Source organism: Oncorhynchus tshawytscha, linkage group LG19 (assembly GCF_018296145.1).
Source record: "Oncorhynchus tshawytscha isolate Ot180627B linkage group LG19, Otsh_v2.0, whole genome shotgun sequence".
NCBI classification, from domain to species: domain Eukaryota; kingdom Metazoa; phylum Chordata; class Actinopteri; order Salmoniformes; family Salmonidae; genus Oncorhynchus; species Oncorhynchus tshawytscha.
This window is the reverse complement of record NC_056447.1, coordinates 5607548-5895905: the sequence shown is the minus strand read 5'-3', so window position 1 is coordinate 5895905 and position 288358 is coordinate 5607548. Positions and strand designations below refer to the sequence as shown.

At 43.1% G+C, this 288358-nt stretch overlaps 6 protein-coding genes across 34 annotated transcripts in view; 4 read left to right on the top strand and 2 right to left on the bottom strand.

Annotated features, from left to right (window-relative positions):
* myo9ab (myosin IXAb) overlaps positions 1-63786 on the top strand; it is a 177179-nt gene extending 113393 nt beyond the window's left edge. For 5 of the 10 annotated variants that reach the window (XM_042301305.1, XM_042301309.1, XM_042301308.1 and 2 more), the window contains 32 exons: positions 2331-2472; positions 4337-4532; positions 13044-13160; positions 15644-15719; positions 15902-16039; positions 16303-16342; positions 17284-17406; positions 17839-17919; positions 18226-18336; positions 19629-19751; positions 19964-20113; positions 20794-21095; positions 24151-25506; positions 25824-25920; positions 26399-26617; positions 27832-27932; positions 28295-28416; positions 39587-39801; positions 41692-41808; positions 44370-44558; positions 46353-46400; positions 46502-46613; positions 48298-48359; positions 52340-52532; positions 53194-53322; positions 53624-53729; positions 54006-54137; positions 54383-54506; positions 55033-55086; positions 57969-58162; positions 60068-60210; positions 60319-63786. In XM_042301305.1, coding sequence (XP_042157239.1) covers positions 2331-2472; positions 4337-4532; positions 13044-13160; positions 15644-15719; positions 15902-16039; positions 16303-16342; positions 17284-17406; positions 17839-17919; positions 18226-18336; positions 19629-19751; positions 19964-20113; positions 20794-21095; positions 24151-25506; positions 25824-25920; positions 26399-26617; positions 27832-27932; positions 28295-28416; positions 39587-39801; positions 41692-41808; positions 44370-44558; positions 46353-46400; positions 46502-46613; positions 48298-48359; positions 52340-52532; positions 53194-53322; positions 53624-53729; positions 54006-54137; positions 54383-54506; positions 55033-55086; positions 57969-58162; positions 60068-60210; positions 60319-60719 — 5713 coding nt within the window. In that variant the 3' untranslated portion in view covers positions 60720-63786. The remainder of the gene's footprint in view (positions 1-2330; positions 2473-4336; positions 4533-13043; positions 13161-15643; positions 15720-15901; positions 16040-16302; positions 16343-17283; positions 17407-17838; positions 17920-18225; positions 18337-19628; positions 19752-19963; positions 20114-20793; positions 21096-24150; positions 25507-25823; positions 25921-26398; positions 26618-27831; positions 27933-28294; positions 28417-39586; positions 39802-41691; positions 41809-44369; positions 44559-46352; positions 46401-46501; positions 46614-48297; positions 48360-52339; positions 52533-53193; positions 53323-53623; positions 53730-54005; positions 54138-54382; positions 54507-55032; positions 55087-57968; positions 58163-60067; positions 60211-60318) is intronic. The other 5 variants (XM_042301313.1, XM_042301307.1, XM_042301306.1 and 2 more) reach the window with 4 other exon arrangements.
* Positions 63787-80202: 16416 nt separating this feature from the next.
* On the bottom strand, positions 80203-91633 carry mpi (mannose phosphate isomerase). Its single transcript, XM_024378941.2, has 8 exons — positions 91528-91633; positions 90917-91044; positions 87491-87691; positions 87165-87306; positions 86352-86531; positions 83585-83758; positions 82363-82571; positions 80203-82042 (listed from the first exon to the last, which is right to left on the bottom strand). The coding sequence occupies exons 1-8, from the start codon at positions 91541-91543 to the stop codon at positions 81824-81826; spliced, it is 1269 nt and encodes a 422-aa protein (XP_024234709.1). The 5' UTR covers positions 91544-91633; the 3' UTR covers positions 80203-81823.
* Positions 91634-92177: 544 nt separating this feature from the next.
* On the top strand, positions 92178-107342 carry scamp2 (secretory carrier membrane protein 2). Its single transcript, XM_024378940.2, has 9 exons — positions 92178-92337; positions 99705-99782; positions 99979-100065; positions 100439-100553; positions 101010-101138; positions 101830-101989; positions 102439-102540; positions 103477-103594; positions 104236-107342. Exons 1-9 carry the CDS (start codon positions 92281-92283, stop codon positions 104383-104385), a joined length of 996 nt encoding a protein of 331 aa, XP_024234708.1. The 5' UTR covers positions 92178-92280; the 3' UTR covers positions 104386-107342.
* A 4012-nt stretch (positions 107343-111354) lies between these two features.
* Positions 111355-183734, top strand: LOC112219190 (microtubule-associated protein 1B). 3 transcript variants are annotated; one of them, XM_042301302.1, is made up of 10 exons: positions 111365-111744; positions 125685-125786; positions 165231-165313; positions 165616-165753; positions 165994-170326; positions 171164-171543; positions 171598-171862; positions 171956-177589; positions 177889-178121; positions 179689-183734. In XM_042301302.1, the coding sequence occupies exons 1-10, from the start codon at positions 111492-111494 to the stop codon at positions 179842-179844; spliced, it is 11577 nt and encodes a 3858-aa protein (XP_042157236.1). In that variant the 5' UTR covers positions 111365-111491; the 3' UTR covers positions 179845-183734. The 3 variants fall into 3 exon arrangements, with proteins under 3 accessions (XP_042157237.1, XP_042157236.1, XP_042157235.1); XM_042301301.1 differs by having other exon boundaries at positions 111368-111744; positions 171598-171834; positions 171889-177589; XM_042301303.1 differs by lacking the exon at positions 171164-171543 and having other exon boundaries at positions 111355-111744; positions 165994-170292; positions 171598-171834; positions 171889-177589.
* A 6756-nt stretch (positions 183735-190490) lies between these two features.
* On the bottom strand, positions 190491-258435 carry LOC112218283 (inositol hexakisphosphate and diphosphoinositol-pentakisphosphate kinase 1-like). 17 transcript variants are annotated; one of them, XM_042301284.1, is made up of 30 exons: positions 258194-258432; positions 251437-252084; positions 250922-251129; positions 250447-250537; positions 250261-250346; positions 248656-248810; positions 248259-248360; positions 246593-246754; positions 245868-245989; positions 245557-245658; positions 239851-239937; positions 238363-238438; positions 237936-238045; positions 230672-230757; positions 227614-227739; positions 223086-223207; positions 222711-222893; positions 221760-221901; positions 220149-220372; positions 219623-219750; positions 217265-217388; positions 216892-216999; positions 216603-216719; positions 216382-216519; positions 213678-213777; positions 212005-212133; positions 206811-206999; positions 196842-196979; positions 195510-195629; positions 190491-192293 (listed from the first exon to the last, which is right to left on the bottom strand). In XM_042301284.1, the coding sequence occupies exons 2-30, from the start codon at positions 251602-251604 to the stop codon at positions 192193-192195; spliced, it is 3744 nt and encodes a 1247-aa protein (XP_042157218.1). In that variant the 5' UTR covers positions 251605-252084; positions 258194-258432; the 3' UTR covers positions 190491-192192. The 17 variants fall into 17 exon arrangements, with proteins under 17 accessions (XP_042157218.1, XP_042157220.1, XP_042157221.1 ...); XM_042301286.1 differs by having other exon boundaries at positions 250934-251129; XM_042301287.1 differs by having other exon boundaries at positions 217265-217379; positions 250934-251129; positions 258194-258431.
* A 29653-nt stretch (positions 258436-288088) lies between these two features.
* LOC112233003 (aggrecan core protein-like) overlaps positions 288089-288358 on the top strand; it is a 25008-nt gene continuing 24738 nt past the window's right edge. Inside the window, exon 1 of one of the 2 annotated variants that reach the window (XM_042301282.1) lies at positions 288089-288172. The gene's annotated coding sequence lies outside the window, so the exon portion shown is untranslated. The other variant, XM_042301283.1, reaches the window with a different exon arrangement.

The following is a 288358-nucleotide window of genomic DNA, read 5'->3' as shown; positions in this document are numbered from 1 at the left end:
CCTCATCAATCTACACACAATATCCCATAAGGGCAAAGTGAAAACAGGTTTTAGATTTTTTTTTGCTAATTTATTTAAAAAATAAAAAACAGAAATACCGTATTTAGATAAGTGTTCAGACCCATCGCTATGTGACTCGAAATTGAGCTCAGGGGCATCCTGTTTCCATTGATCATCCTTGAGATGTTTCTACAACTTGATTGGAGTCCATCTGTGGTAAATTTGATTGATTGGACATTATTTGGAAAGGCACACACCTGTCTATATAAGATCCCACAGTTGACAGTGCTTGTCAGGAGGTCAAAGGAATTGTCCTTAGAGCTCCGAGACATGATTGTGTCGAGGCACAGATCTGGGGAAGGGTACCAAAACATTTCTGCAGCATTGGCCTCCATCATTCTTAAATGGAAGAAGTTTGGAACCACCAAGACTCTTCCTAGAGCTGGTCGCCCGGGCAAACTGAGCAATCGAGGGAGAAGGGCCTTGGTCTGGGAGTTGACCAAGAACCCGATGGTCACCCTGACAGAGCTCCAGAGTTCCTCTGTGAAGATGTGAGAACCTTCCAGAAGGACAACCATCTCTACAACACTCTACCAATCAGGCCTTTATGGTAGAGTGGCCAGACAAAGCCACTCCTCAGTAAAAGGCACACGACCGCCCTAAAGGACTCTCAGGCCATGAGAAACAAGATTCGCTGGTCTGAGGAAACCAAAATGTAACTCTTTGGCCTGAACGCCAAGCAGCACGTCTGGAGGAAACCTGGCACTATCCCTACGTGAAGCATTGTGATGGCAGCATTATGCTGTGGGGATATTTTTTAGCGGCAGGTACTGGTAGACTAGTCAGGATCGAGGGAAAGATGAACAGAGCAAAAGATAGAGTTCCTTAATGAAAATCTGCTCCAGAGCGTTTAGGACCTCAGGCGGAAGTGGCTTCGGGACAAGTCTCTGAATGTCCTTGAGTTGCCCAGCTAGAGGCTGGACTTGAACTTGATCGAACATCTCTGGGAAGACCTGAAAATAGCTGTGTAGCGACGCTCCCCATCCAACCTGACAGAGCTTGAGAGGATCTGCAGAGAAGAACGGGAGAATCTCCCCCAAATACAGGTCTGCCAAGCTTATAATGTCATACCCAAGAAGACTCAAGGCTGTAATCGCTGCCAAAGGTGCTCCAACAAATTTGAATACATTTTAGAATAAGGCTGTAACATAACAAAAAGTCAATGGGTCTGAATACTTTCCGAATGCACTGTATAAGTGTATTTGTCCAAATACTTACAACACCTTCAAATGGGTGAATTTAATTTGAGCTGGAACAGGTCTGGCACCTCTCCGTTTTTGGACTGTTGCTCCGGAGCCTTTATGGCCGGATCCGATACCTCTTGTGGCATCTAAAACAATTTTCACTTTTTGTAACGTGTAAACATTTGAATAAAAGCGATCAACGTTCATTTGAGTGGCCTTCTCTGTTAATTCTCCTGCACACCCCAAAAAAACAATGAAAAGGTTGGTTTTCAGTCTGGGCCTGTTACTCTAAGAGTTGATTTTGGTTGGGCCGGTCCGGGCTTATGGTTTGCGCAACATTGTAACCTATGTTTTAGACCAACTCGTGGTCGTGGCTGTGCGAGAAGCACGCCTGTATCTCTAACAGAACTTGAATGGCGTGATAGACATGAGCCTGCAACTCTCATCTCTCCAACGTTGCACTCTCCAACGTTGTAAAATGATGTAGAATTGCATGAAATGCGTTTATAGAAGGCCATATTTTTATTAGACCCTAGGCTACCGAAACATTTCCCCATGTGGGTAACTCCTGCAAGCGCCTCTACTGTCCTGCTCTATGCCACTATGCAAATGCATTGCTTTCATTTGTAAATGTTAAAACATATGTATGGAAATACCCTCGAATAAAAGGTCACATTCTGTTACTGTCACCTCATTTGAAACATTTGATTTCAAATCCAAAATGCTGGAGCATAGAGCTGAATTAAATGTTTTAGCTTCACTGTCCAAAGGAGGGTCGTCCACATAAATATGTAGGGGAGTGTAGCTAGAGATTTGTGTCCGGTTTCATAGGACTTTGTCATGCATTTGTTTCTTGTGAATTCTGAGAGGAAGACCGAGACATCTAAAGATGATATGTTGCCTGTCAGTAAATACCCTGGTCCCAACTCTGTGTTGTCATGCATGACCACAGGAGTTAGAAAGGCAGCACAAACTGATCTAGAACCAGGCTAGTCAGATCTCTATCCCTTGGTATCCCATCCTACAGTCCTTAAATTAATGAATTAACCCTTTTAAATTACCCCCTCCCCTCGTTTGTTCCTTTAGTTTTCCCCAGGCCTCTAACCAGACCCTGCTGGACAAGTTCAAGCGGCAGCACGAGGGGAACAGCTACATCGAGTTCCCCGCAGTCATGGAGCCGGCCTTCATCATCCACCACTACGCCGGCAAGGTCAAATACGGGGTCAAGGTAAGGACTGCTGACGTGATTTCATGATGGCAACATGTGTCCTTAGATCAGTGTACTCACCTGTCGACAACACAACATTCTCAACAACAGGTCATGCCACATGTTAGCCTGGCTTTTTTTAACTGATGATTGCCCTTGACACAAGAGTAAATGTGCTCCTGGACCTCTAATAAAACCAATGAAATATTATGTGCCAGAAAAAGTGTAACTAGGTGTGTAGCTAGGTACTGCCCTTGAGAGAAAATCAATCCCAAATTCCCTGCAAAAAAATGCATTCAGTGATCAGTTATGACACTATGGTATTTGCCCTGGCCTTGCACCATTCTTCCATTCTTTGAGTCATTTGTCAGACTTCTCAAACATACACTTAGTGTACAAAACATTAGGAACACCTACTCTTTCCATGACATAATGACGTAGACATAGGGTAAATCCCGGTGAAAGATATGATCCGTTAATGATGGCACTTGTTAAATCCACCTCAGTTTAGATGAAGGGCAGAAGATAGGTTACGAAGGATTTCCAAGCCTTTAGACAATTGAGTGAATGGGCAAGACAAACGATTTCAGTGCCTTTTGAACGGGGTATGGTAGTAGGTGCCAGGCGCACCAGTTTGAGTGTATCAAGAATTGCAACGCTGCTGGGTTTTTCCTGCTCGACAGTTTTTCTGCTCGACAGTGTGTGTATCAAGAATGGTCCACCACCCAAAGGACATCTAGCGAACTTGACACAACTGTTGTACGCATTGGAATCAACATGGGCCAGCATCTCCGTGGAACGCTATCTACAACTTGTGGAGTCCATGCTCTGGCGAATTGAGTCCGTTTCGAGGGAACTCTATATTAGGAGGGTGTTCTTAATGTTTTGTGCGCTCAGTGTAGACCGTAGGTATAGTTACAGAAAGGAAACCAGTCCTCTTGTTGTTCCATTGAACTGTTTTGCAATTTGAATCAGATTCACCGCCCAGTTCCCTGCTGTTATTTGATAAAAAAGCTTTATATATGCTGGAGGGGTGATATTTGTTATCATATTGTATATAGGCCCACCCATAACTCTCACATATCAGTTGACAGCTACCCAGCATGTATATATTAAATGTGTTAGTAATATGGTTGATAATGAACACAGCTGGTACATGGGAAGCCATGAGTGTAAAAAAAACACCAGTGGAGGGAGAGAGTACATGGAATTGTGCATGTGTGTGCGACGTCAGTGCTATTAAACAAATATTTTCCCGCCACAGTGTTGTTTTGCATTCTTAAGTAAAGGGCATAGTATTCTCTTGCACGATGAAATGAAATATGAAACAAATCGTATTTACGTTATCGATGTTCTCTCCTTAAAGGCCCAGTGCAGGCAAACACTTGATTTTCTTATGTTTTATATATTTCTACACAATGAGGTTGGAATAATACTGTGAAAATGATGATAATGCCCTTTTCGTGTTCAGAGCCGTTTGAACAAGGACACATTTGCACTCGGTTTTGGTTTCGAGCTCATACGTGAGCCATGATATAGTCATTACCACATTAGTGTCATAGGTCTTACACAAAGTGTAGCTAATTATGTTGCCAAATCCTTGCCAGTTCAATCCACCTTAGAGCCATCCCCTCCATTTGATATTAGTCGGTTCATAGATTTACTGTAGTAGCTCATAGATTTACAATTAGTAGAATGAACACCCAAGTGTTCAATTAATAGACGCTTATCATTAACAGTTTTTCTTAAAATTCTTTGTATGTTTGTACTGGCAATTCTGCTGCTAAAGTATGGAGTAGCTTATGTCAATTATCTGTATATCTATAGTTGATCTAGTTGATAGATCTGTATACTATCTTCCGCCCCCCCCCGTCCCCCCATGCAGGACTTCAGGGAGAAGAACACGGACCACATGCGTCCGGACATCGTGGCCCTGTTGAAGAGCAGTAAGAACGCCTTCATTTGTGGCCTGATGGGCATCGACCCCGTGGCCACCTTCCGCTGGGCCGTGCTCAGAGCCTACTTCAGAGCCATGGTGGCCTTCAGGGAGGCTGGGAAGAGACACACCGACAAAAAGACTGGTGAGACTAGCGCTGTTACAGTGACCGTATTACTGCCACACCTGGGGGGTCACGAGTCGTGACGGCAGTCAAATTCCACGTGACCGTTTAGTAATTAGGCTTCTCCAAGCTCTGATGCTGCTGATGGTCATTAGTAGCCTACCAAACTTGCTAACGGCCTGGTGCTCAGCACTCTATTGTTCCTCTAATCACACTGGCATCACTGCAAATGTGATCAAATATCTAATCGAAACACTTCATGAGTGCCCATGAGCTCAGTGAGAAAAGAGTTTTGATGGCCTCTTAAAAATCAGCTTTCTATAGGCTAGGCCTACTATATTTATTTATCAACTTTCCTAATATTACGCACCAGTGTTGATTTTATCATGTAAATCTTGGTGGGGCAAACAACAACAAAACATTGGGATGCATGGCAGCAAAGCCACTACACAACACTAAACAATACATTAATTGCACTATAACTGTGACAAATGGTGCCCACAAACTTTTAGGGCCTAAATAAAGCTGTCCCAACTGCAGAGCTTTCTTTTCAGCACCGTGGAGTGAATCCTTACCTCTGCTACACCTGGCTATCAGCAGAGCCTTGTCTGGCAGTGAAACAGTTCATTCAGCCTCGTTTACTGCCTTTTAAAAAGATAGCTGATATGGCCCACTTGCTTAAACAAATGTGGTTTCTACTGACAGTTGAGATGTACAAACTATGGAATAAGGGGAGCGGGTAAGAGGCTATCCGTAATTTTGATTCATGAGCGAGCTAGCGACAGAATTCAGAACATGGGCCGTTCTTACAGTATTCTCCCTGTACACCAAGTCAGAATCGTAGGATAAATAAAGGGGGACATATACGTAGGAAATGAAAGCTCTTACAATATTCGATGATTACGTTTCTCTAAAAAAGGCTATAGGCTACATGTGCATCACCAAGTCAGAACAGTAGGCTAAATTATGAGGGGGGAAAAGGGAAATTATTAGGGTGAGCTACTATGGGCTACTAACAGCTTACTACACAACATACACTTAGTATTACTTTCTTAGCTACAGTATACATGTCTCCCTGGCATATTACATCATTTATGCAGAAGCAGACAATACTTTTTTGGACTCACCTCACAGGAAGGTGGTGCGGCGGTCCTTGTGGTCAAATTTTGTCGTCAAAGTCTGGCATTCTCGGGATTTATGGTGCTTTCAAGACAACTGGAAACTCAGAAAAATAAAAGGTTGAATCATGACATCAGTGATCTTCAGTTCGGAGCTCTAGAAAGACAATTGAGTTCCCGACTTGGAATTACGAGTTGGATGACTGTTCAAAAGTATTTTCCCAGTCGGTGCTCATTTTTTTCTGAGATTTCACAATTCCAAGTTTCCAGTTGATATTGAACAAGACAGAAGTCATGCAGGATTGACAGCATGGCCAATGTATTCAATATTTTCTGGCCCATGGTGTTGCATGTGAATGTTTATCCTTTTAAGCTTGGAAAAGAGACCCTTAAACCCAGACTTGGAACATACACCCTCTCCACTGAATAGCAGGCTAGTGATTGCCTTGCAACACTTGCAGTTAGCTGCTGATTCCTTCCAAACCACTCATTGTTGAATTTGCGATTTCCAACTTGTTGTGTAATGTCTATTTCCAAATGCCAATGAGCACAGATACGTTTTATCTGTATTTTCTCTTTATATGACAAGGATCGAAAAGAATTTGTCAGTAGATTGTCGACTTGATTCATGATGATGATTGCTTGTCTAGCTTGCTAGCTAATATTTTGAAAGTATGATGTTGACATGATCAGTCCAATCAAAGCTACGGTAGATATAACGTGAGTTGACATAATTTTATCTGTGGCCAATGACCTTGAGCCTTCTTGGATGGGTACTTCTAATGTAACTCTATGGCACCACCCAAGGGGCTTAAATTTTCAAATTCTCCCCATAGGTTTTGCAGTGATGTAGTGTCCCCATGAGTGACAGAACACTGAGCATATCACCGCGTAACTAGAGAACATTGCCAACCCCTATGCTCAGTATTTTCTGCTGGCTGCCTCACCACCACAGAAAGCACTGAGCTAGGCTGAAACACCTGCATTTTGGAGCTGCCTTACTCAAGACCATGTTTGTATGTGGCTTCATTAACTCAATTATTGTTTTTTAAATACATTATTTGCAAACTGATATGTGACACGTATTAATGCCAAAATAACACGCAAAACAGGCACACGCACACAAAAAAAAGAACAAAAATATTTTTGGACACCTACTAATTTTTATTTATTTGTACTATTTTCTTCATTGTAGAATAATAGTGAAGACACCAAAACTATGAAATAAAACATGAAATCATGTAGTAACAAACAAACAAAAAAAGTAGCCTGCCTTTGAGGACAACTTTGCACACTCTTGGCATTCTCTCAACCAGCTTCATGAGGTAGTCACCTGGAATGATTTTCAATTAGCAGGTGTGCCTTGTTCAAAGTTCATTTCTGGAATTTATTTCCTTCTTAATGTGGTTGAGGCAATCATTTGCGTTGTGACAAGGTAGGGGTGGTATACAGAAAAAAGCCCTATTTGGTAAAAGACCAAGTCCACATTATGGCAAGAACAGCTCAAATAAGCAAATAAGCCTTCATGTTCGAATTGCTGCAAGGAAACCACTACTAAAGGACACCAATAAGAAGAAGAGACTTGCTTAAGCCAAGAAACACGAGCAATGGATACTATACCAGTGGAAATCTGTTCTTTACTCGATGAGTCCAAATGTGAGATTTTTTTTGTTCCAACATCCATGTCTTTGTGAGATGCAGAGTAGGTGAATGGATGATCTCCGCGTGTGTTGTTCCCACTGTGAAGCATGGAGGAGGTGTGATGGTGTGGGGATGCTTTGCTGGGGACACTGACTGATTTATTTAGTTTTCAAGGCACACTTAACCAGCATGGCTACCACAGCATTCTGCAGCGATACGCCATCCCATCTGGTTTGGGCTTAGTGGGACTATCATTTGTTTTTCAACAGGACAATGACCCAACACACCTCCAGGCTGTGTAATGGCTATTTGACCAAGGAGGAGAGCGATTGAGTGCTGCATCAGATGACCTGGCCTCCACAATCCCCCGACCTCAACCCAAATTGAGATGGTTTGGGATGAGTTGGACCACAGAGTGAAGGAAAAGCAGCCAAGTGCTCAGCATATGTGGGTGCTCCTTCAAGACTGTTGGTAAAGCATTCCAGGTGAAGCTGGTTGAGAGAATGCCAAGCGTGTGCAAAACTGTCATCAAGGCAAAGGGTGGCTATTTGAAGAATCTTAAATGTAAAATATATTTAGATATGTTTAACACTTTTTTGGTTACTACATGATTCCATATGTGTTATTTCATAGTTTTGATGTCTTCACTACTATTCTACAATGTAGATTAGAGTAAAAATAAAGAAAAACCCTTCGTGTTCTGAAACCTTTGATCGGTGGTGTATTTTATCAAATGTCTTTAGTGGAACCTGAATCTCTGGAAGACCAGTTAAAGGGTCAGGCATATATAATAGCACGTCATCCACATAGAGTGAAACTTTATGCTGTAAGCCCCCTCTTCAAGTATGTTTGGTGTTATTACGTATTGCTATGGCTAAAGGCTCAACTGCGATGGCAAACAACTGAGGGCATAGAGGACAACCCTGTCTTGTCCCACGTTAAAGTTGGAAATAGAATGAAAGGTTATTATTTGTAGCTACACTGTAGCTATAGTGGAGGAGTAAAGGACTTTTATCCAGCCCATAAAACTGGGACCGTATCCAAATTGTTTGAGAGTATAAAATAGATATCAAACCACCCAATCAAATGCCTTTTCATCATCAAGTGATAACAATATCTCTGGAGTGTCAGATGAAAATGAATTGTTAAGTATATTATAAAGACATCAAATGTTGAAAATAATTATACTTTTTTATTAAACCAGTTTGATCTGTAGATATAAGGGAGTGAAGGACTGACTCAAAACGGCATGAAATCATCTTAGAAAGTATCTTCACATCGCAATTCAGTAAGAAATTGGCCTATATGAACCAAACTCAATGTCTCATTGCTGAGGGTAAAGAGTTTGAGGGGAATGATTCCTCAAATATGGAAAGCAAGAGAGGAGAGAGTAGATCTGAGAACTTTATTTGTAAATGCACTTCCTTAATCTTGCGCTATACAAAATAATTTGGTCCCTTGGGCGACAGTACACAATTCATTACGGGGCGGCAGGGTAGCTAGGTGGTTAGAGCGTTGGACTAGTAACCGAAAGGTTGCAAGTTCAAATCCCCGAGCTGACAAGGTACAAAATCTGTCGTTCTGCCCCTGAACAGGCAGTTAACCCACTGTTCCTAGGCCATCATTGAAAATAAGAATTTGTTCTTAACTGACTTGCCTAGTAAAATAAAGGTAAAATAAAAAATAAAATTACATCACCACCTAGTATTAGGTGTTGTGTGTCCATATTTGAGGCTTGATTCAGTTGTAGCAACATTTGAAATTGTGTTTTTTTTACATTGGATAAAAGTAAAGACTCAGAGCTCGAAAATGGTATATCATACACTACAGTTGAGGAACAATGGGAAAGTAATTCTGTATTGAAAGTTGATCAACTTGTAACTCCACTTTTTGAGAAAATGGCCTTTGAATGTTTTGGTACACCCACTGGAGAGCTCTTTTTTGTCTACACTCATTCGGCATCGTTCACACCCTCTTAAGCTATAGCCCCGCCCATAAACTCAGAGCGTTGTCAGATTGTCCGTTCGGAAATTCAGAGAGTTTTGCTCTAGGGGAGTTCAGAGCACACACTGGACGCTCTGGCCGAGAAATAGAGTTCACCAGAGCGTTCTGTCCTAACAGCAGCAGATAAGCACCCAAGCTAAATGGCCAACTTTGAATAGCTTGCTAGCTATTTCCAGACACAAATGAGAGAACAGCTCAGACTATTATTGTTGTTTTTATGTTATCCATGAAGATGTAATCCGGAGACAGGTGTTTTCTCCATTTCATTAGCAATCACTCCATAATTCCAATGATTTCAAAACTCGATCTCTCACATGTCCAGCCCACTCATTATCTCAGCCAATCATGGCTAGTAGGAAGGTTACTGCCTTTTTCTGTGGCTAAACCAACTAGGCCCATATTTGAATCCTTTTCTTAGTATTTACAGATGGCAGACAAGTTTGTTATTAAGGCACATGAATGTTCACATGTTTCCGAAGGCATTTCCGCCCCAAAACACATTTAGATTTTTTTTAACGTTTACGTTCAAATGGCTAGTGGTGATGCACGACATACGCCTAGATTCCTGACACGAGTCACATTTGGAAATCAAGAAAATGTCATTTGTGAACAATGAACTGTTATCCCAATTTATTGCATGAATGTAAGCCAAGATAACAGGTGTATTATACAGGCTTCCTGCAACATTAATGAAGTGGCCTGCCGAGTCTGCCTCTACACTTGACATTACGAACAGTATGTTTTTCCTAATTAAAATGGCTGCTCCTCTAGTTTTAAAATGAAAATTGGAATGATATGATTGACTTATCCACCCTCCTTTTAAACGAAAGTGGTCGAAAGTGCGGAGATGTGTCTCCTAAAGAAAGGCGATATCTACTTTAAAGTGATTTAAATGAGAAAGAACCCTTTTACGTTTCACTGGGTGATTTAAAGATGTAACATTCCAGCTAGCAAAAGTGACCGAGCAACCAGCTCTCCCTCTCATGATATTAGGTCTAGCCATGTAAAGTCAGGTGAGAAAAGGATAGATCAAATTTATTTATATAGCCCTTCGTACATCAGCTGATATCTCAAAGTGCTAAGGGTTTTTCTTTATTTTTACTATAATCTACATTGTAGAATAATAGTGAAGACATCAAAACTATGAAATAACACATATGGAATCATGTAGTAACCAAAAAAGTGTTAAACATATCTAAATATATTTTACATTTAAGATTCTTCAAATAGCCACCCTTTGCCTTGATGACAGTTTTGCACACGCTTGGCATTCTCTCAACCAGCTTCACCTGGAATGCTTTACCAACAGTCTTGAAGGAGCATCCACATATGCTGAGCACTTGGCTGCTTTTCCTTCACTCTGTGGTCCAACTCATCCCAAACCATCTCAATTTGGGTTGAGGTCGGGGGATTGTGGAGGCCAGGTCATCTGATGCAGCACTCAATTGCTCTCCTCCTTGGTCAACTAAGGCACTAACGTTACCTAATAATAACAATATGAACTGATACCACTGGCAACGCTATACAGTCTCTGCAAAAGAGAGACTGAGTCTGCAGTGGTAGACACATTCGTCCATTACCTTAATCGTCAAATAGGTGAACATTGTCATTTTCTTCGTTAAACCTCGGTAGAACGTTCGCCTTTATGAAGGCCATCGCCTTATGGTGGTCTTGGAACTCTTTCTCAGTGCCGTTGTATATTATACGGAGTCAGGCAGAAAAAGCCACGCCATACCTTAATGCCGGTCCGTCCAGGGAGCACACTCTTGATATCGTTTAAAGCGGCACGGTCACAAGCAACGCTGGGGGCATAGTCTGGGGAGATGGAGATGGGTGCTCCGTTGTATCAAAGTGGGCCAAATTCTCTGGCACGCCGAAGAATATCAACACAATCCTGATAGTAGTGTAGTTTAGCCACAATGACGCAAGGCTTTCCGCCAGGCTTTCTTGCTTGAGAGCCCTGATGTGAGTCTACAAGGACGTCTTCATCCAATGTGAGGGCTTCCTTCAATAACTTTGAGACCGATGAAGTAGAACTTGAGCCCAGGTTCTCAGCTACCCCCATGATCCTGATATTGGATCTTTGCATTGTTCTTTAAGGCTAGCCACATCCGTTTCAAGCTTCTTAACCATGGTTTGTAGTGTAATTGTGTCATCTGAGCATGTTGACAAGCCTTGTTCCATGTCGGAGACAGTTTTCTTAACTGTATCCAGTTCAATACGAACCATTGCTGTATGCTTTGCGAGTTCATTCTTGACTGCTTGTAACTCCGTCTTAATAAAATGTAAGTCCTCACTGAGTGCCTCCTTGAGTTCCGACTTGAGTGTAGATGAAATGTCCGCTCTGGGGGCAGCATCTAATTTTTTTCGCAGAGGGGAGGAACCGCTGCTCCCACTTGTTGAAGAACTCGAGCTCCTCGTCTTGTGCCTAGTGTTTTCTCTCTTGCCAGTGACTCCGCTGAACTTTTGTAGGTTATGCGCAATTTAAGCATTAAAGCATATATACAAGTTGAACAAAGTAAAGCGCGTCATTCAAAGGCTGTGTTTCCTAGTCCTTTTTGGGTCAAAGCGTAGAGAAAGTAACAAATGAATGCAATTTCAGCAGGAGCTCGGACAAACGTGACCTACTCCATGGCTTGCTCCCCCCACCCCCAAGTGCTTGTCAAATTGTGAATAAGAGACTGTTCTTCTGAAATAGACTACATTTTCTTCATATCATGTTTCTTTAGACCGGTCTAAAATAAATAATGGATTTATTGTGAAGGTGTAGGCTCTATAAAATGGATTTATTAGACTTTTTAAAATGTAGATGTTCCAAAGGTCTGCATCAGTGGCTCGTAGCTAATTAGCGGTCAATTACCGAGACCGGCAGTTATTTGCTTGATAATCACTAGCTGACAAAATGTCATGACCGCCACAGCCCTAGGTGAGACCATAGACTGCTCGAGTACATAAACATTAACACATACATGAATGTGTATACACTCAGTCAAACACACACACACACACACACACACACACACTTGGACGTACACTCTCCCAGACACACACACACACGCACACACTCACCCCTCTTCCACAGTGATAGAGTGCACATACTGAGGCTTTTTGTGATACGAGTTATCTCCCTTCCGAGCCACCACAGTACAGTATGTTTCCCTCAGTGGGCTGTCAGAAATAGCAACTGATCAAATGTTACTTTTCTCCAGGGCTTTTCTCTCAATGTGTTTCTCCTGATCGTTCTCCGCCATTAGACTAGCTTGATTTCACAACCCCTGAACGAAAGTCTATTCCATTATTCATCGCCATGGAGACCGCCCCCTGGTTTCGGGGATGTTCAAGTATGCATTTTTATACCCATGTATAAACACTGGCAAGGCAACATCCTGGAGGTTGATAGTTTTAGGGGGACAAACCTGACCAGTGATGATGCATGGGCTGCTACTTTCCCCCCCGATTATAACTGAACGTCCACATTAGGCTTCATCTCCAGCCATTTACGTGCTACTTTCCCCCCCGATTATAACTGAACTTCCACATTAGGCTTCATCTCCAGCCATTTATGTGACATTCAGTCAAACATTTTGCAAACTTAAAACATACTATTTCTTCCTCTTATTTCTCCCTGTCTGTTCCTCTCTTTCCTCCCTCCCTCTTTCGCTCTCTCTCCCTCTTTTTGTTTCTCACCTCTCTGTCTCCTCTCTCTCTCTTTTTCTCTCTCTTTTTCTTTCTTTCTTTCTTTTTCTTTCTTTCTTTCTTTCTTTTGCAGGGAATGATGCTGCTGTACCATGTGTCGTCAAGAGCGTGGACAGCTTCAGCTTCCTCCACCACCCTGTGCACCAGAGGAGCCTGGAGATCCTGCAGAGATGCAAAGATGAGAAATACAGTAAGAAACTCCAAGTCCCACAATCCTCTCTGCTGCCCAACTCCCCTTTCCTGGGCTTACAAATAAAGAAGGGGACAATTAGCTTGTTTTGAATTAACTTGTTCTCCCTCAATTAAAGACCCACTCTGATATTTAGTGTTTTTTATCATTTAACTTGTAACTAATGTGTTTGTATTTGGGGCGGCAGCGTAGCCTTGTAACCGGAAGGTTGCAAGATCGAATCCCTGAGCTGACAAGGTACATAAATCTGTCGTTCTGCCCCTGAACAAGGCTGTTAACCCACAACACAAATGTGAAATCCATTAATGGAATTCATTGCCGTTGACAATCAACTGTTCTCTGTTGTGGGTGATGTTGGCTTTCGCCGACTGGTCGAGCACCGGTACACACTACCAAGTGCGCTATTTTTCAGATGTTGCCCTACCGGAGTTACACAGTAAGAGCATTACTGCTATTAGCTTCACGACATACATACTATGGAACGCCGTTTGGGTCTTTGCATGTCAAAGATGATACAGTAGCACTGTCAAAGCTGTACAAAAAACAAGCAAACACCAGCCACAAACGATGCGTTTACAATACCGCGTTGGTAATAAAGCATAATTTGTTCAACCGCAACTTCTGGGGTAGCTAGCACCAATACAACCAGCCTGAAAACAATGACCAGTTGGAACTGTAGTCATTTTCATTATTCTTAGCAATGATTTAGGAATCATTGTGAGTAAGTATTAGCTAGGTTGCCGGTTGCTGTTCTCCTATTGAAATTGAACTTCAGTTCATGAAAATAAATCGCTAGCCAGCTACTTAACCCTGTTGCCCAAAGCTAACGTTATAAGCAGCCAGCTAGCTTCATCTGGCTAGTGAGGCTAGACCGGCACTAGCCACAATAAGGATTAGGCACAATAGTGGGATTTGCGGTTTGCCTTCAAAATAAAAGTATGTCATTGACAGTGATGCAAATGAATACAAATAGTAGAATTATTCCATACTTTTATTTTGAAGGCTAACCGCAAAGTCCACTATTGTGGCTAATTCTTAGCTTCACATTGATGGGACCGACCACCATTAATCAAATAAAATCTTAGATTACACCTAGTTTTAGATTACACCTAGCTGTATAGTTAGCTAGCTAACTATAGCTACTGAAACAGATTGTTGTGTTATTTGAAGTGTATCTTTTTTGACACGCAAAGACCCAAATGGCGTTCCATAGAAATCCTGTTTGAGAATGAAACAACTGAACAACGAAACAGCACAGCAAGTAAGTGAAATAAATAGGTTTTGATTATGTTTTACTGGTAATGGGGACATACGTAAACGCCAACAAAATAACCTTTTGGTCAGTGTGTGTGTGTGTATGTGTGGTGTAACCTTTATTTAACTAGGCAAGTCAGTTAAGAACAAATTCTTATATACAATTGGCCCGGGCGACGCTGGGCCAATTGTGCGCCACCCTATGGGACTCCCAATCACGGCCGGATGTGATACAGCCTGGATTCGAAACAGGGACTGTAGTGACGCCTCTTGCTCTGAGATGCAGTGCCTTAGACCGCTGTGTCCATGTATGTGTGTGTTAACTATTTAACTTCAAACTTAAAAGGCTGCTAACATTTTAAATATTGGTTATCGATATCGGGTATTTTGGCAAGGAAAATATTGGATCTCGGTATCAGCCGAAAATGTCATATCTGTGCATCACTAGTAATAATAAACAGGTCTGCAACAATTTTTGGCCTCGACGAGAAATTGCATTGCTATTACTAATAACTCATTGGAAATCAGACTTGGATCTCTTACTTCATAAGGCCCTGTTGTGCTATTTGTGTGTGTGTGTGTGTTCCATATGTCATAGCACTTTCATGATGGACACACAAATCAAACTGAATCCAATGCGCAACAGCCTCAGTCTCTTAAATGGATCATCCCTGAGGGAAATGTTTCCAGTGTACAGGATAATGGACAGTTAAAGAATTGAGTGAGCTTCCAAGCCTCCAAACCATGCAGCTTGTCTCAAATGTTCAATGTTAAATACAATTACGCCTCAGGCCTGTGGGGATATCTCTCTCATTCCCCATTATCATTCCCCATTTAAAGCATGGCAGGGAGATACCTGCTGGGAAATCAGTCCATTAAGAGAGATGAGAGTTGAGACGGGAGGGAGGGAGCGCTCATATCTGTCCTCATCAGCCTTTTGGGGGGTTGTGGCGGTGGCTGATCACTGTTTAGAAAATGAGGGTCTGGCAGTGCGGTGCCTTTTAATCACACACGCATGCATCTTGCCTGATAATGGCCCAATGTGAATTAAGCAATACATTAACCAATGATACGGACTGACTAGACAGACTTTCATTGTATTTCATTGTATGCATGTTTTTTTTGGTGATGAGACCACATGTCCCTCCTTAAAGGTTTATACAATTGACACATCCTCTCACTCTCTCTTTCTCGCTCTCCCTCCTCTCTTACATCGCGGTCTCGTACAGGTATCGCTAGAAAGAATCCCCGGACCCCCTTGTCAGACATCCATGGCACCAACACACTGAACGAGAAATCCGCCAGGTATGAACCTGGCTGTCACACTGTTTTATGGACACTCAGAGCAATGAGCTGTTCTGCTTTCAGTGTGTGATTGTTCAGTATATGCTACAGCAATTAGCAATTTCTCTCTCTCTCTGTGTCTCTGTGTCTCTCTCTCTCTCACTCTGTGTCTCTGTCTCTCTCTCTCTCTCTCTTTCCTCTAGGGATGGTTATGGTGTGGGCTGTAACGGGCGTAGCTCCATACAGGGTCGTCTGTCTTCCTCAGGCTCGGAGTTCGATGACGGCGTCTTCGTCAACTCCACTAGCAGCAAGCTCCTGGAGAGAGCGCAGGGCATCCTCATGTGAGTATGACTACAAAGTCGGATCAACTCAAACGTTGATCAGCCGGTGTTCAATCTCACGTTCAATATGTGTTCATACAAAATGATTCTCCTGGGGAGAGCACAGGGGCATCCTCATGTGAACATGATCCGTCTGACCATCATCATGCAGCTCGCACCACAGTCAACAACCGTGGTCAGGCAGTGGTCAATCCATGGTCAATGTGTGTTTATGCTGTATGTTCATTCTGTAATATATCTGACAACCAATCTCTCTCCCACAGGCGGAACAAAAACTATAAGTCCAAACCCTGCCTACCGAAGGTAAGGGCCTTACAAAGATGTGGTCATTTTCCACCGTGAATGTACAAGTGAGAATTTCTCTATGGCTTCAACATGATATACATATGAAAGGCTAATAGTGAATTCATGGATAACAGCTGGGTTATTCAACCTGGGGTCTGCAAAAATATATATCTTTTTAATTACATGGGGGTTGGGGTTGGACGAATATCACTAGCAACAACAGAATAAACAAATGTTTTATTTACAATGACAACGTTATTTCTCAATTCCTAATATTGAGGAAGTTACACTCATTGGAGCTAATTACACTCACTGAGGTATCTAACATAGGCTTTGAAAAAGCACCCGCAAGTAGCAGACGCAGTATTATTCTGGCCCACACATGGCTATCCTTTGTTTAACAAGCTAAATAGTTCTTATTAGCGGAAAGTTTCTAGCTAATAGGCTATGTTTCCTTCAATTATGTGGGAAGGTCATAAAAATAAATAAATATAAATAAAATAAAAAAATATCTACCAAATCGATTCATTTTTTTTAAATGTTGACAATCCTATTTCTCCTTTCCATTATCATTCACCTGATGATAAGACAAGAAATGATATGATGGGGGGGGTTGTCGGTTTGCCTGAGTGGGGGTACATGGGCAAGAAGAAGTTGAAGACCCCTTGATTACAGCACTGCAGTGAAATGACCTCCCCCCGCCCCCCCTGACCCACCCCAAGGGGGGCACTGAGCCGGCCCGTTACCTCAAGCAACAAACGCAGATGTATTTTCTCCGACGTCATTGCACGCTCAATAGAACAGGGCACTATGTACTGCAACTTTTATTTGTTATTTTCTTTCACCTTGATGCTGGATACCCCTCTCCTCCAATTTATCAAAACAAAAACAGTAACAAATGTCCTAAAATGTCATACTCATCTGACCGTGTTCTTACGGCGGTTCCTCTCTCTGTGCAGCACCTGCTGGACGTGAAGTCTCTGAGGTACCTGAGCAGTGTGACCCTCCACGACCGCATCACCAAGTCCCTCCTCCACCTGCACAAGAAGAAGAAACCGCCCAGCATCAGCGCTCAGTTCCAGGTAAGACTCCATTTCTTTCTCGCCCTCTTTCTCGCCCTCTCGTGTCGTTCAGAATTTCAGCCATTAAACCAATGCCCAATTCCAAATTCCAACACTCAGCTTCTACATATTCCCGTGGCACTTTGTGTAGTACTTAAACAATTGGACAGGTGTCAAGAAATATTTATATTATGAAACATTTACTTAAAGTGCATTTCACAAAAATGTCACAGAAATGATCTAAGATCTGCATCAAGTGTCGGGGCAAGAGGTTGATTTGGAATTGGACAGGAATTGACTGTAATAAATAACATGAGCTTTTATAATGCCAGGTTTATGCAATGTATTATGAGATGTTCATTACGAGATGTCAATGTGATGATGCTAATGATTATTGTGCTAATGAATTGCTGTGCTAATAAGCTAATGCCAATTGTCTCTTGCTGTGTGAAGGCCTCCCTGAACAAGCTGATGGAGACCCTGGGTCATTCGGAGCCCTACTTTGTCAAGTGTATCCGCTCCAATGCAGAGAAGGTGTGTTCAAGCTACTGTAGTTACAGCTACTTCAGTTTGGTTAGATGCTAATGTAACTACTTGAACTGCTGACAAGCTCCAGCGAACAATAAAACCACTGAACAAACCAATGTCTGGTAATTACATAGCCCGTTATAGCCAATTATACAATGTTTTACTGTTATTGTGTGATCTAAATCTCTCTCTTTCTCTATTGTACCTCTCTCCCTATCTTCTTTCGTGCCTTTATTTCTGTCTCCTTCCTTCTCTCTCTGGATATTTCTCTCTCTCTCTCTGCTATCTCGATGCTCGCTCTCTCTCTCTCAGCTCCCACTGCGTTTCAACGATGCCCTGGTGCTCAGGCAGCTGAGGTACACAGGCATGCTGGAGACCGTCCGCATCCGCCAATCAGGATACTCCATCAAATACACCTTCCAGGTAAGCCCTCGCCAACCAATAAGGATACAGCACTGTCATGGGGCACAGAATTAGCAGAACAAATCAAAATCAAATCAAATGTATTTATAATGCCCTTCGTACATCAGCTGATATCTCAAAGTGCTGTACAGAAAGCCAGCCTAAAACTCCAAACAGCAAACAATGCAGGTGTAGAAGCACGGTGGCTAGGAAAAACTCCCTAGAAAGGCCTAAACCTAGGAAGAAACCTAGAGAGGAACCAGGCTATGAGGGGTGGCCAGTCCTCTTCTGGCTGTGCCGGGTGGAGATTATAACAGAACATGGCCAAGATGTTCAAATGTTCATAGATGACCAGCATGGTCAAATAATAATAATCACAGTAGTTGTCGAGGGTGCAGCAAGTCAGCACCTCAGGAGTAAATGTCAGTTGGCTTTTCATAGCTGATCATTAAGAGTATCTCTACCAATCTTGCTGTCTCTAGAGAGTTGAAAACAGCAGGTCTGGGACAGGTAGTACGTCCGGTGAACAGGTCAGGATTCCATAGCCGCAGGCAGAACAGTTGAAACTGGAGCAGCAGCACGGCCAGGTGGACTGGGGACAGCAAGGAGTCATCATGCCAGGTAGTCCTAAGGCATGGTCCTAGGGCTCAGGTCCTCCGGGAGAAAGAGAGAATTAGAGAGAGCATACTTAAATTCACACAGGACACCGGATAAGACAGGAGAAGTACTCCAGATATAACAAACTGACCTTAGCCCCTCGACACAAACTACTGCAACATAAATACTGGAGGCTGAGACAGGAGGGGTCAGGAGACACTGTGGCCCCATCCGATGATAGCCCCGGACAGGGTCAAACAGGAAGGATATAACCCCATCCACTTTGCCAAAGCACAGCACCCACACCACTAGAGGGATATCTTCAACCACCAACTTACCATCCTGAGACAAGGCCGAGTATAGCCCACAAATATCTCCGCAACGGCACAACCCAAGGGGGGGCACCAACCCAGACAGGAAGATCATAATGCGCACACCAGATACACAATACTGTGTATTACCTGCCTTAGTTGAATGCACTGGCTGCCTTTAGCTCTAGGTAAGAGTATCTGCGAAATGACTTAAATGTGAAAACTGCTGATCAATGGTCATCAGTCTCATCATCCAGAGTCTCAATGAGCTGCACGTAGACGTAGTGATGTCACATCCGCGCACTTGTAATGTAGTCAGTCTTATTAACAGCTTGTAACTTTTATCCCTCGGAGGTCACTATTGACATGCTGTCTTTAACGTTGTCTTTCGTCTCGTCTTTGCAGGACTTTGTGCGTCACTTCCGTGTGCTCTTACCAGACAGAACTAGACCAACCAAGTCTGGCATCCGGGAGTTCTTTCGCCAGGTTCACCTAGCACCTGCTGGGTATCAAGTGGGCAACACAATGGTACTCACTCTGGGGATGTCCCCTTTTTTTTCTTTATTTGTCTCTCTTTTTCTTTCTCTCTTTCATCTTTCTCTCACTTTGATACACACTCACGTTGCAGCCGTTCTGTTCCTATTGAATTTCCCTGGCTGTGGGTGGGTCTGGTCATTTGTGGGTGTATATAGTCACTGACGCGCCCCCTCCCCCCCACCGGGACTCTCTCTGTACTGCAGGTGTTCTTGCGGGAGGCAGAGCGGCAGCGGCTGCAGGCCCTGCTCCACACGGAAGTGCTGCGGTGCATCGTCACGCTGCAGCGCCGCTTCCGAGCCCGGCTGGAGAGGAAACACTTCATCAGGACGAGACAGGCCGCTGATGTCATCCAGGTGAGATGACCAAGTCAGGGCACCGCACCATGTCCAAAGTTGTATTCATTAGGGCACGCCATAGCAACATTCTTTTCAGCAGAACACAAAATTAGCATTTCTTATTGGACAAGTCTAGGTAATCTCTTCCTGAATGAACACGACCCCGTTACTGTACTGGCATAACAGACTAAATAAAGCATGTGTACACAACTTCCCCGCACAGCAAGTTTAACACTAACCTTTTTAGACGATTATAGTAGTTCCATTCTACACGACGAACAGACGTATAAAATTGGTCGTAACCAGTTTAGGTTATTGTGTAACTCTGGAGATGAAGTAGAACATCTTTTTGGAGTTGTGTAATGACTCAGTCCTGAGAATCTCTGCACTTCTCTTCATGCTCCGTCTATAAGGAGGAGGGGAAATTGCATAAATAAATGAGAAACGTGGGGCTTTTCTGGAAGCCATCTTGTTTATGGAAGAGATACTTGGCAACAAGAAGAGACTCAGTCTGCTGCCCTAATCATTGTCAGATTGAACAAAAAACAAACTGAATCCGTATTTCTTACCTCGAAAGGATTCTCCGCACTGCTCCAAAAGCTCACATGCAATTCATTCTAACTTAATGCAACGATATCACCCCAGTCAATTCATTCATTTTTGTTCATTCATATTTCTTCATTCTCTCCTTTCCATAGAGGTGGTGGCGGGGCTGCCTGCTCAGACAGTCGGAGGCGGCAGTGGACCCAGCCGTCCAGGAGGAGGCAGCAGTGTGCCTGCAGGCAGCATGGAAGGGCTACAGGGAGCGCAGGCTGTTCCTGCAGTGGCAGGACTCTGCCCTGATAATACAGAGGAGCTGGAGAAACATCAGCCGGCGCAGGGTTCTGGCAGCCATTACGGTGCAGACAGCCTGGCGGGCCTACAGAGAGAGAGATTGTAGGACAAACAGTGCAGCGACACTGCTACAGGCAGCGGGTAGGGGCTACCTGGCACGCCTAAGGTAACGAGGAGTGACACATTTTTATATTTTATGAAAGGTACAGGTAACTGCCAAAAATAACGGAAACACTTGAGTAAATGAGGGATACAAAGTACACTACATGACCAAAAGTATGTGGACACCGGCTCGTCGAACATCTCTTTCCAAATCATGGGCATTAATATGGAGTTGTTCCCTCCCTTTGCTGCTGTAACCTCTTACAGCTGTTAACGGGATCGATATGACAACAGCCTGTGAAAGTGCAGGGCGCCAAATTCAAACAAAAGAAATCTCATAATTAGAATTCCTCAAACATTAGAAGTATTTTACACCATTTTAAAGATACACTTCTTGTTAATCCCACCACAGTGTCCGATTTCAAATAGGCTTTACGGCGACCAACTTCCTCATCCCAAAACTGTTTATCTTGCTCATTTGCACCCCGGTATCTCTACGGTATCTCTGCCCTCCACATACGATTATGTTAGGTGCTATTCACAGAAAAACACAGACATTTTTCCAGCCAAAGAGAGGAGTCATAAAAAGCAGAAATAGAGATAAAATTAATCACTAACCTTTGATGATCGTCATCAGATGACACTCATAGGACTTCATGTTACACAATACATGTATGTTTTGTTCGATAAAGTTCATATAAAAAAATCTCAGTATACATTGGTGCGTTATGTTCAGTAGTTCCAAAAACATCTGGTGATTTTGCAGAGAGCCACATCAATTTACAGAAATACTCTCAATTTACAGAAATTATAAATGTTGATGAAAATACAAGTGTTATACATGGAACTTTAGATAAACTTCTCCTTAATGCAACCGCTGTGTCAGATTTCAAAAAAGCTTTACCGAAAAAGCACACCATGCAATAATCTGAGTACAGCACTCAGAGACCAAAACAAGCCAAACAGATATCTGCCATGTTATGTAATCAAAAGAAGCCAGAAATAGCATTATAAATATTCACTTACCTTTGATCTTCATCAGAATGCACTCCCAGGAATCCCAGTTCCACAATAAATGTTTGATTTGTTCGATAAAGTTCATCATTTATGTCCAAATACCTCCTTTTTGTTGGCGTGTTTAGTACACAATCCAAATTCATGACGCCCGAGCAGACGAAGTCAAAATGTTCCGTTACAGTCTGTAGAAACATGTCAAACGAAGTATAGAATAAATCTTTAGGATGTTTTTAACATAAATCTTCAATAATGTTCCAACCGGAGAATTCCTTTGTCTGTAGAAAAGCAATGGAACAGAGCTCACTCTCACGTGAGAGCGCGCAAGACTGAGCTTGTGGCACTCTGCCAGACCACTGACTCATTCCCCTCTCATTCCCCCCTCCTTCACAGTAGAAGCATCAAACAAGGTTCTAAAGACTGTTGACATCTAGTGGAAGCCTTAGGAAGTGCAATATGACTATATCCCACTGTATATTCAATAGGGAATGAGTTGAAAACCAACAAGCCTCAGATTTCCCACTTCCTGTTTGGATTTTTTTCTCAGGTTTTTGAGTTCAGGGCTCTTGAGGTCAGGGCCATATGAGTTCTGTTATACTCACAGACATAATTCAAACAGTTTTAGAAACAACAGAGTGTTTTCTATCTAAATATACTAATAATATGCATATCTTAGCTTCTGGGACTGAGTAGCAGGCAGTTTACCCTGGGCACCTCTGGGCACTTTATTCATCCAAGCTACTCAATACTGCCCTCAGCCATAAGAAGATAACAGCCTCCACTCTTCAGGGTTCAATCTCGTGCTTCTCTGCGCGGGGTGATATTTCTTCTGCAAGGTAGTCAAATCAAAAAAAAAAAATTGTCACATGCCCCGAATACAACAGTGAAATTCTTACATACAAGCCCTTAACCAACAATGCAGTTTTAAGTAAAAAGTGTTAGTTCAAAAATTGATGAGTAAGAAATATGAGTAAGAAATAAAAATGACAAATAGTTAAAGAGCAGCAGTAAAATAACAATAGCGAGGCTATACAGAGTCAATGTGCGTGGGCATATGTTAGTCGAGGTAGTTGAGGTAATATGTACATGTAGGTAGAGTTGAAGTGACTATGCATAGATAATAACCAGAGACTAGCAGCAGCAAAAAGGAAGGGGGGGGGCTATGCAAATTTTTATTAGCTGTTCAGGAGACTTATGGCTTGGGGTAGAAGCTGTTAAGAAGCCTTTTGGATCCAGACTTGTTGCTCCGGTACTGCTTGCCGTGCAGTAGCAGAGAGAACAGTCTATGACTATGGTGGCTGGAGTCTTTGACAATTCTTAGGGCCTTCCTTTGACACCGCCTGGTATAGAGGTCCTGGATGGCAGGAAGCTTGGCCCCGGTGATGTACCTGGCCATACGCACTACCCTCTGTAGTGCCTTGCGGATGGAGGCCGAGCGGTTGCTATACCAGGCAGTGATGCAACCAGTCAGGATGCTCTCGATGGTGCAAGTCCCGTTGGAGCTTAGAGGAAACATTGCATAGGGTCATGTATAAAAATACCCAGTTGCCCATTATTTTGGCTACCATGGCTAGAGAGCACAAAGACTTTGAAAGAGGGATCTCAAAGGAGCATAGGGCATTTAAAGTGTGTCAGTCACCAGATCTCAACACAATTGAGCGGTGCCTGAGGCAGCGTTTTCCACCACCATCAACAAAACACTAAATGACAGAATTTCTCCTGGAAGAATGGTGTCACATCCCTCCAATAGAGTTCCAGACACGATAGAATATATACCAAGGCACTTCTGGTGGCTCGAGGTGGCCCAACCCCTATTAAGACACTTTATCTGGGTGTTCCCTTTGTTTTGGCAGTTACCTGTATAGAAAGATGGACAATAAGGATTCATAGGCTGGATTTTGCTCAAACCTAGTTCTCAAACACCTGATTCATATAGTTTGTTCAAGAAAACATCAGTGTTTTAGTGCTGGGGCTGGAACAAAAGTTTGCACGCTATTGCTCCCAGGTCCAAATGATCCTACATTGATGAATAACACCGGTTACGAGAAGGAATGGAAGGAAGATTGCTTTAAACTGTGTTTGCTTACAATGACTGTTTCCTACAGGTTCACAGAACTAAAAGAGCAGAGTATGCATGAAAAGCAGTTGCTCAATGGACAAAGGAGCCCCACCACAGAAGAAAGAAAGCCAGAGCGGACCATTGGCCTGGATACTGACACCTCGGACAAACAGGTCCTCGAGATCAACCACAATCATGACATCCAAGATGTCTCCACAGTCTGGCCTACTGAAGACTCTAAGGAGTCTACGTCTGCGTGTTTAGTGAAGGAGGAGGAAGAAGGAGAGAGCGAGAGAAGCCAGAGTATAGAAGAGCCCAACTGCCACAAGACGCGGGCCAAGAGACAGAGCCGGCGCATGAGGGAGCTGGAGCAGGCCCAGTTCAGCCTGGAGCTACTCAAGGTGCGGACCCACAGCACAGGAGGGACTCTGCAAGAGGAGGAGACCCCTGTACCCCCGTGTCCAGACAGCACCCCCTGTCCCCTGGACGACCACCAGCCCTCCTCGCCGTGCTTCCCCGTTAGCCACGGGAGCTTTGAGCTGCTCGACACCACCATGGATGTGGAGGCGGGAAGGCCTGGTTACACCGGTTGCCATGATACCCAGTCCACGCCGCTCCAGACCTCTTCCCAAGAGGATTTGAATGGACCAAGGTCTCCAGAGTCCCAGCCCCAGCCACAGAATGACCTGGAGGTGGTAAATGAGAATGATCCAAGCCCCAGGATGGAGGAACTACCCGCCATGATACCATCCCCTATCAAGGAGGTGGTGGCAGAGGATCCACAAGCTACCTTCTATATCCCCTCTGAGGACCAAAGCCGCGAGCCCAAGCAAGAGAGCCCAGGCAAGCCCGTGAAGGAGAGGCGAGAGTCCGCCTTACGAAGGCCCGTGGTTGTGGTCATCAGCATGCAGAAGGAGACCCCTCTGGAGGGGGAGCTGTGGGCTGCGCCAGCCCAAGAGAGTGCACTCCAGACAGGTGTGACCACCACTGCTTCCCGACTTACGCCCATCGCCGGCCTGGAAGTATCAGAGAAGGCCCAGCCACCCAGGACTGTTACCCAGCCTCGGAGAGACTTAGCTGGGGTAGACAGGTCTAGCTTGGTCCCCTCCTCCACCTCCACCCATGGCCTTTGTCCTTCCGAGGTAGACATCCAGATAGTCCCCGAGCCCAAGGCCCCATCCGGTGAAGTCCTACCCAGCCAGGTGGAGAGGAAGGCAGGCTGGCCGGTGCAGGACAACTGGGTCTCCACCAACAGTATCTTGGAGAGCAGGGAAGTTTCCACCAAAGCAGCAGCCAAGGCACCACAGAAGAAGAGCCCGACCCAGACCATCATTGTCAGTATGACCGAGAAGCCTCCCACCAACACCACATTCTGCTCCCGACGCAAGCTCCCCTTCTCCAAGTGAGTGTCATTTTGCTGTAACGTTGCTGTAATGATGCTGCTCAGTCAAAGTATCACTTAGCAAAGCTTTGTAATTAATTTCTTCTCTCTACACTGGCTTGACTCTGTTCACTGACAGGCAGTGTGTACCAATTAACACTTTCATTTCAATAAATCACCACAGGGCTCTTTTCTCCAAATGTACAGAAATGTATTTATTATTTCTGTTGTTTTTCATTGCCTTGATCAGCAAAAACACAGGGAAAATCAGTTTGAATATGTAACTAAATGCGCACACTTGAAAGTCAACAAGTAGTTGTAACGTTTCCTGCATGTAGGTCTGATAAGGACCTGGTGAACCAGGAGCGGTCAATGGCCATGCATAGACAGGAGGCCTCCGCCTCTAGAGCCACCGCTGGACAGAGAACCAAAGAGGTGGGTTGCGCACAAGTACACTACCCAAAGGGCACACACACACACACACACACACAGAGTACACAATTCACAAAGAGTTTACACATACGTATCTTGGGAGGTTTTTTTTTTTTAAGAACTTACATACTGTAACTTACATAACTTGTTACTCATTCTGTTGTAATATACTAAAGCACTCTATGTTGATGTGTAGTTCCTACTGATATATTGTTTAAACTCATTAATAGAACCAGCAGCTGTGGCTTGTATGTGCATGTGAGAGTGTGTGCTTGTATAAGTTGCATGTCTTGTAAATTTGTGTCACTCACTGTCAGTGTGTCTCTATGTGATAACCACATAGAACACATATACACACACACCGTCCCTCTCCACACACACACACACACACACACACACACACACACACACACACACACACACACACATCCCCATCACGTACCCAGACAACTGACGTGTTGTGGTGTGTGTGGTTGAGCAGGTGGGCCGACCCGGCCCCAAAAAGAAAGCCCGTATGTCTCGGACCCGCTCTGACTTCCTGACCCGCTGTAACTCCGAGGGGGCGGGCCAGTCGGACGATGACGACGTCGACACATTCTACACCCCCGCCCTGTCCTGCACGCTGCCCCTCCTCCCCCCGCCCCCCCTGACCCACCCCAAGGGGGGCACTGAGCCGGCCTGTTACAGTGACTCTGAAATGGTAAACGGACCCTGCAGGGGTTCAAGCGACCCCCCTCTTGTCCCCTGCCTCCTACTGACCCCCACCAATTTATTTTCTCTCTGGGGGCCATGCTTACTAGCCTGAGGGTACTCTTTTAACACGACTAACCCCATAGAACTAGCATCCTCCAACTTCGTTTAGTTTTTACCCACTGGACAGAGACATGTTTCTGTACTACCAGCTCGTTGCTTGACGCTCCTTTATTTCTCAGATAGGGGGAAAAACTAGTTATAATAAATAGTTTTAAATAGTTTGTCGCAACTAAAAAAACTTTACAGCGTGGCTGCAACTGTAAGTGGTAATGTCATGGTTTCAGATTTGTGTTTTCTCCCAAAGAGAATAATCATCCTTCATAAACACCCAGTACCCCTAACAAACCACAGATCTAGGATCAGATAACCTAACCCCTAACCTTAACCTTCATTTTGGAGGTTTAAAAGTTGATCTGACCTTGGAGCAGTAGTCAGGAGCTGACCTGGAGCTGATCTGACCCTTGGGCAGTAGTCTTGTGTCTACTCTGATCTTGTGACATCCGTCTAGTTGCTGGAAGAGGAGAAATGCAATGTCCCTCTCCTCTTAGCCTGGTCCCAGAACTGTTTGTGCTGTCTTGCTAACTCCTAAGGTTATCCCAAACAGATCTGGGACCAGGTTAGTCCAACTAGTCTTAGCCAGAAGTGCAATCGGTGATGCATGCTGGAACCTTCTACCATTGACACCATTTCATTAATACCTTTTATTATCTCCCTAACAGGTCTTTCCGAGCATGAGCACCCTCCCTCCCTCACCCAGTCATATCTATTTTAGTTTGAAATCGTAGTTTTCTGATCAAATATGTCTGTACTCTACATGTAAACATGTCTATGTCTCAGTATTCAGACATGTTAGATTGTTTGTGGACTGTTGGCTGTTGTTTTGTGCAGAATGAATGAGTGATGGATGGATGGCTGTAGGAACATCCAACGTGGATGTATTTCTTTGTTCTGAGATTCAGGTTTGATCGCACTGCCCTCTATAGGACAATGCATTTTCATGTCTCAAATGTGTCTCTTCTGCCTTTTCAGCATATGACTCAAAGACATGGCAAAATAGCCTGAGCGTTTTGATGCCCAATCAATCAATATTGAAAATATTTCACATCCCTATGTTTGGTATCAAGACTTACCTTGCTACACCCTAACTTTCTATTCTCCCAGGCTTCTCACAAGGAAGAGCATAAGAAGTTCCACAAGACTATGTCTTCAGGGGACCTGGGCAAGGTAGCAGCGCTTGGGAAGACATCCAGTCAGGATGGAAGGTAGCTACAGCACCCTCTCCTGCTCTCTAGCCCATATTACAGTAGCAAGACGCAATGTCTCAGTTGATAGAGCATGGCTCTTGCAACGTAAGGATTGTGGGTTCGATTCCCGGGACCACCCATACGAAAAATGGATTCACACAGGACGGTGGATACGTGTCTTCTAAATGGCATTTATTATTATTATTATATTACAATCATTATGCAGAGGCACAAATGGAGCTCATATTGTATTAAACAGACTATTACCCTTATACAAAGACAAATCCGAACCAGCACACACACTGGCGAATCTGGTCGGCCCAATCGAAATAGAATAAAGGTTTGTTCTAAACTGCCTGTGTTGACTCTGTTTGTGGCAGCAGAGTGCGAGGGAAGATGCGTTTCTGGGGCAAGGCCAAGCATGCAGAGAAGAAGCTGTCCAGAGAGAAGCAGCAGACCACCAGGAGTGAGTCCACACAGGGAGACTGCACCGACAAGACAGGTAATTACACTGTGTGTGCGCGCGCCCAATGGACAATAAAGTTGTTCATACCATGACATTGTTGAATACTTGTTTCTGCTGGCTTGACGGGCATTCTGGAGCGTGTGTTATTCCCCAATAACACATGGTATATTTGCACGGTAGAATTCAAATGTTTATAGTTTATTCTGACATGTTCTATGTTTGAGCTGCCTTTGAAAGTAAAAGTCGAATTGAAAACATAATTGGCATTGTTGAATTTGATATTAGGTCAGCTAGGACTGATCGGGTTTGCATCGAAACTAGAGTCTGTTTGTTTGGTTACCATGGCAGCTACTGACGCCATCTGGTAAACTTCCTAGCTAACGTTACTTCAGTGGATGTTGAACACATTTCTGCCGGCAAATGAACACGTTCTCTGGAAAACATCTTCCATGTTGTTCATCATTTTCCAGAGAACGAATAGCCCCTTGTTGATAATCATAGTGTATAACACTGGACATGCGACATTCCAACAAAAAGAAAGTCACATGCTTTATAAACAACAGGTGTAGACTAACAGTGAAATGCTTCATTAAGAGCCCTTCTGAACAAGACAGAGAAAAAATAATAACACAAGGAATAAATACAATAAAAAAATTTAAAAAATATTATTTAACCAGGCAAGTCTGTTAAGAACAAATTCTTATTTACAAGGATGGCCAAACTCTAACACAAGGGACTCCCAATCAACACTGGTTGTGATACAGCCTGTAGTGACGGCTCTAGCACTGAGATGCAGTGCCTTAGTCTGCTGTGCTACTCGGGAGCCCCATGATTAACAATAACTTGGCTATATACACTGGGTACCAGCACCGAGTCGATTTGCAGGGGTACAAGGTAATTGAGGTACAGTGGGGCAAAAAAGTATTTAGTCAGCCACCAATTGTGCAAGTTCTCCCACTTAAAAAGATGAGGCCTGTCATTTTCATCATAGGTACACTTCATCTATGACAGACAAAATGAGAAAAAAAAATTCCACCATAATTTGCAAATAAATTCATTAAAAATCCTACAATGTGATTTTCTGGATTTTTTTTTCTCATTTTGTCTGTCATAGTTGAAGTGTACAAATACAAATACAATACTTTCGCAAGGCACTGTATATGCACAGGTTATAAACTGAAAATGACGTCAGCGTTTTCTAAATGTTCCGTCTCTTCTTGACACTGGTAGAAAGGCTCTATAGCTCTCAAGCCTTCCCTCCTCGCCTAGAGCCAAGGTCAGTCAGTGTAGATAAGCATTCTAGACAGTCTGGAGATTTAGTTCCTTCATTTGTACCAAGGAACAGACCGTCATTGTTCTAAACTCTTGACCACATTCACTACATTATATTCAATACTGGGATCAGGAGAGAAAATTCATACATGTTACAGTAGCATAATAGTATTCTGATTAGTACATCCTGATTGAAAAGTATACATAATTAGTCATTATAGATAAAAATTCCCTTAACATATCCACCCTTTGATTAAACATTATACATCCAATCACATATTGTAGTTATATTGTAATATTAAAAAGCCTATTTCTATTTTTATTAGAGATATTTCTTGTCATCAAAACATCACCTGAACATAACCCAACACTTGCATTCGCCATAATTGTTTCTCAGGCCTACATCAGAATCATAACTCTTCTTATCAGGATTTTCGTTACAATCTTCATAAAAAAACAGTCTATTATTGAAACGGAATACAACCTAGCCTCCCTAAACATCAAAAATGGTCTCTTCAAACAAATTCCCAGCAACTGAAGGATCCAGATTCGTCCACTTGTCCTGTAGACATACATTCAGCACTCCGCGGGTCAGAACCTGGAATCCCCTGGTACCTCACCATCTATTTTCATCGATTTCTCCAGAGTCCTGGAAATAATGCCTCATACACAGGGAATTAGACAACAGCCCCATAAAACTAAAACAGTCACACAGGTGAATGTAGCCCATAATACAGTGATCATAATATTTTTTCCCATTTTCCGAACATACTATCAAACCAATTCTTCACAACAGTATCTCGGACCTGCCTGGTGTGTTCCTTATTCTTCATGATGCTCTCTGCGCTTTTAACGGACCTCTGAGACTATCACAGTGCAGGTGCATTTCTACAGAGACTTGATTACACACAGGTGGATTGTATTTATCATCATTAGTCATTTAGGTCAACATTGGATCATTCAGAGATCCTCACTGAACTACTGGAGAGCGTTTGCTGCACTGAAAGTAAAGGGGCTGAATAATTTTGCACGCCCAATTTTGGATTTGTTAAAAAAGTTTGAAATATCCAATAAATGTTGTTCCACGTCATGATTGTGTCCCACTTGTTGTTGATTCTTCACAAAAAAATACAGTTTTATATCTTTATGTTTGAAGCCTGAAATGTGGCAAAAGGTCGCAAAGTTCAAGGGGGCCGAATACTTTCGCAAGGCACTGTATGCCATAATAGCTCAGAGTCCTAGACTGCCATGTAGTTAGAGACCCCATTTGGTCTTCATAAACCCCATTGAGAGATCCTTCCCAACCTCTACTCTAACTTCCTGTCTACCCAGATCTAGGGATCTCTTATGCTTGTTTTTGGAACAAAATCCTCATTGTCTAATCCATGGGTCAAATTACCACTCTCCGCATACTCAAGTAGGACGTGCTGTATCAGGAATATGTTACCCACGATAAGACAGCTCAGACGAACAGCTTCCATGTGAAGCCCCACCCTCTCCCCGAGAACACATCACTAGCAAGAGCCAGACACACCTTCACTTCTATGAACAAAAACAGGGGTGATAGGACAGGGAGGATTACTTCATTCGAGAGATGGCCCCCGGAATTCTGTTAATTCCAGTTCTCCTCTCGAACACTGTTTATTGTTCGACAGTTCAATATGTCTTACCCTCCCGCCGTGCGATATGAATCCGGGTAGCTTTTTCAGCTAGCTGTCACCAGGAGTCCTTGGTATGGTCCCCCCAACAAGCCTCTGGGACTGGATTGAGTGACTTCACCTGTAGTTCACCTGTAATGCATAAAATCCTGGACATACAGGCTTGGTTAACAAACAGTTTCTCATATGTTTTATCTGATTATATCTTTAACTTCTAGGTCTATTTGTTAGCTACATTTTTTTTTTTTTTTAATTATTCGTTTCTTATCCAATAGGCCACTAACTTACCCACCCCCCTTTTTGATACCTGGCTCTGCCCAGGTAACAACCTTATATACCCTAAATAATGACTTAGGTAGAATTAGTAAATTATCCTTATATTCTGACATTATCATGTATGTCCAATTCTCCCTTGGGCATCCATTCATATCAATCCTGTATCAATTCTCTGTCAAGTGTCTTATCTAGTTTAAGAAGTATCTGTGCTATTTATATATGTTCTTAAATATATATATTTACCGATTTAAACAGTAATTCCTTTCTCTCCTATCTCTCAAAATGCCACTAAGCGTCTCACTGTTTGACTATCTAAAATCATTGATTTTAGAAAAAAACATGTCTATAAGTGGCCATCTCTAAAGTCCTTACATTTCCTTAATCAATCTATCTTAATCCTTACAATAATCCTTAATCACCACAGATGTCCTATATTCCTGTTAAATTTAATAATATTTAAAAGACCTCCTAATGGTTAACCAGAGCCTGAACAAATGCTAACCATATCGAAATCCTTCCTACACTTTACAAGCTCTTTCCTTCAGGGATCCTCAGTATTCTATCTGACAATAACATGAATTTAATATATGTTACATAGTGTGGAATACCTTATCTACAGTAATTTATCACCCCTATTTATTCTCAATGATAAATATAACTATTTTCTGTTGTAAAATCAAATCCATAATAGCCATTTCAAAAACTTCACAGCTAATATTGTAAATCAGAATCCTGAAACACTTTCTCTTCAGTGATTCAAACAATAATTCTAAACCCCAAACTAAAACTCCATTATAACTATTTTATCTTAAAATTACTAACCCAACTGACCACAATTCATTATACAAATGGCTCTCCCCCGGGGCTGATCTGACCCCAAAAGATAGCCATGATAAGGTCAATAGGTCATACCACCCTTTTATAGTCATGTTCCATACTACATTAGACATATTAAAGAACCCTTTATCCTTAAAATAAAAACATCACTTGTGTAACTAAAACTCATGAAATAAAAACTAATTTATGAGTGTACCCTTTTAAAATACCTTGTCCCTGGGAACAGGGAAATCCCCTTAACCCAAACTTTTACTACAACAACGAAACCTAATAATTCTGATAACCCCTTCACATCATTTGTTTTAAATCTCTCGATCTTTCATGTAACTCATTCAGTCTATCTTCAAATTGTCGTCCCAAAATATTTTATACACTGCCATACACTCAAACCACTGTGATAAACATGCACTGTCCCTTTAAGATAAGACATATACTTGTTCCCCGTAATGAAAAACAGATAGTATTTTTAGAATATGTTAACTTCTTGTTCGAAGTCACTGGCGTTACCTAACCAAAAATCAATACTCGGAAAAACAATCCCAACTTTTTACGATTTAAACTATTCTTACCTATTTTATAGTCCAAAGCGTTGCACTTCTCCCTTTTAAAAAAAAATATGTATTTGGAACTTTTAGCCACTTTTGAAAAGTAACTCTAAGCTATAATGCACGCATTTTCCCTCTAAATGCCACAACCCCTTTTCTCTGTTTAAATTTGAGGAACGATGTTGTTCAACATGAAACGACAACGCAAATCTGCCTGCCTCTGTAAAATATATATTCCCTATTCAGATTGAGTTCAGTTTTAAATTCTAATCATCAAAGTAAAACCAACCAAACTTCTCAACTTTCTATTCCCTAACATTTAAACGTACCATGTTTTGTGCTAAATTTATCGTATGTCCGTTGATTCATAAAGAGCTATGACATCCGGATAGCACGAAATTGTATCGTATCTCTCCGTTATTCCCTACATTTAACTTTAGGTGACTTTCTCTTCTATGATACATTTATTTAACTTAACCCAAACTTTTACTACAACAACGAAACCTAATCATTATGATAATCCCTTCACATCATTTGTTTTAAATCTCTCGATGTTTCATGTAACTCATTCAGTCTATCTTCAAATTGTCGTCCCAAAATATTTTATACACTGTCATACACTCAAACCACTGTGATAAACATGCACTGTCCCTTTAAGATAAGACATATACTTGTTCCCCGTAAAGAAAAACAGATAGTGTTTTTTAGAATACGTTAACTTCTAGTTCGAATTCCCTGGCGTTACCTAACCAAAAATCAATACTCGGAAAAACAATCACAACTTTTTATGATTAAACTATTCTTACCATGTTTTGTGCTAAATTTATCATATGTCAGTCGATTCATAAATAGCTATAACATCCGGATAGCACGAAATTGTATCGTATCTCTCCGTTATTCCCTACATTTAACTTTAGGTGCCTTTCTCTTCTATGATAATTTATTTAAATACGACTCCCATCTCAATACATTATTCCACCAGATCATTTTGGGCCAAATAGCGTATTACATCGAAATTGTCTCGCCATTATTTTTAATGCCTTTTTTCAATTCAATCTAAAACACATAATAAACGTTCAGTTCATATCTTTTACAAACACTAGCGACCGTATTTTTTTCAGGCAAAACATACAAATATATGAATTATAATCTAATATCAGTTTTAGTTAACCGCCTCGGCTGGGAACCGAACCGTGGATTGCCGTTGGTAAGACTGCTGCGCTCACCACTATACCACCAACACTGGAACTGACTAAGATTCTCCGCAAATAGACCTATCTTCTCTGTTTAAATTTGTAACTCCGGCCTCTGGACAACAGAAAATAGCCCTAATTTAACGACCCAAAGTTTTCCCTCAGTTAGGATTCTCCTTAATCTTGTTCTCTTTGTATCTGACCCTTCCTTTTTTTTACCCGATTGTCACCTCTGACCTTCCCCACAGTTAAATTACAACCTTGTTGACGACATTTGCAGGGAGTGTTACACTCCTGGGCGAAATGTCCAATTTCGTTACAATTAAAACATTTTATATTTTTCTTTTGACTCACCTTATCCACTTTTCTCGACTTTATTCCCTTCTCGAACTCCATTATACCTCCCTCGGCTTCAGCGGGATCCACATACATGGGTGGTAATTTCACAGGTAGCTCCTGCAGCCGTATTCTTACAACCACTATTTCGTCGACTGGATTCTCTCTGTATTGTTGGTCAAATCGAGAAAGATATCGTTTGTTACCCTCACCTCCACCCAATTGGTTAACTTTTTCATCTGCGGGAGCGGAGGGCAGCGCCTCTCGAGTCTTGTCAGATTTAACCTTTTTTCCTGCGCCTCCAACTCTCTTTTTTGCTTCCGAAAGCCAAACTCCGGCTGTGTATAACCCGTTTATTCTGCTTTTTCACATTATTTCCACATTCCTTATGTATCTGTTTTAAATCAAATCAAATCAAATTTTATTTGTCACATACACATGGTTAGCAGATGTTAATGCGAGTGTAGCGAAATGCTTGTGCTTCTAGTTCCGACAATGCAGTAATAACCAACAAGTAATCTAACTAACAATTCCAAAACTACTGTCTTATACACAGTGTAAGGGGATAAAGAATATGTACATAAGGATATATGAATGAGTGATGGTACAGAGCAGCATAGGCAAGATACAGTAGATGGTATCGAGTACAGTATATACATATGAGATGAGTATGTAAACAAAGTGGCATAGTTAAAGTGGCTAGTGATACATGTATTACATAAGGATGCAGTCGATGATATAGAGTACAGTATATACGTATGCATATGAGATGAATAATGTAGGGTAAGTGACATTATATAAGGTAGCATTGTTTAAAGTGACTAGTGATATGTTTACATCATTTCCCATCAATTCCCATTATTAAAGTGGCTGGAGTTGAGTCAGTGTCAGTGTGTTGGCAGCAGCCACTCAATGTTAGTGGTGGCTGTTTAACAGTCTGATGGCCTTGAGATAGAAGCTGTTTTTCAGTCTCTCGGTCCCAGCTTTGATGCACCTGTACTGACCTCGCCTTCTGGATGATAGCGGGGTGAACAGGCAGTGGCTCGGGTGGTTGATGTCCTTGATGATCTTTATGGCCTCCCTGTAACATTGGGTGGTGTAGGTGTCCTGGAGGGCAGGTAGTTTGCCCCCGGTCATGCGTTGTGCAGACCTCACTACCCTCTGGAGAGCCTTACGGTTGAGGGCGGAGCAGTTGCCGTACCAGGCGGTGATACAGCCCGACAGGATGCTCTCGATTGTGCATCTGTAGAAGTTTGTGAGTGCTTTTGGTGACAAGCCGAATTTCTTCAGCCTCCTGAGGTTGAAGAGGCGCTGCTGCGCTTTCTTCACGATGCTGTCTGTGTGAGTGGACCAATTCAGTTTGTCTGTGATGTGTATGCTGAGGAACTTAAAACTTGCTACCCTCTCCACTACTGTTCCATCGATGTGGATAGGGGGTGTTCCCTCTGCTGTTTCCTGAAGTCCACAATCATCTCCTTAGTTTTGTTGACGTTGAGTGTGAGGTTATTTTCCTGACACCACACTCCGAGGGCCCTCACCTCCTCCCTGTAGGCCATCTCGTCGTTGTTGGTAATCAAGCCTACCACTGTTGTGTCGTCCGCAAACTTGATGATTGAGTTGGAGGCGTGCGTGGCCACGCAGTCGTGGGTGAACAGGGAGTACAGGAGAGGGCTCAGAACGCCCTTGTGGGGCCCCAGTGTTGAGGATCAGCGGGGAGGAGATGTTGTTGCCTACCCTCACCATCTGGGGGCGGCCCGTCAGGAAGTCCAGTACCCAGTTGCACAGGGCGGGGTCGAGACCCAGGGTCTCGAGCTTGATGACGAGCTTGGAGGGTACTATGGTGTTGAATGCCGAGCTGTAGTCGATGAACAGCATTCTCACATAGGTATTCCTCTTGTCCAGATGGGTTAGGGCAGTGTGCAGTGTGGTTGAGATTGCATCGTCTGTGGACCTATTTGGGCGGTAAGCAAATTGGAGTGGGTCTAGGGTGTCAGGTAGGGTGGAGGTGATATGGTCCTTGACTAGTCTCTCAAAGCACTTCATGATGACGGATGTGAGTGCTACGGGCGGTAGTCGTTTAGCTCAGTTACCTTAGCTTTCTTGGGAACAGGAACAATGGTGGCCCTCTTGAAGCATGTGGGAACAGCAGACTGGTATAGGGATTGATTGAATATGTCCGTAAACACACCGGCCAGCTGGTCTGCGCACGCTCTGAGGGCGCGGCTGGGGATGCCGTCTGGGCCTGCAGCCTTGCGAGGGTTAACACGTTTAAATGTCTTACTCACCTCGGCTGCAGTGAAGGAGAGACCGCATGTTTTCTTTGCAGGCCGTGTCAGTGGCACTGTATTGTCCTCAAAGCGGGCAAAAAAGTTATTTAGTCTGCCTGGGAGCAAGACATCCTGGTCCGTGACTGGGCTGGATTTCTTCCTGTAGTCCGTGATTGACTGTAGACCCTGCCACATGCCTCTTGTGTCTGAGCCGTGATTCCAGCTTTTCTACATTTAGACGGCCATCAAAATCGTATTTCTTTCTCCATCTTAGACCAAAATCAATGTTTCTCTTGTCTCTCTGTTCCATATACCGCTCGTCTCCCGTTAGTTCCGCCGCTTCTTTTGAGGCATTTCCACCCATTCTTACCGTTACTTAGCTATGGTATTTAATCACTTATCTATGCCTTTCTATATTTCATTTTAAATCCTGTGTGCGTGTCTTTCTACGAATTTGCAATTTACCGTTACTTAGTTACTTTTAGTCCTTTTCTGTCTGACTATGTGTGTGTCTCTTTAAAGAGAATCAGTATGTATTTTCCTTCCTGTGAACCACGTCTATAGAATACTTTTGATCGGACATTACATTTCACCCGTAGGATATTCTCCTTGGGACTTTCAACATTAATGTCTCATATCTCACTACTCTAGACTAAGTTAACCTCATCCTTTGATATTAATTTCTTTCAGCATTGTACAGGTTCAATTATTCTGTTTGCCTAGAATTACCCTGCCTTCTCACCAAGCCTAATTTATCCTCACCTGTTTTATATATATCTTATCTGCTACTTCTTGATAGTCAGACTACTTCACATATACAGAGACTACTCAGGTTCACACTTTATTTAGGTATGTTTTTTGAATTAATGGCTATCCTATTTGTACGGATCTGTCACCGTACCTGCCGTCTGTAGTGTATACCAGCCTATTTTTAACCTCAATCCAGAAGCCAGGTCTTTTTAATAACGTGCACGATTTTTCCGGCGTACGACCTCCAGATGGCAGGGACGGATTTTTAGATCCCGGCTTCGAAGGACCAATTGTTGAAGGAATTGAATTCCTCTGTATTAATTCCCAATTAAAATTAAACACTCTGTCAATTCATAAGAATTTGTAAGACCCTTATTTTATAGGAATGGACAGAGCCCGGTCTTAAAAGTCAAGTAACAGCCTTTATTCAAGAGAGTACTGAGTACATACACATTTTAACACCGGTTATAAACTGAAAATGACGTCAGCGTTTTCTAAATGTTCCGTCTCTTCTTGACACTGGTAGAAAGGCTCTATAGCTCTCAAGCCTTCCCTCCTCGCCTAGAGCCAAGGTCAGTCAGTGTAGATAAGCATTCTAGACAGTCTGGAGATTTAGTTAATTCATTTGTACCAAGGAACAGACCGTCATTGTTCTAAACTCTTGAACACATTCACTACATTATATTCAATACTGGGATCAAGAGAGCAAATTCATACATGTACAGTAGCATAATAGTATTCTGATTAGTACATCCTGATTGAAATGTATACATAATTAGTCATTATAGATCAAAGAAAATCCCTTAACAGAGGTGTTCAGTCCTAGGGTTCTGTGCTTAGTGATGAGCTTGGAGGGCACTATGGTGTTGGAAAACTGAGCTGTAGTCAATGAACAGCGTTCTCACATAGGTGTTCCTCTTGTCCAGGTGGGAGAGGCTCGTATGAGGTGCGAAAGGAATTGTGTCATCTGTGGATCTGTTGGGGCGGTATGCAAATTGGAGTGGGTCCAAGGTGTCTTGGATGATGGTGTTGATGTGAGCCATGACCAGTCTTTCAAAGCACTTTATGGCTACAGATGAGTGCTACGGCGCTAGTCATTTAGACAAGATATCTTGGCATTCTTGGTCACAGGGACTATGGTGGTCTGCTTGAAACATGTAGTTATTTCAGACTGGGTTAGGAAGATGATGAAAAAGTCACTGAAGACACCCGCCAGCTGGTCAGCGCATGCCCCGAAGTACACTTCCTGGTAATCTGTCCGGCCCACGGCTTTGTGAATGTTAACCTGTTTAAATGTCCTATTCACATCGGCTAAAGAGAGCGAGATAACACAACTTCGTCCGGAACTGCTGGTGCTCTCATGTATGGTTCAGTGAATGTTCCCTCGAAGCGAGCATAGAAGGCATTTAGCTTGTCTGGTAGGCTCACATCAATGGGCGGCTCGCGGCTTGGTTTTCCATTGTAATCTGTGATAGTTTGCAAGCCCTGCCACATCCAACGAGCGTCAGAGCCGGCATGGTAGGATTAGTCCCGTATTAACATTTGTGTGTTTTGTTGGCTTGTCGGAGGTTGTAGCGGGATTTCTTCTAAGCTTCTGGGTTAGTGTCCCACTCCTTGAAAGTGGCAGCTTTTTGGGATATGTACGTACAGTCACTGTGGGGATGTAGTCATCAATGCACTTATTAGTGAAGCCGGTGACTTGATGTGGTGAACTCTTCAATGTTATCAATGAACACATTCCAGTCTGTGCTAGCGAAGCAGTCCTGCAGCTTAGCATCCGCTTCATCGGGCCACTTCCACATTGAGTGCGTCAGTGGTACTTTTTGAGTTAAGAGTTTTTGCTTGTAATACGGTATCAGGAGGATAAAGTTTTTGGTCATATTTGTCAAAGGGAGGGTGAGGAAGAGCCTTGTATGTGTTTTTGATTGTGGATTAAAGGTGATCTAGAGGTTTGCTGCCTCTAGTGGCACAGGTGACGTGCTGTTAAAAAATACAACTGAATAGAAAACCAAAACAATTGTCTTCACAACACAGTTACTGTGTCTTTGTCTCTCTGTGATTTGCGGGTCAAGATGGCACGTCATCTCCCCCCCACAGTCCCGACCTGACTGCAACCGGGGGCCGGGATTCCAAGGAGAACAAGGACCCCTCTCCCAAAGTGAGGCGGAGACGCAGCGTCAAGATCAGCAGCGTTACCCTGGAGCCCGCCCAGTGGCAGAACGATGCGCTGCACATCCTCACCAACGCCCATGACTACAGGAGCATGAATGACTTCCTCATGAAGAAGGTAGACAGACTATGTATACCTGTCTGTCTTACAAACACTCTCAAGTAAATGCACAGGGCACTACAGAAAACTGTTGGTTTCCTAATTTAAGATGATACACAATACACACACATAGAGATGCACGCTCACACATACAGAAGTGTACACATACAGTGCGTTCAGAAAGTATTCAGACCCCCTCCCTTTTTCCAAATTTTGTTTCGTTACAGCCTTGTTCTAAAATGGATTAGATAAAATAAAAAATCCTCAATCTACACACAATAATCAATAATGACAAAGCGAAAACAGGTTTTTAGACATTTCTGCAAATGTATTACAAATTTAAAAAACAGATGCCTTATTTACATAAGTATTCAGACCTTTTGCTATGAGACTCGAAATTGAGCTCATGTGCATCTTGTTTCCATTGATCCTCCTTGAGATGTTTCGACAACCTGATTGGAGTCCAGCTGTGGTACATTCAATTGATTGGACATGATTTGGAAAGGCACACACCTGTCTATATAAGGTCCCACAGTTGACAGTGCATGTCAGAGCAAAAACGAAGCCATGAGGTCGAAGGAATTATCCGTAGAGCTCAGAGACAGGATTGTGTTGAGGCACCGATCTGGGGAAGGGTACCAAAAAAGTTCTGCAGCATTGAAGGTCCCCAAGAACACAGTGGCCTCTATCATTCTTAAATGAAAGAAGTTTGGAACCACCAAGACTCTTCCTAGAGCTGGAGACCTGGCCAAACCGAGCAATCAGGGGAGAAGGGCCTTGGTCAGGGAACTTCCAGAAGGACAACCATTTCTGCAGCACTCCACCAATCAGGCCTCTATGGTAGAGTGGCCAGATGGAAGCCACTCTTCATTAAAATGCACCTGAAAAAAAAAACCTGCTTGGAATTTGCCAAAAGGCACCTAAAGACTGTCAGACCATGAGAAACGAGATTCTCTGTTCAGATGAAACCGAAATTGAACTGTTTGGCTTGAATGCCAAGCATCAAGTTTGGAGGAAACCTGGAACCATCCCAATGCTGAAGCATGGTGGGTTCAAGCCAGAGCCCGGACTTGAACCCGATCGAACATCTCTGGAGAGACCTGAAAATACCTGTGCAGCAACGCTCCCTGTCCAACCTGACAGAGCTTGAGAGGATCTGCCAGGAAGAACGTGGGAAACTCCCCAAATACAGGTCTGCCAAGCTTCTAGCATCATACCCAAGAGGACTCAAGGCTGTAAGTACTGAGTAAAGGCTATGAATACTTATGTAAATGTTATATTTCAGTTTTTTTTTTAATATAAATGAGCAAACATTTCTAAAAACATGTTTTTGTTTTGTCATTATGGGCTATTGTGTATAGATTGATGATGGGGGGGAAAAAAGCAAATTATTCATTTATAGAATACGGCTGTAACGTAACAAAATGGGGAGAAAGTCACGGGGGCCTGAATTTTTCCGAATGAATTGTACATTCACCAACATTCACGTATTCTCAAATGCAGTCGTGTAAATGACTTCATCATTAAAGGTGGACTCAGCGATCGGTTGCAGATGCAGACCGTAAACAGCATAATGGGTCGTTGTAGCGTGAGGCTCAACTTCTCCGCAGTTTTGGTCCTGTGGCTATACCAGGCTGCAACAGCATGATGCGAACCCGTGCACACACACACAGACATTGTGTGCGACTGTGCGAGAGCAATGTCTCACACACACACACACACACACACACACACACACACACACATCACAAGAATGCTACAGCAGTGCTGTATTGTACTATACCGTATAATACGATAGTCACATATTTACACAGCAGCAGCATACTTTAGGTTTCGTAGACTACAGCATTTGATGAGTTTGATGAAGGAAACCTGCAATTATTTTGACCGATTTATTGTACCACATAGATCAATGACCTGGACTCTGAGGATGGCAAGAAGGACACCTTGGTGGACGTGGTCTTCAAGAAGGCTCTGAAGGAGTTCCGCCTCAACATATTCAACTCCTATTCGACCGCTCTGGCTGTGAGTACCACTATGGTTGTTTCGCTGTCATTTCAAGTTTGATGGTATGTACAGGATACACATGGTGTACACCGTCCAACAAAATGCTTACTTGCAGGTTCCTTCACAACAGTAATAAGAAATAACAAAAGATAAGAATATGAACATAAAGTTAATGGCTCAGTAGAATAGAATAAACATTTTATTATAAGTATAATATAGGAAGGCACAATTTATAGTACAGTAATTACACGTGTATCAGCGAAAAGGGAGATTAGCAATTAAATATGAGTCTAGTAGCAGCATCTGTGATGGGTGTGTGTGTATGTTAGTTGGGCTGTTACGGTGACTGTATTTCTGCCACACTGGCAGTCACCTGTCATGACCGCCGTCACATTCCACATGACCGTTGAGTCACGGTAACTAGGCTTCTCCAAAAATGTGCTCTGATGCCCGCTGTTGGTCATTAGAAGGCTACGAAAAAACTTTCTAGCGGCCTGATACTCAGTGCTATATTGTCCCTTTAATCATTCTGTCATCAATGTAAATGCAATGGAAAATCAAATCGGACACTTCATGAGAGCCCTGGCATTCAGAGTTTGAGCGGAGTAGGATCACCTCTTGTGTATAAAGAGCCAACTCCTCATAGCTGGTTGATGCATGGAATAAAATGTGTGTTCCTGTAAGCCCATGTTGCGCAACATTTCTATAGGCGTTTGATGGCCTCTTTTAAAAAGAGGAGGATACCATCAGCTTTCTATAGGCTTGCTATATTTATTTCTCAACTTTCCTAATATTAAGCACATTGCTTTCCTTTACAACCTGAGTAGCCTACCTGGCTGGCATGAAAATGAACTGCAGGAAAAGCATCCTCCTTTCGCTATTTAAGTGCATACCGATGACATGTCTATTGGTCCATTATAAATCAAACTAATTTCACACACATATTATTTAGTATATGTAAAGTCTCGATTAAATTCAGAATAGTCTGATAGGTGAGAATTGTATCACTGTTTGTGTGCAGTTTAAGGCAAGAAACAACGCATGCATTTTCCCCCAAACGTTTCCAAATCATAGTTGCATGCATCATGTCATGTAGCATAGCCCATATTTTGATAAGATTTGTATCACAGCTGAAGTGGCCAAATAAAGTGAGCTTTTATTGGGACAGTGACACATTTTGTGTTTTGGCTTTGTACTCGAGCACTTTGGATTTGAAATGATACAATGACTATGAGGTTAAAGTGCAGACTGTCAGCTTTAATTTGAGGGTATTTTCCATCCATATCGGGTGAACCGTTTAGAAATTACAGACCTTTTTGTACATAGTCCCCCTATTTTAGGGGACCAAAAGTATTGGGACAAATTCACCTATGTGTAGTAAAAAGTTTAGTATTTGTTTCTACGGAACAATTTCCGTACCAGGCCGTGATGCCACCGGTCGAGACGCTCTCAATGGTGCAGCTGTAGTATTTGGGGACCCGGGGGTGGCATGCCAATATTCTTCAGCCACCTTAGGAAATAGAGATGCTGTTGCACCCTCTTGACAACAGTGGTGGTGTTGTTGGTCCATGGCAAGTCCTCGGTGGACGCAGAGGAACTAAAAACTGCTGACTCGTTGATGTGGACCAGGGCGTGTTCCCCCTTCTGCTTCCTGAAGTCAACAATCAATTCCTTTGTTTTGCTGACGTTGAGGGAGGGGTTCTTGTCCTAGCACCACAAACACTTACCTCCACCCTATAGGCTGACTCGTCGTTGTTGGTTATCAGGCCTACAACCGTGGTTTCGTCAGCAAACTTGATGGTGGAGTTGGTGCCGCGAAAAGCCACGCAGTCGTATCTGAACAGGGAGTACAGCAGAGGGCTGAGGACACAACCCTGTGTAAAGAGTCAGTGTGGAGGAGGTATTGCCAATCCTCACAGCCTGTGATCTGCCCATCAGGAACTTCAGGATCCAGTTGTAGAGGGTACTGCCCAGACCCAGGACTCTGTACTTGGTGATGAGCTTGGAGTGAACAATAGTGTTGAATGCTGAACTGTACTCAATGAACAGCATTCTCACATAGGTGTTCCTCTTGTCCAAAGAGAAAATTGGAGTGGGTCCAGTGTGCCTGGCATGCTGGCCTTGATGTGGGCCATGACCAACCTCTCAAAGCATTTCATGATGAAAGGGGTGAGTGCGATGGGGCGATAGTCATTTGGCCATGCCACCTTGGTTTTCTTGGGCACTGGTCACAATCACTTTTACAGTGGGCCTCAAGGTACTGGGCACCCCCAATCACAACCGTTATTGACCACGAATGCTTCTTTACTTGGACAGTGGCTGACTGTATTGTAGCACATGAATCGATTTTTGTAATCTTGCCTCCCTCACTACTACTTTCCTCCTCATCTCTGCCTGTCCCATACTACTTTAGACGGTAGTACTGTCATCAATTGCATTATAACACTCTCTCACAAGATCTCAAAACTCTTTGCAGTAACACATATGGGCTTTTTTCCCGCTAATATCTTCTTCTCCTCATTCCCTCATCCCAATCCCCCCCCTCATCTCTTCCTCCTCCCCCTTTCCCTCTCCTCCAGATGGATGACGGTAAGAGTATCCGCTATAAGGACCTGTACGCCCTGTTTGAACACATCCTGGAGAAGAGCATGCGGCTGGAGCAGAGGGACTGGAGCGAGTCGCCTGTCAAGGTCTGGGTCAACACCTTCAAGGTCTTCCTGGATGAGTTCATGACCGAGTACAAGCCCATGGACAGCACCATCGGCAAGGTAGGGTTTGTGTGAGCGGGTGGAAGGATTTTGGCTGGCTGGGTGGGTGGGTGTGCTTGCGTCCGTACATGTGTCAATGCGTGTGTGTTGTTTTTTTAGAATGTGCTTCGACAGGTCAGTCCCATTTGAGATGGAAATCCTATAGCAGTCTTACAAGCTGATGCATGGCATGTTGGATCAGTGTTAATTTTGTCAACAGAAGTAGTGACAGCAGTTCGAAGGACACGCGACACCCGGCACACACAGCCTACATCAGCTGGTGAGCTGCAGGGGAGTAGGCAAGGGGGTGCAGGCAGACAGGCGCCGATCCGGCCCCGCTTTCTCTCGCAACTCTCTTGCTTCCCTGTAGCAAACCAATCACCACCAGCCTTCTAAATAGCTACCCTTTGCCTGGTTAACAAACACAAGCTAGGGCCTCCCGAGTGGCGCAGTCTAAGGCACTGCATCGCAGTACTAGCTGTGCCACTAGAGATTCTGGGTTCGAGTCCAGGCTCTGTCACAGCCGGCCGCGACCGGGTGACCTATTGTGCGCCGCATAATTGGCCCAGCTTCGTCCGGGTTAGGGAAGGGTTTGGCCGGCAGGGATGTCCTTGTCCCATCGCGCACTAGCGACTCATGTGGCGGGCTGGGCGCAGTGCATGCTGACAATGTCGCCAGGTGCACGGTGTTTCCTCCGACACATTGGTGCGGCTGGCTTCCGGGTTAAGTGGGCATTGTGGCTTGGTTGTGTTGTGTTTCGGAGAACGCACGGCTCTCGACCGTCGCCTCTCCCCGAGTCCAGACGGGAGTTGCAGCGATGAGACAAGATTGTAACTACCAATTGGGGAGAAAAAGGGGTATAAAAAAACACAAGCTGCTTCACGAAATTTGAAACAATAGCAGCCTTGAGTTTAAGAGAAAAAAAAGTCTAGGTATGTTTTTCTCTCACTTCACTATAGAGAAGTAGTCCGTCTTTGATTTTGTAGTCTCGCTCAACCCTCCTACTTTCTCCACTGCATTTCATAGCCAGAATCTGTAGCCATGTCTAGGGACTCGACCATTGGGGACTCAGGCTTGAGCACCGGGGACTTGGGACTCGATTCGGACTCTAGGTTTAGTGACTCGACTACATCACTGGGCGAAACGGTCATTAGCTGTCGTTCGGCGTCCGTGGAACGTTGATAACAAAAGGCAATGATGCGACTGAGGTGCAGCCCCATACTACTTTGCGGCACCAACCATCTGGTGATTGTGCTTCTCTCTCTCGCTCCGTCTCCGTGCTTGTATGTGTCAGTTTGTTGTGTATGTATTGTGCAATATTTATGTAGGCTGAATTAGGAATTTACATGGCTAGATCATTTGTATATATTCCTAGATGTGTTTGTCATATGTCTGCTGTTGGGAAGAGAATAGGATGTTATGCAGAAAAATATGTTGGTAGGACAAGGCTATGTATGTTTGTGCACATGGAAGTCAGTGATTTGTGCGTACTATAGGTTAATGAGGCAATACAAATGTGATTTGACTCAAATGTGACAAATGAAGGGCATTTAGTTAACAAAAATGGCCCAATGTTTGTCATTTTTAACCATAACTACACCTAGTCGTTATTTAAATGACCAAAAATGTGACTAAGTGATATTTTAGTCAAAATGATGAAGACTAGACTAAATGTAAAAAAAGATTGCCAACATTAACACTGTGTTGGATGTATGGGTGGGTGCATGGCATGTTGGATGGATGGGTGGGCGAAGGCTTGATGGGCGAAGGCCTGATGGGACTAGTCACTGGTCTGTCTGTCTCCTGTTCTCTTAGGCCCCCAAACCAGAACGCAAGAAGAGGAGGAAAAAGGAACCTGACATTGTGAGTACTATATTCTATACCGTATCTCTACGTGTTGTAATGCAGTTGATGGCTGTATCTTTATGGCAAACTGAGTTGAGCCCCTCTATCACCCTCTGTAGGTTGAGGAGCACAATGGGCACATCTTCAAGTCCACCCAGTACAGCATCCCCACCTACTGCGAATACTGCTCCTCTCTCATCTGGATGATGGACCGGGCCTGCGTTTGCAAACGTGAGTTCACACACAGACATTAACAGTTCCACTCCACACATACACTCCACACAAAAAAATGGCCAACGACTCCAGTCACCCAAGTCATAGACTGTTCTCCTTGTTTGTTTTTACACTGTTGCTACTCGCTGTTTATGATCTAGTCATAGTCACTTTACACCTACCTACATGTACAATTGTCAACAATCTAAACAAAATACTCTGTCGAAATGGAAGAAAAAGTCAAATGTTTTAAGAATTTATGGAAAATTAAACACTAATATCTTGATTAGATAAGTATTCAACCCCCTGAGCCAATACATGTTAGAATCACCTTTGGCAACGATTACAGCAATGAGTCTTCCTGGGTAAGTCTCTTAAGAGCTTTGTACACCTGGATTGTACAATATTTTACCATTATTCTTTTTGTTAAATTCTTCAAGCTCTGTCAAGGTGGTTGTTGATCATTGCTAGACAGCCATTTTCAAGTCTTGCCATAGATTTTCAACCCAATTTAAGTCAAAACTGTAACTAGGCCACTCGGGAACATTCAATGTCGTCTTGGTAAGCAACTCCAGTGTTTATTTGGCCTTGTGTTTGAGTTATTGTCCTGCTGAACGGTGAATTTGTCTCCCAGTGACTGTTGGAAAACAGACTGATTCAAGTTTTCCTGGAGGAGTTTTGCCTATGTTTAGCTCGTTTCTGTTTCTTTTCATCGCCTCCCAAAAAATCTCCCCAGTCCTTGCCGATGACAAGCTACCCATAATATAATGCAGCCACCACCATACTTGTGTTTATTTGGCCTTGTGTTTTGAGTTATTGTCCTGCTGAACGGTGAATCTCCCCAGTCCTTGCCGATGACAAGCTACCCATAATATAATGCAGCCACCACCATACTTGAAAATATGAAGAAAAGAGTTGAATACTCGAGACATTTCAGCTTTTTATTTTTTATTATTTTTTATTTATTTTTTAAATGAAACATAATTCCACTTTGACATTATGGGGTATTGTGTGTAGGCCAGTGACACAAAATCTAAATGTTGTCAATTTTAAATTCAGGCTGTAACACAACAACATGTGGAAAAAGTCAAGGGTGTGAATACTTTCCTGTTACGTGAATATATTATATAGTTTTATCTAAACTTATTAATTGTTTCACTTTTTCCATTTTTCTGAAATTGACTGAGTAGGATGGTCCTCCCCTTCCTCTGAGGAGGAGCCTCCACTGATATATACAAACACACACAGACTCCCACCATTACATACACACACATATACAACCCCCCCCCACACACACACACACACACACACACTACCACCCTTCCACTCCACTCACACTCACACCCACACACACACACACACACACACACACACACGCCCTCTTCCTGTGCTGCCGCTTAAGTGTCTCTAATCAAATTGTGTCCAGCTGTTCTCATAAATCTATCTCCTCTCCATCCGCTCTCTAATGTTCACTCGCGCACAGGCATTGGCAGCTTTCTCTCTCCAGACTGCCTACTCTATATTTAAGCCTTTTGTGGTCTGCTTGTTGAATGACGGGTTGTGGTTGGACATGAAGCATTGCTAGAACGTTGCTTAAATGTTAGGGGATGCAGATTGCTTGTTGTTGACAGTTGGAGACTTAGCGTTGATAGGTTGGGTAAGGGTATAGAGATTGTGTCTGACTCTGTGTCCTCTTCGGCAGTGTGTCGGTACGCCTGCCATAGAAAGTGCTGCTCTAGGATGACCACGAAATGTAGCAAAAAGGTAAGAGGCTATTGTGTATTTGTGTATTCATTATTAAGAATGTAAAGAAGGAATAGAGTATCAGGCAAGAGACAATGAAGTACTTGCAGAGATGTTGTAGTTTTTAAAGGGATAATCCATCCAAACCACTAATTCCTGATTAACATTGTTAAATAACACGAATATGGGGAAAACCAATCAAAAAAATGATGAACAAATTGTCGTTATAATAAGGATAATCCATCCAAACCACTAATTCCTATGATTAACAGTGTTAAATAACACTAATATGGGGAAAACCAATCAAAAAAATGATGAACAAATTTTGTCGTTATAACAAGGTTGGTAGCAATGTGAAAATCGTTGAGGAAATCTGTTGCAGCTCACGTCAACTACAAAACCCATAATGCAATGCTCTCTCTTTGGGCTGGCTAGCTAGCTAGGTAGTGCTTAATTTGGCTCCTCTTAGTTTTGGACTGTTCCGTTCCGGAACCTGTACGTCTCGTGGTATGAAAAATAATCTTCACCATGTACATTTTTTTTAAAGCAATCAGGGTTAATTCGAGTTGCCTCCTGCCCCCTTAAAAAACTGTAATGTGAAAGTGTACATTTTCAGCCTGTGCCGGATAAGAATTAAGGTCAGGCCTGGGCTCAGGGTTGGCTCTACATGGAGAGACGCACATCTTTAGTCTATCTCACACAGAGCTAGGATTTATTTTACCTTTATTTAAATAGTCAGTTAAGAACAAATTCTTATTTTCAATGACGGCCTAGGAACTGCCTTGTTCAGGGGCAGAACGACAGATCTGCTGAAAGAGAAGACTCTAATCTGTCTGTAGGCTACCACAATATTTTCTCAACTCCCAAATAGGTCAAGCGAACAGTAGCCTATTGTACAAAGTAAAACGAGAATATATGCTTTTTTTTGGCACGAGTGCGTCGGCCATCGCCGGCGAGTGAGCTGCACAACATTGACTGGAAACTGGAAAGCTTTTTAGGACTATAACTTCCTCCTCGTATTGTACAATATGTGTCTCAACACACCTAGTATATTGATGGATTCAAGACGAGGTTGTTTTTATTGAGCTCAGATTCTCAGTTTGCCTGTTATTTCGATCTTTTGCGCAGTAGGAAGATTCTTCTAAGTCTCCAGTCATGTAAAATGACATTCAATTGGAAAGGCAAGACATTTTTATATTCCATTTTAGTCTATAACTTTACTTAAACTGTGTCATTATGTAAACTTATGTGAATAAACCTCAAAATAAATGATCAAAGAAATCACAATTTGGACCTTTACAGCAAAAAAACAAAACAAAAAAGGTCAAATGCAAAAGCGGAAAAGAGGGGAAGAGTCACTCAAAGTCTACTTTTTCCATGGATATTTTTTGCTGTTCTTGACTGATTCAACAGTCCTTCTTTGTCCTTTTGCATAGCCAGAGAGAAGTCCTTACATGACAAGTCACAGATCACAGATATTGAAGTTCATTTTTGATCCGATTTGTTACTGTGCTGCAACTGTTTCTGGAGTCTGGCCATTAAATGGTCACCAGAGAGAGAATCCTCTACTAAGGCATTTGAGCCTGGCACACTGAGGACAAATGAGGCAATCCTGAACATGTTGATCAAGTTGGCTTTCCCTAGGTTTTGGAAAACTGCCACCCACTTCTCACTGGTGGATTTTGTGGCATCCTGTCTGGCTTTCTGTATTTCCTCCCGGCACAACACTCTTCATAGAGTTGGTCCATACTGACTGTCTCTGTCATTTTGAGGGCCACCTCCACCTGCTCCAGGTCAGTGAAGGAGAGCTCCTCATAGTGACTGGTCAGTTTCACCATGACATTTTCTGGTGAGAAGTCAAACCACTTGTCAATGTATGTAATGACAGTGTCATAGAACTTCACAAAGTCCTGCTGCCGCTTGGACCTTTGTGCTGACAGTTGTTTGTCCATCAGCTGCTTGGTCTGGTATCCAAAAAGCTGTCCTGTTTCCGCTGAAGCACCTTCATGTTGAACTTTTGGACTTCCTAGTAAACATCTGTGATGCAGAGTTTTTTTTAACGAGTTGGTCAAAAACACATCCCGCGTTGTGGAAAAAGCACCGATGCAGCTTCCGTTTTTTTCTTCATACTCGAAAATACTCTTCAGTGCCACAGGACAGGTCTCCCCAAGGGATCATGAAGTATGAAGTAAGAGCTGGCCAGCTTTGCAGGAGACGATCGACAGCTGGATGAAGAGAGACGCAAACATGTCGCAGAATTTCACGCCACTCAGCGTCAACAAAGGCAAAAAAATGCGCTCGGTTCCTCTCTTCGGGAAGCAGATACTGAGAAGTGCTGTAGATCTTTAAAACAATTGTCTCAATATCCACTGACAGCTGACCGCAGGCGTGCTTCCAGGCATAATGAGCTATGTGAGCTGGGCAATTAGCTTTCAGAATGCGATTGTTGGCACTGCTCAATAACTGGTAAAACGGAGTGGTGTTTCCTGAAGTTGACATTGGCGTTGTCTGCTGCATAGGCTGTGATGTGTCTAATATCCAGTTCGTGCTTTTCCAGACAGTTCATCAGAGCTTGATGGATGCCATTTACAGTTTCATCACGGTCCTCATAAAAGTAACTTGCACCGCACTCCATCAGACAGAGAATTATCTCACACTGGAAACAGGTTTCTCTGGCAACTGCGAAATGCACAGGCTCACCTTCGATCGGGGACAGATCATCCAAAATATCCCGCACAGTCTTTGGTCCTAAAACATGAATTGTATAATCATCTCAGCTTTCGTTCTTCGCAACATTTGAGTCATGAAATAAAGGCACCTTTGAGCTTAACAAGACAGTCGGTGCCGTTGTAGCCGAGTCCGTGTTTAACCATATGGTACACATACGAGGCTTCACTTGCAGCGATTTTTTTTGCCCGTTTTTTCCACAGTAGACGTTACGAAAAATGCACCGATATTGCTAGCACCTTTAGCTTTAGCTAGCCCTTCTTGTGCATTTCTGTGGACGCATGCTGAGTTAGGTCATTCTCCTCTCCGTGGCCAATTGAGAATTCCCAACGGCATGAAGTACAGAAAGCTTTCGTTGAGTCACCACTGACGGGTTTAACCCACGTCTTTTTTTGCCTCCCGTTGTTTGTTGTAGCTGCACAGTCTTTTTTCTTTTTTGAAGGTTTTTCCATATTTCCTTGATTATGTCAAACCGGCCGAACAACAACAAAAATGACTTTGCAGGAATTGGCGCGTTTACGCTATACTGGGATTGGATGAATATACGGGACATGGGAGGTCCCATATGGGACAAACCAATTTATCCCAATATAAGGGACATCGGCTAATACGGGACAGTTGGCAATACTTTATTATAACATGAAGACTGTACTAGCAGTGCTAGCAGTGCTTAGCCTTCTCTACTGGCGAAAGAAAATAAAAAATAACTGACGAATTACATAATTATTTAGAGTTTCATTACTCACGCAACATTCTTCCCTTCAAGCAATGTCCGTTTATGTAGTTTAATCACCTCGTCGCCACTGTAATATTTATGTTGTGGAGAAATGACCAGGCAGGAGTACAGTTAGTTTTCGTTTAGTCAAAACCCCTCGTGCTCTACCGTACCCCGGCACCCCAGTGCGCATGTGCATTTCCTATTAGGTGTAGTAACGTAACACTGCCGTAATGCATTACTGCTTAGTAACAGCACAGTAACTAATATAAACAGATGTAGATCCCAGATACTACACGGTACTTCAGAGCTCCCCAGATCACCCCCCTCTCGCGCTCACTTTTTGTTTCGGCACCTGCCGATTTACAAATGAAGCACAGGCTAGCTAGTAAGTGTAGCTACACACAATAAAACCAACGTCAGTATCAGCATGTGAAGTAGCTAGCTACAATAGCTGTAAAATAGCCTAAACAAACTCTGTTTGCCTGTACTTCTCAACTTCTATTTCTGTGTGTCCGTCCTTCCACCCGTGTGTGTTTTTCTCTATTTGTGTGTGTAGTACGACCCAGAACTGTCGTCCAGGCAGTTTGGCGTGGAGCTGTCTCGTCTGACCAGCGAGGAGAGGACAGTGCCCCTGGTGGTGGAGAAGCTCATCAACTACATTGAGATGCACGGCCTCTACACCGAGGGCATCTTCAGGAAGTCTGGCTCCACCAACAAGATCAAGGAGCTCCGGCAGGGGCTGGACACAGGTGTGATTGACAGGGTCCTGCTCCAGTTACCGTAGATTGTAGGGTTATGTTGTAAACCGGGGAGGGACAACAGAGCTGTGGTCACCGCACTCTCTATAGGTTTTCTGATTGGTTAATATAATGACAGAATACAGGGAGGTTATGTTAGAAACTGTATGCCCTAGAATGAAAATAGGCTGTTGACACAGGCTGTAATAGTAGTGGCAACAGTTCCCATGAACAAGTTGCCATGACACCACGTCCAAGTTATTCACATTACCGGATCGAAAGCACTATGTCCATAGCAAAGAGTTTAACAGTTGTAACGTTTACTCCAACTACAGTATTTAAGTCATATTTATACTGAACAAAAATATAAATGCAACATGTCAAGTTTTGGTCCCATGTTTCGTGAGCTGAAATAAAAGAGGGGGGAGGGGGGGGGGGTGTGCTGAGGAGTATTTATGTCTGTAATAAAGCCCTTTTGTGTGGAAAAACTCACTCTGATTGGCTGGAACTGGCTCTCCAGTGGGTGGGCCAATGCCCTCCCAGGCACATCCATGACTGTGCCACTGCCCAGTCGTGAAATCCATAGATTAGGGCCTAAGAATGTATTTCAATTCTATGAACTGTAACTCAGTAAAATATTTGAATTTTGTCTCCCATTGCCCTCCAACTCCAGATGTGAGCAGCATGAACTTGGACGATTACAACATCCACGTCATTGCCAGCGTGCTCAAACAGTGGCTCCGCGACCTGCCCAACCCTCTGATGACCTTTGAACTCTACGAGGAGTTCCTCCGAGCCATGGGTAAGAACTGGGGTCAGAAGTAACCACATTGGTATTTGTTACAATGTTACTGTGTAGTAATGGTTAAAAGTGGCCTCTGTACCATTTTATAGATGCCCCGAAAGTGTAGATATAATATAATAGATATGATGATGATATAATGGATGAAGGTATGTTGCGTGTGCATAGAAATACAAATACTAGAACATACATTCCCTTTCGTGAAGGTGACGTGTGCCACCGGCGGCCATGTTGACTGCACCCATAGAAGTAAAGCAGGAAGTAATTATATTTTTTGTATGACGTGGCTTCCCCCACGCAGGCCAGCCAGACAAGCGGGAGGTGATCCGTGGGGTGTACTCTGTGATTGACCAGCTCAGCCGAACCCACCTGAGCACCCTGGAGCGCCTCATCTTCCACCTGGTCAGGTGAGTGGTCACGTTACCCCGCGGGAAGCAGGATGTGGAGACTCACTGGATGCCTCCCAATTCTCCGTCCCCTTCTTCCAAAGTGTGCAATTTCCGTCATGGACTTAACGATCGGAAACTCCCTCCAGTCAATACACCAAGCCGATGCTTCTAAATCCATGAATGGGTGCGTGGGAGAAGGGTGGATAATTGGGAGGTTGTTATCCACTGCGTTCCAGTTTTGACATCTGTTCTTTGTTGCGACCTCCTCTGATGTGTGTGTGTGTGATCTTCCAGGATCACTCTGCAAGAGGACACCAATCGTATGTCGGCCAACGCCCTGGCCATAGTTTTCGCCCCCTGCATCCTCCGCTGCCCCGACACCATCGACCCCCTGCAGAGTGTCCAGGACATCGGCAAGACCACCGCGTACGACTCAGACTAGAATGAACAAAACACACCACAAACACCCACCATCACTCGATAGTCGCGAGTGTGTATACCAAGGCACTGACAACTGACACACACTCAATAGCTATTCATCAGATGAGTCCATGTGTTATTTCTGTTGTGAATCCTGTTCCTATCAGACAGATTCGATTATAAAGTATAGACTGAGCAACAGGACAAGCCACGTTATTCACTGGTTGCTCATTCTGTGTATCCTCCTCTAGGTGTGTGGAGCTGATCATTGGAGAGCAGATGAATAAGTACAGGGCCAGACTGAAGGACATCAACAGTCTGGAGTTTGCTGAGAACAAGGCCAAGAGCAGACTGACACACATCAGGAGGTCCATGGTAAGGCACCAGGACACCAGGGGTCGTGTTCTTTAGCCATCAAACCGGATAAAAATTGGAGGGAATTCCTGGACTTGTCCAATATATAAAAAAAACGTTAATTTTAATTTCAGAACAAGCGTTTTCTGTTGCATGCCCTAATGAAAATGACCCAGGGGTCCCAGGCAGGACAAATGTGACTGAGGCCATCATAGACTTCCCTCTCCATCTTCCAGTGGTTGAACTTTCACCTTTAATATTTAGCCCTTAGTTCCTCTCACCGGATGCAACGTTCTCCAACATTCTCCCAGTGATCCGAACATTACACTCAATTATGAAATGACTTTAGCTGTGATTTCGGCCATGACGTCATGGGTCATGATTTAAGTTCATCTCCAGAAGTATTTCACACTACCACCATACGAAAGTTCATTTGAGTGCAATTGGTTGTTATAAAAATTGGCCTACCCTCCATTTCCTTCTAATACCACCATGTAGTGTTTAGGCTTCAGCCCTAACCCTGTTCTCTCCTCCCCCCCCACTCCAGAAACCTGTACTAATCGCTGTTAGGTTTATTGGCATAACCCGCACAGCCACCGCGGTATGTATTCCTAGTATATACTCCATGAGATCACACCCAGTTCTGTCAGACCATTTGTCTGTGGTGCTGTCAATCAACCAGTCCTGTCAGCCCATTTGTCTGTGGCGCAGTCAATCAGCAAGTCGGCACCTCCCTCATGCTATGAAGTCCACGTGCCCTCACATTGCTATCTCTTCCGTCCTTCTGTCTCTCTTCCCTTCTCTTCATTCTCCCTTTCTCTATACACTGAGTGTATAAAACATTAGGAACACCTTCCTAATATTGAGTTTCACCCCTTTTGGCCTCAGAACAGCTTCAGCTCATCGGGGCATGGGCTCTACAATGTGTCGAAAGCGTTCCTCAGGGGTGCTGGCTCATGTTGACTCCAATCCGTCCCACAGTTGTCAAGATGGCTGGATGTCCTTTGGGTGGTGGACCATCCTTGATCCACACGGGGAAACTGTTGAGCATGAAAATCCTAGCAGTGTTGCAGTTCTTGACACACTCACACCGGTGCGCCTGGCACTAATTACCTTACCACGTACAAAGACACTTAAATATTTTGTCTTGCCCATTCACCTTCTGAATGTCTCAAGGCTTCAACATCCTTCTTTACCTGTCTCCTCCCCTTCATCTACACTGATTGAAGTGGATTTAACAAGTGACATCAATAAGGGATCATATCTTTCACCTGGATTCACCTGGTCAGTCTGTCATGGAAAGAGCAGGTGTTTCTAATGTTTTGTACACTCAGTGTATATCTATTTGCTACAGAAGATTGTATTTGTGTCTACCAAAGTCGGCCAACTAATATTCTCAGCTTGTCACTTATCCTCGCACCGTTGATTTGTCATACATTTGTAATAAATATCAGCCTTTTATTATTTGTTAATTGAAACCGTTTTATGATTCATGACTATCAACGGTCATTACTAGGTCATGTGAGAGAAATGAGAGCTGTGGTTCGTCCATTGGATAGATAGGGCAGTGTTTAGATGATGTTATACAACTGGTGGTTCTAATTCTGAGTTCTGATTGGTTAAAACCGCATTCTAGCTGATGTCTATTCCACAAGTTACCACCGCTAAATCGGACGTAAAATGCCCATTTACTCTGTTCCATCTGACTGCGCAATCCACTATCTCATCAGCCCAGCCAGGCAATTTATAAACTAGATCTCCACTATAAAAAGCATCTTTACATTATCTCACATTTCTTTTAAACTAAAATGTTGTTTTCAACAGCTGAAATTTGTATAAACTTTGCTGTCTGTCTCACCGACATTTGCAACATTGTTTCAATATTCAAATTAGATCTCCAGGTGTCCCATAATAATGAACGTGTCGGGAGTCGAGACGAGACAGACATGCAGCGTTTCCCAGCCAGTCTAAATCATGAATCAGCTGGCATCATATTTATGGATATACACCAAAAAAAATGAAAAAAGGTACAACGAACTGCAGCTCATTTGCAGTCTTTCCAGTTTCACTTTGAAGTTATTGTGTTAGCTGTGTTGTTGGCTAGCTCCTCTGAACAACAGTGTCCTGATGGGAGAACGCATTTTCTATGCCAGGCGAAATCGCGCCTCATTAGCTCATTGTTATGGATGTATCCAAATAAATGTCAGTACAAAACAGCTTAAACAAATGCAAATACAATTACTGTTGTTATTCTGTCTGCACTGTTTGACGTGACTGTAAGTTAGCCGTAGTTGGCTAGCTAGCAAGCAAGGGATAAGAACGTTTCCGGCCAGTATTGCAATGGAACATTTAGAACCAACGACTGGGTCGCGTCCATAGATACAGAACAAAAAGACTGAACGACTGGGTCGCGTCCATAGATACAGAACAAAAAGACTGAACGACTGGGTCGCGTCCATAGATACAGAACAAAAAGACTGAACGACTGGGTCGCGTCCATAGATACAGAACAAAAAGACTGAACGACTGGGTCGCGTCCATAGATACAGAACAAAAAGACTGAAGGCCTTGGTCGTGTCTCTGGCAACCAAACCGATAGAACGAACGACCGACCAACAAGCCGGGCTGAATAGCAACCCTAGATTTGTGTAAGGACTGTAAGGATGAAAGAGTATGAAAAAATTCATAAAAATAACATTTTCAATGAACATATGTCAATCATTATTTGAATATGTTGGTAACCCTTTGTATAAAAGTGAAAATGCACTCGGCGGCTGCCCATGTCGCCCCGGGAGATTTTCAGCACAACACCGGCAACACCCGTGAAAATATGTCCTCCAAACACTAGCTCCTCTGGCATTATCACTCAAATAACCAATGAGCTTGCTTTGTTTGTTTTATGTTTTCATTATTTGCATCTTGACTGAACTTTATTTTTTTGTTGCTTCGCATCATAACATGCAGCCTAAAAAGGTCATGCACATCTATGTATGCTTGCGTGCGTGCCTGTGTGTGCGCTACAGTTTGTTGGTTTTATAACACTCACAAAGTAGTTTTTAAATCAGAACTTGATGAAAATATGCATATTCAGTTGCTTTGTGCAGGTCTGAGAAATCGATGTTAAAAAGACCATCCTCAACCATGTCCCTCGCTGTGGGTTTTACTGTCCAGCCATCTTGAATGCTCATCTCTCGGGCTGTCGTGTGTGTGTGTGTGTGTGTGTGTGTGTGTGTGTGTGTGTGTGTGTGTGTGTGTGTGTGTGTGTGTGTGTGTGTGTGTGTGTGTGTGTGTGTGTGTGTGTGTGTGTGTGTGTGTGTGTGTGTGTGTGTGTGTGTTTGCTAGTAGAACCTGTCTTCATGACACTGAGTCGGATGTTAACCGTTCCATCAGCCTCTATCCTAACCACCTAATGGCCTGCCGTAGCCTAGCTTACCTCATAGACTAGCCTTTATGCGAACTAGCCCTCTGCTCTGTGTCCTATAGGGCAAAGGTGGTCTTCGGAGGGGTAGCAGCCACCACTCGCCCTCCCCACCCCTCAGCCCCAGAGCGGTCCCGGTGGACGGGGACAGTGCTGGGGAGGAGGGGGCAGAGCCAGGGCTGACGGAACAGCAGCAGGCCGCCATGCAGCAAGAGGAGAGGGTCCTCACCGAGCAGATCGAGAGCCTGCAGAGAGAGAAGTAAGCCTGTCATGTCGTCCTTATTATCTCTTATTCACTATAACTCTAGTACTGTAGGGGGCTTTCTCAAAAAACGGTACCTGCCCTTGGACCTTCTCCTCCAATGTGTTTTGACAACGAGGCGAGGACATAAGGAATTGAGGAAAGACGAATTATACTGACTGGTGAACAACTTATACTGTCTGGTGAACAACTTATACTGACTGGTGAACAACTTATACTGTCTGGTGAACAACTTATACTGTCTGGTGAACAACTTATACTGTCTGGTGAACAACTTATACTGACTGGTGAACAACTTATACTGTCTGGTGAACAACTTATACTGTCTGGTGAACAACTTATACTGTCTGGTGAACAACTTATACTATCTGGTGAACAACTTATACTGTCTGGTGAACAACTTATACTGACTGGTGAACAACTTATACTGACTGGTGAACAACTTATACTGTCTGGTGAACAACTTATACTGACTGGTGAACAACTTATACTGAACTGGGTGAACAACTTATACTGACTGGTGAACAACTTATACTGACTGGTGAACAACTTATACTGTCTGGTGAACAACTTATACTGTCTGGTGAACAACTTATACTGACTGGTTCTGGTGAACAACTTATACTGACTGGTGAACAACTTATACTGACTGGTGAACAACTTATACTGACTGGTGAACAACTTATACTGACTGGTGAACAACTTATACTGACTGGTGAACAACTTATACTGACTGGTGAACAACTTATACTGACTGGTGAACAACTGGTGAACAACTTATACTGACTGGTGAACAACTTATACTGACTGGTGAACAACTTATACTGACTGGTGAACAACTTATACTGACTGGTGAACAACTTATACTGTCTGGTGAACAACTTATACTGTCTGGTGAACAACTTATACTGTCTGGTGAACAACTTATACTGACTGGTGAACAACTTATACTGGCCAGTCCTCTTCTGGCTGTGCCGGGTGGAGATTATAACTGAACATGTGAACAACTTTCATACTGACTGGTGAACAAACAGTTGAAACTACTGTCTGGTGAACAACTTATACTGGACTGGTGAACAACTTATACTGGGGCATGGTCTGGTGAACAACTTATACTGGGGACAGCAAGGAGTCATCATGGGGCTGAACAACTTATACTGTCTGATTCACACAGGACACCGAATGAACAACCCCCGACACATAAACTACTGCATAAATACTGGACTGGAGTGGTCAGGAGACACTGTGGCCCCATCCGAGGACACCCCCGGACAGGGCCAAACAGGAAGGATAACTTATACTGAACAACTTATACTGTCTGGTGAACAACTTATACTGGTCTGGTGAACAACTTATACTGACTGAAACAACTTATACTGTCTGGTGAACAACTTATACTGACTGGTGAACAACTTATACTGACTGGTGAACAACTTATACTGTCTGGTGAACAACTTATACTGTCTGGTGAACAACTTATACTGTCTGGTGAACAACTTATACTGTCTGGTGAACAACTTATACTGACTGGTGAACAACTTATACTGTCTGGTGAACAACTTATACTGTCTGGTGAACAACTTATACTGACTGAACAACTTATACTGTCTGGTGAACAACTTATACTGTCTGGTGAACAACTTATACTGTCTGGTGAACAACTTATACTGACTGGTGAACAACTTATACTGTCTGGTGAACAACTTATACTGTCTGGTGAACAACTTATACTGTCTGGTGAACAACTTATACTGTCTGGTGAACAACTTATACTGTCTGGTGAACAACTTATATATGCCATTTTTGCAGACACTTTTATCCAAAGCAACTTTTTACATACGTGTGTGTGTGTGTGTGTGTGTGTGTGTGTGTGTGTGTGTGTGTGTGTGTGTGTTTGTGTAGGGAGGAGTTGACATACGAGATGTTGATGTTGGAGCCGCGGGCGTCTGATGATGAGACTCTGGAGTCGGAGGCCTCGATAGGAACAGCAGACAGCTCTGAGAACCTCAGTATGGACCATGAGGGAGCCGCCTCCAACCCCTCTGGTGAGACTGGAGAGTGTGTGTGCGGGTGTTCTATATGTGGTGCGTGCCTGTCTGTCTGTGTGTGTGTGTAGTAAACACTTTTCTCTAACCAAGTCTTTCTCTCGACAGGCACCTACCGCTCCCGGAAGCCTGAATCCAAGAGCCGCCGCGGCCTCCGGAGACAACCCGACTCTGTGGACTCGGTCGACTCCATCTTGTCCACCGCCTCTTCCTCGCTCTCCTCCTCCTCCTACCACCCCTCCTCCTCGGTTATCCCTCCTTCCCCCAACTACCGCTTCCGCTCCTCCTCATCCGGCCCCCTGCTCGCCTCCTGCTCATCGGGCCTAGGAGTCCCCGTAGTGCAGTCTGAGGGGGACCCGAGGGGCACTGTGGGGGTGAAGAGTCGCCACCGCCTCCGGCTGAGTAGGAGCTCGCCGCGTGAAGCCCCCGAAGGCCACAGGAGGGAGTCTGACTTCAGCTCGCCGCCCCAACAGCTGGTTCTGTATGGCAGTAACGAGTTTATGGTGTGAGGGAGAGTGGCGGAGAGACGAGACATCCGAACCGCCTTCTATCCCCCATGCCGATAGAATGTGTATGAGGAAGGGAGGAAGGGAGTGAAACAGGGCTAGAATGGCCCATATGTAGGCATCCGTCTCTCACTTCTGTCCTCCCCTAGCTGTGCTCACCTCTCTACTTCTTCCCTGTGCCAGTCTTGCCTTGGAGGTCTGCCGCCGTCCCACGATGCAGTTGGGCGCCATCCGCTTGGTGGGAGTGGGCTAAGAGTGAAGTGAAAGATGATGAACGGAGAGGGAGAAAGAGAGATGGGATGAACGAATGAAAGAAATAGGAAGCCTCGGGAACGAAAATGGAGGCATGTCAGGAGGCTGTAGAGGAATAAATGGGCGAGAGAGACGGAGAGTGAGGAAAAGGGTGAGGGCGGCTGCCTTGACTCACCTGTCTTTTTGAACTTTGACCTCCAAGCCCCTTGACCCCTGCTGGAGCCTCAGGGGCTGGAGAGAATGAAAAAAAATAGAAGCTACAGCGCCATCTTTTGAGTGGAGGCCTAAAGTGTTTTGAGCCACTCAAAAGCAGAGTAACTGACTGAGAGGACTGTCCACCATTTTGATAAGAAGCACTCAGCTACTCTCACATCTGCTTTCAAGTTTACACGATACAGCCTCTCCACAAGGCTGCATGCTCCTTCATTACACTTGTTTCCTATGCCTGTTCAAGAGACTACTGTGGTGATATGTTATAAATGTGTAATATGACATTATTATTATTATGTTATTAAAAATATGTAAATAGAAGGAACTCCAGTGCTACTGGGTCGTCCAGTGTTTATAATAACTGTGTCTTGTCAGGAGTCTTTTGCAAAGTGAAGTGTATGGGATTCAGGTTATGGTTTTGTTTGTCATTTTGTTTTTGTTTTGTGGATTTTTAACGAGGTCGGTGCTATCCGGGATCTTTGGACGTCCCTACCCTAAACACTAACCCTTATCCTAACCCTAACTACAACCGTAAACCTTACCCATTTTTTTTATTTCAACTTCAATGGGGGGTAGGGACGTCCAAAGGATCCAGATAGCACATACCATTTTAACAGAGCCACTTGATGTGTTGAGTGTCACTTCTTCTCATGTGAAATAATACATGTGGTGCAACAAGGGATTGACTTTCAGACACTTACGATCATCACAGCACTGTTGCCATTGTGTTTGACACCGCGACTGCGGTGTTCAATGTTTATCAGCCATAATGTATTGTAATGCCTTTCTCCTCCATCCGTCGTTTGTCTGTCCCCCCCTCCCCCACACACACACACACACACACACACAATTCTACGTTGTTCTGAGACATCAGTGTTAAGAGTAACCAAATCAGGACTTGAATTTATTTTGTCTCTTTATTGGTGTATCATTATTGTTGTTGTTATAGTTGCCATTGAGGCTATTGTCATATTTTTGTTGTAACAGCTTTACTTGTGTGGTAAGGGGGATTTTGTTGAGACAAAATACATTTTTATCGCCTATCTGTACCAAGAGGTGTGTGTGTGTGTGTGTGGTTGGTTGGTTATCACTACTGCTCTGTTCATTTGATGTCAACACAGTCCAACCTTTACGACAGACAGACACACACACACACAGTCCTCTGCTATGTATGTCCCATACAACCTTTGAGCCAGCCAAATCCTTCGCCTTTGATTTTTGACATTGGTTAAAATATGAATGAACCTTTCCATCCACTTCACTACCGGGCTTTCCTGAACAGTAGCATTTACTCCATGCTAAATGTGTATTTAAATGCCTCACAGAGAAAAGGCAATCAGTTTCAATTGTCCAGTGTGTTTCAACAGAAGATAACTATCTCTGGTACTGTAAGATAAATACCGCTGTACTCTCTCTCTATACCGTGCAATATCCTATGTGCCCTGTAGGGGGACCTGTCTGTCTGTATATCTATCTATCTCTTCTCACCAGTACTTAACCTGGAGTTAAATCAGTATTATAGTCTTGCCATTCCTGTACTGTACTTGCCATCCAATGCAATACAACAAGGACACATCTGAAACAACACAATCAAAGTCTTGACATAGAGAAGGTGTAGGACTTGATCGCAGAATAGTCGTCATAATGAATAGTGAATTTCATGCAGCCTATGTGTTTTGTCACAAGCTTGCTCTTCTTCAGTGTGCGTTGTTCCATCCAGATTCTCCACTGTGTCCCGAAAACCGGTAGAGACTTCACTTGCTGCTTGTTGTCTACTATTCGGGTGAAGCAGCTGAACCATGGTGGTATTTTAGGGAGCAGGCGCCTCGATTCAGTCACAACCAAACCTGGGTTGTATGCATTAGGCACTGAATGAAAGAAAACTGACTGAAACAGGAAGGGACTACCCGAACTGACTACCAATAAGAACCGCTTGTTTTTGTTTTACGTCGCAGCGCTTTTTGCTACGGTGTGCCCTAATGAATACGACCCTGGTTATCAGAAAGAGCACTCAGAAGTTCAGTTTCGAGAGGGGAGCACTGAGGGTTGTTGAGGGGCGTGGGAGAAAATAACCATTCATGCTGGTCAAAAACCCACACTAAGCACGGTATTTGTACACCCTAAGGCTGGCATTGGCGTCCTGCTAAAGTGAATGCACCGATCACTGGAAGGCAATGCTTTGCTTTCTCTTGTCGCTTTGTTATTTTTATATACAGTATGTATATTGTATTTATGATCATGCTTACGAGTGTACATTGAAGAGGGGGGGGGAAAGCCTGTAATTAAAAGGATATATTATCCTGTGTATGACTCCTTCTATAATATTAATCATATTTAATGTTTTTTTTACAGGCTCTCAAAAAAAACTGTCATGTTTGTGCTACAGCAAAAATCCAACTTGAGCAATTGTATCTTTTTGTGTGTGTGTGCTACTCTGGACACAGTTGTATGTATAAGGTGCAATTTGTCTAATATTTCTTTTTTTATTATATAAATTATATGTCTATGGTAAAAAAATACAAATAAACAAATTTATGGGGGAAAAAATCATTAAAAAGGCCAAACTGTTGTGAATTGTGTGATTAAAATACAGTGCATTCGGAAAGTATTCAGACCCCTTGACTTTTTCCACATTTTGTTACATTACAGCCTAATTCTAAAATTGATGAAATTGTTTTTCCCCCTCAGCAATCTACACACTATACCTCATAATAACCCACTATACCCCAACCCCATAAAACATTTTTTTAAACATTTAAAAACAAAATATCACATTTACATAAGTATTTACTCAGTACATTGTTGAAGCACCTCTGGCAGTGATTACAGCCTCGAGTCTTCTTGGGTATGACACTACAAGCTTGGCACACCTGTATTTGGGGAGTTTTTCCCCATTCTCTGCAGATCCTCTCAAACTCAGTCAGGTTGGATGGGGAGTGTCCATGCATAGTTATTTCCAGCTCTCTCCAGAGATGTTCGATCGGGTTCAAGTCCAGGCTCTGGCTGGGCTACTAAAGGACATTCCGAGACTTGTCCCGAAGCCACTCTTGCGTTGTCTTGGATGTGTGCCTAGGGTTGTTGTCCTGTTGGAAGGTGAACCTTTGCCCCAGTCAATCAGTTTTACTCAGTTTGTACTTTTAATATTTATATTTATGACAACTTTTCCTTCACTACATTCTTAAAGAAAATGATATACTTTTTACTCCATACATTTTCCCTGGCAGCCAAAAGTACTCATTACATTTTGAATGCTTAGCAAGACAGCAAAATGGTCTAATTCACACACTTATCAAGAGAGTATCCCTGGTCATCCCTACTCTCTCTGATCTGGCGGATTCACTAAACTCATAAAGGTGTGTAGTAACTTAACCTTCTATTTTTTTTTTTAATAATTATTGCTGATATGAATGATAGGTTCCTTATGTTTCCAAAATCATACCGCAAGCAATGCATGTTCACGTTGAGACTGAACGTCTTAACAAAAGTCCCTCCGGAAGAAGATAACTTCATCAAAATACACTAAAGGTAGTTAGCGTCTATGAATGGGTTAGTGGTAGCCTGCTGTGTTTAAGGGGGTTTTCACACTTTCAGACAATTTTTGTGAACCTTTTTTATTGCAATGTGAACCCTCCAAATAAACTCAGGCTCATCAAAAGAGCTCCCTGAAGCGAACCCGAACTGAGGCCATCTCGAGAGGTCATAAAAAAAAATTGAAAAAAATATTTTCACATGACCCACCCCTTGTACTGTGAAATAAATGTAACATTCCATGGCCAATGGTTTATGAACTGATACACAAAACGATGCCCGAATCAAAAGTTCAAGAGTTCAAATTCAAGAGTTTTTCCCATTTAAATTATTATTTCAAATTCCTGGTACTGCCGATATGTAGCTTGTTTTTGGTCGCAGGATCCTGGAATGTCAGAAGAATTAGAACATATACCTGGAGCTTACTGCAAATACAGTTGAAGTCGGAGGTTTACATACACCTTAGTGTTCGTGGAATTTCTAAATTCCTGTATGTTTTGTAGCCAAAACCAGATTCTCACTCATTCTAATTCATTAATGAGTTGTAAGTTCATTAATTATGCATGAAGTAGATTGAGACCAGTCTTAAAAGCCAAAAGTAACAGCGTTTATTTCAAGAGGGTACTGAAGCATACACATTTTTCCACAGGGATTGATTTGCACTTTTCGCACCAAACTTTCATACTTTCATCTCTAGGAGCAAGAACGCGTCTCCTTCCTGAGCGGTATGATGGCTGCGTGGTCCCATGGTGTTTATACTTGCGTACTATTGATTGTACAGATGAACATGGTAGCTTCAGGCGTTTGGAAATTGCTCCCAAGGGTGAACCAGACTTGTGGAGTACACATTTTTTTCTGAGGTCTTGGCTGATTTCTTTTGATTTTCTCATGATGTCAAGCAAAGAGGTACTGAGTTTGAAGGTAGGCCTTGAAATACATCCACAGGTACACCTCCAATTGACTCAAATGATGTCAATTAGCCTATCAGAAGTTTCTAAAGCCATGACATCATTTTCTGGAATTTTCCCAGCTGTTTAAAGGCACAGTCAACTTAGTGTATGTAAACTTCTGACCCACTGGAATTGTGATACAGTGCATTATAAGTAAAATAATCTGTCTGTAAACAATTGTTGGAAAAATTACTGTCATGCACAGAGTAGATGTCCTAACCGACTTGCCAAAACTATAGTTTGTTAACAAGACATTTGTGGAGTGGTTGAAAAACGAGTTTTAACGACTCCAATCTAAGTGTATGTAAACTTCTGACTTCAAATGTAAATACTCCTCAGTTTTTATCAGTCGTCCTGGTGGCTGGTTTGAGACGATTCCGCAGGTGAAGATGTCGAATGTGGAGCTCCTGGGCTGGTGTGTTCTGCAGTTGTGAGCACGTTAGGCCGTACTGCCAAATTCTCTAAAAACTATGTTGGAGGTGGCTTATGGTAAAGACATGAACATTCAATTATCTGCCCACAGCTCTGGTGGAAATTTCTGCAGTCAGCATGCCAATTGCATGCTACCTCAACTTGAGACATCTGTGGCATTGTGCTGTGTGACAAAACTGCACATTTTAGAGTGGCCTTTTATTGTCCCCAGCACAAGGTGCACCGGTGTAATGATCATACTGTTTAATCAGCTTCTTGATATGCCACATCTGTCAGGTGGATGGATTATCTTGGCAAAGGAAAAATGCTCACTAACAGGAACGTAAACAAATTTGTTGACAAAATTTGAGAGAAATAAGCTTTTTGTGAAAAAATGAATATTTCTGGGATCTTTTATTTCAGTTCATGAAACATGGGACCAACACTTTACATGTTGCATTTATATTCTTGTTCAGTATACATGCATGAGAAGCATGCATAGTTGCCGAGATCGTTCCAGTGTTTACATGTTTCTGCACATGCTTCAGCTGATAGAAATCTGAATGCATTCCCAGCGCTTTGAAAAGTTTGTAATTATTCTGTCCTGTGGATATATTGTTTCACATTCATACTGCCAAAAGGACCAACCACACGGACAACTGGTAAAGTACGTGAAAATATAACTTTATTCAACATTCTTACTTGTAGAGGTCAATGGAGGAAACATTTCTGATTCAAGCTCTCCTGATTAAATGCAATTCAAATTCAGGTTTCCAGGCAAACCAAAAGTCATTGCTGTCCTTGTTATGAAAGTTACTCTGCATATCTAAAAGCATTCCAGGTGAAGCTGGTTGAGAGAATGCCAAGAGTGTACAAAGCTGTCATCAAGGCAAATGGTGGCTACTTTGAAGAATCTCAATTACATTTTGATTAAACACTTTTTTGGTTACTACATGATTCCAAGTGTTATTTCATAGTTTAGATGTCTTCATTATTATTCTACAATATAGAAAACAGTAAACATTTCAGAAAAACACTTGATTGAGTATGTGTCCAAACTTTAGACTGGTACATTTTATAAAAATATATATATACAAAACAATATATGGGGGATTGGAAATGATGCCGACAATTACATTAATGGAAGCTACAATCGATCTGCAATATTAAAGCTGATCTAACACTTATTTTAAAAAAGCAGAAGACATTTAGTAATAAAAGTGGCGCTTTTATAGTTATGTGATGACATCGTGTGCCCTGCGTACCTTCCAAATTATTCGGCAATCATAATTGATTTGAAAAACAGCATTTCCATCTTAATTTGTCACAATAAAGTCTGGTAATAGACAAATCTACCCGTCGAACAAATGTTGTTGCTCTTTAGCAAACGCCTCCTATCTCTACCGTTTCCATCACACATGTATCCAAAAATGTTTGGGACATTGCTTTTGTCAAATGAACCTGGGTCAATGGTAAATCTGCCTAGTGACTCAACATAATCACATGCTTAGTTTGACACTGAAGGAGAGGACGCAGTTGGCGCAAAATACTAGGTTTTCAGAAGTTAGAAATAAAGTAATTTGAGCAAAACATTTTAGTGAACTGACGATTTGTAACATTAGAAAACATTTTTGGACCGATGCATGCTACATTTGGATCGTTTGGGTTCTGCGTAATGATGCACTTATATCTTAAACATTTGAACCGAGGCCCGGACCGATGCGTGTTGGTGAATCGTTAAATCCCTAGAATTGCATGACATTTATGAAATTATCTCAGCCGCATAGCACAATGTGTAGAATTGCAGGAAATTATGCCTAACTTTCTCTCCACTGTCAGGAGAGCCACAAAAATATTTTGCCTTGAGCTAGCCCTGCGACTAGGATTACAATGTGTAGATACCAAAAAAATATGAGAATTCTGCCCCTGCTGTTTTCATCTGCACTATCATCACTGCTTTCAATATACTGTCAACAGCCCTGCGCTCCTCACAGCAACTCGCTCACTTCTCCTTCTACCCGGTCAACAGCCCTGCGCTCCTCACAGCAACTCGCCCAAACCTCCCCCACTTCTCCTTCACTCAAATCCAAATAGCTGATGTTCTGAAAGAGCTGCAAAATCTGGACCCCCTACAAATCAACCGGGCTAGATTATCTGACGAAATTGTTGCAACCCCTATCCTGTTCAACCTCTCTCGTATTGTCTGAGATTCCCATAGATTGGAATCTGCCACGGTCATCCCCCTCTTCAAAGAGGGAGACACTCTAGACCCAAACTGCTACAGACCTATATCTATTCTACCTTGCCTTTCTAAGGTCTTTGAAAGCCAAGTTAACAGATTACCGACCATTTCGAATGTCACTGTACCTTCTCCGCTATGCAATCTGGTTTCAGAGCTGGTCACAGGTGCACCTCAGCCACACTCAAGGTCCTAAACGATATCAGAACTGCCATCGATAAGAGACATTACTCTGCAGCCTAAAGCTTTCGACTCTGCCAATAAAAATGTTGTGGTTGACAGACTCAACAGCCTTGAGTCTGATTGCCTCGCTTTGCTCACCAACTACTTCTCAGATAGTGTTCAGTATGTCAGAATCGGAGGGCCTGTTGTCCAGACGTCTCTATGGGGGTGCCACAGGGTTCAATTCTCGGGCCGACTCTCTTCCCTGTATACATCAATGACGTCGCTCTCGCTGCTGATCCACCTCTACGCCGACGACACCATTCTGTATACCTCTGGCCCTTCGTTGGACAGTGTTAACTAACCTCCATTCTCCTTCCGTGGCCTCCAACTGCTCTTAAAAATGCAAGTAAAACTAAATGCACACTCTTCAACCGATCGCTGCCCGCACCTGCGCGCCCGCCCACATAGAATATGTGGACAACTACAAATACCTAGGTGTCTGGTTAGACTGTAAACTCCCCTTCCAGACTCACATTAAACATCTCCAATCAAAAATTAAATCTAGAATAAGCTTCCCATTTCTCAACAAAGCATCCTTCACTCATGCTGCCAACCATACCCTCGTAAAGCTGACCATCCTACCGATCCTCGACTTCACCGATGTCATTTACAAAATAGCCTCTGTGGGAGAAATTAGGTACATATATGGATAAATATACTGTCCTATATAAGAGAGGGATGCATTTGCCATTCTGGTAAGGTACATTGTCTATTGTATAGGACAGAAAGCCGAGAAAGACCATGGGAGTATGGAACAGCTGGGAACACTAAAGTTATGCAGACACATAGACGCCTAGGACAGCTGGACATACAAAGGTCAGAGGTTGTCTAAGGAGGGGGTCAGCCAAAGGACCAACTGATGGATTACAGACATCAATCACATCACAGGAGACAAGTCTGTTTGATCTTATACAACCATATGAAGAGAAGGTGACCAGAACAGCTAGGCACCCTAAAGCTAAAGGAGATGAAAGACACCAAAAGGGACACATGGAGTTAATTACAGGGTCTGAACACAGGCCACAGGAAAGGGGGATGTATATTATCTTTAGGTCAAAGGAAGGGTCTTGTCATCATTATAATCTGGCCGAAAGCAGATGTGGGCGTTATTGGGCTGAACAAGCAGGAAGCACGGATTGGGATGTAACCAAATTTGCATATGGGAGGGACTTATATGGTAGGTGTATAACTCAGAGCGAGGGCTCTGAAAAAGTGTGTGTGTTCCGCGGACCGCTCCGGCTTAAGATACTGTTGTATTAAAAGTCTACATTGATTTTCACAAAGTTCCTGGTTGTGTCATATTTGAACCGATTTGCCACTACAGACTTGGCGAGCTAGCCAGGAGAGTCAGGGACTGAAAAACGTTCTTGGCTGGCAGCGGGATCTTTGGACGATCTGGGCGAACAAGGGTGGCCACCCAGCTAAGGTAAGACAACAGTGAAATGTTTGCGTAGATCGCTTCAGAGATCCTGCCTCAGCAAGAGGAGCGTCAAGTAGGTCTCTCTCTCTCAAATTTCCTAAAAATTATAGAAACAAAATAACTTTTTGAAATTCAATGAATTTGCATGCATGTGTGTAAGCTTGGGAATTGTATAATGAATGTGCATGTTTAGTGAGTGAGTAGGCGGGGGCGCAGGGCTGCAGTTACCTGCTTATAAAGTCTGAATAAAATAAGTAATTATAGAAATCCTACGATACCGCTTCAAAATATTTACCAGAGGGTCTGAATGGGTAGGTCACTTTATTGATAAGTAATCCTGCGATACCGCCTCAAAATATTTAGCTGAAGGACTGCATGGGTAGGCTACTTTATTGATAAGTAGATAGGGAAATATTCGTGGCTACCGCTCTATGAAAGAGGTCTGAAACGGACAGATATTTAGAACACAGGAAGAACGCCAGCCTGATTGTGCGACGTTCAACTGAAAAAGGAAATCCTGCGAATACAAAACGCTCCGTCTAGCTAAACGGGGGTTTATAAATCAGTAGGTCGCGCCACGATATTGCTCTAACGTAGAATAAAGATCAATACGGGGTGGATGAATAGGATATGAAGACAAGCTGATCCGATTAGACAGTAGTCTCGTCATGTCGTAAAAATCCTATAGGATAATACCAGTTTATGTAGAGGAAGTGTATTAAGCTAGGGGATAAACTATAGGTCGTTTTTAGGTAAAAACGAAGAGTATGCGTGAAAAATCCTATAGGATAGTACCAGTTTATGTAGAGGAAGAGAATTAAGTTAGGTAAGAAACTATAGGTCGTTTTTAGGTAAAAACGAAGGGAGTATGTGAAACGAATGTGAATAAAGAAATTGAATGAATGAAAATAAACGAATGATTGACAATTCTTTGCGATGAATGAGCAGATTAGAAAGAAGAGGAAGAACAGGCTGTGTGTCTGTGACCAACTGGGAATGCGCAGGCCTCTCGAACAGTTAACAGTGTAATTTGAGAAAGAGAGCGCAGTTAACACTCACTGGGAAGAGGAACGAAATCGATAAATATTGGGCAAGATAAGTTATACATAAGGATAAAACATTGACTGGATAATGAGTTGTAAAAAATACAATAGGTGTCAAAAAGAGGTATTAAACAAGGCATGGGTAGTATATAACGGATGTGAAGTAGAAAGAAATAGACTAAAATATACTGGTTCAAATAAATCTAGGCGGTTTAGAATAAAGTGAGAAGTCTAGAACACATATTAAAAATATCACGAGCCCCGTAAACAAGATAGAAAGCTGAAATTTAAAAAATAGCCTCAGGAATTAAACAGTAAAATAGGCTAAGAGAGAAAATAGCAAGCGGATAAATAAAGAGATAAGAAAGTGCATTACATTATAAATAAGCTGAATTAGAAGGAAAATTATATGAAATAGGATTTAATACACTGAATAAAGTTAAAGTAATAGTATAAGCAAAGATAAAAACACAGTGATATTTGAGGTGCTGTACTAGAATAAGACATTAAGGCTTCTGTAGAATTCAGTAATATAGTTGTAGACATTATAGAATAGGTTTTACTAGGGGTATTAAGTGATGTGAATAAACTATTATTTGAGAAAGTAGGGTAGATCTGCCTTGGGAGATAGTAAATAAAGTGTATAATGCGATGGGAGTATTTAGGGGAAATAAATAAGTGACATGGAAACAAACGGACTGTTTCTCCCTGGAATATAGAGATAGCGAAATATATTAAAGACATAGAGACGCTGAAAGACGCGAACGTTAATTCTGCCAATTCAATTTGAATATGAAGGAGCAAACCAGATAATGTAGGGTAACATTGCCCGGTAAACAGGAATGAATTGGAACAATCACATGAAACCATAACAAAAAGTTTAACTTACCAGCGTTTTAATGTTAATTAACATTCTATCATCAGAAATGCATTACGATGGGGGAAGGGTGGGGGAAAATTAGTGTAAGATGACACTGGAATGCGTTAGCACCCTTTTCAAAAGAACAGTGGCTGATCGTTCTAAGGTTAGTATGAATGGAGTTTTCTCCAAGCGGTGTATAGTCTCTGATTGATCAAAAAGTGGTTCATAGAGAGTACAGTTTATATGTGATGAAATACGTACTAGATCACGTTTTACCTAACTTCTAGTAAGGTACCGATGTAATTTGCAAATAGCCCCACTTGGAGGCGTTTTGCATTAAAATGGCGGTTTCAATGGTGATAAAATGCGTGGAGAAGTTGTTATTGGCGTCAAAATACGGAGAATAAACGTATATGAAGGATTGCAGAACGTGGTGAAGGTGGTTGGAAGAAGAGCAAATTGTAGTGTATGGGTGTTTTCAGTTTCTACGGGTAGGATACAGATGGCCGAGCAGGGAGGGATTGTGCGTTCTGTGCATGGCTGGAGTTTCTGTCGCATGCTCGGGAAAATTGAGGGAATTTTAGTATGTGTAATACTATTGGCTTGATTATTTAAAGTGTAACATTGTGAATGTTAACGACATGTACATTTCTTTTCCAGAAGAAAAGGGGTTACATTTTCAATGGTTTTTTCAATTCAGTTTTAGACTGGGTATGCAGAAGGATGGAAGTGTTTTTGAAAATATAGTTAAGCTGTTTCTAAAGAAAAGAGAGTGAAAACATTTGAATGGTGTTAAATGCCCTGAACCCTAATAATTTCCTGTGAAGACTGATCAACTTCTCTAGAAATTGTTGGAACAGGTGGGATTGAATTATAAAATGATTGAGCAACACCAGTCTCTATTCAAAGTGTACCATCACTTTGAAATTATATTATTTCCTTGGGAAAAAGATGAAGAGGGGTAATCTTGAATTGACTAGTTATTCAAATAGGTTTATTTTATTAAACATGGGTTCATAGTTGAGATTATCAGTTCCCTGGGGTTATGGTCGTTGGGTAAATACAAAATGTGCTTTGTTCTTTCTGCATATAAAATATAAAATGTAAAAATATGTAAACAAGGGATAACAGTTATGTCAAATAGTTTATTGAGGTAGGATTCTCTGCAAGGGTTATGTTGACAACTACATAATCTGTAGCTCATCTGAGAGATTGCCAGTAGAATAAGGGAGTTATCATGGAATGTGATTATCACCACAACAAGTGTGTGTGGAACTCTAACCCACCCTACTGGCTGAATAGTGTGGGACCACTGTGTCTGATGACCTGTGAACTGTCTCTGGAATGCTATGTACTGGGAGAAGAAAGACTAAAGGGGATAATGACCTTATAGTACCAGGCCACTCATGACAGAAAAAACAGAGGCAAAAAGGTGCATGATAAAGTAGATGTTACTGGTACTAAAAGTTTTTAGTATAATGTTAATTATTAAAGGGATGATGAACTAAATTGAGTAGGTAAAATTTTAGTTAAAGTAAACACTAAGGACTGTTATCTTGAATATTGGATTGGACAATTTATAAACAACATTTAGTTATGTTTTGAATATGGGAAAACTCTGGAAACTAATCCTGAGACGGGTTGGTTGACAGAACTTGCAGAATATTAGATTATTTATTTAGCAATGTCATTGTGATTGGAGTGATACATTGGAATGAATGGCTGTTGTGTGATGGCACCCGGGGATGAGGAGGACATTACAGATAGTGGTAATTTGTTGCAAATATGCAGTTATTATAATTTACTTTACTATTTTTCTTGTTGGTCAATTTCTTTTTGTCTTGAGGTAAATCTGAGGAGAGACTGATATAAATTGACTAGAGATGATTTGGGAGTGTTTGAGTACGTATCGGACTGTGGAAGGAAATTGGGAGTAGTGATTTATGTGTTATGAGTTGGAGGAACTGTGGTTACATTGGGGGCTCATATGAAGGTTGTGATAACAGGGGGGGTGTTATTTCTGGAGGCGGTGTGTGTTGATGGACAGGATGGTTTGAAGAGGGGGAAGGATAGTTGGTCTTGTATAAATAGAGACAATTCTAAGGGTAGATGGAACATTACACACACCTAGATTATGGTAAAAGTAATAAGTAGTGGCATTTTGAAGAAGATTAGGACTTAGTTGTGTTAGGATTGGATATTCTTTCAACTGGAAGACACTTGACTGATTACATGATATTCTTACAGCAGTTGCTGTAGGGACCATAACTTGGATATCATTATGAATATTTTTGTGGCAAGAGGTCAGGTATTTGAGACAGAATGTTTACATAACAGAATGTTTACATAGGGCTGTTATTTAAGAAAGTCTGTTGTCAGGAAATAACCCATGTGTTAGTATGTACGTTCCCAGGAAAAGAGCAGTAAGATGCCAGATGGAAGGGCATGGGCTGAATTCTGGAGACTGAGTGTACATCAAGATACACCAGGCTGGGGATATACTTCTTACAGCACCTGCAGTGGTAAAGATCGTCATGTCTCTCTTTGATGGGTGCATAAGTTTCACAAGAAGTAAGGTCCAGCTGAATAATGGGTGAGCTTGAAAACACCATGACAGAGGACGTGAAACAAAACAAAAGAGAGAGAGAGAGACTAGATTCTACTGTAGACATACTGGGTTGAGTTTGGGGGTTATTTGTTTTATTTGATAATGTATCATGTGAATAAGAATAGATATTAGGTTAGTTGTACTCTAAACAACATGTTGAAGGCTCGATGTGGAAGCCCATTCAGTGTTGAATTACTTCAAGAAGAAATCATGTTGATTAAGGTTATGCACATGCTTATCAGCTAATATAGAGCAATTGGGGAACTAAGTAAAAAATGACATGATTTGGGAACACCTCTCAGAACCTGTGGCCGAAAGGGGAAGACTGGATAAAAGCATGAGGAAGCTAATTAGGGCCTCCATTTTTGTAGAGTCCAGCAGAAACACATCCTGAAAGCATAGAGTCGGGTGAAGAGAGAGTGGGAATTGTCATGGTCTTAGATTTCAGTATTTATGAATACAGTCATGCATAACACATAACATTGTCAATACTGTTATGTTGTGTCTTTTGTTTTACAAGTCTTTTGTTTAGGAAACCAGATGGAGAAGGGTTCTCCAGCTTCAGCTGGAATGTCAGTTTGTGTGATGAGTGATGGAAGTAAGAGAATGTATGGTGTAATCGTAGAACAGAGGCCATAAGTCTTTAAGTATGAATACCCCACAGAAAGAAGGCAGAAACCTGCACCAGGACGAGAGGTTCCACATCTGATGATTCAAGGAGACCAGAAGGACCCTACGAGGTGGCAACGGCCACAAACAAGGCCGTCCAAGTGAAAGGAAGCAAGACGTGGTATCATCTAAACCACTGCACCCGAGTCCCGACGGAGAGAAGGACACAACCATACAGAGATGGGGACACAGAGGATGCTGATTCACCAGAGGGGACCCCGGAGGAAGCAGGAGCAGCGGAATCGATCAAAGCCCCGGGGAGGACTCAACAAAATGGCAGACCAAATACAACGAGTGCATCAGCTAACACACTCCGAAGAAGCACCAGGGGAAAAGAGCCTGAAAAGAAAAGAGACAAACGACCAAAGTTTCCTCCAGTATGGCCAGAAAGCCCAGAAGTGGGAGGGGGTAACATGTCTGCCACTCCTGATGATATACCTGTTGGGGCAGGCCTCTTTGACAGAAGCCCTCTACAGAGGGGCTCCAAGGTATTGCCTAAAGAATGGGAACATCTCTTCCCTGAAATGGACACCTTCCAAATGGAAGCCCAGTCCGGCCTGAGGAGGGAGCTTCAGGGGAGGAAAGAAGGAGAGACCCCACTAACGAGAAGGAAAAGTCGAGTGAGCTGAAGAAAATGGCAATTTCCCCAAAAATGTACTTTTCAGCTCTTGAATTGTCTCCATAATGAACAATTGAAGTTAGAACAACAGAAGAACAATGACATAGACATAACAGAAGTAACAGTGAACACTAGTATAACAACAACAGACTCACGCACAATCAAGATGTAGGGTGGAAACAGGAAGAGAAGAGAGGGACCAGTCAAACAATCTAAAAAGACTGACAAGGTTAGAATCTTTGTTCCACCTCAACATATAACTGAAACAGGAAAACAGAAGACAAAAGGATCAAACCCTTACCGGAGATTGCATTCGGTGGATGGACATATCATCGAACGAAGAGAGAAGTCATTTGGGACTCAAAAGGATGTGACCTGATGGTAACCAAAGAAGTGGACGAGTGGGTGCTCACCATGAATCAGATTGAACCAGTTGAAGGTGAAATATTAATAGTTGGAAATAATGAGAACAAGATTGACTGAAGGGAGTAGTTCCTCAGTCATTAGAATTGGTCTTAGGCCAATACTTAAACAGGAAGAGCCTGTGGTAGCTAGAAAGCATCAGAACCAGGAGGGTTCTTTGCTGACATTTGGAGGGAAAAAAAAATGTTCAAACTCTAATGACCCACCTCATGACAAGAACATTGCCACGGTGACAGATATAGATGTATCAGATTCAGAATCGTTCAAGGACACCACACAGGAAGAAGAGGTGAAAAATGAATGGTACTAATGGGCTAGGTATACAGCAAACAAACACAGAATGGACAATTGTATATTGTGTAGTAAATCACCTTTGTCTGATCTCATGATAGTCCTGAACCAGCGTCATTTAAAGACTGTGCAAATTGGAAAAATGATCATTGTATCAACAGAAAGTATTCTATTCCTTTGTGTGACATAGAATGTAGGATTGCCCAAGGGAGCACTAGAGGAAGGACTGTGTTGAACAACACTGGGTTGGGTGACAAGGATTGTGCTGTCTATAACATTTGAACTGAATGAAATGGACCTTTGTTAGATGGAAACACTGTGATTAAAGGTAAATGTGAATGTTTTTACAGCCATAACACCGAAGGTATTGATGTAGGTAACACCACTGTAGAATGTGATACTATTTGGGTACTAGAGACTGCAGGGGTTCGTAGAAATAAAGATAAAGGGTTGGTGAGGAATAGAAAAGGGTTGTGTGGTACAATAACTCAGGTTGCGCCATCTCTTATTATGCTAAACAATCAAGACAGGGGTATTGCGGATAGTTTCTGGATGTGTGGAAATAACAAACTGTTGAATGTACTGCCAGATGGGTGGACGGGTCTTTGTACCTTAGTTAGAGCAATTCAACAGGTTACCATTATTGAATCACCCCATGATGACTGTGTTAACTATAGAGTTAAGAGGGCGTATGAGAAAGACACTGAGGTATACCTTGATGTAATTGGACAGACTAGAGGGGTACCTCGGGAGTTCAAGGCAAGAGATGAATTTAAATCTGGATTTGAATCTATATTTTTGTGGATAACACCAAATAAGAACTTAGAGTGGATTAATTATATATACTATAACCAACAGAGATTCATTAACTATACTGACTCGGCTTTAACGGCGTTGGGGGAACAGGTACAGGATACCAGTAAAATGTCTTGGCAAAATAGACAGGCTCTCAATTGGCTTTTGGCAGAGAAGGGTGGAGTTTGTGTTATGTTCGGGGATGATTGTTGCACCTTTATTCCCAATAACACTGCGCCTAATGGATTCTTTGCAATCACTATGGCTAAACTTAAAGGGTTAAGAGAAGAGGTTAAGGAAAATGCTGGGGTGGACTCTCATGTTTGGGATTGGTTGGACTTAGCATTGGGGAAATGGGGAGCCATGTTTGCTAGGATGGCCTTTATGCTGGGAGGGGGGTTATTGGCTCTGGGTATTGTATTTTGTTGTGTTTTACACTGGGTGAAATCACTTGTGGTCCAGACAACGGTTAAACAGATGTCCATGAGTAGAGCTGACCCTCCGGTGATAGTTGATTCTGTGCCGGGTAGGCCAGGCCACTATACTGATGGAAATGGACAGTTATGCAATGTGGTTGGTGGACCCCTTGACTGCTCTTTTGGTAATCCAAACTGCCTGTATGGAGTGGTCTCTGGAGGTGGTTACAACTTGCCAGGGTTTTCATAAGGATGGTTTACATGTATATGCTGACATTCCAAATTCATAGGACAGTCAACTGATACGTATCCACAAAAAGGGTATTTTCCATAGTAAATACAGGGGTACTATGTATGATTTTAATATTTCTATTTTTGCTTATGGTCTTGTGTTTTAGTATGTTTTGTTGAATGTTTTTGATAGGTATATCAATGGATATATCTGGTTTCTTTTAATTAAAAGTTAGTTTTGCCTTCTAAAATGCTAGGTTATATTTAAAAACATGTAGGTAACAGTGGGATATCCCGGTTATAAGTGTCTATGGACCATGTCCTTAATCTTTTAACAGAGGTTGGTATCATGTTTGTTGAAGAGGTGTCTGAGAGGGAGAATCATGTTGAAAGCTTAAATTTAGAATGATGTGTCAATTTTATTTTGTAACTGCATGGAGGCCTAGTGTTTTCTCATATTCAATTTATTATTTGATTCATTGCTTTATTATATATATTTTTTCTTTTTCGCGTAGCTGAGAACCTCAGACAAGGTTATGTATTTACATGCTCATGCTTTAACAAAATATAATGTATTATTTTTTGTTACTATACCGAACTAGATATTTTACTCTTATGAAATACTAGAGATGTTTGGTGTAGGTGATTAGGAAGTTTTATTTTTTAATTATTTTTTATTGATTTAAAAAAATATATATATATATTTTTTTTGATAATCGACTGTTTATTATTTTCCATATATGTCCTTTTTAAGTTTTTGGTGCTTATTAAAGCACCAGAGGAGGGTTATGTGGGAGAAATTAGGTACATATATGGATAAATATACTGTCCTATATAAGAGAGGGATGCATTTGCCATTCTGGTAAGGTACATTGTCTATTGTATAGGACAGAAAGCTGAGAAAGACCATGGGAGTATGGAACAGCTGGGAACACTAAAGTTATGCAGACACATAGACGCCTAGGACAGCTGGACATACAAAGGTCAGAGGTTGTCTAAGGAGGGGGTCAGCCAAAGGACCAACTGATGGATTTACAGACATCAATCACATCACAGGAGACAAGTCTGTTTGATCTTATACAACCATATGAAGAGAAGGCGACCAGAACAGCTAGGCACCCTAAAGCTAAAGGAGATGAAAGACACCAAAAGGGACACATGGAGTTAATTACAGGGTCTGAACACAGGCCACAGGAAAGGGGGATGTATATTATCTTTAGGTCAAAGGAAGGGTCTTGTCATCATTATAATCTGGCCGAAAGCAGATGTGGGCGTTATTGGGCTGAACAAGCAGGAAGCACGGATTGGGATGTAACTTAATTTGCACATGGGAGGGACTTATATGGTAGGTGTATAACTCAGAGCGAGGGCTCTGAAAAAGTGTGTGTGTTCCGCGGACCGCTCCGGCTTAAGATACTGTTGTATTAAAAGTCTACATTGATTTTCACAAAGTTCCTGGTTGTGTCATATTTGAACCGATTTGCCACTACACCTCCAACACTCTACTCAACAAATTGGATGAGGTCTATCACAGTGCCATTCGTTTTGTCACCAAAGCCCCATATACTACCCACCACTGCGACCTGTATGCTCTCGTTGGCTGGCCCTTGCTTCATACTCGTCGCCAAACCCACTGGCTCCAGGTCATCTACAAGTCTCTGCTAGGTAAAGCTCCGCATTAGCTCACTGGTCACCATAGCAGCACCCACCCATAGCACGCGCTCCAGCTGGTATTTCTCACTGGTCACCGCCAAAGCCAATTCTTCCTTTGGCCACCTCTCCTTCCAGTTCTCTGCTGCCAATGACTGGAATGAACTGCAAAAATATCTGAAGCTGGAGACTTTTACCTCCCTCACTAGCTTTAAGCACCAGCTATCTGTCAGAGCAGCTTACTGCACCTGTAAATAGCCCAGCCAAGCTACCTCATCCCCATACTGTAGTTATCTTGCTCCTTTCCACCCCAGTATCTCAACTTGCACATTCATCCTCTGCACAGCCTACCATTCCAGTGTTTTACTTGCTATATTGTAATTACTTTGCCACCATGTCCTAGTTATTGCCTTACCTCTTATCCCACCTCATTTGCCCATGCTGTATATAGATCTTCCTACTCTATTATTGATTGGATGTTTGTTTATGCTATGTGCAACTGTATTGTCGTATGTGTCGAACTGCTTTGCTTTTATCTTGGCCAGGTCGCAAATGAGAACTTGTTCTACCTGGTTAAATAAATCAAATACTAGAGCACACGTCTCTTCACTCTGGGTAGTCAATCCCAATGAAAGCACTGCACGCACTAGTACAGAATGTTTTATTTAGGTTTACATACAGACACTCTCTGTAGAGAGCCATGCTACTGTAGTATGGTCAAATGCAAAACCATGCTCTCATTCCAGCTCCTATTGAAAAGAAACATTCGCATAATGTTAAAGTAAAACCGTTACACCGTTAACCCATAAATCTTAGTCTTCAGACTAGTTTGCAATCAAACCTACAGTAGTATATATATTTTTTTTTACTATTGTAGTGCAAACTGTTCATGTAATTTAAAATATCCTGGACAAAACCAGTTGGCATACAAACAAGTTCAGAACAAATTACTTAAGTTATTTGTTCTCACCCTGTTCCCGTCCTTCATTCACAAATCGTAAGTGGATCGTCGCTGTTCAATTGAAAGCACCAGGGTCATGTTCATTAAGCACAAAACAGAAACTGGGAGGTACAATCAGTACCAATAAGAAACTAATTTTCCTTTTGCTACAATGTGCTCTAATGAACACCAACCAGGAGACATGCCTGAGCCAACAGAGCTTCCTTCAAAATGAACAAACAACCAAAATGTAACTATTTTGACCTTTGGGGAAAGCTATTTTGCGTGTTTGAGAGACTACGTTGCAGTTCACGACTACAGACTGTCTGCTATACAAGTTATAATCAGTAGTCATTTAGGATGCAAGATGAGTCAGCAGTCACCAACTGCAATGCAGTCCATCTCAAACACCAACTTCGTATCCTGTAATAGAGTGTGAGGTGTTACCGTTGATACAGTACAGCTCACAAGCCACCTTCAGTCCAGACTACTGTTGAATGCATTTCTGTTGGATGCGTGAGATGAATTGCATGGTCACATGCTGCTTAAGCCTTACAGCATACATTTTCTCAACTAAACCAACTTCAATGTTGGCGGTCCAGCTGAAGAAAAGGCCTCCCCATACAGTAGCTATACATTCTTACTATATGCTCTATTTGTAAGTACACTATGCATGCGGCGGGCAAATATGCATGTGTGAATGGGCAGGTGCCTTTGTTCCGCAAACATGCACAGGAATCTCAGCATACTGTAAATGCCAAATGTTCCCAATACAGCTGATAGTATTTTAAATATATGTTTTTGTTATGATGCATTGTCTTAAAAAGCACTACTATTGAACAGAAGATTTCCCCCACTGGGAAAAAAAAAATGCTTAAAGGTAATTAATTACAACACGCTCAATTAAAAAATAAAAATAACAGCAACGACAGAGTATGTGACACTTACAGCGAGATGTGAGCTGAGGCATACTGTACCAATGAAAACTCCATAATCACCGATACTGTGTAAACCTTCACAGAAACATGGGCCGAATAAAAAAGGACCACAGCGAGTACACAAACCACAAGGGCGTGTATCACACACACACACACACACACACACACACACACACAAGCTGTGCATGTTCCTGTACCTGTCAGGGTGATTGTCTGAGAAAAATGAATGGAAATGCACATGGACTACAGTTAAAGAGGGTTAGGACTGTTAGGCCATCTTCAGTCTATCACTACTGGACTTATGTCAGGGGACACCCTGGCATGACGAATGGGAGAACCATGGGGTTGGGTTGATGTTGGTAGGTGACATTATCAGAAGGCCTGGGGCTACAGGAGACTGCAGGCCCGGTACATAGTCATTCCGGAGGGGGAGGTGATGTGAAGGGAGACGCTCTCATTGGCTGAGATGAAGAGGACAGTGCCCCGGCTCAGGGTGATGTCAGAGAGGGCAGCGGCGGAGGTGCCGGTGGCCTCGCCCTCAATCACCAGCAGGATGCCCGCACAGTCCACCGGGGCCACCGTGTACTGCCTGACTGAGGCTGGCACCTGGAGAGAGAGACAGAGACAGAGAGGTGGGGGAATGAGGGGAAGCAGAGGACAAAGGGAATAGGGGGTTGGAGAAGGAGGCAGACAGAGGTCGGGAGAGAGAAAGGGGGGAAAGTAGAGAAGAAAACGATATTACATTTAATTTATGAGACACACGAACAAATATGTAATGGCTTACTACAAGAGACCCAAGACTCAAAACAGAGAATATTGTCAAGGCAGAGTATAACTGTTTGTGTTGTCTGGCGTGACAATGACCATAGGAGTTGGCAAGACACACAAACCGATCTGGGAACAGGCTAAATGAGTAAGTAAATTACCTGTATCCTCATGACAGTGAAGTCAGGAACAGGGGGATCATAGAGGTAGACAAAGGGGTCTGAGGGGTCCTGTATGGAGGGGAAGATCTTGGCGCTGGCTGGAGCGGGGCTGTAGTTCAGCATCTCACACAGGGTGTTGACGTCGATGAACTTGGGCGTCAGGCCGGCGCGCACCGTGTTGTCTGAGCAGGCCATGCACTCGATGCAGTCTGAGTAGCATTATGAGAGAGAATTGTGATAGGACACTTTCTTTCAAGTACACTTTATAAGAAAAATAATCTTTTTAAAGATCAGAATTCTCACTGCTCTGTATTTGAGATTCATTGTAACTTTACATGTCAACATAATGATATAATTAACATAAAATGTCATAGTTTAAAATGTATTTCAATAGGTAACCTCATTGTATAACAGATCCACATACTGATATAGCACCCAAAGTGTAGTTGGAAAAAATAAAAAATAAATCAATTTAAGGGTCTGAAGCTCTATACTTTGGAAGCAACAATACAAGTGAGCAGAATATTTTTTCTACTGTATTATTCAGCACATGGCCAAAAGTATGTGGACACCCATTCAAACATCTCATTCCAAAATCATGGGAATTAATATGGAGTTGCGCGCAATGAGTTTCCACTGCTCCAAAGTGCAATGGTGGCGAGCTTAAACCACTCCAGCCAATGCTTGGCATTGCACATGTTGATCTTCGGCTTGTGTGCAGCTGCTCGGCCACGGAAACCCATTTCATGAATCTTCCGACTAACATTTGTGCTGACGTTGCTTCCAGAGGCTGTCTGGGACTCAGTAGAGTGTTTCTACCGAGGACAGGTGACTTTTCAGCACTCGGCGGTCCTGTTTTGTGAGCTTGTGTGGCCTTCCACTAAGAGTTGTCAGAAAAACAGTTGACCGGGGCAGCTCTAGCTGGGCAGAAATTTGACACTGACTTGTTGGAAAGGTGGCATCCTATGACAGTGCCACGTTGAATGTCACTGAGCTCTTCATTAAGGCCATTCTACAGCTAACTTTTGTCTATGGAGATTGCATGGCTGTGTGCTCGATTTTATACACCAGTCAGCAATGAGTCTGCGGGAATAGCAAAATCCACTATATTGAAGGGGTGTCCACATACTTTTCTATATATAGTGCATTTCCATTGTTCTCTAACAGCCTATCAATACACATCTAGTTGACTTTCTAAGAATCTGCCTGGTTGACCCCTGACCTCCATTGAGGTACGCGTGCGGTTCATTGGCACCCAGAAACATGGCGTCGCCGGGCTCCAGCACAATGCGGTTTAGGAAGTAGATGGAAAAACAGCCGATGTCACCCGGATACTGGGAGTGGAGCCGGAGCAACAGTTCACTGTTACTGTCTGATGTGTCCTTCCCTGCAGCAGCTGAATGAGGTACAACAGGTAAAACAAATGCCTTTAGCATAGGGTCGTGTTCATTTGGGCATGCAATGAAAATGTTTCGCTACAGAAAATAAAAACAAGTCCCTCCCAGTTTCAGTCCATTTAATGCAGTGAACAACCCATCTCTCGTGAAAGAGATTTGTATCTCAAGACCAACCTGGATAAATGAAGGTTTAATATTACACAGAAAGATGTTTTGGTGCAAGAGGTCCTTTGGAAAACTTGACTAAGCATTATGCAGTAGAAAATATACTCCTTGGGAATAAATGATATACAATCTCATGTACTATTGGTTACAGGGGTTAAAGAAAAGGAAATAGTTTGGGGCCAAGTTAACCTCCATTTCATGTAAGAAAGTCATGGCCATCATGGTTTAAGGGAAAGAGCATAATTTTGTACATGTATTAAACTGAGAGTTTGACCAATTCCAGTCCCCTTGCTTAGTGGGTTGGGGTTCTTCTTGGGAGAATTTGTATGTCGCAGGACAGAGAAGTGCAGTTCTAGGAACTTTTTAAAAGAACATTCTACTCCAAAATGATATTTTTCTAATTAATGCTGACACCATGTAAACATAAATGTGACTTTACCATATTGAACCATGCATATAAGAGCCCATGTATGATGTGCTATAAGCATGATCACCTGTAGCCTAACTGACGCAGCATAGTGGCTATCAAATGTACACACAATATCCTGATTATTATTAGTACATAAATTATGAATCATTCACTCAAATTCAATTTCTATTACAAAGTACAGTGCCTTCGGAAAGAATTCAGACCCCTTGACTTTTCTCACACTTTGTTAAATTACGGTCTTATTCTAAAATGGATTAAATTAAATTGTTTTCCTCAATCTACACACAATACCCCATAATGACAAAGCGAAAACAAGTTGACATCTTTGCAACTGTATTAAAATAAACAAAAATGCCTTACTGACATAACTATTCAGACCCCTTTACTATGAGACTCGAAATTGAGCTCTGGTGCTTCCTGTTTCCATTGATCATCCTTGATGTTTCTACAACTTGATTGGAGTCCAACTGTGGTAAATTCAATTGATTGGACATGATATGGAAAGGCACACACCCATCTATATAAGGTCAGACAGTTGACAGTGCATGTCAGAGCAAAAACCAAGCCATGAGGTCGAAGGAATTGTCCATAGAGCGCCGAAACAGGATTGGGTCGAGGCACAGATCTGGGGAAGGGTACTAAAACATTTCTGCAGCATTGAAGGTCCAAGAACACAGCGGCCTCCATTCTTAAATGGAAGAAGGCAAAATTTAGCAATTGGGGGAGAAGGTCCTTGGTCAGGGAGGCGACCAAGAACCCGATGGTCACTCTGACAGGGCTCCAGAGTTCCTCTGTGGAGATGGGAGAACCTTCCAGAAGGACAACCATCTCCGCAGCACTCCATCAATCAGACCTTTATGGTAGAGTGGCCAGACAGAAGCCAGTCCTCAGAAAAGACACATGACAGCCTGCTTGGACTTCGGGGAAAGATGAACATAGCAAAGGTGAGATCCTTGATGAAAACCTGCTCCAGAGCGCTCAGGACCTCAGGCTGGGGCGAAGGTTCACCTTCCAACAGGACAACCCTAAGCACACAGCCAAGACAACGCAGGAGAGGATTCAGAACAAGTTTCGATGTTCTTCAGTGGCCCAGCCAGAGCCCGGACTTGAACCCGATCGGACATCTCTGGAGAGACCTGAAAATAGCTGTGCAGCGACGCTCCCTATCCAACCTGACAGAGCTTGAGAGAATCTGCAGAGACGAATGGGAGAAACTCCCCAAATACAGGTGTGCCAAGCTTGTAGCGTAATACCCAAAACGATTTGAGGCTGTAATCGCTGCCGAAGGTGCTTCAAAGTACTGAGTAAAGGGTCTGAATACTTATGTAAAATGTGATGTACAAAAAGAACGAACAGTTTCAAATATTTCTAAAAACCTGTTTTTGCCTTGCCATTATTGGGGTATTGTGTGTAGATTTGAGGGGTAAAAAACAATTTAATACATTTTAGAATAAGCCTGTAATGTAACAAATGTGTAAAAAGTCAAGGGGTCTGAATACTTTCCGAATGCACTGTATATCATTGCTCCTTTAAGTAGTATGTTGTGCAGCGGCGCCTCCCTAAACCATGCATGAAGCTCCAGTTGTAAAACAGCATTTGTAAAACGATACCACGCACGCAATTGAAGTAGAGAAATAAACAGTCATGTAAAAGTGGGATCCATATCTAACAAGATGCAAAACTTCTTTCCAAAGATTTACGCTGATCTCAAATCCTCTCCGGAATCCATACGACGGCACTCCGTCACTCAGAACTTTAACCCCTATTATCTTTTTATAACCTCTTTTTGAAACGTACGCAAGAAAGTTGAGGCCTGGTCCCAGATCCGTTTGTGCAGTCTTGGCAACTTTCCTGGCTGTTGCCAAATCGGTCATGTTTGGCTTGACATGTCAACGACCATAGGAGTTGGTGATACAGAACAAACAGATCTGGGCGTCTACCCACATGAAGAAGTGTATGGTGTCACAAAAACAAAATGCTTATCGTTTGATGCTCACCTTCCTCAGTGACTCTTTTCACCAGCATGTTGAGCTGGTCCACAAACACCTTCTTCTCACAGTTCATCATGCGTGTGAAGCACTTCTTCAGGGCCAGCGAGGTGCGGTCCGCCTCCCCTCTACTGCTCACCAGCTCCCCTGCAGTCTCGCTCCCTACAAGAGCGTGGAATTCTGGCACGGCTGGGGGGGCGCGACACACACACATTTTACACTCTCGGCAAACTTGAATACAATCCTCGGATGGATTGTAACAGTCAAGGCCGGCTCTAGCCTTTTGGGGGCCCTAAGCACGATTTGGTTGGTGCCCCCCAAAAAAAAAATGAGTGGCTCCCCTCTTGGCGGAGGAGAGAAACATGTGCAGTTTTAAAGTACATTTCCTACAATTTGAACGGTAACAGTTAGCTGTGGATAAAATAAAAGCGTGGGGAGAGGGCTTTGCCTCCCACAGAGAGTGGTGCCATTTTTGGGCCACTCCTCCGCATTCCCCATACTTTTGAATGCACTGCTAAGTGATACAATCCGTTTCCACTAGCATTGCTATATTCTCCAAAGATGCTAGCCAGAATATTCTAGATGTCGCTAAATAACCAGGTAACAAACTTAAATAGTTGAGGAAACGACCATACCCTAGGCAAGTCAAAATGAGCCAACACTTCAACAGAACTACCCCTTTAAAGGGATTACTGAGCATCATTGATCTCTATCTTAAAGTGAAGGAAATCCCTCAATTGAGCTGCTGTGCTGTTGAATACATTTTAAAAACATGGACTATAAAACACTGATAAGGGACAGTCTGCAAGATATGGGACTCACATTTGAGAAAGCCAATGATCTCTTCCACGGGCCTGAAGCCACAGAGGCCTTCAAAATGGGTGAGTGCGACGGCCATCTCAGGCTTGTGGTTGTTGTCAGGGTAATGCTCTGGAAACTGAGCATGGAGCCGTCCAGCCAACTCCTGGTGTGAGAGCCAATGGGAAAGTAGCAATTTGATTTAAAAAATGAAACAAGTTTAGAATAGAAACACAACAAAATACAACATATCTACATGTAACCCCCTCCTCCCCTTTGGTTTTTGGGTTGGTCAGTAGACATTAATTTTCCACTGAAGTGTGCCCTAATGAACACGACCCAGGACTTACCCTGTTCGGATGGGCCTGTATTGACAGAGCGGTGTTGACCGACAGGACCTTGAAGAGGAAGGGAAGCTGTCCCTGGAAGGTGTCTTTGACCTTTGACCCCAAACATGCTGGGTAGTCTGCAATCCACTGACCGAGCGTCCTCTGGGCTATCCGGTTGTCCTTGATGAGGGCGTCTCCTTTGGGGTGAGCACCCATCCAAAGCTGCAAGACACAGGGAGGGGCCGCATCATTGACCATACAAGAGTATTTCTTTTAAAACAGTTTAATATAAAGCATGAGCTGGCACACACCCAGAGATTATTATTTAGTGTAGAGGCGCTGACTGAGAATAAACTGTAAAAACAGAGACGCACACTCCATACGTATAACCTCCTAGTAATTTATTGGGTAAAACATTTCAGCATCACTGCCTTCTTCAGGGTCTTTGTTACCCAATACATTCCTGGGAGGTTATACATGGAGTGTGCGACTCTTTAAATATACATAAAAACAGGGTTAACATCACTTTGTGATTTAGCTTCGTCAGCCATTGTGATCAGGTTCTCTCAAAGATAGAAAAAAATACCTTTAATTTAGTTTGTTTTAAGTATGAAAATGTCAATAACATTCAAAGAATGATAAACAGGATATGAACACAGTTCAATAGAATGATCTTCAATGCATATACACGATAGCCTAGGTGCCATCTTAGGAAGCTATTGTTTAGGACCAGAGGATTGTCTCAAACAGGAGAAGGCACCCAGACTATTGACTATGGATGCTGATTGCACCACCCTGCATACCACCGCTGGCTTGCTTCTGAAGCTAAGCAGGGTTGGTCCTGGTCAGTTCATGGATGGGAGACCAGATGCTGCTGGAAGTGGTGTTGGAGGGCCAGTAGGAGGCACTCTTTCCTCTGGTCTAAAAAAAAAAATCTCAATGCCCCAGGGCAGTGATTGGGGACACTGCCCTGTGTAGGGTGCCATCTTTCGGGTGGGACGTTAAACGGGTGTCCTGCCTCTGAGGTCATTAAAGATCCCATGGCACTTATTGTAAGAGTAGAGGTGTTAACCCCGGTGTCCTGGCTAAACTCCCAATCTGGCCCTCAAACCATCATGGTCACTTAATAATCACCAGTTTACAATTGGCTCATTAATCCCTGTCACTATTCCCCAGGTCATTGCTGCAAATGAGACTGTTCTCAGTCACCTGGTAAAATAACAGATAAATAAAAAAATGTACCTTTATGATAAACCCTCCCTGTGAAGCTAAATAAAGAGTGACAGGGCAGGCATTGAGGGAGCTTGAAGGGTAAGAGACTCTCAGCCAAAGTCCTGAAGGGCTTTGTAAAAATTAAAATTATCTGCAGGACAGGAATGGGAAAAAACACCATAGGCTACACCTTCAGAGAGCGCATAAGGATTTATAAAATTATTGATTCTTTATTAAAATGTCATTTTAATATTTTATATAATTTACATTTTTATTCTGATTTCTATTCAGTTTGTGTTGAAAAGGTTAACACGGACAGACGAGGAAAAAAAATGCAATCAGGATTTTTTGGGGGGTGGACATCTGCCATTTACAGGGGAGAACGACTGCCTCCTCTCATTGAAGCCACGGTACTGCAGGCATTGTTAGCGGAAAACAGGATTCCCCCTTATATTGAATGGGAAAAGGAAGTTTTTCATGTCAATCTTTGTGTAAAAAAAATGTAATGTTTTGAAGACAATCATGGTAATAATAATAATTGCTTTTAATAGACCAGATGCATGTCCATGAACCAATTATTTTAAAATCACACAGTATAATTTACCTCTCAGATTCAAAGGGGTTGGGTTAAATGCGGAAGACACATTTCAGGTGAACTACTGACTAGGTATCACCCTATGACAAGCTATACAGGAACGGTGGGTCCCCCGCAGGACGGTTGAGCAAACATATGCTAATCACATTAGCCTGAGGTTGTAAGTAACAAGGACAGACATATCTGATACAGGCAGAAAGATTAACAGGAATTTAAGCTAACTGCACTCTCCAATTTACAGTAGCTATAACAGTGAAAATATAATATGCTACTGTTTGAGGAGAGTGCACAGTTATGAACTTGAAAATGGATTAATAAACCAATTAGGCACATTTGGACAGTCTTGATACAACATTTTGAACAGAAATGCAGTGGTTCATTGGATCCGTCTGCTGCCATCTAGTGGCCAACATTTTAATTGCACCTGGGCTGGAATACATTATGGCCTTTCTCTTGCATTTCAAAGATGGTACACAAAAAAAGCATATTTTAACAGATCTAATGTGTTATATTCCCCTACATTAAATTTAACATTTCCACAACCTTCAAAGTGTTTCCTTTCAAAAGGTTTCAAGAATATGCATATCCTTGCTTCAGGTCCAGAGCTGCAGGCAGTTACGAGTTGGGTGTGTCATCTTAGGCAAAAATTGAAAAAAAGGGGCAGATCCTGAAGAGGTTTTTAATGGCAGCCTGCAGTACCCCAGTCGGTCTTCAACTAAAGTTACTGAATGAGAAGGGGCAGCACTGTGGTAGCACGCAACTTCACTTCTTGGAGTAGCTCAAACTGTACATGTTATGTCTCCATGAAAAGCAATCTTAAACAACTTAATTTAGCTTAATCTGGCTATTCAGTCTTCACATGGGAATATTTTATTTGATAAATGTCTTTCATATTCTATTTGATTTCTTGTTTTCCTAAAAATATATATTTTTCCAATCGCATATGTCAAAAATATGAGCTTTAACTGTATTAGGGCAGAATTTTGGAGTGACATGGAAATCAACCAATAACATTTGGACTTGCAATGAGTGGGACTGTTTTTACTGGCTCTTCTTTAAAAATGTTTTACTCCCAACTTCTCCAATTCCTAGATACATCATTCCTGAGAGCATGAGCAGTAGCCTAGTTTTCCTTTGGTCTAGCTAGCTTTTGTTTTGTTGTGCAGCCACACATGTTATCAGGGAGGATGTTTCTGCTAATTTGTTAACGTCACCCTTCATGATTAACTTTCAAAAATAAGTTCTGTTTGAAATGATCATCACTTGCTCTTAGCTACCTCTGAAAATAATGCATTAATACTTTAGAGCACTGGTTACTGTGCGCAATGGGAAGTATATTGTACATTTCGAATTTGGAAATGCTTCATGTTTTTGTTATGATTGGGGGCCTACTGGCCTTTAATGAATGGGTCGCATTTAACAGTATGCTGTGTGTGACTGCTCTTTCTTGTGGCTGTGTATGCGTTTTTATTTTTAAAAAAAATATTCCCTCCTACACAGAGTGCGCAAATTATGGTCACCTTAGATGTGCCACTATTGTAGTTGCTAGACTATTGGTGAAGTTTGATGTTCAGGAATATTTTTACCCCCGCTAAAGGCCTAGGTCCAATAATCACAGTTCACCACTGTCTAAATCTTACCTCGGCATAATGTTTGTCAGCTTCAATGACAGCCGAGGTATCCCCACCTACAACCAGTTTGGCCACCTCACTGTCCAGACCGACCTTCCCCCATGCATAGTTCTGCACTGCACAGGATAGCGGGAATACTGTAAAATGAGAAAACAGAGATAGTAACTTTCAATATGAACAACATGCACACCAATTTTATCACAAGTCTACAATATGATTGAGAATTGCACTTTTGAGTAAGTCCCTCCGCACTGCAGAATCTGCAGCGTTCATTGAAAGCAAAACATCAGCTATTTTATAGGTTATTGAACTCAACCTTTTAATTCGAATATATCGTGTAAATAATGTGTTCTCATTTTCAGAATGCTAAACGATACACGATAACTAATGCGTTTACGTGCTCTATTATGAAGGTGGCTCGCATGCAGTAAACGTAATCTCTGGTAAAATTTCAATGGATGCTTGCGAACGAAGTTGCTTTACTTCATGTTTAAATACGAAAACATGCTCTGCTGTTCGATTGCGGTTATATGGCGACATTGTCGCTACATGTGACAGTGTCATTAAAAGCATTTAACGGATTAAATCAATACAAAAAAAAAAAGAGAAATATGTTTCACCTCTTACTTCCTCCATGGCTGCAGTCGGCTATCACTGTAGTTCTGACGTCTTTATATGGCCATGGGCTCATCCTATGCCGCGTTCAAAACAACTGGGAACTCTGAAATCTCTGACTTCCGACTTCAGTGCGTTCAAGACAAACGGGAACTCGGAGAAACATTTTTAATGGTCATCCAACTCGGAATAACAAATCGGATACTCTGTCATTTTTGTAGAGCACCGACTTTCCGACCTGAAAATCAGTTGGAGATTTCCGAGTTCCCAGTTGTTTTGAACGTGGCATGTATATGTTACTTTCAGCCCAACTTTATGTATGTATTTCCCTCTGCTGCAGTTTACTGATCAAATTAAAATAATCGTTTCTTTAAAAAAATTGCCTTGACCTTGTCAACATTAGCCTAAGGGGGGAATTTTCCAAATTATTGTATTTTTAACCATAGGTCTGGCTAGTGCCATTAATACACCTCGAATTGTTTCAAAATAGTATTAAAGACATGCACAAATGTTTTGTCTATTTGCTTTGTAAATTAATCGGAGACATGCCGTCTCCCAAAACACCTATTTTGATCTAAAGGTGGGGGCCTTACTTGACTAGCTAAATTACGTAGGTAGACGTCATCTCATACGTAACCAACGTCTGCGCACTAAACTCCATTTCAGGAAGTTACCAGTGCGATAAAAAGGAGCATATCAAACGATAGGAGGACTGTGTATTGTTTATACTTTGAGGAGATCTATAAAACGCCATTAAAATGTCGGGATTTGACGATAACCCATTTGCAGATTCGTCCAATGTCAACCCTTTCCAAGTAAGACCCTTTCATTCCACACTAGAGTTGATACAAAGTTGCTGCTAACTTTTAACCAAGATTTGCTAAAAAGTAACACAAAGAAACATGTTGGGTGTATTCCGGGTTTAATTCGGGCGACGTGGCATGATTGACAAAGCTTCAGCCTCTAATTTGTCATTGTCTGCAAATGAGGGTGGGGTTTCGCCATTCTCTCAGCTACAGGAAGTTGCAAATGTGGCTAAATACAAATTTGATAAAGTAAATAGTTTACAAGCTGATAGACTGGTCTACTACTTATTTTCAAAATAATATGGAATTCCACAAGTTAGCACGCCATGGCATAGGCTATACGATCTTGGGGTAGGCTACTGTTAGTGAGCACATTGTCTGTGTCATCTGTTTTTCATCAACCGAAACCTACACAATTCAGCTTACCTTTAGATAGGAACCAACCTGGACTCAGGGGTAGACATATCATAGTAAATGTAAATCCGATACACTCCAATTGGTCTGATATATGTTCCGTTTCATATGATATGCATTCATTTGTGGATGTCCATCATCCATTTTGTATGATATGTTATGAATTTGCAAAGCGTATGATATGTTACAAATTCATATTTGTTGGGGCAACATTAGCTAGGTTGCTAACACCAGAGATATTAGAGAAAGGAGATCGGACCCCCATTGTGCAATCAATGGAAGGAATGTGTCAAATATAATACCCCAAGCAGCAGACTATCGACCAATTGTGTTCACATTGTTATGCCGCATCACGTGGTTGCTAAGATAATTGTCACGCAATCCCTTCTCAGAGTCAGGTTATGAGTCGAGAAGCTTGCCTATTTTCCCTGACAGTACGTGATGTCACGATTCCAAAGCTATACAATAATACAGATAGCACGTTAATTATCTCACATCTCCGAAAATATTTGTGATGTTGATGAAATTCATGCTAATGTTGGGTTGTTGAGCTAGTGCTCAATTGACTCCCATTCACTCCTTGAAGGGCAATTCTCTTTGTCCCAAAATACCCCAGAATGCACCGCACAGCCTGTTGACGTAGCATGTGCAAAATACATACATAAATACAAATAAATACAAAATACGATTCCAGTGGAGTTTCCCATCTCTTCTGAAGCATCGTTGCTAACACTAACTAGGTGGCTAATGTTAGTGGGGTTAAGGGTTAGGGGAGTGTTAGCTAACATGCTAAGTAGCTAAAAAGTAGTATGAAGTTGCTAAAGTTGCCCGTGATGAGATTCATGATGACTTAAAGTATAATTCTACACGAAACAAAAATATATACGCAACATGGTACAATTTCAAAGATTTTACAGACAGTTCACAGGTAGACAGACAGAAAAGTATACATAGTCTTACACACACTCTCAAGTAAATACACAGGGCATCAGAATACTGTTGCTTTCCTAATTAAAATGGTACACAAAAACACTACACACACACACACACACACACACACAGAAGTGTACACATATACTGAACAAAAATATAAACGCAACATGCAACAATTTCAAAGATTTGACTGAGTTACAGTTCATATAAGGAAATCAGTTAATTTAAATAAATTCATTAGACCCTAATCTATGGATTTCTGTTAATACAGATATGCATCTGTTGGTCACAGTTACCTTAAGTAAAAGGTAGGGGCGTAGATCAGCAAACTAGTCAGTATCTGGTGTGACCACCATTTTGCCTCATGCAGCGCGACACATCTCCTTCACATAGAGTTGATCAGGCTGTTGACTGTGGCCTTTGGAATGTTGTCCCACTCCTCTTCAATGGCTGTGCAAAGTTGTTGGATATTGGTGGGAACTGGAACATGCTGTTGTACACGTCGATCCAGAGCATCCCAAACTCGCTCAATGGGTGACATTTCTGGTGACTTCACTTTACATGTTGTGTTTTATATTTTTGTTCAGTGTAATTTGAGTGTCCTGGATGTACGTTTACTGTACTATGTTACGTCTAGTTTGAGACCAGGCTGTGTGGACTGACTTCATTGCTTCCATGATGTCTAGGCTGTAGGTCTACAGTTTAGCTGCACCTTTTTACAAAGGGCCTATCTCTCTATAGACTTTAACAAAATTAATTGAACATGCTTATGGCCACACTGGTCATCAAGGAAGTTTGAGAGAGATAAGCTGAATAAACTCAATTGCACAGCAGCGAGATGGCATATAGGCTAGGCATGAATATAAATTATCTTTGATCAAGAGCAGTAGGCTGAATTTGTCCGAATGAATGCTAGAGATCTTCCAACTCTGCAAAATTCTGTAATGTTTCCTGTGACTCATTACTATGTAGAGTAGATCAAACTTCTTCTATTGGCTAGAGCCACAGCTGGTAAGTCCATTAAACATTAGGGTGGTTGCATTGTCCCATTGGAGTATTTTACAGTATATTCTAACAATACCTCTGCATATAGAATGCTGCATACTTTAGTGTACAATACCAATTTTCAGTATGTTTGCCATCAGTTAAAGGACTGGCCAAGTGTGTAATGTTGACAGAATGCAAAATCTAGGCTTAACAAATCATATCCACTGTTTCAATCAGAACTTACAGAAACCAAATACCAAGTAGGCTATATAGCACGCCCTGTGTTTGCTACTCGTAGAGTGAAAAACAGTATTACTGTAACCACGTCACATTTTGATTCAGACCTACAACTTCAACGGTAGCTAAGAGTTGCAAAGCAATCGCTCTTCCTGTACTTTCGCTGTCTCTAGTTCACAATGGTACTGACTGTTTGCTTGCGGGGTGTGTATGCGCCTGAACAAATAGCCTACAGTTCACAGCTGCTGTTCACATGTCTGATATTGCAATTCTGGGCGTTATTACTCAATTATGAATTCTGATATGAAGTCTGACTCGCCGTTGGATTAGATACGAGTTTGCCTTTAGCTGTGGGTTTGTGAAACTGGAAACCCTTAGTAATCATGGGTGACCACACACACACACTGCCAGGGTGGCCTATATAGGAATGTCTGGTGTAATGTTGTCAAGGTCTACTTTCTAGTAGGCTGCTAGGCTAGTTTACTGGTTTCTCTATAGACAACACCACTCCCTGGTTGTTATTACTGTATTGTTGAGAGAGCGTCCCGTCTTGTATTTCTTGTTGTGGTTAGGCCTACACCTTATTATCGTTATTTGGCTATGTATGTTTCTGCCGTCATCATTTGTCTCCCAAACTACCTCAAACATGCAGTGCATTCTGAAGGAATTCAGACCCCATGACTTTTTCCACATTTTGTTACGTTACAGCCTTATTCTAAAATTCATAACATTTCTCATCAATATACACACAATACCCCACAATGACAAAGCAAAAACAGGTTTTTAGAAATGGTAAAAAAAAAAATCACATTTACATAAGTATTCAGACCCTTTACTCAGTACTTTGTTGAAGCACCTTTGGCAGCGATCACAGCCTAGAGTCTTCTTGATTATGACGCTAGAAGCTTGGCACAACTGTATTTTCTGGAGTTTCTCCCATTCTTTTCTGCAGATCCTCTCAAGCTCTGTCAGGTTGGATGAGGAGCATCGCTGCACAGCTATTTTCAGTTCTCTCCAGAAATGTTCCATCGGGTTCAAGTCTGGACTCTGGCTGGGCCACTCAAGGACATTCAGAGACTTGTCCCGAAGCCACTCCTGCATTGTCTTGGCTGTGTGCTTAGTGTTGTTGTCCTGTTGGATGGTGAACCTTTGCCCCAGTCTGAGAACCTGCTCCAGAGTGCTCAGGACTTCATCAAGGATCTCTCTCTCTGTTCATCTTTCCCTCGATCCTGACTAGTATCCCAGTTCCTGCCACTGAAAATATCCCCACAGCATGATACTTCCACCACCATGTTTCACTGTAGGCATGGTGCCAGGTTTCCTCCAGACGTGACGCTTGACATTCATGCCAATGAGTTCAATCTTGGTTTCATCAGAACAGAGAATCCAAGTGGGCTGTTATGTGCCTTTTACTGAGGAGTGGCATCTGTCCACTCTACCATAAAGGTCTGATTGGTGGAGTGCTGCATAGATTGTTGTCCTTCTAGAAGGTTCTCCCATCTCCACAGAGAAACTCTGTCACTCAGAGTGATCTTCTGGTTCTTGATCACCTCCCTGACCAAGGCCGTCCTCCCCTGATTGCTCAGTTTGGCCCGGGCGGCCAGCTCTATGAAGAGTCTTGGTGATTCCAGACTTCTTCCATTTAAGAATAGTGGAGGCCACTGTTCTTGGGGACCTTCAATGCTACAGCGATGTTTTGGTACCCTTCCCCAGATCTTTGCCAGAATTTTACGTAATTATGACATAACATTGAAGGTTGTGCAATGTAACAGGAATATTTAGACTGATGGATGCCACCCGTTAGATAACATAGGGAACGGTTCCGTATTTCACTGAAAGAATAAACTTTTTGTTTTCGAGATGATAGTTTCCGGATTCGACCATATTATTAATGGCCAAAGGCTCGTGTTTCTGTGTGTTATTATGTTATAATTAAGTCTATGATTTGATAGAGCAGTCTGACTGAGGCAGCAGCAGGCTCGTAAGCATTCATTCAAACAGCACTTTCGTGCATTTTGCCAGCAGCTCTTCGCAATGCTTCAAGCTGTTTACGTCACTCGCTCTGAGACTTGGAGTAGTTGTTCCCCATGCTCTGCAAGGGCCGCGGATTTTGTGGAGCGATGGGTAACGCTCGACGTGTTCCTGGTTTCGAGCCCAGGTAGGGGCGAGGAGAGGGACGGAAGCTATACTGTTGCACTGGCAATACTAAAGTGCCTATAAGAACATCCAATAGTCAAAGGTTAATGAAATACAAATCGTATAGAGAGAAATAGTCCTATAAATTCCTATAATAACTACAACCTAAAACTTCTTACCTGGGAATATTGAAGACTCATGTTATAAAAGGAACCACCAGCTTTCATATGTTCTCATGTTCTGAGCAAGGAACTGAAACATTAGCTTTCTTACATGGCACATATTCCCCTTTTACTTTCTTCTCCAACACTTTGTTTTTGCATTATTTAAACCAAATTGAACACGTTTCATTATTTATTTGAGGCTAAATTGATTTTATTGATGTATTATATTAAGTTAAAATAAGTGTTCATTCAGTATTGTTGTAATTGTCATTATTACAAATACATTTTAAAAATCGTCCGACTAATCGGTATCGGCTTTTTTTGGGGTCCTCCAATAATCGGTATCGGCGTTGAGAAAAACCTAATCGGTCGACCTCTAGTCTGAATACTCTCCGAATGCACTGTATCCATATTTTCGTGGTCACCAATGATTACCAAGGTTTGCCATCTATTTAACTGATTGAATTGTTAAATGGCAGGGGTGTCTCTTCATCCTTCTTGGGAAAGCTGCCAGGTGTGTCAGAGGGGCTGATGGCTACTACGCAAATCAGATTATAAGGCCTATGTCACATGACTTCATGTGTGACACATTATCATGTGCTGAGAGCAGACCGACTCCCACCTGTTCATATCAACCCTCATGTCTCTTCTGGATTTAGTTTGTTTGTATTGCTCTGCTCTCGGGCCAGGGGTCATTCAGCCTTTACTTGGAAGTTTTCTAAACGGTCCTGTAAATAATTAGCCTAGCTTAGGCTAACATCAATCTTTTCTCTGATGCCCACTGAAATATTAAGTCAAACTGGACTCCGGGATGAATGTGGTTGTCCCTGATTTTACATTTTTGCTACATTTCTTTTTTTGACTTCAGGAAATGAAACGTCTTGAGCTATTCGATATCACAAGAATTCATAAGCACTCTTTTTACGTGAGCTCTGAAATGAAAGGCTACGTGCGTCACGTGAACATTGTCAATGTTCCGTCGCATTCTTTCCTGTGACGGATCAATAGGCCTATTAGATGAGACGATTATGTCGCAATAATAAGAATGAGTGTTGCATATTGGCGTTTCCGTCTAAAAGGACCCACGAGCAACAACATGTGACGTCAAACAGGAGCATGTCCAATACAAGCTCAGTAGTCTTTCTTTTTGAGAAATTAAGGCATATATAAATGTTTAAACCATTTGCTTATTCCTAATTTTCAGGAATGGAAAAAGGATTTGATTTCTGGTCAAACAGATGGATAAAGGGTCATCTACCAGAAAAAGTCTTAACATTTTATTAGAAATGGATCAAAACAGAATAATGTTGAAGTAAAGACCCATGCCAATTAATATCAACACCTATATTTGGTTTTGGAGAAAGGATTTGCCTTCTGTAAATTCAAGAAACATTTGCTTTGTGCCTTGTAACTCTGTTACCAAAAAATCCAAATACCTTTAAGATATTTTCTAATTTCTCTCCCTCATGAGTAGGGAGAATAACAAAACTAACAGATAAGGGTAGACCTACCAATTAGTTTGTGTTTTTACTGATATGAAGTTTGTTTAATTACTAAGTGATTTAAAAAATAAATAAAAACACTTCATCAGTACGGAATTATCGAAAAATCAGTGTTGGAATTACTGCAACTGAATTGACTACAATGGGAAATCATAGTAGTCACAAACCACAGTTGGGTAACTTGCTACGGTCCTCCCTTCCACTGACATCTTGTTATGTTCAGCTCATAACTGTTTTTTCTTTAAACAAAGAGGGAGAGACCAAATTGGACCAATCATAGATGTCTATGTTTCTCAAATTTACACAGTAAAGGAAAGTAGAGCGCAGTACTGTAAAATGTACTGTACTTAACATATCTACTGTACTATAGTGAGCTGTAATGTCCAAACTTGTGAAATAAACTTCTGTGATTGTTTCAGATTTGGTCTGGTTCGGACCAACCAAATGTAGTCTTGTTTGGGGGCGGAGCTCATTACAATAATAGCCAGTGTTTTTAATATTACCAAAATATGCAAAAGAAGGATATTGCATATTTCTATCTTTGTGTACCTATTCAGGATGCATCACCATGAAGAGAATGACATTCATAATTATGCATTTCTGTAAAGTACAGATCGGGGACCCATGATGTAATTCTGTTACCAGATGTAAATCTGATTCACCTACTGTAGTTCAATAAACAAAACATTTTTTTTCATGTCATAGCTGACATCCCATCCTTTCTGCAGATTTGTTTGAATCTTAATTCAGAGTAGATATTTAACAGAATTTTTTTGGAAAGCGTGGTCGCATTAAATATGCATCTGCGCAATTCTTACAATAAATGTGTTTTTGTGAAATTCTGTGTAAATCGTTCAAAGTAGTCCTTGTGCATAGAGTTGTATCATTTGTTAAACTTTCAAATCAAACGTTTTTCGTTTGGCATACATTTTCAGGTGAAACATCTGAGTCAAAGCATAACTGTGCTTAAATATTGAAGAGAAAATGTGTTGTTTTGTTTCAGGATCCCTCAGTTACACAAGTGACCAACTCTGGTGTAGACCACATTGAGCAATTTAACCCTTTCCCAGACCATCAGACGGTAAGATGACCTGCTTTTTACCCTAGCATGAACGCACACATACACACTCTGTAATACAACAGACCAAACCACTCACTGATTAAAACTACAGTAACTCATGTGGACTAGATTGATGCCCGTTGATCACAGATTGCTGTATCGTGTGTTGGTGTTTGTCCCACCTTTTTCAGTCTGCCATGTGTCTTTCCTGTTTCAGGCTGGCCTATCAGGGCCCACCATTCCGGCTTCCACCACCCTTTCCCAGCCTGCCGTGCTCCAGCCGTCCACAGAGCCCGGCCCAAAGGTCAGTGATGGCGCTTGTCACTAGTTCACTATGAAACCAAAAGCCATCAACGTCTTTGCATGAGACTGAAAATATAGACTTTTTCACATTTGACTGTCTACCTGGCCATACTGATTTAAGCTATATGGAATTTTTTTGCTTCTGGGGGTGCCAAAAGGGCTCCCTTAAATGGACAGATTTATAGTCCAGAAATTACCTCAGTGGACAGAAAGGGGACACATCTACCGTGAGCAAAAGCATATATTGTTTGCCTAAAACTATTTGTGTGGTTTCATGAGATAAGTCACTGATTACGTTAATATTATTATCATACATGTATGTGAACCACACAGCCAAAATGTGACCTGTCCTCTCTCCCCTTCCGTCTCTGCAGGCCACGGCGGCTGCAGCCCAGGCCAGCCTGCTGAGGCAGCAGGAGGAGCTGGAGAGGAAGGCTGCAGACCTGGATCGCAGAGAGCAGGCACTTCAGAGCAGGGGAGCCTCCACAGGTCACTCCCCTACACTCTATTCTCTCCCTATACATGCCACGCCTTGTATACACCGCTCGCGCTCTGAGGATATCCTACCTTCTCAACAAGTTTTAGGGTCAATTTCAATTTAAACAATTCAGGAGGATAACAGAAGTTCCAGGACTTTCATGTAGTAATTCAGGAAGAACAACTGCAATTGCTGGAATTTCAGTTTGAAATTTCAATTTCACTTCCTGAATAAATGGAATTGACCCCAACCCTGCCTCTGACATTCCTTACCTCTACAGCAGGGACGGGGTCAATGCCCACTTAATTTCAGGCAAGCCAGGAAGTGAATTGAAATTCTAATTCATGAATGGAATAATCTTCTTGGGAAAGATGAGGATCAATCAGGATACATTTAACATTTTGGCAATGGAGTTGTTGGAAAAAGTGATTGATTGAATGTTAATCAATGAATTTCTATTGTAATAGGCAAAGAAAACAACTGGCCACCTCTTCCCAAGATCTTTCCCATCAAGCCTTGCTTCTACCAGGACTTCTCAGAGGAGATTCCCGTGGAGTACCAGAAGGTCTGCAAGATGATTTACTATCTGTGGATGTGTAAGTATACTGTCGTGTGTGTGTGTGTGTGTGTGTGCGCTCATGCAGTACTACCACAGAGACTGGTTTGTTACTTTGTTAAATACAGCAAAGAAGCTGACTTTTATTGTAATGTGACGCACTGCCCACCCTTCTTTAATACCCCATCGAGTTTATGTCCGTGTGGAAGAGCAGAATAACAAAATCCCAATTGAAAAGCTGTCAGTTGAAGCTACAGATATACTGTTTGTTGCACGGGCTGGGTCTCAATCCACCTCATCCTCCCATGTCGGCCTTCCCGCATCGCCGGTGGAAGGTGGCAGAGCTACAGCGGTGTTTGTCAGGCCAGGATACGTTTTCACGGGCCTCGTCTGAAGTCGGTACCGCCGATTTGCCAACTTCTGTCTGTAGCGTCCGAACGGTTTGGGCTCCAAACTAATATGACTCCGCCATCAAAAGCTGAGACTGTCACAAACGCGTAGATGTTGTACATGTTTTGCTTTACAATGTCCACAAGACTCGTCTGAAGGTATCCCGGTACCGGGCCATAAAATTCCAAATCAAATAGCTAAATGATCCATGGTATGACCCTCTTAAAACAATTCCATAAGTTTTGCAACGGAAAACAAAAATGAGACCAGGTTGCCTCGCCATGTTTGTCAGTTTTCTTCCATTTGGTGCCTAATGAATGCAACCCTCTCCCTCCCCCCAGTCCACTGCGTGACTCTGTTCCTCAACCTGCTGGCATGTTTGGCCTACTTCACTGCGGATTCTGCGTACGGTGTGGACTTTGGCCTGTCCATCCTCTGGTTCATCCTGTTCGCCCCCTGCTCCTTCCTCTGCTGGTACAGACCCGTCTACAAGGCCTTCAAGTGAGTACAAGGATTGACTGACCTACTGTTGCGTTGGAATTATGGAATAGCTTAAAGGGACAGTTTTCCTGTTTTGGCTCCAATCTCAATTAATTTTTTACCATATTTGCGTCAAGCACATTTTGGCACCCAATTTATTTGCATTGCACTGTTGGACAACGTTTTAACATTGCACAGTGTTGAAGGAAGGTTTAAATACTTGCATTAGAAGTTATTTTTCAGTCTTGACTTTCATGCCCAGTAGTACAATGATCATGACATTTTTGATGTTGATGGCATCCTGTCCAATAGCCAAATACCTGTAAGGGATGGACTAGACACGGAGGCACAGAGTAGTTCGTAAAATGAAGGGTTTTACTTCCCAAAGAACTGCCTGATTCGGTTATGGAATTAACATCCAGTGTGCGTTCACTCAACCCTGTGTGCCCTCGCTCTCACTTTTTTTGCAGGACGGACAGTTCCTTCAGTTTCTTCTTGTTCTTCTTTGTGTTCTTCTGCCAAGTGGTGTTGTTCGTCATCCAGTCTGTGGGCATCCCCGAGTGGGGAAACAGGTGGGTCTGAGTGAATGGGACGCTATAGATGTTTTTTTGCAACCTGTATGTGTGGAGGGGGGTAGTGCGTGCACATATGTGTTTTCGTGCGTGTGTGCCTGTGTTTTTTTGCACCTCTGTGTGTACGTATGGAGGTGTACATGCTGGCCTTTGAGATTTCTCTCTATCTCTCTTTATCTCGCTCATCTCCGCTCTCACTCTTCTTGTCATGTCTTTGACAGATTACCTCCTACTAGAGTCTCTCTTTCCTCATAAAGACTCCTCTGTAAGTGAGAGGCTTTGGCTCCTTCTGCTCTTCCTGCAGTAACTCTCCTCTCCTGGCCCTCTTCCAATACTACAACCCCCCATCGTCAGTGTTGGCAGATCTGAGCGAATTAGATACAGTGGGTGTAAGCAAGCAATATGGTGAACGGTCCCCTATGTCCTGAGTCCATGCAGAAACATCACCATTTTGCTTACACCCATCCATCCTATTTGTTTAGGCCAAGTGGATGTTTCTGGGGGAAAAATGCAATTCAAAAAGGGGGGAGAATGTAAATTGCATTTGCTTGATTCCTTGCATCCTCTTTCCTCACCTCCTTCTCGGAACCCGTTGTATGAGAAGGTTGGAAATCAAGGAAATGCAATTGAGATTCCCCCAAGGCCTCGGGTCTTTCTTACTTGATATCTTTCTTACTTGATAACTCAACAGATGCTTTGAATAGTCGATAAATTATATTAACTTATCTGAAAATATTTTTCATAAATTAGACCCCCCATCGTCAATGAAATAGAGTATTTTGGGAAATTCTATAAATATTGTGAATTGAAACCAAAGAATATGTTTCAATGGTGAATAGCATACATTTTAGAACATAATTTCATTGGACAATACATTCACATATTAGACTAAATTAAACGAATGACCCTATATGGATCCCTCTCTTTGATTCCAAGTGGTTGGATCACCTCGTTCACCATCATCAGCACCAACAAGGCAGTGGGAGCCATCATGATCGTGGTGGCTTGCTTCTTCACCGTCTGCGCTGTGCTGTCAGTCATCCTACTGAAGATGGTATGTGGCGTTACAGTACCTACCTGTATGTCATAACTGTACATATCCAGACTTGGGGACAAAACAGTTGTTTGTTTTTTTTAAAACTTGTGACTGAGCACTATTTTTTTTCTTCTCCAGTATGACTGTGGTGCTTTACTGTAAACTTGTATCGACGCGATGACTACAAATCCCATTGTTCACTTCTGTTCAAGCTACGGTATACCGTTCTTACGAGAACACATGACTGGTACTCTACATGACTGCAATTGACTAACGTACTCGCTCAGTTTATGTTCTACATTCGACAGTAAAGACTGACTGCTACATCCCACTACAAATTAGGGCCGGGATGTTTTGGCAAAAATTATGAAAAAAATAACCTGCTGTATGTCAAACATTTTAAATGAAATTAAATGTTGTGCCACAGCATGGAAAATAAATACATGTGACTCTGGATGACAACATAATTACGTTTGTTTCCAACATTAGGGCTGTTTTCCTAAAGAAGTTAACTCTTCTTTGTGTTTGGTTTCCTGGCCCACGATACTAATGAGTATCGCGATACTGGTATATTATCCCAGCCATAATACAAATACCACCTCTACACCTATCAGTATAGAATCTATAGACCCTAATGCCTGGGTCTCCTCCTTTCCCAGGTGCACAGCCAGTACCGGCGTACTGGAGCCAGCTTCCAGAAGGCCCAGCAGGAGTTCTCCCAGGGTGTGCTCACCAACAAGTCCTTCCAGACGGCCGCCACCTCCGCAGCCTCCTCCGCCGCCTCCGGAGCTTTTCAGGGGAACAACTAGACCCAGGCCCGGGCTAACTTAACCCCCCAGATACGCCCTTCCCCTCTTCCATCCATCCAACACCCACCAACACACCACCTTTCTGGGATGGGGATGGATCCCCCACAACCTGCTGTCAGCAATCCCTTATAGGTCATACCATGGAGCCTCTGTTGAAGAAACCACCATTGACTTGACCAGCAGTCTGTCTGCTGGGGCTTCCGTAAGGTCTGATCTGGGATCTGTTCTTTTTTTAAATATATGAGCTGTGGTCACCTGACAGCCCCCCCCAAAAAAGGGCACTTGAGTAGGAAATTGTCCCCGCTGTGCTTTTTGAGAATGGAAAGTCGAATGATTGCGAAATCTTGCGATGTTTTTCAGTATGTGTGCACTTGTTATTTTTTGCAATGTCCTCTGTTCGCGTATGTGTCGATGTTCTCTTTTAGGTGTGTGTGTGTGTGTGTCCTGGTCGTGTCATAGAGAAGATGGCGTGTTTTGTTTGCTTTATGCTTGTTGTCAATTCAGTCTTTGTATATACCTGCTCGCATGTCTGACTGTGTTGTAAAGTAACCACATGTTGGGACTCCAACGCTGGTGGCTTTTCAGCATCCTTCAATTTCAACGTGCTAATGAAGAGAATGAGTGTTTGCGTTCAGTCGGGTGATGCCTGAATGAAAAGCATCATGCATGAAGTTTAGTTTAGAAGAACTATGATAATCACCTAGGTTATTAGTTACCAGGGCTACTGTAATTATTAAATGCACATTTGCCATTATACTTGCGCATCACAATCTAATGTCCTTTTCAGATTTACACCATTTCGTTAGCCTTTTCAGACAGTTCTCGTCAAAACGAGGTACTTTGAAAACCAATCTTTTCACGTTGTAGAAAGTGCCTTCTGTGTTTGTCGTCTGCTTATTGGCTTTGGCAATGAGAGACTGGTGTTGTGTAAGAATGGGTTGAATATAGGTCGGTTTGTCAGTATATACTGTCCCATACAACTTAAAGGGACAGTTCACCCCGAAACCAAAGTTTTGTCGTTTTCATACCCTCAAAGTGGTCTATTTCACAATGTCTGTGATATCACTACACATGCATTCAAAGAAACTTGTCGGCCTCAATCTCAAACCAATGGAGATCTTAGTGCAGATAGCACAGAATAGACTCTGCCTACAATTTAAAGGCCCACTCTGTGATAGTCACACCTTTTACGGTATGGTGGCATCTGGCAAACTTGGATTTTGGCGTGGACTCCACCTTTAACCAAAGCCGTGACCTGTGCCTTGACCAAAGCCTTGACCAATGCCTGTGTGAGGTGTCACCTATTGAGTTTGCCTCTGTTGCCATTGGTTCCTACGGTAACCAAGCCTTAACCTTTTTTTATGGGAAAAATGACATGATTGAAGGAAGAATTGAAAGAGAATTGAGACAAATACCTTTTCGTAGTATCGTGTCGACCCGTGTCGTGTTTTCTTTTCACAATATTCTTTCCAGTACGGTTCAGTCAACTATGGAGGATGAGTAACCAGGCCAGTGCAGTACAGCTCAGCTTAGCTCAGTAGTGTGAAAAAGGTATCGGTTAGACTGACATTCCTAATCCTAACTACAAATGATTGCTTTGTTGTATTCTATGGATTTGCCACTAAGACTAAACGTGAACAATGCGAAATAGATTTTTGCTCCACTTTGATTTAAAAAAATTATACTTCAGGGGGAAGTGGTTGTCAGTCAAAGCTGGATAAGGTAGTGCTGAGTGGTTAAAAAAAATAAAAGTAAAGTATTTCTTAACCAGGTTTCCATCCAACTTTTTGTATGAGTGTAAAGTAGATGTTAGATTTTTTTTATATTTTTTTTTATTTTTATTTTTTTAAATATCGACAGAACAAAACAAATCTAGGCAAGGTGGGCTCTTTTTGTATCAATGAAATGAATTACGTGAGCAATAGAGGTGAATAATAACCATCACATCGAGAGAGAGAAAAAAACAACAACTTGGGAGTCATGTTGTGTGGTCCTCCCACTATTGCTCGTTGAGAAAACATGCAGTTTATTCGTCTACAGATGAAATAAATGATGATGAACTTCACAGGGTGGTGAAAGTGCAAGGTGATGGGCTTGATGCTTCTTTCCAATAAATATCGAGGGTCTTATTTTGGTGATGCTTGGCTGCCGTTTGACAAACATAATCTTGCTCTTTTTGTCCATTTTAATAATCTCATCGTGTAGTAGGCTATACCTGCACTGTATCTGCGAGCTGTTGGCTAGAGCACACGTGCCAAAACCAGAATGGGCACATTCTCTATGTAACGCAATGTTTGCTGTGACAAAAAATCAGTAGAGTTGAAAATACGATGGAAACCCATTCCTTTTTTTTTTTATTTAAGAAAATGGGAATTTATCTGCAAAAGTTATTTTTATATCCAATATGTCATCACGCTCAGCATTTTATCCACAAATCAATTTGATGGAAACGTAACTCCTGTGGGAAAATGTGTGTAGTATTGTTTTTGTGCAGATTTTTGAATATTCGGATGAAAATCTGTCGTCAATTGGATGGAAACCCAGCTACTGTAACAGAATAGATTTTTCCCTAAGTTTCCTAGAGGAAGACCAGCACCTAAATTATTTGTGAATGGATTGATGTAAACTATCTATTTTGTCATTTTCATTTGTCACCTTCACAAGAGTATGTATTCATTGTCTGTTTAAATGTAACAATTGTCCGAGATCAACTAAGCAAATCAATAACTCTTATGAAGAATGTAATATTCAAGCTAATGGTTTACTAATGGGTAAATATTTAATTTTCTGAATCATTGTTACTTGATATTGAAATATATTTAGTTTTCTTAATATCTGTGTGAATATGACCATTTGCCTGCAATGTATTGGGAGTGGAGAATTATATATTGCCTTTTGTATTTCAATGTTAATAGTTAACTTAGTGTCTATCTAATAAAAATGGTTGCTTTAATTGATACAATTTTTGTGTTTTAAATTGAGATCATAAGTTTACTCAGGATCTTTTCATTAGTGATGTCTCAAAGGGCTACTTTGGATTCTTAGGCCCTGTTAAGTCTTTTTAAAATCCATAATTTCCTTGAAGTGATCCCTGATCTTACACGATTGGATAGATAAGAGCAAGGCTTCTGTTGCGTTGCTTTTACCAATCTAGTGATATCAGAACCGACACGCTCTACACTTTCTCTATACCGACGTGCTCTACACGTTTAGGAAACTAGGAAGGAAGCATGCAAATCTAAAGTATTTCGAATCGGGACAATGTTGAAATGCAGCGTGGCCTTCATTGTATTTTCTTCACAAATGTAGTACATTGGATGTTCCCTGTAGCTAAGCCCTTGACCCATTAGGGTGGCAGGCAGCCTAGCGGTTCGGAGTGTTGGACCAGTAACTGAAACGTTGCTGGTTCAAATCCCGAGCTGACTAGGTGAAAATTATGTCTGTGCCCTTGAGCAAGACACGTAACCCTAATTGCTCTATCAGTGATGGCTGATCCCTGGCTCTGACCCCACTCTCCGGGGGAGTGGGATATGCAACAAACAAAAAAAACGTCTACATTAGAGAAATAGGACAAATGTAAGCACCCGCCTAATGATGATTATTATTATTATTATTACTCCACTGTCGCTGCAGTGACTTTGCAGTAAAGACTGAACAGCAGGTGAGGCTCATCCTTCTCTCCCCAGGGGAGTCTGGCTGCAGCCCAGAATAACAACCCAGCCTCCTCCTGTTTTCCATTTATTCTCCACCATCACCAAATGGGGCCAGACAGTGTCCCAGCTAACCCGTCAACCACCCGACCTTGCACACTGATCAATCCGAGCACAGGACGGCCAGACACAGAGACCCAGGGAAATTGTCCTGATGCTTTACAGGTACATTACACGGCAGGGTAGCTATTTCTAAGTCAAACAAAGCAATTACGGTCAGAGGAGGCGAGGAACAGTCTCTGAGTCTGAACATCTTTGGCAAGTCAATGAAGGGAGGGAACAAGAAGGAGGTCGGTGGCTGTGTAACTGTATATTTGCAGACAAAACATATTGTTGTGGTTTTTCTGTCCAGGAAGTTTGGGGTGTTACCAATCAATAGTTGTAGTCAAAGCCTGCACCCAGATCTGTGTGTGCTGTCTTACCAACTCCTAAGGTAATCGATGACAAGCAGAGGACACTCCAAATCTTCAGGAGTTATATACTAACTTATTCTTGACATTATTGGAATCGCCTACCTCAGTTGGTATAGGATGGCGCTTGCAACGCCAGGATACTGAGGTTGATTCCTGAGACTACCCGTATGTAGAACATATGCATACATGACTGTAAGTCACTTTGGATAAAAGCATCTGCTAAATGGCATATCATTATTATATTAGAAGTTTAGCTGATAGCTCTCTAAAAAACGTGGGATTTGACCTATCATAATTTGGACCACTGCAGAGACATGGATGACAGAGTATACCTTTTTTTAATGAGGAGAGACATGTTTGCCAGTAGAGGGCAGCATGGTGGCGTTTCTGGAATATGCTAGAATGAAGTGCTGACTCACTGTACGGTGCTGTATCATACACATGTACCTGCATCTATACATTTAGGGGTTGGGGTATGTACTCAAATGACCAATCTATGAATGACTGATTCAATCTCGCTCTGATTCAGTTTCTCTCTCAGGTCTCTCTCAGTCTCAGGTTTCCATCCAATTTGGCGAATATTCTCAATTCTGTGTAAAAACAATATGCGCATTTCCCCATCAGAGATGTTTCCATCAAATTGACTTGTTGCAGAATTGTTGTTGTTGTTGTTGCATGATGACGCAGTACACATCCAAATAATGTTTATGGTTACATTCCCATGTACTGAATAAAACAAATCTAAGTTAAATGTGTTTCCATGCATTTTCAACTCTACTGATGGTTTTGTCACAAAAATGTGGCATGATATAGCGAACGTGCCCACTCTGGTATTGGCAATTGTGCCTTAACCAAGAGCTCACAGAGACAGTGCGAGTATAGCCTACATCATGAGATTGTTATGGACAAAAGAGAAAGATTATTTTTGTTTCTCAAACAGCAGCCAAGCAAAGGCAGCCAAGCATCGATCATGTCACCAGAATAAGACACTCGATATTTATTGGAAAGGAGCATCAAGCTCATCACCTTTCATTTTCACTAAGCTGTGAAGTTCATCATAATTCATTTAATCTGTAGCCTAATAAACTGCATGCTTTTCCCGAGTCATAATGGGAGGACCACAGAGACTCATCGCATGACTCCCAAGTTTACTTCAATGGTTATTATATCAATATTTGCGCAGGAAAACGTTTCCTCTGCCATTTTTCGCATTATTGATTTTACATACACAATATCCCAGCTTGTCTTGCATATTTATTTTGGTCTAAATTTGGAAAGTTTACCGAGAAAATTTGACATGTTTTATCCAACATGTACTTTGCTGGAAAAAAAAGGTTGGATTGAAACCTGTTAAATTAAGCATTACAGATTGAGCTATAGCAATTTAAAGGGAACATTGTTTTTAAATTTCAATCACGCTGTAATGCTGAACTTCCTCTGTCTGTCTGACTGTCTGACTGTCTGTCTGTCTGTCTGTCTGTCTGTCTGTCTGTCTGTCTGTCTGTCTGTCTGTCTGTCTGTCTGTCTGTCTGTCTCTCTCTCTCTGTTACCATCATGTGCGTGCACACGCACACACACAGGGAATTGCACACAGTTAATTACCCCCCAAAATAACCTGAAATATAATAGCCCATTGAAATATTGGAACTGCAGTCTTTTAACCCAATTGCATCAACCTTCATAAAAGGGTCATGTTATCATCGTGATGGTTTCTGCTGCAACTCCCTCTGGTATATATTTAGATGTGTGAACAGCAGGGACAAGGGCAGTGTCCCAAATGCCACTCTATTCCTTACATAGTGCACTACTTTTGAGCAGAGCTTTATGGGCCCAGGTCATAAGTAGTAGACTATATAGGGAATAGGGTGCCATATTGGACAGAACCAAGCTTAACAAGGAGAAAAGCTGAATTAGGCAGAGAATAAAGAGACTATTTCAAGACTGGCCTTTACATTGAACTCACTGCATGGCCTGAATGGGAAATAGCAATTGATGACTTAATTTTCCACGGATCATTTTAGGCCTAGCTCATCCACTGTGCAAGATTGCCTGGGTTAGTACATTGAACAAATCAGAAATTGGAAACGGGGTGCAAAGTCATCTAGAGCAGAAAAAGAACTTCCTCACATATTACATAGTTGCATTTTTATTTACCACATTTTATCCATCTTAATAAAAATGGGGCAAATCAATAGACTTTTAATCTGTCACGTTGCATTAGTGTTGTTGAGTCGTATCACGATGACTAAGGCTTTTTTATTTTAACATCCCTCCATTTTTTTTTTTCAACTTTGATGTTGACAACATACCAAAAAAAAAATAGGCTTAGAGTCTTTCTCAGCATTTTTGTCAATGTTTATAATTAATCCTACCTTGTCTGACAGATCCAGAAAAACATACAATGGGCGGATCTCTGAGGCAGCATTGCAGCAAGCCATCTGCTTTAATGCCAGTCTGAGCCTGGCATGAGCTGGCATCGCCAAAATGTCTGAGAAATTTGCAAATTTCAGCAGGGGAGTCAGCAGTTTGCTGTGGCTTTGGAATTACACTGGTACTATACAGGCACCTTAATCTGCCATCTTGGGCAGAGACTAACACAAACATACTTTGACAAACTGCTAAAATGCTATTTGATGTGTGTGTTTGTGTGTGTGCGCATGTTCGTGTGTATTTGTGTGTGTGTGTGTGTGTTTTGTTCTCAGAGTGGACAATATAGGCTACTGAAAATAAACTTTGAGATGCTGCAGATGTCAGCCCATTGGTACCTTTGAGAATTAAACGTAATCGTACTTTGGGGTGGGGTTCTAAAATCAAGGTACTCCCCTTGGACATGCCCAATGACTCAATATGTGACATCACCCTGCTGCATGGGCGTTTCGACCAATCAAATGGAAGTAAACAGCTCCAAAAGTGAACGTTATGATACCCCCGCGAGCCCTCCCCTACCTTTGCCCCTGCACACACCGTGCTCCTGGAAGTTGTCATGGAGATAGACCCGTCCCAGGCGTCTGCTCTCGGGATTGTTGCCATGGAGATCCCTGCTCGAGGTGAGCTCTCGGCAGTGCAGGAGGACGAGAGCAGCACGCAACTAAGGTTCGAGAAGCGAATTCAGGACCTTGGAGAGCAGCGGCGCCAAGGACCCCCTTTCAACCAAGGGAACTACTACATGCTTATAGTGATAGGAGAGATAGCGACAGACCACCAGCTGCAACGCGCTAGAGACCAAGTTGAGCGGGGTGAGTAGCCCCGAGTCACCGAGTCTCACTTTTTACATACGAATTCTGTAATTCCAGCATGCATAACGTCCTCTAATAAATATATATATATATAATATCATAGAAAATATTGGAACGTAGAAGATACAATTGGAAGATATTAAAAATGCTTGGACGGTTTCCTTTTAAGGAAATGACGCATCGGGAATATTGAATCATCAGTTCAACGAAATGCCCATACGCCACTTTTTACTGGAGCCTTTTGTGCAATATAGACTTCTGGTTTGCTTGAAGTGCACCTGTTTTGTCTTGAACATTTCACACGCGTTTAATAAATTACGAGGGATTATCTATTTCTTTGGTTAAAAAAGAAAGAAAATTGAGTACATATTTATTCGTTTTTCAAAATAGGGACACAAACATATGGAATAATAATTGCTTCCCAGATAATTCATGCTTGTTTTGAATAACCTACCATATAAAAGGTTCAGGTTTTTTCTATAGCCCATGTAGTCTGCCATTAGAGGGCCCACTACGGGAAGGGGAAAAAAAGTTGCGCACCTTCTCAGCAATGGTGTGATACACAAACAGTAACGAATTGACCATGAGGTAGGGAAAATGCTTAGAATAACTGGTTTGCCTTGTTAGAAAAGCACCTTGCCGAGCTGCTGGTGTGTTATCCTCATGAATAATGAGGCATCCATAGCACTGAAACATTCAGAAGGATGTTCGGTTAAATACAGTAATGTTGTTGTCTGTCAGATTCTCTCTTTATCAAGGAAGCCCAGGGACCATGCCAAGTGTTGCACCTATGGGAAAATCTTCAGTGTGTGCTAAAAGGCTAACGGGCTGCCATTTGGATAATAGAAAGTTGGGTACAAATGGAGGGTGTCATCCAATGTTTCTTAACACAGTGGGTTATGTCCCAAATGGCACCCTATACACTTGCCTTTATATTGCACTACTTTTGACCAGGGCCCACAGGGCTCTGGTCAAAAGTAGTGCACTTTATAGGGAACATGGTGCCATTTGACACAGACTCGTGGTGTGAAAGATGCTAGGTGTTTTCACAGGAGTTTGCTGGTCAGCAGCAATTTGAGCGTGGCTGCCAGCTCTCCTCCGCCAGAGACGGCTAATGATGAATCACCCTATTAAGTGCCTGGCTGGCACCATGGCAACCGCCTCATTGCCGTCATTACCAAGGACCATTCACATCATGACACTTTTTCTCAGGATATGAGAGATCGTCGTCGTCATCATCATATTGTTTTTCATACGGAGTGCTATCAAAATAGCCTGGATTCCGGTCTGTTTCCATTCATGCCAACTTCTCGTGGTTTTGGAAAAGCAACAGAAATCGTCGTATCATTGTTGAATGCAGAATGAGTCAGGCAACCCTCCCTGCTAGTTCCATTGGGCTTTTATCCTGTAAAAGACTTGACCTCTCCATTCTCTTGTAGTCTGAAAGTGATGTCAATACTTGGTAGGCTGCCCTTGATGGAGATGAGTGGCCATTTTATGTTGCCTTGAATCAGACTAATGGTCTCCAGTTGGGTTTAGTCCTCTGATCAAGGTCTGAATGATGACCCTACTGACAAACCTCTGCAGACAATACCCTCTGATCACAATATAATTTAGTCCTAGGCCTAGATTCAATCAGATCAAGCATTAACCGGCGATAGCAGACACCAGCATAGCAGATGTTTTGGCATCTCGTCGGAGGTGGAACTGCGTTGAAGCCGTCAAATCAGTGAGCAGCTGTGCTTGTGATCATTGTCATGAAGCCACACCTGCCCCACTCGCGTTAGAAGTTCAGAATGAGAGTGTCGGCAATGTAGAAAATCGTTCAACGAAATAATGAGGATTTCTATCATAATCGAGGTGTAGATGACATCTCACATTCCAGTGTTCGAACTTCTAAACAAGGCTGCATGGGATTTCTCTTAATGCGACTCCATGCAGCCAATGGCAATGTCCACTTTAGGTATAATGCCTGGAGCAGCTTGGTGGTTGATCAGACACCACCAAAACAACCACCATGCGGATGTTGGCTAAAATGGATCTGATTGAATCGAGCCCCTAGTGTTGCATGTTGTGTAAGCCACCCCAAGATGACCACTTTCTGTAGTATTTATTAGAAAATACATTTAGCTCGCAAGTCCCCGGTGGCCATGAGTGGCCGACCATTTGCAGAGTTCACCGGTCAACTGCCTATTGCTCATGGGCTTTACAGCAGGCCGACAACAACAAGCGAAAATGACTAACAATGCCATGTCAACTGTTGGTTAGCCATAGTTGGTGGGTATATGCTGACATATATGTATATGCTAAGAGCCCATTGAATTGTGAACGCTACCATTGTAGTCCAATTGTATCACTGTCCCATCAAGGGTAAGTGTGGTAGACTATGAGAGACAGCAGCTTGGAGGATGGTTGGGTATGACTTGATTTACCAACATGATACACAGTTGTTCTTGGGATCTGTGTGAAAACTTCCCCCTGTAGTTTAGGGACCGGGGATAATTTAGAGACCGGGGATAGTTTATTGATAGTTGAGACAGTTACCGCTATGAGGGCATTTAGTTTTGCTTCCTTCTGTTTAATAAAATATAGTTCATGGGTCCTTCTTGAATTGCGGTGTCATTTGGACATGGTATTTGGGATAAAATTCAATGGTTTTTCTAGAATTGTTTTCATTTAAATGCATCTAGGTACTGTTGTGTACGTTGTGTATTGGGGGTATTGGGAATCAGTGAAAATGTTTGCTGCCGCATTAGAGAAAGCAAAAACAAGTACCACATGTCAGAAGGTTTGCAACGTACCTCAACTTGCACCTCTTCATCCGTGGGATTGGCCCGGAAGAGTCATGGCAACGCATACACGTCAACTTTGAAGGTCCGTTTCTAGACCAAATCTTTCTCGTGGTTGTGGATGCTCATAGCAAGTGGCCAGTGGGTGTCATCATGAGATCTACTACTGCAGAGAAGACCATCATGTTTATCCGGTTCGGCTACTCCAACTCGTTAGCGACAACGGACCGCAGCTAGTGTCCCAAGAAATGGCCACGTTCCTATAGGTGAATAGTGTCCAGCACATCAGGTTGGCACCGTATCATACATCAACCAACGAGCTGGAGGAGAGGTTTGTACAGACCATGAAACATGCCTTAACAGTGTCTCAGGGTCAAGGGACACTGAACCAATGTGTGAACAGCTCACTCCTCATGCAATCCCCAAGCTTTTTTACCTGCTTAGGTACTCATGAAGAGAGATCTATGCACAAGATTCGGTCGACACAAACATCCAAACGCAAAGAACACAGGGCGATATGTCAACAGGAGAGTCAAGTCAAACGTCATGAGATTTCAGGACTGAGCTTTCAATCCGGGAGAAACTGTCTTAGCTAGGAACTAACTCAAAATGACCAAAGTGGGTTCCTGCAGCAGTCTTTGCTCAGACTGTTCCTGTGTCCTACACTGTCCAGACTGCAGAGGAGGTCATCTGGAAAAGGCACACAGATCAGTTACTGTTGAGTAAAGAAACGCTGACAAAACCACGAGTCGTGAGTAGTCCAGAACTGTTACTGGGTGACACCCGGACACCAGCAGTCATCACCTAGGGGCTCACAGTCACGTTCTCAGAACACTGACTCAGCCGGCACCCACACAACAACACAACGAGACCGTGACACAGGCCACTCACGTGCCTGCGCCTGTGTCAACACGACAGTCTAAAGACGTCGTTGTTGAGAGTGAGGTTGACCGTCGTAACCCTACAATAGATGGGCGTGCGTCCAGATACTTGGACTTGAAGAGCAGAATCTCCCGGCAGAGTTCATGTATTAGGGGAGGCATTGTTGTGTATTGGGTTCGTGGTTATGGTTATGAAGCCCACGTTCTCAATCAACTAACAGCGTAATGACTTGAAACTTCCGGCGCCGACAGAGATGGCCGCCTCGCTTCGCGTTCCTAGGAAACTATGCAGTTTTTTGTTTTTTTACGTGTTATTTCTTACACTAGTACCCCAGGTCATCTTAGGTTTCATTACATACAGCCGAGAAGAACTACTGAATATAAGATCAGCGTCAACTCACCATCAGTACGACCAAGAATATGTTTTTCGCGATGCGGATCCTGTGTTCTGCCTTACAACCAGTGTAACGGAGTGGATTACATGCAGCGACCCAAAAAAACGACTCAGAAAAAGAGGGAAACGAAGCGGTCTTCTGGTCAGACTCCGGAGACGGGCACACCGTGCACCACTCCCTAGCATTCTTCTCGTCAATGTCCAGTCTCTTGACAACAAGGTTGATGAAATCCGAGCAAGGGTAGCATTCCAGAGGGACATCAGAGACTGCAACGTTCTCTGCCTCACGGAAACATGGCTAACCGGAGAGACGCTATCCGAAGCGGTGCAGCCAGCGGGTTTCTCCACGCATCGCGCCGACAGACGCGCGCCGACAGAAACGAACATCTTTCTGGTAAGAAGAGGGGCGGGGGCGTATGCCTTATGACTAACGTGACATGGTGTGATGACAGAAACATACAGGAACTCAAATCCTTCTGTTCACCTGATTTAGAATTCCTCACAATCAAATGTAGACCGCATTATCTACCAAGAGAATTCTCTTCGATTATAATCACAGCCGTATATATCCCCCCCCAAGCAGACACATCGATGGCTCTGAACGAACTTTATTTAACTCTCTGCAAACTGGAAACGATTTATCCGGAGGCTGCATTCATTGTAGCTGGGGATTTTAACAAGGCTAATCTGAAAACAAGACTCCCTAAATTTTATCAGCATATCGATTGCGCAACCAGGGGTGGAAAGACCCTGGATCATTGTTACTCTAACTTCCGCGACGCATATAAGGCCCTGCCCCGCCCCCTTTCGGAAAAGCTGACCACGACTCCATTTTGTTGATCCCTGCCTACAGACAGAAACTAAAACAAGAGGCTCCCACGCTGAGGTCTGTCCAACGCTGGTCCGACCAAGCTGACTCCACACTCCAAGACTGCTTCCATCACGTGGACTGGGAGATGTTTCGTATTGCGTCAGACAACAACATTGACGAATACGCTGATTCGGTGTGCGAGTTCATTAGAACGTGCGTTGAAGATGTCGTTCCCATAGCAACGATTAAAACATTCCCTAACCAGAAACCTTGGATTGATGGCAGCATTCGTGTGAAACTGAAAGCGCGAACCACTGCTTTTAATCAGGGCAAGGTGTCTGGTAACATGACTGAATACAAACAGTGCAGCTATTCCCTCCGCAAGGCTATCAAACAAGCTAAGCGCCAGTACAGAGACAAAGTAGAATCTCAATTCAACGGCTCAGACACAAGAGGCATGTGGCAGGGTCTACAGTCAATCATGGACTACAGGAAGAAACCCAGCCCAGTCACGGACCAGGATGTCTTGCTCCCAGGCAGACTAAATAACTTTTTGCCCGCTTTGAGGACAATACAGTGCCACTGACACGGCCTGCAACGAAAACATGCGGTCTCTCCTTCACTGCAGCCGAAGTGAGTAAGACATTTAAACGTGTTAACCCTCGCAAGGCTGCAGGCCCAGACGGCATCCCCAGCCGTGCCCTCAGAGCATGCGCAGACCAGCTGGCCGGTGTGTTTACGGACATATTCAATCAATCCCTATACCAGTCTGTTGTTCCCACATGCTTCAAGAGGGCCACCATTGTTCCTGTTCCCAAGAAAGCTAAGGTAACTGAGCTAAACGACTACCGCCCGTAGCACTCACATCCGTCATCATGAAGTGCTTTGAGAGACTAGTCAAGGACCATATCACCTCCACCCTACCTGACACCCTAGACCCACTCCAATTTGCTTACCGCCCAAATAGGTCCACAGACGATGCAATCTCAACCACACTGCACACTGCCCTAACCCATCTGGACAAGAGGAATACCTATGTGAGAATGCTGTTCATCGACTACAGCTCGGCATTCAACACCATAGTACCCTACAAGCTCGTCATCAAGCTCGAGACACTGGGTCTCGACCCCGCCCTGTGCAACTGGGTTCTGGACTTCCTGACGGGCCGCCCCCAGGTGGTGAGGGTAGGCAACAACATCTCCTCCCCGCTGATCCTCAACACTGGGGCCCCACAAGGGTGCGTTCTGAGCCCTCTCCTGTACTCCCTGTTCACTCCCATGTTCAATCATCAAGTTTGCGGACGACACAACAGTGGTAGGCTTGATTACCAACAACGACGAGACGGCCTACAGGGAGGAGGTGAGGGCCCTCGGAGTGTGGTGTCAGGAAAATAACCTCACACTCAACGTCAACAAAACTAAGGAGATGATTGTGGACTTCAGGAAACAGCAGAGGGAACACCCCCCATCCACATCGATGGAACAGTAGTGGAGAGGGTAGCAAGTTTTAAGTTCCTCGGCATACACATCACAGACAAACTGAATTGGTCCACTCACACAGACAGCATCGTGAGGAAGGCGCAGCAGCGCCTCTTCAACCTCAGGAGGCTGAAGAAATTTGGCTTGTCACCAAAAGCACTCACAAACTTCTACAGATGCACAATCGAGAGCATCCTGGCGGGCTGTATCACCGCCTGGTATGGCAACTGCACCGCCCTCAACCGTAAGGCTCTCCAGAGGGTAGTGAGGTCTGCACAACGCATCACCGGGGCAAACTACCTGCCCTCCAGGACACCTACACCACCCGATGCTACAGGAAGGCCATAAAGATCATCAAGGACATCAACCACCCGAGCCACTGCCTGTTCACCCCGCTGTCATCCAGAAGGCGAGGTCAGTACAGGTGCATCAAAGCTGGGACCGAGAGACTGAAAAACAGCTTCTATCTCAAGGCCATCAGACTGTTAAACAGCCACCACTAACATTGAGTGGCTACTGCCAACACACTGTCAATGACACTGACTCTACTCCAGCCACTTTAATAATGGGAATTGATGGGAAATGATGTAAATATATCACTAGCCACTTTAAACAATGCTACCTTATATAATGTTACTTACCCTACATTATTCATTCATATGCATACGTAGATACTGTACTCTATATCATCGACTGCATCCTTATGTAATACATGTATCACTAGCCACTTTAACTATGCCACTTGGTTTACATACTCATCTCATATGTATATACTGTACTCGATATCATCTACTGTATCTTGCCTATGCTGCTCTGTACCATCACTCATTCATATATCCTTATGTACATATTCTTTATCCCCTTACACTGTGTATAAGACAGTAGTTTTTTTTTGGAATTGTTAGTTAGATTACTTGTTCGTTATTACTGCATTGTCGGAACTAGAAGCACAAGCATTTCGCTACACTCGCATTAACATCTGCTAACCATGTGTATGTGACAAATAAAATTTGATTTGATTTGATTTGAAATCCAATTGGACCATTATGATAACATCGTGCCGCAAGCAGGAGTAGTAACACCAATGATGGGAACACCAATGAGACATTTTAGATTATTGAGGCTTTTCTTAAATGGAGGCAAACAGTTGCTCAATCCTAAAGTCATTAACCCTTTAAAAATAATTTACTGAAGTAACATGGTTAATCATTTTGTACACAATATTATTTCCTTTCATTTAAATTGAGTAACACCAAGTGTGACTTTGGATTTAGACACAAATGTATGACATACTAAAATTGTGTGATTAGCTAATCATTTTCTTTCGTATAAACCCCTTCCCTGATAACAGTTTGCCATTGGGGAATGCTCAAGGTCCTTTGAAATGGGTGATTTTTTTTGCTATTGCTATTTGAAGAGCCCATCTTTGTTTTTATTGATCTATATATTAAATAATTTTGTTCACTCTCTAGCATTCCAAATAATAGCTAGATACGGTATCTCTAAATCCCCAAAACATGTCACTACAACGTCACTACAACTCTACACATCACTACTGGGAGAAGCCAATTTGCTAACTACTTTAAACAAGGCATAAACAGAACGTTTGGCAGTATAAAGGACTGGCGTTATGTTTTATTATTGATAAATGGTCAGATATAAACAAAAACTATTTGTCATTTTAAAAGTTTTATTCAAAGGCGAGTGCCACGGATGCCACAGCAATTCAAGAATGACCCTCAGGGAACATTTTCAATACGTTCTTGTAGGAGCATACGAAATAGGCTACAGGCGTATTCCACACACAAAAAAAGTGTCAGGAGAAGACATATAGCCTAGCGGTCATGGCTCACAGTGGCTTAGCCAAAACTGGAGGCAGGCAGGCAGCAGCATGGAAAATTACCCTTGACAGTGTAACTGAGAAAATGAGCTCTCCTCCTGCTTTCTCTCCTCAGACACAGTGCGGACACAGAGTAGCTACTTTGCATTCTCTATCCTTCATTCTCAGAGGGTTTCTAAACCACCATTGGCATCACACTGTGTGTCCTACACACAGATTTACAGGGGTGCGGAACTAGTCCTCCATTATTCATTTGGTAACACTTGGGGAATCAGTATTAATGGTGATTATTGGCTCCGTGGGGTTTTATGATTGGTTTGAGCCAATCAGAGCAGAGTTTGTTGAGCTGCAGTGTGGTTCAGTTGGTGATGGGTAGTTAGTCAAAGAGGTCTTCTGACCTATTGAACACACTGTTTTCCTACGACTGTTAAGTGATCACACAAACACACACACTCCTCCTTCTATGACCCATTGGGCACACCATGTCATTTCAACGTGGAGAATTGGGTAATATTTGGTAGATACGTTGATCAATGAGATTCCAACCTATTATCACCCACTCAAAAAGAAAGTCAAAAGTTTGTTGAATCCCCCAATGTGTTGTCACTGTGCTTTCGAACGTTTAAAAGAACTACGAAATTCCAAGTGAGTATCAAGGTCAGATTTTTGGTTCAGTTGTCACCTAAATGTGTTATCGCTGCACTTTCAACCATTCAAAGGCACACCAAAGTTCAAATGGGGATACAGTGTCAGATATTGTGTTTATTTATGAAACAACTTCATGTGTCATCACTGTGCTTAATCTGGTAGCGCAACCAACGGGCCTGGATTGCAGTTAGTTGAGATGACATTAAAGTACAAAGTGCATGTGATCAATGCCGTTTCGTTTAGCCATTGTGTAGATTTCCACCGAACATGCGCGCGTTCTATAATTACTTAATACATCTATTGTTACTGTAACCTCAAAATGTGGATGTGTTACTCATTTTAAAGTGGAATGAATACTGTTACATTCATTTGTAAGCTAGCCTTTAACATTAGGCTATTTACTGTCTTACAAAAGTCATGTTGAATTGTGTTTGGTTGTCAACACAACCGAATGTCAACATTTGAAGGAGATGCATCTTCTGCTTGGATAGTTCCATCTGTGCCACTGAGTCTGGCTCTAATTCTAGTTTGTCTACAAATGAATCATTGATGTTTGATTGACGTCTGCATTTCAACCAAAAAAGTTAAAGAATAAGACTAAATCAAACTTTAAATACAGGCTGATTTGATTTAATCATATGTTTTGTACTTATATTTTTTGGTTGAGATGGAGACATGGATCCAACATATTTATTATTAACACGTAGACAAAGCTTGAACAGTGGTGGAAAAAGTACCCAAATGTAATTCTTGAGTAAAAGTAAAGGTACCTTAATAGAAAATGACTCAAGTAAAAGTGAAAGTCAACCAGTAAAATACTACTTGAGTAAAAGTCTAAAAGTATTTGGTTTTAAATATACTTAAGTATCAAAAGGAAATGTAATTGCTAAAACATACGTAAGTATTAAAAACAGAACTAAAAGTATGAATAATTTCAAATTCCTTATATTAAGCAAACTGGCACCATTTTCTTGTTTTTTTTATTGACGAAAGCCAGGGGCACACTCCAACACTCTGACATAATTTATAAACAAAGCGTGTGTGTTTAGTGAGTCCGCCAGATCAGAGGCAGTAGGGATGACCAGGGATAAGAGCATGAATTTGACAAATGTCTTTTCCTGCTAAGCTTTCAAAATGTATTTTTTTTGGTGCCAAGGAAAATATATAGAGTAAAAAGTACACACCTTTTTTTATGTAAGTGAAGTAGAGGTAAAGTTGTCAAAAATAGAAATAGTAAAATACAGATACCCCCCAAAAAACTACTAAAGTACTTTATACCACTGAGCTTGAGACCCTAAGCCTATATGTATTGTCTATTTGTAATTGAATCCTCTGCTGAATAACAACCGTGATGATATATGTTTGATGAAGTATGGTTACATTTCATTTGCGCTGTTGAACCTGTCCTTTGGAATGACTTTGATAGCAATAGTGAATCTATTAAGTGGAGAGTTCTCAACAATCCTTCTCATGGTTTGCACATTGGTAATAGTCAGTGACAAATACAGTATCAAAGCTAAGCAGGGCTTGGTTAAAAGCCTGGGTGGGAGACCAAAGGGCAGGGCCGGTCCTAGCCGTTCCTCGGCCCTAGGCGAGACCAACAAAAATATGCCCTGCAACGCTAGAATAGTCCTAGTAAGCAAAATGACGTTGAAAACATGTCTAAAATATGTATTTTCCGGACGTTTATGTTAGGTTCAATTTAGGTTCTGAATGGTCTGGAAAGGACAAAAAATAGACAACCAAAAACCGTTGGTTCGTGCTTACTGGGGTATAGCCTACTATATCTGTCTGCAATGGAATTTTAGGAATGCCCATCCATGTGGTAGGCCCACCATTTGGAAAACAGGCCGTTGCATTGGTTTCATTAGTCCTGATTCCTGTGACTAATCAATTTGGCTAATTAAGCTCGGAATATCAGTTACCCAACTTTACTAGGAGCTATCGTGAGCCCATTTGAAATGTGTTTACACCGTGGGAAATACAGAAGTACTTTCCTTTTCGCTATGATCAGCTGGTCAAAAATGGACAGGTACAAACTTGAAATCACTGATCATGACAATTGGGTGAAACTCCCGGACAACAGTTGTGACGGATTGTCCATTCCATATTGTAGATTTGACTTCGACCTTTTTAGGACGTGTTGTTTGTTAACATGACAGTGCATTTTTTAATTTGATTGTGCGCCGTTTAGATGAGGCTATTTGGTCTGAGAAACCTGCACGATGTAAAAAAGTGTCCTGTAGGCTACATAGACTTTCTTTTATTTAGACTTTTTTTTGGCCCTTTTTCATGGTATCCAATTGGTAGTTACAGTCTTGTCTCATCGCTGCAACTCCCGTACAGACTCGGGAGAGGCGAAGGTCGAGAGCCGTGCGTCCTCCGAAACACAACCCAACCAAGCCACACTGCTTCTTGACACAATGCCCACTTAACCCGGAAGCCAGCCGCACCAATGTGTTGGAGGAAACACTGTACGCCTGGTAACCATGTAAGCGGGACAAGGACATCCCTGCTGGCCAAACCCTCCCCTAACCCGGACGACGCTGGGCCAATTGTGCACCGCCACATGGGTCTCCCGGGTCACTGTGACAGAGTCTGGACTCGAACCCAGAATCTCTAGTAGCACAGCTAGCACTGCGATGCGGTGCCTTAGACCACTGCACCACTCGGGAGGCCCCGCATACTCTTTCTACCATATCCTATATCTGCTACATGATTTATGTTACATGGTGTTTTTGATGGAACGTTGGTGGAATGCCGCAGTGATGCGTCTCTCCAACAGCACCCTGGAGAGGCACGCTGTGAATGGACAAGCAAAATATTTTTCGCCCCTGCCTTTGACAGAGTGGGTACTGCTTATCACAGGGCGGCATCGACGCTCACCTAAAAAGACCTTTTGCCACTGGTTGATAGAAATATTGTTATTGTTTTGGGGTCGAATTATGTGAGGTTTTATGTGTTGTACGTCTTGGTCAGTTTAGCTCAGAAAATACCGCCCTCGTAAGTCTGCCACCACAGGAGGCCACCTAATCCAACCTAACGAGCGGGCCGTCCGTGCCGAAGGGACAGCTGTAGACAGATCGACTCTCCAGTAGGAGGCGTTTCCCAGCATACTGTTTTTTTCCTTATAGTGGATATTACGTTGAAGATGTGACGTTGTTACAAAGGTACAAATTCAACTTATTTTATACAAGGGTTGTCTATGTTGAAAATTGGTTACCATGATGACATAATCCTGTGGTTAAAATGTGATCCTGAAAACAACAGTTGATCAGTCTTTTCAAATCCAATGTATTTTCCACATAGATTCCATGTCACAATACTGTACTTTGACAAATTACATATAAACAAAGAGTTGATTTAACCCGTTTGTGGTCAGTGGGGAGTCAGGTATTGAAAGATGGATACACACTATTTTATCTCACCTTCCACCAGTCGAGGAAATCAAAACCAATGATTGATATATACACTAGATGACTGACAGGTGGCGAAGTTTCAAAGCCACCGCTCCTCCATCGTGGCACAATTGTAAAATATATTTTGGAAGCTATATTAAATGTACTAATGTCTACATTTGTTTTTGTCACATATATTTTCTATTACGGAACACCTTAATGCATACTTTTAAATTATATTATGTGATCTAAACATACAAATGATAATAATAATTTCCTTAAAGTACAATTTTGTAAGTACTAATGTACTAAAGTACTAATGTTACTGTCCCCACTACAACAACAACAATATTTAAATACAAGTTATTTTGTCCTTCTTCTGGGGAGTGCCAATATGGCCGACCGGTGGCTTCAAAGCCTTTCATTGGCCAATACATCAGCAATCCAGAGTTTGTATACATCATTGGTCAAAACATGTCAAAATGACTGCCATAATGACGGATGTCATTGTCACCTCTTTGTGAAGTGTTTTGTCAGTCCAAACATAAAATACCTAATTGAGCGAGGAGCATTGAGCCCTTTACCAGAATTAGTATCAGTGACACAGCACTTCAGAGAATAGACCACAGTTGTCTGCAGTGGGGGAAGGAACGTTTCTCTCTCTATCTCAGTGAAGCCAAACAGAACCTGGAAAACAATGACCTGACATATACAGAGTACTGTACATATTATTTTGAGACATGGGGAGATATGAGGGGGTGGATGAAAGTAAATTATATTAATCTCCTATCCCAGACTCCTTTCCCTACCAGTGAATAGGATCAGAGACAGGCTTCTCCTGCGGTTTATGCCCTGTTGAATGAGATCTGACGCAGGCTTCTCTCTGAACTTCAGAGAATCTTAGCCTGAATCCGATCTGACAAAGGCTCTCCCTAGTGGAATGAGGGTGTTGACGGGAACATTATTGAGAATCGGTTTTGCTTGTACTGAACTCACAGCTCTTCATCAGTGTGCCTGTTCTGGCAACACTTTAGTTTGAATCCACATAGAATGCTTTATGATGCAGTTCTAATGTAGTGTAATGCTTGTCATAAGCATATGACATCTTATCATGGGGGGGGGGGGGACTGTTCCTTAACTAAATTACCATATGTTCTAGTCCAGTACATTCATACAAAATAGATAGATAGAAAACATCATGTTCGTCTGGAACAACTTTTATTCATTCCAATTAGATACAGTATCAGTTAGCGTTAAATTAAGTTTTGGAGAAATAAAGTCTCTCATGAAATGGAGAAAAAAAAATTGCACTGAAATATTACAAATATGAAGGTTACAGAGATTTCAGAGACGTTGGTTGTTTTCATATTTCCTTGCCTTGCTCCCCCTGTGCTCTTGCTCAGTCCCCTCATACATTATTGAATGATATAAGGATCTGCAGTGAATAAGAAATCCATTAAAGGGGAAGTATAAATTAATGTTATATGTTTCTTAGCCCTGCATGTAGTCTATGGGCCACTATTGTACGTTTGCCCCTATCCCTTCCACAGAAGCTAGCAGTGGCTGTTTAAAGAAACTATGGTTCCTTCTGACCCATAGACTACTGTCAGGGTAAGGAACTTATAACAGTAAGGTCTAAAATACAGAACTTATCCTTTAATGTAACATCTTTTGCCCTCTTGTTCTGTGTTGTCTCACCAGGGATTCGCTCCTGGGACATCAGCCTCAAGTCATGTGACCTGGACCAGCAGCTGCAGCTATTTGTGACGCGCCACTCCGCCCAGTTCTCTGCAGAGGTCAGAGGTCAGTCAAACCTGGGTCGTGTGACATCACACACTACGGCATTGGAATACATGGGTCCTATTCGAACAAGCCTGGTCCCAGATCTGTTTGTGCCATCTTGCCACCTCCTGTCTTTGTCACGCCAAACAATGGCCATGACATAGGTGTTGGCAAGATAGCATAAACAGATCTGGGACCAGGCCATGTTCTAACACCAATTGACAAGAATTCATGTTCATATAAATAAGATGCTACTTCATTAATAGGTAGAGTACACAGAGATCCTATTAAATGAAGTTATATAATTATATCAGGGCCTTGCACAAACCTGTTGGGGGGGGTGTTATCAAACAAAACAAATCCTGAAACCATGAAAACGGACATGTTGACCGATGAGTGAAGTATTTTGCTCAATTATTTTGAACTGAAATAAGAAATAAATGCTGCACTTATTAACCAAGGGCTTACACAATTCCAGTCAAAAGAGAAGATTGTCAGAAATACTATAGCCTACCATTACTATACCTAGCTCCATTTCTTGCCACTCTCATGTATCCCATGTATACCAAACTTTGACCCGCCACGCCCCATAAAGGAGTGCTACAAAACTCGCGACCACGCACGCACAATCGCTGTGCAAATGTAGCCTGTCATTACAGGCAAAAACAGTGATGGATTTTCAAAACGTTGGCCTACTCTGTTTTGCCAGGCAGGAGGAGGAAATTGAACAAGTTCTTTCTGGTCACTGATCTGGATATGCGTGCCCGCCTTTCCGCGCCAGTGCTGATGACTGTTCATTGGCCAACAATCAAGATGCTCAACTTTTTTTGGTTTCGATGCTGAGATGAGAATTATGCGACGACTTGCGGACATTGGGTTCAGAACAACAACAATGACAACAACAACAAAAAAGTATACATTTTTGGGGACATTATACTACCACCGAAAAGGACATTTTGGAGACTGGAAACCCTGTCTGTGCACGTGCCTGAATTCTAGGGTACGGTAATAGTACTCTGGTGCGAGGCGAGGTGACTGGCGAGGTACTCTATGGAGACTTGGGTCCAGTTCAAATGCTTTTGAAAAAATATCCTTCCTCCCTCCCTCACTTCCTTCAGGACCTCACTGATCTATGAACGATTAGCGACACGGGAACAACGAGACACGACACGTTTGTAGTATCCCCCTATTGCGGTCACCAATCCAGCCTTTTCAGGTCTGTGATTAAATGAAATGAGGATGGAGGTAAGAATGCATTTCTTTAATGTTGGAACAAGTCTATTACCTCATTCACCTTGAACGTTAGACGTAATCCCTGTTACCTGTTGCCTAGGAATAATGATAGTAATCCTTACTTACTTCATTCATCTTTGTCACATAAAATGAGCTGTGAAACACGATACTAAGGGTTTAAGACTGCGATTTGAATTCATTGCATTGAAGATGAGCCCCACTTTGCTACAGTAGACATGTTATAGACACACCAACATTTCTTAGTCCTGTGATGGTGGTTGACATTTCTGCATGGTATCCAGGGGCTTGACAGGCATCCCATAGCCTCCACATTCTTCATTGCTTTATCTTTTGGGGCGGCAGGTAGCTTAGTGGTTAGAGCGTCGGGCCAATAACCGAAAGGTTGCTGGATCGAATCCCCGTGCTGACAAGGTGAGAATCTGTTGTTCTGTCCCTGAATAAGGCAGTGAACCCACTAGGTTAACGTGATTTAAGGCTGTCACTGTGAATAAGAATTTGTTTTTTAACTGACTAAATTAAGGTTAAATAAAAAATATAAAAATATATATAATCACCATGGTTATTATTGGGGAGCTGTGTCAGGGGCAGGGGTACTGCAGAGTCAGGTTTTAGAGAGAGGGGAGGAGAGTAAATTCCCTGCCAGGTAACTTGAGAGCACACACACACAAACAAACTACAGGATAGATTATTACACTGCACCGACTGTAAATGCTGAGCCATATCAGAGCAAGCAGAAATGACACAGCATTCCTTCGAGAGGATAAACATCCAGAGGACGTTCTATCTTAAAAGAATGCTTCTTTTTATAGCGGTGTAACTTTTTTTCGGTTTCAACCGTTCCGTGTTTCCAGGTCGCTTCAAGGTGTCGAAAGCGTTGCTATGGCTACCAAATGCACACAGACATTGTGCTGCATAAAGCCATCTGCTCTATCAGTGACCCTGTGTCCTGCTTGTGTGGGCAGCTTCGATCTATTCTTAGTGATCTAGTATCCCAGGACCATTGCTCTTAAGAATCTCATAACAATGTGGATATTGTGGTTTAAGCCCAAGGGAACAATGAAAGGTTTTACAAGCCCTTTAGTAGTAATTTACTTCAACGGCAAACTGGACTTGACACAACAGTGGTGATGAGGTAATGGACCATGCCGTCACCTCTCATTACTTTTTTGTTTGACATTCAAACAACAGCTAGGTTTCCCACTTAGCTCTGGCTTAGATTTCATCGATTCGTGCTCTTTGCAGAAACGGAATGAATGCAGAATAGTCAGAACATGCAACACATCCAATGGCTTTGTGCAGTTGCTCACGTCAATAATTATGGGTTTATTCTGTCGACGCTGAGGTTTGAAACACTAGCACAATAAAGGGTTGAAAAACGGTGTGTTCATGACCGAGCTTGTGGTTCTCATTTTAGACCACCTCTGCATTACTTCACGTCTGCATGCTGGTCCTCCAGGCAGAAATGGGGGTGAGCGAGGCCACCGTTCCCAGCCAAGGGCACTCGAGAGCGAAATCAGATTGTGCTGATTCTGAGCTTTGTGGTGGAGACAAAGGGACTGCTGGTTCTCTGAGGCAGCTCAGGTTGAGTGAGGCTGGGACTGCTTTGGAGGGCCGGGGATGGCTGGGATGGGGGGCTGGGGCTGGGGCTATCAATTGCACTCCTCTGTTCAGCATTAGATAGGCTACAATGCAGATCAATGGCACTGAATGATGAGGGAAATTCAACACCTGCATTGCAGAAATAGATAATGGGATCATGTTGCTCAAAGTCGATGGAAAGACACAACTCAGTCCTGGAGCAAGCTCAAATGGAGAAACTCCATAAAAAATATTTCTAGGTCCAGGAAGCTTAATCTGTGTCCAGGAAACCGGTTTGAGTGTGTCAAGAACTGCAACGCTGCTGGGTTTTTCCCGCACAACAGTTTCCTGTGTGTATCGAGAATGATCCACCACCCAAAGGACATCCAGCCAACTTGACACAACTATGGGATGCATTGGTGTCAACATGGGCCAGCATCCCTGTGGAACTCTTTCAACACCTTGTAGAGTCCGTGCCCCGATGAATTGAGGCTATTCTGCGGACAAAAGGGGGTGCAGCTTAATTTTAGGAAGGTGTTCCTAATGTTTTGTGCACTCAGTGTATGTGACTCCTGTTGTCAGCTGTGTGGCCTTGAAGCCTATTGAAACTGTGTGTCATTCATGTGTCTCTGTGTTGCTGTGTTTTCTTTATTTCATCAAAATGTTTCATTTGTTCCATAAATGATCACCCAGGCGCATCCCAAATGGCACCCTATTCCCTATAGGGCCCTGGTCAAAAGTAGTGCCCCATAACCCTCACCTTAACCATTTTAAACGGGATCCTTGGGACGTCCGAACTCTGAGGTCATCCCATTGAAGTTTAAAACAGTTAAGGTTAGGGTTAGGTAAGGGTTATGGTAAGGGTAGAAGTTAAGGTCAGGGTTTAGTGTAGGGACATCCCAAGGAACCCTTATTGCACTAACCTTTCCAATGTCTGGTCCTTTTAGTGCAGTCTTCCTGACTGACTTCTTCAATACTGTATGTTACTTAAATGAGCTTGGAGTTTGAACACTCAGGTGTCGGATGGTGGAAGTGCAGCAGCGAACCCCCATGATTCGCCTCCACAGTTGTAAAGGATGTCAGCAGCGAACCCCCATGATTCGCCTCCTCAGTTGTAAAGGATGTCTGCAGCGAACCCCCATGATTCGCCCTCTCAGTTGTAAAGGATGTCAGCAGCGAACCCCCATGATTCGCCCTCTCAGTTGTAAAGGATGTCTGCAGCGAACCCCCATGATTCGCCCTCTCAGTTGTAAAGGATGTCAGCAGCGAACCCCCATGATTCGCCTCCTCAGTTGTAAAGGATGTCTGCAGCGAACCCCCATGATTCGCCTCCTCAGTTGTAAAGGATGTCAGCAGCGAACCCCCATGATTCGCCTCCTCAGTTGTAAAGGATGTCAGCAGCGAACCCCCATGATTCGCCTCCACAGTTGTAAAGGATGTCTGCAGCGAACCCCCATGATTCGCCTCCTCAGTTGTAAAGGATGTCTGCAGCGAACCCCCATGATTCGCCCTCTCAGTTGTAAAGGATGTCTGCAGCGAACCCCCATGATTCGCCTCCTCAGTTGTAAAGGATGTCTGCAGCGAACCCCCATGATTCGCCTCCTCAGTTGTAAAGGATGTCTGCAGCGAACCCCCATGATTCGCCTCCTCAGTTGTAAAGGATGTCTGCAGCGAACCCCCATGATTCGCCTCCTCAGTTGTAAAGGATGTCTGCAGCGAACCCCCATGATTCGCCTCCTCAGTTGTAAAGGATGTCAGCAGCGAACCCCCATGATTCGCCTCCTCAGTTGTAAAGGATGTCTGCAGCGAACCCCCATGATTCGCCTCCTCAGTTGTAAAGGATGTCAGCAGCGAACCCCCATGATTCGCCTCCTCAGTTGTAAAGGATATCTGCAGCGAACCCCCATGATTCGCCTCCTCAGTTGTAAAGATGTCTGCAGCGAACCCCCATGATTCGCCTCCTCAGTTGTAAAGGATGTCTGCAGCGAACCCCCATGATTCGCCTCCTCAGTTGTAAAGGATGTCAGCAGCGAACCCCCATGATTCGCCTCCTCAGTTGTAAAGGATGTCTGCAGCGAACCCCCATGATTCGCCTCCTCAGTTGTAAAGGATGTCTGCAGCGAACCCCCATGATTCGCCTCCTCAGTTGTAAAGGATGTCTGCAGCGAACCCCCATGATTCGCCTCCTCAGTTGTAAAGGATGTCTGCAGCGAACCCCCATGATTCGCCTCCTCAGTTGTAAAGGATGTCTGCAGCGAACCCCCATGATTCGCCTCCTCAGTTGTAAAGGATGTCAGCAGCGAACCCCCATGATTCGCCTCCTCAGTTGTAAAGGATGTCTGCAGCGAACCCCCATGATTCGCCTCCTCAGTTGTAAAGGATGTCTGCAGCGAACCCCCATGATTCGCCTCAGTTGTAAAGGATGTCTGCAGCGAACCCCCATGATTCGCCTCCTCAGTTGTAAAGGATGTCTGCAGCGAACCCCCATGATTCGCCTCCTCAGTTGTAAAGGATGTCTGCAGCGAACCCCCATGATTCGCCTCCTCAGTTGTAAAGGATGTCTGCAGCGAACCCCCATGATTCGCCTCCTCAGTTGTAAAGGATGTCTGCAGCGAACCCCCATGATTCGCCTCCTCAGTTGTAAAGGATGTCTGCAGCGAACCCCCATGATTCGCCTCCTCAGTTGTAAAGGATGTCTGCAGCGAACCCCCATGATTCGCCTCCTCAGTTGTAATTGTCTGCAGCGAACCCCCATGATTCGCCTCCTCAGTTGTAAGGATGTCTGCAGCGAACCCCCATGATTCGCCTCCTCAGTTGTAAAGGATGTCTGCAGCGAACCCCCATGATTCGCCTCCTCAGTTGTAAAGGATGTCTGCAGCGAACCCCCATGATTCGCCTCCTCAGTTGTAAAGGATGTCTGCAGCGAATTTTGTGCCTGTCTGCATTTTCTACATTTTGCTCCATCCGTTTATTCATTTTGTCATCTGTACTTGACACTCACAAACAATGAACATACTCACACACAGCATCAAGGGTGTGTATCATACACGCACGCACGCACTCACACACATACACTTTCTCCCTCCCACTGACGGACCTAAAAAGGATTTGACCGCAATGATGTGCAGTATCCTTTCTGGTGGTCTCTAACACATCCCTTCTAACACCCAGCAGAGAAGCAAGGCATGAGGCATGGATTACCGTCAGCAATTTACTCTGATTAAGTCCTTCTAGGCTTAGTTAAGTCACCGATACACACAGAGGTGTGTAGGCTGAACATCACATGGGGAGTATCGATGGTGCTCACCGGGTTCCCATCAACAGAAATGGCTCAATATCCACCGAAACTATCAAACAAACCACTATTCTATCCTTCAACTGTTTTGTTTTTCCCGATCATTTTATTCTCAGTCAGTAATTTGTACAAACAGACAGAGTCTACATCCTAAATAGCACCTTATTCCCTATGAAGTGCATAACCTTTGACCAGTGCACTATAAAGGGAACATGGTACCATTTGGGAAGCTACCGGTTACTTCTTCCCAGAACACAGAGATCATTCCGTGTTAATTGGGGCTAGGTGCAGTGGGTTATGGGAAATGAGGGCGGATGTGGGCTTCAATGCCCAAAAGGCCTATGGGTTACTTTGTAGTGAGGCCGTTTATTATTTCTGTGAAAGGGGGATATGGGAGGAAAGCAAGAGAGCGGTGGGATCGTAAAGCAGCTGTAATCGCCATATCGAACTTCCTCCCCAACACGATCCACAGGTGGAGAGGAGGAGGAGGCGAGATGACCTGGGATAGTGTGTGTGTTTGTCAGATACGGTCAGCCACAATCAGATGGATTCATATGAGACAGTAATGCTCTGTAAAAATGAATTAGATCATTAGATGAGAAGGTTCCCGAATGATAACACAGAACATGTGGTAAGAAATGATAGGATATTAAATAAAATATATTTTACTTTTATGCGCCATTCTTTATCTTAGGTTGGCACAACAAGAAGACAAAATGTCAGAAAACTCACTGCACAATATCCCACTGCACAATATCCCACTGCACAATATCTCACTGCACAATATCCCACTGCACAATATCCCACTGCACAATATCCCACTGCACAATATCCCACTGCACAATATCCCACTGCACAATATCTCACTGCACAATATCCCACTGCACAATATCTCACTGCACAATATCCCACTGCACAATATCCCACTGCACAATATCCCACTGCACAATATCCCACTGCACAATATCCCACTGCACAATATCCCACTGCACAATATCCCACTGCACAATATCCCACTGCACAATATCTCACTGCACAATATCTCACTGCACAATATCCCACTGCACAATATCCCACTGCACAATATCCCACTGCACAAGATCCCACTGCACAATATCCCACTGCACAATATCCCACTGCACAATATCCCACTGCACAATATCCCACTGCACAATATCTCACTGCACAATATCCCACTGCACAATATCCCACTGCACAATATCTCACTGCACAATATCTCACTGCACAATATCCCACTGCACAATATCCCACTGCACAATATCCCACTGCACAATATCCCACTGCACAATATCCCACTGCACAATATCCCACTGCACAATATCTCACTGCACAATATCCCACTGCACAATATCCCACTGCACAATATCTCACTGCACAATATCTCACTGCACAATATCCCACTGCACAATATCCCACTGCACAATATCCCACTGCACAATATCCCACTGCACAATATCCCACTGCACAATATCCCACTGCACAATATCCCACTGCACAATATCCCACTGCACAATATCTCACCTGCACAATATCCCACTGCACAATATCCCACTGCACAATATCTCACTGCACAATATCCCACTGCACAATATCCCACTGCACAATATCCCACTGCACAATATCTCACTGCACAATATCCCACTGCACAATATCCCACTGCACAATATTCCACTGCACAATATCCCACTGCACAATATCCCACTGCACAATATCTCACTGCACAATATCCCACTGCACAATATCCCACTGCACAATATCCCACTGCACAATATCCCACTGCACAATATCCCACTGCACAATATCTCACTGCACAATATCCCACTGCACAATATCCCACTGCACAATATCCCACTGCACAATATCCCCTCCAATTCAATAATAATAAAAGATTTTAGTACAGTGATGCCAAAATTGCCTTTACGACTTCAAAATAACTTCTTAAAAATGTATGTGAAAATTCATACATTGTGTGACATGACAGAGGTTAGAGGCGGCTTGAGGGTAGTGGGTAGATGATCATTAATTAGATCCAGGGTCAATGGTTCCAATTTTCTTAGTTGCATCTATGTTCCTCCTCTTGAGTGACAGAACACTGAGCCAATCTAGAGAGCACTACCAACCCCTAAGCTCTGTATTTTCCACTGGCTGCCCCATCACCACTGAACTAGGCTGAAACACCTACATTTTGGAGCTGCCTTACTCAAGAAAGCAAAAAAGAGACCATGTTTGTATACTCAATTTAATTTTATTTTATTTTACATTGTTTGCAAACTGATATGTGACACGTATTAATGCCAAAATAACATGCAACAACCAAAGTGGGGCTCAAAACAGGAATGATGGGTCACCACTGCCTACCACATTAAAATGTGAGTTTGAGGCAGTATAATTGTTTGAAACCTGAATGTTTTACTTGACTTCAAATAATGAGGAATGTCAGTGCTTCAAAATAGCCTAGCAAAAATCCAACCATAGAAATGTGAAGACTTCCTCATGCCATTAACCAGCATTTCTCTCCTATTCTATTGGTTTTCATATCAACTTTCTTTCATTTTCCGAAAGCCAAAAACATAATCCTAGTCATATTAGCAACCCATTCTAATTGTGGCTATTAGATTCCCCGCTTTCTAAATTTGGAACTGAGATTTTAATGTCTGTCACATACAGATGTAGGATCTTAATTTGAGCCAGTTTGCTACAGCAGGAAAATCATCCTGGAGTAACAAGAAATGTGAATTATTATGTAGATTATAATTAATGGACTTTTTTTTTGAAGGGGTTGATACATTTTTCGTAGGGCAAATCAAGTCTGATATCTGAAGGTGGATATTACAAACTTTAGAAGCCTTTTTAAACCTCAAATACACAACAAGTTTGCATTTCCTGCTGTGCAGAAACATTCTCAGCAACAAAAGAGTGATCAAATTACGTTTTATTAGCCGCTTCATTACAGCAGTTGCATGTTCAATAATAGGCTATATAGCCTTTTGACTGTAAAGCATTCAACACACTGAGAATCTGACTGCTGATAAACTGCCAATAGGTACTATTCACAGTAGGAGGATGTTCCTTCTCTTGCTAGAACCTGCTGCGTGCCAACCTGGTACTGACGAATCTGCATTTCTACTTGTAGAATGCTCGGCAGTGGCCGACAACTTGACTTTGCACCAATCAGAGAGCACGAACCTCCACGTGGGGGAGCCAACTGGAGTGACAAGAAAGAGGACAAATAATATCTCTTTTTCTGGTCTAATCCACCCTTTTCATCAGATTTGTTCTAACTAAAACAATAAAGCTGTATAAAACATATATTTTTTTCAAGCCTTTACACCTTTTATGTCTAGCTAGGGAGTTTTGTGCTTCAAGAAGGATGTTTTTTCCTTACGTTTGGATGTGCACTAGCTTATTAGTTGGCTAGTTCATGTGAACTTTCTAACTAAGCCAGGCAGTCACACACACATGATAAGAAACTAATGGGGTGGTACGTGAAGCACCAATGCACACAACAATACACACTTTCTCCCCAGTCTGAAGTCCTCAGCGCTCTGGGGCAGGTTTTCATCGAGGATCTCTCTGTACCCTGCTCCATTCAACAAAATGAGGTAAGAGTGAAGGAGTCGGAATACATTCCGAATGTATTGTATTAATGACCTAACAGCAACAACAAGTAATCAAGCCTTAATCACATCTATAACCGACACTTCCTGGTCCTATTAGTGCCCTGCGATTCTGTGCAGCCCAGCTCTCTGACCTCATTTAGGGCCCTGAAACTGGTTTCTGCTTCTTGTCACTGCCATTAATTACCCTGCTAGCCCCGGGGGTTCTGACTGGGTCACCCTGCACACTGAGTCTCCCTGAGTAGTAGCCCAGGTTGAGCTGTGGGTTACTTTTTTGGAGGAATGGTAGTGTTTTGATAGTCGGAGTTGATTGTGAACAACCCTTACACTTACGTGTGGTACCCACTTTTTCCTGTGACACACACACTCACACACAAATCAAATCAAATTGTATTGGTCACATACACATGGTTAGCAGATGTTAATGCGAGTGTAGCTTCTAGTTCCGACCGTGCAGTAATATCTAACAAGTAATCTAACAATTTCACAACAACTACCTTATACACACAAGTGTAAAGGAATGAATAAGAATATGTACATATAGATATGTGGATGGGTGATGGCCTTGCGGCATAGGCAAGATGCAGTAGATGTTATAGAGTACAGTATATACATATGAGATGAGTAATGTAGGGTATGTAAACATTATGTCAAGTGACATTGTTTAAAGTGACTAGTGATACATTTATTACATCCAATTTTTAATTATTAAAGTCGCTAGAGATTTGAGTCAGTATGTTGGCAGCAGCCACTCAATGTTAGTGATGGCTGTTTAACAGTCTGATGGCCTTGAGATAGAAGCTGTTTTTCAGTCTCTCGGTCCCAGCTTTGATGCATCTGTACTGACCTCGGCTTCTGGATGATAGCGGGGTGAACAGGTAGTGGCTCGGGTGGTTGTTGTCCTTGATGATCTTTTTGGACTTCCTGTGACATCAGGTGGTGTAGGTGTACCCTCTGGAAAGCCTTACGGTTGTGGGCGGAGTAGTTGCCGTACCAGGCGGTGATACAGCACCGACAGGATGCTCTCGATTGTGCATCTGTTAAAGTTTGTGAGTGTTTTCGGTGACAAGCCAAATTTCATCAGCCTCCTGAGGTTGAAGAGGCGCTGCTGCGCCTTCTTCACGATGCTGTCTGTGTGGGTTGACCATTTCAGTTTGTCCGTGATGTGTACGCCGGGTAACTTAAAACTTTCCACCTTCTCCACTACTGTCCCGTCGATGTGGATAGGGGGGTGCTCCCTCTGCTGTTTCCTGAAGTCCACGATCATCTCCTTTGTTTTGTTGACGTTGAGTGTGAGGTTATTTTCCTGACACCACACTCCGAGGGCCCTCACCTCCTCCCTGTAGGCCTTCCCATCGTTGGTGGTAATCAAGCCTACCACTGTAGTGTCATCTGCAAACTTGATGATTGAGTTAGAGGCGTGCGTGGCCACGCAGTCATGGGCGAACAGGGAGTACAGGAGAGGGCTGAGAACGCACCCTTGTGGGGCGCCAGTGTTGAGGATCAGCGGGGTGGAGATGTGGTTTCCTACCCTCACCACCTGGGGGCGGCCCGTCAGAAAGTCCAGGACCCAGTTGCACAGGCCAGGGTCAAGACACACACACAGGCACACGCGCACTGCAAACGAGTCCGTAAAAATAGCCATTATTTGAATGGAGGATGAAGAGTTGCCAGCTTCCATTACATGTCAGTAGTATCTAAACCAACAGAACATGGCCTTGCACTTGACTTCTCTATTTCCACCTCCCTGCACATTGGGTTGACTTGTGCTCTCTAGGAAGCGTTTTTGCTCTACTACAGTGCATTACAGCTAAGCAGGAGGTGAGAAAGAGTATACAGGGCTACAGATTGAGAAAGGGAAGTCAAAATGAGATACACAGGAGTGCATACTGTAGGGAGAATCCAGTGAACATTGTAAAAGGCTAACAATGGGCTGACATTAACTATGAGTATTAGGCTTATGCCGATAAATTATAGGCTGTGCTCAAAATGGCACCATATTCCCTACATAGTGCTACACTATGAAGGTAATAGGGTGCCACCCACTATACAGAAAATAGGGTGCTATTTGGGAAATAGGCATATGCTACCACACGGAAGTACTCAATGGCCCATAGTCACTAGCTACAGTACATCCAATCTGCTGCTGCTATGCTAATCCAATAGCAGTAAAATGCAATGTCATCATGGTGGACTGACTGTCCGTTAATCCCATTTACACTCACCAGGCATATTAGTGCACGCTAACTCTCCCAATGGGAAGAATGGTGTAATAAAATAGTCAGCGTGTAAATGTCGAGTCATATTTCAGAAATGTTGCTGGGGTCTCATTCTGTAAGGTTTAATTTTCTTTCGCTGAGGTTTCACTGAAAATCTTTCAGAAAGAGCAATACATGGATCAAGGTTTTTGCCAGCGTCCATTTTTCATGGTCAACTCTCGACTGTTCAAGTAGTCTCTCGGAGGTACAATATTCCTCCCTGTACTCACCCACAGAAATAGGTGGAGTGTTTTATCTGTTGTGGGGCACTGTAGAAAGAATATTGAGAATGGTGAGGTTTTGCAAGGTAAGAGTATTCTCTTTGGTGACGGATATTTAGCATCTCAGATTAAAGACTCAGACAGCGCTTCGGCACTGCGGGATATGGATCCTTGTGATTTGACCATTTCTTGAGCCAGCAGGAGAGGGTGAGTGTATATCTTAGAAACCCAGGAATGATCTTTGGTGCAGGGCTAATGGCCAATTACGGAGCATACTGTATCAGTTGTTTCAATATTTTCTACTCTTTTTTAAATCTCTCCCTTTTGTTAATTCAGTACAACATGAAAATCTACAAGACCCAAAAGCACAAGGCAATGTCACTGATTAGATTTGTTTCATGTAGACTTCATACAGTTGTGGAACCTCACAAATGTATACTATGAATGGGGGGAAAAAAATCCCATGATTACAAATAGAGAATCAAATAGCCAAGAGTAAAAAGTGGCTTCAGGGGCACCTGGCGTGAGGGTCTGTGGTATCCTTGGGACGTCCCTACACTAAACCTTAACCCTAACCCCTACCCTTACCCTAACCTTAACCATAACTTTTACCATAAGATTAACCAATTTAAATGTAAACTTCAATGGGGTATGTACATCCCAAGGATCCTGGATAGCACAGACCCTGGTGTAAGAGCACCATCTCTCCAAAACGGTGTGTATGTATGTGTTTGTGTGTGCGTGTGTGTGCACACATCATGCATTATTGAAGCAGATGTTGAATTATTCAAAACATTCATATTGATCCCAGGGCCTGATATCACTGTAGTCTGGTTCGGAGAGAGAGAGAGAGAGAGAGAGAGAGAGATGGAGAGAGAGAGAGAGAGAGAGAGAAAGATGGAGAAAGAAAATGGAGGAATACTTAGAAAAAAGGGGAGAAGGAAAGGTGAGAGGGAGGATAGATAGTGCGCGAGAGAGAGAGATAAAGCTTAGGTCAGAGGGACGACAACCATCTCATCATCCCATTGATCTCTCAGACCATTCCCACACCACACACATCAATGGTACCCTGGTGGGCCAAACAGAATCCAACCCTGGGTTGACGGGGGGCGTATCAGCCCTGGACACATACTGTAACAGAACATAGTCCATGGCAGGAATGTTTACTTTGAAGGTGTGTGTGTTATTAGGTGAGGTCTAAAAAGAGCACTGCTGAGCAGTGAAATGTAAATGTAGGTGTTAAGTTGGCCAGAGACGCTGATCTTGGGCCAGTTTTGCATTCCCACCAATAATGGTTAGGTTAGGATTGGGGAAGGGGAAGATGATCCTAGATCTGTACCTAGGGGAAACTTCACCCTAATTCATTTACAAAAGAGATGCTAATGACAATGAGTTTTGGATGACCCTCAGAATTACACTGGTGCCACGTCTGACTCTGTAGCTGGCAATCTTTGGCTAAGTTCCAGATCGTCTGTAAATCAGTCATGCTGCACAAATTAATGATTTAATGCAGCGTCATCTACATTGCATATGGGGATCAAATTACAAAATCATATTGATGTGGTTAATGACATGTTAAACACTTATCTTAAGCCTGTTGCATGCTTCCCAGTCTAAACATTTTGCGTATATGACAGAATTGTGTGAAGTTTTTGTTTGTTTTTTGACTAACATAACAAAATGTGGAAAAAGTCAAGGGGTCGGGATATTTTACGAATGTACTGTATATATACAGTTTGGACACACCTACTCATTCCAGGGTTTTTCTTTATTTTGACTATTTTCTACATTGTAGAAGAATAATGAAGACATCAAAACTCTGAAATAACACATATGGAATCATGTAGTAACCAAAAGAGTGTTAACCAAATCAAAATATATTTTAGATTATTCAAAGTAACCACCCTTTGCCTTGATTGCAGCTTTGCACACTCTTGGCATTCTCTCAACCAGCTTCATGAGGTAGTCACCTGGAATGCATTTCAATTAGAGGTGCCTTGTTAAAAGTTAATGTGTGGAAGTTATTTCCTTCTTAATGCGTTTGAGCCAATCAGTTGTGTAGTGGTGGTATACAGAAGATAGCCCTATTTGTTAAAAGACCAAGTCCATATTATGGCAAGAACAGCTCAAATAAGCAACGAGAAATGACAATCCATCATTACTTTAAGTCTTGAAGGTCAGTCAATCTGGAACATTTCAAGAACTTTGAAAGTTTCTTCAAGTGCAGTCGCAAAAACCATCAAGCACTATGATGAAACTGGCTCTCATGAGGACCACCACAGGAAAGGAAGACCCAAAGTTACCTCTGCTGCGGAGTATAGGTTCTTTGAAGTTACCAGCCTCAGAAATTGAGGCAAATAAATGCTTCACATAGTTCAAGTAACAACATCAACTGTTCAGAGGAGACTGCGTGAATCAGGCCTTCATGGTCAAATTGCTGCAAAGAAACCACTACTAAAGGACACCAATAAGAAGAAGAGACTTACTTGGGCCAAGAAACAAGAGCAATGGACATTAAACCTGTGGAAATCTGCCCTTTGGTCTGATGAGTCCAAATTTGAGATTTTTGGTTCTAACCGCCGTGTCTTTGTGAGATGCAGAGTAGGTGAACGGATGATCACCACGTGTTTTTTTGTGCTAATTTATTGAAAATGAAGTATTCACACCCTCAAGTCAATACATGTTAGAATAGCCTTTGGCAGTGATTATTGCTGTGAGTCTTTCTGGGTAAGTTTCTAAGATCTTTGCACACCTGGATCGTACAATATTTTCACATTCTTTTTAAAGTTATTCCAGCTATGTCAAGTTGGTTGTTGATCATTCCTAGACAGCCATTTTCAAGTCAAAACTGTAACTAAGCCACTCAGGAACATTCACTGTCATGTTGGTAAGCAACTCCAGTCCTGGTATTTTAGGATTTTGCCTGTGCTTAGCTCTATTCAATTTATTTTTTATCCTAACAAGCATACCCATAACATGATGCAGCCACCACCATTCTTGAAAATATAAAGAGTGGTACTCAGTGATGTGTTGTATTTGCCCCAAACATAACACTTTGTATTATGGACATTAAGTTTTAAAAAATGCCACATTGTTTTCCAGTTTAATTTAGTGCCTTATTGCAAACAGGGTGCATGTTTTGGAATATTTGTATTCTGTACTGGCTTCCTTCTTTTCACTCTGTCATTAAGGTTAGTATTGTGGAGTAACTACAATGTTGTTTATCCATCCTCAGTTTTCTCCTATCACAGCCAATAAACTCTGTAACTGTTTTAAAGTCACCATTGGCCTCATGGTGAAATCCCTGAGTGGTTCCTTCCTCTCCGGCAACTGAGTTAGGAAGGACGCCTGTATCTTTGTAGTGACTGTGTGTATTGATGCACCATCCAAAGTGTAATAACTTCACCATGCTCAAAGGGATATTCAGTGTCTGACTTATTATTATTTTTTCACCCATTGGAAAACCTCCCTGGTCTTTGTGGTTCAATCTGGGTTTGAAATTCACTGCTCGACTGAGGGACCTTACATATGTGTGGGGTACAGAGTTGAGGTAGTCATTCAAAAATCATTTTAAACACTATTATTGCACACAAAGTGAGTCCATGCAACTCATTATGTGACTTGTTAAGCACATTTTTACTCCTGAACCTATTTAGGCCATAACAAAGGGGTTGAATACTTATTGACTCAAGACATTTCTGCTTTTCATTTTTATTAATTTGTAAAAATGTGTGATGAACATAATTCCACTTTGACATTATGGGGTATTGTGTGTAGGTCAGTGACACAGAATCTAAATTGAATAAATGTTACATTCAGGCTGTAACAACAACATGTGGCAAAAGTCAAGTGGTGTGAATACTTTCTGAATTGCAGTATATATATTGTAGGATTTTCGTTTTTAGGATGAGTTGGTGGTGCGGACAGGGCCGAATTGTTGTCCCAATCCGACCCTGTCTTACTCACCAGAATGTTTTGTGCTTAGTCTTAGCAGTGGAAGAGTTAAAGCTGGTGCAATATGTGAGTCGCATAGCGCCCCTCACTGGCCCAAAAAGTCGTAGCTGAACCATAGACGGCTGGTGGCTGCAGATGATGTTGCCGCATCCCGTTCCGCTTTGCTACAGGCCTGCATTCGTATCAAAATCTGCCAATCTTCTCTCCAATCCCTCCCTCATCCTCCTCCTTCTCACCCCGCCCGCGCGCCTGACGCGCACACCACCAATGCTCCTCTCTGGTTTCTAGACACACGACTCTACGCTTAAGTGGCTCGGCATCGGTAACGGTATGTAAATCTGTCTATGACAAGTAATCCTGGCAAATCGGTTTTACATAAAATATGCTGAATGATTACGCTATATATTCAGCCGTTCCTAAAATGGAGTCCGTTATCCTTATGTTTGCATGGAATTGATCAATGGTAGACTTGATGTGTACCGATAGACTTGTGACGTAGGGCGACTGGCTCCTCTCCCTTTATCCTCAGATGACTGCATTACATTTCAATGTATTTCATCAGAAACATCATGAGCCCATTTTTAGACGCATCTGATTTATCCACCGTTTTCCCATGTACAGGGTGACTTTTTAATTCACATTTAATTCTTATTGTTTGAATAGCATATTTTCCGTGACAGTAATTTGTTGAAAAAAATGCCAGACAGTACTAAGTCATTAAATAATCAGACACTTATTTAAACCTACCTTGACATATGGGAGAGCGGTACAGAACGCTCAGGTGACGGAGTTTAACCACTCTTTGCCTCGTCCAAAGTAACTGGATTAATGCACTATGAAGTGAAGATTACACACGCGCATGTGGCATAATTCGTTTTAATATTGAACTGTATCAGGTTAAAAAAAATGTAGCCGTGGTATTCATTAAGATGTAGTATTGAATATATTGAGATAGGAATGCAATTAAATCGGCGCAATAGAATGCTGGTTTGTTTCCACTGGGCGCCTTGAGCTGTAGTTCGATTCGTTCCGCTCGATTGGATGATGTATGTTCTTTTAACCGCGAGTGGGCGTGATATGGATACGTTGTTGAGAACGACGTTAACGTGTGTTTACCTCTCGGTACATCGAGGACAATATTGAGAATCAAAACAAGCACGCACAAACGTCCCTCTAAACTCCCAAATAGACTATAATAAAGTTTACGTCACTTAGGAATGGGTGCATTTTCTAAAGATTTTAAGGTCATTAATCGTAAACGGGATGAATTAGTCTCGTTTGTCAATGTCAGAAATGTTGGTACTGATTTTCTTTGTTCAGCTATTGCCTAGGGCAGCATGCTTTCTGTGTTATTGTGAATGTTGTAAAGAAACGTGTCATGCAGATTATTTGTTCTGCTGTTTAATACGATGTGATTGGTACATTTTTCTTTGAGATTCTGTAGCAATGTTGTTACCTATGGATACTAGTGTTGTGCTGGGTGAATTGGGACCCTCCCAGGCCTCCAGTGACTCAGCAATGGTCTGTGTGACTCAGACGCAGCGTGTGTGTGTGTGTGTGTGCATGAATCTGCTTGCGCCTGCCGACTGTACGATCAGTGATGATGAATGGAAATACTGATCAACAGAGGAATAGCAGGGATGAAAGAGGGATTCAAATGATGTTACGCGAATTGATAGGATACTGCATTCATTCTCCTTCTGTAATATAATGAAAGTTTATGTAAATTAATGAATTAGCCATTAGTATGACTGTAAAGTGGAGGGGCTACCATTGTGATTTGTATTTGTTTGCTTTTTTACAATAAAATAATCAGGCTCGCAGGCACACATTTTGGGGTAATGCTTTGAATCTCAACGAAGAACAACTTGAACATAATGTAGCTTTCTCACCCACCAGAGTCAAGTGAAAGTGCACCAGCTTGACAGTCAGCTAAATGCTTTTGTGGGCAAAAGTCAAAGCTAATGTGCATTAGATAAACCTGTTTGGGTGCTCTCTAGGAGCTAGCTATATCAGCCGTAGCCTATAGCATTTCATCAAGCTTTGTAGAGCTATTGGCTAGCTTAGCAAGGCTAGGTTTAGCCTGAGGCTACTGTGTTGAGTCACACTGTCGTTGCTACCCACTGTTCAACCCACACAGCCTACATACACTTTACTAGGATAAATGCTTTGTTTCCTGATAGGGTTATGGTAATTTGAGCAGATATGTAGACTGGACAATGGTCTGTAGGAAAAACAAGACACGTGTTCTGGTGTGGTTTGGGAAGGCTTTGGGCTCAATTCAATCTGTATCGCTGTAGTTAGGGCAGTTTAAATTTAAAGGTCATTTCCAGTTGAGACGTCATGTGCCAATTTTACCGTGAATGGCAATGTTCCTGCATCATTGCCTTTAAATTTCAATCGCGCTATAGCGCTGAACTTTTGCGATACAGATTGAATCAAGCCCTTTGGTTGTCAATTTCATGATGATTTCATATGTTGCCGTTTTACTTACGGTCCCATTCATTCAATTCGTATTACCAGGTTTATAGGAAATTTAGTGATTTAAATAACCATATCCATAAAAATCTATCTGGCCATTCCACATCCATAGACATAAGCTTAATAAACAGTAGTGGTATGCCAAAGCATTGTGGTTGAAACTGGCAGACAGGCACGATCAGGTGATCCAACTTCATCCAGCTTTAATTAACATTTCTAATTGAAGGACGTTGCGATTACCGTCGTCATTATGCGTGTATAATTTGCTACAACGACTTACTTAATAGTTTCAAATCGATGGAGTCTTAGCCCTAGTTCAAACACCACTACCTCACGTTCTATTTGGAAGAGCGGGGATTGAGTGCTGTCTGAAACATTGCAGTGTGCCTCTCCAGACTTTTGATGAGAGTTTGGGAGCCTCTGCCGCTCATTGTGCGTGGTGCGGGTGAACTAGCCTCTGTTTCATGCATCACGCCGGAACAGTTCTTCCACTGTTGGGAGAAATGGTCATACATATTAATATATGTTAATTGTTGGGAGAAATGGTAATACATATTAATATATGTTAATTGTTGGGAGAAATGGTAATACATATTAATATATGTTAATTGTTGGGAGAAATGGTGATACATATTAATATATGTTAATTGTTGGGAGAAATGGTAATACATATTAATATATGTTAATTGTTGGGAGAAATGGTAATACATATTAATATATGTTAATTGCATGCAAATAAAGGTTGGTTTGCTACCACTCCCACAAAGGAAGAACAATCCGCCTTAGATTTGCAGGTGGTCACGTTAGAACAGACCCAGGGTATGTTTGTGTCTGCAGAAATGCTAAGGCTTATGGTTAGTGTCATTTTTGGTGCACTTTAAAACCAGGAAATTATGGTAAAAACCTGACTTCTCAACACAGAGGTTGAAACATTAATGACCGATGGGCTTTACATCAACATACAAATTGTTTGGCAATCTCGGGAGAAAATAGAACATTATGTTGCACATTAGGCCTAATCTCGCTATTTATTTATTTATATCGCTACAAATTCTGGTTTCTGTAACACAAGAGGTCATTATTCCTGAATTTGACCCAAAACCAACGAGGAAGTGTTGAGAACAGTATCTTAATTTCTAGTCAGTTCGTCTCGCCATAAATTTGGCGTCTGGACTGTGCATTATTGACTCAACAGGGTGCTTACTTCCTAATCTGTCAGGATTTGGGATTGGGTTTGAAACAAAGAACCACTCTCACACCGGGATTAGGAGTGTTGGTTCATGACCTGGCTGACAGGTTGCACGTCTGGGGAAATATGTTCGAATTAATGTAATCACGGAGACCTTTTATTTAGATCAACTAATTTGTTGAAGCGAAGTGAAATCTATGAATAACAGCAGGATTCCATGAAGGAAGCCATGCAAACAAAGAAACAAACACACAGACAAAAAATAAATAATAATAACAACAATAATAACAGTAATAAGGCTCGGAATAGCTTGACTAAAATACAATCCACCATTCAAAGATGGTCCAATGTGTGTTGCCTTACATAAACCTGTGATTTAGTCTAGCTAGCTAGATTGCCTAGCTTGGTTTAACCAGACTGAGTACTGTGTCACCATTGTTTCACACAGCACTCGGTCTGATTTACCCTCCAAAACAGACACTGCCAAAACAATCGCTATGCGGATGTTGGCTAAAGCAGATTTGATTGAATCAAGCCCTAAGTCAACCATGCGGAAGTTGCTTAATTGCTTATTCCTGTTCATATACCCAAAGTCCGGTGAATGCATGACTCATGGTTTAGCACAGTTATTGATATGTGTGCTGGAACATATACAATTATGTTTATAATCTGAACAAACAGTGTCATTAATTATATATATATATATATATATATATATATATACACACACACACACACACACACACACACACACACACACACACACACACACACACACACACACACACACACACACACACACACACACACACAGAGTACCATTCAAAAGTCTGGACACACCTATTCATCAAAGGGTTTTCTTTATTTGTACTATTTTCTACATGGTAGAATAATAGTGAAGACATCAAAACGATTAAATAACACCTATGGAATCATTTAGTAACCAAAAAAAGTGCTAAACAAATCAAAATAGATTTTAGATATTAGATTCATCCAAGTAGCCTTGATGACAGCTTTGCATAATCTTGACATTCTCTCAACCAGCTTCATGAGGTAGTCACCTGGAATACATTTAAATTAACAAGTGTGCCTGGTTAAAATTTAATTTGTGGAATTTCTTTCCTTCTTAATGCGTTTGAGCCAATCAGTTGTGTTGTGACAAGGTAGGGTTTGTATACAGAAGACAGCCCTATTTGGTAAAAGACTAAGTCCATGTTATGTCAAGAACAACTCAAATGAGCAAAGAGAAAGGACAGATAGTTTTATCTTCATTATCAGAGAGACAGAGCGGGAGTACGAGCAGTCGAACGAGCAAACAGACAGCAGTCACAGCACAGACAGGCAATTATTGCTGAAAGCAGGAATATTGGGCTGATGTGATGTTTCCCTTGAACGGCGCAGTACAGCAGTAAACATTGATCCTCTACTGAAGGCTTCTATTCCCACTGGTCCCCAATGGTCGTCCTGCTCCATCTCCCATCCTGATCCCAAATCTGCTGACTAGGCCTGGAGTACCAGGCATCCAACTGGCCTGACACACCTTTAGGCACTGAGGTGCTTGGGCTCAAGCGAGCCGTGCAAGCAAAGATGGTCCTTTTGGGGAGATCAATTTCATGTAGCCTACATCCCTGCATTTTTTTTTTTTTGACGTAGAGTTCCATACTAAAATTCTCCCAGAGGAAACGAAAGGATTAGATTTGTCACCATGCTGGCTTGGTGTCATTCTCATGATATGGGTTGCAGCTATTCTTGATTTTTGTTGTTGTTGTTGTTGTGTGTATTGTGTGAGCTTTTGTCTTGAAGGGAAGACATATGCCTCAAGCCTCAACAAACATACTCGTACATTTCAACACTCCAAGTAAGGACACAATCCAAATCACAAATACAGTGAGGGACAAAACATGAGTGGGCCGGAAGGTTTTGAATGCATAACCTCCACAATGGAAATCCGTTGTCCAAAGATGTTACATAGCGCTTAACATTCACTTGAAGAGGAATATCTGTGGGATATTTTATGGGAATTTCTACCTCCTTGCTTGCTGGATTCCCAAAATAAGATTTGTGAGATGGAAAAGGACGGAGAATGTTCTTTCTCTCTCTGGGTTTTCTCACCTTAAGCTTAAATGGTATCATGGTATCACTTGTCATTGTGCTGAAGGTCACCTTGACAGGTATTTTTCATAATTTGTGTCTCCTGGTTGTTGTCTATTCAACCCTGTGACCCTGTCTTGGGTTTGTCATGGTGATGGATGACATGTCACTGTGCATCTGACTCATTTTTGACAGCCATTTTATAATCATTACATGAACACTGACACCTCTTGGACATAAGTATGGATAGGATATGCCCACCTTAGGATTGTGTGTGTGTGTTGGCTACCCTGAGAGCATTTGCCATGCAATATGCAGAAGAGATATTCCGATGTGTTACTGGCTGTGTGGGCTGTAGATGAGTTGTGGTTACACAAGCACAAAGTTGTGGTGCAATTAGTGTTCATTAGCAACTTCTAATCGTTTGAGTCTTGCGGCATCATACAATTCACTTCCCTAATTCTTAATGATTTTTGAGAAATGACTGTTCCGTCTCCCCTCACAGCCTCTTACCTAAGAGTCAAGCTCCTCCGTAGCCTACATGGAGCTAAATGGAATACTGTAAAAGGAAAACGAAGCAATGGTTTTGGATGCAATATAGTGAAACAAGAGTGAAAGATGGTTTGGTCAGGAGAGTTGGAGGTGAGATATTTATTGGCAGTGTAGGCCTCCCCGAGTGGCAGTGGATCCCCCGAATGGCTGTAGGCCCCCCTGAATGGCAGTGGTGATGTCATGGTTGGCACAGTGTGGGCATCCCGGGTCTCTAGGAGACGGTGACACAGCGTCAAACCCCTACTGTTGCCCTTTGCTGGATGTCTGGTTTTCTGGCTGTCTGGTTTTCTGGCTGTCTGGTTTTCTGGCTGTCTGGTTTTCTGGCTGTCTGGTTTTCTGGATGTCTGGTTTTCTGGCTGTCTGGTTTTCTGGATGTCTCCTCACTTTCTTTACTGCCTTTTTTCTCTCTCTCTCTGGCTTTATGTCCTCTGTTGTATTTTAATTGTCTATTATTATACCTTCACCGATGTGTCTTCTCTGTTCTCCTTGTCTCTTCATCTCCTGATACTCAATCCGGGCCGGCTCCAGGCAGAAGCGACATAAGGGGTCGCCTAGGGCCCCAGGCGGCTAGGAACTCAGTCTAGGTCTCAACTTACTGTTGAGAGTTAGAATAGTGGAATACACAAGGTGCAAGTTCAAAATTTGGTTGTGAATTAGCCATTTTTATATTGTTATGTCAGTCACTGACAGTCATTCAATTAGCCATGTCAGCTAACCATTCTTATATTGTTAAATTAGTCTAGCCAGCTAACTAAACTTGTAGTAACATTGGCACGCCGGTCACCTCTAGCTGGCCCCCATACATTTTTTGTCACTCTCACTCAGATATCATTAATAACATGGCATAAGTCATTTCAAATGGGGTAGAATTGCAGGAAATTAGCTGTCAAACCACAAACAAAAAACATTCTGCCCCATGTCAACATTTTTAGAAGTGCATGTACTTTTTAAAATAAAATTGCCACATTTTCTCTCCGCCCCATGGCAAAATGTGTAGAACTGCAGAAAACTTGCTTTAAAACTGCAAAGAATTATAATAATTCTAATAATAATAGGAACTCAGTTGGGGTCTCAAATTACTGGTATGAGTTGGAATAGTAGAACACACAAGGGTGCAAGTTTGACATTTTTTGGTTGTGTATCAGCAGTTTTTCTCTTACGTCAGTCACTGACAGTCACTCAATTAGCCAATTTTTAGATTGGTAAGTCAGTCTAGCCAGCTATCTACAGTGCCCTTCAGAAAGCTTTCATACCCCTTGACTTATTCCACATTTTGTTGTGTTACAACCTAAATTCAAAATGGATTAAATATATATTTTTCAGACCCATCAGCACACAACACCACATAATGACAAAGTGAAAACATGTTTTTAGAAATGTTAGCAAATTTATTGAAAATTAAATACAGATATCTCATTTACATAAGTATTCACACTCAATACATGCTAGAATCAATGCACACCTGGATTGTACAATATTTGCACATTCTTAAAAAAATTCTTCAAGCTCTGTCAAGTTGGTTGTTTATCATTGCTAGACAGCCATTTTCAAGTCATGCATAGATTTTCAAGCAGATTTAAGTCAAAACTATAACTAGGCCACTCAGTAACATCCAATGTCGTCTTGCTAAGCAACTCCAGTCCTTGTGTTTTAGGTTATTGTCCTGCTGAAAGGTGAATTTGTATCCCAGTGTCTGTTGGAAAGCAGACTGAACCAGGTTTTCCTCTAGGATTTTGCCTGTGCTTAGCGCAATTCCATTTATTTTTATTCCCCCATAAAACTCATTAGTCCATACCAATGACAAGCATACCCATAACATGGGAAATATGAAGAGTCTTAAACAGGATGCATGTTTTGGAATATGTTTATTCTGTACAGGCTTCCTTCTAATTGTGGAGTAATTACAATGTTGTTGATCCATCCTCAATTTTCTCCTATCACTGCCATTAAACTCTGTAACTGTTTTAAAGTCACCATTGACCTCATGGTGAAATCCCTGAGCGGTTTCCTTCCTCTCCAGCAACTGAGTTAGGAAGATCGCCTGTATCGTTGTAGTGACTGGGTGTATTGATACACCATCCAAAGTGTAATTAATTACTTCGCCATGCTCAATCTCTGCTTTTTGTTTTGCCATCTACCAATAGGTGCCCTTCTTTGCGAGGCATTGGGAAATCTCCCTGGTCTTTGTGGTTGAATCTGTGTTTGAAATTCACTGTTCGACTGAGGGGCCTTACAGAAAATTGTATGTGTGGGGTACATAGACGAGGTAGTCACTGAAAAATCCTGTTAAACACTATTATTGCATACAAAGTGAGTGAACTTATTTTTTGACTTAAAAATAACATTTTTCCATAACAAATTGGTTGAATACTTATTGACTCAAGACATTTCAGCTTCACATTTTTTATTACATTTGTAATAATTACACTTTGACATTATGGGGTATTTTGTGGTAAGTGACACAAAATCTCAAATTAATCCATTTTAAATTCAGGCTGTAACACAACAAAATGTGAAAAAAGTCAAGGGGTGTGAATACTTTCTGAAGGCACTGTAAATTTGTAGTAATTATGGCTGAATACTGACCAGGCATGCAGGGCAGGTGCCCAGGGGGCCCCCATTGATTTTGTTAGTCACTCTCACTCAGATATTATTAACATGGCCTAAGTCATGGCAAAATTTGTAGAATTGCAACATTTCTCTCTTTATTTTTTTTCTCTGCATTGTTGCGAAGGACCCGTAAAAGAAAGCATTTCACGTAACACCACACCTGTTGTTTATGAAGCATGTGACAAATAACATTTTATTTGATTCCACCTCATGGCAAAATTGATAGAATTGAAATTAACTGTATAACAGATGTTTTTCGTATGGGGGGGGGGCAACCAAATCTCACTTGGGGCCCCCAAAAGGCTAGAGCCGGCCCTGTACTTAATGAGGGTGAATATACTTAGTTTCATCCTTTCCTTTGTTGTATATTATAGCACATCCTTCCTCACTGGTCAGAGATGATTGGCCATAGATCTCAGAGCACTATGATGCCAGCCCAGGCTATATCCCACCGTTTGCCTCCTGGAGTTTATTCTGTCTGGTCCCTGCAGATAGGGTAAGAAGCCTTAGAAAGGGGAGCCTTCTTAGAGTAGTATATAGACTAAAGGTCGACCGATTAATCGGCATGGCTGATTTCAAAGTTCTCATAATAATCAGTAATCTGCATAACAGTCAGTAATCTGCCTTTTGTGGACGCTGATTATGGCCGATTACATTGCAATCCACGAGGAGACTGCATGGTAGGCTGACCACCGGTTACGCGAGTGCAGCATCAAAAGGACCTTGTGGCTGCAAGGAGCCAAGGTAAGTTGGTAGCTAATATTAAACTTATCTTATCAAAAACAATCCATCTTCACATAATCACTAGTTAACTACACATGGTTGATGATATTAGTTTAAATAAATGCAATAAATGCATGCAATATTAACTAGGGAAATTGTGTCACTTCTCTTCTGTGCAAGCAGAGACAGGGTATATGCAGCAGTTTTGGACGTCTGGCTTGTTGTGAACTGTGTGAAGACCATTTCTTCCTAACAAGACTGTAATTAATTTGCCAGAATTTTACATAATTATGACATAACATTGAAGGTTGTGCAATGTAACAGCAATATTTAGACTTAGGGATGCCACCCGTTAGATAAAATACGGTTCCGTATTTCACTGAAAGAATAAACGTTTTGTTTTTGAAATGATAGTTTACGGATTCGACCATATTATTAATGACCAAAGGCTCGTATTTCTGCGTGTTTATTATAATTAAGGCTATGGTTTGATATTTGATAGAGCAGTCTGACTGAGCAGTGATAGGCAGCAGCAGGCTCATAAGCATTCATTCAAACAGCACTTTACTGTGTTTGCCAGCAGCTCTTAGCAATGCTTGAAGCACAGCACTGTTTATGTCTTCAAGCCTATCAACTCCAGAGATTAGGCTGGCATTACTATAGTGCCTATAAGAACATCCAATAGTCAAAGGTCTATGAAATACAAATGGTATAAAGGGAAATAGTCGACACGTCATAATTCCTATAATAACTACAACATAAAACTTCTTACCTGGGAATATTGAAGACTCATGTTTAAAGGAACCACCAGCTTTCATATGTTCTCATGTTCTAAGCAAGGAATTTCAACTTTAGCTTTTTCACATGGCACATATTGCACTTTTACTTTCTTCTCCAACACTGTGTTTTTGCATTATTTAAACCAAATTGAACATGTTTCATTATTTATTTGAGACTAAATTGATTTTTATTTGTATTATATTAAGTTAAAATAAGTGTTCATTGTTCATTCAGTATTGTAATATATATATAAAATTCAGCCGATTTTAAATCAGTATACATTTTTTGGGGTCCTCCAATAATCGTTATCAGTATTGGCATTGAAAAATCATAATCGGTTGACCTCTAATACAGACCCACACAGAGACTCAGACAGATAGTCCTGCCTCATTTCCCCAGGTGATGATCTGGGTGGTATTCATTAGGCATGAAAATGGTCTGAAATGGAGTGAAGTGGGAAGGTAGTATCTGAATTTGTCCAATTAGAAATGCTAATTTGTGTTGTCCATTGTTGTGCCCTCATGAACACACCCCTGGACTCAGTGATTTGGCCACAACCATTCCGAGGTCGAGGTCTGAGATTGGTACTCGGAGGCCCAGCTGCGATTAACGTGGAGAGGCTTTATCTGGCTTAGCAGCACAATCATCCAGCGCAACCAAATCACAGGACTAGGATTACAGCGAGGAACTGGGATATACACCTACTGTTCAGGTTCAAGGTGGCGAGCCAACTGACATCCAGGAAATGGTTGGGTGGTGTTGGCATGGGGTTTGTTTAGTTGTTTAGGGTGACACGTTACAGAACATTCAGAGTTGTATTGTATGTTACCAACATGTTTTTAAGACATGTTTCCCAACTGTCTGCTCTTACATTTCTAACTACAATGGACTATATATTTTGCACCCTGCTGAATAAGCCTGCAGGGTAAAGGGGCTCTAAAGAATCAGGGATAGAAAAGGCTGAATTTGAGGGAGCCATTTTGTTATGCCAAGTCTGCAGTAATGATATGATACTGCAATGATTCAAAATCTGATACTGAAACCTACATGAAAGTGCAACCATTTTATATAAATATCAAATAATTTCTCAGTAACAATGAAGTGCCTTAAAGGTGCAATATGCAGAAATCACTCCGCCATTTCCTAATAGTTTTCCTAATTTCAGTTTTTGTGACAAAACAAGTAATGTGTAGAGAATCGTTGGACCATCTAAACCACTGTGAAATATATTTTCAATAACCAAAAATGTTGTATTTTCAGCTGCTTGAAGCTGGTGTACAACACTGAAAGGAAAAGACACAACAAGTTACATATTGCAGCTTTAATGTAATAGTTTTCCATTAAAATGGCAAAAAAGGGCAGCCGGCCGCGACTGGGAGGTCCGTGGGGCGACACATAATTGGCCTAGCGTCATCCGGGTTAGGGAGGGTTTCGCCGGTAAGAATATCCTTGTCTCATCGCGCACCAGCGACTCCTGTGGCGGGCCGGGCGCAGTGCACGCTAACCAAGGTCGCCAGGTGCACGGTGTTTCCTCCGACACATTGGTGCGGCTGTCTTCCGGGTTGGATGCGCGCTGTGTTAAGAAGCAGTGCTCCTTGGTTGGGTTGTGTTTCGGAGGACGCATGACTTTCAACCTTCGTCTCTCCCAAGCCCGTACGGGAGTTGTAGCAATGAGACAAGATAGTAACTACTAATAATTGGATACCACGAAATTGGGGAGAAAGAGGGGGTAAAATTCCCCACAAAAAAATGGCAAAAAAGAAGAAAACATGGCTTTTTAGAAAAAAACTATTTCTCAAGCAAGAATTTTGCTGTGCAGGTGTGGTCTGAGTGGTGGGGGGAAGCGCACCTGGAAACAGAAAACTAGCTGTTATCGGCAGAGAGGTTTGAAACGCTCTTTGTTATCGGTCTATTAACTTATTTACCGCCTGGTGATGTTACCAGGCAAGCTGAAACTCCACCCATGCAAAATATGCTAATTCGAGGATCCTTTGTAGATTGTATTTTCAACCAGCAACTATCATGAAATAACACTGATATATATATATTTTTTAAACTTTTACAGTTTGTTTCATTAGCTGTTGTACATTATGATGCAAACACAGGAATTTTGACTGCATTGGGCCTTTAAAATGTCATACTTGGTGGTCTGTCTTTTATGGAGACTATAGCCTGGTCTGTCATTTTCCATTTCAATGTGCTCCTCTTTATCTATAAGTTATACTAAGCTCTACCCTCAGAATGGGATGAAGTCACATTAGCTAAATGAGATTAGCGGCGCTAACCCTGTTTTCATGTGCCTCTCCACGCTACCATTGTTTACTGCGATGGGTGTCTTTCGATAAGATGGCCCATCAGGTTCAAATTGCCTTCTTATGCTTCCCTGTTGGGTGTCAGTGTTGCGTAAAAGCTCACCTTCGTCACCTTGTCTCAGTTACTTAGGAGTGACTGCTGGAGTAAACAGAAATTACATCATCAGGTGTAGCCCTTAGAGCTATATCTATAGCTTAGCACAATGGGGTTCCATGATGGTCAGCTGCTTGCTTTGTGTACTTTGAAGATGTCTTTGGGTAAGTCAACCATCTCTCATCCATACCCTTCACACACTACTGAGCCAAACCAAGCCCAACTGTACTGAGCACGGTAGTGTGAAAAGGGTGCCCGAGAGTGCATGAACCTGCATATAAATGAAGTCTTAGTTGTCTCTTTAGCATCACATCTCTATCAGATACCAGATTTATGGTTTGTATATTTTGTGTATTGGATAGAGGAGCTGTCCAGGGTGCTGAAGTCATGCTCCGCCCAAACATAGGCTACTGTATCTGTAACTTACTGTAAGTTGCTCTGGATAAGAACAGCTGCTAAATGACAAAAATGTCAAATGTATACATTTAAAATGTAATGACATTTTAAATATTGATGTCGCAGATGTATCATTTCTACATTTCTTTATTAAAAATGTAGTTATTTGTTACATTTGTGTAAAACCTAGCAGTACTACTTATTTCTCTGAGTGAGGTGGATATATAGCATTTTGCAACAAAAGAAACATGATTAAAGTGATAGATTTTAAACAAACACATGTCATTGAACAACCCCATGCCATGATTAGGTAGTGAAAAAACACAGCAATCTCTTTCATAATTACTTTAAAAAATAAAAGCTAATTTACCAACATTTCTGAAAATGGATATATAGCGTTTTGGAATGAAACTCTTGAATTGAAGATGTGATCGTTTTAAATTCCTTCAACCTCCTCACAGTCCCTGATTGCTAAATGTGGAGCAGGCTATTTGGAGCAATGCAGTGACTGGGCCGTGGTCGATCATCAGATCAGTGCTCTGTTTTAGCTGTTTTTTTAACAGAGCGCTCCCATTTCCAGAGTTCAGATGCGGGTATTTATATCAAGCAGGTCAGCTCAGGTAAAGGAGTACTGAGGAGAGTAACAGTGAGTTCTGTCTGAAAACGACCTTCTCTCCTTTGGGTCCCGGACTACTGTATGGAACCTGTGGCGTTCGGTGCCGTTTAAGATGAGGGATGACGCAAAAAATGTTTATGAGCATGGCCTTATTTCTATTACATCTAGCTCATCTAGGGTGTAGTCATTAGTCCAACAGTTGCAAATGAGAGTTTCTATTGTACAAATTCAGGTAAGTTTATCCCAGTTTCGTTCTGTTTGCTTCAGTTTAAGAAACTATTTTTTTTCAATAGAATCGGCGGAATGAATACACCACTGATCAACAAACACAGTTAGTACAATGTACAGTCAGTAAGCAGTTTAACATTTACACCAGTGGGCCCCGGTGGCAATACATTTGTAAAACCAAAGCCTACCTTGACTTGGATGAGTTCCAGTGTTGGATAGTCATAGCCAGCTAGCTAACACAGCATCCCTCTGTTTGACTAGGTTAAACTAGCTAGCTACATTTGCTAAGTAGGGTAGTGATCTCTCTCCCTTCATTTTTGAAGAAAATTATTGGTTCAAAACGGTCTTTCTCTCTCTCTGAGTCAACTACTCACCACATGTTATGCAGTACAGTGCTAGCTAGCTATGCTTTCAGTACCAGATTGACACTCTGATTGTTTGGGCAACATGTCAGTTCATGCTGCAAGAGCTCTGATAGTTTGGAGAATGTCCTCCAGAAGTTGTCATAATTACTGTGTAAGTCTATGGAATGGGGGTGAGAAGCATGAGCCTCCTAGGTTTTGTATTGAAGTCAGTATACCCAGGGGAGGATGGAAGCTAGCTGTCCTCTGGCTACACCATGGAGCTAGCCTCAACAGCACTTTGTAGGGTATCTAAAAAGGATAACAACTTTTTAAAAGTTTCACTTTTTATTTTTGGGAAATTCACTGAGGAGGAATGTCCTCCCCTTCCTCCTCTGTGGAGCCTCCACTGATGGAGAGCCAAGTCAAGTGAGTCTGGAGCTAAGAGTTTAGTTCCTTCTGAGGTTTCACTGGCTTCCCACATTAATTATGTGTGGATGTGGGTGTCTGTGAGTGGTTTGGGTTTTATCATGTGTATCATGGGTATCTTCAAGTAGTCAGGACCACAATTGTACAGAGAAGTGAGGACACAAGCTAATGATATGGTAATTAACTCCTCTGTGAGCCTCTTTGACATTGCTAAAACAGGCCTATTGCTGAATGCGTTAGGGAGGCTGCTTCAGAAGTTCACAGCTGCTGACGACTTTTTGTACATGTCAGAAAATGACACAGAAGTGGTGAAATAAGAGCAGTCTGGGGATATTGCGCAGGAAACTCAACAATAAAATGCATTGGTTAAGATTTAGCCTGCATCTAGCTTATCTAGGGTGTAATCATTAGTCCAACAGTTGCAAACAAGAGTTTCTATTGGACAAATTCAGGTATGTTTATCCCCATTTCATTCCGCTTGCTTCTGTTTAAGAAACGTTTTTGAACAGAATCGGCGGAATGAATACACCACTGATCAAACACAGTTAGTACAGTGTACAGTCAGTAAGCAGTTTAGCAGTTACATCAGGTGGCAATAGATTTGTAAAACCAAAGCCTACCTTGACTTGGAAGAGTTCCAGTGTTGGATAACTAGCTAACATAGCATCCCTCTGTTAGAGCCGGGTGTTTGAATAAGCTAAACTAGCTAGCTACATTTATAAGTGAAAATGAAAGTGAAAAATCAGAAATATAGCTCAAATATAGGAAAGGTGGATTTTCGACATGCCTTTAGTGTATGGAACGCCGTTTGGGTCTTTGTATGTAAAAAAAGAAGAAGATACACGTCAAATAACACTATTTGACGTGTTAAATAAGCTTTTCATTTGACACGTCAAATAACACAGTTCTATTATAGAATGTTGTGTATTCTGAATTTGCACGTGCAAGTCAAGCGCCACCACTACTATCGGTAGCACTGTCAAAGCTGTACAAAAAAAAGTCTGTAAACAACTAATCACCGGCCACGAACGATGTGTTTACAATACCGCGTTGATAATAAGGCATTATTTGTTCGACCGCAACTTCTGGGGTAGCTAGCTTTAGCTTGGTACCTAGCTAGCACCAATACAACCAGCCTGAAAACAATGGCTAGTAGAAACTGCAGTCATTTTCATTATTCTTAGCAATGATATAGGAATCCTTGTGAGTAAGTATTAGCTAGGTAGCCACTTGTTGTTTGCCTATTGAAAATGAACTAGCTAGCCAGCTACTTAACTCTGTTGCCCAAAGCTAACGTTATAATAAGCAGCCAGCTTGCTTCATCTAGTGAGGCTCGACCGGACCGGGTTATGTGTTGTGAAGCTAGCCACAATAAGGATTAATGGAATTTACGGTTTTCCTTCAAAATAAAAGTACCTATTTGAAAGTGATGCAGAAGGTTACAATTGGTGCAATCATGCCATATTTAGACAAGATAGTGTTTAACAAGGTTGGAATGTGAAGCAATGAAATCGGGTATCAGTCTACTCGGCAACACCCACAGAACACAACTGTGAAGAGTTTACGCAAATATTAGCGTTGTACCTCTTATCGTGGGACTGTGACTGTGGAAATCACCTCCCCAGTCAGCATATTGTGTGTATTGACATTCATATTGCAGCTTTACCTAAGGATTGGGGATCAATGAAATGGGGTATCAGTCTAATCAATACCCAATATGTTTTTTTCCTAACATCCTCCTCAGAGAAATCAGACTCCAAAACATCCACGCAGTATTGTTTTTCACTGAGTAGACTGATACCCCATTGATCCACAATCCAGTAAAGTACAGTAAAATAAGTATGCCTCCAATGCAATTCTAAAGTATAATAATACAATCAGTGTGATTTCAACAGATTCCAACCTCGTTTCGAACATTCCAACCTCGTTTAGCATGATCGATTCAATTATGGCATAATTCTACTATTTTTATTAATTTGCATCACTGTCAATTACATACTTTTATTTTGAAGGCTAACCGCAAAGTCCACCATTGTGGCTAATCCTTATTGTGGCTAGCTTTAAATAGATGGATCCGACCACCATTAATTTAAAAAAAGCAGTCTTATAAATTAGGGTTATTTTAGATGACACCTAGCTTTATAGTTAGCTAGCTAACTATAGCAACTGAGACAGATGTCGTTTTCTATGTTTCTGGGGAAGAACAGTGTTTGCATCCATGAGCTAGCTAACTTTTTTTTTAATGACCAGCACTGTAGGTGTGCGAGACAACTTTACCAGTGACGTGCAGTCATATTCAGGTCCTGATTGGTCAACAAGCTTATTTGACACGTCAAATAGTGTTACTTGACACGTCAAATAGTGTTACTTGACACGTCAAATAGTGTTACTTGACACGTCAAATAGTGTTACTTGACACGTCAAATAGTGTTACTTGGCACGTCAAATAGTGTTGTTTTTTTTGACACGCAAAGACCCAAACGGCGTTCCATATTGGTGGGATGTCAGTTTCCATGAAGTTGGATGCTTTCATGTTTCTGGGATACTGGTTAAAGGAAAAGCCAGAGGGATGAATAGAGGAGGGGAACTTGGCAGAACATCCTGCTATTCCAAAGGACTGTAGAAACAAAACAGCAAAGCAGAGAAACAGAGCTGTCTGACGTGGAGGCTACTACAGATGCAGTCCTGAGGATCGAGACGTGTGTGTTTATATTATTCATCATAGTGGCTGGAGGTTGATGGGCATGCTTTAGGCCTACATCATTAACGGACTCATCTTTGCCTAGACTCTCCATGGCTTTTGGAGTTCATGAGTAATGTATAATCATATCAGATTTTCTACACATTTGATTATTCTGTTATCTGAACATATTTACTTACTGGTACCAATGACATAGGCCACTTACTGTAAATTCTACTGTGTACCGTTCTTCGTTAGTAGCAGTGCTGCTACTTACAGTGGTTTCCTACTCTAATGTTAAATACTGAAGTAAACCTTCCTGTTTAACTTCCTGCTGTTTTCTCAACCTACTTTTTTCTGAATAAAGAAACAGAGAGTTATAACCAACATGGTCATCACCGAGATGATGTCTTGCTGAGAAGTGAAGGCAATGGTAGCCTCTTAAGTCTCTATCCCGTAGGCGTATTAATCACCTGTCTACTTAGTGGACTGACCAGCCCCTGCTTGACATAGACTCTCTGTTGTTCAAGTATCACAATGAACCAGTCTGCAATGTCAGAGAGGGGTCGTCCTGCCGGGACTAGCAGCTAACGCAGTCTCCTTTCTGCTGTTTCACCTGAGAAAGCATATCAGGAGGGTAAAGGGACACGCTGTCTCTCTGGGAATAGACTATAATCCTACTTGTCCTTATTCTGCCTGCGTCTGATATCATATGCCTTTGTTCTCGTATTCTATTACGCCCATGTTTTGTATATTCCCCCATGTCCCCATATTCTGTACTCTTACAACGTAAGATATCCAAACTAACTAATGTAGTCAATGGCTTAGTCACGATGCAGTGAGTCTCCTTCCCCACAGTCTGTGGGCAGCTAGGCTGAAGTGGGCGAACTCTCGTCAACGGTTCTTCCAGTATGCTCTAGTGAACAGGGTTCTCTTTTGGTACCTCACTGCTCCAACTATAGTAGGCCTACGCGGTAAAACGTCACTGTCCCTCTCATAGTTTGCCTAGACTGGTCCCAGATCTGTTTATGTTGTCTAACCAGCTTCTATGGTAATTGGCAAGACGGAACAAACATATCTGGGACCATACTAACAGTTTGCTTTTTCCTGCTGCTAATAGCAGCATTTGACCAGTTCTGTAGCAGGTCCAATCACCTTTCCTCTCTCAAGCCCCAGGTCCAATCACCTTTCCTCTCTCAAGCCCCAGGTCCAATCACCTTTCATCTCTCACAGACTAATGCTGCAATGCGTCTCACTGTAAAACACAGAGGCCGGGTCAGGGTAATGATGAGCGATTCGGTCCATTTTCATAGCAACGGTGAGCTATATCCTCTGGGTGATGTGCCTTTCTTCCCAAATTGTTACGACAACATCTAAACATGTTAGTTTACATTTTACACCCATGCTGGTCGGTTTCCAATTTCTATGTAATGATATAGCCGGCATCCTCATTTAAGAGTAATAAAGCATACTTTATCATTGGCAAAGAAAGCTCATTAGCACCACAACCATTTGGATGAGGTTTCACTTTTTTGCATCATATCAGCCAATTATTCTGTTCCTCTTACTGAGTCAACTGACTGACTCCAACCAATCACAGAGAGTTTGAGCTGTCACTCCAAGTAGCTGTTCAAATGCAATTTTTGTGAGTCAAAAGTGTACACTGTCTGTCATGTCAGGCCAAGTTGTCATTCTCATCACCTAGGCCTGTACCTTCTATCCCCTAATTGACTATTTTTACTGTTCTCCTCTTTCTCAGTCCACAATCCAGTAATCACTACCTTGCATGTGGCAAGCAAAAATACAAATAAAATAGTGCTGAGCGATTAACTGAAATGTTGATTTCGTTTTGTCGTTCTGTTTTTTTTCTTCTGTGAGCTCAATTCGCACATTGCACAGTTTCTCGAGAGATAAATCAGATCCAGCCTGAACTGTGCGATGTAGTAGGGAGGCCAATATTATACATAGTTTAGCGCATAAAACGTAATTCACTACAATGACCATAATCCATTGTGCATCTACTTGTCTAGTCTGTGTTTCTTTTATGCCTGCTACGGAAGAGGCAGAAGAATCATCAAATCAAATTTTATTTGTCACATACACATGGTTAGCAGATGTTAATGCGAGTGTAGCTTGTGCTTCTAGTTCCGACAATGCAGTAATAACCAACGAGTAATCTAGTTAACAATTCCAAAACTACTACCTTATACACACAAGTGTAAAGGGATATAGAATATGTACATAAAGATACATGAATGAGTGATGGTACAGAGCAGCATAGGCAAGATGCAGTAGATGATATCGAGTACAGTATATACATATGAGATGAGTATGTAAACAAAGTGGCATAGTTTAAAGTGGTACATGTATTACATAAAGATGCAGTAGATGATAGAGTACATTATATACGTATACATATGAGATATGTAATGTAGGGCATGTAAACATTATATTAAGTAGCATTGTTTAAAGTGGCTAGTGATATATTTTCCATCAATTCCCATCAATTCCCATTATTAAAGTGGCTAGAGTTGAGTCAGTGTGTTGGCAGTAGCCACTCAATGTTAATGGTGGCTGTTTAACAGTCTGATGGCCTTGAGATAGAAGCTGTTTTTCAGTCTCTCGGTCCCAGCTTTGATGCACCTGTACTGACCTCGCCTTCTGGATGATAGCGGGGTGAACAGGCAGTGGCTCGGGTGGTTGTTGTCCTTGATGATCTTTATGGCCTTCCTGTGACATCGGGTGGTGTAGGTGTCCTGGAGGGCAGGTAGTTTGCCCCCGGTGATGCGTTGTGCAGACCTCACTACCCTCTGGAGAGCCTTACGGTTGTGGGCGGAGCAGTTGCCATACCAGGCGGTGATACAGCCCGACAGGATGCTCTCGATTGTGCATCTGTAGAAGTTTGTGAGTGCTTTTGGTGACAAGCCGAATTTCTTCAGCCTCCCGAGGTTGAAGAGGCGCTGCTGCGCCTTCTTCACGATGCTGTCTGTGTGGGTGGACCAATTCAGTTTGTCTGTGATGTGTACGCCGAGGAACTTAAAACTTGCTACCCTCTCCACTTCTGTTCCATCAATGTGGATAGGGGAGTGTTCCCTCTGCTGTTTCCTGAAGTCCACAATCATCTCCTTAGTTTTGTTGACGTTGAGTGTGAGGTTATTTTCCTGACACCACACTCCGAGGGCCCTCACCTCCTCCCTGTAGGCCGTCTCGTCGTTGTTGGTAATCAAGCCTACCACTGTTGTGTCGTCCGTAAACTTGATGATTGAGTTGGAGGCGTGCGTGGCCACGCAGTCGTGGGTGAACAGGGAGCACAGGAGAGGGCTCAGAACGCACCCTTGTGGGGCCCCAGTGTTGAGGATCAGCGGGGTGGAGATGTTCTTACCTACCCTCACCACGTGGGGGCGGCCCGTCAGGAAGTCCAGTACCCAGTTGCACAGGGCGGGGTCGAGACCCAGGGTCTCGAGCTTGATGACGAGTTTGGAGGGTACTATGGTGTTAAATGCTGAGCTGTAGTCGATGAACAGCATTCTCACATAGGTATTCCTCTTGTCCAGATGGGTTAGGGCAGTGTGCAGTGTGGTTGAGATTGCATCGTCTGTGGACCTATTTGGGCGGTAAGCAAATTGGAGTGGGTCTAGGGTGTCAGGTAGGGTGGAGGTGATATGGTCCTTGACTAGTCTCTCAAAGCACTTCATAATGACGGAAGTGAGTGCTACGGGGCGGTAGTCGTTTAGCTCAGTTACCTTAGCTTTCTTGGGAACAGGAACAATGGTGGCCCTCTTGAAGCATGTGGGAACAGCAGACTGGGATAGGGATCGATTGAATATGTCCGTAAACACACCAGCCAGCTGGTCTGCGCATGCTCTGAGGGCACGGCTGGGGATGCCGTCTGGGCCTGCAGCCTTGCGAGGGTTAACACGTTTAAATGTTTTACTCACCTCGGCTGCAGTGAAGGAGAGTCCGCATGTTTTGGTTGCGGGCCGTGTCAGTGGCACAGAATGCACAATCGTGAGGGGATATAGAGAGCAGCTCTTGCTTCGCGAGGTACAGTATCTCTACCTGAAAATACATGACCTAAGTGATTGATAGTTGGTATTCAGCAATAATAAAAGTAGGCATTTACTTTGAGCTACAAGTACTACAAAATAGTGATTTTTGTCAGACAGGATAGGCAGCCCCTCTATAGAGATGAGATGATGACTTCTCTGTAGAGCTCTTTCCCAGCAAAGAGTTGACAGTGCATATTCAGTACCAAAATGGCGGAGGACGGCAAACGGGATGTATCGAAGATAGCAAGTGGAACACAGAGTCAAGTTCCCTCTCTTATTAGCCGGCTCTATTATTAGTCTGCATTGGTGCTTCAACAAACGGGAATGAAATGCTTATCGTCACACCTCTGAACTGAATGGGTAGAAATGCTGACACATAATTCAATCAGATCCGCACAGGAGTGGGTCCTTCCATGAAAAGAGGTCCTTTTGCATCCCTTTTGATATTTTAATTATAAATTGTGCAACAATATTGAATTTTAAAAGCCTGGTATATCAAATGTAAAGAAAAAAAATCTAACAACTTCATGTTCATCTTCTCCTGCACCACCCCGACATCAACATATGTGAGAATGTTGCGTTTCTATGGTTTGTAATAAGAAAAGATAGAGGAAGATAAGTGTTTCCAATGACATCATCAACAAATTAGTAGACAATTCATTTTTATTCTACAAAACATAGAAAAGTGACATTTTTGGCTGATTTAAGATGAAATCGTCCACTCTGTTATGGTCAACCCTGTTACTTTATCTGGCACTAAACAGGCACTTGCTATAGTATTATTTGTATTTAACCTCTTGAGATGGGGAAAATGTGTTTATGAAGTTGGACATGTGCTCTTTATGACAGAATGTTAAAATTAGGTGAAATCTAATGGGTTTTTTTTGACCAAATTATACTTCTCAAAAGGCGCCGAATTGGTGGAACGACCTGGATATTCAGCGTTATATTCACTAATTAATCATTTATGATTTATTATGTTTGCTCTCTCTTTACGTCAGTGATTTCATACCAATTATGCCAGCTCACTGCATTGTTTTCAGTGTCTGTGATATTGACCAATAACCTGAAAATCATATGCTTGAAGTCCTTGTGATGATGATTGCCGAACATTTGGATATATTGGCCCAATATTTATATGTTACAAAGCCAATTTTTCAAAGCCAAATAATTCTAGCTTAGGTATTATCCAATTCTCAATTCTCTTGCATGAAAATGTCAGTAGCTGTTCTCCACTTCCAACTGCGCACAGACGTCAATTCAACATCTATTCCACGTTGGTTCAACCAGTGTGTGCCCAGTGGGTTTGTTCTGTTCTAAAAAGCTGTACCTGTTAGCTCTGATTTCAAGCCGCAACCAGTAGTAGACATTGGTGACCTACTTCCTGTTCCAACTTTTGTTCTTGCCTTGTGTCTGCCCCACATAACAGGCACCACGCAGTACAGAGTACTAAATCTCCCCGACTGAAAAAGGTTTTCACAGATAAACTCTGGATGCTCTCCAGCAGGATGTCTTTGGGGCAGACTGCTCAGACTCTGGCAAGATTCTCAGTAGCCTTTTAAGCTGTTGACCTGTGCCAATGTTGGTTATGTCTACAAGGGTTTGAAAGGAACACTTCAAAGCAAGTGCATGAAAGATGTTGACAAAACACGTCTGGCCTCTCTCTCATGTTGTTCGATTTTTCTGGCCCCTGTAGGGCAAAGGACTCTCCACCACAAGAGTGATGTCCTAGAGACAGTCGTGTTGGTCAACCCATCAGAGGATACAGTTGCTTCAGAGGTGTGTTTCAAGATTTCAAATATTTATATATTTTTTTCTGGTTTGTTACTATATTTAAACCACCTTTCAATCATTGTATACATCTGTTTACATTTTGTCATTATGATTTAAAACCTAATGCATCTCATTTTTTCCCTATAAGAAAACAAACTTTTCTCTCACCGTGCTTTAAATGGAATACCATAATGGCATAACAAAATGTAAATACATTTGATTCATTTCATAGTGTAGCCCATATAAAGAGACACGCTCTTTGTTCTGTGCTGTTTCCTATAACTGCTCGGTTTTGCTCTCTGCCCCAGATCCAGTCTCTAGTCACAGACTCAGCAGGACACAAACTCCTGGTTCTGAGTGGGCAGAACTCAGACCACGGTGACCTGCTTCTCCAAAGTGGGGTTTTCACCTATAAGAGCTTCTCACAAGTCTTTGCTGATCCTGGGGTAAGATATGACTGTTCAGAACAGTCAAATCCTATTCAAAACAGCCTGTTCTGACACTTTACTGTCGTCTCTAGCACTGGCTCATGAGCTCATGTTTTTCTAATGAAGATTAGATTACCAATGAAACTACAAATGTTTTATATACCCCCCCATGAACTGGAATTGTGGATAAACATGAAAACAACAATGTCACACATCAACACTGACCTTGGCTTGTCTCTGTCTGTCATTCTCCTGTAGGTCAGTGATTTGCTGGGCGAAGCAGCCCCCAAGCAGCGGGCCACACTCACTGTGTCCTGCCGATCGGAGGTGGGTTGGAGCTCCCTGGGTCAGCAACAGCACTTACGGGAGTTCCTTGAGTACAGACTGAACACTGAGCCTGTGCTCCCCAAGATGGAGGGAGTCACAGAGTTCACGGAGTACATCTCCGAGACGGTGGATGTGCCTTCTCCCTTTGACCTCCTGGAGCCGCCCACATCTGGAGGCTTCCTGAAACTGTCCAGGCCCTGTTGTTACATCTTCCCTGGGGGGAGGGGCGACTCGGCCCTGTTTGCGGTCAATGGCTTCAACATCCTAGTGGATGGAGGCTCTGAACGTAAATCATGCTTCTGGAAGCTGGTCAGACACTTGGACCGCATCGACTCAATTCTACTCACTCACATTGGTGCAGACAATCTGCCAGGCATCAACGGGCTCCTTCAGAGGAAAATAGCAGAGCAGGAAGAGGAGCAGTCACAAGGCTCAACCACCTACAGTGATTGGATGAAGAACCTGATCTCTCCAGAGCTTGGTGTGATCTTCTTCAATGTACCCGAGAAGCTACGTATGCCAGAATCAAACCTAAAGGTCAAGCGCAGCATCGAGGAGGCCTCCCTCACGTTGCAGTACCTCAACAAACTGGGAATCAAGCCGGAGCCTCTCTGTAGACTGGTCAGCAACACTATTGAGCCTTTCACTCTTTTCCATAAGATGGGGGTGGGCAAGTTAGACATGTATGTTCTGAACCCCGTCAAGGACAGTAAGGAGATGCAGTTTCTCATGCAGAAGTGGGCTGGTAACAGCAAGGCCAAAACAGGCATTGTGCTCCCCAATGGAAAAGAGGGAGAAATATCCGTACCTTACCTGACGTCAGTTACAGCATTAGTCGTGTGGCTTCCTGCCAATCCTGCCGAAAAGATTGTCAGAGTGCTGTTCCCTGGAAACGCACCACAAAACAAAGTCCTGGAGGGACTAGAGAAATTAAAGCACCTTGACTTCTTGCGATACCCAGTAGCCACACAAAAAGACATAGCCTCAGGGGCTCCTCCCTCTGTTGTAAAACAGACAAAGTTAAAGCAAAGGACAGACAGCAAAGAAAGTCTGAAATCATCTCCCAAGACTACAAAACCCCTTCAGAAAGAAGCAGATGATGAGGTATCGGCAGTCACAGAGGCAAAGAGTGACTTTGTAAAGGAGAACAAGATAGAGAAAAAGGAGAAGAAACTGAAAGAGAATGAAAAACCCACAAAAATAATAAAATCCAAGACTGATGCACCAGAAAAGAAAAAACTATTGAAGGAGAAATCCTTGAGAAAACATTCAAAGGAAAGGGCATCCAAGATGGATGAGAAAAAAGACAAGGAAAAGAAAGAGAAAGTCAAGAAAGTTGACACAGCTAAAAAAGAAGAGAAAAAAGACTCCAAAGTTGACAAGAAAAAAGATGCGTCTAAGTCAGAGTTGAGAAAGATAACAAAACCTGACTTAAAACCCCTCACACCAGAGGTCAGAAGGACCCTGCACAGGGCAAAAGTGTCAAGTAAACCCAAAACCGACAAAAGCAAAGGCAAAGCGGCCAAGGCAGAGCCGGCTGAACCCAAACCGGAGGAACCAGCAGCAGAGAACATTCAACCTGAGCCACTACAGAATGGGGGTATTGAGGGCATATCTGCTTCCTCCACTCCAGAGGATCTTACCAAGGACTTTGAGGAGTTAAAACAAGATGAGGTATCATCAGAGCCACCAGAGAGTGCAGTGGAGACACCAGCAGAGGAAAGCATGGCCGAATCCCCTACCCAGGAGGAGGAGAAAGAACAGGAAACTGTCTCTAAAACTCCACCAGGCACAACGTCTCCTGAGAAGGGAGTAATGGAAGTTGAAACTGAGTCTCAAAGCAAAGAGGACAAATTAACACAAGAGCATAAAGAAGAATTACAAGCAGAGAAAGTGGAACTATGTGAGGATGAGGGAGCTGCAGTTGAAGATGAGGAGGAGGAAGAAAAAGAAGGCCCGATTGCAGAGAGGAAAACATTTCAGGAAGAGGAAGATATGGGGATAGGGGAGGAAGAAGATGATGCAAAAGATGATGTGAAGGATAATGAACTAGACAGGAAACATGAGGTGGAGGAAATGGAGAAAGTTGAAAAGCCCACAGATGTGGCGGTGACAAAAGAGGAAAGCAGAAGAGCTTCATCCCAGGAGGAGGAACAGGAAGAAGATGGACATGTTGTTGAAAAGGCTGAGCTGGAAGAGGTAGAAGTTCTAGACATGATAGCAGATGAAGAGGTCAAAATCAAACCTGGAGCGGGAGAGAAAGAAACGTTGGCCAAGAATGGGGAAAGCAAAGCAGTTAAACATACTCCTGGAGCTAAAGAGGAGGATGAGGCAGATGAAGAGGGCTACGTGTCAAATGTGGGAGGCGCTACCGTCGACATAGTGTCAACACTGCAAGGAACTGCTGCAGCCGAGCCCATCTCCTTCATTCAAGACGAAACCATTCCAGGCCACTCTGAAACTGAACAGACCATCTCTGATGAGGAAGTTCACGAAGAGGCTGATGACAGGATACTAAACCTCCAATACGAAGTGGGTGCATATGACATCTCTGTCCCAGATCAGACAGGCTCCTTTGACACCATCCATGGGATGAAGGAGATGCAAGCATCAGCTATGGCTGATGTAACAGCCAAAGGTTTTATTTGTGGACAGGAGCAAGTATCGGTATTCACTAACATCATTGCTGCTCCCTTGGCTGAGGAGGAACATGTTTCCTCAGCCACATCCATCACAGAGTATGATAAATTGTCCTCCTTCCCCACCTCTATTGCAGAGGACCAATCAGTGGCCTCTGTCGCTACACCTCAGACTGAGGAAACAGGCAAAAGCTCTCTGCTTCTTGACACTGTTAATAGCGTTCCCCTGGCAATTCCAACGGAGGCCACACATGGGAAAGAACATTTACACTCTGCTGGGACCATCTCACCAACATCCTCCTTAGAGGAAGACAAGTACATGAAGTCAGTTCCATCCGAAGAGTGCCTGTCAGTTATCTCTGATTTGAAGACAGAGGCTAAGGTCAACAAGACTCATGAGGAAGAAGATCAGGACCAAACTCCGAACATTGACATTTCACTTGGGGAGAGCTATGCCTCCCCTCAAATGCTCCAGGATAGAGATAGGGATGTGGAACAGCTCCCTGCTTCTGAGGCTCCTGTCTCCAAACTTGTTCAGGATTTGAAGCAGGATCACCTACCAGTTGAGGAGGTACAACTCTTTAAGTCCAAAGAAGACATCTTAACAGTGGTGCCTTCAAAACCCCTTTCACCCCCACCCTCTTTCTCAAAGCCTTTTAGGTCAGACTCAATTACTTCGGAAGGTGAAGAGCGATGCTGCAGTCCAGACGATAGCACTGTGAAAATGGCCTCCCCCACACAATCTTCCCACCCCAGTGCAACCAGCTCTCCAACTCACTCTCCTCTTCATCAGTGGCCTGTGGAGGAAAAGACCAAGGACTTCCCAGGATTGGAGCATCAAACACAGGGGGACCTTCATGATTCTGCCACCAACACAGAAGATAAGGATGCAAAGAAAGATCAAGCGGAAAAGGAAGATAAAGTGGATAAGAATAAATTGGATGCTGACGTCAAGAAAGTCGAGTCGGACCTACTACCACCGGTGGAGAAATCATTTCAAAAAGACTTGCCCATTACAAAAGCGGAAGAAAAAGATGGTCTCTCCCCTTCCAAAGGTGAGATAGAACAGGAACCGAAGACAACTCCTCTTACCTCTGAGTCAGTCACAGGCAAAGACGAAGCTTCCATATCAGGAAAGGAATCTCTGACAGTAGACATTTCTAGTGGTAAGGCTATACTCAAACACAGTGACGAGGAAGATTATGACCATCAACAGAAAGAATCCAAAGTGTGCAGTAAGGCTAAATTCCCAAAGGGGAAGGAGAGTAGTTTCTTAGATTATGACGATGGTGAGGATGATGATAACGATAATGTAAAACCCATCAAACAGGACATGAAGGAGAAGGATACAGAAAAAAAGGACACACATGAGGCTAAAACTATCAAGGAAGAGAAAGAGGAGAAAGAAAAACGAGACGTGTTTGAAGCTGAAACCATCAAGGAAGAAAAGAAAGAAACAGATAAAATTGGTACAACTGAAGCTATTACTGAAGCTGAGCCCATCAAGGAAGATAAAGATGAGAAAGTGAAGGAAAAAGATGGCATTCATGAAGCTGAACCCATCAAGGAAGAGAAGAAAGAAACAGAAAAGGTTGGTACAACTGAAGCTGAACCCATCAAGGAAGATAAAGATGGCATTCATGAAGATAAACCCATCAAGGAAGAGAAGAAAGAAACAGAAAAGTTTGGTACCACTGAAACTGAACTAATCAAGGAAGAGAAGAAAGGAACAGAAAAGTTTGGTACCACTGAAACTGAACCCATCAAGGAAGAGAAGAAAGGAACAGAAAAGTTTGGTACCACTGAAACTGAACTAATCAAGGAAGATAAAGATGAGAAAGTGAAGGAAAAAGATGGCATTCATGAAGCTGAACCCATCAAGGAAGAGAAGAAAGAAACAGAAAAGGTTGGTACAACTGAAGCTGAACCCATCAAGGAAGATAAAGATGGCATTCATGAAGATAAACCCATCAAGGAAGAGAAGAAAGAAACAGAAAAGTTTGGTACCACTGAAACTGAACTAATCAAGGAAGATAAAGATGAGAAAGTGAAGGAAAAAGATGGCATTCATGAAGCTGAACCCATCAAGGAAGAGAAGAAAGAACAGAAAAGTTTGGTACCACTGAAACTGAACTAATCAAGGAAGAGAAGAAAGGAACAGAAAAGTTTGGTACCACTGAAACTGAACTAATCAAGGAAGATAAAGATGAAGGAAAAAGATGGCATTCATGAAGATAACCCATCAAGGAAGAGAAGAAAGGAACAGAAAAGTTTGGTACCACTGAAACTGAACCCATCAAGGAAGATAAAGATGAGAAACAGAAAAGTTTGGTACCACTGAAACTGAACCCATCAAGGAAGATAAAGAAAGAAACAGAAAAGTTTGGCATTCATGAAACTGAACCCATCAAGGAAGATAAAGATGAAAAGGTTGGTACAACTGAAGCTGAACCCAAAGGAAGATAAAGATGGCATTCATGAAGATAAACCCATCAAGGAAGAGAAGAAAGAAACAGAAAAGTTTGGTACCACTGAAACTGAACTAATCAAGGAAGATAAAGATGACATTCATGAAGATAAACCCATCAAGGAAGAGAAGAAAGAAACAGAAAAGTTTGGTACCACTGAAACTGAACTAATCAAGGAAGATAAAGATGAGAAAGTGAAGGAAAAAGATGGCATTCATGAAGCTGAACCCATCAAGGAAGAGAAGAAAGAAACAGAAAAGTTTGGTACCACTGAAACTGAACTAATCAAGGAAGATAAAGATGAGAAAGTGAAGGAAAAAGATGGCATTCATGAAGCTGAACCCATCAAGGAAGAGAAGAAAGAAACAGAAAAGGTTGGTACAACTGAAGCTGAACTAATCAAGGAAGAGAAGAAAGGAACAGAAAAGGTTGGTACAACTGAAGCTGAACCAATCAAGGAAGATAAAGATGGCATTCATGAAGATAAACCCATCAAGGAAGAGAAGAAAGAAACAGAAAAGTTTGGTACCACTGAAACTGAACTAATCAAGGAAGATAAAGATGAGAAAGTGAAGGAAAAAGATGGCATTCATGAAGCTGAACCCATCAAGGAAGAGAAGAAAGAAACAGAAAAGGTTGGTACAACTGAAGCTGAACCCATCAAGGAAGAGAAGAAAGGAACAGAAAAGTTTGGTACCACTGAAGCTGAACCCATCAAGGAAGATAAAGATGGCATTCATGAAGATAAACCCATCAAGGAAGAGAAGAAAGAAACAGAAAAGGTTGGTACCACTGAAACTGAACTCATCAAGGAAGATAAAGATGAGAAAGTGAAGGAAAAAGATGACATTCATGAAGCTAAACGCATCAAGGAAGAGAAGAAAGAAACAGAAAAGGTTGGTACAACTGAGGAAGATGGTACAACCAAGGAAGTTGGTACAACCAAGGAAGAGAAGAAGGAAAAGGACAAAGAGAAAGATGATACTTGTGGGGCTGAGCCCCTCAAAGAGGAGGAGAATGAGAAGGAAAAATATGATACCTTTGAGTCTGAACCTACGAAAGAAGAAAAACAGAAAGAAATAGGGAGTATAGTCACTTCTAAAAACGAGCTAAGCTCTTGTATCTCTACCTCTAAAGTGGAGCCAGCCTCAGACTCCACCACTACAGAAAAAATAGAGCAAGAGAAAGAACCCATGAAAGATGAGAAGGATGACACTTGTAAGACTGATGCCATCAAGGAAGAAAAGATGGCGAGAGAACATCCTCTTCAGTCTGAACCAATGAAAGAAGAGGAAGGAGAAAAAGAGAGAGATACGTTTGACAGTGAACCGACTAAAGGAGAGCACAGAGAGAAAGAAAAGGATGATACATGTATGGTGGAATCCACCACGGGGGGCAAGAAAGAAAAAGACGACAATACATTTTTTGAGATTGAAGTGAGCCAGGAAGAGAGGATAGAGAAAGATGATACTTATGTGGCTGAATTCAGTAAAGAACAGAAGATGGAAAAGGAGCAAGAAAAAGAAGATAGTGATTTCGAAGACATCAACGATGAGGAAAGAGAGGAAGATAGAGATGACAGTTATGAAGCTGAACCCATAAAAGGAGACGAAAGAGCAAAAGAAAGTCAAACAGCTGACACAGTCAACTATGAAATGAGCGTGAAAGAGACAGGAAAATATGGTTCTCATGAGATTGAACCTACTAGAGAGGAGAAATGGGAGAAAGAGAAAAGGGAGGTGCAAGAGAAAGATCTAAAAGAGGCTTTACGACACAGCGTACAGACAGCAATGATAGAAAAGGTAGAGGTGACTTCTGCAACAAAGCTTGAACCTACATTTCAGCTTCAGTACTCAGACGGAGATGAGGAGGAGGAAGAGGAATCCATTTGCATGGGTGGTGCAGGCTCAAGACCTTTATCAGTGGAACCTAGACAATCAGAACACGAGATCATCTCTCAAGACCTGCTCTCTACTCAGTCATCAGAGAATGTGCTTAGTAACCAGACGAAGGACAGCCACTCTGAACAGACCACTGGGCTTGTGTCTACATTACCAAAATGGGAGACCTCTCCTGATAAAGACCTCAAAGAGCAGCATAAAGATCGACAACATAGACTCTCCCCTGAACTAGAAAAGGACATCAAGACAACTGAGACCACATCAGCAACCCATCCCAGTCAAGAGTCCACCATTGGTTTCCCTACCTTGAAACCAGTCTCTGCTATGCCTACCACCAAATTAGAGCCAGCCTCTGACACCACCACTACAGACAAACAGTCTATAGTTTCAACACTATTAAGCACTGACAGCAAGGCCAGTGTGACAGTATCCACCCAGCATGAAACACAGCATGAATCTATGACAACAAGCAAAGAAGCATCTAATACGGATGAAAAGACAAAGCATGTTTCTCCAAAAGAAGATGAGAAACCAGGCAAGGAAGCTGAGATGGAAATTGAAAAAGAGCGGGGAGTTGCTTCCCCAGAGCATACACAACCTTGTTCATATTTTGTCTTGGATAAAGATTCTGAGAAGGCTCCTGAGAAAGTGAGCCACGTCGATGCCACAAAAGGAGACAGTGCCTCTGAAAAATTGAAAGGCTTTGACAAAATAACAACGGAGACTGTCAGTGTGAGCTTGCAAGAGGACCAGGGCTTTGATGTGTCTAAGTATGAACCCTATGAAAAGCCCATTTCAAAAGAAAAGGAATCAGACTATAAAGAAGACCGTGAGGTATCTAGAGAGTTTGATCTGTCAACACAAATTGGCATTGATGATAATAGGAACATTAGCCAGGCAGATGCTGGTGCAGCTGCATTCTACTCAGAGGACGAGGAAAAAGAGGAACCGCTGTCATTCAGCAGAGTTGATTACACCCCTCCACCTTTCCCCAAGAGCGAGAGAAGTCTCCATTGCAGCTCAAGTGCCTTCACTGAACACGATGACAAAGAGAAAGGTCAAGAGGAAGTGAGTGATAAGAAGGAGGGGCAATCTACACCACACGTGGAAAACAGCTTTATGTATATAGAGACTCAAGACAACAAGACCACCCCAGCAGCAGAGCAATACTCATTTGCTTTCAGTCTCAAAGAAGATAAACCTGAAAAAGTTGAGAAGGATGAAATGAAGGACAAGACTGGAGCATCTCCCAGTGTGGAGGAGTATATACCAGTCCAGTCAGGCAGAAAGGAAACAGCCTCTTCCTCATGGAGTCAAGCCAACACCGATGCCCAAGCCTCAGCTACAGCCATGCCCTTTGAAGACGTCCCTGAGAAGCAGACCACAGAGAAAGAGAAGGAAAAAGATGAGCCAGTGAAAGACTATATGGATTCATCTGATAGTGAGAGAGGGGACTCTCCCTGTGGTCACTACTCACCAACGGAAAAAGACATGTTACCTCATCAAGCTTTGCCTAAGGAAAAGGACAATCAGGCCACTGCTGCCTCCTTGGCCAGATATTCAGGACAGCTCCTAGACGATAATGTTCTTGCATCTGAGTGCACTCAAATTGGAAGCACTATCACCAGTAAATCTACAATGGGCTATTCTGAGAGAGAAGGCACTCCGGACAGTGTAGATAAGAGGCTACTGGTGGTGGGAGAGGATTGTGATAATGAGGAAGATGATGCAGAAGATGAAGCCAGTGATCTAGATGTGGAGAAGGGAGCGAGAGAGCAGTCTGAAAAAGAAATATGTAAATCTATATTGGATGATACCACTACTTCTAAACGTCCTGTGACAAAGGAAGAGGACAAGAAGACCCTCTCACCCGAACCTGAACCCAGCCTCCTCAAAAAGGAGGAGCCTTCCCATTCAATGGCCACAAGCAGCCCTCCACCAGCAGATACTGCAGATTCCCTTTTGAAGAATGTAGTTGGGGCCTCGCCACTCCAGTCTGGCAGTTCCACTGCAATAGAACAAACAGGATCTGGAGGATATCCTTCTGAATCCTCAGAGTATTCTGAGGACAGCCAACTGGGGTTAAAGGAGGAGAGGTTTGACAGTCCTGACCCCTCTTTGCCCACCAAGTCCAGTGAAGATAAACATTACAGTCAGGGAGACATTGAAGCTGACAAGCAGAGAACCCCAGATACCACTAGTAGAAAACCTGAGGAAGATCCTTTGTGTTACCTCTCATCTGCCTCAGCTTTTCTATTAACCAGCCACCAGTTGGGGGAGGAGTCTAGTGGCCCCTACAGGACAGATTCTGAGGGTGCTTCCTTTGAGTATTCTTTATTCAAAGCTGAAGACTCCTCAGCCATGCACTCAACCCTCTCAACCTCAGGGGTCATGTTAAAGGATGAGTACCTAGAGGCATCTGAAAAGCTTACCTCAACAACCTCAGCTACATTCAGTCTGACAAAAGTCTTTCCAGTCTTAGCTACTCCAGCCGAAGACATTACAGAACAAGACTCATCATCAAGCCCTGAGATGGACAAGGGTCAAACCTCAGATAACTTTCATAAACTTGAGGGCATTGTTGAAACCAAAACCATAACGTCTGCTGGAGCTTCAGAACCACCATGTTCCCAGCTGTCCAAACCCGCTGAAACCATATCCACTTCAAGGGCTCTCTTTGAGGTTTCCCCATTGCAAAGAGCTGATTCCTCTGACAGAGAATCCCAGGGCTCAGCGGTCAGCAAAGAGTCCTACACTTGCAAAAGGGAGGACAGTACTCTTCCATGCCGCATTGAATGCCAGAAATTTGCAGTGACAGAACAAGAAGAACGCATGCTGTCCATGGCTGAGACATACATGGTCACTATTAACTCCAGTACAACCACAACAGTGTCCCAATCTGATGGGGTGACAAAACCACAGCAGTCAACTGAAGCCTCTTCCAACGGGGCTACTGAGGTTAGCACAAGTCCCCAAGAAGTCCTCAGTGGAGCTAGCAAAGCCTCTTGTGTCACAACAGCAGACCTGCCTAAAACAGAACAGAAAAAGGAGGAAAAAGAGACAAAGGATGAGAAAGACAAGATGGCAATGAAAGAGGAAGAAATGAAGGAGATCAAGGTAGAGACCATAAAGGAGGACACCAAAATGCCAGAGCAGAAGGATAAGGAGGAGACAAAACAGATGGACGAGAAGAAAGAGGTGGCTGGAGAGAAGGAAAAGGTAGAGGAGGAGGAGAAAGTAGAGGAAAATAAGTTGGAGGAGAAAGAGAAAGACGGGAAGGCAGAGGAGAAGAAAGACAAGACTGTTGAGAAGGAGAGTGAGAAAGAGATGGAGAGGAAGGAGGGAGAGAAAGAGAAGGTAGAGGATAAAAAAGAGAAGATTGTCGAAAGGAGGAGGAGTAGCTTATCTGACTGGGAACTCCTACAAGGGCCGGGCGCATGCCCAAGTGCCCCTCCTCCAGGCTATGAAGACGAGGAGGAAGAAGCGTATGAAATGGAAGAAGCAGAGGAAGAGTATGTTCAAAAAGAATGTGTATCCACAGGCGAGCCCACCCCTCTGTCCACAGCAGAACATGCCCACCATACAAAGGCATCTGCAAAAGCAGATGGAGAATCCAGTTGCCCCACTGACTTGCATATGGAGGCTACCTCCACCTCCCCCCCTGGCTATTCCTCGTGTGAATTCAAACACCGCAAAGGGGAGATCTCCCCATCCTTCATTAACCCCAGTCCACACGCCCTCTCCAGCGATGATGGCGAAGAGGACAAAGGGAGTGACCACTCTCCGGAGGGGGATGAAGATGACCGGGAGCAACACTCGGTCAAGAGGAGGTCTCACAAGCAGAAGCGACAGCACATTCAAAGTGGAGCTGCTGGAGCGGGATCGCACCCAGTTTCCATGCCTCCTGGTGGCATGGCAACTGGACTTGGGATAGTGCTAGCTGGAGAGGAGACGCCCCCCACATCAGCAAGTGACTCGTTGGCGTCCCAGTCGGACTCTGACGTACCTCCCGAGACCGAGGAGTGCCCGTCGATAACCGCAGAGGGGAACCTGGACTCTGACGAAGATGCAGAACACCTGCCGGTGGATAAACTATCTGCCTCCGCCACAGGAGGGGGCACTCAACCCCCTTCCCCCAGATCAGCTGCGAAGGCCCATGACCCCCCACCTGCCCCCATGAAGGATCCACTCCCCCACCTGCCTCACCCTGATGTGTGCATGGTGGACCCAGAGGCCCTCCCTGACAACCAGAGCAGCACAGAGAAAATGCTCAAGAAGGACCACAAGACCACCAAGAGCCTGCGGAAGGGCCTGGGCAAGCCTAAGTCTGCGTCCCCAGCCCGGAAGGGGAAGAGGTCTACCACCCCTGCGAAGGATTCCTCGCCTCGTTCGGTCTCTCTGAGGAGGAGGGACACGGAAAGGAGCTCTAGGCTGACGTGGATGTCCGAGGGCCAGGGATCCAAGGTGGACCTACACGCTCCAGGGAAAGGCCTTGTGAATGGCGTCAAGAGCAATTTGGGTAGGTAAAAATAAAGTATGATGATACAACTCAATATTTAGATATGATGATGTGATTCCATATTCAGTAGTGGACACTTTCACGCCTGTAAAAAGTTAAGGAAACTTTAAAAACGTAATTTACGTTCAAAGATTCCCCAGGACTTTATGACACACAATTCCCCATTCTAATTTACCCTTGATTTACATAGACGTATAAGTCTGAATCCCCCCCCCCCAATCAAACAGAGGAAAAGTCATTAGTCATTCTCAAGTCATTAGAGACTTATACAATTTTACATTATGGTCCTCCTCCTCCAGGTACCAACTCCCAGAAATCTAGTTCAGCTGTCCCCCCTGGTCCTCCAATCTATGTGGACCTGGCCTACGTGCCCAACCACTGCAGTGCTAAGAACGTGGACCAGGAGTTCTTCAAGCGGGTACGTGCTGCGTACTACGTGGTGAGCGGCAACGACCCAGCTGGTGGAGAGCCTAGTCGTGGAGTCCTGGATTCCCTGCTCGAGGGAAAGGCCGCGTGGGGCTCCAATCTACAGGTGCTTACTCTCATTCTCTTTGTCTGCATACATGCAGTCTCTGCTGTTATGTACAATGTTGATAGACTTTTTTTCCACATTGTAAGTATACATATTTTGTTAAACTTTTCTCCACATTGTTAATTCATTTTGTTTGGACTTTTCTCCACATTGTTAATTCATTTTGTTTGGACTTTTCTCCACATTGTTAATTCATTTGGTTTGGACTTTTCTCCACATGTCCATTAGCCTGTGTTTTCTCGCTGCGGAGGCATTCTGCACCACTGCTAATCTCAGGATCCACCGGGATATATTCAGAATCATTGATCTGAATCACTTGTAAAATGGAAAATTACACACTTGGTATTGCCAACAGATGCTTGACAATGTTTACCAGCCACTGAGACTGACATACAGTAATTATTTATGAGCTGTCAGATTGTAACATTCACGATGTAACTGTCAATGTTGTTCCACAGTCATTTGCATTCCGACAGTTTGAATAATGACAATGATGTAATTAACGTTTCCTGTTGAGTATCGCACAATACTCCCAGTGGGCAAAGCTGGTTGCAATCAGAGCAATGTATTTAGAGAGTTGGGCCAATGCGGTTTCTGCATTATGGCGCAATTACATGACACTTCAACATTCTATGGCAGCCATATTAGCTCCCCATTAACATTACATGGTGAATATTTAAACAATGCTATGCAGTTGAACGTTTAGAATTAGAACAATACTCAAAATTCTAAAAGTTGGCCCAACTCTCTAAGGGTGCGTTTGTAAATTCACTCTGGCTATCTACTCTGATTTCCGAGCACTCTCGTCTGAGTGTGTCAGAGCGCAGAATAACTGATGAATTTACAAACGCTCAACACCCATTGAATATGGCCGGTGTCAGTAAACGGCAAAAAAGCAGGATTAAATTGTTGTCAGCAGCAGCCAGTTACAGTCACCAAACGCTCCAGATGTCATGAAAACAGCCTAACCAGCTCTGCTCGGGCGATTTAAAATGGTCAGAGTGAGGTGTTCTCTCATTTGTGTCCGGAAGAAGCTAAGAAGCTAGCAAATGCTAGCCAGTTAGCTTGGGTACTTGACTGCCGTTGTGAGGTCAGAACGCTCGGATCAACCCTACTCCTCGGCCAGAGTGTCCAGTATGCGCTGACAACGCTCTGAATTTATGAATGCCCAGAGCGCACTCTGGCACTCCAGATTGAATTTACGAACACACGCTAAATATATGGCTCTGGTTGCAATGACATCAGTATGGCATCTTTTGTCCGGTTGTATACTGGTTTTAATACGACATTTTGAAAAACATGAATTAGCATCTGGCAAAACATGTCTTTATCTGGTTGTAATCTGACCAGATAACATCTAGAATATGACGTCTTGGGATTGCCAGGAAAATGATCCTGGTTGGTCATAATCTGTTAATATGAAATATTCTTGAACAGAAGAAAACTTTTAAGAACAAGACGTAACATTATGCTGCCTAATTTTACCGTCTGGGCTGATTGGTTGATTAATGTATTGATGCACAGTATTGGTAGTTTTGACTCATACATGTCCTCCTCTCTACTCTAGGTGACTCTGATCCCTACTCATGACACGGAGGTGACGCGGGACTGGTACCAACAGACACATGAAAAACAGCAGGACCTGAACATTATGGTCCTGGCCAGCAGCAGCACAGTGGTCATGCAGGACGAGTCTTTCCCTGCCTGCAAGATTGAGTTCTAAGTTCTGCGCCGCTTGCTATTTTACCCTCCCCCCCTCATCACTCCATATTTGGCAGGTAGAGAGAGGTCCTTTGCTACTCTCTATCCTCCCAAAGCCTTCTCTTCTGTCAGCTCTACATTTTGCTCTCTCATGGTGTAAGACTCCATTGCATTTGCTGTAGTCTTCGGTTGGTGTACTGGCTTCCAACTGGTCAATGTCACCTGAGAACAGCCACCACTCAGGCAGAAACATTGATATAGGGTCCATGGTAGCTGTAAAAAGGTGTGAGGTGCATTCATTTTTAGCACGCTTTCGGTTTAAACAACATACGCGCACGATAAAACCACCTCTTTATTTGATCTTATTTCATTTTGCTTTTCACAAATAACCTCCCCAACACACACATTTTGTGATCATCTGTGAAGAGGGTAATTCTGAATAGTTATTTCAAAGCTTTCCAATCATACTGCACCCAAATCCACATCTAAATGGACAACACTTTCCAACCAAAAGAGCCATCTTAACAATGTCAACTCCCAGTCAATGAAGACGGTGCACAGTTGTGCAGTCTTACTGATCGTCTTGAACTCAGAGAAATACCCAACAAAATGAAATACAATTTAAAAATTGCACATCCAGGAGGGCCAAAGTAAGTGCCAAAACACTTTTGAGGTGTTCAACACTCTCCGAAATAAGTCCGAAGCCTTTAAGAGGTGAACAGTTAGTTGATCTCAATTGTACGCAGACTACGCACAATGTTGTATGATGGTAGTATTTTTGTAAGTATCTTAAGTTGAGGCTTTGTTTTTCGATATGAGATGTTATTCCTGTTTGGGGATATTACGTAAGATGCAGCTTTCTATTCTATAGCGTTTGGCTTTCTCAGTACTCTTAACTACGTCAACTGATGTTCCAACAAAAAAAATGACTATACCACATTGCTTGTTGTGAAGCTTTAGGAGGCGCCTGAAGGTGCCACTTTTATTGAAAGAACTAGCTTTTATGGGTTATTTCCCTCAGTGGCTGAAGTATGATGCTTGCATTTAGCTCAGACTCCTTCCTTGAAGAGGTAGAGGGTCCTTGACCATGTGTCTAGTCCTTGCAGTCTCCAAGTATGGAGTACAAACGTGTTCTGATACCTAAACGTTTGGCTGAAGTGAACGTTATACTGTAGGTCAATGGGATGGCATTTCTATATTCGCCATATTTCTGCTGGGCGTAATGGTTCTTTCTAAATATCTGAAGTCCTTATCGTCGTCTTTTGTCGGTTGCATTAGAAGAATACTCAATTCAAAAACATACAGTATAAACATTCTATATTGATATAGGGAGAGATTGTATTAGAGGTATGCTATTTTGTGATAACACAGCAGAGGAGGATGTTAAATGCAGTTTCCGTGTACATTTTGACGTTTTCTCCCGCTTATTTATATTGTACTTGTCTGTATGAAACGATTTGATGAAGCGATGGAAACTGCAGTGGCCTTCCGTGGAGAATGTAGCAATAGAGTCTATTCTGTCCTTGTGAGACCGGGTTGTGTGGGTGTTATTTTGCAAAAATGACTGCGGTGGTAGGCGGTCGCTCTCATGTGCCTTCTGGTTGCGGTATATTGGGCAAGAGAGAAGGATTAGAGAGGAGTATGATGAGGGCTTCCTCTTTCCTACTATCCATTGTGGAGCGGTGAACTTGGATCCAGGGATAGGTCAAGAAACCGTGGAGAAAATGCCACACGGACAAATCGATAGTCGTTGTCCAGGGATATCTAGTTAGCCTAATATCCATATGGATGGATGCTGTATACGCACAAGGTTGGTAGGTGAAAAGCTAATTAGCCAGCTTAGCCAGCACATTTAGATTCAGTTACTGATATGCTGGTCAGCATTTGTCCCCTATCTTAAAGTGTCACCCAGCAAATGTATCAAACAATAACATGATCAAAGAGCAAGGTATTGCACCAAGCAAGAATGCACTTTTCCAGAGGGGAGTTTAGGAGTCGGGCTGTGGTTCTAGTGAGAGAAGCACCGAAAATATACAATTATCATTCTTTACCATAATGTGAACTATGGTAGCGTTTGATTTTAGGACAAGTACCTAGCGAAAGTACTCCATACTGTATGTAAATAAATAAATAAGACTTGTTCTTCAGAATGATTTCTTAATTGAAGAGGTAAAAAAAACTTTAAAAAAATAACACAGGTAGCTATTTATCTAGTTAAAAAACAAAAAACGGACTTTTCAACCCTAAGAAATTATTTATCAGACGAGCATGAATGTGATGTTGTTGATTGTAGTGGGTAGAGATGTGGCAATGTGTACCACAGTCAAGTAGCATTAAGTTGTGTGTTGAAGTATGTGCATGAGTGGTACACACGGAGACAGGGTTGGGTTTTGAAGATGCATCATAGTGTTGTTTTTTTTTAATGCCGAGTTATAGCCAGTGCGGTGTGTATTTTTGTTGGTTAATCAGGAGGTGGAGCTTCTTAAAATTGCCGCACTGTTCATTGGAGCTCATTACAAATCTGATTCACATTAAATTCCATAGAGCTTAGTCACATTGGAGCTCATTACAAATCTGATTCACATTAAATTCCATAGAGCTTAGTCACATTGGAGCTCATTACAAATCTGATTCACATTAAATTCCATAGAGCTTAGTCATTTTTTGATTAATGTTATATTGTTTTCTTACGTTTTGGTAGTTTTATTTATCCAATTAATTTACAGTTATGTATACATGATCAGTATTAGATTTCTTTATTTTTAAAATTGTTTTTCAATATCAGTTACAGTACATGTAGGACTAACACAATTATGAATGTCTCTTTTGTTTACATTTCTTAGATTGTATTTTCAAAAAGATTACTGAACATTTATTTTATAATAGGCGTCTGATTGTCATCGATTTTTTTTTGTTTTGCTTAGTGATTCTTAAAATGTAATGTGTTTCTTATTAGAACTGCTGCGTTGTGTGTTTGGGGCTCCTGAGTTGAGGTCAGAGAGAGTGGACTGAGTGGGGCAGACTGGTATTGCTGGAGATACTGTCTCTGACTCATAGTCTGCTGCAGAATCCAAGAATGCAGACAGACAAGACATCGACCTGCAAGGGGAACACTCTCTCCCTCTATCGGACTCAGAACCTAAACAGTCTCCTCTTAGAGGCTGAAACCATTAACCCACAGTCTGCAGCGATCTTGCGCTAGCCTGGGAAGGATGCCATCCTTGTCCTTTTGTTGAACTTACTCAAATGTGCTTGAAAATACTGTATTGTAAGCTCATATAACAGTATGCAGGAGAGCCTCCCCCCAGGTCTGTTCTTAGACCGGCAGCAGAGCTAGCCAGACTCGCTCCGAGTGAATGTTTCCTTTCAGTATCATTAAAATACTCCATGTGTAAGCTACAGATTTATTATGCACTGCGATAGCGTTGATATGCATGTCATGTTGAATACTGTTTAGAGTCACCTAGGTTAGAGAGAGGGAGGGCATGTATGAATCAAATGTATCAATACATTGATCAAGCAATCAGCCCAGCCGGTCAGAAGAAGCTAGCAATGCTAACTTTAGCTAGCAAAAAATGTCAGTGCTCTCCCCTCAATCCTAACTTAGCTATAGTTATACTGCATCCGAAGTCAATCTGGCGACATCACAATGACGACAAAAAGCTTGTCCTACTCCTTTTGAAATGTCATCGTGTTTTCAAGCCACAGTAATGCACTTAAGACTAAATCTTCATCAGTATCCGTTGAGACTCTGCATTGAGCAGCATTCTCAGCTGGGTATCGGTCCTAAAAACATACGTTTAAAACAATATGGGAACGAAACTTTACATTTTATTGGACCTTTATTTAACCAGGCAAGTCAGTTAAGAACACATTCTTATTTTCACTGACGGTCTAGGGACAGTGGGTTAACTGGTCTAGGAACAGTGGGTTAACTGGTCTAGGAACAGTGGGTTAACTGGTCTAGGGACAGTGGGTTAACTGGTCTAGGAACAGTGGGTTAACTGGTCTAGGAACAGTGGATTAACTGGTCTAGGAACAGTGGATTAACTGGTCTAGGAACAGTGGGTTAACTGGTCTAGGAACAGTGGGTTAACTGGTCTAGGAACAGTGGGTTAACTGGTCTAGGAACAGTGGGTTAACTGGTCTAGGAACAGTGGGTTAACTGGTCTAGGAACAGTGGGTTAACTGGTCTAGGAACAGTGGGTTAACTGGTCTAGGAACAGTGGGTTAACTGGTCTAGGGACAGTGGGTTAACTGGTCTAGGGACAGTGGGTTAACTGGTCTAGGAACAGTGGGTTAACTGCCTGTTCAGGGGCAGAACGACAGATTTGTATCTTGTCATCCCGGGGATTTTAACTTTCGGTTACTAGTCCAATGCGAAATCAGTGGAGGATAGCCGAAGGAAGTGATGGATTACTGTATTCGGATTTAATTTCTAGAACAAAAGTTGAACTCAAAATGGATATCTCGTTTTTATCCATATTGCAGTGGCTGCTGTTTAATTTTCAGTTATGTCCAAGAGGAAAAACTGTGATTTCCCAACAACACAAACAGTTGGTGTCCAATACTTACAGAAACACACAATAACGCCGAAAAAGTACCAACAGCAGCTTTTTCCTTTCCTGAATATGACTTGAAAACATTGAAAGAAAAACAATTAAAAGTGAATGATACATGTACATTCATGTGCGGTACACAAATATGTATTTACACCTTAAAACAAAATCAAAATAGACATGTTTAGAAACATGTGATCCTTCTCGTTATACGTTCACATATTAGAGGATTTGAATCAAAGCGTATCAAAATCCTAGGCATTGAACAAAGAAACAGTCAATGCTGACTACTGTAAAGTACAGATGAAAAACAACTAATATATTTCAGTTCCATCTCTCTCATTACGAAACAATGAAGTCATTTGAACACAAGTTCTGTCATTCTCCCATCTCATCTCTCTGCATGTGAACTATTTAGTTATTATCCTGAATGTAATAATTGACTAACGTGGAAATAAATCAAGAAATGCTCTCTTAAAACCGTATATTTGAAACAGGCGATTGTTTAACTGGTATTGGGATGGCATATACTATTACTGGGCTGTGCTTTACTGTTTTTCCCTAAGATGTTGTTGTTATAAGAAAAACGCTGTACTACTGTAGTTCTTCTGTTTTTGCAGCTGTATTAATCATAGGTCTGTTACTATCTTCAGTGCAATATTCTCGCGCTCTCTCTCTCTCTCTTTAAATCTAAAATGCAAAAAACTAGAACTACCACAGATTCATTGTAAAAGGGAAACAGCCTGGTGATGACAAATAAAAATACATTTATTGAAATCAGACCATGAGCCTCTGTGGTTGTTTTGGGATCTTTGTCTCTTCTGTGAGTCAGTGTTGTGTCTCGTTGTGACTCCCATGTAAATGAGGGGGAGGAGGAAGGGCTGGCATATGCAAACTAAACCGACCACATATGGGGAAAGATGTATTAGTTCCAATGTAGCCAAAAGGAGAAATGAATCAAATAACTGAAAATGTAATGTATTATACTCTGAAGCTGTCCTAAAATGGACACCATACAACTATGGACACCATACAACTATGGACACCATACAACTATGGACACCATACAACTATGGACACCATACAACTATGGACACCATTCACCAGGTTTCCTCAACTGGCGGCCCCACGGGCCAAAAAGTTATATTTGTCGCTCCACGTTATCTGAGGATTTTTCCAAGTGATTTTAAATGTGGAAATCTGTTCCCAAGTACTCCAACCCATAATAGAGACACGTGATCATATATAAATGTAAGCGAAGTCAATTTGCAGTCTACAAATGATTGGTAATTTGTAATTTTGTTCCGACCCCCTGACCATTCGCTCAACCCCCCACCAAAAGAAAAATCAGCCCGTGGCTGAATCTACTTAATGGATGATTACCATACACTATGGACACCATACAATGAATGAATCCATTCCTTCACAAATCCGTGAAGGTTTGAAATGCTTGAGAAAGGGATACATAGAGGAAAGGAAACGGGGGGTGGGCATGTCGGTGTGTCTCATGTACATTTTCTACAGGGCTGTGATGATGCATATCATCAGAGTTAGGCATCTGTGAGAGTAGGGCAAATCATTCCCCATATTCTAGTACTACATTTCAGGCTCATGGTTTCAAACTTAAGAGAGGAGTGCCATTTAGCTACACAGTTATATCCTTACTATGGGGTTGAGTGAATGCTGCATATTTCTCTTTGTCTAAGAACAAAGCTAGCATTGACCACACACAAGTCAACGATGAGCTGTTTTTTTAGAAAGTCGCACGCAAAAACTAAACATGTGGGCTGACTGGTTGGCAGTTGATGACCCATTCGTCATCTCTAGTCTCACTTCTAATCAAACTTTCTTGATCAAAATAGAACTATATATAGAGAGTATACAGTGCATTCGGAAAGTATTCAGACCCCTTGACTTTTTCCACATTTTGTTGCGTTACAGCCTTCCTCTAAAATTGATCAAATACACAAAATACCCCATAATGAGAAAGCAGAAACTTTTTTTTAAAGAAATGTTAGCAAATGTAAAAAAAAAAAAAAAAAAAGTCTTATTTACATTAGTATTCAGACCCTTTGCTATGAGACCCGAAATGGAGGTCAGCTGCATCCTGCTTCCATTGATCCTCCTTGAGATGTTTCTACAACTTGATGGTCGAATTGCTGCAAAGAAACCACTACTAAAAGGACACCAATAATAAGAGGAGACTTGCTTGGGCCAAGAAACACGAGCAATGGACATTAGACTGGTGGAAATCTGTCCTTTGGTCTGATGAGTCCAAATGTGAAATGTTTGGCTCCAACCGCCGTGTCTTTGTGAGACGCAGAGTAGGTGAACGGATGATCTCCGCATGTGGGGTTCCCACCGTGAAGCATGGAGGTGGTGGTGTGATGGTGCTTTGCTAGTGACAGAATTCAAGGCCACTTAACCAGCATGGCTACCACAGCATTCTGCAGAGATATGCCATGCCATCCCATCTGGCTTGCGCTTAGTGGGACTATCATTTGTTTTTCAACAGGACAATGATCCCACACACCTCCAGGCTGTGTAAAGGCTATTTTACCAAGAAGGAGAGTGATGAGTGCTGCATCAGATGACCTGGCCTCCACAATCCCCCGACCTCAACCCAATTGGGATGGTTTGGGATGAGTTGGACCACAGAGTGAAGGAAAAGCAGCCAACAAGTGCTCAGCATATGTGGGAACTCCATCAAGACAGTTGGAAAAGCATTCCTCAAGAACCTGGCTGAGAGACTTCCAAGAGTGTGCAAAGCTGTCATCAAGGCAAAGAATGGCTACTTTGAAGAATCCAAAATATATTTAGATTTGATTGACCCTTTTTGGTTACTACATGATTCCATATGTGTTATTTCATAGTTTTTATTACATTTATGTATTACTACATTTATTCTACAATGTAGAGAATAGTAAAAATAAAACCCTTGCATGAGTAGGTGTGTCGTAACTTTGGACAGCTCCTGTACATGTCATATTTCTGCTGCTGGGAAGAGAATAGGATGTTATATTTTTCTGCATGTTGGTAGGACAAGGCATTGTATGTGTGTGCACATGGAAGTAAGGAGGCAATACAAATGTGATGTGACTAAAATGAAAGGGCATTTAGTTGACTAAAATGGCCCACTGTTTGTCATTTTGACAACTAGACTAAATCATTATTCAAATGACAAATGTGACTAAGACTTCATTATATTTTAGTCAAAATGACTAAGACTCACCCCCCAAAAAAAGAGTGCCAAAATGAACACTGGTGTGTGAGAGAGAGAGAAGTGTGCGCGCACCAGTGTCTATTCCATGTATTCAGTGTGGGTTCTGTGGTTGCCATGGCACTGTAAAGTAGCCTAGGCAGAAAGCTCTGTAAGTACCGTACATATTTGTATTATTTCTAAGTGGTTTTTGTTGCATTTCTAAATCAGGGGTTTGGCTCTATATCTTGTGTTCTTGACTCTGAAGAGTTTCAGGATTGTGATGAAAAGTATTCGGGCTTGATAGCTAGCTGGCTGTTTGGATTCAACTAACGTGACTTTTTGATTCGTCTGTTTGGAAGTATTAAACCCACGACTGCATGCTATGTCCATAGGTAGCAGAGGAAGTTCAGGGACTGTTCAGGGAATGCTCCTGACCACTGCCGAGATGTGGCTTTTCGTGTGCTTTTCAGCAGCTGTGGCATCACCCAGGTGGGTGCTACATTCATGGCAAAGAAGGACCAGTACCAGAGGAGTGGATCCAATGGAGTGACTGACCATTCAGAGAAGCAGGTGTATTGCGCTGTTGAAGAAGCGCTCCGGGCCTACTTTTATCAGACTGTCTTTGTTTCTCATTGGCTGTCCCGTCGATGCCCTTTACACTGAACCTACATTGCCTATCAAATACAAATTGCCTCAACTTAAAACTAAGCAGAGAGACTTTTAATCTCCATTTACATTTTGTGTTTTTACTTTTTATGCGCTATGAGATTTTGGAAAGCGTACAAACAGCTTTAAAAAATGTATGAATTATTAGATCTGTAACCCGAGTATGGCTAGTGTTGTAGCTTAGGTCTACTGTGTTCTTAATATTTTTTGAGCCATTGATGTAAGAGGACAATAATGGAAATACATTTTCAAACTGGTTTTGTGTAATCGTAGATGATTTTAAATTCGTTATCCACTTGGGGTTGTATTGTGTTTTAAATTATCAAATCTATCTAAATGTATTCAGTGTGTGTGCATGTTTGTGTATGTGCACCAGTGTGTGTGTGGCCAACGGTGGTGGGTATGAATGACATCAGTGTTTGGCAATCAGTGAGAAGGCAGACTCGCAGCTTTTCCCGTCGCATTCCCTGTAGGGTGACGCAGCTCTTTCCATTCACCCGCTGTCTCTAGGAGAAGTCAATTACACAGAGGGGGGTGGGGGGCTAGCTGAATTGAAGTGGTCTCCATAGCAACACTTCAGAGCTGGAGCCAAGGAAGGAGTCATCATTGTGGTTTGCCGGAGGGGGAGAGAGGAAAGAGAAGGAGAGGAGATGGCGAGAGGAAAGAGGGAGAGATAGAGGCGTCCCAGCCAAGAGCAGTGACTCAGATGTACTCAGCTGTCAGACAACACCCCTCTCTTTCTTTATAGATCAATAACACAGGCTCCGTCAGTCTAGACCTTCACCACGATAAGGACAATTAACACAACGCAGCCTGTTGATAGACCAGGGACAAAACGCCCTGTTTAGACTGGACAACTAGATGGGACCCGTCTCCCACAAACGCACAACCGCGCACACAGATCCACATTCACACGCAGGAATACTGTCCATCGAAAGAAAACGACGGTTTGGATTTTCCCATGGCCTTAAAGTTGAATGACATGTCAAGGAGTAATATTAACCCGTGTTCTGTTACATCACCCACCATACCTGGCTATGTTCTCCAAATGTTCCTCTGAGTACACCTGTTGAAATTCCCATGTATTAGTTCACCATGACCAGCGCGTATGAGAAGAAGCGGACTGAGCCTCATAGATGCATAGTTTCTGTTTCAGAATGAAGAGGTGATGTAGCTCTGCTGGCGTTGCTGTTCTGTCTGGGATCAGGGAGAATAACGTCCTAACCCTTTTATTTTTTAAATTAATGGACAGACGGTCACACTCCAATATGCAGGCATAATTTACAAATGCAGTATTTATGTTTAGTGAGTCCGACAGATCAGAGGCAGTAGGGATGACAACGTGTTATATTGACAGGTGCGTGAATCATATTGCTGTCCTGCCTGAGAATTCGAAATGTAACCAGTACTTTCTGGTGTCAGGGAAAATGTAAGAGAGTAGAAAGTACATATTTTCTTTAGAAATGTAGAGAACTTTACTATTTAGCCTATTTTTAAAAAAAAGTTTAAAGTACACATACCTCAAAAAACGACTTAAATAATTTTTTTACGCCACTGTTCAGTCACAGGACCGAAACTACAGAGACCGCGCAAACTGACACCTGGGCTGAGGACGTTGCTAGACATGGTGGTGCAACAGAGCGTGGAGGTACTTGGAGGCCAGAGTGACAGCCAGGTGGATGAGCTGAAGCGAGAGAACGCCATTTTAGAAAACAGGCTGGGCAATGGCATAAAATAATGTGGGCAGGTTAGTATAATAGTGGGGGTCATTACTATGTATCCAATGCAGTGACTCTGGAGCTGGAGGATGTGGTCTATGTGGGCCTCTCCTCAGTCTTCACCATCTTTGATAAATCACAATAAAACACAGCAACTTCAGTGGCTTTCTGCTCTTCCCTATGCGAGGAGAACTAACAAAAACAAATGTAGGATGTTTCGTATCTTTCTATGGATTCTGTGATTTCGCATTTAAGCTCGGTATGGGCATTGCTGAACTGTACAATGAAGGCTTGTTAAAAGATCTGTTTCTCTCCCGTCATTCACTATCCACTCAACTAATTGAAGCAAACGATCGTCTTTGATCCAATGTGTGGTGCCACTGAGTCGCGAGCATATCTTACTATACTGTAATAGTGAACCTGGCCACACCCACCCCTCCCGCCACACAATAGTGCCCCTATTACTTGTTAAAATATATTTTTTTATTGCCTGAGACTAATGAAGAACCACAACCTTCAGAAATCAGATATTACTTTTAATAAAACAACCTTGGTGTTTTATTGCTAGACCTTAATAAGACAATGTCTAAGGACAGGATTCTATACAGCATCAACTATCTTTGGCTGATATTACATGGCACATTAAATAACCACATTAAATAACCACCAAAAAAAAAGTCCTAATTCCATCATTAAATAGATCATTACTATCAAGAAAAGCCAATGTGAAGAAAAATAAAGCTTTGTTCTACAGATTCAGCAGTGCTAGTTTTACATTAGTGCAGTTGAGAGCATCCTTGAAATAGCATAGACTACTACATACCAATGACATTGATGTTCTTTTCAGAATCCATAGAAACCTTTTGGTTTTACAATTTGGAGAATTACTGTACAAGAAACCCATTGTTTTTGTTAAACGATTCAATGCATACCTTCCAACTAAAAATGTTTATTTTATTATCCATAAATACATATTCAACTTTATTTATCCCCACTGGGACAATACAAATGCCCAAATAATATGTATTACACCATTTGATACACAATCGTTTAAATTAACATTAAAAACAGAACTTTGGCAAGTCAGCAGAAATGTTCAAAATAGTTTGAGGACCCAAACCCAGTATAGACTGAGGAAGGCTAAAGGCACAGCTATTTTCCTCTGGAGTGGTTTACCCTTGAAATACTGTAAAAAATATATATTTACCACAGTATTTTATGTAAGGTGTTGAGACACGTGTATTGTTTATATTTTTGGTATATTGAGATCAGGATATGAAATGTATTTCACATGGGATAAAAACAATTATGTATATAAAATATGAATTGTGTATTATTTCATGACAAAATGCTGTGTAGACATGATAGGAAACATACACTGAGTACACCAGAACGAAACACCTTCCTAATATTGAGTTACGCACCCTCTGAATGACACACACAATCATTGTCTCAAGGTTTACAAATCCCTTTTTGACCTGTTTGCTCCCATTCATCTACACTGATTCAAGTGGATTTAAGTGACATCAAAAAGGGATCATAGCTTTCACCTGGTCAGTCTGTCATAGAAAGAGCAGGTGTTCTTAATGTGTTTGTACAACAGGAATACTGTACACTGAGTACAGTATTCCTGTTGTATCGTATTGTACCCCCCCCAATCACGTAAAGTACAGCCACCCCAAAACAGAATATAAAAAGAGGGACACACAACAAAACTGAGAAAGCAGTCCGTATTTGATCAACTGGCTCAACTATACCTGTATGCCAATAATTGTCTGCAAGGATTGGTGTAGAATATTCTGAACCTGCCTCCCGTCTCTGTGAAAGGAGGTCTCCCATTGTCTCTGTTCAGCAACAACATCAGCAGGCAGTCTGAATCAAGGACAGACAGATGGGCTGTAGTGATTCCATCCAGCCTCAGGCCGGTCTATACCCTGCCGAGGACACTGGTCATAGGCTCCCCTGGCTGTCGCTCAAATGGGGCAGTGTTGGTTGGACAGACAATCCGCCTGAGGGTTTTTGTTTGTTTTTGTCCACAAAATAGGACGAACGGTCCTCAGGGTCCAGCACTGTATGCGACTGTGATTACTAACAAGAGTTTGAAGGCACTCATAGAGGTTGACGGGCACAGTGTGGATGGATGGATTAATAACGGCTTCCTCTGAAGGTACAGGTGTTGGGTTGTCCTGCGGTTCCTCTGTGGGATCCGGTGAGGGGGCTCCGGACTACTCACTGAAGCTGAAGTGTATGGCTGGGTTTGATGGGTTCACTGAGGTGGGGGAGGAGGGCCCTGCACTGGACACTGTGCTGGGGGGGCCACTGCTTACTGCGCACACACAATGAAAAGAGAAAGAGAGAGACCCACACAAACAGGGCAAATATTAGGTGAAAGTAATTGAGTTGTGATTGAAATTGGGGATATTACAATATTAGGCATAGTCCTGGGTGAAACTCAGCTACTGGTGTTTAATCTGTTTTGACTCCATATATCTCCATCCAACCACATACAAAAACACTACATGGCCAAAAGTATGTGGACACCTGCTTGTCGAACATCTCATTCCAAAAACACGGACATTAATATGGAGGTGGTCCCCCCTTTGCTGCTATAACAGCCTCCACTCCTCTGGGGAAACCTTCCACTAGATGTTGGAGCATTACTGAGGGGACTTGAATCCATTCAGCCACAAGAGCATTAGTGAGGTTGGGCACTGACGTTGGACGATTAGGCCTGGCTCAAAGTCGGCGTTCCAATTCATCCCAAAGGAGTTTGATAGGGTTGAGGTCAGGGCTCTGTGAAGGCCAGTCAAGTTCTTCCACACAGATCTCAACAAACCATTTCTGTATTGACCTCGCTTTATGCAGTGGCATTGTCATGCTGAAAGGGCCTGCCACAAAGTTGGAAGCACGGAATTGTCTAGAATGCCATTAGTAGTGTTAACATTTCCCTTCACTGGATCTAAGGAGCCTGAACCATAAAAAAACAGACCAGACCATTATTTCTCCACCAAACTTCACAGTTGGCACTATGCAGTCGGTCAGCTAGCGTTCTCCTGTCATCCACTAAACCCAGATTCGTCCATTGGACTGCCAGATGGTGAAACGTAATTCATCACTCCAGAGAACGCGTTTCCACTGCTCCAGAGTCCAATAGCGGCGAGCTAAAACTCCAGCCAACGCTTGGCATTGCGCATGGTGATCTTAGGCTTGTGTGCGTGCGGCTGCTCGGCCATGGAAACCCATTTCATGAAGCTTCCGACAAAGAGTTATTGTGCTGACGTTGCTTCTAAGGGGCAGTTTGGAACTCGGTCGTGAGTGTTGCAACCGAGGACAGATGAACTTGACCACTCTGCGGTTGACCAGGGTAGCTCCAGCAGGGCAGAAATATGACTGACTTGTTGGAAAGGTAGCATCCTATGAAGGTGCCACGCTGAAAGTCATGGAGCTCTTCAGTACAGGCCATTCTACTGTCAATGTTTGTCTATAGAGAGTCCGTGGCTGTGTGCTCGGTTATACACACACCTGCCTGCAACGGGTGTGGATGAAATAGCCGAATCCACTAATATGTTTCCACATCATTTTGCCCATGTAGTGTATCTAAGTTGCCCTACTGTTCTGTACTAGCTATTCGAATGAGTAACTAATCAGACCGTTATTACTGTTCAACCTGGCTACCTTAGGTATGAAACATTAAGCGCAGCACATGATTAATAGCAATTTCGCCAGCTCTTTGTATATGTGACTTGTTTCAGGAAACTAGGCGTAGGGTAACACATCACTACTTCACAGGAGAGGCATTTGAACATTTCTGTTTATTACGTGAGCTGTTCGGTATGTGTTGAGTCCTTTCCTTTGTGAAGAACATGACCTGCACCAAAGTCAGATTAGGATTTAGGCCAAGGATTAGATAGTGTACTTTTACCTGCAGTTTTTCCTTATTGTAAGATACTACTTTCACCACTTTTAGGCTTGAATTGTTGGTTGTTTACTACACTACCTTACTCACTCTGTTTAGCACATGGCCTCATGTGTGAATCCTTAAAGGGATGGGTGGGGCTAAGACTTGAGATGGTGTGAATGATGCTGAATGGGTGTAGACAAAGATGAACTGTCCAGGTGTACCAAAACATTCAAGGGCCATTTTCTCAAAAGTAAGTTACAAGTTTATCAACTTTCAAAGCAGAATTACTTTCCCATTGTTCTTCAACTGGAGTGTATGATATACCATTCTGAGTCTCTACTTTTATCCAATGTAAAAAACACCATTTTCAGATTTTGCTACATAAGACCGAATCGAGGCGGTCGTCACATATGTCAAATTCTCTCTCATTGACAGACGGGCGAGTGTCATCATGACATTGCGGCACTTTGGGGTGAACACCCACTTGTCTCAATCAATGAGAGAAGATTGTACATAGAGCCAAAAATTGATTAAACTGAATAACAGAGAATTTTCAAAAATTGCAATTAGACAAGGAAGTTTAGAAGACGGATTGTCTTTCAAGTTGAGAATTGAGGAAGTATTGCCAATTTAAAAGGTTGTTCTGAAAATCTCTATGCTACGTTTAACATTACCTACCTAGTAACACCTGTCAGCCAGCTGGACCAGTAATAATGGTCTAACTAGGCAATACTTTTAATAGCTACTTCTGTACTCAATTCCGTTGCACTGACTATTGGGAAAAGAAACAATGTCACGCCACCTCAAATGAAAACAAAACTGCTATTCATCCAAGCGACACTTCTAACATCCAGCATGTTTTCTACTCCTCCTCCACACCATAATAGACATTAAATGGGTTATGAGGAATAAGGAGAGAGAGACCGAGAAAGCAGCTCAGAGCAGCTGTTGAAGCAATCCTAAAATACTGGTAAAGGGCCAAATGAATCACCATGTAGCCCACTGGAGGCACAACGAGTGGGAAGGGAGGGAAGTGGGAGGGGGGCACCGACAACAACAGACCCCGGTGGCGAGTCGGAGACGGCTCGGTAAAACTAAGTGGTATTATTATGCCAAGTCCTACTTTACAGAAGTCATAATTGATCGCGCCTCTCCTCTTGGCGATGAAAGACAAAAACACAAGGCTCTCGTTTAGTTTGACAGATTAAGGCCCAGCAAAGCAGGCTTTTTATATCTCATGCTGTGGAGGGGGATGAAAACTCTCTCTCTCTGCCTAGTTATGGGTGCTGGTTAGGCTGTTTGCCTGTGTCATGATCATTAGGCAGTAATAGGCAACAAACGCAAGAAAACAGACTGAAAATGGGGAGGTACTAATGGGATTTATTATGTTAAAAAAAAAATGATATCGCATACCCTATTGAACACAACTCTGCTCTAGGACAATGTAAGTGTGGCTAAGACTAAGCATTGCTATTGTGGTGTTGGGCCCTAAAAAAAAATCCCTTTTCCCTACCATAATTTTCATGTTTGTAGATCTGATCTACCCATGAGGTTGGGAGGAGCGTCCGCCATATTGCTTACACCCATCTGGGTAAGGGCTTGGGGTAGTGGTCGGACGGACACGGGGGTCAGTATACTCACAGCATAGTGGGTGGGTGGGGGGCCGAACAGGAGTTTCTGAGGAGGAGAGGGCCTTTGGTGGTGGGTAGGTGTGTGCCTGGCCATACCCCTGGCTTGACGTGTCGAACAAGACAGAGAGAGCTGGAGGGAAACGATAAATGGTATTTATATAAGATGTACACTACTAAACATTATATTAGGAGACCTAATCTACCCACTGGATATGTATTATATGCCAGAGAGACAGACAGTGATGACTCAGACACAAAATACACACTACATGACCAAAAGGTATGTGGACACCTGCTCAGCAAACATCTCATTCCAAAATCATGGGAATTTATATGGAGTTGTTCCCCCCCCAGGTCAGTCAAGTTCTTCCACACCAATCTTGACAAGCCATTTCTGTGTGTACCAGGCTTTGTCATGCTGAAACAGGAAAGGGCCTTCCCAAAACTGCTGCCACAAAGTTGGAAGCACAGAATTGTCTAGAATGTCATTGTATGCTGTAGTGTTAAGATTTCCCGTCAGTGGAACTAAGGGGCCGAACCCGAATCATGAAAAACAGCTCAAGACCATTATTCCTCCTCCACCAAACTTCACAGTTGGCACTATGCATTCGGGCAGGTAGCATTCTCCTGGCATCCGCCAAACCTAGATTCGTCCATAAGACTGCCAGATGGTGAAGCGTGATTACAGAGTCTAAATGCGGACAGCTTTACATCACTCCAGCTGACGCTTGGCATTGTACATGGTGATCTTAGGCTAGGCCGTAGAAACCCATTTCATGAAGCTCCCGACGAACAGTTATTGTGCTGACGTTGCTTCCAGAGGCAGTTTGGAACTCGGTAGTGAGTGGTGCAACCGAGGACGGTTTTAAGCACTTCAGCAATAGGGGGTTCCGTTCTGTGAGCTTGTGTGGCCTACCAACTCGTGGCTGAGACGTTGTTGCTTCTAGACGTTTCCACTTCACAATAACAGCACTTACAGTTGACCGGGGCAGCTCTAGCAGGGCAGACATTTGACAAACTGACTTGTTGGAAAGGTAGCACATCTATGGTGATTGCATGACTATGTGCTCAATTTGATCCAACTGTCAGCAACGGGTGTGGCTGAAATAATTGAATCCACTAATTTGAAGGGGTGTCCACATACTTTAATAGTGTAGGTATTTGTTAGCTTGTTCCCAGATCTGTTTGTACTGTCTTGCCAACTCTTATGGTCATTATCATGCCAATGAGCATAGGATGTTGCACGACAGCACAAACAGAACGTGGATCAGGTCTGTAGTGTGCAAGCTAGGCATGTTGCTTCTGGAAAGCACCAAATACCTACCTTGACTAGAATACCTACCTTTCATGGTCTTAGCGTGGGCGTCGCTGCTGTCCTCACACACAGCATTGAGGAACTCGTCCACCTGCTTGAGGGACAGCGAGTTGTGCAGCGTCTCCAGTGGGTAGATAGAGGGCACCATGGAGCAGCCTTCAAAGCCTGCAGCGGAAAGGAGACACACAGTTGCACCACCCCTCCATCTGATCAAGGAGAAGTGGTGATACAGTAATACAGCACGTAGCCCCTTCCCCAATTGCCCGGGCCACCATTTCTGGTAATTAAACCATCTGACATCAATGTGACGTCACTTGATGGAGAAAGGTAGACATGGGCGTCCTGCAGGGTACCGTGCGAGGACCATGCCAAAATCCAGCCAAGTCATTCACACTAAAGTAGCAAGCCATAGAGACTCTGTTTTTGCATTGCGACCGGTGTACACGTCCTGCGCCGAGGCCTAGTGTTGTGTGACGACAGCCTTTTCTCTCTCTCACACACACACACTGCAGCCCAAAAGAACACCATGATGGAAGCGATATCACCACACAAACACAAGGAATGGATGAGGTCAAGCAATGCATCATCCATCCATCATCCATCCATCCATTTCCCAGAATACATGCAGTCAGCCATGCATTTCTCCCCGAACTGTCCAACGTGTTGTACATTAAAAACAGTACTTTTAAATGATCCGCACAAACAGCTTTGACGGTGCGCATTCTAGTCTTCAGCTGATATGTTAAATCTTCCCCCACCAGACTGACAGTTTAATTGAGATTAATCAATGTGTTCATGTGATTTCTCAAGAGATAGGCCACAAGTAACCAATCAACTTGGTCAGGACGGACTGCCACCAACCCCAACGATTACACTGTGAGCTTTTGAGTTTGCTGAGCTTCAGCCATAAGCATTTCCAACATCATCATTAAATCTGGGCAAGCCAAGGTCAGAGGAGAACATGAGAGGGTTTTGCCCTGCCAAAGTCTCAGATGACAACGCTAAAGAATATCGACCGTGACTCCTGTGGAAAAGGCCTGTAGCCACAAAGAAACTCAGAAAAAGGTCCTAGGGATCCTGTTAAAACATGTTCTAAGACAACAACAAAAACTCTCATCTCAGAGTAGGTTTTAGGATAAGACACTGCTCAGAAACGGCGTCAGATGTAAAATCAATTCATAAAAGGTTCTCTCAGCTGGTAATTACAATAGTTTGAGGAACCGCAAAGGAAGAATTGTGATTGTTGACAATGTTGAAAATATGGGGAATAACCAATCGCAGAGCCATCGCCAGCTGTGAACTCTATTGACAAAATGTACATTTCAGTCACTTAGCAGACGCTCTTATCCAGAGCGACTTACAGGATCAATTAGAGATAAGTGCCTTGCTAAAGGCCACCGACAGATTTTCCACAGTGATTGTAAAACGTTTGAAATATTTTTAGTTTGACACTATCACTTTGCCTCCTCTTAATTCTTCCCTAATATATTGGCTTGCATAACCTTTTTTTAATTTTTTAAATATTTATTTTTTTACCAATTCTGATACTTGTTTAAAGAAAAATTTTGATAGTATTACTGTTATATCAACACACTCGTCAACTCCCGTTTAAAAAGTCTAAATCGCTTGGGCACAGTAGGCATCAAGTCACTTGCACAAAGCATTTGGAAGGGTCTATCATTTTCATCTAACACAATCATAGATGCCTTCAAATGCCCAATTTAAGCACATTTTTTAACAATGTAATATTGCGCTCCAAAAGGGACAACTTGAAATAACATGTAGGTTAAAGAAATAGTAAAAATAAGTGATCATTTATTAGCCTAATGGTTATGAGTTATAAGTATTTAGGCATATCATGTGAAATAGTCCTTGTGAAATAAATTGTCAAAAGCGCAAGATACAGTTCTTGTTTACATACACTTAGGTTGGAGTCATTGAAACTCGTTTTTCAACCACTCCACAAATTTCTTGTTAGCAAACTATAGTTTTGGCATGTCGGTAAGGACATCTAATTTGTGCATGACACAAGTAATTTTTCCAACAATTGTTTACAGACAGATTATTTCACTTATAATTCACTGTATCACCAGTGGGTCAGAAGTTTACATACACTAATTGACAGTGCCTTTAAACAGCTTGGAAAATTCCAGAAATGACATCATGGCTTTAGAAACTTCTGATAGGCTAATTGACATCATTTGGGTCAATTGGAGGTCTACCTGTGGATGCATTTCAAGGCCTACCTTCAAACTCAGTGCATCTTTGCTTGACATCATGGGAAAATCAAAAGATATCAGCCAAGACCTCAGAATTTTTTTTTGTAGACCTCCACAAGTTTGGTTCATCCTTGGGAGCAATTTCCAAATGCCTGAAGGTACCACGTTCATCTGTACAAACAATAGTACGCAAGTATAAACACCGTGGGACCACGCAGCGTCATATTGCTCAGGAAGGAGACGCGTTCTGTCTCCTGGAGATGAATGTACTTTGGTGCGAGAAGTGCAAATCAATCCCAGAACAACAGCAAAGGACCTTATGAAGATGCTGGAGGAAACAGGCACAAAAGTATCTATATCCACAGTGAAACGAGTCCTATATCGACATAACCTGAAAGGCCGCTCAGCAAGGAAGAAGCCACTGCTCCAAAACCGTCATCATTGACTTCGGGAAGTCTCTGAATATCTGTGAGCGGCCCAACCAGAGCCCGGACTTGAACCCGATCTAACATCTCTGGAGAGATCTAAAAATATCTGTGCAGCGACACTCCCCATCCAACTCCAAAGCAATAGCGTATGGCACAGGAACCACGGACATGTTGCCTTTTAGGCCAAATCATGAGGTTACAAACATCTGTAAAATAAGTATGACTCGTATGACTAGAGAGACATATATAGCTATTATTTTTACCCTTAAGAGTAGGGGTAAAAGGCTTTATTCTCATCACTTACGACCATTTTTCTACTCTGAGACGCTTCGTGGATACGGCCCCTGATCTATAGCTCTCTTTGCCTTTCCCCTCTCTCTCTGCTTGCCTCGGTCTGTCTAGCTCCATCGTTTCTTCTCCCAGTCTTTCCACCTCTAGTTCCCCCTCTTTGTGCTGCAGCCTTTCCCCTCCATATGGATGTCAAATTCAGCTCACATACCAGATGCAGTGAGAGGAGAAGACTGAATCTACACTGCACCATTCATTCACTACCTGTGAGACATCGTGGAAGAGCACACAACATAGAACTACACTATATATTCCAAAGTATGTGGACACCACTTCAAGATAGTGGATTCGGCTATTTTCAGCCACACCCGCTGCTGACAGGTGTATAAAATTGAGCACACAGCCATGCAAACTCAATAGACAAACATTGGCAGTAGAATGGCCGGTACTGAAGAGCTCAGTAACTTTCAACCATCATAGATTGCTACCTTTCCAACAAGTCAGTTCGTAAAACTTCTGCCCTGCTAAAGCTGCCCCGGTCAACTGTAAGTGCTGTTATTGTGAAGTGGAGACGTATAGGTGCAACAACGGCTCAGCCGCAAGGTGGTAGGCCACACAAACTCACAGAATGGGAACGTGGAGTGCTGAAGCGCGTAGCGAGTTCCAAACTGCCTCTGGAAGCAACGTCAGCACAAGAACTGTTTGTCGAGAGCATCATGAAATGGGTTTCATGGCCGAGCAACCGCACACAAGCCTAAGATCACCATACACAATGCCAAGCGTCAGATGGAGTGGTGTAAAGCTCGCTCCAGACGCTTTACCATCTTGGCAATCCGAATCTGTGTTTGGCGGATGCCAGGAGAACGCTACCTGCTCAAATGCATAGTGGCAACTGTGAAGTTCGGTGGAGGAGGAATAATGGTCTGGGGTTGTTTTTCATGGTTCGGGCTAGACCCTTTAGTTCAAGTTAAGGGAAATCTTAACGCTATACAATGACATTCTAGACAATTCTGTGCTTCCAACTTTGTGGCAACAGTCTGGGGAAGGCCCTTTCCTTTTTCCACATGACAATGCCCCCGTGCACAAAGCGAGTTCCATACAGAAACAGTTTGTTGAGATCGGTGGGGAAGAACTTGACTGGCCTGCACAGAGCCCTGACCTCAAACTAATTTGGGATGAATTGGAACATTGACTGCACTAATGCACTTGTAGCTGAATGGAAGCAAGTCCCTGCAGAAATGTTCCAACATCTAGTAGAAAGCCTTCCCAGAAGAGTGGCGGCTGTTATAGCAGAAAAAGGGGGGACCAATGCCATATTAATGCCCATGATTTTGAAATTAGATGTTCTACGAGCAGGTGTCCACATACTTTAGGTTATGTAGTGTATTTGTGCGGTCGGTTTTTATCCTTGCATAAGCAACACATTACAGGCAGGGTTGGGGAGTAACAGATTTGTAATCTGTTACAAAAAAATTGTAACTAATCCTTTACGTTACAAGCTAAATTATTGTACTCAGATTATATACTTTTTAAAAACTAGATTACTTTTAAATTCAGAAAGGAAAAAAACTAACATTTTTTGTTGTTGACACTACTCTTTTCTCAATGACATTCTATTCTATTTGGCATTGAAAAAAAAGGCACAAGTTTAAGTTTGTTCCACCCGATCAAGTCTGGCCAGAAGACCACTATGATGACATACCAAATGGGTTTGATGGATTGCAGGAATAGGCTTTTGTAGGCTACAGTCCAAGCTATGCCTTCCAATGGTACGACTGCTGTTGGCATCCAAATATGATCCAACTTGAATAAACGCTTGGAGGTAAGGATGACAGCAGTGGTGTAGTCTACGGCGATACAGATATCACTTATTATTGATATCTACATAGCGCATTGATGTGAATCACACTGCTGCTCTCTCATTTAGCTATTTGCGCTTTACGGATTGTGGTTGTTGTGGATGAATGATCACAATCCAAATGTGTATTTGAACCCAATAATGGTTGAATTGAAGAAGTTTAAGCTGCCTATCAATCATTGTTTTTGAAACCAGTGGACAGCCAGTGAAAATTGTGCTCGTAACAGCTGCACAGTGCGGTCCCAGCCTATGGAATCAAATTGGGGAATTTATTGCTTTATTTAATTAATGATGATAGAAATGTAATCCATAGGCCTAATGGACACGTTCAAACTCGCACACCTTTTGATAGACTTTAAAAGGGGCCATCTGCAGTTGCACCATCCATTTTTGGACACACAGGTTCCCAGACATTTCTGGGGGGGGAGGGATAGCCTGGCCCTCACCCTCTGATCCAACAGGTCGCAGACATGCTCAATGGGATTGAGATCAGGGCTCTTTGCTGACCATGGCAGAACACTGACATTCCTGTCCTGCAAGGAATCACGCACAGAACGAGCAATATGGCTGGTGGCATTGTCATGCTGGAGGGTCATGTACCCTTCCTGCAGGCTCATCCTGACCACATGAGGGAGGAGGATGTTTTCCCTGTAACGCACAGCGTTGACATTGCCTGCAATGACAACAAGCTCAGTCCGATGATGCTGACACACTGCCCCAGACCATGACAGACCCTCCACCTCCAAATCGATCCCAATCCAGAGTACAGGCCTCAGTGTGACGGTCATTCCTTCGACGATAAACGCGAATCCGACCATCACCCCTAGTGAGACAAAACCGAGACTCGTCAGTGAAGAGCACTTTTTTCCAGTCCTGTCTGGTCCAGCGACGGTGGGTTTGTGCCCATAGGGGATGTTGTTGCCGGAGATGTCTGGTGAGGACCTGCCCTACAACAGGCTTACAAGCCCTCAGTCCAGCCTCTCTCAGTCTATTGCGGACAGTCTGAGCACTGATGGAGGGATTGTGCGTTCCTGGTGTAACTCGGGCAGTTGTTGCCATCCTGTACCTGTCCCGCAGGTGTGATGTTCGGATGTACCTATCCTGTGCAGGTGTTGTTACACGTGGTCTGCCACTGCGAGGACGATCAGCTGTCTGTCCTGTCTCCCTGTAGCGCTGTCTTAGGCGTCTCACAGTACGGACATTGCAATTTATTGCCCTGGCCACATCTGCAGTCATCATGCCTCCTTGCAGCATGCCTAAGGCACGTTCACGCAGATGAGCAGGGACCCGGGGCATCTTTCTTTTGGTGTTTTTCAGAGTCAGTAGAAAAGCCTCTTTAGTGTCCTAAGTTTTCATAACTGTGACCTTAATTGCCTACCGTCTGTAAGCTGTTAGTGTCTTAACGACCGTTCCACAGGTGCATGTTCATGAATTGTTTATGGTTCATTGAACAAGCATGGGAAACAGTGTTTAAACCCTTTACAATGAAGATCTGTTTAGTTATTTTGGATTTTTACGAATTATCTTTAAAAGACAGGGTCCTGAAAAAGGGTTTATATTCTATTGATTCTTCAAAGATATCTTTATAAACACCTCATGAGTTCAACTGTCACACTCCATGAGAACCCAAAGTATAAGCTTGTTTTACTCCAATATTGGCAAACATTGTAAATGTTAACACTGTATAGCCTCATATCAAAATGATTGTTTTAACCCTGTTATCATGGATGCTCAGTCCTTGCATCCATAGCTCTGTCTATTAATCTGAGTGTGACTACATTTCTCCAGGCACATCCATCCCTCAGCTTTTCACCAAAAACAGAGGCGGGGCAACCGATTTGTTATCGTTTCATCTGTGGGTTTGCCCATTAAAACAGTTACACAATAGGCTTATAGCAAATGCAGCATATAGCATTCATTTCACACATGTAAATAGCACTTTTCAGTAGTGCTCAAATCATGTCATTCCATGAGCGCAGCATTTCATTTTCAACTCGAATCAATGAGCCCAACCAGTCATCCATGACAACAAAATCATAAACAGAGTAGGGCTGGGTAATAAGTCCTTAGTTTGGGGGTTATGCTCAGAGAAAACAATTAGGTTAATCTATACTTCCAAGTCCTATTCTTGAAAATCAAAGGGTATAACATTTATTGGAATGACTGGAATTCTGATAGACTTTGGTTTTTAATGTAAAGATATAATTTAATCGTATTATATGTAGTAGAACGCAATGGGTTAGAGGAAGTCAAACATCCATATATGGCAGCTATGTAAACTTTAACATGGACTTATCCTATAATCGAAGTGGTTAAATTGGTATTTTTATTTTCTTCTAACGCCTCTTAAGGGGAAAGTCATCTAAAAGTAACTGAATGTAATCAGATTACGTTACTGAGTTTGGGCAATCCAAAAGTTAAGTTACTGATTACAATGTGGCAGGTAACTAAACTAGTAACTAAACAGATTACATTTTGAAAGTAACCTACCCAACCCTGGTTACAGGTCTTTCACTGATCCGGATAAACCCTGAAATGTGTTTTAACCATGTACGGAGGTTCTCTCAGTTAATATAAGACATCATGGCAGCTGTATTTAGCTTTCAAAGGCCATCATTTCTTTTGCCTGCTAGCCAAACTAAAGACAACATCATTTGCTAGCTAACACAACTCTCAAAGAATTCAAGTTCCCGACAGCTACAAAAATAGCTGGTTTGGCATCTTTAAAAAATCCAGAGCACCTTTAAACAGTCTCGTATTATTTCGGGATTCTTTTGGTCTGGTACATACAGTACCTTCAGAAAGTATTCATACCCCTTGACCCATTCAAACTGTTGTGTTACAGCCTGAACTCAAAATGTATTACAAATATTTCTCTCACCAATTTACACACAATACCCCATAATAAAACATTTTGAAATGTTGCCAAATGTATAAAAAATGTAATGCACAAATCTCATTTACGTAACGTATTGCCTAAAGGTTGTGAATACTTGAAGAAGCACCTTTGGCGGCCATTAAAGCTTTGAGTCATTTTGGGTGTCTGTATTAGCTTTGCACATCTGGATTTGGGGATTTTCTCCCATTCTTCCTTGCAGATGTTCTCAAGCTATGTTAAAGTTAGATGGGCAGCAGCAGTGAACAGCAATCTTCAAGTCTTTCCACAGATATTCAAATGGTCCTTCTTGCCCGGACGGCTAGCTCTAGGAAGTTCGAGATATATATATATATTACATTTCCCAATGATGGAGACCACTGTGCTCTTGGAAACTTTCAAACACTCTATAAATTGTCTTATACCCTTCCCCCAGATATAATTGTGATGAGGCATATATCTTGGAGCTCTATGGACTGTTCCTTGGACTTCATCGTGCAGCTTCTGCTCTGACATGCACTGTCAACTGTGGGACCTTATAAAGACAGTTTGCTTCTAGATCATGTCCAAACAATTGAATTGACCACAGTTGGACTCCAAGTTGTAGTGAAATCAAGAAATTCCCGTTTCCCTTGTCTTTCCATTTGGAGTGTCATAGCAGAGGGTTGTGAATACTTAAATACACGAGATACGCATTTTATTTTCTTCAATACTTTTGTATAAAACCTGAAAACATGTTTACACTTTGTCATTATGGGGTATTGTGTGTAGACAGGTGAGAGAAAAACAAACATTTGAATCCATTTTGAATATAGGCTGTAACTACAAAATGTGGAATAAGTCAAGGGGTATGAATACTTTCTGAAGGCACTGTACGTTGCTTTCTGCAAGCATGGCCAACAGAACGTGTGTAACAATTGTAACCAAGCTGTAACATGGCAACCTCATATGTCGCTAGCGGTAAATGACCCAAAATGCACTAATGATTTTGAAATAGTACCTTAGATTTATAATATTTAACTGTGCAACTTCACTAGTTTTGAACCCCTCAGTGTTCATATTCACTATCCACATAATGATTTAGAAACTTTGCTATTTTGTTTCCTGGGTCACAAAACGCCATTTCTGAAGGCTTTTTTTTGTGTGGGTGGCATTTGGACTAGTGGTAGAGAGGAGAGAGATCAAAATAAAAAGATGGCGCGAGAAGACATCAGGCTGACAAATTCATGTAAATGGAGTATCATTCTCTTCCATGTCTACTAAGGAGAATAGTAATAAAGTATGAAGTATTTCCTAAAATAACTCAAGTGATTTCCTGTACAGCTACAGAGCTCTGGACTGATGTCTAGTACTCTCAAGGGTGGAGATGCGTAGGCACAAAAGGGGGACATCGATTCAAGCTACAGAAACTCCCCTGAAAATCGGTAGTTTACTGACAGACCACCGCTTAATTAGCTAACGACCTAGATATTCACCACAGACAGATCTTGAATCTTGTCAAAAGACCAACATATCATTAATGGATTCTCAAATAATACCCAGTCAGGACCTCCCACAGTGCAGTGTCACCATCATTCCAATTAAGTATATCTGAAGCAACAATATTGACAGGCAGCAGGACTGTACAATAGTTGTTGGTGCCATTTCCCATTCATCCCCACCTGTTCATAGTGTTTGCTGTGTTACCCCCAACCTAGGGGGTAGCATGCATTGCACTTCACTCAGCAGCAGAAACCCTTCTAGAAGAGGTTTGTCCATGGTCATTCAATCGTAAAGCCATGTAGACTTGCCAACATGCAGAGGCAGTGCTGGTTGTCGTGCAGTTTCCAGAGCAGGGGCTGCACAGAATACGGCACCAGGTACAGCAGCCACAGTGCCATAGGATTGCCTTTTCTTTTTCTGTCAAGCCTGATAAAAAAAAAAGATCTCGAAATGAAATGAAAGCTGGCAAAAGATCCTTTTGGATGAAAAGCCTCAGTAGCAAAATGAGTAAGGGGTATCGATCCATCGATAGGAGAATGAACACTCCCTTTATAGTTGCCACTGCTGCATTTTCTGGCAGGCATGCAGATAGACAGAGCAAGAGACGGGTTAAGAGACAGACAGGGAAGGAGTAGGGCAACAAATTAGACTGATGCCATTCTCATGTAGACAGTGATACCGAGTTAGACAAAAAAACTCAAAACTAAATGACAGAAGAGACGGGGGGGGGGAAAGAAGAAAAAAGTGGGGAGAGGGAAAAGCAAAACAACAAGCCTGCACTGGCAGCACCCCAGCACTGCATGAAGGGGTGGAGGGAAGGACACGGGAGGTCTACAGAGGGCTGACCGTAGAGGCACTCGGGGAGGTCTTGGCCGGACACCAGCCAGTTCCTGAGGAGGCGCAGGTGGTAGGGGCACTGGTGCAGGTGGTGGGCCATGGCCCTGTCCAGAGAGGCCAGAGGGGGATAACACAGGAGGGCCGGGTCAGTGACGAGCCCCTTCAGCAGCTGGGCTACAAGATGCTCGTCTAGGGGCTCTGAGGAAGAAGAGGCAGAGCGAGGAAGAGAGCACAGTGGAAGAGGAGCAAAAGAAAAAGACTGTAGGTGGGCCAGCATGTGCATAATGCTAAAGGGGCAGGCGCTCGTTTTCATTCTAAAGAAACAAGGCTACAGGTCCCAGGCTCTCATCCACTCAACTGACACATGGAGAAAGGAAAAACAACTGTCCAGCTACAGTTCTCACCATCTGATTATCACGGGGTAATGGGTAATGCACATTGGAAGCCTAAAAATTGTAGAAATGCTTTCAGGCACGTCAGTCATAATGCCTCTCATCATCTCCACGAGTTACCAGTAGGCACAAGGCTTTTTTTGGACTCCCAACACCACACCTGTCTCAGGTGTAGAAGATCAAAGGGCAATTCTTTCTTTCAAGAAAACACTGAACTACAAAACAAGGAATCAATGTTTTCATGTGGAATATATTTTTTAAAAAGCATTTTTACCTCAAGGGGGAATGTCAGACCATAGAAAATGGGAACACACCTGAAGACCCTATGAGTAGTACCTCATAATCGCCTCAGAAATACTGTAAACAATTGAACAGACGTAACGATATCTACCGGAGACAAAGATTGGCCCAATGTCAATCTCAAATAGCTCCTTTGTTCTAATGCATCATTCATGGCAACACAGTATTGTGCGACTGTGGATGTCTAACTTAGATAGAGGTCAGAACAAAGGCAACAGGTGTTAATGGGCAGATGGAGTGGGTTGGTTACATGAATTGTTGTCTGTTGAGTACTGTAGGTCGGATGAATAGAAGAGTTACTGTGCATCAGTAACGGGAAATCCCTGTTTAGCGCCCGCTTGAAAAACATAATCAGACCAAAGAGACACAGAAAAGCCATTTATCCACCCCACCTCTCTTTTAAGTACTGCCAGTTTATATAGCTATTAATTTGCGATGCAGGTCCAGACCGTACTGTATCCAAACCCACCTTTCTACATACTGCATGGGCTGCACTGTTTAAGGCCACCTATAAAAACACTGATCACCGTAGCCATCGCAGTGAGTACCAGCAGAAGTCCACGCAAATCTCTGTCAACACAGACACAGAAACCATGTGTGGAATCTCTCAATTACGGAGGCGACGCATAGTCCATCTGCTCCTCGTAGTCAGATGATCCAGGCACTTGGATGACATACAATATTCTAATATACTATTCGGGAAACTCCCTCAATCCTCAATCTGTTCAACGGAGCGAAAGGAAGAGCAAGGCCCAGAGTCGGCAGGTTGAATCTACATAAACCAAGCTACAGAAGAAGTCCCAACACATGTATATTTGTTCACTGTCGAACAATGTTGTGCACAAATGCTCACCACTGTTATTTTCCCCCCATCGTAGCAGCGCAGCTCCAATAGGTTGGGACAAATCTGACTGCCATCAAAGGGTTCATCCATGCATGACGAACCCATCCAACCCACTGGATGGTACACTGCTGCCTGGACACCTAGGCCATGCCAAGTACCAATATCTTTAATAGCGCACAGCAAAGTACATAGCAACAAGACTAGCTTGAGACCAGGAAAAGAGATGGGAGAAATGAACGGTAGGTCAATCCCCCCCCTCAATCCCCCTCCCCCAAGGTGGGGCATTCTTGAAAACAGAAGTTTCCGATGATTAAGTGACGTGGACACATAAGGCAACACACATACGGCAATATCTCTTCCACAGAACGTTGTAATGTGAATGCCCTTTTCTGTCAATCACCAAGTGGTACAGCCACATTTGAACGCCAAAACATGAATTAAAATGAAAGGAATAGACTCAACCCTCCATCACCCATCATTTGGATACTATTATTCCGTAGGTTTAGCACAAACTCCGTTTTCAGTGGGTCAAACTGAAAGGTCTATCGCGAGTCGAACAAGAGATTTGACAGTCATTTCACGAGTAAAAAGTTGTTTTTTTAAGGCTATTCATTTGCTTTAAACACGGGTTATCCTAATCTAAAAGTAGACTGGAATGGTGGAGGGGCTAATCGTCTCGCCAGAGAATGGGTTTGAATGAACAAATAGGAGCATGTGAGGATAAGGAATATGTGTTCCCAGCAACACATGGTGATATATCGGAGGGGATATATTCCATATACAAACACTGAGTGTACGAAACATGCTCTTCCCATGACATAGACCGACCAGGTGAAAAGCTATGATCCCTTATTGACGTCACCGGTTTAATCCACTTCAAAATCGGTGTGGATGAAGGGAAAGAGACAGGTTAACAAAGGATTTTTTTTTAATGAACTGAGACATGGATTGTGTATGTGTGCCATTTAGACGGTGAATGGGCGAGACAAAAGATTTAAGTGCCTTTGAACGGGGATATGGTAGTTAATTGGTGCTTGAGGCCACCGGTTTGTGTCAAGAACCGCAACGCTGCTGGGCTTCTCACTCAACAGTTTCCCGTGTGTATAAAGAATGGTCCACCACCAAAAGGACATCCAGCCAACTTGACACAACTGTGGGAAGCATCGGAGTCAACACAGGCCAGCATCCCTGTGGAACGCTTTCGACACCTTGTAGAGTCCATGCCCCGAGAAATTGAGGCTGTTCGAGGGCAAAAGTGGTTGCAATTCAATATTAGGAAGGAGTTCCTAATGTTTTGTACACTCAGTGTATATCCATCCTGTAGGAAAATGGTGGATCAGATGTTAACAGATAAATGCAGTGTAGAGGCCGGTAAACACAGATGTCGCTAAGAATGAACGTTGAAACCAAACAGATGGAGACAGGACGTCTTGTGAAGTAGAAACTCAAGAGAAATTGAGATCTTGATATGGATGTAATTACGCAGCCAATTTCAAACCCAAAATAGTTCCCCCCCCGAAAGACATGCAAGATATAAAAGGGAAACTAAGGAGGGATGAGGTATACTTGAAAAAAGACAGACATACCGTTAGTCGGATGCCTGGCAAAAGACACAGAAAATCTCTTTACTGCTGGCATAGAGAACAGCTCTGAGGAAATAAGAAGGGTACCTGGCGTTACTGGGGATACATGCTACCTGTGCACATGCCTGTATCTAGTGTGAGTGCATATGTACCTACGTGTGAGTTTTCCTGACCACTGTGTCTTTAAACAAATAGATTTATTTATTTAACTAGGCAAGTCAGTTAAGAACAAATTCTTATTTACAGTGACGGCCTACCCACACCCTAACGACGCTGGGCCAATTGTGCGCCGCCCTATGGGACTCCCAATCACGGCCGGTTGTGATACAGCCTGGAATCAAACCAGGGTCTGTAGTGACGCCTCTAGTACCCGAGATGCAGTGCCTTAGACCGCTGCGCCACTCGGGAGCCCAAGTAGTTCCTCTCTATAATGCTGCAGCTATGTACGGTGTATGTGTGCCTGTGTGTGGTCAGTGATATGCAGCATGGGAAGGCAGCATGGAAGAAGGGGTAATGAAGGAACAATGGAGAACGTGGATGGGATGGAAAAGCAAATGATAACTCAATTGTGGTTGTTTTGAATGGAGACAGAGGACTGACATTTGCGCAAGTCACCAATAGCCTAAAATGTACTTAAATCTTCAATCTTTCTGGAACAGTCTTTCGAGTCTAAGAATATGCTACGACAAAATGATCTGGAAAGGAAACATCCAGTGATGGCAACTGAGATTTAACATCCACCTCTATTACAATAGTGTAACCATCTGGATTTGAGAGCTGTGACTGTAAACACAATCATTGCTCATTTGTCTTTGTAACATACCACTACCTTTGGCCAGCATTATGTGTGTGTGTGTGAGTGAGTGAGTGAGTGAGTGAGTGAGTGAGTGAGTGAGTGAGTGAGTGAGTGAGTGAGTGAGAGATTGCAAAAACAGAGACAAAACCCCCATCACCAGAGAAAAGCCTTGGTGTTATTCTAAACCCCGCACATCTCTAGTCTCATACAAGCAAAAGATGTAACATCTTCAAGCATAATATCAAAGCGACCGTTTCTTAACGTGTACCTAATATCGAGTATACGGTGAAAACAAAGTGCACAGTGACACCCATTGGACAAAACGGGCACTTCAATCCGCATTGGAACAATTGTTCCTCTTCACATGCAGGTGGCAGGTCATTTGGTCTTCATATTACATACTGTGCAGTTACTATCAGGGCGCTCGCTGATCTGATGACGAGAGGTAGGTGTCAGCTTTTGGATTAAATTAAGCCAATCTTTGTGCTCCAACATTTCAAGCCATATGCCCTGATGAAAACATGTGCGATAATCAGAGTTCAATTTAGACGAGGACACCCTGGTGGCTATAATAATAGTCAACTCACCATTTCACTCTATAGTGAGCCAGGAAATTGTGGTATGCAAGTGGGAATTATGCAATGCTGGATTAATGGATCTCAAGGTAGATTTCAAGCCTTCGCTTCCTTAAATAAGGGATTATTACAGTAACTTCCCTGTTGATTAACACATCATTTTACCCCCTAGTTATGACATGCACACTGATACAGAATATATACAATAGACGAGATTTACTTAGCAGCCTAATCACACACCGGTTATGTCATGTAATCAAAGGGAACCCATGTTGCTTTGATTAGGAGAAGCAGGATTACTGGTCATGGGTAACGCATTTGATTGCGCGCAATCCAATACCAATCCATGCATGCAATGTATAATAAAACCTAAATTCTTAGCATATAATCACAATTGTGGTCCATGCTCATGCTGTTGGGGGGGACCACTCGAGCAGAGGATTGTCCTAGAGGCAGAAGGATAGAGGGGGGAAAGGAGGGCTCACAGATCATTTGGGTGATCAAATAACGTCTTGTCCACCAAGGTTGGAAAGGAGAGTAAAGAGTGTTTGAGCAGGAACTAAAAATGGCAGATATGGCGGACATTTGACATTTTTTACTTTTTTATCTTTTTCTTTTTTTTACGGGCACCGTACGGCATTTTCAGCGTCCATTTGAAAAGACAGGAGATAGATAGCGGTCGATAGAGAGAGATGGAGAGAGGAAGGACGTACCATCTCCAAAAGGCAAACCGGGGGACAGGGGGGGTTTGCGGTGGTGGGTGCGGACGTAGTCCCGCAGGTTGGGGGCGCTAGAGGACACCCCCAGGACAGAGGCACTGAAGAGGCCCGAGCACAGGGACCCTGTTGTGGAAGAACCGCGGGGTGGGAGAGAGGAGGGGAATGGGGGGGGTTGTTAGTACTCATTGCACACCATGCGGTTCTTAATAAGAGCAGTTCAGTGTGTGTGCCTGTGTGTGTTTATGAATAGAGTGGAGCACACAAACGGAGACCACTCCTAACACCGGGACCCTAACCCCTCCTAAAAGAAAAATAGATAAAGCCTCTCCTTAAGGTCTCCTGGGAAAGGAGACTGCCTCAAGGCTTTACACTTCTATGGACAACTGGTAGGACCACAGACAAAGGATGACATAGATTTAAGAAATAAGGGGTCTTTTTAGTGTGAATACAATGCAATACGAGACTTATGAGAACCTAATTAACAAAGTGGTCAAGGACTGTGGGGACAGAAACATTGCTATTGTCACAATGAACATAGGTTTTTCTATAACCATCCGCTCAATTCCTACAGCAGTTGGAATAGAAATAGTCACAGCAGAATAAGAATGCGCCTTTGTTTACCCCTTTATTCTGGTCTAAGCTGTGCTGGAATCGGTGGTTTTTGGTGGGATGCAGGGACAGCGACAACATTTGAATGGTCATTTCAAATACAGGTTGACATAATTGAACAAGCGTGGTGCATACAGTACAGTAGGAGTATGGAAAAGCAGTGGAGAACGCACGCACGAGTCAAACCAACCTCAGCCCAGGTTCACATCAATGAGAAAACATGTTTTTTCCCCCCCGAAGTATCCGTTGCACACTTTTATTTGTTTTATAAAGGGCATAGTAAGGTGTGATTATCACAGTGTTAGAAAGTGGCTGGGGGTAACAAGCACCTCCAAAATCCACGCACGGGGGACTAATTGTATCTGCGGTTATATTGAATCAACTTGTGGAAGTTTCCTTGCTTCTCTTGACAGATTAATGTAAATGGAGACAGACTGGAACAGCATCCGGGGGGGGCTCTGCGGCCCAGACCCCCATATATAGAGCCCTATTGGCAGGAGAGGTCCTTGGTGGTGGGGCTCTAAGGCTACGTCCCAAATGGCCCCCTATTCCGTACATAGTCCAGTACTTTTGACCAGGCCCATGGTAGCGCACGATAAAGGGAATAGGGGGGGGGCATTTGGGACACAGCCTAAGATGCATTCTCTCCACCGACTCTCCATTGACCTCTGGCCTACATAGTCTAAGCCTGGGAGCTTTGGCTGCCGGACCTACCTACCACTATGGAGTCACGGCAGCTATGCAGCCATCAGAAAGAGAGAGGAAGAAAAGGAGCGAGAGGGAGAGCGTGAGAGAGAGACAAAGAGGGAGGGAAAACAGACAGAACGAGAGAGAGAGAGAGAGAGAGAGAGAGAGAGGGAAAGAGAGAGAGAGGGAAAGAGAGAGAGAGGGGTGAGAGAACGAGATGGCCGGAGAGAGAACGAGACAGAGAACGAGAGAGCAAGCGAGACACAGAGAGAGAGGTCATACACATGACCCAAAGAGATTAGTGAGCGCTGATGACAGCGTTGCTGAAATATGACAGTGGCAGCAGTGGTTGGCAGAAACCAGATACCCACCTAGGCCAGTCGGTTTGATCTCAGGGGACTGGCGCGAGCAGGAGGGGAAGAGGCGGTAGGAGGCGCCCTTGGAGGAGCCGGGGGAGGTCTCGGAGAGGACCTGGGTGGGGACAGGGAGATTGTCACAGTGCGACAGACCGAGACAGAGAGACAAACAGCTGACACTTAGACAGGTAGCGAAATAACCAAGCAGTCACTAATGGAGACATCAAATCAAATGTTATTAGTCACATGTGCCGAATACAACAGGTGTAGGTAGACCTTACAGTGAAATGCTTACCTACGAGCCCGACAGTGCAGTTTCAAAAAATACAGATAAGAATAAGAGATAAAAGTAACAAGTCATTAAAGAGGAGCAGTAAAAAATAACAATATATACAGGGGGGTGCGCCGGTACAGAGTCAATGTGCGGGGGCACCTGTTAGTTAAGGTAGTATGTACATTTGAAGTCGGAAGTTTACATACACCTTAGCCAATTACATTTCAACTCAGCTTTTCAAAATTCCTGACATTTTATCCTAGTAGAAATGCCCTGTCTGTCTTAGGTCAGTTAGGATCACCACTTTATTTTAAGAATGTGAAATCTCAGAATAATAGCAGAGAATGATTATTTCAGCTTTTATTTTTTCATCACATTCACAGTGGGTCAGAAGTTTACATACACTCAATTGGTATTTGGTAGCATTGCCTTTAAATTGTTTAACTTGGGTCAAACGTTTTGGGTAGCCTTCCACAAGCTTCCCACAATAAGTTGGGTGAATTTTAGCCCATTCGTCCTGACAGACCTGGTGTAATTGAGTCAGGTTTGTAGGCCTCCTTGCTCGCACACGCTTTTCAGTTCTGCCCAAAAAATTGTATAGGGTTGAGGTCAAGGCTTTGTGCTGGCCACTCCAATACCTCGACTTAGTTTTCCTTAAGCCATTTTGACACAACTTTGGAAGTATGCTTGGGGTCATTGTCCATTTGGAAGACCCATTTGCGACCAAGCTTTAACTTCCTGACTGATGTCTTGAGATGTTGCTTCAATATATCCACATCATTTTCCTGCCTCGTGACGCCATCTATTTTGTGAAGTGCACCAGTCCTCCTGCAGCAAAGAACCCTAACAAAATTATGCTGCCGCCCCCGTGCTTCACGGTTGGGATGGTGTTCTTCGGCTTGCAAGCCTCATCCTTTTTCCTCCAAACACATTATGGCAAACAGTTCTATTTTTGTTTCATCAGACCAGAGGACGTTTCTCCAAAATGTATGATCTTTGGCCCCATGTGCAGTTGCAAACCATAGTCTGGCTTCTTCCTTGCTGAGCAGCCTTTCAGGTTATGTCGATATAGGACTCGTTTTACCGTGGATATAGATACTTTTGTTCCGGTTTCCTCCAGCGTCTTCACAAGGTCCTTTGCTGTTGTCCTGGGATTGATTTGCACTTTTTGCACCAAAGTACGTTCATCTCTAGGAGACAGAACGCATCTCTTTCCTGAGCTGTATGACGGCTGTGTGGTCCCATGGTGTTTGTACTTGCATACTATTGTTTGTACAGATGAACGTGGTACCTACAGGCATTTGGAAATTGCTCCCAAGAATGAACCAGACTTGTGGAGGTCTACACATTTTTTTCCTGAGGTCTTGGCTGATTTCTTTTGATTTTCCAATGATGTCAAGTAAAGAGTTTGAAGGTAGGCCTTGAAATTCATCCACAGGTACACCTCCAATTGCCTCAAATGTTGTAAATTAGCATATCAGAAGCTTATAAAGCCATGACATCATTTTCTGAAAAAGGCACAGTCAAGTTAGTGTATGTAAACTTCTGACCCACTGGAATTGTGATACAGTGTATTATAAGTGAAATAATCTGTCTAAACAATTGTTGGAAAAATTACCTGTGTCATGCACAAAGTAGATGTCCTAACAGACTTGCCAAAACTATAGTTTGTTAACAAGACATTTGTGGAGTGGTTGAAAAACGAGTTAATGACTCCGACCTAAGTACGCAAACTTCATACTTCAACTGTACATGTAGGTAGAGTTAATTAAAGTGACTATGCATAGATGACAACAGAGTGGCAGGCAGTGGTGTGGAGAGGGGACAATGTGAATAATCTGGGTAGCCATTTGACTAGATGTTCAGGAGCCTTCCGGTGCAACTGGTGCTGTCATGCATGTTTCAGTGTTATTTTTGCCTAATCAAGGATAGCAGAGCATAGAAGTTTGTATGCGTCTCTGTGTGAGGAGTATAGGTGGTCCAGAGTTCTTTTCCCTCTGGCTGCACATTTAACATGTTGATAGAAATTAGGTAAAACTGGTCTCCATTCATTTGTAAAAACAGACGCATTACTTTACTAAAGAATCCACTAATAGGGACGGGCTACACAGGGCGTTAAAAATACTATGTAGCCTGAGAAGCGTTGGATTTCCGTAAAGTATTACAAAATTAAGGTTTGTCTCTTTCTATGTGGGTTTGGATTCAAACAGGCCTATCCCAGCAATACAATATCTGAACAGATGAAAGCTGTGCCTGGGTTATGTTTATGATTAGTAACTCAAACAGGTAGGAACTACCTGGACTTATTCAATCAGAAACAACAAAAAATATTTTCCATTGCAAACTGTTTTCCGTTGCGTGCACCAAAAAGACACCACCCTAAATGTGGAATACACTCAATTTGGGACAGGGGACACAATAACTGACATGGCCCTGATCAAGTACCTCCATGGAGCCAGTCTTGCGGTTGCGTATCATGGGTGATCTTCTGATGCTGATTAGCTCAGAGAGAGGCAGGGCCCGGTCAGGCTCGTCCTGTGATAGGTCCTCCAGACTGCCTTGGTTGGTCTGCTTCTCCTGGTTCTGGATTGGATTAAAGAGACAGATGAGGGGGGGGGGCTGTGGACAGACACACCCACCCCCACCCACACAGACACCCCACAGACCTCAGCGGAGGCTGGGCGGAAGCCAAAGCCCAGAGGGACGTTCTCCTCGTCCTCACAGCTCTTCACCCCGGGACTGAAGTGGAGCTCCACGTGGAAACGCTCCTCTGAGCCGGGGTCCTGTTCAACACACACACAGAAACACAAAACAGAAGCACTGATGCTATACGACAGAGCGAGGGAGTGAGAGGAAGAGACACATACCGACAGGATGGTACAGTAATGGTACCAGGTGCAGTAATACTTCAGAAAGAAAAGACGACTGACATAGGGACAGAGAGGCCTAACTGACCTTGTTGTTATCCTCATACAGCATGATGACTATCTGAGTCATGTAGTTGAGTTCAGAGACGGCACTGAGGTAATCCATGGCCTGTTTCCACTGCTGGTCCTTCACCTCCTGTCACACACGCAAACACACAACATTATAACCAGAGAAAACTACACCGGAAAAAATATTTTCTGATTTTAAACCCAAGTCTGCAATATTCATGACCTTAAGTGTAGTATCACAATTGGTACTTCAAGTGAACTATCCCTTTACAACAACTAACCTGACCCCAGATCTGTTTGTGCCATCTTGACAACTCCTAAGCTATGATCATTGTCACTATTATCATGCCAACTAGATTTGGGACCAGGCTACTTTAACAGTGACAACGTACATCCAGTAGTCCGCCGTAGCGGAAGATGCTGAGCAGCGAGTGGACGTGGCTCTCGCTGGTGAAATAGAGGCGGGTCCGGACGTGACGCCCTGGAGACATGACCCCCCGCGAGTACCTGAACCACCAGAGGGAATGAAAGACAAAGGGTGATCACTTACGGGGGCTCTAGAGACACACCTCAATGGCGGGTTTACTGGATAGAAACTGAACCTGGGACAGTGGTACATAGCCAGACCTGGTCCTAGGAAAGTGGAACTCACTCCCCAACATGGTGTTATAAGAACTGCTCCTAGGGCGACCGCGGTCCCAATACTATTTCATACTATTGATTGCAAATACTGTCACATACATTTTTAGGTAAGTATTTAATTAGAAAATACAAGTAGAATATTGGAAATAAGTGTATTTTCAAATACAGATATTTAAGTACTCTGTTTGGTCCTAGGGGTATTTGAAATGCATTTGGAAATCATTTTAAAATATTCAACTATCAAATAAAATTTTATTTATTTGTCACATTCGCTATAGAATAGGTGTAGACCTTACTGTGAAATGCTTATTTTACAAGCCCTTAACCAACAATGCAGAGTAAGGAAATGCTAATTAAACTAAAGTTTCAAAAAAAGTAACATAATAAAATAATAACCAGGGAGTCGATGTGCGGGGGTACGGGTTAGTAGAGGTAATTGAGGTCATATGTACATGTAGGTAGGGGTAAAGTGACTATGCATAGACAGAGTAGCAGCAGCTTCGGTACGGCTTGCGGTACCAGAGAGAACAGTCTATGACTAGGGCCTTCCTCTGACACCGCCTGGTATAGAGGTCCTGGATGGCAGGAAGCTTGGCCCCAGTGATGTACTGGGCCGTACGCACTACCCTCTGTAGCGCCTTGCGGACGGATGCCGAGCAGTTGCCATACCAGGCGGCGATGCAACCAGTCAGGTTGCAGGATGCTCTCGTTGGTGCATCTGTAGAACTTTTTGAGGATCCATGCCAAATCTTTTCAGTCTACTGAGGGGGAATAGGCGTTGTTGTGACCTCTTTACGACTGACTTGGTATGGTTGGACCACTAGAGCCCCGTCGATGTGAATGTGGGCATGTCTCAGTGTTTAGAGTAAAGGTGGTCCAGCTTTTGTCCCCTCTGGTGGTCTGCACATGTGACACGCTAATAGAAATGAGGTAAAACGGATTTAAGTTTTCCTGCATTAAAGGCTGGGATATGTAGGCCGTCATCAATGCTGGGTGACTGATGTGGTGTATTTTCTATTCCAGTCTGTGCAAACAAAGCAGTCCTGTAGTTTAGCATCTTCATGGCCCTGCTTAAATTCTTGCTTTTAAGCAGGAATCAGGAGGATAGCAGATTTGCCAAATGGAGGGCGAGGGAGAGCTGAGTGCGGTCTTCGTGCCAGCATCAGTTTGTGGTGGTAAATAGACAGTGGTAAATTTGTGGTGGTAAATAGACAGCTACAGATGAAAATTCTCCTGGTAAATAGCGTGGTCTACAGCTTATGAGGTACTCTACCTCAGTTGAGCAAAACCTAGAGACTTCCTTAATATTAGAGATCACGCACCAGCTGTTATTGACAAATAGACACAGACCACCACCCTTCGTCTTACTGGGACGTAGCGGTCGTCTTGCAGCTGCATGGATTTAAAAACAACAACGTATTTTACCTTTATTTCAACTAGGCAAGTCAGTTAAGAACAAATTCTTATTTAACCTTAACGACGCTGGGCCAATTGTGCGCCGCCCTATGGGACTCCCAATCATGGCCGGTTGTGATACAACCTGGAATCGAACCACGGTCTGTAGTGACGCCTCTAGCACTGAGATGCAGTGCCTTAGACCGCTGCGCTACAAGGGAGCCCTGGAAAACCAGCCAACTGTATATTATCCATGTCGTCGTTCAGCCACAACTCGGGGAAACATAAGATATTATAGTTTTTATGGTCCCGTTGATAGGATAGTCCCGAACAGAGCTCATCCAGTTTATTCTCCAATGATTGCATGCTGGCCAATAGGATGGATGGTACAGGTGGGTTACCCACTCGTAGACTAATTCTCACAAGGCACCCAGATATGTGCCCTTTGTATCAGTGTCTCTTCATTCGAATGATGGGGATTTGGGCCTGGTCCGGGAGCAGCAATCCTTTGCGTCCGACTGATTAAAAAAAAATCTTTGTCCAGCGGTACACACCCATTATAACAGGGATCTAATAAGAACTCGGGCTCAGACAATGGACAAAGACAGTGTGGGACCAACTGCAGCACAGTGATGAGTATCTATAATAACAACTGATCCTAGATCAGTGGCACCGAGCCACAGACCGTGGTCACAGGTGGCACTGCAACTCACAGTGGGTGCAGCTTGTTGACGGCCTCGTCCTCGTGGGTCCTCTGCAGGTCTAGCTGGATCTTCTTCATCAAGGGCAGGCAGTAGGCCTGGGCAATGTCCATCTTCTCTGGCTTATTGATGCCATACTCCTGGAGAGAGAAACAGAACAATTTCATGCTCAAAGATGTTACTTCGGTTGATCATTTTCTGGCAGGTTCCTAAAACTGTAATTTCATAGCCAGGCTTACTGTACTTGAAGGGATAGCAAAGTAAGCTTAGTCGGCATTACGCATTTGAAAAGGAAACGATAAAGAGTAAGAAAGAAGCATCTTGAGCCATAATCATCCTCAGAGACTGAGGGGACGGGAGTCTAAAGTAACACGCTGGTCAAAAATTCTTCCCTCTGTGTGTGTTCACGTTTCTCTATCCAACAAGGAGCAAAGAAATGTTCAGGAGTCATGCTCCCCGCTTGATAGGTCGAGACCACTGCCATAGTCCCCGTTTGCGCAGGTAAACGTGAACGTGTGGGTATTCGTCTTCCCCTCACCTGAGGTATGACGATGTCGGCCAGGGCACGGGACAGCCTGAACAGCTCCAGTGTGTCCTCCAGGCCCAGCGTGGCGTTGTGCTGCGTGTCGTACTTCACACAGTCGTAGATGTCTGGGATCTTACTGATGTCGTAGCGGCCGCTCTTATTCCGGAAGTCCCTTTCCAGCTTGGACCAGCGCTGCAGCATCAGCTCCAGGGTCTCACTGTGGTACAGCTGCAGGTCTGGGAACAGGAAAGGACTTAGCTTACAGCAGACAGTTAGCGTAGGTTACACTAGACAGGAATTCAATTGATGAAATAACACGTATGGACTCGTATAGTAACCAAAACAAAAGTGTTAAATCAAAAAATATTTTATATTTTTCAAAGTAGCCACCTTGATGACAGCTTCACCTGGAATGCTTTTCCAACAGTTCCCATATATACTGAGCACTTGTTGGCTGATTTTCCTTCATCCCAAACCATCTCAAATTGGGTTGAAGTCAGGTGATTGTGGAGGCCAAGTCATCTGATGCAGCACTCCATCACACTCCTTCTTGGTCAAATAGCCCTTACACAGACTGGAGGTGTTTTGGGTCATGACTGGGAATACAGATATGCATCTGTTGGTCACAGATACTTTTATAAAAAATAATTTAAAAAAGGGCCCCAAAGGATCTTGTCACAGTATCTGTGTATTCAAGTTGCCATCAATAAAATGCAATTGTGTTTATTGTAGCTTATGCCTGCCAAAAAAAAACATAATCCCACCACCAAGGGGCACTCTCTACACTACGATGACATCAGCAAACCGCTCGCCCACATGACAGCGGTTGTGAGGCCAGTTGGACATACTGTAAAACTAGCTAAAACGATGTTGGAGGCGGCTTATGGTAGAGAAATGTATATTCAATTCTCTGGCAACAGCTCTGGTGGACATTCCTGTAGTCACTATGCTAACTGCACGCTCCCTCAAAACATCTGTGGAAAGGTGTTTTAAAACTGCACATTTTAGACTGGCCTTTTATTGTCCCCAGGACAAGGTGCACCTGTGTAATGATTATGCTGTTAAATCAGCTTCTTGATATGCCACACCTGTCATATGGATGGATTCTCTTGCCAAAGGAGAAATGCTCACTAACAGGGATAAATAAAGTTGTGCATAACATTTGAGAGAAATATGATTTTATATTTCTGGGATCTAATATTTCAGCTCATGAAATATGGGACCAACGCTTCATATGTAGCATTTATATTTCTGTTCAGTGTATATCACATTAGCAAAATGTAAACAAAACTGGAGAAACCCATTTTGAGGTATATTTTTGACACGACGGCATTCCCGATAGCTAGCAAAAGAGTGTAGGAGCGGTAGATAACTAACCGTCAATAACTTTAGCTAGCTAGCTAAGTAACTTCTCTATCGAACGGAGGTAAAACAATTCACTTATTTACAGTTGGCTAGTTAGCTTCCGCACCGCTCTTTGGTAGCAAATGTAACAGTGAATCCAGACCTGGAAAGCAGTCTCCACTAATGTTTACATTTTGACCTATTAGGAATGGGTCAAAAAGTCTTATAATCGGACAATAAAGTATTTAAATTCCAGTCAATTCTAAACAGAGAACAGACCTGCAGATTTGGGGTCCTCGAGCCTTTTGCGGATCTGGGAGGTGAGTCTCTGGATGAGGGCGTAGACCTGGTCACACGTCCTCACTGGGTTCCCTATGATCTTCATGGAGTTGACCAGAGAGGGGCTGCCTGTAGGGGCCAGCTGCAGCACATAGTAACAGTCACATGCTATTACAGTGGTACAAATCGTGCAGCACTTAATGGAACTCTGCAATGCCAGTGTTGGTATCCATAACAGGTAGTGTTGAAATGTTACGTGAGACTCTGGAGATTGACAGTAATGGCATGATCAGTTGAAGGCGGTACAGTAAGGAATGGATAGGAAACAGGATGGTAGATTAAAAACAATCAAATCTCAAAAACACTTTTCAAGGACTGCTCAAGTTGATGGAATTGTCAATGGAGCCTCACATCAGTGCAACGGGTGACCATAGTTTACTTAACGCCAGCAGTTATAATACATTATGATGCAGTTATAATACATTATGATGTAGTTATAATACATTATGATGTAGTTACTGTACAATGTATTGAAATACTTGACATGAGGCGGCAGGTTAGCCTAGTGGTTAGAGCGTTAAAAAATATAAAAATAGATAAATAAATTTAAAAATGAGCATGTCATAATGATTCTTAGTTGAATGCACATTATTATTATTGGCTCATTCATGCTTATTATAACTATTAAGGCATTACACCTGCAGGCTTTCTTTATTGAACCTTTATTTAACTATGCAAGTCAGTTAAGAACAAATGCTTATTTACAATGACGGCCTACACCCGGACGACGCTGGTCCAACACGGAGATGAAATGCCTTAGCCTGGCGCGCCACTCGGGAGCCCCGAGTTAAATGTTAACCATTTCAAAAACAGGGCTTTCCTCCTATGGCCTTTCCAAACAACGACTGGGTGGGTAGCAGTGGTCTCGATGACGGAATCTACAGACTGTACCTTTTGGTAGTCTGCCTCAGTGAAGTCCTGGTCTTTCTGCATGATCTCATGGAGGCGGGCCTTCACCCTCTGCTGGCAGTCGGTCAGAGACTCACTGTCGCTGTCCAGCATGCCGTTCATGTTGGCACTCTTCACCATCTGCACCAGGATGGGAGTCAGCTCCCCCTCCAGAGCCAGCAGACCCTACACAATAAGACAGTTATGAGATATACACACACACACACTCAACAATATGTTCTGTACACAGAAAGTGGTCATACATGCAAAGGGAGAGATGTATTGACACAGAACACAAATGAAAGGAACCAGGCTTACATATACAGTGAGCATGCATCACACACACACACACACACAGACGTTGTACTGTAAACATACCTTCGCAAAAGCAGCAGCGGTCATCTGTACACGGCCTTCGTCTGAAGCGTAGATCTTGAGGTCGTGGCGGTAGGTACTGTGTAAACGAAGCAGACCACAGCCAGGAAAACCGGCATAGTCCCCTACAGGGTCACACACACACACACACACACACAGAGGGAGGAACATCAGGCTTAGAGGACATCACAGAGGAAAGGAGAGCGAGAATTAAAGGATGCCTGCCAGATGAAGCTAGTGGGAGAAGTTATAGCAGGATGGGCTCATTGTAATGACTGGAACGGAATTATTGGGAACGAGTCAAACATGTGGGTTCCATATGTTTTGACCCGTTTGATACGGTTCCAATAATTCCATTCCAGACATTTACAATGAGCCCGTCCTCCTATAGCACCTCCCACCAGCCTCCTCTGGTGCGCGCCTATGTAACAGCACAGACTGTATGTGCACAAAAACATATAGGTAGTATATATCTGCAGTTGGAGGGAGGAAACCGTGTTGATTTTGTGACAAAAAAATAAAATAAAAATATCAGTCAACTGGATTCTGTTCACCTGAAAAGGAAGGAAAGCAAGTCCTTCACATCTCTTACCTGGGATGAAAAATGGTTAAAAACACATGGAATGTGGTCGAAACCCTTAACTAACCAATTCAGTTATCATGCTCGTTTTCGTTCGGAAGTGAAACCGAAGCTACGCTGCTGGTAAACAATTCAGACAAACAATTCCAACCCATGGAGAATTGCCAGGAGCATTGTTAGTAGGAGATGATCCCGCAGTCACTGAACGGCTTCAAAACTTGCTGAGTCATGAAACTGCATTTGCAGATGACCAAACACCTTTGCTTCCTTGGATCGTCGGATCACCTCATGGACCCTTTCACACAAACCTACAGCAAAAGACATATTGTTCTTATGATAAAACCCAAACCTCCCAAGGTTCCCAGGTTAGCCAGTGGAATGGGTGAGTAGTGTAATGAGGACGATGCAGTTTGAATGTATCCATTCGTGACAGTTAACAGCGGGAGCAAAGTCCAAGCCCTTCTTACCAATAAGAGACTCGAAGCCAAGGCGCCCGCAGCTACCTTCTAGTATACAGTGCAAGAGGTAAGAAGACAAGAGCAGAATTAACAGAAAACGTTTGCTACTCTTAACACTCCTCTGTACATATATTGTTTTTTTTGTGGTAATGTTTACCCATTTTTCTCCTCAATTTCGTGGTATCCAATTGGTGGTTAGTCTTGTCCCATCGCTGCAACTCCTGTAGGGACTCGGGAGAGGCTAAGTTCGAGAGCCGTGCGTCTGACGAAACACGACCCCACCAAGCCGCATTGCTTCTTGACACATGCTCGCTTAACCCGGAAGCCAGTCGCACCAATGTGTCGGAGGAAACGCTGTACAGCTGGTGACCGAAGTCAGAGTGCATGCGCCCGGCCGCCACAAGGAGTCGCTAGAGTGCGACGGGACAAGGACATCCAAGCCGGCCAAACCCTGCCCTAACCCGGACGACGCTGTGCCAATTGTGTGCCGCCTCATGGGTCTCTCGGTCGTGGCCGGCTGCAACACAGCCCGGGATCAAACCCGGATCCGTAGTGAGGCCTCTAGCGATGCAGTGCCTTAGACCGCTGTGCCACTCGGGAGGCCCTGGTACAAAAACTATATTTTATATAAATCATTTTTTTTAAAGCATAGCAAGAAGACGGAAAAAAATGATATATAATGATATATATATATACACATACAGTGAGGGAAAAAGGTATTTGATCCCCTGCTTATTTTGTACGTTTGCCCACTGACAAAGAAATGATCCGTCTATAATTTTAATGGTAGGTTTATTTGAACAGTGAGAGACAGAATAACAACAAAAAAATCCAGAAAAACGCATGTCAAAAATGTTATAAATTGATTTGCATTTTAATGAGGGAAATAAGTATATGACCACTCTGCAAAACATTACTTAAGTACTTGGTGGTAAAACCCTTGTTGGCAATCAGAGGTCAGACATTTCTTGTAGTTGGCCACCAGGTTTGCACACATCTCAGGAGGGATTTTGTCCCACTCCTTTTCGCAGATCTTCTCCAAGTCATGAAGGTTTCGAGACTGACGTTTGGCAACTCAAACCTTCAGCTCCCTCCACAGATTTTCTATGGGATTACAGTCTGGAGACTGGCTAGGCCACTCCAGGACCTTAATGTGCTTCTTCTTGAGCCACTTCTTTGTTGCCTTGGCCATGTGTTTTGGGTCATTGTCATGCTGGAATACCCATCCACGACCCATTTTCAATGCCCTGGCTGAGGGAAGGAGGTTCTCACCCAAGATTTGACGGTACATGGGCCCGTCCATCGACCCTTTGATGCGGTGAAGTTGTTCTGTCCCCTTAGCAGAAAAGCACCCCCAAGGCATAATGTTTCCACCTCCATGTTTGACGGCGGGGATGGTGTTCTTGGGGTCATAGGCAGCATTCCTCCTCCTCCAAACTCAGCGAGTTGAGTTGATGCCAAAAGCTCCATTTTGGTCTCATCTGACCACAACACTTTCACGCAGTTGTCCTCTGAATCATTCAGATGTTCATTGGCAAACTTCAGACGGGCATGAATATGTGCTTTCTTGAGCAGGGGGACCTTGCGGGCGCTGCAGGATTTAAGTCCTTCACGGCGTAGTGTGTTACCAATTGTTTTCTTGGTGATTATGGTCCCAGCTGCCTTGAGATCATTGACAAGATCCTCCTGTGTAGTTCTGGGCTGATTCCTCATGGCTCTCATGACCATTGCAACTCCACGAGGTGAGATCTTGCATGGAGCCCCAGGCAGAGGGAGATTGACAGTTCTTTTGTGTTTCTTCCATTTGCGAATAATCGCACCAACTGTTGTCACCTTCTCACGAAGCTGCTTGGCGATGGTCTGGTAGCCCATTTCAGCCTTGTGTAGGTCTACAATCTTGTCCCTGAGATCCTAGGAGAGCTCTTTGGTCTTGGCCATGGTGGAGAGTTTGGAATCTGATTGATTGATTGCTTCTGTGGACAGGTGTCTTTTATACAGGTAACAAACTGAGATTAGGAGCACTGCCTTTAAGAGTGTGCTCCTAATCTCAGCTCGTTACCTGTATAAAAGACACCTGGCCACAGAGGCAATCAAAGAAATCAGAAATCAGAAATCTTTCTGATTGAGAGGGGGTCAAATACTTATTTCCCTCATTAAAATGCAAATCAATTTATATCATTTTTGACATGGGTTTTTCTGGATTTTTTAATTGTTATTCTGTCTCTCACTGTTCAAATAAACCTACCATTAACATTAGACTGATCATTTCTTTGTCAGTGAGCAAACGTACAAAATCAGCAGGGGATCAAATACTTTTTTCCCCCCCTCACTGTGTGTGTGTGTGTAATAATATATATATAAATCATATCGGCCCGCCGTCTAGTCATCTAAAAATAGTCACTTTCCACTTAGTTTGCTAGGCTTTGCTTGGAAGAGTAGTTTATCATGCATTGTCTAGTGTAGGTAGTATAAACTTATTTTAGAAAGCATACATGGAAAGGGAAAGCCTAATGCAGATATAGTGATGTTACTACAGTACCTTGGGATTAGAACATTACAATAAACCTGGGTATGAAAATGACACTAGGCAGGAAGGGGAAAGTGGACCTCCCTTGTACATTTGTGGACAATTCAAAATACAAAAAATATATATTTCAAAATCCTCATGTGTAAAACATGCTTGACTAATGAACAAGACCTGGCAAATTCCATGTTGAATAATCCTGCAGTGTGTTTGTGCTTAGTGTTTCATTTTTGTTCGAAATTGAGTGTGATTAACGATCATCTTTACAAGACAGTGCATCTTCTAAAATGCCCATATGCCCTTTCATTCAGAAAATCGGACTCCTCCTCTGAACCTAAAACAAAACGTGTCAATGACATGTAAAGAACAGTAACACGTGAGGTCATGGTAGAGAGCCTTTGGAGGAGGTGAAATCAGAGTGTAAATGTCAAACGGAAAGAAAGGTGTTTGTCTTCGTTTGAGATTGGATCCCCCTTCAGAATGAGAAAGGCAGGCATAAGTGACGCTGGCACAAATCCTCACCAGATCATAACGCGTTTGAGACTTGAGACTTTCCAAATCTCCCATTGACCTCAATTCATGATTTACAAAAAAAAACTGAGTTAAGCACATGGATCTCAAGTTAGCCTTTGGGACATCGTGTAAAGTCCTGAGTTTTTCCTGACCTTGTGACTTCACAAAGAGAAATTAGGGGCTCTGTAAATGTGTTACTGGATGTTGTGACAGACAGAATATGCAGAGACATTTTCTTATCAATCACTTTACAGCTTTATCTACATGTAATTCAACGGCTGTTTATAGCAGTAGTTGAATTGATTTACATTGAAACCAGAGGTGCTTTAAAATTATTTGGGTTTGACTAAATTGTGCCCATACAAACTCCCATCTAGCCCTAGGTCCGTATATAGAAATAGTATACAGTCCAGTGTAGTGGTGAGGTGTGGCGTGTCCAGTAGTACAGTACTGCACCTTGTCCTCCAGGGTACATGCAGCGGAAGGCCCTCCCCAGCTCCTCAGCCTGTACTCTGCCTGCCGGGGTCAGCTCCCCTCCCCACTTCAACACCAGCAGTAGAGACGGACCCTCCTTCGGACCTTCTGTACAACAATAATACACATGCACGCACACACACCTGCATTAGGTCCTGCAGTTAAATCACAAAAAAAAGCAGAAAGGGTCAAAAGTACACTACATGACCAAAAGTATGTGAACACCTGTCGAACATCTCATTCCAAAATCATAGGCATTAATATGGAGTTGGGTCACCCTTTGCTGCTATAACAGCCTCCACTCTTCTGGGAAGGCTTTCCACTAGATGTTGGAACATTGCTGCGGGGACTTGCTTCCATTCAGCCACAAGAGCATTAGTGAGGTCGGGCAATGATGTTGGGCGATTAGGCCTGGCTCACAGTCAGCGATCCAATTCACCCCAAAGGTGTTCGATGGGGTTGAGGTCAGGGCCCAGTGCAGGCCAGTCAAGTTCTTCCCCACCAATCTTGACAAACCAGGATCTCACTTTGTGCACGGGGGCATTGTCATGCTAAAACAGGAAAGGGTCTTCCCTAAACTGTTGCCACAAAGTTGGAAGCACATCTAGAATGTCATTGTATGCTGTAGGGTTAATATTTCCCTTCACTGGAACTAAAGGGCCTAGCCCAAACCATGAAAAACAGACCCAGACCATTATTCCCCCTCCAAACTTTACAGTTGGCGCTATGCATTAGGGCAGGTACTGTTCTCCTGGCATCTGCCAAACCCAGATGAATCCGTTGGACTGCCAGATGGTGAAGCGTTATTCATCAGAGAAAGCGTTTCCACTGCTCCAGAGTCCAATGGCGGCTAGCTTTACATCACTCCAGCCGACGCTTGGCATTGCACATCTTAGGCTTGTGTGCGGCAGATCGGCCATGGAAACCCATTTCACGAAGCTCCAGGTGAACAGTTATTGTGCTGACGTTGCTTCCAGAGGCAGTTTGTGAAGACAAACTATTTTTACGAGCCTCAGCAGTCCTGTTCTGTGAGCTTGTGTGGCTTACCACTTCACGATTGAGCCATTGTTGCTCCTAGACATTTCCACTTCACAATAACAGCACTTAGTTGACCAGGGCAGATCTAGCTGGGGAGAAATTTGACGAACTGTCTTGCTGGAAAGATGGCATCCTACTGGAACAAGGTGCAATGTTGAAATTCACTGAACTCTTCAATAAGGCCATTCTACTGCCAATGTTTGTCTATGGAAATTGCATGGGTGTGTGCTCGATTTTATACTCCTGTTAGCAACGGTTGTGGCTAAATTGCCATATCCACATACTTTTGTATATACAGTTGAAGTCGGAAGTTTACATACAAGTTTTAATGACTCCAACCTAAGTGTTTTTCAACCACTCCAAACATTTCTGGTTAACAAACTACAGTTTGGCAAGTTGGTTAAGACATCTACTTTGTGCATGACACAAGTAATTTTGCACCAAAAAATGTACAGACTATTTTACTTCATTGTATCACAATTCCAGTGGGTCAGAAGTTTACATACACTACGTTGACTGTGCCTTTAAACAGCTTGGAAAATTCCAGAAAATTATGTCATGGCTTTAGAAGCTTCTGATAGGCTAATTGACAACATTTCTGTAATTTGAAGGTGTACCTGTGGATGTATTTCAAGACCTACTTTCAAACTCAGTGCCTCTTTGCTTGACATCATGGGAAAATCAAAAGAAAATCAGCCAAGACCTCAGAAAACAAATTGGAGACTTCCACAAGTCTGGTTCATCCTTTGGAGCAATTTCCAAACGCCTGAAGGTACCACGTTCATCTGTACAAACAATAGTACGCAAGTATAAACACCATGGGACCACACAGCCGTCATACCGCCCAGGAAGGAGACGCATTCTGTCTCCTGGAGATGAATGCAATTTGGTGCATAAAGTGCAAACCAATACCAGAACAGCAGCAAAGGACCTTGTGAAGATGCTGGAGGAGACAGGTACAAAAGTATCTATATCCACAGTAAAATGAGTCCTATATCGACATAACCTGAAAGGCCGCTCAGCAAGGAAGAAGCCACTGCTCCAAAACCGCCATAAAAAAGCGTTTTTGTTTTGCAATTGCAATTTTGCAATTTTACGTTTTGCAATTGCACATAGGGCCAAATATCGTACTTTTTGGAGAAATGTCCTCTGGTCTGATGAAACAAAAATAGAACTGTTTGCTATAACGACCATCGTTATGTTTGGAGGATAAAGCGGGGCTTGCAAGCCAAAGAACACCATCCCAACGTGAAGCAAGGTGGTGGCAGCATCATGTTGTGGGGGTGCTTTGCTGCAGGAGAGACTGGTGCACTTCACAAAATAGATGGCATCATGAGGATGGAAAATTATGTGCGTATATTGAAGCAACATCTCAAGACATCAGTCAGGAAGTTAAAGCTTGGTCGCAAATGGGTCTTCCAAATGGACAATGACCCCAAGCATACTTCCAAAGTTGTGGCAAAATGGCTTAAGGACAACAAAGTCAAGGTATTAGAGTGGCCATCACAAAGCCCTGACCTCAATTCTATAGAAAATTTGTGGACAGAACTGAATAAGCGTGTGCGAGCAAGGAGGCCTATAGACCTGACTCAGTTACACCAGCTCTGTCAGGAGGAATGGGCCAAAATTCACCCAACTTATTGTGGGAAGCTTGTGGAAGGCTACCCAAAACATTTGACCCAAGTTAAACAATTTAAAAGCAATGCTACCAAATACTAATTAAATTGTATGTAAACTTCTGACCCACTGGGAATGTGAGAAAGACATAAAAGCTGAAATAAATCACTCTACTATTATGCTGACATTTCACATTTTTAAATAAAGTGGTGATCCTAACGGACCGGATACAGGGAATTTTTACTAGGATTTAAATGTCAGGAATTGTGAAAAACTGAATTTAAATGTATTTGTCTAAGATGTACGTAAACTTCCGACTTCAACTGTATAGTGCATGTGTAATCATGAACATGACCAGATAGAGTGTACGGTTGTGACTCCCTACCTTCTTCCTCACTGGAGGCTTTGGGCTGTCCGTTGGGCAGGTAGGTGAGTTGCACTTTCCTGTTGATGCCTGAGAAATGCCCATACCTGGAAGACACACGGGGTATCTTCACTTAATGAAGCTTCAGTCATCATTATACATGTACAGCACACACACAAACCCAGACATGTGACATTGAACTCTACTCCAATCTAAATCTGTCAAGTCAAGGAAGTACATTTAAAAAAAGACCCACATTTTAAAAATATAAATATTTTCTTGGATTGAATTCAATTATTTATTGGACTGAATTTCAATGAATCACCTGAATGTATTTTTTTTTCTCCCTCCCATGGAATTGACTCCAACCTTGCTGGACACGTTTAATTTCAGAACCATGGTTGAGAACAGTCTCCCACTAGCTTCAAATGCTAGCTAGCAGGTGCTCAGTCTGTCTGTCAGTCAGTCAGTGGCTAGTTAGGCTAGGCTAAACTAGCTGCCTACCATGTTTCTGGAAACTAGCTTCAAATGCTAGCTAGCAGGTGCTCAGTCTGTCTGTCAGTCAGTCAGTGGCTAGTTAGGCTAGGCTAAACTAGCTGCCTACCATGTTTCTGGAAACATGTTTTGGGTTGTTTTTGTGTGTGAACTTTGGACCCCCGCTGTCACTGTGTGTCACTATTAATCCCTCATGTGCCATACCAGCGCTGTCCTTTGGGATGTGACAGGCGTTTGGTTAAAGTGCATAGCACTCAGGGGTGAAAGACGACACCATTGGGATTCCACCCACCCGGTTGTGTAAAATTGTCTCTCGGCCTCCCCTGTGGATACAGTGCTGTGGCAATAGTGAGGGCTGCGCTATGTAACAGCAGCTGTTCAATGCACCGGCTATGATAATAATTTAGCATATCCGACACTAATAGAAACATACTGTCCTCTAATTGGAAAACGTTTAGGAGTCCTTGGGACAAACATGTAGTATGACAAGATTTACAGACCAAGTACATGATGGCCCCGTGATGGAAAATGGTTTTGATAGGCGATACGATCAGTGTTAACGACTGATCCTGGATTCCCCATAGCTTTAGCCCAACGCACACAGATCAAATGAGTAGGAGGACCTGCTCCAACAGATAGAGTATGTTTACATGCGCAGGAATAATTCCATATTAAAAAGGATTACGGCAGTAGGCAGATTATGTAAAAGTCATGTAAAACGCCTTAAATTTGGTTATCATAATCGGCGTAAGGTCAATTTCTAAATAAGCATACGCCAATTGAAACCAGTTTTTCCCGCGCAATCTTTCAAAATTACTAAACAGTTAAAAAATAATAATAAAAATTGGCATTCCAGCGGTGTTTCTCATCAAATCTAACAGAGCCAGCACAGGTAGCGCAAGCCTCCCTCTTTAGTGCGAGTGAAGTGAGTTTGAAACAACTGAAATGTATCTTAGAAGTAGTTGTCACATGCAAACTTTGTTTCGACTCAAATATGTTTAGCAAAAATAACATGGTGACTGTGGTAGAAAGTTTATTTTAAATGGTTGATTTTCGGGAATTTATCAGAGTGCCATCAGGTAGCCTTATTTCAGATGTGTCCATGTAAACAGGATTATTATGGAAATCGTTCTTGCAAAGAACGTAAACGTTTTAATCAAACCATTATATTAATCTGACTATCCACAATAATCACGTTGTGTGCATGTAACCGTACTCAACTACATTGTGTCTGTTAAAGTCCTGTCTCTGGTGGGACACTTCGAGACTTGTCCCGAAGCCACTCCAGCATCGTATTGGCTGACGCTTAGGTTCTTGGTCCTGTTGGAAGGTGAACCTTCACCCCAGTCTAAGGTCTTCAGCGCTCTGGAGCAGGTTTTCATAAAGGATCTCTCTGTACTTCGCACTGTTCATCTTTTCCTCGATCTTGACTAGTTTCCCAGTCCCTGCCATTGAAAAGAAATCCCCCACAGCAAGATGCCGCCACCACCACGCTTCACCGTAGGGATAAGTGCTAGGTTTCAGGCGAAAGAGTTCAACTAGGTTTTAGCAGACCAGAGAATCTTGTTTCTCATGGTCTGAGTCTCTGCAGAGACCTGAAAATAGCTGTTCAGCAACGCTCCCCATCCAACCTGACAAAACTTGAGAGGATCTGCAGAGAAGAACGGGAGAAACTCCCCAAATACAGGTGTGCCAAGCTTGTAGCGTCATACCCAAGATGACTGGAGGCTGTAATCGCTAGCAAAGGTGCTTCAAAAGTACTGAGTAAACGGTCTGGATACTTATGTGAATGTGATATTTCAGTTTTTAAATTTGCAAACATTTCTAAAAACCTTAGTGATCGATCATGAGGTATTGCGTGTAGATTGATGAGAATTTAAAAAAAATCTATTTTAGAGTAAAGCTGTAACGTAACAAAATGTGGGGAGAAAAAAATCAAGGGTATGTATAAAAAAACAACGAAATAAATTAAAATATACAGTACCAGTCAAAAGTTTGGACATACCTACTCATTCAAGGGTTTTGCTTTATCTTTACTATTTTCTACATTGTAGAATAATAGTGAAGACATCAAAACTATGAAATAACACAAATGTAGTAACAAAAAAAGAAACAAAAAAAGAGTTAAACAAATCAAAATATATTTTATAGTCTAAGTAGCCACCCTTTGCCTTGATGACAGCTTTGCACACTCTTGGCATTCTCTCAACCAGCTTCATGAGGTAGTCACCTGGAATGCATTTCAATTAACAGGTGTGCCTTGTTAAAAGTTAATTTCTTAATCCGTTTGAGCCAATCAGTTGTGTTGTGACAAGGTAGGGGTGGTTTACAGAAGATATTTTAATTAACCTTTTTACTAGGAAAGTCAGTTAAGAACAAATTCTTATTTACAATGACAGATAGCCCTATTTGGTAAAAGATCAAGTCCATATTATGGAAAGAACAAAATAAGCAAATAAATTACAGTCCATCATTACTTTAAAAGACATGAAGGTCAGTCAATACAGAAAATGTCAAGAACTTAACTTTTCTTCAACTTCAAAGGATAAATTGATTAGAGTTAACTGCACCTCAGATTGCAGCCCAAATAAAAGTAACAGACTCAACAACATCAACTGATCATAGGAGAATCAGGCCTTCATGGTCGAATTGCTGCAAAGAAACCACTACCATCTCTGTACTTTGCTCTGTTAATCTTTCCCTTGATCCAGACTAGTCTCCCTGTCACTAAAAAATATCCCCACAGCATGATGCTGCCACCACCATGCTTCACCATAGGGATGGTGCCAGGTTCCCTCCAGGTGTGACGCTTGGCATTCAGTCCAAAGAGTTCAATCTTGGTTTCATCAGACCAGAGAATCCTGTTTCTCATGTTCTGAGAGTCCTTTAGGCAAACTCCAAGTGGGCTGTTATGTGGCTTTTACTGAGGAGACGCTTCCATCTGTCATCTCCCTGACCAAGGCCTTTCTCCCCCGATTGCTCAGTTTGGTTGAGCGGCCAGCTCTAGGAAGAGCCTTGGTAGTTCCAAACTTCTTCCACTGTGTTCTTGGGGACATTCAATGCTGCAGCAATTTTGGGTACCCTTCCCCAGTTCTGTGCATGAACACAATCCTATCTCGGAGCTCTACAGACAATTCCTTCAACCGCATGGCTTGGTTTTTGTTCTGACATGCAGTGTCAACTATGGGACCTTTAATATAGACAGGTGTGTGTGCCTTTCCAAATCATGTCCAATCAATTGAATTTACCACAGGTGGACTCCAATCAAGTTGTAGAAACATCAAGGATGATCAATGAAAACAGGATGCAACTGAGCTAAATTTCAAGTCTCATAGCAAAGAGTCTGAATACTTATGTAAATAAGGTATCTTTTTTTCTTCACTTCGTCATTATGGAGTATTGTGTGTATACATTTTTTTTTTATTAAAAAAAAATCAATTTCAAAATAAGGCTGTAACAAAATGTGGAAAAAAGTTGAGGAGTCTGAATAATTTCCAAATGCACTTGTATATACACAGTACCAGTCAAAAGTTGACACTTACTCGTTCAAGGGTTCTTCTTTATTTGTACTATTATCTACATTGTAGAATAATAGTGAAGACATCAAAACTATGAAATAACACATATGGAATCACATAGTAACCAAAAAAAAGTGTTAAATAAAAACATATTTGATGACAGCCTTGATGACAGCTCTGTAGACTCTTGACATTCTCTCAACCAGCTTCACCTGGAATGCTGTTCCAACATTCTTGAAGGAGTTCCCACATATGCTGAGCACTTGTTGGCTGCTTTTCCTTCACTCTGCAGTCCAACTCATCCCAAACCATCTCAATTGGGTTGAGGTCGGGGGATTGTGGAGGCCAGGTCATCTGATACAGCACTCCATCACTCTCCTTCTTGGTCAACTAGCCCTTACACAGCCTGGAGGTGTGTTGGGTCATTGTCCTGTTGAAAAACAAATTATAGTCCCACTAAGCGCAAACCAGATGGTATGGCATATCGCTGCAGAATGCTGTGGTAGCCATGCTGGTTAAGTGTGCCTTGAATTCTAAATAAATAAATCAGACAGCATCACCAGCAAAGCACCCCCACACCTCCTCCATGCTTCACGGTGGGAAGCGCACATGCGGAGATCATCCGTTCAACTACTAGGCCTCTCACAAAGACACGGCGGTTGGAATCAAAAATCGCAAATTTGGACTCAGACCAAAAGGCCAGATTTCCACCGGTGTAATGTCCATTGCTCGTGTTTCTTGGCCCAAGCAAGTCTCTTCTTATTATTGGTGTCCTTCAGTAGTGGTTTCTTTGCAGAAATTCAATCAATAAATCCCACAAATGTACTTTTAACAAGGCACACCTGTTAATTGAAATGCATTCCAAGTGACTACCTCATTTAGCTGGTTGAGAAAATGCCAAGAGTGTGCAAAACTTTTGACTAGTACACTTTCTGTGTGTGTGTGTGTGTGTATGTATATATACAGTTGAAGTCGGAAGTTTACATACACTTAGGGTGGAGTCATTAAAACTTATTTTTCAACCACTCCACAAATTTTGTTAACAAATTATTGTTTTGGCAAGTCAGTGAGGACATTTACTTCGTGCATGACACAAGTAATTTTTCCAACAATTGTTTACAGACAGATTATTTCACTTATAATTCACTGTATCACAATTCCACTGGGTCAGATGTTTACATACACTACGTTGACTGTGCCTTTAAACAGCTTGGAAAATTCCAGAAAATGATGTCATGGCTTTAGAAGCTTCTGATAGGCTAATTGACAACATTGGAGTCAATTGGAGGTGCACATGTGGATGTATTTCAATGCCTACCTTCAAACTCAGTGCCTCTTTTGCTTGAAATAATGGGAAAATCAAAAGAAATCAGCCAAGACCTCAGAAAAAAAATTGTAGACCTCCACAAGTCTGGTTCATCTTTGGGAGCAGTTTCCAAACGCCTGAAGGTACCACGTTCATCTGTACAAACAATAGTATGCAAGTATAAACTCCATGGGACCACGCAGCCGCCATACCGCTCAGGAAGGAGACGTGTTCTGTCTCCTAGAGATGAACGTACATTGGTGCGAAAAGTACAAATCAATCCCAGAATAACAGCAAAGGACTTTGTAAAGTTGCTGGAGGAAACAGGTACTAAAGTATCTATATCCACGGTAAAACGAGTCCTATATTGACAACCTGAAAGGCCGCTCAGCAAGGAAGAAGCCACTGCTCCAAAACCGCCATAAAAAAAGCCAGACTACGGTTTGCAACTGCACGTAGTGACAAAGATCGTACATTTTGGAGAAATGTCCTCTGGTCTGATGAAACAAAAATAGAACTGTTTGGCCATAATGACCACCATTATGTTTGGAGGATAAAGTGGGAGGCTTGCAAGCCGAAGAACACCATCCCAACCGTGAAGCACGGGGGTGGCAGCATCATGTTGTGGGGATGCTTTGCTGCAGAAGGGACTGGTGCACTTCACAAAATAGATGGCATCATGAGGATGGAAAATTATGAGGATATATTGAAGCAACATCTCAAGACATCAGTTAGGAAGTTAAGGCTTGGTCGCAAATGGGTCTTCCGAAATGGACAATGACGCCAAACATACTTCCAAAGTTGTGGCAAAATGGCTTAAGGACAATAAAGTCAAGGTATTGGAGTGGCCATCACAAAGCCCTGACCTCAATCCTATAGAGAATTTGTGGGCACAACTAAATAGTGTGTGCGAGCAAGGAGGGCTACAAACCTGACTCAGTTACACCAGCTCTGCAATGCTATCAAATACTAATTGAGTGTATGTAAACTTCTGACCCACTGGGAATGTGATGAAAGAAATAAAAGCTGAAATAAATCACTCTCTCTACTATTATTCTATTATTATTATTACTATTATTCTGACATTTCACATTCTTAAAATAAAGTGGTGATCCTAACTGACCTAAGACAGGGAATCTTTACTAGGATTAAATGTCAGGAATTGTGAAGAACTGAGTTTAATGTACTTTGGCTAAGGTGTATGTAGACTTCCGACTTTAACTGTATATTTTTTTAACATACTGAAATGACTCTGGGCCTTTGTATTTGATCCAACCAAGAATGTTGTCCTTGGTTATTGTCAATGAGGTGCTAATGGTAACTGGTTAATATGCAATCCCATACCATTATCAACGGGCTCAAGCAGTAAGCCTACGTATAGTACACAGAGGATGAGAAGAGGATGAGAAGAGTGAGGAGGGATAGTGAGAGGAATTACAGGGCAACTTTCAGAACGACATGCATTACAGACAACAAAGCACTCTCCCAAACGCACGCGGACACACTGTTGTGGCTAGTGTTCCCTGATTCTAAGTGCAGTATAACATCCCTCATCATTCTGAATAGGGGTTCATGGTAGCAGTGGTTACAGTGAGTGCGGAGAACAAGGAGGAGTGAACCTCTTCCTTTATAAGGGACGGGGGGGTGGTGCGTACTGAGTGTCATTCAAGCTGGATTCCCTTTGGAGAGATAGAAAGGAGGGAGGAAAAGAGTTAGACGCATGGAGGAGGGGGGTGTTCACAAAGTAAATGTGAAATCTACTAGGCTGGAGTGGGCTTAGTGAATAAGGCTAATTCAATCTGTGTATTGGGCTACAGACACACACAGCAATGACACAGGAGGTTTCGCCACCAACGCGTCACAGACACAGCAGAGCAGACCTTATGCATGGTCGATAAAATGGACAGATCAGGGCATGATGTCTGTGTGTGTGTGCCTATAACCCAGCCATAAGCGTCTCACTCACATCTCCAGGACAGTCTTGAGCTGCTCCAGTTTACCCTTCTTCTCCTCGATCTCACAGTCCGTGTGCTGCCCCAACTCAGCCAGTAGGAGCCGGGCAATGTCCAGCACCTCCTATACACACACACACACACACACACACACACACACACACACACACACACACACACACACACACACACACACACTGACATCAGTCAAACTAATTTGTCAAAGTGTTTAACAGCAACCAAAGCCTTTACCCCTACAAAGAGCAAGCGAAGGCAACAGTGGCCAGGAAACACTTCCAGATGGAAGAAACATTGACAAACTGGATTAGAAGTAGAGGCCATACACAGCACTACCATATTGTCGTAAATAGAGTTCCCCTCAACAGAGGAACACACTGCAGGTTCCTGGGTTACAGGCAAAGAAGAGATACTTGGACTGACCTGTAGCTGTTTGGGCTTCTTCAACTTCAGTTTCCCTGACTTGTACCCTCCGTACTTCTCAAACAGCTCAAAGAACCTGAAAAAAAACGCAACGGAAACAACATTGAGACACAACGGGACTCGGGAAGGTGATTTACAAGTTGTATTTGTTATATGACGTTGATCAGAAAGTCATTAAATGTTGTGTGTCAAATTCTGTCCACTGGGAATGGGGAGAGGGGGTATTTGAGGAGCAGGCGTGGTGTCCACTGGGAATGGGGAGAGGGGGTATTTGAGGAGCAGGCGTGGTGTCCACTGGGAATGGGGAGAGGGGGTATTTGAGGAGCAGGCGTGGTGTCCACTGGGAATGGGGAGAGGGGAGGAGCAGGCGTATTTGAGGAGCAGGCGTGGTGTCCACTGGGAATGGGGAGAGGGGGGGAGAGGGGGTATTTGAGGAGCAGGCGTGGTGTCCACTGGGAATGGGGTGAGGGGGCGTATTTGAGGAGCAGGTGTGGTGTCCTCTGGGAATGGGGAGAGGGGGGCGTATTTGAGGAGCAGGCGATGTGTCCACTGGGAATGGGGAGAGGGGGTATTTGAGGAGCAGGCGTGTCCACTGGGAATGGGGAGAGGGGGTATTTGAGGAGCAGGCGTGGTGTCCACTGGGAATGGGGAGAGGGGGTATTTGAGGAGCAGGCGTGGTGTCCACTGGGAATGGGGAGAGGGGGTATTTGAGGAGCAGGCGTGGTGTCCACTGGGAATGGGAGAGGGGGTGTCCATTTGAGGAGCAGGCGTGGTGTCCACTGGGAATGGGGTGAGGGGGTATTTGAGGAGCAGGTGTGGTGTCCTCCGGGAATGGGGAGAGGGGGTATTTGAGGAGCAGGCGATGTGTCCACTGGGAATGGGGAGAGGGGGCATTTGAGGAGCAGGCGATGTGTCCACTGGGAATGGGGAGAGGGGGCATTTGAGGAGCAGGCGATGTGTCCACTGGGAATGGGGAGAGGGGGCATTTGAGGAGCAGGCGATGTATCCACTGGGAATGGGGAGAGGGGGCATTTGAGGAGCAGGCGATGTATCCACTGGGAATGGGGAGAGGGGGCATTTGAGGAGCAAGCGTGGTGGTGTCCACTGGGAATGGGGAGAGGGGGCATTTGAGGAGCAGGCGTGGTGGTGTCCACTGGGAATGGGGAGAGGGGGCATTTGAGGAGCAGGCATGGTGTCCACTGGGAATGGGGAGAGGGGGCATTTGAGGAGCAGGCGTGGTGTCCACTGGGAATGGGGAGAGGGGGCATTTGAGGAGCAGGCGATGTATCCACTGGGAATGGGGAGAGGGGGCATTTGAGGAGCAGGTGATGTGTCCACTCGGAATGGGGAGAGGGGGCATTTGAGGAGCAGGTGATGTGTCCACTGGGAATGGGGAGAGGGGGCATTTCAGGAGCAGGTGATGTATCCACTGGGAATGGGGAGAGGGGGTATTTGAGAAGCAGGAAACAGGAAGATGTACAGACTCACAGAGGGTGTCTGACTTCCATCTTCATTTTCTGTTTGGGGGTGCGGTCTCCGTGGCGGATGATGGCGATGACACAGCGCAGCTCCATCCTGCGGGACAGGTGACATTAAGGTTGCAAAGCTTTGGATAACTTTCCAAAGTTACTGGAATACTCAGTAATTTATACTTGAAGAACACACAAACATACAGTTGAAGTTGGAAGTTTACATACACATTAGCCAAATACAGTTAAACTCAGTTTTTCACAATTCTTGACGTTTAATCCTAGTAAAAAATCCCTGTTTTAGGTCAGTTAGGATCACCACTTTATTTTAAGAATGTGAAATGTCAGAATAATAGTGGAGAGAATGATTTCTTTCAGCTTTTATTTCTTTCATCAGATTCCCAGTGGGTCAGTATTAGTATTTGGTAGCATTGCCTTTAAATGGTTTAACTTGGGTCAAATGTTTCAGGTAGCCTTCCACAAGCTTCCCACAATATGTTGGGTGAATTTTGGCCCATTCCTCCTGACATAGCTGGTGTAACTGAGTCAGGTTTGTAGCCCTCCTTGCTCGCACATGCTTTTTCAGTTCTGCCCACACATTTCTATAGGATGAGGTCAGGGCTTTGTGATGGCCCCTCCTATACCTTGACTTTGTTGTCCTTAAGCCATTTTGCCACAACTTTGGAAGTACGCTTGGTGTCAGTGTCCATTTCGGGAAGACCCATTTGCGATCAAGCTTTAACTTCCTGACTGATGTCTTCAGATGTTGCTTCAATATATCCATTTTCCTGCATCATGATGCCATCTATTTAGTGAAGCGCACCAGTCCCTCCTGCAGCAAAGCACCCCCCCACAACATGATGCTGCCACCCCCGTGCTTCACGGTTGGGATGGTGTTCTTCGGCTTGCAAGCCTCCCCCTTTATCCTCCAAACATAACGATGGTCATTATGGCCAAACAGTTCTATTTTTGTATCATCAGACCGGAGGACATTTCTCCAAAACATACAATCTTTGTCCTCATGTGCAATTGCAAACCGTAGTCTGGCTTTATGGTGGTTTTGGAGCAGTGGCTTCTTCCTTGCGGAGCGGCCTTTCAGGTTATGTCGATATAGGACTTGTTTTACTGTGGATATAGATACTTTTGTACCGGTTTCTTCCAACATCTTCACAAGGTCCTTTGCTGTTGTTCTGCGATTGATTTGCACTTTCGCACCAAAGTACATTCATCTCTAGGAGACAGAACACGTCTCCTTCCTGAGGGATATGACGGCTGCGTAGTCCAATGGTGTTTATACTTGCGTACTATTGTTTGTACAGATGAACCTGGTACCTTCAGGCTTTTGGAAATTGCTTCCAAGGATGAACCAGACTTGTGGAGGTCTACCATTTTTTTCCTGAGGTCTTGGCTGATTTCTTTTGATTTTCCCACGATGTCAAGCAAAGAGGCACTGAAGGTAGGCCTTGAAATACATCCACAGGTACACCTCCAATTGACTCAAATTATGTCAATTAGCCTATCAGAAGCTTCTAAAGCCATGACATAACTTTATGGAATTTTACAAGCCGTTTAAAGGCACAGTCACCTTCGTGTATGTAAACTTCTGACCCACTGGAATTATGATACAGTCGATTATAAGTGAAATTATCTATCTGTAAACATTTTTGGGAAACATTACTTGTGTCATGCAAGTCCTCACCGACTTGCCAAAACAATAGTTTGTTAACAAGAAATTTGTGGAGTGGTTGAAACTGAGTTTTAATGACTACAACCTAAGTGTATGTAAACTTCTGACTTCACCTGTGCCCATATACACATAAATTCATCAAAAAAAGAAACGTCCCTTTTTCAGGACCCAGTCTTTCAATAACTCGTAAAAATCCAAATAACTTCACATATCTTCATTGTAAAGGATTTAAAAACACTGTTTCCCATGCTAATAAACAATTAATGAACATGCACCTGTGGAACGGTCGTTAAGAGACTAACAGCTTACAGACAGTAGGTAATTAAGGTCACCGAAATGACATCTTAGGACACTAGAGGCCTTTCTACTGACTCTGAAAAACACCAAAAGAAAGATGCCCAGGGTCCCATCTCATCTGCGTGAACGTGGATTAGGTATAATGCAAGGAGGCACGAGGACTGCAGATGTGGCCAGGGCAATAAGTTGCAATGTCCGTAATGTGAGACGCCTAAGACAGCGCTACAGGGAGCCAGGATGGACAGCTGATCGTCCTCGCAGTGGCAGACCATGTGTAACAACACCTGCACAGGATCGGTACATCTGAACATCACACCTTACAGGATGGCAACAACAACTGCCCGAGTTACACCAGGAACGCACAATCCCTCCATCAGTGCTCAGACTGTCCTCAATAGGCTGAGAGAGGCTGGACTGAGGGCTTGTAGGCCTGTTGTAAGGCAGGTCCTCACCAGACATCACCGGCAACAACGTCACCTATGGGCACAAACCCACCGTCGCTGGACCAGACAGGACTGGCAAAAAGTGCTCTTCAGTGACGAGCCGCAGTTTTGTCTCACCAGGGTTGATGGTCGGATTCGTCGAAGGAATGAGCGTTACACCGAGGCCTGTACTCTGGAGTGGGATCGAGGTGGAGGGTCCGTCATGGTCTGGGGAGGTGTGCCACAGAATCATCAGACTGCCTGCAATGACAATCAATGCTGTGCGTTACAGGGAAGACATCCTCCTCCCTCATGTGGTACCCTTCCTGCAGGCTCATCCTGACATGACCCTCCAGCATGACAATGCCACCAGCCATTCTGCTCGTTCTGTGAATGATTTCCTGCAAGACAGGAATGTCAGTGTTCTGCCATGGTCAGCGAAGAGCACAGATCTCAATCCCATTGAGCACGTCTGGGACCTGTTGGATCAGAGGGTGAGGGCTAGGGCCATTCCCCCCCAGAAATGTCCGGGAACTTGCAGGTGCCTTGGTGGAAGAGTGGGGTAACATTCCACCAAGAGTGGGGTAACATCTCACAGCAAGAACTGGCAAATCTGGTGCAGTCCATGAGGAGGAGATGCACTGCAGTAAATGCAGCTGGTGGCCACGCCAGATACGGACTGTTACTTTTGATTTTGACCCCCCCTTTGTTCAGGGACACATTATCCCATTTCTGTTAGTCACATGTCTGTGGAACTTGTTCAGTTTATGTCTCAGTTGTTGAATCTTGTTACGTTCATACAAGAGGTCGACCGATTATGATTTTTTTCAACGCCAATACCGATGCCGATTATTGGATAGCCAAAAAGGCCGATACCGATTAAATTTGCCGATTTATTTTATGAAATCTATTTGTAATAATGAAAATTGAATTAACACTTATTTTAACTTAATATAATACATCAATAAAATCAATTTAGGTTGTAGTTATTATAGGACTATTTCCCTCTATACCATTTGTATTTTATTAACCTTTGACTATTGGATGTTTTATAGGCACTTTAGTATTGCCAGTGTAACAGTATAGCCTCCGTCCCTCTCCTCGCTCCTCCCTGGTCTCGAACCAGCAACACAACGAAAACAGCCACCACATAGAAGCAGCGTTACCCATGCAGAGCAAGGGAAACAACCACCCCAAGGCTCAGAACGAGTGAAGTTTGAAATGCTATTAGCGAGCGCTAAGTAGTCAGCCATTTCACTTCGGTCACACCAGCCTCATCTCGGGAGTTGATAGGTTTGAAGTCATAAACAGCGCAATGCGTGACGCACAACGAAGAGCTGCTGGCAAAACGCACTAAAGTGCTGTTTAAATTAATGTTTACGCGCCTGCTTCTGCCTACCACCGCTCAGTCAGATACTTAGATACTTGTATGCTCAGTCAGATTATATGCAACACAGGACACGCTAGATAATATCTAGTAATATCATCAACCATGTGTAGTTAACTAGTGATTATGATTGATTGTTTATTATAGGATAAGTTTAATGCTAGCTAGCAACTTACCTTGGCTTACTGCATTTGCGTAACAGGCAGTCTCCTTGTGGAGTGCAACGAGAGAGAGGCAGGTCGTTATTGCGTTGGCCTAGTTAACTGTAAGGTTGCAAGATTGGATCCCCCGAGCTGACAATGTGAAAATCTGTCTTTCTGCCCCTGAACGAGGCAGTTAACCCACCGTTCCTAGGCCGTCATTGAAAATAAGAATGTGTTCTTAACTGACCTAGTTAAATAAAGATTAAATAAAGGTGTAAAAAAGTACAAAAATAAATCGGCGCCCAAAAATACCGATTTCCGATTGTTATGAAAACTTGAAATCGTCCGTAATTAATCAACCTCTAGTTCATACAAATATTTACACATTAAGTTTGGTGAAAATAGTTTACATACACAAATAAATTATTTATATCCGTGTCAATACTGTCCATGAGTCTCTAGTGGATAGACCATATGGTTAACAATGGCATTATTTTCAAATAATTCCACAACTCTTCCAACTATTTACTTTCAACTCTTCCAACTATTTGTTGAACACTTTTGTGGTTAATACATGATTCCATGTGTTATTTCATAGTTTTGATGTCTTCCCTATTATTCTACAAAGTAGAAAACAGTAAAAATATAGAAGAACCATAGAATGGGGAGGTGTCCAAACTTTTGACTGGTACTGTATATTACAGGCCACACAGAGGGCCAGAGATAATTCCAGACACCTGTGATAATCTGAAGTACCCAAAAAAGGCCACTAGAAGTCATGTCATAAAATTCCCCCAAAAACCTTGAAAGTTATCACATGCTGGTAGTTTACTGGTAAACTTAGAAAGCTTCCAGTAATGTACCCTCCCTTTGCAACTCTAGGTGACATTACTGATTTGTTTATTGTATTCATCCTTTATTTAGTCAGGAGAAATCCTGATGAGGGTTAAAAAAAACATAGGCAAATGGATATGGAAAACAGTGTCACACCTGGTATGAAGCAGGATCCTCTAGGAATCCTCTAGGAATACGTGACTCAAGACTGTGTTAGCCCAATGAGCTATGAAGCCTTGGAGTTTGCTGCAGGAGCTAACACAAGTCTTCAAGTTTCAAGAGAGGTTAGCCATCACGTGAGTATAGTTCACTAAACCACCTCTGTTAGACGACATCTAGTAGAAAAGAGCAGGAAGAGGAAGAGAGAAAAGAGCAGGGCAGGAAGAGGAGGAGAGAGAAGGGCAGGAAGAGAAGGAAGAGAAGAGCAGGAAGAGAAGGAGAGAGCAGGGCAGGAAGAGGAGGAGAGAGAAGGGCAGGAAGAGAAGGAGAGAGAAGAGCAGGAAGAGAAGGAGAGAGAAGAGCAGGAAGAGAAGGAGAGAAAAGAGCAGGAAGAGGAGGAGAGAAGGGCAGGAAGAGGAGGAGAGAAGGGCAGGAAGAGGAGGAGAGAAGGGCAGGAAGAGGAGGAGAGAGAAGGGCAGGAAGAGAAGGAAGAGAAGGAGAGAGAAGAGCAGGAGAGAGAAGGAGAGAGAAGAGCAGGAAGAGGAGGAGAGAAAAGAGCAGGAAGAGGAGGGAGAGAAAGGGCAGGAAGAGGAGGAGAGAAGGGCAGGAAGAGGAGGAGAGAAGGGCAGGAAGAGGAGGAGAGAGAAGGGCAGGAAGAGAAGGAAGAGCAGGAGAGAGAAGAGCAGGAAGAGCAGGAGAGATTAGAGCAGGAAGATAAGAGCAGGAAGAGGAGAGAGAAGAGCAGGAGAAAGAAGCAGGAGGCGGAAAGGAGGAAGAAAATGAGAAGAGTACTCACATGGTTCCTGAGGTGGTGGGGACTATAGGTATGTCCTCAGCCTCCATGGGGATGGACCAGGGGATGTGGAACTGAGGGGCCAGCTCTCGCATCACCATGTTCCTGTGCGGGGGACAACCAATGGAGTGAGCTAGAGCAGTGTTTGGGTTTTGAAAACGAATAGAGCGCGAGTTTGGATCCTGTCCAATTCAAGGAATGACATATGGCTTTAGATACCCAGCTGATCCTTGAGTGTCAAAGTGTAAATCAGGGGTTAAGCTGTAAGGATGACCGATAGTTGACCCCTCAGCATGACAGCTAGCCGCACCTACCCCAAGACCTTGGCACAGTCGTCATAGTACTTCATGGAGTTCTTCACAAAGCTGAAGCCATTGACGTCACAGACGAATGAGTGGCCATTCGCTCTCAAGAGGTCGAAGCCACACACCGTTTGCTGGGAGTGGAAGAATGCGTCAGTCAGCCATTCAAACTGAATGTAGCCAAATCAAGTCAAGTGCTTCTTAAAGTGCTTCTTAAAGTTGCAATATGCAGAAAATCACTTGGCCATTTCCTGGTTGCAAAAATTGGAATAGTTTGTCTAATTTCAGTCTGTGTGACAAAACAAGCCATGCATAGTGTAGAAAATCATTGTACCATCTAAACCACTGTGAAATATAGCATTTTCAGCTGTTTGAAGCTGGTGTACAACACCAAAAGTGAAAGACGCAAAAGCATAGGAATAGCACACAGCACAGATCTACTGCGTAGACTGAGAATGACGTTCTAGAAAACTCACATTTCTATGTGAATTTGGTCAGATCGCCCCAAATATTTAAAGACGGCTCCTACCTTCATCTTCTTTCATTCATCTGCACTGATCAGAAAATACATCAGTGGCTTTCACCTACCCGGCTCCTGCACAATCATTGCAGACGAAGGAAATAAGACGAGGTTGAGGAGAGGAACCATCTTCAGACTATCGGGATAGTTTTAAGAAGTTTAAAGGCTTCCGGTTGATTTGGAGAGAAGAGTGGTCTGATCGGTTGAAAAGCCTCACCTTGAAGGCCAGGCAGACCTTGCGGGCCACCAGTTTCTCCATGGCGGTGAGCATGACAGGGTAGCGGATCTCCTTCCCCTCGCTGTCCCGCTCCACCTTACCGTCCAGGGCCGGGGACTTCCTTGCCTCAGCATGGGCATAGTCAGGACCCACTGTGTACACCTGATACGACATCTTATTATACACACAGTCAGGTCCCAGTGTTCACCTGATATCATATCATACTAGCAGTACTCCGCCCTTACGGGCAGTACATCATTGGGTATGAATCATTTCTTTGATTTGCATCAAACACCTTTTTGGATAGGCTATACCAGCATTCTCAGCTACCGAGCATTTTAAAAACTCCCATAGGCCTATTTCCCCTGAGATCATTGTTTATTGTGCACTTATTTTCGCTTTAAAAAATTCTGCTGGCCTACCATGGGTCGGCAAGTAGCCTAGTGGTTAGAGCGTTGCCTAGTAACCGGAAGGTAGCAAGATCGAATCCCCGAGGTGACAAGGTAAAAATCTGTCGTTCTGCCCCTGAACAAGGCAGTTAACCCACTGTTCCTAGGACGTCATTGAAAATAAGAATCTGTTCTTAATCAACTTGCCGAGTTAAATAAAAAAATACAGTAGGGCTCCAGACTAACATTTCCCCCCTCGTGCTGCCACTAACATTTCCACCCCCCCCCTCGTGCTGCCACTAACATTTCCCCCCTCGTGCTGCCACTAACATTTCCCCCTCGTTCTGCCACTAACATTCCCCCCCTCGTTCTGCCACTAACATTTCCGCCCCCTCGTTCTGCCACTAACATTTCCCCCCTCGTTCTGCCACTAACATTTCCCCCTCGTTCTGCCACTAACATTCCCCCCTCGTTCTGCCACTAACATTTCCCCCCCTCGTTCTGCCACTAACATTTCCCCCCTCGTTCTGCCACTAACATTTCCCCCCCTCGTGCTGCCACTAACATTTCCCCCCTCGTGCTGCCACTAACATTTCCCCTCGTTCTGCCACTAACATTTCCCCCCCTCGTTCTGCCACTAACATTTCCCCCCTCGTTCTGCCACTAACATTTCCCCCCCACTAACATCCCCCTCGCTGCCACTAACATTTCCCCCTGCCACTCGTGCTGCCACTAACATTTCCCCCTCGTGCTGCCACTAACATTTCCCCCCTCGTGCTGCCACTAACATTTCCCCCCCCTCGTGCTGCCACTAACATTTCCCCCCCTCGTGCTGCCACTAACATTTCCCCCCTCGTGCTGCCACTAACATTTCCCCCTGCCACTCGTTCCCCCCGTTCTGCCACTAACATTTCCCCCCTCGTTCTGCCACTAACATTTCCCCCTCGTTCTGCCACTAACATTTCCCCCCTCGTGCTGCCACTAACATTTCCCCCCTCGTGCTGCCACTAACATTTCCCCCCCCTCGTGCTGCCACTAACATTTCCCCCCTCGTGCTGCCACTAACATTTCCCCCTCGTGCCACTAACATTTTCAGATGATGGCGCCAGCCTATGATCACGGCCACGCAATAGAACAAAAATAAGAATCATGTTATGAAGTCATTCACACTGCTATTGCCATGGTATGATTCAGGAAGTCATTTGTTACATCTAAACAGGTCCGAGCAGGAGACGAGAAGACACGGCTCGCACACCAGCACACACTTAAGATGATACCTTGACATCAGTGCCGTCCGTTGGCATGAACTCCTCGTATATGTAGGAGCCAGTCTTCCTCACACAGCTCTCTGGGGAGTACACACTGCTGCGGCTCCCTATCTACAGGAGAGAGGGGATCATTCATATGCTTATGAGAGTGCTTGATTCCGCCTGACAGATGGGCAGGGTTTGCACTTTTGGGACGATTTCCATGGGTTTCATTCGGTCAGGCAAGACCAATCAAGTGCAGCTACAATATTTCAAATGGAGGGCTAAAAGTTGGAGTACCGAGTGGGTATAATTGAGTATCAGACCTTTCTGCACGGCATGGCTCCTAAAGCTTCCGCCCCCTCCGCTATCGTTTCAACAGCATGACCCACTTGAAGCCAACTGTACCGCCCTAGTCCCTCAGTACCTTTCTGAAGAGTCTCTGGCTGCCCCCTCCAGCTGAGGTGGGGTAGTAGATGTAGACATTGTGGTCCTCTGCGCACACGGGCTTCTCCACAAAGGGCTTGGGGAACACCTCCCCGTTCACCTCCACATGATCCTCCCCCTCGACCAGGTTACATTCTGGGACGCAGACACACACACACCAGTCCTTTAGAGACAGAGTTCAATCAGGGTCTAAAAAAAAGCACACTTGAATGAATGCCCCATTCCAAATTGGTCTATAAAACCCTATTCATAGGCGCAATTTGGATCCGAAAGGATTGGGCAGGTGTTCATGTTCATAGCCTTCATCTTCAATAGAACAGGCCTACAACTATGCAAACCTTTAAAGCAGCGGCCGCCAACCTTTTGTTGAACCCGTCAATTCTGGTCTTCATTTTGACAGTTTGTTGCAAAAGTGCTATAATTTGGGTATTTTAGTAGTACATCTAGCTTGATTTGATTTGATTTGATTTATTTGATTTAGCTCTTTTTGCCCCTGGCGGATCCATTCCACTGAAATCGTGACGTAGAGGCACCTTGAGAAAGTTCCTATACGTCATCTCAAGACGGTATGAAATACACCCCCTTCTAGATGTGCTGGGTGGTACCACCTCAAGGTTTACTATGAAAGCAGGTGACAGCATGCCTTATTTGGCAATGGTCCCGGTTAGCGGAGTAGGCAAATATTATTTTTTTTGCATGATGCTTCCTTGACTAGACTACTGACGTTACACAAAATGTTTGAAAAGCCAGTAAGGCACAATTCCGTGTCCGGGCCAACGTTTTTGCTTGCCTTTTCATATGCAGCTGTGCTTTTACGAAGAGGGGGGGGGGGGACATGTATGCTACGAGGATTATACGTTTATATTCTTAGCTCCATCCATCGTGACGAGAAATAGATGACAAATCGGCATGTCAACAAGTATTTTTCCCGAACCACCGACTGATCGGGTGACGGTCCACTAAAACAGGGGGCTGATAGTTCAAAATGGTTGGGAGGGTCATTTTTATTTTTCAAATCCTTTATTTACAATATTCATCCCACACCTCTACCCCGGGAAAAGTTCAAGGATACCTGTGCTAAGGTTCGCCCCGGTAGTAGTTGTAACTTTTTTTTATTACAGTACCCAAGAGCAATCGGTGTGAATTTGACCATTGGAAAAATGAGCTACCACGTAAATACTGCAACCCGGGTTGGATTGAGCCCCTCATCTTCATTTTCAAGGCGATGATTGCACTTTTCTTCCCAACACGCAATGACTGTGAATTTCAAAAGATTTCCTTTGCGCACCACGGCAATAGGCGTCAGGAACTCAGTGCCTTCCCACTGTGAGCTAACAACCCAGAGCCATATTTGCTCGCAATGCACATCAGTTTCTTATTCGACTGTGCGAGTGGACTTTGATAAGTATGCTTTAGTGAGAGTGTTGGGACCAGTTACAACTACATTTACAGACAAAGGGTTTTAAGTTTGTTTCTTTTCTCATCTTGGCTCCCAGAAGCAAAACGTACGTCCACGCGAGCCAGCTGATCGATTTTTAAACGGTAACAGTCTGTCACAAGAGACTAGTTGTGTTGTAACACTCACCTTCAGGTCTGTCTGGGTCTCGGGTTAACACAGCGTAACGTGGAAGATCAATGCCCTCCTCCTGCAAGATACGATACACCTCCCTCCTGAAGGGGACGTGAGACAGAACGTTTACGACGGAGCAAGTCAACAGACTCCGAGACAAAGTAGGAGCAGGAAGTTGAGCGTCTGTGTTCCCCGGTATACCTGTCTTGTATGTAGTACTGCATGTTCAGGTCATTGATGAGAAGTGGGTTTCTGAGGTTGGCGTACTCTACCGCTTTGTCCAATGGGAAACCTACAAAGCCACCCCCATACATGCATTCATATACACAGAACACAACCATATAATTACAGGAAATGGAAGAAAATTCCTCAACCATTACATTGTCGTTCCATTGGTCTGTATACTGGTGTCCTAAATATATTTCCATTTCCCCCCCATGTTTATTTTCCTTTTCTCCTAAGATGTACCCCATTTAAACCAGGACAAGTCAGACGTACACTATGACTAAACATGAGCAAGACGGGAATGACTGTGTTGGGTATGTACAGATAGTATTCCATGTATACTTACTGTATATTGGCGTGCATATACATTATACACGTTAATCTGTGCAATGGGCGTGCGCACGCCAGTACCTGATGCACGTAATCGTATGCGGTGGGTGAACATACGTACGTTCGTTTGTACCTTTGGAGTGGAAGGAGACGAGGCAGTCGCACAGGGGCCATTTGTCCACGGGCTCGTTGAGGATGACCTCCTCGGGGAAGATGACCACGGTGATGTACTCAAACTTACATAGCCTTTCCATGATCTGGGTCATGGGCTTGGACTTGGACTTCTTCATCATGGAGCAGATGCCCACCACGATCTGCCTCTCTGGAGGCTGGGCGAACAGAGAGGAAGGGAAAGAGGTCACTCTGCATCTTACTGTTTGTAATGTGCTGTACATGATGTGATTACTTGTGCGAGGTGAAGCCTAAGCCAATTTTCCATCTTTCCTCTGTCCGGGTCATCTGTCCTCACCTTCTTCTCAAAATGCATTGAAGGAGAAGGTCTGAGGAGAGGGACCTTGGATCTTTATCTCCAATGCGGTTTGAGGAGGTGGCGAGGAAAGAGGAAGCAAAGTAGGAATCAAGTAAAGACGAATTGGGAAAGGGCCTCTTTCTCGCCGTCTTCATGCACCCACTTACCGAGTCGTAATCCTCATCCTCCTCTTTTCCCTGCCCCTCCTCCTCTCCTTTTTGCATCTCTCCCTCATTCTTCATGCCTCCTTCCTCTGGGCCTTGATGACCTTCATAGGCAAACACAGACGTGGGATTCCCACTCTGGCCCCACCCCTCTCCTCCAGTCTCTGACATTGACAGAGTGGGGACGTCACTCAAAGTTCCGGCGCATCTTTGCGTGCCAGTACACAGTAGGAGGGTGTGAGGTAATAAGAGGGAAGGCTCAGATCACCTTACCGACAACGGGGAGTAGGCACTGGTGATGCCTCTTTAAAATGCCCCTCAGGGGTTGATGAAGGTGTAACGAATTGGAGTAGGGCGAGGGGAAAGACTCTGGGTCTGGGTGCACCAGGTTTATATAGAGGACAGTGCTGAGGTAGTAATTCGAGGGGAGGGTTCTCATGGGTTAGGAAGCAAGCTCTAGGGTGTTGACTTGGGGTGAGGTAAGTAGTCAGGGGTGAGGTAGGTAGAGGACAGAGCCCGAGTTGGGGAAGGAGTAACCTCCCTGTGTCAGGAGAGCGGTCTCATTCTGAAAAGTGGCATCACTCTGGCCTGAGGAGGATGAGATGAGCGGTTCACAAATGGTTCCTCCACAGTCTCACCATCAGCCACCACCTACAGGAGGACAACACAGAAAGGCAGAAGCAGATAATGGCACGACTATGGTACAGAACATGTAAAAGATAAAACCCTGTAGAGACATGGCTGAGTGCTTGTTACAACGTCTAATTACGGCTGTCTAATAATGCTGCCTCGTCTCTCTACACTCAATGTGTTTGGGCAATTCCACAGTAACGGAATTACACTTTTCAGTCTTCTCAGTTCGCTGCAGCTAGCGACTCAAACGGGACAGTTTTACCTCAATCTCTTCATTCGAAGACTCAAATCATGGACATTCTTACTGACAGTTGTGGCTGCTGTCGTGATGTATTGTTGTCTCTACCTTCTTGTCCTTTGTGCTGTTGTCTGTGCCCAAAAATGTTTGTACCCTGTTTTGTGCTGCTTCCATGTTGTGTTGCTGCCATGCTGTGTGGTCATGTGTTGTGCTGCTGCCATGCTGTGTGGTCATGTGTTGTGCTACTTCCATGTGCTTGCTGCCATGCTGTGTGGTCATGTGTTGTGCTACTGCCATGCTGTGTGGTCATGTGTTGTGCTACTTCCATGTGCTTGCTGCCATGCTGTGTGGTCATGTGTTGTGCTGCTTCCATGTTGTGTTGCTGCCATGCTGTGTGGTCATGTGTTGTGCTGCTGCCATGCTGTGTGGTCATGTGTTGTGCTACTTCCATGTGCTTGCTGCCATGCTGTGTGGTCATGTGTTGTGCTACTTCCATGTGCTTGCTGCCATGCTGTGTGGTCATGTGTTGTGCTACTGCCATGCTGTGTGGTCATGTGTTGTGCTACTTCCATGTGCTTGCTGCCATGCTGTGTGGTCATGTGTTGTGCTGCTTCCATGTTGTGTTGCTGCCATGCTGTGTGGTCATGTGTTGTGCTGCTGCCATGCTGTGTGGTCATGTGTTGTGCTACTTCCATGTGCTTGCTGCCATGCTGTGTGGTCATGTGTTGTGCTACTTCCATGTGCTTGCTGCCATGCTGTGTGGTCATGTGTTGTGCTGCTGCCATGCTGTGTGGTCATGTGTTGTGCTACTTCCATGTGCTTGCTGCCATGCTGTGTGGTCATGTGTTGTGCTGCTGCCATGTGTGTGCTGCTGCCATGCTGTGTGGTCATGTGTTGTGCTGCTGCCATGCTGTGCTGCTGCCATGCTGTGTGGTCATGTGTTGTGCTGCTTCCATGCTGTGTGGTCATGTGTTGTGCTGCTGCCATGCTGTGTGGTCATGTGTTGTGCTGCTTCCGTGTTGTGCTGCTTCCATGTTGTGCTGCTGCCATGCTGTGTGGTCATGTGTTGTGCTGCTGCCATGCTGTGTGGTCATGTGTTGTGCTGCTGCCATGCTGTGTGGTCATGTGTTGTGCTGCTTCCATGTTGTGCTGCTGCCATGTTGTTGTCATGTGTTGCTGCCATACTATGTTGTTGTCTTAGGTCTCTCTTTATGTAGTGTTGCCTCTCGTGGCCTTTTGGTAGGCCGTCATTGTAAATAAGAATACGTTCTTAACTGACTTGCCTAGTAAAAATAAAAGGCTAAATTAATACAAATACACTGACAAATTTGAAGAAATACCATAGTATTCACTTCAGAGGTTTTGCAGACTTCCTTGAAAAGGCTCACGGTCACATGCATCTTTAGTCAACAATATTTCCCTCCAATGACAGAATTCAATGACTACACTAACCCCAAAAAAATACAACTCAGGGAATCAAACATTTTGGCTTGTATCTCATAAATACCAGGGTTTTAAAAATAAATAAAAAACAGTGGACTTGAGTGCAAATTAAAACATAACCAAGAGGAGGACTTGTCCTCAGTCAGTAGCCTGCCAGAACTGGTTCCTGTCTCTTTTAGCAATGCCCTTTCCCGCCCACCAATCAAAACAGCTGACTTCCAGGAAAAATCTCCAGAAACAGCCAGCCTAGCCCAGATCATATCACCGCTCACAGAAGCCAGCCAAGAGGCTCATAAGGCACTTCCTACACAAGGCCATGACCGATAGGGCCTTGGTAGTTGGGAACAGATTCCAAAAATTGTCAGATCCCAGTCACACTCCCAGGACAAAAAACTAATTTCACGATATACTATATCACGCTATAGAATGCTAGCACAGACAGCTCGTGTCCACACGTATATCAACTTCGTCACACAAAACGTGTGAACATGGGTAAGTCTGGTCCCCAGAATAGCCTGCCCTTTACTCAGTGTGTTGAAAGGGGAAGAGGCATAAGAGGAGGCGGAGCGAGGAGGGTGGCCGGTAGAGAGCATATTGGGTGCAGAGGCCTACTCTAGTAACGGCAAACAAGCATAACTCCTCGCTCTCCTCGAAGGCGTTGACAGGCCACACTAAACCATGTGGAAGCCCATCTTGGCCACCCGAGGTCAGGGAAACACACTCGGGAAATAAACAAACTCATAAATACGCAGCTACAACAACAGTGTAAAGACAGTCGGCGCCGCCATCCTCCCTAGACACACAGTAGTAAGGCTATTTGGCATTGAGTAACTGGGAAGATCGGACTACTGAAGCGATAACATTAAATAAAAACTACAGTTTGTCAGGAGTTTTGAGTGTTAAGCCCATTGTCTGTCTGTCGGCACAACACTAGCCTTGTTTCTCATCTCCAATCCTCTGTTCCTCACTGTGCTTCAGTCATCCCTTTGCCTCGCCATCAAATGTTTCTCGGATTCTTCAGTCAAAAAAAGGCACTGCGTCCTTTGACAACCTATGACTAACAAACCAAAAGGCCTGATTGAACACGTCCCCATCTCCCTTTGGCATCGCCCAACCCACCATCTGACAGCGAGTCACTTCCGCCACCCAAATTTGGGCGGCCCCAATAAAAGGCCTTTAACCTTTGAGACCGTATCCTGTAGAAAGTCAGGCCGCACAGTTTATGATAGGGGTGGAATTATTAGCTGAGCGCTCACAAAAAAAGCCTCTATCACACTCAGTGAGAACAGGCCCAATGACACAGGAAATGTCTCTGCAAATAGGAGGAGACACATACTGTCCATTTAGGGTCTTTCCTTTCCATACAAGGAGTGAAGAAGACTGAAAAGACAGGCACAGTCAGAGTATTGTCGTCTGCCAATTGCCATTTACTTGTGAACTTTGAAGCCAGCATAGACGTGTTTACTATGAAAACACAAAGTATGCCACCATATGCCTAGTGAGTCATATAGCCTAACAGTTACTATCAGTGCACGGTAAACTGAAGAGCCTGTCAGTGCAGGTGATCAGTTTGTTATCAGCGAAGCCTCTAAATCATTAAATAAACTGTTAATGATTATGTTCAATAGTCTGGAGTAGACTGGAGGACTGAACCTGTCGAAGACGAATGCCAATACCTCATTCCCCATCCTCGGCCACCAATCACAAAAATAGCCAAAACCCACAAGTTCTCCATATCCCAACACTCCCTCACTCTGAAGGGGCAGTACTGCAGAGGACAGACAATACATGAGGCTTTGAGGAATGCATGACAAATAATTACTGTACAAACAAAGATGCCCTCTGGGTCATTCAATCTCATGACTCTCTTTATTTATGGTTTCATAACTTCATTGTGTGAATTGTTTGCATTTGATTGTTAGTGTACAGTGCAGTCGGAAAGTATTCAGACCCCTTGACTTTTTCAAAATGTTGTTACGTTACAGCCTTATTCTAAAATGGATTTATTTTATTTTATTATATATATATACATTATATAAAATAAAAACACATGCATACATACACACACGCATAGAAAGATCTCAATCTACACACAATACCCCATGAATTCAAAACAGGTTTTTAGAAATGTTTGCTAATGTATTGAAAGAAAAACGACTGAAATATCACATTTACATAAGTATTCAGACCCTTTACTCAGTACTTTGTTGAAGCCCCTTTGGCAGTGATTACAGCGGAGTCCTCTTGGGTATGACGCTACAAGCTTGGCACACCTGTATTTGGGGAGTTTCTCCCATTCTTCTCTGTAGATCCTCTCAAGCTCTGTCAGGTTGGATGGAGAGCGTCGTTGCACAGCTATTTTCAAGTCTCTCCAGAGATGTTCGACCGGGTTCAGGTCCGGGCTCTAGCTAAGCCACTCAAGGACATACAGAGACTTGTCCCGAAGCCACTCCTGTGTTGTCTTGGCTGTGTGCTTAGGGTCATTGTCCTGTTGGAAGGTGAACCTTCGCCCCAGTCTGAGGTTCTGGAACAGATTTTCAAATTCAGATTTTCTCTCTGTACTTTGCTACGTTCATCTTTCCCTCTAGCCTGACTATTCTCCAAGTCCCTGCCGATGAAAAACATCCCTACAGCATGATGCTGCCACCACCATGCTTCACAGGGATGTTGCCAGGTTTCCTTCAGATGTGACACTTGACAATCAGGCCAAAGAGTTAAATCTTGGTTTCATCAGACTAGAGAATCTTCTCTCTCATGGTCTAAGAGTCTTTAGGTGCCTTTTGGCAAACTCCAAGTGGGCTGTCATGTGCCTTATACTGAGGAGTGGCTCCGGTCTGGCCACTCTACCATAAAGGCCTGATTGGTGGAATGCTGCAGAGATGTTTGTCCTTCAGGGAGGTTCTCCCATCTCCAGAGGAACTCTGGAGGTATGTCAGAGTGACCATCGTGTTTTTGGTCACCTCCCTGACAAAGGCCCTCTTCCCCCAATTATTTATTTATATATATATATATATATGCACCTTTATTTAACTAGGCAAGTCAGTTTAAGAACAAAATCTTATTTACAATGACGGCCTACAACGGACCAATTGTGCACCGTGATATGGGACTCCCAATCATGGCCGGATGTGATACAGCCTGGATTCTAACCAGGGTCTGTAGTGATGCCTCTAACACTGAGATGCAGTGTCTTAGACTGCTGCGCCACTCGGGAGCCCTAAAATAAGTAGCAGCGGCGGGACTGCTCAGTTTGGCCGGGCGGCTCTAGCTCTAGGAAGAGTCTTGGTGGTTACAAACTTCTTCCATTTAAGAATGATGGAGGCTACTGTGTTTTGGGGGACCTTCAATGCTATAGAAATGCTCTGACATGCACAGGGACCATATTTAAAACAGTTGTGTGCCTTTCCAAGTCATGTTCAATCAATTGAATTTACCACATGTGGACTCAAATCAAGCTGTAGAAACATTTCAAGGAAGATCAATGGAAACAGGATGCACCTGAGCTCAATGTCGAGTCTCATTGCAAAGGGTCTGAATACTTATGTATATAAGGTATTTCAGTTTTTATTTATAATAAATTAGCAAACATTTCTAAAAACCTGTTTTTGCTTGGTCATTATGGAGTATTGTGTGTAGATTGATGAGGGGGAAAAAATAATTTAAATCAAATTTTAGAATGAGGCTGTAATGTAATAAAATGTGGAAAAAGCAAATGGGTCTGAATACTTTCCGAAGGGACTGTATATCAATTCCCCATTACATATATCACCAGTAGTACATTTACTGCTAATTTCTATCATTTCTAATCTACAATGTTTGCTACTTTGGTTAATTAAGGTAATTATTTTTAAGGCATTCAAATGTATTATTCCAGTCTTCCCGTTCTCATTGCCTGAGTGGACACATTGTTTGCAGAGTGCACAAGCTATGCTTCACTTGTGAGAAACAAGTTTGTTTTGCAGTATAACTGCATTTCAAGTGCAGTTAACTGCAGTTAATCTGCATTCAAAATATCACAGTTGACTGCGGTTATTGCAGTTTCAAAAGCCAGTCTGAGAGGAAGTAACCTACCTACATTACACAAAAGGAAAGCAAGGAAATTGTCGAACACTGAAACAGAAGTCAAAATAGCCACGAATGTTTGTTAACATTTTTTTTTTTAATCGTTTGGAAATACGCTTTGGAAGCTGTCTGTCACGAATGGTTCGTGTATGTTCCTGTCAAGAAAGTGTGCCGCTTTTCAATGAACTCTACTGTGTACACTGTGACAACCTCGCCTCAGTGCCTAACGTTAATTATTTAGCGTGGCAATACATATTACAACGTAGACCACTGCAGCCTATACTTCGTTACAACGTAACTAAGTACACTTCACATTACAGCCAACCGCAATATCGATTATGAATAGTGTAAGAAGTGTTGCGGTCTTAAAATACAGTTACTTACTTATTGATAATTTGAGTTATAACCAGCTGTCAAGTTCTTTGTCCTTTGATAGTTGTTTTGTTGTGCAACCGCGAAAGTTGAGCACGGTAATGTTTTTCTTCTTCTTAAACTTGTAAACTTGGATCGCAACGGTGAGGTCTATACACCACCACCTACTGTACTGGCGTCTGATGCCGGACACGGCCTCCCTATTCATCAATTCAGTTTATCTAGCGCTGTTTACACCTACTGTTCCAGAGTGTGACTATATTAAACTTCGTAGAAAAATTGCCCCCCTCAACTAACCCTACACCCGTTTCCACTACTTGGCCCTATCTGATCCTACACCAGGGGCGGCAGCCTGGGACGAAAGGATACTATCGCTCAACACAGCTTGTAACTATTGTGTAGTTAAACCTGATAGCCCCAAGTACTTCTCTGCAGCTTCCAGCACCACAGCAATTTATGTGTTTTACATTCCATTTCTGCGGTACAGTTGATAACCATTGCTATGAATGCTAAATATTCAACATTACTGTAGCACATGTTATTCATATCACATTTTATTGCTCTCTGCCTCTTAGGCTTCCTCGCCCTGGACCCATCTTCCTCTGCCACTCTCTTCGTTGCCTCAGTATATGACACCTTCTGTACTACTCTGATCCCGGCAACCTCAACATACGTTTCTCTCAACCGACACTACTGATCTCCAGCACCACGGGTACCCGTACAGTTAACAAACAAACCTCTTCCACCGGTAGTACACAAACCATTCTCTCATGCCCTCCTGCACACTCCTCTTGTCACCTAAAACACTGATGTGGCTTTGGAAAACAAAAGCTCTCACATCCTAACTTAACTCTGTCGGGTAAAGACTCTGCATCAAAACTCAGAAGAACAGATAATGTCTTCTCTGTCTCACCACTCTCTTCACCAGGTCTACGTAGCCGGCAATGTTGTTGATGGGCTTCCACTTTCCTTTGAAGCAGGACGCTTAATAAGTGACAACAAATATACTGTATAAAGATAACTTTATCCCACCACTCAACAATATGAAAGCAGATCTAATTAAATGGAACAATCTTCCCATTCTTCAATCCAAGATGGTGTAGCAGTGTGGACGTGTTTGTTGTTGTCCTGTGTAAATGTTATGTTTTTTTCATAATTTTGTATATATTTCAATCTCTTTTTCCATTTTTAAATTAAATATACATTCCGGCAACCCGCCTCACCCGATGTGATACGAATCTGCTATTTTTATACCTTACAGCTAGAATCTCTATCAGGAGCTAGCCATCAGAAGCTAACCAGCTAATTAGCTACTAGCTATTTAGTCATTGTTAGCCACTGCTAGCGGCCTTTACCTTTAGCTCAGACACCAGCCGCTTTTAGCCTGGATAATACCTGCCAGTCTGCACAGCGCGATATCAACCATGAGTATAACGGACTGCTTTTCTCCACTACTTCACTGGATTCCTGCCATAAGCTCTGGACCATTACACGGGATCATCACAGCTAGCTAGCTGCTACCGAGTGGCCCTGCCCGAAGCTAGCCTTGAGCCAGGCCCATCTCTCAGCCTGCTCAGTGGACCCTATTATTACTCGGCTACACAGCTGATGCCTCCTGGACTCTACACTAACACGACTAGAAGCCACTACATCACCGGATTGCTACTGTAAGCTCTGGACCTTTGCACCGGATCATTGCAGCTAGCTAGCTGCTACCGAGTGGCTATAGTGGCTAACGCCCTTGTCCCGAAGCTAGCATCAGTTAGCCTCGAGCCAGGTGCATCTTCCAGCTACAATTACTATTTTTCCAATTGGCCTGGACCAATTGGCAATTGGTGAAGACGCTTCTGCTAGCCCCGGCCTGCTAACTTTCTGAACGCCGTGTCTCCCGCTCGCCTAGTGTAGTAACGACTACTTATCGGCTTCCCTGTGCTATTGCTGTTCACTGGACCCTATGATCACTTGGCTACATAGTTGATGCCTGTTGGACTGTTCATTAATCACGGTACTCCATTTTGTTTATTGTGTTTATCTGTCGGCCCCGGCCTCGGACTGTGTGTAGTTAACTGACCCTCTCTGCCCATTCATCGCCATTTTACCTGTTGTTGTTGTCTTCGCTGATTAGCTGTTGTTGTCTTACGCGTTGTTGTCTTAGCTAGCTCTCCCAATCAACACCTGTGATTGCTTTATGCCTTGCTTTATGTCTCTCTTTAATGTCAAAATACCTTGTATACTGTTGTTTAGGGTAGTTATCATTGATTTATTTTACTGCGGAGCCCTTAGTCCCACTCAACATGTCTCAGATAGCTCTTTTGTCCCACCTCCCACACATGCGGTAACCTCACCTAGCATAACTAGTGCCTCCAGAGATACAACCTCTCTTATCGTCACTCAATGCCTAGGTTTATCTCCACTGTACCCGCACCCTACCATACCCCTGTCTGTACATTATGCCCTGAATCTATCCTACCACGCCCAGAAATCTGCTCCTTTTATTCTCTGTTCCCAACGCACTAGACGACCAGTTCTGATAGACTTTAGCCGTACCCTCATCCTACTCCTCCTCTGTTCCTCGGGTGATGTAGAGGTTAACCCAGGCCCTGTGTCCCCAGGCTCTCTCATTTGTTGACTTCTGTAATCATAAAAGCTTTGGTTTCATGCATGATAACATCAAAAGCCTACTCCCTAAGTTTGTTTTACTCACTGCTTTAGCACACTCGGCCAACCCTGATGTCCTTGCCATGTCTGAATCCTGGCTTAGGAAGGCCACCAAAAATTCTGAAATTTCCATCCCCAACTACAACAACATTTTCCGTCAAGATAGAACTGCCAAAGGGGGAAGAATTGCAATCTACTGCAGAGATAGCCTGCAAAGTTCTGTCATACTTTCCAGGTCTATGCCAAAACAGTTCAAGCTTCTAATTTGAAAAATGAATTTCTCCAGAAATAAGTGTGACGACCCTCCCACTCTGTCTGCCGTATTCTCTCTCTATTATTTCCTTATTAGGATGCTGGTGGGCGGAGTTGGGAGGGTCGTCAGCTACATGGGAAACACCTGGGCCCGGTGTCTCCCAGGATAAATACACCACTTCCCCATTCATGGAGGAGACTCTCTCCATGCAGACACCTTTATGGATTTTGTTGTTTCTTGGTGGTTTTTGAGTTGTTTGCGACAACATCTTTCAACACCCTGCATTATCACATTCATGCATAACACTCACTTACACTACTGATTACTGATTACACACACCATTGTTTATTTTCCTTAGTTGCTTTAGTCAATAAATATATCTTTTGTTACACCTTATCTCCACGTTGTCTCCCTTTTGTTACGGGCTTTGAGCCGGTTCGTGACAAGTGGGGGCTCATCCGGGATATTTGAACTATTGGTTTGGGAGACCGTGAAGATACATGTTTGGTTTGCATGTTTTGTTTGAGTTTGATAGGCCCAGTATTGGTTGCCTTTGTTGTTTGGTTGGTGTGCTCTGTTGGAGAGAGTATAATGGTTAGTTTCCAGGCCCTGCCTAGCCTGAACTCTTGTTCTACTTTCTGTTGGGACGTCAGTCTGAGGTGAGTAATCGACTGTGTACCTCGGTGGGAGATTTGGGTAGGGTAGTGGAACTTGCTACCCGGAGCTATAGCCTTTTTCCCCTGATAGGTTTAGCGACGTGTTTCATTTTTTGGAACATGTTGGGCATGGTTAATGTTTGTTATTTTTGTGTGGTGTCTGTGGACTGAGCAGTTGTCTCGGGGGCACATCCGTGGCTTGGTGGAATTTGCCAGCATGCTGGGGAGTTTTTCCTTGCCAGCAGGCTACAGTGCGTAAATTCCCACCGCAAATCTGCACGAAGACTAGGGTTGAGTTATTGTAGGTTTTGGGGAAGCTCCGTATCTCATCTCTCTTCTGTGGTGCTCAGGGTGATTGTCAATTCTCGGGTTGTGGTCTGGTGTGCTCAGCAGAAGGGAAGAGCGAAACATTTTTTTGTGATTATGGCGTCTTATGTAGATAAGTTCATTCGCTCTCCATCAGAGGAATTGTTAGATTTAGGTACTAAAGAACAGCTGTTGAAGGTCGCGGAACACTACAAGGTTGAGATTAGTGGTAAACGTCTAAAGAATTCTATTAGGTTGATATTGAAGGCCAATCTGATGGAGAGTGGTATTCTTGAAGTTACCACTGGGCCAGCCTCTGCTGAGGATTTGTTGTCTCCCCATAACATTACAATGGCCATCCCATCAGTTAGCCCTAGTAGCCTTCCTTTTGAACAGCAGAAAGAACTGCTTTTGTTACAGCTGGAGCATGATCGTGAGAAGAGAGAGCATGATCGGCAGCATGATCGTGTAAAATATGAAAAGGAATTGGCATTTAAACAAGTGTTAAACTGTTGGCGCCTGTTATAGACCCCCTCAGCTCCCAGCTCTGCTCTGGACACCATATGTGAATTGATTGCCCCCATCTATCTTCAGAGTTTGTTAAGTTAGGTGAACTAAACTGGGATATGCTTAACACCCCGTCCATCCTACAATCTAAGCTAGATGTCCTCAATCTCACCCAAATTATCAAGGAACCCACCAGGTACAACCCTAAACCGCAAACATGGGCACCCTCATAGATATTATCCTGACCAACTTGCCCTCCAAATACACCTCTGTTGTTTTCAATCAGGATCTCAGCGATCACTGCCTCATTGCCTGCATACATTATGGGTTCGCTGTCAAACGACCACCCCTCATCACTGTCAAACACTCCCTAAAACATTTCAGCAAGCAGGCCTTTCTAATCGACCTGGCCCGGGTATCCTGGAAGGATATTGACCTCATCCGGTCAGTAGAGGATGCCTGGTTGATCTTTAAAAGTAATTTCCTCACCATCTTAAATAAGCATGCCCCTTTCAAAAAAAGTTGAACTAAGAACAGATATAGCCCTTGGTTCACTCCAGACCTGACTGCCCTCTACCATCACAAAGACATCCTGTGGCGTACTGCACTAGCATCGAATAGTCTCTGCGATATGCAACTTTTCAGGGAAGTCAGGAACACAGGCAGTTAGGAAAGCAAAGGCTAGCTTTTTCAAATAGAAATTTGCATCCTGTAGCTTTAACTCCCAAAAGCTTTGGGACACTGTAAAGTCCATGGAGAACAAGAGCACCTCCTCCCAGCTGCCCACTGCACTAGGGAACACTGTCACCACCGATAAATCCACGATAATCGAGAATTTCAATAAGCATTTCTCTACGGCTGGCCATGCTTTCCTCCTGGCTACCCCAACCCCGGCCAAAATCTCTGCACCCCCTGCAGCTACTTGCCCAAGCTTCCCCAGCTTCTCCTTCACCCAAATCCAGATAGCTGATGTTCTGAAAAAGCTGCCAAACCTGGACCCGTACAGATCAGCTGGGGTAGACAAGCTGGAAGCTCTCTTTCTAAAATTATCCGCCGCCATTGTTGCAACCCTTATTACTAGTCTGCTCAACCTTTCTTTCGTATTGTCTGAGTTTCCTAAAAATTGGAAAGCTGCCGCGGTCATCCCCCTCTTCAAAGGGGGGGGACACTCTAGACTCAAACTGTTACAGACCAATATCCATCCTGCCCTGCCTTTCTAAAGTCTTCGAAAGCCAAGTTAACAAACAGATCACTGACCATTTCGAATCCCACCGTACCTTCTCTGCAATGCAATCCGGTTTCCGTGCTGGTCACGGGTGCACCTCAGCCACACTCAAGGTACTAAATGATATCATAACCAATAAACCACCATAAACCATCGATAAAAGACAGTACTGTGCAGCCGTCTTCATCGACCTGGCCAAGGCGTTCGACTCTGTCAATCGCCGAATTCTTATCGGCAGACTCAACAGCCTTGGTTTCTCAAATGACTGCCAACTACTTCTCAGATAGAGTTCAGTGTGTCAAATCAGAGGGCCCTGTTGTCCAGACCTCTGGCAGTCTCTATGGGGGTACCACAGGGTTCAATTCTCGGGCTGACTCTTTTCTCTGTATATATCAACGATGTCGCTCTTGCTGCGTGTCATTCCTTGATCCACCTCTACGCAGACGACACCATTCTGTATACCTCTTGCCCTTCTTTGGACACTGTGTTAACAAACCTCCAAACGAGCTTCAATGCCACACAACACTCCATCTGTGGCCTCCAACTGCTCTTAAATGCTAGTAAAGCTAAATGCATGCTCTTCAACCAATCGCTGCCCGCACCCGCCCGCCCGACTAGCATCACTACTCTGGAGGGTTCTGACTTAGAATATGTGGATAACTACAAATACCTAGATGTCTGGCTAGACTGTAAACTCTCCTTCCAGACTCATATTACGCATCTCCAATCCAAATTTAAATCTAGAATTGGCTTCCTATTTCGCAACAAAGCCTCCTTCACTCACGTTGCCAAACATACCCTCGTAAAACTGACTATCCTACCGATCCTTGACTTCGGTGATGTCATTTACAAAATAGCCTCCAACACTCTACTCAGCAAACTGGATGCAGTCTATCACAGTGCCATGTGTTTTGCCACCAAAGCCCCATATACCAACCACCACTGCGACCTGTATGCTCTCGTCGGCTGGCCCTTGCTACATATTCGTTGCCAAACCCACTGGCTCCAGGTCATCTATAAGTCTTTGCTAGGTGAAGCTCCGCCTTATCGCAGCTCACTGGTCACCATAGCAACACCCACCCGTAGCACACACTCCAGCAGGTATCTCTCACTGGTCATCCCCATAGCCAACACCTCTTTTGGCCGCCTTTCCTTCCAGTTCTCTGCTGCCAATGACTGGAACGAATTGCAAAAATCGCTGAAGTTGAAAACTTATATCTCCCTCACTAACTTTAAACATCAGCTATCTGAGCAGCTTACCGATCACTGCAGCTGTACACAGCCCATCTGTAAATAGCCCATCCAACTGCCTCCCTCATCCCCATATTGTTTTTATTTACTTTTTTTGCTCTTTTGCACACCAGTATTTCTACTTGCACATCATCATCTGCACATCTATCACTCCAGTGTTAATTTGCTAAATTGTAATTACTTCGCTACTATTGCCTATTTATTGCCTTACCTCCTTACTCCATTTGCACACACTGTATATAGATTTTTCTATTGTGTTATTGACTGTACTTTTGTTTATCCCATGTGTAACTCTGTGTGGTTGTTTTTTGTCGCACTGCTTTGCTTTATCTTGGCCAGGTCGCAGTTGTAAATGGGAACTTGTTCTCAACTGGCCTACCTGGTTAAATAAAGGTGAAATAAAAAATAAAAAAATCTTAGAGGTCAAATAAACCCTTCAGAATGGCATGGCTACTAAAGTTTATATATGGCCAGTGTTTCCTCCGACACATCGGGGCGGCTGGCTTCCAGGTTAAGCGAGCAGTGTGTCAAGACGCAGGTTCGCGTTCCGGAGGACGAATGGCTCTCGACCGTCGCCTCTCACGAGTCCGTAAGGAAATTGCAGCGATGGGAAAATACTGTTGCTACCAATTGGATATCACGAAATTGGGGAGAAAAAGGGGGTAAAAGATATAAATCTTTTGGACATCAGCGGGAATCCTATTTCAGTCAGAAGAGGATATAGGTATGATAGGTAAGATATACAAAACCTTGCAGAGAGCTGACAACTGACAATCTCTTAGAAAAAATATATATAACCTACTGGATCAAAAACTTTAAAATAACTGATATTGGCACAAGATGGAGGGAATGTTGGAACATAAATAACGAAATTACAATTAACGAAAATGTACACCTAATCCAATATAAACTAATGCATAGAATTAATTATACAAGAGACAAAATTCACAAATTCTACAGCATAATGGCAGACTCATGTCTTAAGTGTGAAAATTACTCAATAATCCATGCCTTTTGGGATGCTATAACATCCAAAAGTTATGGGCAGAGTTAGAAAGTTGTCTGTCAGAAGTATTACAATGTAAATGTACTTTTAATACATCTGTCTGCATATTTCAAGATATGGCATATGAGGGTGCAGTGAGATGCAGTCGGAAGTTTACATGCACTTAGATTGGAGTCATTAAAACTCATTTTTCAACCACTTAACAAATTTCTTGTTAACAAGCTATAGTTTTGGCAAGTCGGTTAGGACATCTACTTTGTGCATGACTGTAACGGCTTTCTTCCTGGGAAGGAGAGGCGGACCAAAACACAGCGTGGTTGAAGTTCATGGCTCTTTAATAAGAGACACTTAACATGAACTAACTACAAAACAATAAACGTGAAAACCGAAACAGTCCTAACTGGTGCATAAAACACAAAGACAGGAAACAATCACCCACAAAATACCCAAAGAGTATGGCTACCTAAATATGGCTCCCAATCAGAGACAACGATAAACACCTGCCTCTGATTGAGAACCAATCCAGGCAACCATAGACTTACCTAGACACCTAAAAGAACACAACCCCATAAATCTACAAAAAACCCTAGACAAGACAAACACATAAATCACCCATATCACACCCTGGCCTAACCAAAGTAATAAAGAAAACAAAGATAACTAAGGCCAGGGCATGACAATGACACAAGTAATTTTTCCAACAATTGTTCACAGACAGATTATTTCACATATAATTCATTGTATCACAATTCCAGTGGGTCAGAAGTTTACATACACTAAGTTGACTGTGCCTTTAAACAACTTGGAAAATTCCAGAAAATGATTTCATGGCTTTAGAAGCTTCTGATAGACTAATTGACATCATTTGAGTCAATTGGAGGTGTACCTGTGGATGTATTTCAAGGCCTACCTTCAAACTCAGTGTCTCTTTGCTTGACATCATGGGAAAATCAAAAGAAATCAGCCAAGACCTCAGAAAAAATTGGAGACCTCCACAAGTCTGGTTCATACTTGGGAGCAATTTCCAAATGCCTGAAGGTACCACATTCATCTGTACAAGTAATAGTACGCAAGTATAAACACCATGGAACCACGCAGCCGTCACACCGCTCAGGAAGGAGACGCGTTCTGTCTCCTAGAGATGAACGTACTTTGGTGCGAAAAGTGCAAATCAATCCCAGAACAACAGCAAATGAACTTGTGAAGATGCTGGAGGAAACAGGTATAAAATGATCTATGTCCACAGTAAAACGAGTCCTTATATTAACATAACCTGAAAGGTCGCTCAGCAAGGAAGAAGCCACTGCCCCAAAACCACCATAAAAAAAGCCAGACTACGGTTTACAACTGCACATGGGGACAAAGATTGTACTTTCTGGTCTGATGAAACAAAATTAGAACTGTTTGGCCATAATGGCCAATGTTATGTTTGGAGTATAAGGGGGGAGGCTTGCAAGCCGAAGAACACCATCCCAACCGTGAAGCACGAGGGTGGCAGCATCTTGTTGTGGGGGTGCTTTGCTGCAGGAGAGACTGGTGCACTTCACAAAATAGATGGCATCATGAGGGTGGAAAATTATATGGATATATTGAAGCAACATCTTAAGACATCAGTCAGGAAGTTAAAGCTTGGTCGCAAATGGGTCTTCCAAATGGACAATGTCCCCAAGCATACTTCCAAAGATGTGGCAAAATGGCTTAAGGACAACAAAGTCAAGGTATTAGAGTGGCCATCACAAAGCCCTGACCTCAATCCTATAGAAAATTGGTGGGCAGAACAGATCAAGTGTGTGCGAGCAAGGAGGGCTACAAACCTGAATCAGTTACACCAGCTCTGTCAGGAGGAATGGGCCAAAATTCACCCAACTTATTGTGGAAGGCTACCCAAAATGTTTGACCCAAGTTAAACAATTTAAAGGCAATGCTACCGAATACTAATTGAGTGTATGTAAACTTATTGTAACGGTTTTCCTTAGGTGAAAGAGAGTCGGACCAAAATGCAGCGTTGTGATGATTTATGTTTGTTTAATAAAGGAAAAACTATACATGAATAAACTACAAAATAATGAAATGTGAAAACCTAAACAGTCCTATCTGGTGCAAACACAGAGACAGGAACAATCACCCACAAAACCCAACACAAAACAGGCTACCTAAATATGGTTCCCAATCAGAGACAATGACTAACACCTGCCTCTGATTGAGAACCATATCAGGCCAAACATAGAAATAGACAAACCAGACACACAACATAGAATGCCCACCCAACTCACTTCCTGACCAACACTAAAACAAGGAAAACACATACGAACGATGGTCAGAACGTGACAGAACCCCCCCAAGGTGAGGACTCCGAACGCACAATCTAAACCTATAGGGGAGGGTCTGGGTGGGCATCTGTCCGCGGTGGCGGCTCTGGCGTTGGACGTGGACCCCACTCCATAATTGTCTTAGTCCACCTCCTTAGCGTCCCTTGAGTGGCGACCCTCGCCGCTAACCTTGGCTTAGGAAACCTAACAACGGGCCCCACTGGACAGAGGGGAAGCTCGGGACTGAGGGGAAGCTCGGGACTGAGGGGTAGCTCAGGCAGGTAGCAGGCTCTGGCAGATCCTGGCTGACTGGCGGATCCAGGCTGAATGGCGGATCCTGGCTGACTGGCAGCTCCGGCTGCTCCATGCTGACTGGCAGCTCTGGCTGCTCCATGCTGACTGGCTGCTCCGGCTGCTCCATGCTGACTGGCTGCTCCGGCTGCTCCATGCTGACTGGCTGCTCTGGCTGCTCCATGCTGACTGGCCGCTCCATGCTGACTGGCGACTCTGGAAGATCCTGGCTGACTGGCGGCTCTGGAAGATCCTGGCTGACTGGCAGATCCTGACTGAATAGCGGATCCTGGCTGACTGGCGGCTCTGGCGGCTCCTTGCAGACTGGCAGCTCTGGCGGCTCCTTGCAGACTGGCAGCTCTGGCGGCTCCTTGCAGACTGGCAGCTCTGGCGGCTCCTTGCAGACTGGCAGCTCTGGCGGCTCCTTGCAGACTGGCAGCTCTGGCGGCTCCTTGCAGACTGGCAGCTCTGGCGGCTCCTTGCAGACTGGCAGCTCTGGCGGCTCCTTGCAGACTGGCAGCTCTGGCGGCTCCTTGCAGACTGGCAGCTCTGGCAGACTGGCAGCTCTGGCGGCTCCTTGCAGACTGGCAGCTCCTTGCAGACTGGCAGCTCCTTGCAGACTGGCAGTTCTGAACAGGCGGGTGATGGTGGGTGATTCTGTAACAGTTTTCATTAGGTGAAAGAGAGTCGGACCAAAATGCAGCGTTGTGATGATTTATGTTTGTTTAATAAAGGAAAAACTATACATGAATAAACGACAAAATAACGAAATGTGAAAACCTAAACAGTCCTATCTGGTGCAAACACAGAGACAGGAACAATCACCCACAAAACCCAACACAAAACAGGCTACCTAAATATGGTTCCCAATCAGAGACAATGACTAACACCTGCCTCTGATTGAGAACCATATCAGGCCAAACATAGAAATAGACAAACCAGACACACAACATAGAATGCCCACCCAGCTCACGTCCTGACCAACACTAAAACAAGGAAAACACATACGAACGATGGTCAGAACGTGACACTTATGACCCACTGGGAATGTGATGAAAGAAATAAAAGCTTAAATAAATCATTCTCTCTACTATTATTCTGACATTTCACATTCTTAAAATAAAGTGGTGATCCTAACTGACCTAAGACAGGGAATTTGTACTAGGATTAAATGTCAGGAATTGTGAAAAACTAAGTTTAAATGTATTTGGCTAAGGTGTATGTAAACTTCCCACTTCAACTGTACCTGATGGGTTGGACAATACTTTTCTTATCAATCATATTGAAAAAACATACTTAAAAATGGGAAATTAACCAATCTTCCATCGTTAACACAATAAAAAGGTCTACTGTTTATTATTTAGTTGTTGAAAGGGCAATGGAGTGAAACAAAATGCTGCAGTTTGAAGCCATGTGGCGGAGAGTGATACGGGCGCTGGAGATGGGGGTGTGAGCAGGTGGGTCTGGGTATGTTTAATTCTTTTTTTAAAGGTAGGATATGTTCTTTAAAATCAAAGGGGTTTGTCACTGCCATCTACCGTCTGGAGTGTGTGCATGACATTGATTGAAATTCACTTTGTGTTTCTGAAGTAAACTTTTTTTTTTTTTTTTTTTTTACAATTGTGCAAATTATTATGTACAATTCCAGTTTTAATTCTTAGATTTAATTTGTGATATTGTTGGTCCTATGAGGTGTGAAGGCTGTTGTTATGTCCCAGCACTAACACACCTGATTACATGAATCAACTAAATCAAACCCTTGGCTATTTGAATCCTGTGTGTCAGTGCTAGACTGGAACATAAGCCTGTGGGTTTCCAGGACCAGGATTGAAAAACAAGACTGAACACCTTTTACTGTACAATATTTACGTGAAGTGTGTCTTCATTTTACAGGATTCCATAAATTGGGGCCATTATGTCTTGATTCAGATTATGTTACACCTAAACCAGCCCTATAAATCACATTGATGTGCGTGCGATTTGATTCGCTGAGCAGCATTGCGAAATGTGCAAAGTGCTGTTTGAAAGGTGATAGTGACAGGGGTCCTTTTGGAAGTGACGTGAATAGTGTTACTGTAACTACTCAACATCAAGAGACAGTAGGCAACGAGGGAAGGTGGGATCACAGTTTGTCTAGTCACCAATATTGACCTTGAGATCTTTGATGAGTTGGGATGTGTATGCGCCATCTTAATATTGGCCAAAGAAATCTACCAGAAGTAGCCTCATCATCAGACATTTGGCTGGTGAATGACACTACACCTAAGCATTTACCTGAGTGCAGTGGCGGACTTACCATTAGGTAGAAGGGGCAATTACCTCAAGCCTCACATCATCAAGGGGGCCTCGTGAGCTGGGGATAATAAAACATATATATACTAGTAATCTTTTTTTTAAAGTCATAATTTCACCACTTGAGGCCCCCCCATGGCCCGCTAAATTATTTCCATACATATACAGTGCCTTGCGAAAGTATTCGGCCCCCTTGAACTTTGCGACCTTTTGCCACATTTCAGGCTTCAAACATAAAGATATAAAACTGTATTTTTTTGTGAAGAATCAACAACAAGTGGGACACAATCATGAAGTGGAACTACATTTATTGGATATTTCAAACTTTTTTAACAAATCAAAAACTGAAAAATTGGGTGTGCAAAACATTAAGAACACCTTTGTAATATTGAGTTGTACCCCGCCCTTTTGCCCTCAAAACAGCCTCAATTCCTCAAGGCATGGACTCTACAAGGTGTTGAAAGCGTTCCACAGGGATACTGGCCCATGCTAAAGCCAATGCTTCCACAGTTGTGTCAAATTGGCTGGATGACCATTCTTGATACACACGGGAAACTGTTGACTGTGAAAAACCCAGCAGCATTGCATTACTTGATACAAACCACCCCATTCAAAGGCACTTAAATCTTTTTTCATGTCCATTCACACAATCCATGTCTCAAATGTCTCAAGGCAAATCCTTCTTTAACCTATAACCTCCCCTTCATCTTCACTGATTGAAGTGGATTAAACAAGTGACATCAGTAAGGGATCATAGCTTTCACCTGGATTCACCTGATCACAGACTGGTTTATGATGGATTATTCCACCCTGACAAAGTTCCTGTGCATTGTTTCAAGTGATATGATTGCAAACGTGACTTTCATTGAAATTAAGCAACAGCAATTTCAGAGTGAGGCAAGATCAAATTCAAATAAATAATGAAGATTTAATTTGAACAGAAAAATTACCTCAGTTAAAACATTTCTTTAGTAAAAAGGCATGTCATACTCTTTTTGGCCAGACAGCATCAGATACATGGGCTACAAAGAGTAAGACAGAGGGGTGCTGTTTTGCTCTGAGGCTTTTTCTGGTGAGATAGTTTCAGCCACTTGTGAATTTCAGGAAAATTGGCATGTGCACAGTACTTTGTTCAGATGCTGGCATTATTTTGGATGAATGTGCAAAAGTAACAATTTTTTTAACGATTTGTTTGACAATCAGATAAAAACATGACCGGCTGTGTTCATGGTGCATTAAAAGGTAATACATTTTTACTGCTAAATTACATGTCTTTACTATAAAGCCCATTAAGACTGGCTTCTACCTGGGGCCTCCAAATCACTAAGTCTGTCCTTGACTGAGTGCATACTTGTTTGAACTATATATGTTATGTGGAAAAGATGGTTCCAAAGAACATGGCTGACGTTTTACATTCTCCCAACCGATTGTGCTAATTTTGTAATTTTTTGTGTGTTTTGTGTAACTTATTTTTTAACATATTGTGTACATGTTGCTGCTACCATCTCTTATGACCGAAAATAACTTTGATTACAGGGATTACTCACCGCGGACTGGAATAAACTTTTTCCTTTAACGAGTCCGATGAGAAGGATATCTTGCTTTCACTGGAACAGGCCCAGATCCACACCTTTTGCGTGAAGAAAAGATGCAGGAAAAGGGGCCGCAGATCGGGCAGCCTTCGGAGAATCCGTTTTTCTTGCTAACGTGCAATCATTGGAAAATAAAATTGAAAGACCTACGATTAAGATTATTCTACCAATGGGACATCAAAAACTGTAACATCTTATGTTTCTCAGAGACTTGGCTGAATGACGATACAGACAATATAGAGCTGGCGGGATTTTCCATGCACTGGCAGAACAGTGACGCTACCTCTGGTAAGACGAGGGGTGGGGGTGTGTGTCTATTTGTCAATGACAGCTGGTGCGCGATGTCTAATATTAAAGAAGTCTTGAGGTATTGCTTGCCTGAGGTGGAGTACATTATGATAAGCTGTAGACCACACTATCTACCAAGAGAGTTCTCATCTATATTATTCGTAGCCGTCTATTTACCACCACAGAACGAAGCTGGCACTAAGACCGCTCTCAACCAACTCTATTAGGCCATAAGCAAAGAAGAAAATGCTCACCCAGAAGCAGCGCTCCTAATGGCCGGGGATTTTAATGCAGGCATACTTAAATCAGTTTTACCAAATTTTTACCAGCATGTTACATGTGCAACCATTGAAAGAAATCCTAGACCACCTTTACTCCACACACAGAGATGCATACAAAGCTCTCCCCGACCCTCCATTTGGCAAATCTGACCAAAATTCTATCCTACTGATTCCTGCTTACAAGCAAAAACTAAAGCAAGAAGTACCAGTGACTCGCTCAATACAGAAGTGGTCAGATGACGCGGATGCTACACTACAGGACTGTTTTGCTAGCACAGACTGGAATATGTTCCAGGATTCATCCAATGGCATTGAGGAGTGCACCACCTCAGTCATCTGCATTGTTAGTAAGTGCATCGATGACGTCGTCCTCACAGTAACTGTACGTACATATCCCAACCAGAAGCCATGGATTACAGGCAACATCCGCATCGAGCTAAAGGCTAGAGCTGCGGCTTTCAAGGAGCAGGAGACTAATCCGGACACTTATAAGAAATCCTGCTATGCCCTCAGACGAACCATCAAACAAGCAAACCGTCACTAGAGGATTAAGATTGAATCCTACTACACCGGCTCTGACGCTCGTTAGATGTGGATGGGCCTGAAAACTATTACGGATTACAAAGGGAAACCCAGACGCAAGCTGCCCAGTGACACAAGCCTACCAGACGAGCTAAATGCCTTTTATGCTCGCTTCGAGGAAAGTAAAACTGAAGCATGCACAAGATCACCAGCTGTTCTGGATGACTGTGTGATAACGCTCTCGGTAGCCGATGTGAACAAAACCTTTAAACAGGTCAACATTCACAAAGCCACTGGGCCAGACGGATTACCAGGATGTGTACTTAAAGCATGCGTGTCTTCACTGACATTTTCAACCTCGCCCTGACCGAGTCTGTAATACCTACATGTTACAGTCCCTGTGCCCAAGGAAGCAAAGGTAACCTGCGTAAATGATTACCGCCCTGTGGCACTCACGTCGGTAGCCATGAAGTGCTTTGAAAGGCTGGTCATGGCTCACATTAACAGCATCCTCCCAGACACCCTAGACCCACTCCAATTCGCATACCGCCCCAACAGCTCCACAGATGACTCAATCTCAATCACACTCCACACTGCCCTTTCTCACCTGGACAAAAGGAACACCTATGTGAGAATGCTGTTCATTGACTACAGCTCAGCGTTCAACACCATAGTGCCCATGATGCTCATCACTAAGCTAAGAACTCTGGACTAAACACCCTCTGCAATTGGATCCTCGACTTCCTGACGGGCCGCCCCCAGGTGGTAAGAGAAGGCAACAACATGTCTGCCACACTGATCCTTATTAACACTGGGGCCCCTCAGGGGTGTGTACTTCGTCCCTGTTCACCCACGACTGCGTGGACAAACACGACTCCAACACCATCATTAAGTTTGCTGACGATCACCAACAACGATGAGACGGCCTATAGGGAGGAGGTCAGAGAACTGGCAGGGTGGTGCCAGGACAACAACCTCTCCCTCAATGTGAGCAAGACAAAGGAGCTGATCGTGGACTACAGGAAAAGGCGAGCTGAACAGGCCCCCATTAACATCGACGGGCTGTAGTGGAGCGGGTCGAGAGTTGTGAGTTGTGTCCACATCACCAAAAAACTATAATGGTCCAAACATACCAAGACAATCGCGAAGAGGGCACGACAAAACCTTTTCCCCCTTAGGAGACTGAAAAGATTTGGCATGGGTCCCCAGATCCTCAAAAGGTTTGACAGCTGCACCCTCGAGGGCATCCTGACCGGTTGCATCACTGCCTGGTATTGCAACTGCTCGGCATCTGATCTTAAAGCGCTACAGAGGGTAGTGCGAACAGCCCAGTACATCACTGGGGACAAGCTTCCTGCCATCCAGGACCTATACAATAGGTGGTGTCAGAGGAAAGCCCATAAAATTGTCAGAGACTCCAGTCACCCATATAGACTGTTTTCTCTGCTACCTCACGGCAAGCGGTACCGGAGCATCAAGTCTAGTACCAAAAGGCTCCTCAACAGCTTCTACCCCCAAGCCATAAGACTGCTGAACAATTAATAAAATTGCCACTGGCTGCTACTTACTGTTCATTTTCTATGCCTAGTCACTTCACCCCCACCTACATGTACAAATTACTTCAACTAACCTGTACCCTCGCACACTGACTCAGTACCGGTGCCCCCTGTATATAGCCTCGTTAATGTTATTCTTATTGTGTTACTTTTTTATTTTAGTCTACTTGGTAAATATTTTCTTAACTCTTCTTGAACTGCACTGTTGGTTACGGGCTTGTAAGTAAGAATTTCACGGGTAAAGTCTACACTTGTTGAATTCGGCACGTGACAAATAAAGTTTGATTTGATGTGATGTTGAAGAAACTGTGTCTCCAGATAAAGCAGAGTGGCGAGTCTGTACATAATTAGTAACATAAATACTGTACATTTGACAAGTTTAGCTAATTGAAGCTAATTCACCCTGCAAAAACCAAACATGGCCAACTAAGGCGTAAAATTACTAACAGACCCAGATTAATTTCCATGCACAAACAGTAGATACAAATTAGGATGATCCATTTGCACACTGACACTCAGGCATATGTATAGACAGCCCTGGCTTGCCAGACAGGTCGTGTGAGATGTGTGGGCCTGGTTATTTGGGGAGGTGGGGAGGCCAGTCTGTACTGTGGCATAAGGAAATAGTGTTCCATAAAAACCAGTACTCACTCCTCTCCAATTTTACCCCCCCCCCCCCACCCCTTACCACCTCTCAGCCACCACTCTGATTCTACAGTGTACAGTTGGATATGATTATGTAATATGCCCAAAAGCAATGGCAGCAAAGGCAGCAAAACACTCTTAGGCGCCCTTTATTCTCCCCAGAGCCCAATGGGTCGACCGGCCAGGTCTGGTGCCAGTGCTCCTGAGTCAGTGGCGGTCATCTTGGTTTTCCTGGGAAGAAACCAGGGCCTTGTTCACAGTTTATTGCTCTTGGTTTACAAGGAGAGAGAGCTAGGGGAAATATGGGGTGAAGAGGTTTGTGTAAAGAACGCAATGCCATATAATTTAGCCCCGGCGCTGAGTGAGCCGTTTAAAACATTTAGGACCATCAGAGGGGGGCATAAGCTTCGATCCACCTTCTGAAGGAAAAACCTTTGATAAACTCTGTATGTGTCATTGTTTTTCCTGACTAAATTAGCCTCATAGCCAATGGTAAAAAAAAGAAAACCTGTCCAGTTGGAGACTTATTGGCGTGAGTGTATGTACCTAGTGTGTGTGTTTAGTTTTCTTAATGGTCTATGGAAAGGGCAAGGAGTTAACCAAGTCTTTCTCCTACTCATACTTTCCTCAACCTCGTCAAGACGCCCAAAAAGGAGAGGGACGTTTCCAGGCTGTTAGTATGATTCACGAATCTCACTAGTCTAAAATTAGAACTCTAATGAATTACACCATTGTCGAATTTTGGGCTGAATCTTTAGTATGTTGATTATTCTTAGCAAATTACTACAAGATTAGTCTGTCACAGATGTACAGTAATGTACCATGCTCAACCTGAATTAGTTACTGTAAGGAACGATTTGCCTCTGGGGGTGCTCTTGAGCCAAATTAGGTCCCCTAAATGGACAGAAATATTGTCCAGAAATGATCTGATTGAACAGAAAGGCTCCACATTTCAGCATGGAACTTATGATGAGTAGGTGGTATTCAACTTAAACTCTAATCTGCTTTCGCGAAGAAACGATTGAACGGTATGCTATGGTGCCCTTGCTATGTACTGTACGTTGTACAGTAATGCTTTGCTTTACATGCGAATGGGTTGTCAGGATGAGTGGCACATCATTACAATGTGATACGGTAGAAAACGTGCGTTCGTGTACAGTAGCTCAACTAGCTATAACAGTTCCAACTTTGACTCTCGTCTCAGAGTATGAATTAAACATCCCTTTTGATCTCATATTTGTCGCCGAACAAATGTTATTTTTGAAACAGTGCCTTTGACTGTCTACCTGTTACTCTACCTATATCATTCACCGGTCTATTCTCAGAATGCAATGTTCGACATATGATTTCCAGTACATCCAGTTGGCACAGACATCCCAATAAGTTGGCATAGCAAATGGGGCCATCAATTGGGTTATACATTGCATATACATGTACAGGCTATATATGTAATGCCTCCCATAATGCAGCCATTCATTTCTATGGAGGGACGTAAAAAAGCAGACTTCTCCTGACAGACAGTGAGTGGCTGTGTCAGAGCCCTGAGCGGAGGAGAGGAGATGGGAGGCTGAGTGAAAGAAGCTCTTATGGCCGGGAGCTGTGGCATTAACGCCAGGGACTATTACAGGGCAGTATACAGCTAAACCCCATAGAGATGACTGAGTGGCGCAATCCCAAGTGACACCAGCATCTGTTGGTTGTGGAGATGAAATGCATGAATGAATGCCAGGAATCCATCAATGAGAATGTATTTATACACCTTCTTAAAATGAAGTCTGGAGTTTGTGTGCTTGTATTTGTGTGTTACTGTGGATTCCCTTGGAATTATTGTAATGTCTTTTAAAGAAGTTTCCCTATCTCTTTATTAATACATTTACCAAAAAACAGAACTACACTGAACAAAAATATAAACACAACATGTCAATTGTTGGTCTCATGTTTCATTAGTTGAAATAAAAGATCCCAGAAATGTTCTATATGCACAAAAAGCTTATTTTTCTCAAATTTTGTCCACAAATTTGTTTACATCCCTATTAGTGAACATTTCTCCTTTGCCAAGATAATCCATCCACCTGACAGGTGTGGCATATCAAGAAGCTGATTTAACAGCACGATCATTACAGAGGTGTACCTTGTGCTGGGGACAATTCAAGGCCATGCTAAAATGTGCACTTTTGTCACACAACACAATGCCACAGATGTTTTGAGGGTGAGTGCAATTGGAGCTGTCCTCCAGAGCTGTTGCCAGATCATTTAATGTTAATTTCTCTACCATAAACCGCCTTCAACATAATTTTAATTTGTCACTACGTCCAACTGGCCTCACAACCGCAGACCACGTGTAACCACGCCAGGTGCCAGCCCAGGACCTCCACATCCGGCTTCTTCACCTACGGGATCATCTGAGACCAGCCACCCAGACAGCTGATGAAACTGTGGGTTTGCACCAGTGGAGGCTGCTGAGGGGAGGGCGGCTCATAATAATGGCTGGAATGGAGTCAATGGATTGGCATCGAACACATGGAAACCGTTCCCCTTATTGCGCTCTAGCTATTACCACGAGCCCGTCCTCCGAAATTAAGGTGCCACAACCCATTGTGAGTTGCACAGCCAAAGAAATTCTGCACAAACTGTCAGAAATCGTCTCAGGGAAGCTCATCTGCGCACTCGTCATCCTCACCAGGGTTTTGACCTTACTGCAGTTCGGCGTCATCAACGACTTCAGAGGGCAAATGCTCACCTTCGATGGCTGCTGGAACACTGGATAAGTGTGTTCTTCACGGATGAATCCCGGTTTCAACTGTACCGGGCAGATGGCAGACAGCGTGTATGGCGTTGTGTGGATGAGCGGTTTGCTGATGTCAACGTTGTGAACAGAGTGCCCCATGGTGGCTCATGGGCAGGCATAAGCTACCGACAACAGACACAATTGCATTTTATCAATGGCAATTTGAATGCACAGAGATGCCACGACGAGATCCTGAGGCTCATTGTCGTGCCATTCATCCACCGCCATCACCTCATGTTTCAGCATGATAATGCACGGCCCCATGTCGCAAGGATCTGTACACAATTCCTGGAAGCTGAACATTTCCCTGTTCGTCCATGGCCTGCACACTCACCAGACATGTCACCCATTGAGCATGTTTGGGATGCTCTGGATCTACAGTAGGTGTACAACAACATGTTCCAGTTCCCGCCGATATCCAGCAACTTCGCACAGCCATTGAAGAGCGGTGGGACAAAATTCCACAGGCCACGATCAAGAGGATCACCTCTATGCAAAGAAGACGTGTCGCACCGCATGAGGCAAATTGCGGTCACACCAGACACTTAAAAAAAAAAGGTATCTGTGACCAACAAATGCATATCTGTATTCCCAGTCATGTGAAATCCACACGGTAGGGCCAAATGAATTTATTTCAATTGACTGATATCCTCATATGATCTGTAACCCAGTAAAATATTTTACAATTATTTTTGTTCTGTGTATATTGCTCCTCTCTGTCTTCCTTATGGGTTTGTTGAATTACAAACTGTTGAGGAAGGCCTACTAAGCTACTAAAATAACATCATGATTTTGTAATTGGAGCATTCTGGAGTAGTCAAACAGAGTAACTAACATCGTATGAAAGGACTGTAAATGTATGAACATAGCCCCGTGACACTATATTTGGATCTGGGTGTCTTATTTGAGAATCCCTATTTCAGGTGTAAATGCAGCCTCAGAGGTTTTAAAATCCTGCAGGTATTTGTGTTTGCCATAAATCTTTATGGAACAATGCTTGAAAGTGTGGATTTGTTTGAAATATCTGGATTTGAGGATAGATTCTGAATGATCTTTTGTGAAGCAAATGGATTATATTAGAAAAATAATTCAAATATAAGATGGGTTACAGATCTAATAATTGTTTTACTGTATCCATTTGAAATACTGTACTAGAAAACGCAACAGCTGCTTCCTCTATCCTAGAGGATGGTGACATCTATCAAAACACAAAACACAGACCTTTACAAATTAGATTTAATTTACAACAATCATTGCAGATTCACTCTTGGATGCCATTATAAGACGTCAATTAATCAATCAAATGTATTTCTAAAGCCATTTTTACATCAGCCGATGTCACAAAGTGCTGTACAGAAACCCAGTCTAAAACCCCAAACAGCAAGCAATTCAGATGTAGAAGCACGGTGGCTAGGAAAAGCCCCCTAGAAAGGCAGGAACCTAGGAAGAAACCTAGAGAGGAACCAAGCTCTGAGGGGTGACCAGTCCTCTTCTGGCTGTGCCGGGTGGAGATTATAACAGTACATGGCCAAGATGTTCAAATGTTCATAGACGACCAGCAGGGTCAAATAATAATAATCACAGTGGTTGTTGAGGGTGCAACATGTCAGCACCTCAGGAGTAAATGCCAGTTAGCTTTTCATAGCCGATCTTAGAGACAGCAGGTGCGGTAGAGAGAGAGAGAGTTGAAAACAGCAGGTCCGTGACAAGGTAGCACGTCCGGTGAATAGATCAGTGTTTCATAGCTGCAGGCAGAACAGTTGAAACTGGGGCAGCAGCACGACCAGGTGGACTGGGGACAGCAAGGAGTCATCAGGTCAGGTAGTCTTGACCTAGGTCAGACCTAGGTAGTCCTAGGTCCTAGGGCTCAGGTCCTCAGAGAAAAGAGAGAAAGAGAGAGGAGATAGAGTTAGCATACTTGAATTCACACAGGACACCGGATAAGACAGGAGAAATACTCCAAATATAACAGACTGATCCTAGCCCCCCGACACAAACTATTGCAGCATAATTACTGGAGGCTGAGACAGGAGGGGTCAGGAGACACTGTGGCCCCGTCCGATGATACCCCCGGACAGGACCAACCAGGCAGGATATAACCCCACCCACTTTGCCAAAGCACAGCCCCCACATCACTAGAGGGATATCTTCAAACCACCAACTTACTACCCTGAGACAAGGCCGAGTATAACCCACAAAGATCTCCCCCACTGCACGAACCCAAGGGGTGCACCAATCCGGACAGGAAGATCACGTCATTGACTCAACCCATTCCTAGGGACGGGATGGAAGAGCACCAGTAAGCCAATGACTCAACACCAGTAAAAGGGTTAGAGGCAGAGAATCCCAGTGGAGAGAGGGGAACCATCCAGGCAGAGACATCAAGGGCTGTTCGTTGCTCCAGTGCCTTTCCGTTCACCTTCACACCCCTGGGCCAGACTACAGACTACAAGACTATAGGACCTACTGAAGAGATGAGTCTTCAATAAAGACTTAAGGTCGAGACCGAGTCTGTGTCTCTCACATGGATAGGCAGACCATTCCAGAAAAATGGAGCTCTATAGGAGAATGCCCTGCCTCCAGCTGTTTACTTAGAAATTCTTGGGACAATAAAGAGGCCTTGTGTCCTGTGACCGTAGCGTACGTGTAGGTATGTACGGCAGGACCAAATCGCAATGATAGGTAGGAGCAAGCCCATGTAATGCTTTGTAGGTTAGCAGTAAAACGTTGAAATCAGCCCTAGCCTTAACAGGAAGCCAGTGTAGAGAGGCTAGCACTGGAATAATATGATCACATTTTTTGGTTCTAGTCAAGATTCTGGCAGCTGTGTTTAGCAGTGACTGAAATGTATTTAGTGCTTATCCGGGTTACATCAATTCACTATGTATGAATCACAAAATTGTCTGTCACTCCCAAACAGAAGACAACTGCATTGATACCTCTTTCTTTTTAAATGTACAGTATCAACTTATATTTCCCTATATTCAGTACCAGTCAAACGTTTGGACACACCTCCTCATTCAAGTGTTTTTCTTAATGTTTACTATATTGTAGAATTATAGTGAAGACATCAAAACTATGAAATAACACATATGGAATCATGTAGTAACAAAAAAAACTGTTTTAAATTTGAGAGTCTTCAAAGTAGCCACCCTTTGCCTTGATGACAGCTTTGCACACTCTTGGCCTTCTCTCAACCAGATTCACGAGGTATTCACCTGGAATGCATTTCAATTAACAGGTGTGCCTTGTTAAAAGTTCATTTGTGGAATCAGATGTGAGCCAATTCGTTGTGTTGTGACAAGGCTAGGGTGGCATACAGAAGATAGCCCTATTTTGTCAAAGACAAAGTCCATATTATGGCAAGAACAGCTCAAATTAACAAAGGGAAAGCCAGTCCATCATTACTTTACAACATGAAGATCAGTTAATATGGAAAACTTCAAGAACTTTAAAAGTTTCTTCAAGTGCAGTCGCAAAAACCATCAAGCACTATGATGAAACTGGCTTTAATGAGGGCCGCCACAGGAAAGGAAGACCCAGAGTTACCTCTGCAGCAGAGGATAAGTTCATTAGAGTTACAAAATTGCAGCCCAGATAAATGCTTCACAGAGTTCAAGTAACAGACACATCTCAACATCAACTGTTCAGAAGAGACTGCATGAATCAGCTATTCATGGTCAAATTGCTGCAAAGAAACCACTACTAAAAGACACCAATAAGAAGACAAGCAATGAACATTAGACCTGTGGAAATCTGTCCTTTGGTCTGATGAATCCAAATTTGAGATTTTTGGTTCCAACCCCATGTCTTTATGCGACGCAGAGTAGGTGAATGGATGATCGCTGCATGTGTGGTTCCGACCGTGAAGCATGGAGGAGGAGGTGAGATGGTGCTTTGCTGGTGACACTGTCAGTGATTTATTTAGAATTCAAGTCACACTTAACCAGCATGGCTACCACAGCATTCTGCAGCGATGCGCCATCCCATCTGGTTTGCATCATTTGTTTTTCAACAGGACAATGACCCAAAACACCAAGGCTCCGTAAGGGCTATTTGACCAAGAAGGAGAGTGATGGAGTGCTGTATCAGATGACCTGGCGTCCACAATCCCCCGACCTCAACCCAATTGAGATGTTTTTGGATGAGTTGGACCGCAGAGTGAAGGAAAAACAGCCAACAAAGTGCTCAGCATATGTGAGATCTCCTTCAAGACTGTTGGAAAAGCATTCCTCGTGAAGCTGGTTGAGAGAATGCCAAGAGTGCTGTGGTGGAATATTATATTCAAGGGAGAGAGACTGTGTCATTTTCTTCAAATAATCATCTTTATTCAATATTGTTGAATTATTGCATTAATGAAAACGTTGACGCAACAGTGTTGACTGTTGGGCCGAGAGCCTAACTGATAATGATAAAACAGAGACCTTATATAGGACAAAAAAATGCTAAGTCAGAATGGTTCCAACTCCCATAATCCACCTTGGTTATCTACAAAAGGATGTTGTTTACTTCCAACCCGGCTTAAACTCCCAGGTGCCAGGATGATGATGCAATGAGGCATTGTTCTAAATTCTTCCAGGCTATCTCTTAGGTCACACACACCACATCTTGCCTATAGAATGCCAGATTTAGGTAATTATAACCAAGTCATTGTCAGCCCAAGCTATCTAACAAAACTCATTTCCTTGACCCTACGCCCAGACTAACCACAGGAAGCTAGAGTGGAAACCATCTCTATACAGTAACAGTTGCCAGCCCAAGCTTCAAAAGACTCCTCTCAGTTAACTCAGAAAGGGAGAGAGAGTCCGAAGAACCTTACTCTATTTCATGGAACGGCCATTTAGTGCATAAATATAACAATATTGTAATCCTGCTACCACAGTGTGCAGAGCTGTCATCAATGCAAAGGGTGACTACTTTGAAGAATCTCAAATATAAAATATATTTTGATTTGTTGAAAAAATCAGGGCATTAAAAGTCCAAGGATACATCAAATTAGGTTGGAGAAAGATCTTTCAGATACAAAGGCCCAACTGACTGGAATAATTGACCTATAGAAATCAGGGCATTAAAATCTCACAATGTTTAAGAACAAACTGTTTGTGTTAACTACATCACAATGTGAAGATATTCGTAAATACTGCATGTATGTAGACATTACAGGTACTTATTTGTATTCGTTGTGCGAGTAGTTGTAGCAGTAGTTTGCATTAGTTGTAGTAGTTGTACAATAATTAGACAGTATTTGCCATATTATTCTACTTAATAAGTATTGTGTACTTGTTTTATTTGGACACTTTAAAACAAAATGGTGCATCAAGGGATTTCATCCTGAAAAATGTCTAATAAATAAATATACTAATGACAAGTGTCTTTCTACGTTGACCGTCGATGCAAGCTGCAATACTGCCATCTGTAGGATGATAACGAGAGTGCAAACTATTTCTACTGTAAACTTTGGATCCTCCTTTAACCTTTATTTAACTGGGCAAGTCAGCTAAGAACAAATTCTTATTTACAGTGACGGCCTACCCCGGCCAAACCCTAACGATGCTGGGCCAAAATTGTGCTGCCCTATGGGACTCCCAATCACGGTACAGCCTGGAATTGAACCAGAGTCTATAGTGACACCTTTGAACACTGAGATGCCTTAGACTGCTGCGCCACTCGGGAGCCCTGAAGTGAAATAATGTGACAAAGCAGAAGATTATAGAAAAGCATATAAAAAGTCCATCTAAATTTAGCTGAACACATATAATTCTTAGGCAATAGCAGTATGTTTATGTGCAGGGCTGAAATTCATTTTTAAGCTGTTGGCTACATCCCTTTCCAGCACACTAAGCAAATTCTACATGGGGCTCATGTGAGAGACGAACCCTTGCCACAATCTGCGACAATTACATGGATTAGGCACTTTACACAGAGGGCAATTTGACCAGTCAGTCAAATACAAGTGATAGGCTAGCTGCTTTGATGTTGGACTGCTAAGGACGCTTCCATGAATAAGTGTTGGAACACGTCCAACTAAGTCTACGATTTTAATTGGCTGCAGAAGATGTGCCAGGGTGTATTCACTGCCACCTGGTGAGGTTAGCAAAGGGCTAACGTGTGCCATGTTATCAGATGGGACCAGCTACAATTTAGCTTTCTGTCACATGCAAGCTCACTAGCTTTAAGCACCAACTCTCAGAGCAGCTCACAGATTACTGCACCTGTACATAGCCCACCTATAATTTAGCCCAAACAACTACCTCTTTCCCTACTGTATTTAATTAATTTATTTATTTTGCTCCTTTGCACCCCATTATTTTTATTTCTACTTTGCACATTCTTCCACTGCAAATCTACCATTCCAGTGTTTTACTTGCTAAATTGTATTTACTTTGCCACCATGGCCTTTTTTTTGCCTTTACCTCCCTTATCTCACCTCATTTGCTCACATCGTATATATAGACTTGTTTATACTGTATTATTGACTGTATGTTTGTTTTACTCCATGTGTAACTCTGTGTCGTTGTATGTGCCGAACTGCTTTGCTTTATCTTGGCCAGGTCGCAATTGTAAATGACAACTTGTTCTCAACTTGCCTACCTGGTTAAATAAAGGTGAAAAAAAAGAAGTAAATCGACCTTTTTAATATGCTGATACGCATTTTGTGTGTGAGAGCCTGTTTAACTTTAAAAGCTTGCTTATGTTTGCAGGTATGGTCCCAGTATATTTTGACATGGGAAACAGCAGACAGACAACACATTGTTATCAAAAGGCTATTTGAGTCATTTACCATGTCTAATAGTTGTTTTTGTGAGGCATTCCTTCACAGTTTCCTCATATACAATCCATTCATGGTCCCGTCCATAAAAACAGTTCTAAACACTACTATCTGGTTCTGAGGACTCCTTAGGGGCCCTAAAAATGGAGTGACCCCTCCAAAGACAATCTGTGCACTCAGCACTTTTAACGACCTAGTACAACTATGCCACTGCACTATATTATTGGCATCAGCCTGTGTCCCAAACAAGAATACTTAATTGTCCAGAGAGTGTGTTTCAGTTCTCTTACTCCACAAAACATAGTCACTTGTAAGTGTATAGGTCTGACATGATTGTGTGTAATAACAATATTAGCAGAGCATAACATGTCTATGGTTTGAGTGGTATTAATGATTATTAATAGAGAACAAAATGGAGGCCCACAATTATGGAGAATGTCCCCTTAATGAGGCATACACACAGTAATGTTGAATTCTTTGACTGGAAACAGGCATTCAGTATGCCCAAACTGAGGTATTTATTGGGTAATTCATTTAGAATAACATTGTGCCACATTTTTTCTGGCCATTTACAGTTACAGTTAACCCATATGACCCGGATATGACCCGGACAAAAACTATTTCAGTTTCCTGTTCTTGGCAATGAATCACAGTTCAGCAAGTTGTTACTTTGCACATACTCAGCTGTCTGAATGCAGTGTAGGGACTGACAGCCATAACTCGCTCTTTAATACTGGAAAGAAACCAACCTAATTGGTTTGTCAAATGACTGAGGGCAAAAGGTGGGGAATTCCATGCTCCAAGCAGGTTCATTGGGATGAGTCTTATTCCGAGGCAGAACGGAACCATTTCCGCTAGATGGGTCAGCTGCCTAGTTAAAAATGGTCTGTATTGTAAAAATTCATGATTTAAGGTTTCGGCATTAGGGTTAGCAGTAATGATAACGGTTAGGGTAAAAACACGATTGTATGGCTTTGTGGCCGTGCCAGCTAGTGACCGTCCCACAGAGATTCCTCCAGGGCAAGATTCATGACGAAAAACGCTAACCGTCTCCTCCAATGGCATGCGGATACATCCGATAGTAGTAGACTTTGCTGATACATCATCCAGTGTTTGTTAGGAAAGGGCTGCCACCATTCCACCTGATGTTTTGGGGGCCCTTTTTGTATTTACTGTACCTTTTTGTTTCCAGCGAGTGGCTTTGTACCGTATGATGGAAATATCTCGACAAAATGTAAGCCTTCCTCACCTTGAATCTTCGGCACATATGTTCTCTCACAGTAAATCAGTCTTGTGGTATAGACAAGGGGTCTATACTCAGCTCTTACCCTACGAGGTCCGGAGCCTGCTGGTTCTGTTCTGCCTGACAATGAATTGCACACACCTGGTGTCCCAGGTCTAAATCAGTCCCCGATTAGAAGAGAACGACAGAAAAAAAAAGTAGTGGAACTGGCTTCAAGGTCCAGAGCTTGAGTTTGAGGGGTGTAAACAATACTAGGCTGTAGAACGTTCACACAAGAGAACTGAAAGTGCCTGGATGACCTCTACTAAACACTATGTACTGATCCAGGGATGTGTGAAGCACCACAAGGATGTCCAGCAAGAACAGAGCCAAAGGACGACAGGGCAAAGGATGTTTGTTGTCACCACACAACACACTCCGGTTCACTTTTGGGTACTTATCCATTCATGTGTGGTTTCTTGGAGGAAAGCGAAATGGAAATGGAGTTAACCAAATTACACACAAGGCAATTAGGCCTATACTTTATTGCACACTACTGCATAATGAGTTTAGCTAAATACAGTAAATCATGTACTCAATTGCACACTACAAAGATAAACATGCATGAAGCTAAACAGTGCCTGAATCACATCAATGAACATGGATGGCTAAATAGTAAGCAGGCCCAGGTAGAGCCAGAAGCTAGCATTAGTGTGTGTGTGCGTGCGTGCACGTGTGCGTGCGTGTGTGTGTGCGTGTGTGTGTGGGCGTGCATGCGTGTGTGCCTGTGTGTGTGTGCCTGTGTGTGTTTAACAGACAGTGTTGAGAAGACCCCAAACCCTCACTCGCCCCAAACACTTCCAAAATGCTGCGTCAAAACTAGCTTAGATAGTTGCTTGGCCTCAGTACAAACAGTCAGCTCGTATTACGAAAGATTGTGGATCCTTTTGCATCTACTTAGCCTTTTGTCTTTTCTCTCATGTAGTGAACGGCAAGTCCACAAACCTGAATGTGAATGTTTGAATTGTTATACTCTCCAAAGGGATGCACTCATATTGTAAAGGGTTAACTGGAAATGTCCCAGGTTTACTGATACTGTATAATAAAAAGTTATATCATGTTATTTTAATATTATTGCAAGCACAGTCCAACACATCAAAACAATATATGTTCATTCTGAGTTATGCTTCTCCCCCCCAAAAAATATATTTTAGCAATACTTCTAATCCTCTGAACAGGAGGTAGAAAAATATTATGGATTTAGTTTTATCAGCCTCATGCCAATCAAATAGCAACCATTCACTAGTACAGTAGAGTAGTGTGGTTCCGTGGTACTGCTTTGGTTTTCAAATCCTCCGACTGTTAGCATGACCTCACACTATTGGCAAGACGATTCAACACTACCTCTCTACTACAGCTCTCTCTCTCTCTCTCTCTCTCTCTCTCTCTCTCACTGCTAAACTTGGTACTCCGTTTGAATAAAGCTTCCTTCAACTCCGAGCACATCTGGGAGCAGCACACCGTCAGAACACATAAGGATTTGGCTCACAGGTTAGAGTCACGACGCATCAACGGTACGTTACTACAGGGGTGCGTTATACAGTACCAATCCAGTCAGGGACAAGAATACTGCGCTAAAACATATCCTTTTCAAGAGGCACAATTTGGCCTCTTGATAACTTGACGTTTATCCTTGGCTTGGAGGACAGTGGCAAGGTAAAGTTTTGTTTTCAGTATCATCGGTACTGGGCAGCATCCAG

Excerpts from the sequence above, each read along its gene's own strand:
- mpi (XM_024378941.2), bottom strand. Across the intron at positions 83,759-86,351 it reads GAAAAGAGTCACTGAGGAAG|CTGCTGCAGGGAAGGACACA; the intron begins GTGAGCATCAAA and ends TACCTCATTCAG. Across the intron at positions 82,572-83,584 it reads GCACGCGTACCTCAATGGAG|ACTGCATCGAGTGCATGGCC; the intron begins GTCAGGGGTCAA and ends AATGCTACTCAG.
- scamp2 (XM_024378940.2), top strand. The coding sequence starts at position 92,281 with ATGTCGGGATTTGACGATAACCCATTTGCAGATTCGTCCAATGTCAAC. Across the intron at positions 99,783-99,978 it reads CTTTCCCAGACCATCAGACG|GCTGGCCTATCAGGGCCCAC; the intron begins GTAAGATGACCT and ends TTCCTGTTTCAG. Across the intron at positions 100,554-101,009 it reads GAGCAGGGGAGCCTCCACAG|GCAAAGAAAACAACTGGCCA; the intron begins GTCACTCCCCTA and ends CTATTGTAATAG.
- LOC112219190 (XM_042301301.1), top strand. The coding sequence starts at position 111,492 with ATGGAGATAGACCCGTCCCAGGCGTCTGCTCTCGGGATTGTTGCCATG. Across the intron at positions 170,327-171,163 it reads AGCTGAACCCATCAAGGAAG|ATAAAGATGGCATTCATGAA; the intron begins ATAAAGATGGCA and ends ACCCAAAGGAAG. Across the intron at positions 178,122-179,688 it reads CGTGGGGCTCCAATCTACAG|GTGACTCTGATCCCTACTCA; the intron begins GTGCTTACTCTC and ends TCTCTACTCTAG.
- LOC112218283 (XM_042301284.1), bottom strand. The coding sequence starts at position 251,604 with ATGTCAGAGACTGGAGGAGAGGGGTGGGGCCAGAGTGGGAATCCCACG. Across the intron at positions 245,659-245,867 it reads GACTGTGCCAAGGTCTTGGG|GAACATGGTGATGCGAGAGC; the intron begins GTAGGTGCGGCT and ends TCCCCCGCACAG. Across the intron at positions 221,902-222,710 it reads CTGAGGCAGACTACCAAAAG|CTGGCCCCTACAGGCAGCCC; the intron begins GTACAGTCTGTA and ends TATGTGCTGCAG.